The sequence below is a fragment of the Pinus tabuliformis genome, chromosome 4_1 (assembly GCF_031772625.1).
Source record: "Pinus tabuliformis cultivar Carrire ecotype Pingquan chromosome 4_1, CPIR1, whole genome shotgun sequence".
NCBI classification, from domain to species: domain Eukaryota; kingdom Viridiplantae; phylum Streptophyta; class Pinopsida; order Pinales; family Pinaceae; genus Pinus; species Pinus tabuliformis.
In genome coordinates this window covers 541,025,621-541,313,978 of record NC_142303.1, presented here as the reverse complement: position 1 = coordinate 541,313,978, position 288,358 = coordinate 541,025,621, and the positions used below count along the sequence as shown (strand labels likewise).

The window sequence follows — 288,358 nt, the reverse complement described above, 5'->3', positions numbered from 1 at the left end:
TCATTCCTTCCACAAACATGTTGTGGGTGGGTCTCTTTCTAGTCATTATTTCCAATAACAATATTCCATAGCTATAAGCATCTCCTTTTGTTGTGACATGCCCTCCAAGTCCATATTCTGCATTCAAATATCCTTAAAATAAGGTTTTTGCTTCACAATTTTAACAAAAATAAGATATTGTCATAATCATGTTTCTTAGTTAAAATATTTGGTAAAAATAGGAAACCTTGTCTATAATATATCAAATAACAATACCTGGAGGAATGTAGCCTGCAGATCCTTTGAGTGCATTTGTGGAAGTAAAAGTTGGATCCTCAATATTTGTAAAGCATATAGTAGCAATGCCAAAGTCTGCTAAATGTGCTGTCATATCTTCATCAAGAAGCACATTACTGGGTTTCAAATCACAATGAATCACTTGCATAAAACAATGGTGATGAAGATACGCCATGCCCTGCGCAATGTCTATTGCTATATTCACCCTCTGAATCAAACTCAACTCATTTTTTGCATCTGTACTAGGATATAACCACTTTTCTAAACTTCCATTTGACATTAATGGAAATATCAAAGCTTTGAAATGTAGTTGTGAATAAGATGATATTAATTGAATCAAATTCCGGTGTCTCACTTTCCCCAAAACATTGCACTCTCTATCAAAACTATTGTGAGCTCCTTCATTCTCCAAATTGAGAAGCTTGACAGCAATGATTGTGCCATCATTAAGAATTCCTTTGTACACTTTCCCAAAACTACCAACTCCTAACAAGTTGGCATCACTAAATTCATTTGTTGCACCCATGAGCTCTCTATATGAAACTTCTCGATCACCCCCATTGAAATGTCCTGAAGCATCTCTCACAATATTTCTCTTGCTATTTTGTCTCCATAAGATTCCAAAATACAAACACCATACTATAATTGCAATAACCGAAACCAAAGGTATGAAGACTCTTTTGAAATAAAAAAAGCTTTTATGTTTGTTAGTAGAGCATGGCTGCAAATTTACCCAACTTCCACAAAGATCAACATTTCCCATAAATGCAGTGGCACTCAGATTCTTGAAAACACCACCTTGAGGTACTTTCCCCGACAACTTGTTAAAAGAAAAATTCAAATGGTTAAGCATTTTGAGATTTTTCAATGATAAGGGTATTTCACCAGACAAGTTGTTGAAGGATAAATCCATATCTTGAAGATTTTGAAGCTCGCCCAATGAAATTGGTATTGAACCTTCAAATTTGTTGTGAGAAAGATATAGGTATTCTAGTGCTTCACAACTCCCAAGTGCACTTGGAATGCTCCCTGTTAAATGATTTGCAGAAAGGTCTATAGCTTGAACTTTAATCATCTTGCTTAGTTCCAAAGGTAGAAGGCCTTGCAATAAATTATTTGAAAGATTGAAATATAAAGCTATATTTTCAAGACCTGCGACCTCCGGAGGTATAGGCCCGCTGAGCCTATTATATGACAGATCTAGCTGTAATAGCTTCAGACAATTCCCTAGACTTGCGGGGATATTCCCTGATAATTGGTTCTGATTGAGATATAGATATATAAGCTGCTGGAGGTGGGAAAGAGAATCAGGAATTCTTCCAGAGAGATTATTTCCCTGGAGATCTAGGAGCCCTAAACTTTTGATTTGCCCTATCTCAGTTGGGATACTTTGTTGCAACTTGTTGAATCCCAGATATAGTCTCTCCAGCTTTTGAAGCCTATTAAGTGAAGCAGGGATTGCCCCTGTAAAAGTATTCCCGTGTAAATCAAGAAATGTTAAAGCAGTTAGGTTTCCAATCCCTGGAGGTATTTCTCCTGATAATTCATTGCCACCCAAGTACATGACATTCATTTTGGCAGAGAGGTGGCCGATAGAGAAGGGCAAACGTCCCGTGAGACGATTAGAAGATAATACTATTTTCTGCAGGATGGAACAGTTAGTCAGAGTGATAAGAATGGGCAAGTTTGTTGTGCTGCCGCTAATCAATTGATTATCGTTTAAGTAAAGCTGTTGGAGCTGCGTCAACTTACCCAATTCCATGGGCACTATTCCGCTGAGCTGGTTTCTCCCTAATTCAATCACTCGAAGCTTCGTGCAATTGAAGAGGGAAGCAGGAATGCTGCCACTCAACTGATTACCAAACAGATATAGTTCTGTCAACCGACTGTTCTCGAGACAGAAATCAGCTGGAATGTGTCCAGTTAATTGGTTGTCAGCTACAGTCAATTGACGGAGACTTGAACAGTTTGAAAAGGAGGAAGGAATTTGACCCGTCAGATTGTTCTTCCACATATTGATGACGCCGACTCGACTTAGCAGACCTAATTCGGAAGGGATGCGGCCTTGAAGGTGGTTGCTATTCAAATTGATGTAGTCCAAAGAGGATAAGTTTCCCAAGCAGGCGGGAACTGTACCTATCAAATGGTTAGATCCTAAGTGAATGTATTGTAAGTTGGGGAGAAAACACAGTTGGGACGGAATGATTCCTCCCAAATAATTGGAGGACATAGACAAGTTCTTTAAACTTCGGCACCCACCAAGAGTGGGAGGAATAGAACCTTCAAGTTGATTGAAAGACAGGAGAAGCCTCTTTAAGCGAAACAGACTTCCCAATTGGTAGGGAATGTGGCTATGAAAACTGTTATTGCGAAGGTCGAGTATTCTAAGAAACGAGAGATTGGCGAGAAGAGGAGAGATTGTACCTTTCAATCCCATGCTCCGCACGTTGAGGGAAACCACTCGTTGTGCGCGCCGGCTGCATGTGACACCTGTCCAGTGGCAGGAGGAAGCATTTGGTTTCCAGTTAGTCCGTAATGAGTGTGGTGGATCAGAGGCACTGATAGCAGACATGAATCCGAGCAGAGCCTGTTGATCAGACACATTCGTGAGAAAAGGATGGCAATTTGATAATTGAAGCGTGGAAAACCCTAAAGGAATGACGAAGGGAATAAAACAGAAGAGCAGAAAAGGCATTCTCAGACTGCACAATGACAAAGGACTGTAAACCATGTTGGCCTGGGTTTGTTCATCTATCTATAAATAGCAATAGGAAGTGTATCGCGATTCGCGAGTTTAATAAATTCAAAGTTTAGTATGCCGATCGCTAATTTTTTGGGTTCACATACCGCTAACGTCATTGTTATATCATGCAATGACATCAGTGAAACTTATATTCTGGTGGAATTATTTGCAAATCATTTCAAAAGCTAAAATGTTAAAAGTAAAATAAGTTAACAAATATTCAGCGTGCTATTAAATGAAGGGTGATTGTACAGGTTTATTATTAAATTTGGCCAAAATCAAAATAAAACCATAAACCTATACAGCCGGGGCCATTTAATTTCTTATAATGCTATTTATTTTCAGCCCAAAATAAATAGACCTGTCTTAAAGAAATAAAAAATAATGAAATAAAGAAAAAGCATGCTTCCGGTGGACAAGGAAAAGGGAAAGGGAAAAACCAATTTGTTATCCTGTATGATGGGATAAAAAAACTCAATCATTATGACACCAAAGATTTCGGAGATAATCTATTCTCAATAAAATGGTTTTCTCGCCCAAACAATCGTTATCAGTTTGTTGGAGATTTGATGTGGCGAATTTATCGCGTGAATATGGAAGGGATCAATCGCTCGCCTAATTTTTCGAGCAACTACCACCGACTCGATTTTAACCCAGAAAAGAAGAAGTCTTACGTCCAATAGTGGCAAAGAATGAAGTCCCCGCGATACCAACCACCCATGACATTTCTTTTTGTTTCTACCCCCTTGAACTTGGAAATTTATAATTAATTAAAAATAGGATGTAACGTTAAGTCTTTTCAACGAAATACTCTCTGAATTCCCATTGAATAGAAGCCGATTAAAAAATCGAAAAGAAAACGGAGGGATAGATATTTACATGACGAGTCAAAGTTTAGATTCCAAGTTATTAGCTCTATACAACAAAAATAACGGAGGGAAATATATTTACATGAAGAGTCAAAGTTTAGATTCCAACTTATTAGCTCTATACTTTCAAAATAATCCAATTTATTAACTTAAAGAGGAGTTTTAAAAAAATTAAATTTTCATAAGATTAAATTTTCATACCAGTTTCAATTTATTAGTTCTAAATTTCTTCTAACTCAATTTATGGAGAGGAGAGGAGGGAAGTCATAAACTGTCACATGTATATTAGTAATTAGGTTTACTAGGGGAGGTAAGTCATATTATGCTAGATTAGTAATTAGGTTCACTAGGGGAAGTAATTAGTAATTAGGTTCACTAGGGGAGGTAAGTCATACTATGCTAGAGGTATATTAGTAGTAATTAAGTTTACTAGTAATTATCTACTAGGCAGGTTTTGGTTTTCCTAGGATATAAAAATATATATATTTAATTTTGAGTTTAATAAAATTATTATTTTTAAATGTAAAAATAAATTTACATTTAGATTTTTATGCAGAAAAGTTTGAAGATTTTATAATAACTCTATTACAATTTTGGGCATGGAGGATGTCCTAAAACTTCTTATGTGTGGCTAAGAGTTTGCTTTCCTATTACTTAAGGAAATAGTTAACAACTCAAGACACAGTTAACTACCCAAGACCCAAAGGTATCTAGCAGGAGTGAAAGCCTACCCCATTACAGACCACCAGCAGGTTATTCCAAGTGGCATTGTTTTCCTTGAATAAGGATGATGAGTCAACCTACATTAGCAGGGAGTAATGGTTGTCTTCACTGGTGGTTTGACCACTAAGTTATGATAAATTTTCCCACTAATATAGTAAAAATAAAATACTATATTACAATTAAATTATGTAATTTAATTTTAAAATAATATTAATTTAAAAATATTTTTTTATATCGTTTAGCTTTCTTATTATTATAAATAATAATTAAAAACGATAACATAGTTAAGCTCTTTTAAAAAAAATATAGTTCTTCTGGCATCCAAAAGAACTAGCCCGGATCAAAAATGCATTAATAAAAAAATATTTCATTAATGTGTAAGTTTTGGATTTATGGTGCTTATTGCCACATTTTTTTTGAAAAATAATAAATTCACATTTAAAAACTATACGTTTTAAATTAAAATTTATTAAACGTTAAGAAAGATTGTAAAAAATTAATATGAATATTTTATTTTACATGAATTTAAATTAATTTTATTTAATTTATATTTTAATTTTTAATATATATTTATCTATATAGATTGATTTTATTTAATTTATATTTTAATTTTAATTTTATATATAAATTTAAATTAATTTTATTTAATTTATATTTTAATTTTAATTATATATATATGTGTAGGGTAAATGAGTTTTCAAATGTGGTGGCACTTGGATGTATAGGAGGTGGTGGCAACCCGCTTCAGACTTATATTAATGTTGACCTATGTGGTTATTAAGACATTTTTTGTAGAAATTATTGTGTAGATTCAATCGAGAAATCACATAAACATGAGACAAAATTCAATTACATATGCTCAAAGATTTATCTAAGGGGAAAGCTTGCTGCTCAAAACCCCTTCCTATCTCTATTGCATTAGATTAGAAAATAGAGAAGAAATACAATGGTTATTCAAGCCTAAACAATCTTTGCACAAGTATAACCAATTATGTTGCTTACCAAGCTCCTATTTCCTTGTATTGTTTCTAAGGAATTAACCCCTATTAATTAGGGAAATCCTCAACCTTAATTGTGCAATACCTATAAGCCCTTCTCTGACTGCATTCACCACTTGTACAACTCAGAAAATTATACAACCGATAGTACACTACCCTTGAACTCCAATATCAACTGGGTAAATCGAATTTCATGCATGCATGAGTTAATTATCGTTGATTTATCAATTAACTGGTTGAACACATGAAGATGCACCCCACTTATAGACCTCCTACTAGTTCCTCCAACAATTGGAACTAGTTTAACTGACATTAACTCACTTTAACTGAATTAAACTATTACAATTCAAAATAAACTCAACCTAGGCACCTAAAATTTAAGAACCGCTATACATGACTCAAGTTAGGCTCTCAACCTAAACTAATTGAGCCAACTAAGTGAAATTAACTTAGCTAACTCATTCTTATTGTCATGTGATGTGGAATTACAATTTTCTTCTAATTTAATTCAAGGAAAAATTAAATCAGGATTTCCTTGTTGTCATTTTCAACATTCCTCTTTTTGCAAATGATGACAGAGTGTTCAAGACTAGGTAGGCAACACGACAAGGTGAAGCGTCTAACTCCCATGGCGGTTCAGCTCATTTGTTTGAGGCTCGATGGGCGGGGCTACAAATTTAGGCCTCTAAGAAGGACACTACTTGATGAATGATCTCAAGTTAATTGTGTTGAATTACAGAGGTCTTAATAAGAAACTTGGGCTTGGGCGACTGCAATAGTTGTTTCTATTCCAGTCCCAACTCTTGGTGCAACGTTTCTTCCTAATTCTATGGAATTCATGTTGTTACTCATTCTGGGTTCTAAATTCTACCCTTAGAGATGTTGTTTTTGTTTTGATATGGATTCTAGTCATGTACCCTTTCCCCAGTTGGAAAGCATTTGTTGTTTAGATTCTTTGGTGGGTTGTTTTTCATCCTAAGGCAAGGTCTTGGGAAACTCAATGCAAGAGGAAGAATCTGAGCTCCCCCTCATTTTGTGAGAATTGCATCCTCCATGTGTATCTGGACTCTTCTCTGTTCGAGACACCTCTCCTGGTTCTTGGGCATATTCCCTGGTTAGATGGTGGTCTACTGAAGTCTCGATGGTAGGTGGCATTATTGGGTCCTTCTATTAGTGCTAGCATGGAATTTCTAAGCCCTTGGGGAATTCTTCCTTTGTAGGATATATGGGAGTATAAGGCTCAGTGGGTGAGCACGTTTAGCATCGGGTCGATTTTCTCCTTACATTATTAGCCTGCGAAAATAGTTTCATTGTTTCATTATCAAAGTGTCTCTACATTATATGGTCCTTATGTTGGTGCAAGTGTGACTCGACTAAGCCCTTCACATATTCGTCCTTTGTAGGCTACATGGTTGTATCAACTAAATTTATCTGTTTCTCTATTCAAAGTTTTATTTTTTCTTATGGGGTGGCACCTCTTTTGTAAAGCTAATAAATTGTGGCCTCGGTGGTGCAAAGAGGGTTTGTGGGTCACCATGTCTAGCAGTGGCTCAAGTTTCTCTTTTTTATGAGGGGATGGTTTCAATGTCTTTTCATCATAGTGTCGTTATGATTACTTTATTTCGCAAGGAACTTCATGCTATGAAATGATAAGTGGTTTGGAATAATTTGGTGGTTGGCAATGTAATTACAAGAACAATGTAATTGTTCTCCCACACTGGGTTGTATTCTAGCTAACTCCTACATCCTCTACAAGCAATGTGTAACTATATTCTTGCACTAACTTTTATTGTGTTGGTATCATCCATCGTGAGCCCTCTAGTTTTCCTTTAATCCCTATGCAAAAAGGACTACCCCTAATTTCTTGGTTGTTTTCTTCCTCATGCCACGTCAAAGAGCTCGAGTTTGAAGATGGGCTGTGTCTTATCGTGAGTGAATCTACCATGGAAGAACTGACATGCACCATAAGATTCGAGGCTCCACTTGTTAGGTCCCTATAATACTAGTGTATTCCCCTTATTGTTATTGTTAGTGTAACCCCCTAGTGTTATTGATGTGCCCATGTATCCCCCACATTTTTATTGTTGTGCCCCATAGAAGCCCACTATTGTTATTATTGTGCCCTTACATCATTATTGTTATGTAGGCTTTGAATATATTCTGACCCCTTAGACTCCTATATATACCAAGGAGGCGTTATCATTTGTATCATCCAAGATTTGTTCATTTATGTAATGTAAAGGAAGTTTCCCCCTCGAAGAGGACCATTTCTAAGTAATTGATCCATATTTTCTTCTATTCTTTGAGCTGGTTGAATAACATTTGGTATCAGAGCTTTGAATTCTATGGTTTTTCTTCAAACAGGTCATCTTGGAAAATTTGTTATAACATTTTTTCTATGAGGTTTCAGAAGCTGAAATTTCGACTACATGGCGCTAAAATATTGGTGAACTTCGTGTACAAATTTCAGTTTTTTTTTTGTCCGCTATTTTATGAGATATGATCTGGGGAAGTTAGGGTTTTTGCAGGCTCCAAAATTCAGTATCAAATAGGTGACCTAGGTAAAATATTCATAACTTTAATTTTAGACATCAGAATTGAATTCTGTAAAAAGTCTTTAAAATTTCATGGATTGTAGCTTTTTGTGTAGAAATTTTAGGACCGAAGGTTGAAACAGTGACACGTGGCATCCCATACTGTTGGGCATGGAATCCCCCCAAGGCATGTTTTGGGGCTCAAAGCCCAAGTTTTGACCTAATATTGTTGTAAAGCTCCACGAATTGCAGGCGCAGAGCATGAAGGTATGATAGAGTCACAGGGTTATCTGCCCTAGTTTTGTAATGTAATGTCGGCTGGATAGACCTACCCATGATCCTTGGAGCATGGGATTGTATAAATAGAGCGAGGCTCTAAGTAGATGGAAGGAAGAGAAGAGGAAGAGTCTAAGTAACTAAGTGAAGTGTGTCTTTGGGTTGTAGAGTAGGAGAAGGCTCTGCAGCTGAGTGCACAGAGGCCTAGTAGTCTACAGCTGAGTGCGCAGACCCCTGCAGCTAAGTGTGTAGGGCAGAGTCGAGTATGTAACCGAAGAAGGAATTAATAAAGAGAAGTTTTGTCATAATTTTGTGTATCTATATTTGGGTTAATACATGTTTGATATAGTTTGCAATTATACTGTTTATTTACTATGCGTACTTGTATGAACAATTTATATTGTTAAGTATAACTTAAAGCACGCAAGTAGGCTAAGATAATCAACTAACATTGGAATACCAGTAAGATAGTGGGTAATAATGCAAGAGTGTGGAGTTTAGCCCTGGGTAGGGTTGTGTGAAGGCAGTATATCAGGTTGTGAGGTGCCTTCACGCAGGGTCAAGCCGCAAACCACTTGAACTCATCAGACATCTCTAGGGTGCAGAAACCTGGTTCTAACACCCTCCCATACTACTTCGGGTGAGACCTCAATCCGCGCTCCATGGACTATTGCCGAAAGGACCAATAGTACAGGGATTTGTTTGGCTAAATTAACTCTAAACCTGGGTCAGGCCCTAATAAGCCAACAAATGGTTCCATTGTCGGGAATGGGATTTACATAGAGATGTATAATGTTGTGTCACTGGAATCCGACAAAGAAAGGAATTGAAGAGTGGTTGGATAGAAAGATTCACGAGTTCGCGGCACAGGAAAACAGGATTCTGTGACTATCAAAGGAAGAGTGGTTAGATTTCTACTTATATATCAAAATCCATGAAATTTTCTTTGCATCCTTCCCCTTTGAGTTGTACGAGTGGATCACAAAGCTAGCAGACAGTCAAGGAAGGTGTAGGCTCGACAAACTGATTGTGTGGACTCCGAAGTTGGTGCACAGACTGGAAGCATCAGAAGATAAGATTACGCGTACTATGGATCACTGGCTTGATCAAATTATAGGAGGATTTATCACCGAGTTCATGGTAGATACTTCAGTCAGCTATAGCGAGGCAGAATGACGCTTCCTCAAGGGACCGCGAGGTAAGTACGTTAAATCTTTGAACACTTGGATTAAAATTCTACTGTGTGAAAAGTGGGTTATGCGAATAAATTGATGTTTGGGGCTACGCGAAGTGGGAGGATCTATAGAAACGAAGGTAGCACAGAACTAGAAACTAGCCCCTTGATTTCACCTCCGCGAGAAAGCGAGGAAGAGCTCGCAAAGGTTTCACCAAGAAGTGCGATCAGTTTGATAAAGCAGCGAATTCCATGCATACCACCCCCACCTACACCACCACCAGTTTCACCATCTTCACCCCCGTCTTCGCCCACACCAACTCCGCCACCACCACAGTTCAATATGGCAAGTGCGATAAAGTTGCCGGTGTTCAAAGGAGTAGGGAACGAAGACCCGAACCAGTTTTGGTTCATGGTAAAGGCTATATGGGAAGCACAGTGAGTCATAGAAGATAATATAAAGAAAGCAACGTTGGTCAATCTTTGCAGGATCGTGCACTGACTTGGTACATTAAGCACTCCAATGACAACTCGAACACAAGGATCACAGATATCCAAGCTACGCTAAATAAGGAATTTAGCAGACCAAAGTCAGAGACACAGTCAATCATCGGATTTAAGGAAATCACGATGCTTCCAGGTGAGACCCCCTGGGAGCTGGATCAAAGACTGAAGGGTATGATTCGTGAACCCAACATGACCTTGACGGATGGGCAACACTGCACATGGTTTGTAGCATCGCTAATGCCGCATCTAAGGAATGTGCTGTCACAGCAGCAGCTGTCCACTCAAGCCGAGGCCTTGGAGATTGCAATGAGACTACACGAAACCCTGATACAAGATCCTAACCTTGGAGTTCAACAGATCCACGCGCAGTCGAAAAACTTGTGCCTTGAGATGCAGAGTTTAAAACAAGACATGATAGCTTTCCCAGAATCGCTCAAGGAGGTATGGTGCATAAAGTGCAAAGGCCAGGGACACCACAAGAATCATTGTCTAGTCTTCGCAAACTACCTTGCGAGAGGAGGACCAATGCCATTGATACCAAAGGCACAAGCAGGACCAAGAGTGGCACCTGAATTATGGTGCACGATTTGTCAGATAGGAGGGAAGCATGCTCTAAATAACTACCACCTATTACAGAAGTATATGCAGAATTCCCAGCAGTTGTTCTGTAATTTCTGCAGGTCAGTAGGCCAGGATGAGCGAACCTGTAGAAGTTATGAACTGATGATGGATCAAACTCCTACCTACAGAGTTCAGACCGAAACACGGGCTGTAGATCAAAATGCAGGGATGACACGCACTGGATTTCAGGGGCGCAGACGAGGTCATGGTGAAATGGGACCAGGAAGAGGTCGCGAACAACTGATATGTTACAATTGCGAAGGACCAAGGCATTATGCCCACGATTATACAAATCCGATGAGACCATCATGCTTATATTATACCCAGTTTGATCATGAGACGGATGACTGTCCCACGCTGATAGTGAGGTTGCATGATAAAGGAGCACTCCAACCTCCCCCAACTCAGAACCTGCAAATGATGAGGTCTGAGCCACGAGAGGAAGACCCGAATGTAAATATCATGCTTCGAATTGGTATTACAACAGGAGATGACAAAGGCAAGAAACCCGAAGAGAGTGCCTAGATTCGTAAGGCTCCAACAAAGGAACCAAAATTTGATTCGGAGCGCACTAAAGAGACATTCATGGAAGCTAAGAAGAGCTTCGCAAAGGCCTCCACTTGAGGTAGTAAAGACAAAATGGAACCGGAAATGGACCCATCAATGCTCACTACCTTTTTGGAGACATGCATGAAGCTGCTGCACAATAGAAAGGTTGTGAAGGGGCTGCAAGAACTCATAACTAGATGTGTTGGGACTGCACTAGGAGAATCGTGCGTAGTCTGGAAGCTCGAGAAGCACACAACGCGAACATGAAGAGGGATGAGAATGACCACGCATATCGGGGAATATGAAATGGATCAAGTGATTTTGGATCTAGGATGGAATGTGAACAACCTGCCAAAGGAGACATGGGAGTGCATGGGCAAGCCTACACTCCAATGGTCACTGATCTAGCTATGAATGGAAAACCAACGAAAGATCCTACCTATGGGAAGATTGCAGGGAATAATGGTAGATATCAAAGGTGTGAGCGTGCTAGCAAATTTCAAAGTGATAGTGATTGTTGATGACAATAATCCCTATCCTGTGCTACTGGGAATAGATTGGGCTACTGACATGAATGGAGTGATAAATCTAAAGAAGCGCAAGATGATTTTTGAGAAAAATTCACTGCACGTAGTGGTACCTTTAGACCCTGCGAAAGGATCGCGCTACACATAGCCAGTGCATGACTACAATAGCGACGACGATCTAGAATGTATCTACAAGATAACCGTGCGGGAGTAGGACTGGGTAAATCCGACTGCAGATGGCAGGATCTTATGAGAGCACAAAATCTCCTGCACCTCAGATTCGGATGAAGATATAAAACGATGGCAGAACCAGTTACACGAGGTAACCACCCTCAATTTCAACATGATGATAAGGTCACTACACTACGTGGCAACAGAGGTAAGAGATCTTCCTGTGTATGAAAAATTGAGCAAGGTGGATGATTTCCTGAGAAAATTTGAAAGAGAAGTATCGGAACAGCAGTGTTTCGATGCTCTGAAATGGGTACTACGCACTACGCCCGCAAGGTGGTGGGATACGCACCAGCAAAAGTTTGAGGACTTGCATGAATGCAGAAGGATGATGCGCCTACTATTTGGGAAGCCTCAGATGCAGATGAAAGCCAAGTATGATGGGTGAAACAACCCGCACGCCCACCTGCCTAGATGGGTACATGCCTATGGTGTGCAACCTACACAAAGGCACTCCGTCCCTATGGTAGGAAACACAATCGGCAAGTAGGAGTGGGCAAGACAATGGCGCGAACAACCCCTTCGTGTGGGACCAGGAGGTACGATAAGACCAAGCACGTAGAAGATTATCCATGTGGAAGCCTTTGACAAAGTACGCGAAGCACTGAACGCAGTCCACCATGTGAAGAGAACTGATTGGGACCTACGCGTACCAGTGGTTCTATGGGGTTATAGAACTATGTGCAAAACCCTAACTGCATGGGCACTTATGAAGCTGAAGTATGAAGCAGAAGCTGTAATCCCTATGGAGCATGCAAAGCCTAGTCCGTGCATAGTAGTACTCATAGATACGATGGTTCACGAAGCCCAAAAGAAGGGATCACACAGCCGCAAGAAACAAAACACATGGGACTTGAGGAAGAAATCCAACTGCGAAACCTTAGACTCCACAAAATTGAAGAGGAAAGGGTATGGTTAAGGAAGAAAATCCACTACAACAAAACCAGTGATTAGCGTCCCTTTTTACTTCTTTTTTTGCATCTAGAGCCCATTTTGCACCAAGTTTTGCACCAAATCTTACACCAAGTTTAGCACCAGGTATTGCAATAGGTTTTGCACCACGTTTTGCACCAAATTTTATTCCAAGTTTGTGTCATCCTTTACACCAGGTTTTGTTCCAGGTTTTGCATGAAGTTTGGCATCTAATTTTGTTTGACATACTTTTGCATCCTCATTTGCATCCACTTTTTGCACCTACACTTGCATCAACTTTTGCATCGACTTTCGCATCCTTTTTTGCATCCTTTTTTAAATCATTTTTTGCATCCATTTTTTCATCCATTTGTGCATCCCTTTTGCGCCAAGTTTAACATCGTGTTTTGTGTCTAGTTTTGCATAAAATTTTGCATCTACTTTTGTTGCATCCACTTTGCCCTCTTGTTTGGCATCCATATTTGCATCCTCTTTTGCATCTATTATTGTACCCACTATTGCATCTAATATTTTTGTGCCACAATTAGCGCCTAGTTTGGCACCTCCTTTTGCACCCACTTTTGATTATAATTTTGCATCCACATTTGCATCCTCGTTTGCGTCTAGGTTTTCATCAACTACTACATCTATTTTGCATCCCTTTTTGTATCCAATTTTGGATCGGGATTTGCATCGGGTTTTGTGTCTCGTTTCGCATCTACTTTTGCATCGACTTCTATTGCATCCACTTTTGCACACAATTTTGCATCCACTGTTGCACCCATTTTAAATTTCACTTTTTGCATCCCTTTTTACATCTTCATTTGCATCATACTTTGATTCTTTTTTTGCATCTATCATTACATCCACTTTTGTTATGCCACAATTTGCACCATGTTTTGCACTCATTTTTGTATCCACGTTTGCTTCCAATTTTGCATCCATGTTCACATCCTCTTTTGCATCAAATATTGCATCTATTTTTGCATCCACTTTTATGTTAGGTTTATGCATTGGGTTTTGCATCTCGTTTTGTATCTACTTTTGCATCTACTTACATTATATCGATTTTTTGCATCCAATTTTGTTTTGCCTGTTGCATCAATGTTTGCTTCCACTTTTACATCCATTTTTGCATCTTATTTTGCATATTTTTTGTCTATTGTTACATCCACTTCTGTTGCACCATATCTTGCACCTACCATTGCAACCACATTTTCTTTCACGTTTGCATCCCCTATTGCATCCACTTTTGTTTCATCCATTTTTGCATATACTTTTGTTTCCGTTGTTGCATCCACATTTGTTTCACCAAAATTTGTGCCAAGTTTTACACCTACCATTGGACCCATGTTTGCTTCCACTTTTGCCTTCATGTTTGCATCCAAGTTTGCATTGACAACTGCATCTACTTTTGCATCCACTTTTGTGTCAGGTTTTTCATGCTGTTGTGCATCTACTTATGTTGTATCCACTTTTCGTCCAATTTTATTTCTATTGTTGCCCCCATTTCTATGTTCGCTTTTGCATCCCTTTGCCAACACTCATCATATTTTCTACATTGATGATATTCCTTATGGCATTGACAATTATGAACAATTGATGACAATGTCAATAATATTGACAATGATGAAAATGAAGATGATGGCGATGACATGAATTGTGATTATGATGATAAAGACGATAGTGGTTACAATGACAATGATGATGATGGCAATGATTATGATGATGACGATGCTAATGACGTTGGCGAATCTTCCCAATTTTAGATGTTGTCATTGTCATAATCATAAGCATTATCTTTGGTGTCATGATCATCATTTTCATCTAGGTCATCATCAAAAACAATAATGGCATGAATGATGATGATGCATGACTACAACTATGTCGATAGAAATTACATTAATGATGATGATGGGGATGATAAAAATGACAATGACGATGATAATGGTGGTGATGATGATCATCATCGATCATCTGTCAAAAATAGAGTTGTTATTTCTCTTACGTATATCAATGTGTCCTAAACAACCCTTTTCTAGCACTGATCACATTTTTTGGGTTGATGATATTTCTTACAACATCTACAATTATGAACAATTGCAAACAATGTCCATAATGATGATGATGATGGCATGAATGGTGATTATGATGATAATGTAATGATGGCAATAACAATGACAAGGATGATGGTGATGATGATGACAATGATTATGATAATGAGAATGAACTTACAATCTTATGGATTCGTGAACAATTACTAGTTTCAATACCATCTTCTAGATACGTATTACTATCATACTTTTTAAACTTTCTGTCTCTCTTGAGGTATGTTACTATAATGGTGTTGTCAACACTAGAAAGATATCTTGTTGTAATGGTGGTTCTAATGTTAGCACTAGCAAAGTTTAGTAGGGAGGATGCTACTACAAGAGGAATTCCTTTTAAGTGACTATGGCATTCAAAATGAGGCTTTATGGGCTGCTTGTTAACACATGTTCTCATGCTCATATAAAATTAATGTGAAAAGTTGCTTTAATTGGTTCCCATGCATAATTGATATTGATAATGGGGTGGTATAAAATTGTAATGGGAATATTCGTTAGTTAGTTATGATGGGTCAACAACATTGAAACCATCCAAGTGACAATTCACCTTGGAACAATCGTCGCTCGTGTGAAAACACGAAGTTTATGTAAATGAAATTTGTGATTGTAGTGGAATTAAAACCATCAAGAAATATCAAAGAAGACGCTACCTACCAGTTTTGAAAGACAACCAAGGCATTGAACAACTATTTGCGTTAGGATGTAGTGAGGGAATCGAAGGAAATTTGGCAGCCCTAAGTTGCCATTACTATTGCCAATCACACATTCAATAGTAACCATAAAAGGTAGCCACATATAAACAAAACCTCGAGGTGTTGACAGTCAGAATCTATTGTAATAGCTTTGACGTATATATATTTTTGTGTTTAGATGAGAATGAAGTGGGCTTCATCTAGGGTTCGGCTCAATCCTAGTCCATTCCATGCAGTGGTGTTTAATTCGCCAAGCAAGAGAATATTACGTGAGTGTTCAGAGTTAAATCAACAGAAATCAAGGACGTGTGATTGTCAAATTATTGCTCCTCCCTTATGATTGAGCGCTTGATGCGATGGTCATTATCCTTGGGTGATACTTTTATTCCCCATTTTCTATTGAAAAAGTAGCATTTTTCTGTTCGATTATGATAGGATTGGATCATGAATGCCGGTTTGGGTGGATGTAGACCCATGTTTTTTTGTGGTGATCTTCAAATGTCTTGAGGATAAGAAAAAAATCCTTGACCAAGGTCCATGGATTTGGGGATGAGTTGGTCTTCTAGTGAAGCCATGGTTTCCCAGCTTCAATCCTCTCACTATGTTGCCGATGACTACTCTAGTATGGGTAAGATTCCCAGTTTTCCCATTCACTTTACCCATCTAGATCTCTTAGAAAAAGTGGGCAATTTTATTGGAAGATTCGTCAAATTAGACAGGGAAAGACTTTTGAAAGGCATTTTCACCTATGTTTGCATATGTGTTTAGGTAGATCCCAATGAAGTTTTGCGAGATAAAATTGAGCTCAAGTGGATGGGAATTATGTATTCTAGTTCAGTTATTCTGAGCTTTCCATGGAAAATTTTGACTCTATTTTGGCTTATATGCAAGATTTCATAAACTAACGCTCTCTATAAATGGACTAGACAAGGTTGTGCTCAAAATTTTGTTTAAAAAATGGCAAAGTTTGGGAAGAAGTTCTTTAAGTTAATGGATCAGCATTCAGATGCATTTCGAGTGGTTTGATTGAATGATTTCTATCTCAGTTCCGCACATTTAAAAGTTTTGGAGAATGGGAATTGATAATTCTGGTATTTGATGGTGTTCTATTCAAATTACACAGAAGAAGATAGAAAGCTAGGGCTCACAACCCCTACCTAAGAAATTCTGGTATTTGATGGTTTTCCCCCGACCAACCAATTGTTAGGCTCACAACCCGGCTAGGCAAGGTCAAGTTTAGGAACAACCTAGCTAGGCGAAGTGAGAGAGTACCGTAGTTAAGCGCTGCAGGGTCAAAGAGAGAAGGTGAAGGGTTGGATGCCTCACCGATCAATGGGCTAAAGTAGGGGTTGGGTGCTTTGTCAAGCCCCCCCCACTTCTTATTCACCAGTGTCGTGTCGAGAGAAAGGAACATTCTGGAAAATTCAATATTAAGCATCAATTTGCGATGAAACAGGGGATTCCTCTATAATCGGCTATGGGCTTATCTAGAAGGGCACCTCCTGGCCTTATGACTAGCATCTACACCTCCTTCCTTCCATATGCTAAGGTCAATGGTGAAGTGGGTCTAATATCTTGCTATGGAACTTCATGCATGGACAAGGAATCAATATCTACCAACTATGCCAAGGGGACTATTAGAAGGGTACTAAATAGGACCAAAGACTATTGGCTATTGGAATGGCTAAGTTATACTAGATCTAGATCTTTATCTCGGTAGAGAAGAGAGTAAAGAAGTGAAACGTAGAGATGCGAGTATCATATGTCTAGACGAGTATAATATGTATAGAGCTCGAAGAGAATGAAATTCTCTGAGAGCTAGCCATGGCTCAAAGAGCCTCTTTTTAGTTGTTGAATTTAATGTCGACTGCTTTCTCCTTTCCCTTATTTCCTCTCTCTTATTCTTTTTCCTTTTCTCCTTTCTCTTATTCCCCTGTCCTTTCCCCCCTCTCCCTACCCGTACCCCACCCTCGCCTGGACGGCCCTCAAGCGTGCCTTCCGCTATCCTCGCCCTATGATCGCTTACCGCTTATCTTTTTTCTTGAACTCGTACCTTTGATGGCTCCTCCGGAGAGTGTTCCGTTCTCCTGCAGTGCCGCCCCTTACCTCTTTCAGAGTAAGATAGACTTCTTTCTTCAAACAAGTAACAGTTGTTCGAAAAAAAAGAACAACCAACAACACCCAAAGTACTCATACCGACTTTCTCTCCTACCGAACCGAAGCAAAGCATAGGTAACCGACTTTCTTTCTCTCGATACGGCAACCGAAGCGAAGCATAGGTAACCGACTTTCTTTCTCTCCTACCAAAGGTAGGCATTCATCTACCGAAGGGAGGATGACAGGTAACTGACTTTCTTTCTCTCGATACGACAACACAACTACCAAAGGTAGGCATTATTTCCAGCATCTTTCCAACTCTTGCTCTTACCTCTCTTTCCAAAGGAAGGAAGGGGGGTGTGGGGGGAAGGAAGGATCAGCTTCCTTCCCACCGCCAATGAAGGAAGGGGGTTGTAAAGAAAATATTATTAGTGCCAAATGAAAATTTATGTTAGAGATGCTTTCACATAGTTAGTTTTGTAATTATTATAAACATCACATACATAACAACCACAAATAAAAAAAGTATGTAATATATAAGAATAAAACTAATGAAGTTGTTAGTACTAAAATGAGGCATATACCATCACATGTAATCTTAGATATACTTAGTGTGAAACACCATGACATCAATGTCTGAGAAATTTGTAAATGTGCTACAAGGGCTCAATAGGGGGCTAATATTTATTTGATAGTCACGTTCTTGGCTTTGTTGCTTCATTTGAAGGAAGGAGGACACTATTGAATTATTTCGATTACATGGTTCACACCTTCCAAGTATTAGTTAACTTGCCTAAAAAGGTTCCTAACACAAGTGATCAATGCAAATATCACCCATAGGCTACTTTTGTTCACAAAACTTAACTCTCCCACTTTATTTTTGTAAAGACCCACTAATTCAAGTGTAGCCATGGTAGTTGATGCACAACCTCATGTGCACCAAAAAACATCCCATAACCAACCTCCTCGAACCAAGCTTACCCTTCCACTCCTAACACCAAAATGTGCAACACTTATCATAGGGTCTAAGGGGTATTGTCCTTGGTGGCCTCTCATCACTATTGATAACTAGGGTTGAAATGTCACACCCCATGCTTGTGAAACATCTACATCATTTGGCACATTGAGTTCCATCCATGCGCACCAAGTTCTAATATGCATGCATGCTTATCCTATATCTGCTTATATTTAGGAATGCCAACCATGACATAACCATTACAATATCTTTCTTCTTATTCTTCTTCTTCTTATTACTATAGAAAAAAAGGACCCTTTTGTTATTCACGAGGAAGAAAAAAAGCACAAATATTGACAAAAAGATTGTAACTTCTGTCATTACAATGGGTTTCCAGAAGACAAGGCATCACGACCCAGAAGAAGAGAAAAAGAAGTTGTCGTAAAACCAGGGTTTTACAATTTTTTTTCTTCTGCAAATTATAAGACTGACTAGAAATGACAATAGCATGCAACCAAAAATTGTAGAAAGTGTATTATACAACCACGAAGAGGGCCCTACTATGAGAAAAACAAAGACAGTGACTAAAAATGACATTAGCCTGTAACAAAAAATTCCCGAAAGTGTATTATACAACCATGAAGAGGCCCCTGTCAAGATAAAAAGAAAGACATTGTATTTGAGGCTAATTGAAAGCTGAATGTAGACTCACTTGAAATTTATAGTAAGCTAGTTGATAACTAATTGAAAATTTGACTTCAAGCTGATCCATATTAGTATATGGGCATCGAATGAGAACTTTGAACTGGGTTGCCAACTAATTCATCATAATATATGTAACCTGTCTCCAGATAAATAATTCTTTTTTAGAGAGAATCTACAGTTGTATTTAGCTCCCTATGGATGTGATGGAAATTGATTTCCTAGAAGTGGTTCTTTAACTCCACAATTTTGCTTTTCCAGGAGGATAAACTTATAACTTCCTGCTATGCTTTACTGTCATTATTTTTTGGCTCCATTACAATATTTGTATGTCAACAACATGGCACACTACGACCAAGAAGATGAACAATTACATCATTAAGAGTTACAAAACCATCTTGCCATCGAATAACCAACATTAATTAAACAACCATTTAACAACATAATAGCAATTACACTATATATATATATATATATATATATATAGATCACATTACATGTATAAATACCGCATTTCAATAGAAGTTAGATGAATTGCGCTAGTCCCAAAGTTTTACTTTGACTTGAAATTAAACTCTTCTTCACTTTGTGATTTTTGTGTTATCCACTAGCATAGACCCATATTAAATATAGATATAATATGAGCGGAGAGGGATCCAATTTCTTCATTGGCAATTATTTTTTATGAGCAAACATTATTTAAATGTTTTGTATTTTTTTTTTTTTATTATTATTATTATTTTTTTAATTATTTTGGCCGACACTAGCAAAATTTCAACTTTGATGATGGACAAACATCGTTGTAACCATACTAGGCTGTAGAGTGAGCTTGGCATATTAATATTATTTTCATCCTCAACATTGAGGATTGTGTAAAGCTCAGTGGAAGATGCCCCTTGGAATGATGGACAAACATGGTTGTAACCATACTAGGCTGTAGAGTGAGCTTGGCATATTCATATTATTTTCATCCTCAACATCGAGGATTGTGTAAAGCTCAGTGGAAGATGCCCCTTAGAATAGTTTTGATGCCCCCAAAATGACTTCCATTCTCAACCCCTCCCCATGAAATTTGAACTTAAGACCTCGTAACAACTAAACCCCATACAAACCAACTACCCTACAACTTATCATGGATCAACCACAACAATACTTATTATAATAATTTAAAACAAATATTTCTAATTACTTTTCCATATTTATCTCATTTACAAACCCCTCAACCCCATCCCATTATTATTACAATAAACACAATAATATATCACCGAGGAAAAAGTTCAAAATTGCGAAAACAAAAAACGCACAACAACCTCTGGTCCCAACATGACAACATGAATGAAATAGGCCTCTCATGTTGGAGATGATTTAGGGGTTATTCCATGGCCTTCTCTCCCTTTGAAACCCCCCAACCATCCCTGTAATAATTTATTATATTATCTTTAACGATGCTACTTTTACTCTCAATCTTTAACAGCTACCGACCTTCCCTCTTCAAAACCCTTATATAGAGTGTTTTCTCTCCATCGACCTCAAAAACCCTTATATAGAGTGTTTTCTCTCCATCGACCTCAAAAGCCCTTATATAGAGTGTTTTCTCTCCGTCGAACTCTTTGCCCTTTGCCTTCAAAGCATTTTTGCACAGTTAAATCCTTTGTCCAAAATCCTCGGGGTTTCGCATTCGTGTCTGATATTGGGCGAGTTTCTGGCATATTTTGGATCCATTGATTTCATTCGAGCCCTCCCTCTGTGCACTATCTGGTATTGGGATGGCTGGAACTCAGGAGGATCCTGTTCTTACACGGGCAGTAGATGACGATTTGAGAGAGAACGAGGATGATGCCGGAAAGGAAGAGGACACTGGAGCTCAGGTTGCACCCATTGTTAAGCTTGAGGAGGTTACTGTCACCATGGGCGAAGAAGAGGAGGATGTCCTTCTTGACATGTAAATTTCTTAATCCATGGCTATTTCATGATTTTGTTTTCTCAGTTGAAAGTTGTTTTCATGGCCTCTTCCGTGGCCCTTTTCTTGTGCACATAAATGGGACCTTGACTATAAGGAAGATGCATTTGGGCAGTTATTTACTTCTAATTTTTCTCCTTTTTAGTAAAATCTGTTTTTATTGGGTTCTCGATGTTTTGTTCGCCTGTTGATGATGATCAGATTTGTCATTTCAATGGGGTGCTGAAGAAACTCTATGGTAGATGCATTTAGCGGGCTATGGTTTGTTTTATCAATTAATTAGGGTTTTGCTTTTCTGTGTATTTTTGGTGGGATTTGATGCGCTTTGATGGCGAATTCGTTATATTTTGGATTCTTCGCAAGATATTGCATGAAATTCTGAACACCAGAGAAAATTTACCCGAATATTGATAGTACCTTTATGGAACTTCCTGAGATATGAACACATACTGAATCATCAAGTTTGCTTTGTCTTTTCTGCTCTCAATACTGTTGAACTCCTTCGCAATGTTCTATAATCGGAAAAACAGGGAATTCCGGAAACAACAAGTTCTGAATTCAAACCACGGGAGCTTTAGGTTTATCTTAGGGTTTAGAATTGAGGGTTTGTCATTCTTTCAGCGAGCGTTGATCATATACACAAGCAATATAAGCTCCCTTTCTATTTTAAATTAAATACACTTTCCTTCATCCAGTCATGCTTTTTGTCTTTCCATCGGAATAGTGGGGATGAAGCTTGATGAACTGATAAATGGGATTGAATTTCCACTTGCAGGAGTATGTTGCTGTACTTGTCTATCATGGAAAGCAACAGGATCAGGCAAAGAGAGATCTGGATGCATTTCTTGGCAATCACAGTGGTGCATTTGTGGCATGGTATTTCAGTCTTTTCACAAATTTTTGTTTTCTCTGTTCTTTTGAGTCAGGATTATGAGGGCTTATTGCTCTTATATCAGCAAGCATAGAATAGAAATAACATGTTATACTTTTCCAATATAACATTCAAAATGTATAATGTTTCGTATCTAACGGAGATAGGTTCATTTGACCAAATAAAACAATGCACATTATCATATTTGTCTTTACTTCACAAAATTCCAAAGTTTCCTCCAAAGGGCTATAAACAACAACATTGCAATCAAAATATCTATCTTGAGGTGCAGATGAATGGATCGGAGGCAGATATTTCTCTGGTCGACAACAATTAATGGTAATTCTAGACAAGATAATCTATACCCGAAGACACATTTTTCAAGACAAAGTTGCGTTTGATGAATTGCAGTTATGTTTAATTTGTTCTTTAGACACTTCTTCAAAGAGGTAATGCTTTTGTCGTTTGCAAAGGATTTTTTTGATTTTATTTTTAAATTAATGCACATATCCTGAAACTAGGATTGTAAGGTGCTTCTGAGTAGAATATGAGAAACAATGCTGGCTATATTGTGATATCATAAACGCTCACTTACATGTATTTACTTGGTGGAAGCAAAACAAAACAGAGAAAATTAAAATTGCGCAAGAACATCGGGCCGATCAGTTTCCTCAAACAGTTTCCTTTCATGCTTTATCTGATAGTCTCACTTGGTTGAGTTTTCTTATTTTGTAACCTCTTGCTTTGCTATAATATGATTTTGCACCTGAGGGAAACCTTACTTCCAGACTTTTTTCTTTTGAACCAGCTTCCTCTTATCATGATGGAGCAATGTGCCCAGATTTAGCGTTATAGGGAACCATTAGCACCTTTTTGTAGAATTTCTTTGAAAATTCTGCAACTGCTGTAATGAACAATTCTGAAACTAATTTGTGACACCAAGACACAGAGTTTCTCTACTCTTTTGCAGCGGAATAAAAAAGAGTTAAAAACACATTCATACAATACAATAACACAGGATTTTTCTATGGAACCATACATGGAAAACCCTCTGCTAGCTGTAGATTTTTATTGACAAAGTTGAGCAAATAAAATTAATTACAAGGAAAACTGTTTCACTACAGAACAAGGTTGTTCTTTCTGCTGACACTTAGCTGAAAACTGCTTGCAACAACCCTGTCCTTAGCTCCTAAATCCTTGTGCTGGCTTGCCCCTGTTTTCTTGTGTTGGAAGCCTCTATTTTCTAGTGCAATAGTGGCCCTATCTTCTAGGAATTACTCCTGATTTCTAGCGCACACTAGCATGGATTTTCTCTGCCAAAAATCTGTGCAGAGGCCTCTCCTTCACGCTTTTCCTAGCTCTGCCAGCTCACACACAAAACTCTCACTCTATTGTTTGGTATCACAACCTGTAAAAAATTAATGTCTGCTCATGCTGCAGCCCACCTAGTTTCAAATTCTTGCAAGGTTTAATGCCCAAAACCCATCAATAGCATATGACTGATATACACATCATTTTATCATTTTCTGCATTTAACTTGAAACAACATAGAGGTACTCTACATTTCACTTTCAGCTGATAAGAGAAAAAATAAGGCAAGCACACACATGAATTTTACACTATTTTTTATCAACATGATCCTAGAAAAACCCCGCAGCGGGGAAAACCAGTTCTTCTAGGAGGATTTTATTTTGTTTCTTTGACGAAGCATCACTGAAATCCCATTCTCAAATTGAGTTTTGAACTGTCTTCAACAAATGTTCATGTTGAAATTACAGTCCTCTGAAATGCTCCTTCTTCTTAGGAATTCAAGCCACACTGACAGTCACAAGTTCCTTGAAACTCGGGTTCATCACAGCAAATATGCACAGGTTTTTTTATCAGCGTTTAAACTCCCTGGAATTTGAGCAAATACACTCCAAAACAGCTCTCTAAATATCATTGATATACCACTAAAACCAGGCTTGAGATTTTTGCTGGTCTTGGCCCAAGAATCTCACTGTGTCGCACATAAATACGCTGGCAGAGAAATATGCTGCTAAAACACTTGCCTACGGTGAGGAGTAACCAAACTTGACTCCTAATAAGCCTTTGACCTGTGTGCAACCACTGGCTATGACAGTCTTCCAAAATTTCGTGCTCCCTTTTTAGCTTTAACTCAGCCTTCTAGGGATTTGATTAACTGTGGTCTTGTTCCTAGTTCTTGCTGTAGAATTTCTTCACAAAAATTCTCTTCCTCCTATCTCCTTTCCTCTCCTCAATAGTTCTCAAGAGGATTGAATGAAGGAGCTCTTCCTTGTTGCCTCCAAATGCAAGCTCCACAACATGGTTGCGTTCTGCTCTGATTTGAGTTCACCTTGGAACACAGCCTCCTCCTATAGCTGTCTCGATCTCCTCTCAAGCTTCCCTACACCCTCCTCTTTCCTTTGAGAAGAATAATGAAGAATCATTCATTTCCTTTAACTTCTGTTTTTATTTTGAGAGGGAAACCTAACCCTAAAGGCTAAAGATCAAGGGCTGAGATTAAATCCCAGCTAATGAGATCTATAGTTGAGATCAAGCTCCCATTAGACCCCTTTCTCATGATGACCCCTCACTTAACCTTTTAATGTTTTAGTACCATGGTCACTTTGTCGCTCATAAAGTGAGTTTTAAAATATAAATGTTACCTTATTAACATAAAGTGGACTTAGTACTTTACACAAAGTCACTTTAATAACCCATGTGACTTTAATAAATTAGAATTACAAGGTACACAACTCATAAAAGCTTCTTTAGCTCCTTGACATTAATAAACACATAATGTCACTTAGAGAAAAGGATATTAATGTGTATTCCTAGGCCAAAAGGATAAATTCCTAGGAAACACTTCCTTGGTACTATATTCTCAACACAATGTTGTGCTCACAAAATAGTGATCCATTTTTGTGCCTTCGTCCTCCTTATAAGCAATTCACATCAACTAAATTTGGCAAGTTTATTTTTTGAACTCGGTCTTGTGATTGACTAGTTAACTGAGTCTAACTAACTCATGTAATTCGTCTTGCCTCAATTTAGAAACTGAAGCTCACTTGCTTGTCCTTTGCCAAAGATAACTCGCACTAGGAGACAAACAACTGAGCCTCCAACTATACACATGAGTTAAACTGCTTCATGAACTCGACCTAATTTTTAGGAACTCGTCCTAACTTTTAGGAACTCATGCATGCTAAAGACATGAGTGCTTGTGGTCTCTTTGACTAAGGAACAAGTCAAAGAAGACCTTACTCGCTTCTATTTTCAACATTCCCTCTTAGCGAGAAAGGTGCTTTTGGAAGAACCTCGTCCACTTGGATCTATCTCCAATACTACCACGTTCTCTGTTGTTGCAGCTTCTTCCACTGAACTAGAAGACTTTGCCTTCTTTTGCGGAACCTGATAAGACCTTTTCTTTCCCACCATGCTCTCCGAGTCTATCACTTCAGTCATAAGGGCCATGCACCCTGTGTACCTTTGTGGCTGCTTCTTTTGGTTGAAGGTGATATTGGAAGATCCAACTCTCCCTTGATCTCCCTTAAACAAATCCTTTGCCCACTTGGCTCAAACTCTCCCTATGCTGGGAGTCATTGCTTGAGTCGCTGCCTCGACTTGCCTTCGGCTATGCTCCTCATCATCTTGTTGGTTGGCCCAACTGCCAACTAGCTTATACTCAAATTGAGATACTGGCTGAGGCTTAATCTTGAGTAGCTTCTTCTCAGGTACTCTAATCTGCTCTTGCTCTAAGGACTCCTTAGACTTAAACTGAGATATTGGCTGAGGCTCCATCTTGAGTAGCTTCTTCTCAGGTACTCTAATCTGCTCTTGCTCTAAGGACTCCCTTTGGGTTTTGGTCTCCTCAACCATCAATTCTCTACTCTGAGCTCTCCTTGCCTTGCTGCTCAAGGTTGCACTTGTCTCTACCTAGAACTTGTAGTGATTTTTCATCCTCACACCTATCTGCTTCTTACATCCAAAAGCTAAGTGCTGGAGGTAAGCCTTACCTTTGCTGAAAATGACATCATAATCCTTGTCCTCAAGGGTAGTTATCCAAACAAGATTCTGCTTTAATATTGGAACATAAAAAACATCTCTGAGATGGAGGGGATTACTTGACTCCCTCTGAAAACTGAGAGTACCAATTCCTCTCGATTTAAAACTACACGTCCTTCTCCTTCAGGTGTCTAAAATTTTTCTTTTTTTTTGGTCATGTGGAAGGATGTCATGTGGAAGGATGCTATCGAATCAATATACCATACACTGTTGTCTGCTGAGCTTGGCATGCAAGCAATCAATGATAAATATTTCTCGAACTAGGCAAAAAATGCATCTAGCTTTGCTGATGTAGCTACATGATCCTCACTGGACTCGTTCTTTCGCTTAGGACACTTAGTGGCATAGTGTCCAAACTCATGGCAATGGAAGCACTTGACCTTTCTTAGATCCTTTTACTTGCCCTTTTGACTAGACTCGACCACTCCTTGGCCCTCCGTGCCCTTGGTCTTGCTACTCTTGCTTGTTATGGAAAAGTTCTCCTTGTCCTCTGTCTTCATCAATCTACCATTTTTGGTCCTTCTTCGGATATCTTCCTGAACGTAGTCAGTCAATAGCATTTCCCAACTAGGAAAATTATCTCTGTCATTGACAACATCCTGGAACCCATACCAAGACTTGTGAAGTCGTAGAAGAGAAAAACTCACAAGGTCATGCTCTGGTATACTCATGAGTGAATTTTGACAAATACGTGACAATGGACTCATCCTTGTTCACCTAGATACTCCTTAGCTTCTCCTTAAGAGCAAGCTTCTTGGTATCGCTGGTACTCTGATATAGATCTAAAATAGTTTTGAACATCTCATAAGCTGTCTTCTTCTCATGGATATGAGGAAATATATGATCTCTGACCCCTTATAGAATAATCGTCCTTGCCTTGATATCATTCTTAGTATGTCGGGTCAACTGTTGGGGATCTTGTAGTGGTGGTATAGCCTGCTTCACAAATTCTCCCACCCCATTATCCTTCGAAACTATCATGATCCTCCCTTTCCATGAAACGAAGTTTGATGCTCCCTCTAAATAGTTATCTGCTCTCAAACCTTGGTACGTCGTCCTGCTTTCCCAGAGAGCTCTCCAACACCTGCCCACTAATAGCTTAGTAGTCCTTCACAAGAGGCTGTACTTAGGGCACAATAGGGCAACTTCTAACAACCCTCCAACCTCTACACTTAAGCTGCCCACACAATTGTCCAATGGGACCTCATCCACTTAGTAGAACATCAACTTGAGAATAACATTCAACATACCTTAACCAATAGAGACTTCTTCTGCTTCTCTACGTCACACCCCTGTGCAATTACCTGAAGTTTTCGACCCTCTGATTAGGGCATCTTGCACCTACGTCAACCCATAGTTTGTTGCCTCAAAACTTTGCAAACATTTCTCCAGAGGTTCCTCTTCTATGCGTTAGCTCTTGTCCTCTTATATATTTTTGTTCCAGCTCCTTAAGAACATAGACCAGCCCTAAACTAGGGCTTAATCTCTCCTGTAACAACACATAAAAAACTTGGTCTGTTTTGCAAGTTGTTTGCACCACAAATAATGCACAAAAATACTACCCAAAATGCTCCTCTTGCAAGCTACTTGCTCCTTCCTAACTTGGCCTAATTAGTTACAAGAAAAACGAACCAAAACCAATCCTCTTCTCCACTTTGCTAGGCTCCTTTGGGCTATGACTATTTCAGGGAGATTCTCCTTATGATGTTGCACTAGGATGTGCCAATCAACTTGTGTTGGTATTTATTCTGTTCCTTGCTTCGATACCATGTAGAATTTCCTTAAAAATCTTGCAACTGCTGTTGTAAACAATTTTGAAACTAATTTGTAACACCAAGACAGAATTTTTGTAGGGAACCGTACTAGGAAAACCCTCTGCTAGCTATAGAATTTTATTGAGAAAGTTGAGCAAATAGAATTAATACAAGGCAAATTGTTTCCTTAGAGAACAACACTGTTCTTTCTATTGACACTTAACTGAAACCTGCTTGCAAAAACCCTGTCCTTAGCTCCTAAATCTTTGCGCTGGCTTGCCCCTATTTCCTTTCGTTGGAAGCCTCTTATTTCCTAGCACAATAGTGGCCCTATCTTCTAGGAATTACTCCTAATTCCTGCGTACACCAACAAGGATTTTCTGTGCCAAAACTCTGCGTATAGGCCTCTCCTTCACACTCTTCCTAGCTCTGCTAGCTCACACACAAAACTCGTGCTCTCTATTGTCTTGTCTCACAACCTTGTGCTCACAAAACAATGATTCAATTCTGTGCCTTTGTCCTTCTTACAAGCAATTCACATAAGGTATATCTAGCAAGTTTATTTTTGAATCTCGGTCTTGTGATTGACTAGTTAACCGAGTCTAACTGAGTCATGTAACTCATCCTGCCTCAATTTAGATACTGAAGCTCACTTGCTTGTCCTTTTCCAAATATAATTCGCACTAGCAGACAAACAATTGAGCCTCCAACTATACGCATGAGTTAAACTGTTTTATGAACTCATCCTAATTTTTAGGAACTTGACCTAACTTTTAGGAACTCGTGCACATCAAAGATAGGATTGCTTGTGGTCTCTTTGACTAAGTCACAATTCAAAGAAGACCTTACTCACTACTATTTTCCACACTTATATATATATATATATATATATATATATATATATATATATATATATATATATATATATATATATATATATATATATATATTGAAATGTGGAAAGAAATCATTATGAATAAATGAGCAAGAACATTTACATGACAAACATAAATGACAAGCAATATTCCACCATCACTTAACCCCAATGTGGGGAAACTCTTGATCAATTCTTCTTATATTCTTCAATAATTCAGTAGAGAGAGAGAGAGATATTACAATTTACAGATCTGATAATTAATGACAGCGGCAAAAGATACCTAACCAGAAAAGTCATTGCTGGTCAACAGGGCAGATTTGACCCTCATAAATTGGTCAACTTCAGTCAACTTCGGCCTCCAAACAACAAGATGAATCAACCCTCAAAAGAACCCAAAATCAGCGCAGTCAAATTTGGTCAAACAACCAACCTGTGGTTAGCCCTAGCTGCAGTCAACGTTGGTCAAAGTCAATGTTTGGCCTCAATTTCTGTGCCTAGAAATGTGGCTTGCCCAAATAGAGATAGCCCCCACAAAACGTAGTCAAAGGAGGTCAACTCATGTTGGTCAATGCTTGGTCAAACTGTCCAGAAATTCGGTCTCTTGAAATTTCGGCCTCTTGAAATTTTGCTTTCCTGAAATTTCAGACGTGTGGAGAGAGAGATGCCTAGAAATCCGTACCCAATGAACGAGGAGAGAGAGAGAGAGAAGTGTGAAGATGAGTGTATCCAAATGAGGCTAAGGCATCATGTATTTATAGCAAACGTTGAGGATGAATAGACGTGACTGTTGGGCTTCTGAGCCTACATAAGTTTGTTAGCCGACCTTGACAATTTGTCCATAATCAAAGTAAATTCATAACTTGATTTGTACATGTCAGAATCGGATGATCTTTAGATCACTCCTACACCTCTCGGAGAGAGGAATCCAAGAAAAATATCAGTTGTCATAAATAAGATGACCCATGTGGAGTTTGGCCCTAGTTGCCGATTTTAACATGATGAAACTACGTAATCCAAACTTTAAAATATGGTATGAAAAGCTTAGTGTGCCCAATCATTGATTTTTTGTTTGAGGGAAGGGTACAGTTTTGCTAAGGCAATGATAGAGGATTCAAATAAGCAATATCACTAACATTGAGGTACATAAAGCACTTGGTGCTTTTGATTAATTTCCAATCCTGAAATCTCGAAAAATGTTAACTCTGTTGAATTTTGAATGGGATATGAAGTTCTACTTTCTCGATATGAAGTTAGAGGAGATGGGAACCACTTTTAAACATCTCAAGACAATGAATGGTAACGTTAAAAATTTAAGTAAAGGTTTTACTTTAAGACTTTAACATTACCATTAATTGCCATCATTTTAACGCAAATTGAGAGTGAAACCCAGTCTTAAATAAATATTTCTAGTGTATGAAGTTTCTAAAAGTCTCATGAATTCATAATTATCCTCTAATTAGTTATTAAAACAAAAAAATGTTGTTCCCAACATTTAAATCAAGGCAAAATCAAACAAATTTCATTTAGAAACACGTTGTACAGATGTTGAAATGCATTTCCCATGTGAAATATGTTTCATATGAATTGAAATGCGTTTCCCATGTGAAAATACATTTCATATGAATTGAAATGTGTTTCAAGAGCATTTTAGTTGTGTTTCAGTGACTCGATATGAAAACGCAGCTGGTATGCAGGGGCGGGCCATGTTTCCTGCATCATAGATACCTTCTCATATTTGGAAATTTGTTTTTGTGGCTGATCAAATGTGTCGTTGGTTCCTCTTCACTTTGTTGTTCCCTTTGATGGGTTGCCTAGTCTATGATTTGATAGATGAGATGTCTAGTGGTTGTGGTTGCATGGTATAAAGGTTGGACATAAAGAGCTCCTCCACAATCTATGATTTACATGTTTAACAATCCTTTTCTTAAGTCCAATTATATACAAAATTACAAATCCTAGTGCAAGTGAAAATACGTTCTTCTTCAATGTTGCTTTTGTCAAACTAAACAAACAGGAAACAATTTATTTTACAGGTGGAAGAAGTGATAGGCTTAGAGCAATTGAATTGTAGGCCATGCTTCTTGACAAATTGATGAACAGATGTCTCCTTACTTGAGATTTAGGTTGGCACCATGGCACCATCCTGTCCATCGTTATACACTAATCTTGTCATTATCTTCTTCACTGTGAATGATTGGCCTGTTCCCTGCAAATAGATCTGGGCATAGAGGAGCCAATCCAAGAACAGTAATCTCTAGCACAAGACAATATTAATGATCTAAATACCTAATCCTGAAGCTTGAGTTTGATTTTTCTCTACTGGTTCAGAATCTCTGATTGAGAATTTCCCACTCGTCATTATCAAACCTTCTCCTTCATCATTGGCATCAGCTACACTGCTGAGGTACTTTGGTTGGTTTTCATTGGACTTGAGAGCTTGAAGTTTCAAATGATTATAGTAACAGACAGCCAGAAAATCCAGTCCACACCCACTCAAGTTTATGATTGTAACCTTTTCATTTATTACAGACAAAGATTATGTTATGAGCAGCCAGTCCTTGACAAGACCAGCAACATTCATAGTCAAGGCTGAAGTCTTTCCTATCAGAAGAAATACTGCAAGATTAAGAGCCAAGGCACAAGCAGAAATGTCATGTAATCCAAATCAAAGGAAGAGACCCTGATTATCAGAAATGGGTATTCTACTAAGGCCCAGGGGGTGCTGAGAAAAACAAGGCAACAAGGAGCAACAAAGATGTGATGGGATTCAACTTAATCCATTTTGATGTTCGTGGAATTTGTATGAGAACCAATTGGGTAGTCTCACTTGCAACTGCACTTAACTGGAGAATCACCTCCCATGCATTCAGCTTGGCCTCCCCATAAGCTGAAATAGTAACTCCAATGGATATGGCCAACATATTGGCCTCAGGCTCACCTTTATAAGCTTCTTTCTTCAGGGAAACCACAATCAAATACACAGCAATGGGAATTAGAGCTTTCAGCATTTGAAATAATGATACTGAGAGGAAAACATAGGAAGAATTTGAAAACCAGAGACCCAAAGAATACACTTATCAATACTATGGGTTCAACGAGCTTGAAGACTCTTACAATAGCAACAGCCAGTGTTGAGTAGAAGCCCATGTGAATCATGGTGGGACTGATCACACTAAAGTTGTCAAGCAATGGCAACTCCAATGGATATGGCTAACATATTGGCCATGGCCTCACCTTTATAAGATTCTTTCTTCAGGGGAACTGCAATCGAATGCATATCAAATGGGCACAAGAGCTTTCAACATTTGAAATTTCGATACTTTGAGAGACATGCACCAAGGGCTGCATCATTTAGGATTTGTACTCAGTTTAGGTGTCATATTCAAGGGGAAGTTGTTATGCTTTCCACCACTTCATAGATTGTTAGAGTGATGAAACAAAAGAGGCTCCCTCTTGAGGCTAGATTATGTCATTCATATCAGTTGTGTTGTTGATGTCCTAGCTCAGCCAGGTCTTGCCAAAACTCTGTTGAGGTTCAAAATTTATTATAAACTGAAATGTCTTCACGCGAATTGACCTCATAAAATGCCATAATCACAAGATATGCCATACATGGCTATGATTATGGCTCGCAAGACCCTTAGACTTTGAGCAATGAGGCTCGCAACATCACTTATGATTATGCACTCTACAATTCTGTGACCAGCTGAATGTCAAGCAATTGAACCGCGATTTAAATCCTATTTTGTCAGCAATAATTACTATACTTTGTCTTTATTTAGTGTAGAGAACCAAACACTTATTCTGCTCATCTATAGAAGGGACAATGGTTGTTTGCCTATGAGGTATAAGGAAATCCTATCAGATGTTTTGTATTTTCGTATGGAATTGAATCATACTCCTGCACACTGTAACATTCATATATATCAACCTGTAGAGGCTTTAATAACACCTGGTATTCTGGTTAGTGATTTTATTGGACCTCATGTGCATATCCTACATGCACAGGATGGACTATTCATATGTTACAGGGTATTATTCTTATTATTTAGGGTGCACATCTTCAGGTGCTCAAGAACGATTATTAGAATAGTCAGTTAACTTTGCAATTTAAAGGATGAAAAAGGAGGTTATAGGAGTCTAGTTTTGGTTCTCATCCACAATGTCACACTAGTCTGCCTGGGCATGGTTCTCATGGTTCTCGCAATTGACTAAGCGGCGTCCTGCGAGCCAGACTTGAGACGGAAACCCTCGTCAGAAGTATATGCTTGGCTCTTTTCCAAACAAATGAAGAGTCAATGAGGTTTTGTGTAATCACTTCTGGTATCGTATTGGGTTATTGTTAGAAGCGATAATTGGATTCAGATTCTCATCGAGTGAGTTGTTCTGCTTTCTCAATTTGAGAGGGTTTGTTTGGAGGGAAAAATGAAAGAGGACATACGAGAATAGTGAGGGGAAAGATGCAGAGGAAGAGGATTGAGAACATCGCCAGCAGGCAGGCTACATTTTCCAAACGTAGGTGGATTGCTGAAGAAATCTTACGAGCTCTCGGTTCTCTGCACTGCAGAAGTTGAACTTGTGATTTTCTCCCCAGCAGGAAAGCTCTATGAACTATTTTTTAGTGCAAATCCTACTATTTTGATTCTAATAATCATGGCTATGCAAACCTCATGAGATTCTTACTAATAACCCAGGTGGTGCAAGCCCTAGTAAGCTCGATGTTGAAAAACTTAGTGTAAAACCTCCAAATCGCTGGTTTTGTTGTAGTGCTTATTGGAGAGTATATAAAAAATTTCACACCTTTTTATGAGATATGGGAGGAAAACATGTTAAAGATTTTTAATAAATATAAAATTTCCAAAATGATGCTAGTTACGTGTGATTCTTTTTTCATTGTTTGTGATTATGAAAAATGAAACTCGATGTTTTTTCATTAGTGCACACATATTTCATTATATAATTGCATATAGAAAAATCATTCCAGAGCCGATAACAATAAAAGTGAAGAATTTATGGTCCAACGCTATATTTAAGGGAGATGTTTAAGGATGACGTTTGAATTTTGTTTTTCATTTTAAGACATTTGGAGCAAATATTAGGAAGGACTTTGAGAAAGGATTGTCCTTCATTTTCGAAAATGGAGTTGTTCCTTTCCAGCCATATGCCCCAAGTGACCATCAAAGGGAGAGCTCATATGTTTTTTGGATGTTTTCTTTATAGCCATTTTTTTACACATATCCATAGAGTCCCCATGCCATTGATGTGAATTACTTGTTCGGTTTTTTTTAACCAACATTTTTAACCAAACAAGAAAAATAAAAAAAATTCCTCAAGATCAAAGACTGAAACAAAGACCTATTGACATACATTTTAAAGTATGGAAAGAACTTGTAAAATCATATGAGAAGTTGGATGCACAAAGAAAAGCCTGCAATGAGAGCATTCAGGTATTGAATTTTTCATTAAACATTATTTAGAATGTATTAATACTTATAAGTATCTTAGACATGTATTTGTGTGAAAATAAATTGAATTGGTTTATGTTTAAGGACAAGGCATCCAAGGCGAGGTTAACCAAGACAAAAGTCACTTATCGTAGTGGCTAGAAAGGTTTAAAAGCACTGATAACAACCTTTGTAAGTATATTAAACATGTGATATTTTTTTAATAAATTTTGTACTAGAAGAAAGTCATTGTTATCTAATTTCTCCCTATTTACTGATTGATAGGAACTAAAATATGGAAGGCCTCCAAATCATTTGGAAAAGGAGGTGCTGCAGAAAAAGAGATGGGTTGAATTTGTTGTTTGGATGGACTCTATGGTATGTAATCTTAGTGGGATTTCCAATATACTTTTAAACCATATTTTCATTTTATTTTTTAGTACTATTAGATATTATATATTACCTCATTTTATGGTTAACATTGTATAACAAAAACATGTGTTGTGTTATGTAATTAATACTAACATGTAATATTGATTTTTTTTGTCAGAATGCTATAGGTAATGATTGCCAAGACGATGATCCAAATTATGTTCAACATATATCAGGAGATGATGAGGATGAGGATGAGGATGATGGTGGTGAAGGAGGAGATGATGATGATAGTTGCGGTGTCGGTGATGATGTGGATCAGAGTAATGAGGATGGTCAATATGATCATGAGGATGATCTTGGTGGTGGTAGCTATGCATGCACATGCATTGTTTTTTATGAAGAAATTATTGTGTAGAATGACATTGCTATGTTTAGATGGGTGTTGTGAATTTACCCTATATCAATGAGACATTTTGATTTTGTAATCATACGATGAGTTTGATTTATGTATGTTGTTAATTTATCGTAGAATAACGATATTCATGAAATATTTTGATTTGTTAATCATATTTGAATTTTACTTGTTTTGATTAAAAATAATACTGATTTTATTAGTATTATGTTGCTATTTTATACATGTTTTGAAAATTGTTAATGACACATTGTTATTTTTTTGGATGGATGTTGTCAATTTCTCTTAAATTTCTTTACAAATGATTTTGAATTGTGATATCTGCTTTAATGATATTTAGAAACTATCATATATTTCACTATGAATCTATAAAGGGGGTCATATATGTAAAGAAAAATATACTCTATATAATAAGTCAAATGCGGATGTAACCATGGATGCAAAATTGAAAGTAAAATTGGATGTTAAACTAGGAATTAATACAAAAATGCAAACAATTGACATACAAAGTGTTTTAAATTAGAAGTGAAAAATTGTGCAATAGTTGACACAACGAAGGGAACAAAACATGGCATACAAAAGGATATCAAATTGGGCAAAAACAAGGACACATAAATGGGCACCAAATTAGATGCAAAAAAAGACAACAACTAGATGTAAAATAAGATGCAAAGTTGAGCGTTAAAAAGAAGCAAAAAACGTTACAAATTAATATGCCAAATGATGATGCAAATAATGGTGTAAATTTGGGATGCAAACTTGGGTGCAAAAAAGGAAAAAAAAAAGATGTAAGAAAAGACATAAAACAAGATGCAAAATGGGGCTGAAAAAAGGTGAAACCAAGGATGCCATATTGGATGTAAAAAATGATTCCTAATCACATGCAAATTTAGGCTCGAACTCAGACACAAAATTATATGCAAATGTGGACACAAAATGAGGCAAAAAAAGATGCAAATTTGGATGGTGAAAACGATGTAAAACTAGACACCAAAAAAATGAAAAATTGGATGAAAAAGTCGGTGTAAATAATGGTGCAACATTCGACACAAGTAGACACAAAAAAATGGTGCAAAAAGGGGCATAAAATAGCTTAAAATTGGATGCAAAACTTGGTGCAAAAACAAATACAAAAGTAGACGTAAAAAATGGCTCTAAATTGAATGTACCATTAGACACAAAATAAGATGCAAAGGTGGACACAACACATGACTCAACATAAGATGCAAATTTGGATGCTCAAAATGATGTAACATTAGATGCAAGAGATGGTGTTAAAAATGATGCAAAATTGGATGAAACAAATGACGCAAAATATGGTGCAAAATGAGATGGGAAAAATGGAGACAAATCAAACGTAAATGTGGATGTAAAAAATGGTCCAAAAAAAGATGCAAAAATGGGCACAAAAATGGATGCAAAATTTGGTGCTAAATCAAATTCAACACATGGTGCAAAGATAGGCACCAAAGCTGGTGCAAAAATAGAAGCAAAAACTAGTGTAAGACTAGATACAAAACCTGGTGTAAGACTAGATGCAAAAACTGACACAAAATGGATGCATAAAAAGACGTTAAATTGGATTCAAAATACAGTGTAAACTTGATGCAAATGATGGTGCAAAAATGGAAGCAAAGAATGACACAAAATAGGAAGCAAAAGAGAATGAAAAATAGATGCAAAAAATGACACAAAACTAGAAGAAAAACCTGTCATAAAATAAGATATAAATCTTGGTTCAAAATTTGACGCAAAAAATGATGCAGAGTTTGGTGTAAAAAATGATGCAAAATCTAGCGTGAAAAAGGATGCAAAATGAGGTGCAAAAAAGGACGCTTTAAAAATTGTACAATAGATCCAGATTTAGCGCCAGGTTGCTCATCACAATTACAAAAAAAATGCACTAAAATCTGGCGCTAAATCTGGCGCAAATCGCTGGTTTTGTTGTAGTGAGCTCTTTGATGGATGTGGAACTCAAGAAGATGGAGGATTAATCTGATACTGAAGATCTTAGACAATTATTAAGGTATTACAAACTCATGTGCATGGATTTGCCTATATTACTTAGTGCAATGGATCGATAAGATTGTGAATAACATAGATAATGAAGTAGTTAAAGAAACATAATAGAAAACACATATAACACAGAAAGTTTAATCAAGGAGTTCACCCAACACTCCTGGGCTATGTCTCTTGGTCCAGCCTTCAGTGGTGACCTCTCTATTATGTCTTCGAAAATAGAGTTTTACAAAAGTGAGCTCAATTTGAGTCTCACTCAATAAATACAAAATAAGAGGGCTTGACTTGGATCCCCCAAGTCTTTCTGAGTACACAGACTCTCCTCACCAACTCTTTGTCTCTATTTTCTCTCTGTCTCAACACTTCTTGCCTCTGCCTTCTATCTTCTATGGCTTTAAAGCCAATCAACATTGTTTATTTGTTTCCCCTTCTCAGGCTTTCTGGCTCCCAGCCTCTATTCGCTCAAATCCCCTTCTGAGCGTTAGCAATCATTTCTAAATGCCTTTAGGGATGGTGGCCACCTGTTCTATAATGGAATGGACCATCAATGCCTTTGAAATCCCAAAAATGGTCATTCTCTGTTTACACAGAGAAATACATGTAAAACTGTGAAAATCTGCCAATCTGTCGTTTATCGGATTTGAAACACTATAAATTTTTCCTTATAACTCCTATCGGGTCCACCTTTATATCGCTTATCACATCTTCACCATTGATCTGAGAGATCTAGATCCAATGGTTGAGGTTCATTTCGGGTGGCCCATGCGTATGGGGGTTAACCGCCCGAAAAGGGTGCTTTTCTCTCTCCGGCGCCTGGACACGTGGCAGCCAGTGTATGGGCTCGGGTGAAGCCTAGCCAAAACCACTTACCGCCTACGGCCCACCTGAAATCCCGCTGGTTTCGGATCTCAAAACATATACACCTGCATGTATAAACCCTTTCAGGTCCGGTTTCATCACTTTATTTGCATTTCTTTTGTTTTTCATTTATTTAACAAAAATGCGATTTACATTGAAAAAACCCTTTTACTGGACATGAAATATTATCAACTATCATCCATAATCCTGTCGGGTCCATTTTGATCGCATCGACGCTTTGTCCTTTGTATTTCGTTTATTTAACGAAGACGCGAAATACAAAGGAAAACCCTGTTTTCCGAAACTCAAAATATATGTGTTTTCATTTATAATCACATCAGGTCTGGCTATCGCAGTCACATACATCGCCCCCACTCCTTTGTGTTGCTCCAATGTGATATTGCGATATTGCAATCGCATATCGCCGATCCTTCGGGCCATAGTTAAGTCCATATATATGTGTATATATATGTATGTATGTATATATATGTATATATATATATATATATATATATATATATATATATATATATATATATATATATATATATATATATATATATATATATATATATATATATATATATATATATATATATATATATATATATATATATATATATATATATCTATATATAGATATATATATATATATATATATATATATATATATATATATATATATCAGCGATGCAATAGCATAATTGAATCTGAACCATTGATCTGCGTTCATAGATCAATGGCTCTCATTTAATCGCGCTTCCCATATAGCCGCCTCTGATAGACTCTACCTGCCATCACCGATTGCGATATGCCGATCAGATCTAGACTGTTGATCTGCCAGATCCGATGGCTCTCGTGCAAAGTACTTTTAAGTCCTCGATAGCTCTGTTTTTCAATGTTTTTCAGGCCCAATAGTGTTAGCAGCCTTTTTTAAAGGTTTTCCCCTTGCAATAGTTTTTAAATATATGAAGACTTAGAATTTTTTAGGATCCATTTGGATCACGCCTTCCTACTAAAAAAAAAATAAAAAATTGGACCACCAAAAGTTGCTTTTTAAGCATCAATGAAGTGAGGATACAACTTCCTCATTTGTCCAATCTCTATCCATCTTGCACTGCTTGGTTTTGAACCCTTGAGTCCGATTCTTAGGTACTCAATATCCCCTCTCCGCGTAGTTCTCACCTTCCTGTCCAGAACTGTATCTTCCTGCAACTCATTGAGATATTCAAGCAACAAATCATCAATAGAAGGCAACTAACTTTGCTCTTCGGGATCTTCAATCAATGAAGGTTCAAATAGTCTCAAGTTCTCTACATTAACAACTGAATAGATGTGCATGTAAGTTTGAAAATCAAGGTGAAAAGCATTCTCACCAATTTTCTCAAGTATGTTGAAAGGCCAATACCTTATTGGCTTCAGCTTCTTCCCTTCACCTTGCATTCTCTCTTTGCTAATGTACAGCCACGCTTGATCGCCAACTTGGAAGCTATGCTCAATTCGATGCCTATCATGCCTTGCCTTGTACTTGGCTTGGATTCTTTCCAGCTGTTCTTGCATTAAGGGATTTTTAGACTTCTGTGATCCATAACATTGTTCAGAAACTCTTCGGCAAAATTAGTCGTTGGCAATATAGCCGTTGGAGTCTCTGCACGCTCTATTTAATCAAGCTAAGCCAGATCAGTTCTTCATCTTGTCCTGACGATGAACCACACTGGTTGGTTCGAAACGCGTCAACAAAAGACTGTTCTTGCATTGCTTGGTGAATTTCTTGGATCTGTTCAATGAACTTGGTTTCTTTGTCCATGTCACTATGTCCGTCAACTACTATGTCTTTACTAAAAACAAAATTCAAGGGAGACCTTGGTGTTAAACCAAAACAAGTCTCAAAATGAGATATCTATGTAGAAGAGTGTTTAGCACGGTTGTAAGCATGTTGCACATAACATAAATGTTAGCTTGGGATGCTTGCTGCAATAGCCTCTGAGCAACTGGATCACTATCCTGTTGACCACCTCTGTTTGTCCATCTATTTTTGGATGAAAGGTTGCGCTCTTCTTTAGTCTAGTGTCCATTAACTCCCATGGACTTGACCAAAACTTCCCAACAAATCGGGAATCTTGATCAGATACAATAGAAGTGGGTAACCCAAAATGAACCCATACATGCTCAAAGAACAACTTTGTTGTTTGTTCAACTGTAATCTTCTTGTTACAAGGTATTAAAATACACATTTTTTGAACCTGTCCACAATAACATATAAATAATCATGACCTTTTCTAGATTTTGGCAATCCCCCAACAAAGTCCATGGAAACACTTTCCCAAGGATGAGAAGGAATTGGAAGTGGAGTGTACAAGCCTAGTTTTCTATTGCTGGGCTTGCTTTTAGCACACATGGTACACCCTTTAATATATCTAGAAATTGTTTCATGCATTCTTGGCCAATAACAGAACCTTTGCAGCTGTGCAACTGTTTTACTTACACCAAAATGACCTGATATTAGAGAAGTATGTGCTTCTTAGATTATGTTAACTCTTTCAGTTTGAGGAATGCATAACTTTCCCAAATGATATAAGAGTTGGTCCTTAACTTGATAATCCAATTATTCTACTTGTTTTCATGACTTAAAGTTGTATATACATCTTTAAAATCTACATCTTGAGCATATTGTTCAATGTAGCTTTCATGCAATACTGAGTTATGCTTAAGTATAGTAGATTCATTTATGACTGGTCTTGATAACATATCTGTAACCTTATTGTGTATGCATTTCTTATACCTAATGACAAAATGAAACTGCTGTAGAAAACCCATCCACCTATAGTGTCTTGATTGCTGCAATTTAATTTGTGAGTGAAAATATTGAAGTGTTTGATGATCAGTATGTATAACTATTTCTTTGCCCGTTAGGTAATGTTTCCACTTTTTCACACTCTGTAATAATGCATAAAATTCTTTATCATATGTGGGATAATTAACTACTGCATAATTAAATGTCTCAGAATGATAATATATGGGTTTACCATGTTGCATCAACACTGCTCCCATGGCATAGTCACTAGCATCTATTTCAATCTCAAATGGTCTTTGAAGATCTGGCAATGCTAGTACTAGTGTTGTACTAATTTTTTCTTTCAAGGTGTTGAAGGCTTTCTGCTATTTGCCTCCCCACTGTTATCACTCAGGTTTTCCTTAAAGCTCCTTAAAGGATATGGCCGAGGTAACCACAAACCAATCTTTGGACTATAGGTCCTAGCCTACCTGCAATCAGAGAGGGCTCTCTCTTTATAATTTAGCTTTGTTTTGGGTTGATTTTAGGCTAGTTATGATTTTCTTGGGTTTTGTTTTGATTTTGGTGGGATGGAGGATTCTTTCAAACAGAGTTGGGATGCATAGTGTGAGAAATTCAAACCATTGGGCATGGAGTCGTGGATTAGGCTTGTTGTTGCGTTTTCTTGGTCACAAGAGAAATACAGAGCAGGATGGCTACACATAAAACAATATCAAGCTGGAATAAGGATGGAATGAAGGTCAGTGAATGAAAGGTAACTAAGTAGCTCTCATTATGCTAACAGAGGGAAGGTGAATGAACATCGATATAGGAGCAGTCAAGGATTCCTAAACAACATTCATATATGAAGGAACTAGCGTAAATATGAGCAAATCTGTATTCATATTCAGGACTAATTCAGAGGAAAACATAGATAAATCACAGAAATTGAGAACAGAATACAACTAAGTGAGGTCTGAACTATTCCTTCTTTCTGCTATTTAGATAGTGAAACAATGATGGCATAAACACATATAAACTGTAAACAGAGATAAGAAACACTTATTGGGCTATGTAGAAGCGTTAGGATTCCATAGTCACTCTTCAATCATTAAAACACAACAGCCAGTTCATCTCCCAAACATTCCAGCGATCTTTGATTATAGAGACTCTCAGAAAATACAATGCAAGTCTAGAGGAAGTTATCGACCAACCAACCCTTAAAACAGTGCAGAGGGTGGTTTAAATAGAAAATATTTACAAACATCCCTTGAACATGTGTCAAGGGAGAAAATATCTCAAAATATCTATCAAAATAGATTCAAAAGAGATCTGTGCAATAACTACTTCTAATGCTAAGTTGTGCTGGAAATAAATGCAATAAAATATCTAAAACAACTGCACATAAGGCAGCAACCTCATCAAAATGGCTCTTTAGGGCTGCACAGGGTCCTGCAGCTTCAAAAATGGACTGAAAGAGTACCTTGAGCCACGTGCTGTCCTCTCTGTGATAACTATGCATTTAAGGAATCAGCGCTGCTCCAAAAATATGATTGGGAACAATGTCTCTGCAATAACTCTGCCTTGAAAGCCTTCATCTATGCCTTTAGGTGGCTTTAAAGCAACAAAAGAAGTGTTGGTGAGCCTTAATGGCTGAATGATGCTCTGTTGACTTTGTTGGGCTTGCTTTGCTTTCATCTGCTTTGAAAAACTGGACTGATACTCTTTGCCGCATCCTGATACACTTTGGCACTGAATATAGGCCTTTTCTCACCGCTGATACTCTTTAAACTGTCACATCACCCCCTTCTGCCTTTTAATCCAAAGATAACTGCTGCTAAGGTCCTCCGTGGCCTTTGGGTGCAATCGGCGCTTGGCCAATAAAAAATAGCATTAAACTTTAAAAAATGGTGCAAATAGGAGGAAAAAGTGTTGTCGGCTGTGACGAGGCCGAAACTGGCTATCTGAAGCAAAACTGGGCCTTGGAGCGATCTTAGAAAGCTTAGGGATGTATGAATTCCCTTATCGGGAGCTGGGCACGGGCATATATGTGAAAATATGAACAAATGCCGCCTTTTCTTTTACACAGAAAAAGTCCAATTTCTATGTAAAATTCGTGAAAAACATAGGCGGGAGCAGCACTGCAGCGAAGATTAAATCTTGGCCGTTGGATCGCGCGAAGGCAGATCCAACGGCTGGCGCTAACTTGCACCGGGGCGGACCATTGGTCCCAACACATAAAACCTCCGAAATGCCGCGGACCCGAAATGCTTATATGCCCTTCCTTTATGGAGATCGGGTCCGGTCCGTCGACGATTTCATATCGGCGGGTTTTAACAAAATCAATATGTGGACCCAAAATCCTTTAGAACTGCCCTTTAATATTTTCGGCTCCGGGATATAGGAGCACACAGTGCAGACCCTTTTGGACCCGATATGCCTTTATGCCGTGCTTTATTACTTTTCGGCTCCGCTGGTCGGAGCCATATAGGAGTGATGCGATTAAGATGTTTGGACCTTCCTATACTTGAAAACTGATCAAAATGGATTACTCATCAAAACTGGAACACAGCAGTGGCATTTAGACTAGCACACTCTCATGGATACTTCTCTGGCCATATGTAGCAAATATGGAGCATTGCAGCATGCATAGTATGACATATTTGGCATGTAAAAATGTCGATGATGAAAGATGATTAACCTGCTGCAGCAGGAGGCTAACAGTGGCTCCACTTGGGGATGGCTTTTCCTTGTGACAAGCCAAGAATAGCAGGTCAGAATGCCTTGATCCTCTGTAGTTGCTATTAATTGAAAGTTTCTTCTGTCCTAACTGCTGAATGACTAGAACTTTAACTTCTGAATGCATCACTCCTCCTTATCTGAAACACTGAAAAATAAAGCATCGCCTGCTTTCTTCTGCGTGCTTGATATTGCATACACTTTTGCTTGAGCACTGCCTTGTGAAATAAACACAAAAAGGGAATAAAACTGGAGCTCTTCTTTTCTTGTCTTTGAAAGGGTGCTGAAGTAAACTGAAAATCCTCCTTTCTTTTTGATACTGTTGACTTGAAGACTACAAGCTGCAAACAACTTCTCTTTAACATAAATCACTGTGATATGACAATGCTGCTCTTGTTGTTTTGCTGAGATTACTGCAGAGACAGAGCTTAAAAATAGAGGACTTGCATCGGCTGTGTCTTCACAAAATCTGTTGCTGCTCCTCTAACAATCGGACTGTTTATACAAAATAAAAACAAAAGTGCTGATATATACAAATATCAATGTACAAAGAGATATTTACAAAGTTGCGTTATGTTCAACAAAAGGGATCATGATAATGCTTCAGCATAGGGCCATTTACAGGTCCTTCTTCAGTAGTGCTGCTCTCTACAGATTTGAGGAAATATGTGTTATTTCCCTAAACAACAGAAATAACAAATGGCCCTCTCCAAAGGAAATCGAATTTTGCATGTTTTCCCTTGTCTTCTCTTTGTGAGTCCTACCTTAGAACTTTGTTGCCAACACAGAAATTCTCAGCCTTAGTCCTCTTATCAAACATCCTTTTGAGCTTCTCTTGCATAATTTGAGCTTTGTCATAGACTTGCTCTCTTGTCTGTTGCAAATGAATTGTTTGGTTTATCCTCCTTTGTATATCATTTGGCTCAGCTTGAATCTCTTGCAGCAGCTTGATAATAGGAATGCCCAATGATGAAGGAAATCTGGCCTCCATGCCATATACTAGCTCATAAGGGCTCATCCCAATGGATTTCTTGGTTGACAATCTGTCTGCCCATAGGGCATTTGTGAGCTTTCTATGCCAGTTCTTCTTGTTTTCTTCTAAGGTCTTCTTCATAATACTGATCAGGCTCTTGTTAGATGACTCGACTAAGCCATTACCTTGAGGGTAATAGGCTGTGGAATGGCCTAAAGTGATATGGAATTTATGGCAAAAATTGATCATCTTTTTGGATTTGAAAGCAGCGGCATTGTCAGTGATAATCTTCTCAGGGCAGCCAAATCTAGAAAGGATATTGCACTCAAGGAATTGGATAATGGTGGTGTCATTGGCCTGCCTGCATGGAATGGCTTCAATCCACTTGGTGAAATAGTCGGTGGCAATTAGAATCCACTTATGCTGGCCTGATGAAGAGGGATGGATTTCTCCAATGAAGTCAAGACCCCATTGTTGAAAAGGCTTTTCGGTTGAGATGGGCTTAAGAGGCAAGGGCATCAGCTTTCTTTTGCCCTCAAAGATTTGGCATTTGTGACATGAGATAGCAAACTTCTTTACATCTGCAAACAAAGAGGGCCAATAGAAACCAGCCCTTAAAATTTTATCAGCAGTGGACTTCCAATATAGATGTCCTCCACAGTCCCCTGCATGGAATTCTTTCATGACATTATTAGTTTCATTCATGGTCAAACAATTAAGCAATATGCCTTCATGATTCTTCCAAAATAAAGCACCATCTAAGACACAAAATTTCAAAGCCCTCATTCTTAAAAATCTCTTCTTGGTCCTGGACAATCCTGGGGGAGCAAACAGGTTTAACAATACAAAGCATATATCAGCATACCATGGGGATTGCAGAAAGGTGTCACTGATATGTGGAGTTGCTAGCTCCTGTTCATTGTCCAGTTGGTTGATGTCTAAGGCTTGAAAGTTTGTTTCGGACATCCGTTTGGTTAAACCTTGTCCCTTTATTAGCTTGGTTGGCTTTATTTCTATTTCATACTCAAGAATGTTAGCAACCCACTTGCCTCTTTTGCCTTCTAACCCCTCTTGGGTTAATATGTCTTTTACAACATCATTTGGGACATAACCAATCACATGTGAATATAAAATATAAATTCTGAAGTCTTTGATTGCTTTAACAAGGGCATAGGCCTGCTTCTCCATGATTTGGTACTTCAAGGGTGCATCTCTTAAGGCTCGGCTGAAAAAAGTGATTGGCTTTTCATTTCCTTGGTCATCCTTTTGCAATAGGACAACAACTATGGTATTATCAGATGCAAATGAAAATATGATAAAGTCCCTATCAAATTGAGGACTTGTGAGGACTGGGGCTTGAGTTAGGGAAACTTTGATACTTTCAAATGCTTTCTTGGTTTCAAGAGACCATTTTACCTTGGCATCCTTCTTTAACATGTTGCTCAACAGTCTTATCAGCTCGGCTAGGTTTGGGATAAATCTCCTTAGGAAATTGATCTTTCCTAGGAATGCTTGCAGCTCTTTTATGTTTCTGGGATATGGGATTTGGAGAATGGCTTGGATCCTTTCCGGATCAATTTTGATCCCATCTTTTAAAATGATATTTCCAAGTAATTTGCCTTCTTCAAGGCCAAATAAAGACTTCTTGGGGTTCAAGGAAATGCCATATTTCCTACATGTTAGGAACACTTGCCTCAAATGTCTTAGGTGCTCTTGATCAGATTTGGAGAAAGGGGTAAGATCATCAAGATAGACAACCAAGAAATCATGGATTTCCTTAGCAAATTCAATGTCCATGGCCCTTTGAAAGGTGACACTTGCGTTATTTAGGCCGAAAGGCATTTTCACATATTTAAATGTTCCCTAAGGTGTTGTAAAGGCTGTCTTGTCTTGATCATCTGGGTGAACCAGTATTTGATTAAAACCTGAAAAGCCATCTAGCAAAGAGATTCTAGATGACCCCACTACTCTTTGTAAGATGTGGTCCATTTTGGGCAATGGGTAGTGGTCTTTAAGGGAGACTTGGTTTAGGTTTCTCAAATCTACACAAAGCCTAATCTCACCTGTTTTCTTTCTTGTGGGAACAAGATTGGATACCCATTCAGAAAATCTAATGGGTGCTATGATACCTGCTTCAAACATTCTTTTCACTTCTTTCTCAATTAAAGGGAGATGCACATGATTGATTCTCCTCAGTTTCTGTTTGAAGGGCTTTTGATTTGGCTTTAAGGGAATGGTATGTTGAATAATTGAGGTGTCATAGGACTTCAAGTCCTCATAACTCCAAGCAAATACATCTTGGAATTCTTTGAACAAATCCACATACTTTGGTTTTTTATCAGAAGGCAAATATTTAGACAGTTTGATCATTTTGGGCTTCTCTACTGTTCCAATGTTGTATTCTTCTATGGCAGTGTTTATAGGCTGCATTTTTGGCTTTTTGGGCACATCATTTGCATCAAACATGTCTTCTAGTGGAGTGAGGCCAACCGCGAGAAAATTTTCCTTTAGATCAATGATTTCGGCCTCTGTTTTGGCTATTTCCTCCAAATGCATCTGTTTCAGCTCTTCTATGTTTTCTTCATCAAAGATGGTTGGCTGTAGCAATTTTCTAGCTGTTTCAGCTGTTACAGTTTGCTGGATTTGGTTTATTGCTTGCAGGGGATCATCCATGGCATCCATATCAATGTTTAGGCGTGAAAACTCATGCTGTAAGGTAAGAAAATTGTTGATTTGAGCATCATCCTCAAACACTTGCCAATCTTTAATGTTATTTGGGACAGCGAGCCTATGTTTTATTTCAACAGTGAAATGGTGATTTGGCTCAAAGTGAAGCTTACATTTACTAGCGAAAGTGACTAGGTTGTGAGCATGAATGTTATGATTTCTTGAAATCTTGGCAAGCTTGGATTCAATGAATGTATCAAGTATTGCAGTGGCAGCAATCCTATAAGCTCTTAGCCTTCTATGATTGGTAACAAAGTTGCCTTTCATTTGTTGGATTACTAGGTCTAAGTCACCTAGAATGGAAACTTTGGCAGCTCCTAAAGCTTTGAGCAGCTTAAGGCCTAAGAGGAGTGCCTCATACTCAGCCATGTTGTTGGTGCATTTGAAATTCAGTCTATAAGCATGACCCTCTGCATGGTTGTTATGTGTATTGTGAATCCATATTCCTGCCCCTGCTCCTAACTTGTTAACAGAGCCATCAAACTCTAAATACCATGTGATTTCTTGCTTGTGGTTAGTATTAAGAGTTTCAGTCATTTTAGGATTGGGCAGACCCGAGTCTTGTGTTTTGGGAGGTTTTCCTTGTGTGCTGGTTGCATTGGTTGTTGTGACAGTCTCATGGGTATGTGCAACCGATTCTTCATTGATGTGTGCTTGTTGTACTAAAGGCAAAGGCCTCTCATTAGTTGGAGAACTTGTTTCATCATTAAACAAAATAAAAGAGTCCATATCAGAATGGATTGAATAGATAGGGAAATTCTGGGGCTTTTCCTCACTACTTACCACATACTTCATCAGTGTTTCTCTATACAGTCTCTTTGGTTGCCCAAAGACTGAAATAGTGGCATAGGAGAGGTCTAACTAGAGAGATCCTTGGAGTTTTGCCCCCCAAGATCTTGACAATAGCATGCCATACTTTGGTGGAATGTCAGCAACCACCACATCCATGAGGATTGTCTTGTTTGGGTATTGGAGTAAGGAGACACACAAGTCTTTGATGAGGCCTAAACATTTGACTTGACTTGAGTCAAAGGAGAATAGATCTTTATAGGGTCTTTTTACATCAAGGTTTAGCTTCTCCATTACAGCTTTGGGCATAAGGTTGTGTGAGGCACCTGAGTCAAACATTGCATTGTGTAAAACTTTATCATGTATGTGCAGACTGACATAAAAGGGGAGAACAGCTCCATGTGCTGATTTGCCATCAACTTCTGGACCAAAAAGCAATTCAGGTGTATCATCTAAAACATTCACATCATCCCTATTCTCTGGCATTTGCAGTGATCTTTGGATTTGTTGCCTATACACATCATGCTTTGCAAGTTCAGATAAGGGGATAGAAATCTTAAGTTTTCTTATTTCTGCTTCTAAGTTGAATGGTTTCTCCAATGGAGTCTTTGTGTTGGCAATAGCAGATTTCCCCTTTTCAAGTGTATTTTCTGCGTTTTCCTCTTGATTAGCAGTGTTATGGTGAGTGATACCTTGCGGTATTTCTATTTTGGGAAGGCTTTTAGGAGTGCTATTTACATTTTCCTTTGAGGACGAAGGTAGCAGAGGCTGATCATTAGAGGGCTGCATGTCTGGTGTGTCCTCTACAGTCACTTGGTGTGGGTTTGGGACAGTTATATCAGCTGTTTCTATTATAATAGCCTTGCCTCTAATGTGGTTGGGCTATTTGCCCTCCTTTGGTTTAACTTTTTCGGGCACATCTATGGTTCTTGTCCTCAGCTTATATTGTTTGTGGACTTCATAAACAACCGAATCATAACCTTGTTTGAAGTCAAAATACTCACTAGAGTTAGTATGAAATTGATTTGTCTCATGGTCATCTTGGTCTTCTTGGGTTAGGAAAATTTGTTGCTCATCCTTCAAGTCCACCAAGTTCATGTGAGTGTCCTCTATGGCATCACTAGATGTGGATGCTTTTGTATAATTTTCTTGGAAAGGAGGCCTTATATCATGGTCTGGGCTAGACCTACCAGCGTTTGGATTTTGAGTTTTCCTGAAATTTGGGTTCCTTATGGTGTTGGGTTGTTGCCCTTCCCATGATGATTTCCTCTCAACACTCTCTACTTTATCTCCCATCCTGTGCATGCCATTGATAATAACATCTAGCTTTTGATCTAAGGCTGAGGGCTCTTCCTTGAAGGTGGTTCTTCTCTCGGTTCTAGCTCTGTTTCTTTTGGCAATTAAATTTGCCTCCACAGTGACAGCCACGTTTTGCATGTCTGCAAGGCTGTTAGGGGCTCTTTCTTTTAATTGGTAGGCCATATCTGGGTCGAATCCATCAGGGAATTTATATAAGGCAAGGTCAGGTGGGGGCCTTAAGTTTTGTGGGATAGCATTATAAACGCTATTGAATCTTGCACAGTAGTCCAAAACAGTCTCTTGAGGGCCTCTTTTAATTGTATCATATTCAGCTAGTATGTGCAAGGGATCTTTCTTTTTCTCCCATCTGTTGATAAATGACTGGTATAAGGCTTCTGGGTCTGCTATGGAATTGGCTGGGAGTGCTCTAAACCAAGTCCTGACATCACCTGACAAGCTTTGGACAAAAATCTTCATTCTCACACCATCATCGTCAATCTCATAGCTTTCAAAGTAATCCTGCATTTTCTTTGTATGCTGAAGGGCTGTGCAGGCACTTGTGCCATCAAAATATGTGATTTTAGTTTGGTAATCCTGAGGCATAGCTCCAGGATTAGCAGGTAATTGCAAAGGTGCATATCTGTTAGCCATATTCACAGGGATAAGAGGAACAACAGGGATAAACGGAACAGCTAAAACAACTGGGATAATAGGAGTAGTAGTGGTAGTATGTGCAGTGAATGGAGGTGTGGAAGGAGTGCTTTGAGAGGTGGATGAAGAACAAGGGGAACTAGGGGTTGAATGAAATAAAACGTTCACAGGGGTTGGGCCACAGCATGGGTGAACTACTTCAGGACTATTATCAGCAAAATCCTCTCTTCGCTCTAGCTTCCTGAGGTTTCTTTGGATCAAATTCAGATTTTCAAAGGCAGCTGTAGGATTTGGGTCTGGATTTGACCTTGTATAACGTGAATTCTTCCTGGGAGCCAGCTTCTGGCTTGTTTTTTTCGGGGATTTTCTAAGAATATATGGGTTAGAAAGAAACTTTTGAAGGTCTGGTTCTTTCCCAGTGGAGCTTTCCAACTTGATTTGTGAAATTAACTGAGGAAAATCCCCAGTGGAGTCGCCATTATGTTATCACTCAGGTTGTCCTTAAAGCTCCTTAAAGGATACGGCCGAGGTAACCACAAACCAATCTTTGGACTGCAGGTCCTAGCCTACCTGCAATCAGAGAGGGCTCTCTCTTTATAATTTAGCTTTGTTTTGGGTTGATTTTAGGCTAGTTATGATTTTCTTGGGTTTTGTTTTGATTTTGGTGGGATGGAGGATCCTTTCAAACAGAGTTGGGATGCATAGTGTGAGAAATACAAAACATTGGGCATGGAGTCGTGGATTAGGCTTGCTGTTGCGTTTTCTTGGTCACAAGAGAAATACAGAGCAGGATGGCTACACATAAAACAATATCAAGCTGGAATAAAGATGGAATGAAGGTCAGTGAATGAAAGGTAACTAAGTAGCTCTCATTATGCTAACAGAGAGAAGGTGAATCAACATCGATATAGGAGCAGTCAAGGATTCCTAAACAACATTCATATATGAAGGAACTAGCATAAATATGAGCAAATCTGTATTCATATTCAGGACTAATTCAGAGGAAAACATAGATAAATCACAGAAATTGGGAACATAATACAAGTAAGTGAGGTCTGAACTATTCCTTCTTTCTGTTATTTAGATAGTGAAACAATGATGGCATAAACACATATAAACTGTAAACAGAGATAAGAAACACTTATTGGGCTATGTAGAAGTGTTAGGATTCCATAGTCACTCTTCAGTCATTAAAACACAACAGCCAGTTCATCTCCCAAATATTCCAGCGATCTTTGATTATAGAGACTCTCAGAAAATACAATGCAAGTCTAGAGGAAGTTATCAACCAACCAACCCTTAAAACAGCGCAGAGGGTGGTTTAAATAGAAAATATTTACAAACATCCCTTGAACAGGTGTCAAGGGAGAAAATATCTCAAAATATCTATCAAAACATATTCACAAGAGATCTGTGCAATAACTACTTCTAATGCTAACTTGTGTTGGAAGTAAATGCAATAAAATATCTAAAACAGCTGCACATAAGGCAGCAGCCTCATCAAAATGGCTCTTTAGGGCTACACAGGGTCCTGCAACTTCAAAAATGGACTGAAAGAGTTCCTTGAGCCACGCGCTATCCTCTGTGTGATAACTATGCATTTAAGGAAGCAGCGCTGCTACAAAAATATGACTGGGAACAATGTCTCTACAATAACTTTGCCTTGAAAGCCTTCATCTATGCCTTTAGGTGGCTTTAAAGCAACAAAAGAAGTGTTGGTGAGCCTTAATGGCTGAATGATGCTTTGTTGACTTTGCTGGGCTTGCTTTGCTTTCATCTACTTTGAAAAACTGGACTGATACTCTTTGCCGCATCCTGATACACTTTGGCACTGAATCTGGGCCTTTTCTCACCGCTGATACTCTTTAAACTGTCCCATCGCCCCCTTCTGCCTTTTAATGCAAAAATAACTGCTGCTAAGGTCCTCCGTGGCCTTTGGGTGCAATCGGCGCTTGGCCGATCAAAAATAGCATTAAACTTTAAAAAATGGTGCAAACAGGAGGAAAAAGTGTTGCCGACTGTGCCGAGGCCGAAACTGGCTATCTGAAGCAAAACTGGGCCTTGGAGCGATCTCAGAAAGCTTAGGGATGCATGAATTCCCTTATCGGGAGCCGGGCGCGGGCATATATGTGAAAATATGAACAAATGCCACCTTTTCTTTTACTTAGAAAAAGACCAATTTCTATGTAAAATTCGTGAAAAACATAGGCGGGAGCGACACTGTAGCGGAGATTAAATCCTGGCCGTTGGATCGCGCAAAGGCAGATCCAATGGCTGGCGCTAACTTGCATCGGGGCGGACCATTGGTCCCAACACATAAAACCTCTGAAATGCTGCGGACCCGAAATGCTTATATGTCGTTCCTTTATGGAGATCGGGTCCGGTCTGTCGGCGATTTCATATCGGCGGGCTTTAACAAAATCAATATGCGGACCCGAAATCCTTTAAAACTGCCCTTTAATATTTTTCGGCTCCAGGATATAGGAGCACACAGTGCGGACCCTTTCGGACCCAATATGCCTTTATGCCACGCTTTATTACTTTTCGGCTCCACTGGTCGGAGCCATATAGGAGTGATGCGATTAAATATGGGCCATTGATCCCTGGGCCTGAATGGGCGGCTGAGATTAACTCGGAAATTCGCTATCGGCGGGGTCATGGGGTTGCCACATAAAAACGCCGAAACTCATTGGACCCAATAGGTTATACAGGCCCTCTTTATTTTATTTCAGGTCCGACCCATCAGCGGGACAGAGGGTTGACATATATGTGATCGCCGAACTGCGCGGACCCGATATAGTATTACCGGTCCACTTTATATGTTTTCGGGTCCGGCCCATCGGCGCTATGCCCCATGCCTTGAGACTTAGCCATTTTCACTTATATATGCCACTGCCCCCTCCCGATAGCGATATCGCATCGGAGGGAGATCAAACAGATCTTTATTCTCATCGGAGCACATTTTTTTATGAAAAGGCAAGGCAAATGAATTCGGAGGGGTTATATATGATGTTTTAAACATATGATTGCCCCCTCCCGATAGCGATATCGCATCGGAGGGGGTCCAAATGAAATTTTATTATATCGGACCCATGTTTTTGTGAACTGCCAAGCCTTTTTAGAAATCGGAAGGGTTCCTTTATAATTTGGCATGGATTCTATGTTGGCATTATGATGCATGTGTTGTACTTGATGGCAACCCTCTCATAGAAGAACATCTCACTTACATATAACTAGATCAATCTACAGATGTGACTAAATGCATGGGATGAAAGACAACTCAAAGGAACAAGAAGATCAAGTTCTAAGTGTGACAAGTTAGCTTTGCCATCAAGTCCAAAGGGGGAGATTGTTGGCATTATGAGACAAGTGTTGTCCTTGATGGCAAATCACACTAATGACAAATCATAGTGCAGAAGGATAGCAGCAAGGAATTGATGATCAGACTACAAGTATGAAGAGAAAATATATATACGCAGGTTCACTATATACCAAGTAGGGTATACACGCAGGTTCACTATATACCAAGTCGCGTATACGCAGGTTCGCTATATACCAAGTAGGGTATACACGCAGTTTTATGCACAGAAAAGCGCGTACATGTCAGAAATCTTACTTTTGGTCCATGGTAGTTAGTCCTCGGTATTTGAACCTATGGTTTTGGACCATGGTATCCCGACAAGTGTGTTGATCCCAAGTATTGGGCTCTTGGTATTGATTTATTATGGTTTTGGAGCGTGGTATTGAACAAGGACCAAGACTATAAAAGGAGAAGAAGATCATTAGTCAAGTGTATCCGAAAAGTCTTGAATATCTGAGGAAGTATGAGATCCAATATGCAGGTTATGGGTTGATGATACATTGCTTGATCTGAGCTAAGGAGGGATCTCACCAGTGGATGGAGAACAAGATCTAAGGATAGATCGGGATCAAATGGTTTGAAATGAACTATCTTTATGATGCTTATTCTAGATCTACATACTGACGCATGTATTGTTCTATAAGTGTTATGAGTATGACTGATGTCAGGTACAACTACAAGTTATGAGAAATTATTTTTAGATCTGTACGCGGGTTGTCTTTTGCAAAAATGCGTATGTACGTGGGTTTGATTCAGTATAGTGGCGTATACATTATGAAGGATAATATTTGAAGTTACAGATGGATTTGATGGTTATGGCAAAGTTCTGTTATCTGCTCTGTGTTTTGGTGATTGTGTTATTGACAGGGCTTCAGTGTTTCAGTGATTCAGAAATTGATGATGCTAGTATTGACTGTTTTGTGCTTCAGTGATGTTTATGGGTCCAGTATGAAAATTTGATGAAATGTGGCCTTCAGATTATGTGTTGTGCGTCAGAAGTATCCAGTCTGAAAATGTATGAAACATGGTACCTGGAGGAGAGAAGATTGTAGGTCGACACCTACATACTAGTATCTTAGCTAGTACAAGAGAAAAGGGGGTTGGAGCTCCCTTCCAGGAGAGTCTGGAGAATGAGAGAAGGTTTAGCCTTCTGCAGGTTGTAGCCTGCGTGCTGGTAAAGGACTGCACCAGTACATTGTAAAAGAAGTTTCTTAATAAAGGAAGATAGAAACGAATTGCAGCAGGTGGTTTTCACCCACATTGTGTTTCCACCTTATATCATGGTGTTCATGTGTGCTTCTTGTGTGTGATGATCTGTTTTGTTTTTACTGCACCTGCTTACTGTTCACATGGTTTATGAAGTTCTGATGCACTAACTAAAGATCAACATTTAGTGGATTAACTCAATCATAAGTATTTTGTATATACGCTAGTTTCTTTAGACACAGATGCGTATACACGCGGGTTCCCTTGAATGAAGTAGCATATATGTATTTAAGTATAGAAATGAAAAGTTTTATTCATCTGATAATACTGATTCACCCCCCCTCTCAGTATTATTTCCAACAATTGGTATCAGATCAGGTCCTTTGGTAGAAGCTTGATCGCTTGAAGGAGATCCGTGGAACTATGGGAAAGAAGCTTAAGAAAAAAGCACCTAAGAAGAAGAAGACATCTCAGAAGAACTATGATAGTGGGAGAATTGATTGGGGATTAGGTATAAGAAGCTCTTCAGATTCAGAATCAGATTCAGAATCATTTCAGAATGAAGATGATCATTCAGGTATGAATTTTCCATCCTCTGATGTTCCAGCTATCTTTCCTTTTGGAAAAGATGAAAGTGATAGTGAGACTACTGAATTTCCTCTTATGGGTGAGCAAGAAAGATATCAAATAGAGGCAGAATTTAACAAGCTGACAAACAAAATTAGTGAACAAGAAAAACTTCTGTACATAAAGAGTGGTGCCCTCAAAGAAGCTGTTACTAGAAAAAAATCTCATCAAAAGTCATGCAAGGATAAGTATCAAAAGTTGCAGGATGAAGCAACATCTCTAAGAAATGAAGTCATTGAAAAGAACACAACAATCAAGGAGCTCAGAGATTGATCCAGTTATTATGAAAGTCTTGAAGCCATGATCCTCTCACTAAAGGAAGAACTTGAAGAATCAAAGAAGCAGAATGAAGATCTACACCAAGCAATTGGAAAAGAAGACAATGAAGTCATCAGCTTAAAATCCTAGCTAGAAAGTGCCTTCAGAATTCGTCAAATGCAGCATGATCTGAATGAAGAACAAGAAAAGGAGATTCTCAAACTAAGGCATCAGCTGGAAGAAGAAAGGAAAGCTGAAGAAGACATGAAGAATCAATGTCTAGAAAAGGAGGAACAAGTTCAAGTTGAGGTAAATATCTTGAAAGGTAAATTAGAAGAAAAGGATAAACTATTGAGATTTCAAGATAGTACTAAAGCCTTGGATGATATTATTAGTAGTCAAAGGTCTCCTGCTATCAAGACTGGTCTTGGTTTTCATGAATCTATTGAAGGTGAATCTAGTTCACAAGGTGAGGCAAGGAACTGTAAAGAGAAATCCAAAATGATCAACAAGGAGATGAAAGGTCAATCTCATCATCAACCAAGGAAATAAATTCTTCAAAGAAAATCTTTTACTCCTCCTACGAATAATGTTGAATGTTATGTATGTCATAATCTTGGACATGCTACAGCCAGATGTGGAAGAAGAAGAGTTCAAGACCATCATGTAGAAAGATCATCACATTCAAGGTACTTTAATGGATATTGCTTTTCTTGCAATATGTTTGGTCACAAAGCTGCTAATTACTACAGGAGGAATATGAAACATGTAATATGTTATGCATGTAACAAACTTGGACATATAGCAAAGGAATGCAGGAACAAAGGACGGACATCACACCAAAAGGAGAAAACATCATCACACTTGAAGATATGGAAGAAGAAGGAAGTACAGTCAGAAAGATGTGGCACAGCACAATGTACTCAGATACAACACAACATAGACATAATAGATTCAGAGGGAGCTGAAAGTGTAAAACTTCAGTATCCTGAATCTCATATGCATGTTCCATAAAGGGAAGTTGTGTATATATGCGAGTTAGACACTGCAAAGTCGCGTATATGTCAGTCTGAGGAAAAGCAGTGGGGACAGGCTCAGAAAAAGGACCTGATATGATTTAGTCTATTATCTGCTCTATTGATTAATAGTTACAGTCTACTGAGAATGTGTGGAAATGTTTTGATACTTGTAAGATGTCTAGAAGCGTTTTGATCCTGACTTGATGATGTCTTTATGCTTATTGTTGATATATGCATGATCAGATGTAACAGATGGCACAGGTTGAGGGGGAGCATATGCCTTTAATAATTCATTGTTGGCATTATGGTTAATAGTCCTTGGTGATGATGCTTATATGGCTAAATGACATATCTTGCTATGATGTGGTTATGAGTTGTCCATGATAAAATCTCATATGATTCTTGGGGATACATAGTTGATGTTCAAATCAGATTTATGGTTGATTCTTTGATGATGCATATATGGTGCTTACGTGGTGATCTTCATAAGGATAAAGTACAAAGCTTGAATACACATCTTCCTCACTTGATGATGAGTCACTCATATGCTGCTGTCATCATATGCATACAGTTATGATGCAGGCACTCTTGTGGATAAGGATTGTTGCTGTTGATGATATCAAGAAGTTTTGTCAAATGAGCTTGAGGTCAAGATACATAGTGCTGATACATGGATGACTACTCAAAGTTGCTTTGTTGGAGACATGGTGATGAGTTCTTATCTATATGATGATAGGTTGTTACTTACATATGTTGATTGATGCAAATTTTCCAAGTAATGATACTTGGATCATGTAGATCTTGACGTTGATGTAATGGCTATGGTGGTTTCACATATAATGTGAATGATTTCATGATGATGTTTAAAAGGAGGAGTTGACATCTATGTTCAGACATACCTTGTTGCAGGACATTTACAGTTTGCTGATATGGAAATGGTTGTACGCGAGTTTCATAAGACCTACCCGCGTATATACGCATGTTTATGTGGATGCAGACGCGTATATGGAGTTTTGAAGGAAATCAACAGGGACAGATGTTGGTTGCAGAGAGTCTGATATGGGTCTGACAGAGACCATCTGGCACAGGTTCAGGGGGAGCAGATAATCTTCCAATGATGCATTGTTGGCATTATCTTAGAAGCTTTTGGTTCTAGTTCACGGTTGTTGTTGGTTTCAGGTGAAACAAAGGCAGAAGGATCTCTTGGCTGCTGATTTGAATCGACAGATGCTGGCGATATCAATTATTGGTGACTTTCATAAAGTCTTGGTCTAGATATTTCGGTCATATATCTCTTTTGTGATATCTCTTTCATGATGTCAAGGTCATGTAACGGCCTATATTGGTTTCCCCACTATGCCTGGGATGAAAATGTAATGCTCTTGCTTTATCATGTGTAAACTTTTGATGTATCCCCACTTGGTTGGGTGGATGAGTCAATTCTAGTATATCCCCACGTGGTCGGGAAATGGATGTATGTATTGAGTCTTTTGGTGATAGGAAGGTCTCTTATGATGGTTCTTGTTGAAGAACATCTTTTTGCAGATCTTGCCTTCAGTTAGGAAGAGCATGAACAACACACTTCAGCAATACAGAGACTTGGCATGTACAGATTGGTACAGTTTGGCATATATAAAGGGGGAGCACTTTTGGAGATTTTAGCAGGTACTCAGGGGGAGTATGGACAGCAAAATGTTTATCAAGGAAAGAGAATATGTTGGTCCACCCTTTTCCCTTGATGTCAAAGGGGGAGAGTGATTTGGTGTTGTTTCCATCAAGTCCAAAGGGGGAGATTGTTGGCATTATGATGCATGTGTTGTACTTGATGGAAACCCTCTCATAGAAGAACATCTCACTTACATATAACTAGATCAATCTACAGATGTGACTAAATGCATGGGATGAAAGACAGCTCAAAGGAACAAGAAGATCAAGTTCTAAGTGTGACAAGTTAGCTTTGCCATCAAGTCCAAAGGGGGAGATTGTTGGCATTATGAGACAAGTGTTGTCCTTGATGGAAAATCACACTAATGACAAATCATAGTGCAGAAGGATAGCAGCAAGGAATTGATGATCAGACTACAAGTATGAATAGAAAATATATATACGCAGGTTCACTATATACCAAGTAGGGTATACACGCAAGTTCACTATATACCAAGTCGCGTATACGCAGGATCGCTATATACCAAGTAGGGTATACACGCAGTTTTATGCAAAGAAAAGTGCGTACATGTCGGAAAGCTTACTTTTGGTCCATGGAAGTTAGTCCTCAGTATTTGAACCTATGGTTTTGGACCATGGTATCTCGACAAGTGTGTTGATCCCAAGTATTGGGCTCTTGGTATTGATTTATTATGGTTTTGGAGCGTGGTATTGAACAGGGCCCAAGACTATAAAAGGAGAAGAAGATCATTAGGCAAGTGTATCCGAAAAGTCTTGAATATCTGAGGAAGTATGAGATCCAGTATGCAGGTTATGGGTTGATGATACATTGCTTGATCTGAGCTAAGGAGGGATCTCACCAGTGGATGGAGAACAAGATCTAAGGATAGATCGGGATCAAATGGTTTGAAATGAACTATCTTTATGATGCTTATTCTAGATCTACATACTGACGCATGTATTGTTCTATAAGTGTTATGAGTATGACTGATGTCAGGTACAGCTGCAAGTTATGAGAAATTATTTTTAGATCTGTGCGCGGGTTGTCTTTGGCAAAAATGCGTATGTACGCGGGTTTGATTCAGTATAGTGGCGTATACATTAGGAAGGATAATATTTGAAGTTGCAGATGGATTTGATGGTTATGGCAGAGTTCTGTTATCTACTCTGTGTTTTGGTGACTGTGTTATTGACAGGGCTTCAGTGTTTCAGTGATTCAGAAATTGATGATGCTAGTATTGACTGTTTTGTGCTTCAGTGATATTTATGGGTCCAGTATGAAAATTTGATGAAACGTGGCCTTCAGATTATGTGTTGTGCTTCAGAAGTATCCAGTCTGAAAATGTATGAAACATGGTACTTGGAGGAGAGAATATTGTAGGTCGGCACCTACGTACTAGTATCTTAGCTAGTACAAGAGCAAAGGAGGTTGGAGCTCCCTTCTAGGAGAGTCTGGAGAACGAGAGAAGGTTGTAGCCTTCTGCAGGTTGTAGCCTACGTGCTAGTAAAGGACTGCACCAGTACATTGTAAAATAAGTTTCCTAATAAAGGAAGATAGAAATGAATTGCAGCAGGTGGTTTTCACCCACATTGGGTTTCCACCTTATATCATGGTGTTCATGTGTGCTTCTTGTGTGTGATGATCTGTTCTGTTTTTACTGCACCTGCTTACTGTTCACATGGTTTATGAAGTTCTGATGCACTAACTAAAGATCAACATTTAGTGGATTAACTGAATCATAAGTATTTTGGATATACGCTAGTTGCTTTAGACACAGCTGCGTATACACGCGGGTTCCCTTGAATGAAGTAGCGTATATGTATTTAAGTATAGAAATGAAAAGTTTTATTGATCTGATAATACTGATTCACCCCCCCTCTCAGTATTATTTCCAACAATTAGTATCAGAGCAGGTCCTTTGGTAGAAGCTTGATCGCTTGAAGGAGATCCGTGGAACTATGGGAAAGAAGCTTAAGAATAAAGCACCTAAGAAGAAGAAGACATCTCAGAAGAACTATGACAGTGGGAGAATTGATTGGGGATTAGGTATAAGAAGCTCTTCAGATTTAGAATCAGATTCAGAATCATTTCAGAATGAAGATGATCATTCAGGTATGAATTTACCATCCTCTGATGTTCCAGCTATCTTTCCTTTTGGAAAAGATGAAAGTGATAGTGAGACTACTGAATTTTCTCTTATGGGTGAGCAAGAAAGATATCAAATAGAGGCAGAATTTAACAGGCTGACAAAAAAAATTAGTGAACAAGAAAAACTTATGTACATAAATAGTGGTGCCCTCAAAGAAGCTATTACTAGACAAAAAGCTCATCAAAAGTCATGAAAGGATAACTATCAAAAGTTGCAGGATGAAGCAAAATCTCTAAGAAATGAAGTCATTGAAAAGAACACAACAATCAAGGAGCTCAGAGATCGATCCAGTTATTATGAAAGTCTTGAAGCCACAATCCTCTCACTAAAGGAATAACTTGAAGAATCAAAGAAGCAGAATGAATATCTACACCAAGCAATTGAAAAACAAGACAACGAAGTCATCAGCTTAAAATCCTAGATGGAAAGTGCCTTCAAAATTCGTCAAATGCAGCAGGATCTGAATGAAGAACAAGAAAAGGAGATTCTCAAACTAAGGCATCAGCTGGAAGAAGAAAGGAAAGCTGAAGAAGACATGAAGAAGCAATGTCTAGAAAAGGAGGAACAAGTTCAAGTTGAGGTAAATATCTTGAAAGGTAAATTAGAAGAAAAGGATAAACTATTGAGATTTCAAGATAGTACTAAAGCCTTGGATGATATTTTTAGTAGTCAAAGGTCTCCTGCTATCAAGACTGGTCTTGGTTTTCATGAATTTGTTGAAGCTGAATCTAGTTCACAAGGTGAGGCAAGGAACTGTAAAGAGAAATCCAAAATGATCAACAAGGAGATGAAAGGTCAATCTCATCATCAACCAAGGAAAGAAATTCTTCAAAGAAAATCTTTTACTCCTCCTATGAATAATGTTGAATGATATGTATGTCATAATCTTGGACATGTTGCAGCCAGATGTGGAAGAAGAAGAGTTCAAGACCATCATGTAGAAATATCATCACATTCAAGGTACTTTAATGGATATTGCTTTGCTTGCAATATGTTTGGTCACAAAGCTGCTGATTGCTACAGGAGGAATATGAAACATGTAAGATGTTATGCATGTAACAAACTTGGACATATAGCAAAGGAATGCAGGAACAAAGGACGGACATCACACCAAAAGGAGAAAACATCATCACACTTGAAGATATGGAAGAAGAAGGAAGTACAGTCAGAAAGATGTGGCACAACACAATGTACTCAGATACAGCACAGCACAGACATAACAGATTCAGAGGGAGCTGAAAGTGTAAAACTTTGGTATCCTGAATCTCATATGCAAGTTCCATGAAGGGAAGTCGCGTATATATGCGAGTTAGACACTGAAAAGTCACGTATATGTCAGTCTGAGGAAAAGCAGTGGGGACAGGCTCAGAAAAAGGACATGATATGATTCAATCTATTATTTGCTCTATTGATTAATAGTTACAGTTTGCTGAGGATGTGTGGAAATGTTTTGATACTTGTAAGATGTATAGCAGCATTTTGATCCTGACTTGATGATGTCTTGATGCTTATTGTTGATATATGCATGATCAGATCTAACAGATGACACAGGTTGAGGGGGATCATATGCCTTTAATAATTCATTGTTGGCATTATGGTTAATAGTCCTTGGTGATGATGCTTATATGGCTAAATGACATATCTTGCTATGATGTGGTTATGAGTTGTCCATGATAAAATCTCATATGATTCTTGGGGATACATAGTTGATGTTCAAATCAGATTTATGGTTGATTCTTTGATGATGCATATATGGTGCTTATGTGGTGATCTTCATAGGGATAAAGTACAAAGCTTAAATACACATCTTCCTCACTTGATGATGAGTCACTCATATGTTGCTGTCATCATATGCATACAGTTATGATGCAGGCACTCTTGTGGATAAGGATTGTTGCTGTTGATGATATCAAGAAGTTTTTTCAAATTAGCTTGAGCTCAAGATACATAGTGCTGATACATGGATGAATACTCAAAGTTGCTTTGTTGGAGACATGGTGATGAGTTCTTATCTATATGATGATAGGTTGTTACTTACATATGTTGATTGATGCAGATGTTTCCAAGTAATGATACTTGGATCATGTAGATCTTGACGTTGATGTAATGGCTATGGTGGTTTCACATATAATGTGAATGATTTCATGATGATGTTTAAAAGGAGGAGTTGACATCTATGTTCAGACATACCTTGTTGCAGGACATTTACAGGTTGCTGATATGGAAATGGTTGTACGCGAGTTTCATAAGACCTACCCGCGTATATACGCTTGTTTATGTGGATGCAGACGCATATATGGAGTTTTGAAGGAAATCAGCAGGGACAGATGTTGGTTGCAGAGAGTCTGATATGGGTCTGACAGAGACCATCTGGCACAGGTTCAGGGGGAGCAGATAATCTTCCAATGATGCATTGTTGGCATTATCTTAGAAGCTTTTGGTTCTAGTTCACGGTTCTTGTTGGTCTCAGGTGAAACAAAGGCAGAAGGATCTCTTGGTTGTTGATCTGAATTGACAGATGCTGGAGATATCAGTTATTGGTGACTTTCATAAAGTCTTGCTCTAGATATTTCGGTCATATATCTCTTTTGTGATATCTCTTTCATGATGTCAACGCCATGTAACGGCCTATATTGGTTTCCCCACTATGCCTGGGATGAAAATGTAATGCTCTTGCTTTATCATGTGTAAAATTTTGATGTATCCCCACTTGGTTGGGTGGATGAGTCAATTCTAGTATATCCCCACGTGGTTGGGAAATGGATGTATGTATTGAGTCTTTTGGTGATAGGAAGGTCTCTTATGATGGTTCTTCTTGAAGAACATCTTTTTGCAGATCTTGCCTTCAGTCAGGAAGAGCATGAACAACACACTTCAGCAGTACAGAGACTTGGCATGTACAGAGTGGTACAGTTTGGCATATACAAAGGGGGAGCACTTTTGGAGATTTCAGCAGGTACTCAGGGGGAGTATGGACAACAAAATGTTTATCAAGGAAAGAGAATATGTTGGTCCACCCTTTGCCCTTGATGTCAAAGGGGGAGAGTGATTTGGTGTTGTTGCCATCAAGTCCAAAGGGGGAGATTGTTGGCATTATGATGCATGTGTTGTACTTGATGGAAACCCTCTCATAGAAGAACATCTCACTTACATATAACTAGATCAATCTACAGATGTGACTAAATTAATGGGATGCAAGACAGCTCAAAGGAAAAAGAAGATCAAGTTCTAAGTGTGACAAGTTAGCTTTGCCATCAAGTCCAAAGGGGGAGATTGTTGGCATTATGAGACAAGTGTTGTCCTTGATGGCAAATCACACTAATGACAAATCATAGTGCAGAAGGATAGCAGCAAGGAATTGATGATCAGACTACAAGTATGAAGAGAAAATATATATACGCAGGTTCACTATATACCAAGTAGGGTATACATGTAGGTTCACTATATACCAAGTCGCGTATACGCAGGATCGCTATATACCAAGTAGGGTATACACGCAGTTTTATGCACAGAAAAGCGCGTACATGTCGGAAAGCTTACTTTTGGTCCGTGGTAGTTAGTCCTCGGTATTTGAACCTATGGTTTTGGACCATGGTATCTTGACAAGTGTGTTGATCCCAAGTATTGGGCTCTTGGTATTGATTTATTATGGTTTTGGAGTGTGGTATTGAACAAGGCCCAAGACTATAAAAGGAGAAGAAGATCATTAGGCAAGTGTATCCGAAAAGTCTTGAATATCTGAGGAAGTATGAGATCCAGTATGCAGGTTATGGGTTGATGATACATTGCTTGATCTGAGCTAAGGAGGGATCTCACCAGTGGATGGAGAACAAGATCTAAGGATAGATCGGGATCAAATGGTTTGAAATGAACTATCTTTATGATGCTTATTCTAGATCTACATACTGACGCATGTATTGTTCTATAAGTGTTATGAGTATGACTGATGTCAGGTACAACTGCAAGTTATGAGAAATTATTTTTAGATCTGTACGCGGGTTGTCTTTGGCAAAAACGCGTATGTACGCGAGTTTGATTCAGTATAGCGGCGTATACATTATGAAGGATAATATTTGAAGTTGCAGATGGATTTGATGGTTATGGCAGAGTTATGTTATCTTCTCTGTGTTCTGGTGACTGTGTTATTGACAGGGCTTCAGTGTTTCAGTGATTCAGAAATTGATGATGCTAGTATTGACTGTTTTGTGCTTCAGTGATATTTATGGGTCTAGTATGAAAATTTGATGAAACGTGGCCTTCAGATTATGTGTTGTGCTTCAGAAGTATCCAGTCTGAAAATGTATGAAACATGGTACCTGGAGGAGAGAAGATTGTAGGTCGGCACCTGCGTACTAGTATCTTAGCTAGTACAAGAGCAAAGGGGGTTGGAGCTCCCTTCCAGGAGAGTCTGGAGAACGAGAGAAGGTTGTAGCTTTCTGCAGGTTGTAGCCTGCGTGCTGGTAAAGGACTGCACCAGTGCATTGTAAAAGAAGTTTCTTGATAAAGGAAGATAGAAATGAATTGCAGCAGGTGGTTTTCACCCACATTGGGTTTCCACCTTATATCATGGTGTTCATGTGTGCTTCTTGTGTGTGATGATCTGTTCTGTTTTTACTGCACCTGCTTACTGTTCACATGGTTTATGAAGTTCTGATGCACTAACTAAAGATCAACATTTAGTGGATTAACTCAATCATAAGTATTTTGGATATACGCTAGTTGCTTTAGACATAGATGCGTATACACGCAGGTTCCCTTGAATGAAGTAGTGTATATGTATTTAAGTATAGAAATGAAAAGTTTTATTGATCTGATAATACTGATTCACCCCCCCTCTCAGTATTATTTCCAACATTCTAAGGCATCGGAAGGGGTCCGATAGCCAAAAAAGGGAGGATTTTATCCTTTTTTGAAGGTTTTTCATGGTTTTTGCATTCTTATGCCTTGGAAGGAGTCCAAAGGCACTTAGGGGGAAAGTGATGTGGTTTTGAGAGGGGTTTAGTGGCCAAAGAGGGTTTCATGCCTTATAAAGGCAAGCCAAGGCCAAAGGGATGATTTTTATACATATGAAGGTAAACTATGCAAAGGAATGAGTCCTTTTGCATTTGGAAGATGGTTAGAGGGGTCAGTGAGGGTTCTTGCTGAGTTTCAGATAAACTTAGCAATTCCCGAGGATATATATGGTTATTTTTCAACCAAGGGGAAGGGATAAGTATACAGGGGAGTTATATACATAGTTTTAGTAGGGGAAGGGGAAATAGATAGGGAGTTACATAATAAAGTTAGTAGTTAATATGATAATGATGAGAAAAAGCGCTAAGAATGAAGTCTTAGGCTATCAATGGGGGAAAATGACTGATAGAAGAAGTGTGAACATTCCTTTAGTGAAGCAGATCTTCACCAAGGCAGATGATATGGAGAATGATGAATCTAAGAGGTATCAAGCAGATCTTGACCTCTTTAGGGGAAGTTAGTGAGTGACTTGGGGACAGAGGAGGAAGGGGAAAGTTAGACATGCATTTCTTGAAGTCTTCCAACTGAAAAATCACCTTCAACTTGTGATATGATAGATATAACACTTGACAATATGAAATGGATCACAAGCCATGATTCTGCAACCACAAAGCTACTTACCCGGCCTATTCACCTAGCATTTTCTCTTCTTTTTGGTTTGGGTGCACTTGAACTAGCATACCCAGCTTTTCATTCTTTCTTGTTGCTTGTGCTCCTATCTACTTCTACACTTATTTCAGCCAGGGGCTCAGATTAAGCTGTTGAGCACCCTTGTTTCTCTACCTATCTACAAATCTGCCAAGATTAAGCTGTTTGGACAGATGTTCATTCTCTATATTCTACAACAGGAAATTGAAACCTAGGGAGGCCAAGATTAAGCTGTTTGGACCTCCCTATACTTGAAAACTGATCAAAATGGATTACTCATCAAAACTGGAACACAGCAGTGGCATTTAGACTAGCACACTCTCATGGATACTTCTCTGGCCATCTGTAGCAAATATGGAGCATTGCAGCATGCATAGTATGACATATTTGGCATGTAAAAATGTCGATCATGAAAGATGATTAACCTGCTGCAGCAGGAGGCTAACACCCACTGAAACACCTTGTTCAATCCTGTTAAAGCATGTAAGGGAGCTGCAATCAAGGAAAAGTTAGCAATAAATGTTCTCCAATATTGTGTTACTCCTAGGAAGCTCTTAACTTCTATAGTAGATTTGGGTTTAGGCTAGTTCAAAATGACTTCAACCTTAGAGGGATCTATCTTCAATTCACCACCTGCTACAATGACCCAAATAATTCAAAGATGTTTTGCCAAATTCACATTTTGATAATTTAACATAGATATTTTCTCTTTTCAAAACATCTAGAGTCTGCTTTACATGCTTCAAATGTTCTTCCCATGTTTTACTAAAAACAAGAATGTCATCTAAATATACAATTACAAAATTACCAATAAAAGGACGGAGTACATCATTCATAACTCTCGTGAAAGTGGCAAGAGCATTAGTTAAGCCAAAAGGAATAACAAGCCATTTATACAACCCTTGCTTTGTTTTGAAAGCAGTCTTCCATGCATCTTGTTCTGCAAGTCTGACCTAATGGTAGCCACTATGCAAGTCTAACTTGGAAAAGTAAAATGCTTCTTTCGACTGATCTAATAGATCATCTATGCGAGGAAGAGGATAACGATTGTTGATCGTTATTTTATTCAGTGCTCTGTAATCAATGCACATCCTCCATGAACCATCTTTCTTCCTCACCAACACAATTGGAGATCCACATTGTGATGTGCTTGGCCTTATGAACCCTTTATCGAGCAGCTCATGTACCCACTTCTTGATCTCTACACTCTCTCAAGTGGATAACCTTTTATACCTTTGGATGTGACTATTGTTTCATGACCTTAGTTTGACCCCAAGTCTTTCTGAATGGCATCAATAGTCTTCTTCTTCTTACCACCAAACTTCTTGGGTTTCAGCTCCAGATGCAAAGACCAGCAGTGTTCATCATCATGTCCATCCTTTTTGCAATGAGTGCATGAAGGTTTTTGTTTCTGTATAGTGTTTGTCTCCCTCTCCTTCCATTTTTGCTTCTTCTTTTCCTTGTTCTTTCTTGCAGTGGGTTTTGATGATCCCCCAATCTCTGGGTTCACATTCTTGCCTCTAGCCTCTAGATGTGTAGCCTAAACTGATACCTCATCTATGCTAGTAGGGTTTAACATGAGAATGGTGTGCCTCAAATAGCTATGCAGACCACCTATATTCTTCAACAAAGTTTCAAGTGAGCCTATAGAAATTCCTAGAATTGAAGCTATTTTTCTAAATTCCTGGGTATAGCTTTGTACACTTTTCCCTTTTAATTGGCAAAGAGTTTGCCAACTCATCATTGCTTGCTACATATAAGCTAGTGGATAGAATTGTTTTTTAATGACAAAAAAAATTCACTCCAGGTTGAAAGAATTTTACCATGCATCTTCAAATCATCTTGTGTCTTGCCTTCCCACCACACCAGAGCAGTTCCTCCAAGGCAAAGGCTGGCCAGCTGAATCTTTCTCCTTTCTGAATCGATGTTCTGCACCCTGCAATATACATCAATCTATCTAATCCAGTTATCTATCTTTTCTGCATTTAATTCTCCATCATATATTGGCAAATCAAATTTTACATCTAATTTAATCAAAGATATTTTCTTCTTTTTATTTTCAGGTCTAGAAGGAGGTGTTGATGGAGGAGGCTCTTCCCTTTTCCCTTTGCCTTCTAAATGGCCATCTAGAAGAGGTTCCTCTGTTCCTTTGTCTTGGTTGGAGGTTGAAGTACTTTGACCTCGACCTTTCTTAAATTCTCAATACATCTCTTCCACAATGGCTCTCATGGTCATGAAACTATCCATGAACTGAGAGTTTGATTCCGATGAGACTTGTTCTGCCATTTTACTCCTGGGATAGATTCTTCCAATTTCTGGGTTAGCCTCAATCCGTTCTCCTTCTCCTAATTTGAGTTGTGACCTAGTTAGCATTCAACAATCCAGCACAAGCTTGTCTAACCTTAGCAAACCTAAAGCTTTGATACCACTTGATCTGATAATGAAGATCTTAGAGAATTATTAAGGTATTAAAGACTCATGTGCATGGATTTGCCTATATTACTTAGTGCAATGGATCGATAAGATTGTGAATAACATAGACAATGAAGCAGTTAAAGAAACATAATAGACAATACACATAACACAGCAAGTTTAATCAAGGAGTTCACCCAACACTCTTGGGCTACGTCTCCTAGTCTAGCCTTCAGTGGTGACCTCTCTATTATGTCTTCGAAAATCGAGTTTTACAAAAGTGAGCTCAATTTGAGTCTCACTCAACAGATACAAAATAACAAGGCTTGACTCGGATCCCCCAACTCTTTCTGAGTACACAGACTCTCCTCACAGACTCTTTGTCTCTGTTTTCTCTCTATCTCAGCACTGCTTGCCTCTGTCTTCTGTCTTCTGTGGCTTTAAAGCCAATTAGTGTTGTCTGTTTGTTTCCCCTTCTCGGGCTTTTTGGCTACTAGCCTTTGTTCGCTCGAATCCCCTTCTGAGCATTAGCAATCATTGCTAAATGCCTTCAGGGATGGTGGCCACCTGTTCTATAATGGAATGGACCATCAATGCCTTTGAAATCCCAAAAATGGTCATTCTCTATTTACATAGAGAAATACACGTAAAACTATGAAAATCCGCCAATTTGTCGTTTATCGAATTTGAAATACTATAAATTCCGCCTTATAACTCCTATTGGGTCTGCCTTTATATCGCTTATCACATCTCCACCGTTGATCTGAGAGATCTAGATCCAATGACTGAGGTTCATTTCGGGCAGCCCATGCGTACAGGGTTAACCACTCGAAAAGGGTAGTTTTCTCTCTCCGGTGCCTGGACATGTGGCAGCCAATGTATGGGCTCGGGAAAAGCCTGGCCAAAACCACTTACCGCCTATGGCCTGCTCGAAATCCCACTAGTTTCGGATCGCAAAACATATACACCTGCATGTATAAACCCTTCCGGGTCCGATTTCATCACTTTATTCGCATTTCTTTTGTTTTTCATTTATTTAATGAAAATGCGATTTACATTGAAAAGCCCCTTTTACCAGACTTGAAATATTATCAACTATCATCTATAATCCTGTCAGGTCCATTTTCATCGCATCGGCACTTTGTTCTTTGTATTTCATTTATTTAATGACAATGCGAAATACGAAGGAAAACCCTATTTTCCAGAACTCAAAATATATGTGTTTTCATTTATAATCCCGTCGGGTGTGGCTATTGCAGTCGCATGCATCGCCCCCACTCCTTTGTGTTGCTCCGATGCGATATTGCGATATCACAATCGCATATCGCCAATCCTTCGGGCCGCAGTTAAGTCCATATATATATATATATATATATATATATATATATATATAGATAGATATATCAACGATACGATAACACGATTGAATCTGAACCTTTGATCTACGCACATAGATCAATAGCTCTCATTTAATCACGCTTCCCATATAGCCGCCTCTAATAGACTCCGCCTGCCATCGCCGATTGCGATATGCCAATCAGATCTGGCCGATTGATCGGCCAGATCCGACGACTCTCGTGCAAAGTACTTTTAAGCCCCCGATAGCTCTGTTTTTAAATGCTTTTAAGGCCTGATAGTGTTATCCTCCTTTTTTAAAGGTTTTACCCTTGCGATAGCTTTTAACTATATGAAGACTTAGAGGGTTTTAGGATCCATTTGGATCTAGGATGAAATAAAGAAATTTTCTCGGCAAAAAGACCAAAGTGGTAAGGTAGGAGGCATGCGATCACGATGACAAGGTTAAGATCTATTACCATGAATTGATCAGTTTGATGCCTTGGCTTGGACCACATATTTCTAAGCATAGTGACTAGGGTAGCGCGTTGCAAATGGTGAAGTGCACGATGCCGATCGTAACAATAAAATGTGGGGATTCTCCAGGAACCATGACGGAGGATAGGATGGAACTCCACACGGGTGGTGTGACCACCTAACTCGCAAGGGAAGGACAACCTTAGTGCTCCAGGCAGTTGGAAGGGAGTGTGGGACTATAAACTATCATGCCTGGGAGCTGCGCGATGTTGGAGATGCGCAGAGACACAGAGAGTCACAAGGTCTACGACTGCACATGGGGCACAGCACTGCTGCGTGAGTTGGCCAGAAAGTGATCATTGAAGTCACTATTCACGATGGGATGCTCGACTTGAGGCCAAATGGAGTGCGCGGTAGTTAATTAAAACACGATTTATGGGCAAGGTTTGGGAAAATCTGCCACTAAGAAAGCATTAATGAACCAGAATTAGGGGGGACGGTCGAATTCGAATTCAAAAAGCACTATAAAATACAAAGGGCTTCCCAGCAAATAACACTTGGTCATTTGCAAATTAAGAGATTGAGCAGAGCCCTAAGTATTGTGAGCTGAGCATTGATTAAGCCCCTGAATTCGCGAGTGATAGATTGTTGCACAGCTACAATGACAACAACTAAGGATGGTATGGGGATAGAAGAGGTGACCACCGGTGAGGCCGTGCAGGCCCTAACTATGGAGGATGTTCCATAAGGCACCGAGATTGTGGCAGAAATCTCGAAATCACCACACATGCCAAGACCCAAGAAGGATAAACAAGCAATGGCTCCCATATGCGTGTCCCTGCGGAACTCGCTGCACAACAAACTGTTGATGGAGGAGAAAGGGAAAGTTGTCACTATAGAAATAGATGAAGAAGAAGAATATATGCAGGCCCTTATCATCACAGAGGAAGAAGATGAAGGCATGGAGGTGGATACTCAACCTACGCACTCTGTGACAAAACTACCCACCTATGTCCCCCCGCGAAAAGGGAATGCCAAAGTGCCTAAGGACCTGGACGAGACCAAGAGTTCACTCCAAACCCCGCTCCTCCCAAATGGCATTATGTTTGAAGGCACGCACCTGGGCCGCATGCCGACCATGAAATTTGAAGATTGGGACCTTGCTGACTGCAAGAAGTTCCCTCACCTTGAGACCAGAAACCTCATGAAGCAGAACACTGTGGGGGTGGTGACAACATTAGAGCCGTGGAAGTGGTTGCGTGGAGTGGAAAAGGCCAGGCTACTAAACCTATAATGGGTGCCGCATTTCCATCGCACCCCAATAGGCATTTTCATCATCATGTAGCAGCTCTGCCTGGTGCATGATGGGTATTTATGGCTAGAGGATCCCATCCCCATCACGATAGACCTGATTCATCACATTTCCCGACTTCCATACAAAGGAAAGGACCCTGCGACCATATCGGAAGGGAAGGGCAGTGATTTGACCCTCGCGGAAACCATGAAGTACAAGCTGGAAAAGAAGAAGAGGGGCTACACCATCTACAGCATCAAGGACAAAGCAGTATGTGTAGCAACCCAAATGATGGTAGGCAAAGTTATGTGGAAGTGCCACACAAATGAGGTACCTATGCTGGTAATTGCACTAGCTGAGCAGTGTGTGGAGGGGGTCCAGTTTAACTAGTCTGAATTCCTCTGCACATAATTTTTAGAAAATTGTCGCGAAGCCCAAGAACAGGGCAAAACGTTCCACTATGCATGGTTGTTGTTGTCCATAGTTCTTGCAGATGGGGAATTATCGGAGGATAGTCAATCCCCATAATTGACAGAGATTTACCGAAGGCCGTGAAGTATGCTTTGCTCTAGGCCACGAAGGATGTTAAAAGGATACGCAAAAACAAGATCTTCTAGGTGCTCATAGAGATGAACATTAGAATGTGGATCAACTGTCAGCCAAGGTTTACAACAGTTTGCAGAGTTTTTCATAATTTAAGGCAAACATACATAACATATATATGAGGGCGCACAAGGACCTGACAAATAAGTGGACAAAGCTACCCTTTGTAGCAATTGACAATGCCATTTTCAATGTTTTGGAAGCATGGCCACCAAAATGGTACACCCCATACATTGTATAAATTGAGAAGTCAGTAGTGCAAAAGAAGAAAGACGATGCTAAGCTACACATCGCAGAGTTAGCTGAAAAATGAAGGAAGGAAATAGCAACAGCAGAAGTGCGGGCAACGCAGGACGTGGCACAGAAAGCAGCTGAGCAGGAAAAGGTCATAGCAGTAGCAGCACAAGAAACAACCACGAAGACGGGTGAGGGCCAGAAAATGACTTCGCAGGGCCAGGAAGCAGAGGAAGCAGAAATAGAGGAAGGAGGTGTGGACCCATGAACCACGTCCACATAGCTGAAGCACCAACACCCAACGGAGTGGGCAGGACCACGGAAGAAGGTCAAGGTTGTGAAATTGTCCATTAATCCGATCACCCTAACCAAGGGTGGTATGCATGACATTGGCGAGATGGTGCACAATGTCACAAATGAGGCTCTCCAAGATTTCATGCAGGAGAACCATATTGTGTTGGGGGCCCTTAGAGTGTAGTTGTAGGAATTATAGGTGTGCCCCCCTCAGGTTGGTACCCTTTTGACCAACCTCGTAGTCGGATCCATGGCAGTAGAGAAGATGTTGTGCGTGCGGATGACGAACACAATAGTGTTGCCGGAAGGGGCTCTAGTGACATCAAATGAGGCCGATAGGTTTTCACTTAGCATGATGAAAGGTCTCGATGTTAATCTAGCTGCCCTTTCACGTGAGACATTATATCTATTATAGGATGGGATAACGAAAGAGATACGCACTAGGGAGAGTCACATGCTCGAAGTCCTCAGTGAGAAAAAGATAAATATGGAACAACTCAGCTTGCAGTTCGACGACTTGGTGTCGCAAAATCAATAGTTCGTGCAGGTAATAGACGACACTTTCTAAAGCATCTCGGAGCTGGCCATTGTAGCAGATCTACCAATGGTGGTGCGGATCCACGGGTTAGCAGAAGAAGTCTGCGAGGCCAGGGAAGAAATGACCAAGGTTTAGCTGGAGTTGACTCTTTAGATTGCTGAGCTATGATTAAAGGCACAACCATCCACTCCCCCAGAAGTCAAAGAGTGCGCTAGCGCTATCACAGCGGGATTAGAGGAAATCAGAGGTGCAGTGCGAGACTGCACCAACATGTTGGAAGAATCACTTGAGGTCCTCACAACTCTACAGGAGGACCTTAATATCAAGTGCTTAGAGACAGAGGTGCAAGAACTCCAACAACAGTACGACAGTGTTCGAGAATAGTTGGAGGGACTCCAGGAAAAGATTGTCGTGCTGACAGAGTGACTTGAGGGCAAGTCACGATGTTTGTGTTGGGGGCCTGTTGGGCATGGAATCCCCCCAAGACATGCTTTGGGGCTCAAAGCCCAAGCTTTGACCTAATATTATTGTAAAGCACCACAAATTCCAGGCACGAAGCACGAAAGTATGATAGAGTCACAAGGTTGTCTGCCCTAGTTTTGTAATGTAATGTCAGTTCGATAGACCTACCCATGATCCGTGGACCATGGGATTGTATAAATAGAGCGAGGCTCTAACTAGATGGAAGGAAGAGAAGAGGAAGAGTCTAAGTAACTAAGTGAATTTTGCCTTTGGGTCGTAGAGTAGGAGAAGGCTCTGCAGCTGAGTGTGCAGAGGCCTAGTAGTTCACCGCTGAGTACGCAGACCCCTACAGCTAAGCGCATAGGGTGGAGTCAAGTCTGTAACTGAAGATGTAATTAATAAAGGGAAGTTTTTTCATAATTTTGTGTATCTATATTTGGGTTAATACATGTTTGATATACTTTGCAATTATACTATTTATTTATTGCGCGCACTTGTATGAATGATTTATATTGTTAAGTATAACTTAAAGCATGCAAGTAGGCTAAGATAATCAACTAACATTGGAATACCAGTAAGATCGTGGGTAATAGCGCAAGAGCATGGTGTTCAGCCCTGGGTAGGGCTACGCAAAGGCAGTATATTAGGTTGCGAGGTGTGGGAAAGTGCGTGAAGCAACCTGTGCGCAGGGTCAAATTGCAGACCACTTGAACTCATCAGACATCTTTAGGGTGTGGAAACCTGGTTCTAGCACCATCCCATACTACTTCGGGTGAGACCTCAGTCCACGCTCCACAGACTATTGCTGAAAGAGCCAGTAGTACCAGGATTTGTTTGGCTAAATTAACTCTGAACCTGGGTCAAGCCCCAATAAGCCAACACATACAACTTCACTCTATTGAACCAATCCATAATCAAGTCATCGTGGTAGATTTGGAATAACTCTTTCTTGAAGAATCTAATCTCAGTTTGACTTGTGGGGTTGGAAAGAAGACTCAAAGGGATGTTGAAATATGAAAGTTCATATCTTGGAGATATGAAAGTACAAAGATACAATAGTTTCAATATCGAGTTCCTAAAAAGCAAGAAAAATGTGTGTATTTTTTTTAAATTTTACATAACTTTTGTTTGAAAAATCAGTTTGAAGTGATTCAAAGGGCATAGTGAAGCATAGATATCATTGTTTGATTCCAAAATGCCTCAAAACAAACAAATAGAAACAACTAGTAAGAAACCAGAAAGATCTTCATTCAGGCATGAAGAATAGGAAGAAATGCAACATGATATATCAAAATTACAAGACCAAGTGCAGCGAATTTTGTTGTCACAAAATGTAACAAAAAAGGAAATGGAAGCCATGATTCATGTTAAGATAGATGGTATAAAAGTGGACATGGGATTTTTGAATGATGGTTTAAAAGCAAACATGGAAGCAATGATGAATGTCAAGATAGAATGTTTGAAGGAAGGTTTGGCAAAGTTGCTAGAAGAAAGGCTTCCCAGTGGTGACAAGGTAATCCCTGAAAATCATGATGAGGAAAAAATGAATGTGAATTATGATTTCAAAGACTCCAATGTTGGGTTTACAAACCACCACATTCCAAAGATTGATATTGATTTGAATCTCTTCATATATTGGAATTAACCAAGATCTTTTACTTTTGTGATGTTAGCAGAATTACATGTGAAAGAGTATAAAAAAATCACATGTGCATAATCTAAAGAAGATGAAACATAACCACAACCATCAAATCAAAGAACAGACACACATTTATAATGGAGTTCACCCAATGTGGGTTACATCTCTGGGCCCAATGTTAAGAGTGGGGAGGTCACTTCATTAAATCCTACAAATGATGATGATGTGCATGGTATATTCTTCGTCATTATAAGGATAAATACCCTCAAATGCAAGTGTTGTGTTACATTGTTTGCACCACAAGTGTCCTGACATGCCACACTTCCTCCTCCTTCACCATTGTTCTTCAGAGCCACGAGTGATGAGCCAACACCTACATCCTCTACAAACCTCCAGTACATATTTGCAAATGACATGCTCTATTACATGACCAAATCATCCCCATACTTTCCAAGAGTTTAGAAGACAAACTCTCTCATCAAGTTTACATCATAATAGAAACGAGTACCCCAACTATCAATACAAGGCCAAAACATCATCACTTTTACATTTATATTTCAACACATGATTTACAAAATGAGGCCATGACAAGCTACCATATCTAGTAAAACTATCTCTTACTCAACAAAGTGAACCACCATGAATGTGGTAGATTTTCTTGTTGAACACCTTCACCGGCTGGTTTCTGCATGGGTGCTTTGTCCTTGAGACGCTGCTTTGGATGGAGCCTCCAACATGTGGCTCTTTGATTTCCACCTCCATTGCAATGATTGCAACAAGTATTCCTCCTCCAAACCTGCTTAACCTTCTTCCATCCCTATTGTGGAGAAGGCCTTTCACATCTCATCCTCTTTCTTGCCACCATTCTCTTCCAACACTCAACAACCACATGGTTATGTAAACCACAAAAACTGCATGGTTTTCTACACCATGATTTTTGTTCATCATTAACATGCTTCTAATCAATATGAACTTTAGAATATTGAGATTTTTTATACCTCTCTTGGATGTCTCTGGTGTGATCTTGGCGATGAAAGCTTTCCTTAGCTCATCCTCTACAATGTGCACTACCATGGGAGGATTGTGAGGTATTCCAATCGTCCTCTTTCTTCAATGGCTTCAACAATTCCTTGCAAGATTATGATACCTTTGAGCACTCTTCTTCAATTATCCCAAACTTGCAAACCAAGGTCTTTGTACAACCTACAATGGTTGAGTTATTCCTTGGCCATTAACACGAAGTCCTCCTCCTTTATACCCCATCTTGGTAAGGAGTCTCATGCTAGTTCCTAAAATGTGTACCTCCACATTTCCAACAGAAATAGCATCATGTGAAGATGAAACTAAAGAATGATCAACATTGTTTACCTCAATTGTTGATTCTGAAATAGATGATGATGGCTTCGTTAAGACTTCATCGTGCTTCAACTTTTCCAAGGCCTCTTTCATGGCTCGTAACTAAAGCTGCAATCTCTACTTCTCCTTTTTTTTCTTCTCATAGAAGCCTCCACAATTCAGAACTACCTGTTTGAAGGCTCTAATTTATGTCCTCATATGAATGATGAGAGGATGATGAAGAAGATGAATTTTCACTCGAGGGGGTAGATGGAGCATCATCCTCTACTATTTATTTTTCATGTTCCTCTCTTTCCATCTTCTCCTCATAATCTGCATACATATGTCCACCATGTGTGCCATCCTAAGGAGGTCCTCATATAGATATTTGTTGTTCTCCATTTCCCTTCTTGTTTCACATTCAATCATTCACACTTGCAATTCACATCAGCGAGATGACTACTCTGATACCAAACTTGATCTGAATCTCTTTAGCTACTAAAATTAACCAAGATCTTTTACTTTTGTGATGTTAACATAATTTCATGTGAAAGAGTATAAAACAATCACATGTTCATACTATAAAGAAGATGAAACATAATGACAACCATCAAATCAAAGAACACACACACATTGATAATGGAGTTCACCTAGTGTGGGTTACATCGTCGGGCCTGGTGTCAAGAGTGGGGAGTCCGCTTCATTAAATGTTGCAAATGATAATGATGTACATGGTATATTCATTATCATTACAGGGATAAATACCCTCAACCAAAGTGGCATGTCTCTCCATGAGATGTTCTCCCTATTATAACTCTCACTCAATTGAGCCTTCCTTCAGCATGCAAACTAATAAATTATCACATGACGTGGCATACAAGCATCATTAAACATAATAGTATCAATGATCTCAACAATAGAAACATCATTTGAGAAAATTAAAAGAAAGAAATGGCATCACTGCATCATTTACCTCAATTTTGGTGATGGCCTAAAAATGCAAAGCTCAGTTCACGAAATGAATTGCATGGTTAGATTCCTAATGCAAAAACATGCAAAATAAACTATAAACTTATCAAATTCTGACACTGGCACCTCTGTCCCTCTAAGGGAATCCTTTTAGCATCTCAAAAGATCCCATAATCATGGTTCCACCGCCCTTGGGCTACTCAGGGTTCTGCTCCACTCCGCTCTCCATCGATCCCCGTTCAAATGAGCAGTGAAATGTTTAAGTAGTATTTGTTGGTGGAGTCTGGGCTGTTGGCCCATTGGTTGGTAGCTTTGTGTTAAGGTGGCCGGGTTCACGACATCCCAGAGTCCAATCCCCGTGGGACCCGTTATAGCACACGACATGCTAATTTTTAACAACGGTTTGATGGTTAATACAAATTTGGCAGTCAATGTATGTGGTTCCATCAGGTTGGTTATATGTTGTATATTAATGTGATTTGGGGTTGGGCGGGTCCGTCAGGGGTGGCCTGCCCACCCCATTTTAAATACATATTATATCACACTGCTGGGCGGGTGGCAAGGGTGGCAGCCCGCCACCCCAATTTTTTTCTTTTTTTTTTCTTTTATAACCATAATACTTCATTTTGTTTCCACCAAAAAATAAGGGATATTAGACAAATTAAAGAGGTGACAAATTCTCCTATTCTAGAGTCTGGATTCCATGCACCGGGACTCTACCAAATTTTTGCCTCGTTAGTGACTGCCACTTGGCCTAGTTTGACCCGAACTTTGACCAGCTAGACCTTGAGCATACAAACTCAAATTTGAGTGTCGTTCACACCATTGGAATTAGGACAATGAGCACTATGATCTGGTCCTAGTTTGGGTGAAAACTAAGAAATTTTATTCTCGAACCTTTCTATAGCCACTACCGAATTGTGAGCATGTCTGGAGCCACTTGGATCAGATATGAGGAAGTTTGATGGAAAGGATCCGGTAACATGGATATTACAGATGGAGCAATATTTTGATCTCCATGATGTGAAAAACTCACAAAAGGTACACATTGCAACTTTATATTTAGAACCAATAAGTTTGTATGGTATCGATGGCTTTGTTCTTGTAAACCACTTGTCACTTTTTCAATTTTTATGGAGGAAATTGTAGCACATTATGAGGATAAAAAGATAAACACCCTATTTAGCCAATTCATAAATCTCAAACAAAAGGTTTTAATCGCGGAGCACATTGAGGACTTCCAAAAATTGAATATGATGGTAATAGATATTCCATAGGGCATATGATTGATGTCTTCATAGGGACTTTGAAGGATAAAATCCAACATGAGGTTCACCTTTGGGAACCTGATTCATTAGATAAGGCATTCAGGGTGGAAAGAAAAGTTGAAAGAAAAATTATGGCAACAAGGAAGTCTACCACTCACAACTCTAAAGATGGAAGTGTTGTTTCTCCTAACCTTCCACAACCTACAATATTGACACCACAATAATTGGAGGAAAAAAGAGAAAAAGGGCTTTGTTACAATTGTGATGGAAAATAAACTAAAGGTCATAAGTGTGTTGAGAAGAAATTATTCTACATAGATTTTGAAGAGGAATAAGAAAAGGAACAACAAATATCAAAAGAGGAGGATATACACCATGAACCAACCCCTGAGAAAGAAGAAATGAACCCGAACATATCTTGCAATGCATTGGTAGGAATTAACACTCCTCAAATACTCAAGATAGAAAGATATATCAAGAAGAAAAAGGTAATAGTACTGATTGATTTAGGTAGTATTCATAATTTTATTCATTGTAAGATAACCAAGGAATTGAATTGCTTCCCACATCCAGAACCAAAATGTTAAGTGATGGTTGCAAATTGATCCAAGTGGATCCAGAAATAGAAGTGCTCTTGAAATAGCTTAAAACTCAAAGTCATCATATGGAAGTGAAACTATGATCAAATCATAGTGCTCATCATCCTGATTCCAACAGTGTGAACGACACTCAAATCTGAATACGTATGTTCAAGTTATAGCTGGTCAAAGTCCTGGTCAAACTTGGCCAAGTGGCAATCTAACGAGGAATAAATTTGGTAGAATATTGGTGCATGAAATCTGAAATTCGTAACAGGTGAATTTTTCTCTTACTCAGTTTGTCTAATATCCCTTAAAAACTGACAGGAAAATTTGAACTATATAGTTATAAAAAAATAAAATAAGATATTTTTTTGGGGTGGCAAGCCAACAACCCTGCTACCCCCAAACGAAATATACATATATATGTTATGAAATATGGGAGGGCCTCAATAAGCGGACCTGCCACACCACTTGTAAACATTACCAGGGTCGGCAGGGTTTGAACCTGCCTAGCCAGCATGGTCGGCCAACCTCCCGGGCTACCCCAAACTAAAAGTCACCGCATTAAACGTAACCATTAGCCATAATATATGTAACCACATGAACCAAAGTTAACCAACGATGTTAAATATATATAAGTTGTTTTTGTTAAAACAATGCACCATATTTGGGGTGGGTGGGGTTTGAACCATGTCTGCCCCCACCAAATCCGTCGAACCTTACCATTGGGCCAATGACCTATACATTGGCCAATCCACCCCAATTTTTATATATACACTCACTTCTACCATTCGAACTAGACCAGTGGTGGAGGATAGGAGTGGAACCTTGAGCAACCAAGAGGGTCAGAACCCTGAGCAAGGGAATGTCTTGAATGTTGAAAAGATTCTCTTGAGGGCTAGAGGTGCCAGTGTCAAATTTTGACAAGTTTATAGTCAATTTTACATGTTTTCACTCCAAAAATCCACAGGTGTAGTCCGTTTCTCCAACCGAGGTGTCCATTTTCAGGCCCTCATCCAAATTGGAGGTATAAGGGTCATTTTTGTAAAGTTTCTTGTAACTGATTTCATTGATGTCTCTTAATGAAAGAAGGCCTCCCCACTTTTGAGAACGGCCTAGAAACATAGCCCACATTGGGTGAAATCCATAATCAAATAGTTATGTCTTTGATCTCATGGTTTCTTTATGATTTTTTCTTATTTCCCATGTGTTTAAGTTACTTGGTTATGTATGCTCTTTTAGCTGCAATTTTGTATGCATCCTTAAAGTTAAAATATCTTAATCAAGTTTAGTTACATCATAACAGGTCTTCTTGATGCGAGTTGCTTGAGTGAATGCTAACTAGGAACAAAATCCAAAAAGGTGAAGGAAAACTTAAATCCTTTGATCTCGAAGTGGGGTGTTCACCATGAAGACGAAACATTGTAGATGAGGAATCTCAATTGGAGGAAGAGAAAAATTATCGCATGATCTTCTTCACCATGGAAGAGAAAGTTGACAAGTTGTTTGCAGAATATGAGAAGACAATTAAGCATGAGAAGAAGGTACTAGATGATCATGACTCAGTAAATCATGAAGGTGGAGGAGAAGACCCTCCTCCCTCTCCGTCCTCTAGTGAAAGTTTTTCTTCTTCCTCTTCTCATCATTCTAAAAGGAATCAGAGGAATGCATCTAAAAATCCCTTTTTCAAGCTAGATGTCAAATTTGATTTACTTGTATTTAGTGGATAATTTGATGCAAAAAAGCTAGATAACTCGATAAGACAGGTTGAAGTGTATTGCCACATACAACAAATCAAAGACGATGAAGCCAAGATCCATCTAGCATCCCTTCGATTGAGTGGCACCCTCTTGTCTAGTGGGAAGGCAAGCTGCAGCAAGGTGTTAAGAGTAGTTGTAAACTTATTTCTTGGTCTGAGTTCATTTCTTCTTTACGAGGAAAATTTTACTCAATGGGTTACAAACATAAGGCCATGATGGAATGGAAACATTTGAAGCAAAAGAAAGGTCAAATTGTTCATAATTTTACACAGGAGTTTAGAAAATAAGCATTAGCATTGAATGTTCCTCTAGACACTTATGAGACATTGATGAAATATATTGGCTCTTTTCATAGTTATTTGAATCATTCATTATTATTATTTGAACCTAAGTATCTTAATGAAGCTAGTGTGAAGGTTGTACATCTTGAAAGCAGGGAGAAGCATGAGTAAGATGACTACCCGCAGAGGGTAGCAACGACCAAGAGAAGTACTCATTGTGAGAAATAAGGATGATGAGGAGAATCTTGAATGTGTGTTATATTATTTTCACGACTAGCCACTACAAGAAAAAAAGACATTGGTGAGGGGCAAAAAATATCACCATTAGCTCATTAATGACGGTCAAAAGAGCATTCGTCACCAAAAACTGAATGTCACCAAAGGTGGTGTTGCCAAAAGTATAGGTGTTGTAGTGGCATACAAAGTCCATCACCAATAATGATTTATAATGATGGATAATGACCGTCACCATTTCATATGAGAAATGGTGATGGACCATAGCCTCAGTCACCAAAAACTGAACGTCACCAAAGGTGGCGTCGCCAAAAGTATAGGTGTTGTATTGAAATTCAAATTTCGTCATCAATAATGATTTATAATGATGGATAGCAACCATCACCATTACATATGAGCAATGGTGATGGACCATAGCCTCAGTCACCAAAAACAGAACATCACCGAAGGTGGCGTCGCCAAAACTATATGTGTTATGGTTACATTCAAGGTCCATCACGAATATCGATTATAATGATGGATAGTGACCATCACCATTTCATGTGAACAATAATGATTTATTGTGATAGATATTTAATGTCCATCACTATTGGTGCATATATATGGTGACGTTCATTGACCGTCACCAAAAGCTGCATTTCTAGAAGTATAGGTGTTGTGGTGACATTCAATGTCCATCATGAATAATGACTATAATGACGGATAATGACCATCACCATTTCATATCAACAACAACGATTTATGGTTATGGACCTTTGAGGGTCGTCACTATTGATGCGTATATATGGTGGCGTTCGTTGACCGTCACAATTTCATATTTTTGGTGAGGGTCAAAAAATGTCACCAAAGCTCATTGGTGATGGTCAAAAGAGTGGCTCCCATCACCAAAAATTGATTGTCTCCATTCCATATGGATGTTAGGGCACAATGGAATCGAACCACCAACCTCCTGCTCGTAAAGCAGGTGCTCTTCCATTGAGCTAGCACCCTTTAAAGAATTACATTTTTTAAAATTAGACCTTGAAACCTCATAAATTGGAAATTCTACAACTTTCAATAAATTGAAGCCTCAACAATATTTTATTAAACAAGCAAAGAAACATCGAAGATGTAGGTCCCTACCTAATGGTTATTAAAGTTATGAAAATTGGGTGGAGGGAAAAATAGTTATGTATAAGAGAATCAATATGTTTAGTTGAATACTCAATTAGGAGTGAAACTCTGAAGACATTTATAACCGATAAATGACCTATAACTATCAAATGCACCAAATATTTCAAAGGAAATGTCATAAGTGGATATCATATGGAAGAAGAGGAGGCAAGGACTTGGAACCCTTGTACATATTGGAATGCCTTAGCACTTGGCACATCTTAGCTTGTTTGACATGTCTTCGTACTATCTGGCACATCTTAGCATGCCCTAGCATTCCCTAACACACCTTGGCAATCATGACCTCACAACTAGCTTTCCATTTTTCCATGACTTGTGAAACTTACATTCACAAGAACACCTTAGCACTCCCTAGTTGTCATGCCCTTTTTTATCCTCCATAATGTCCCAAGTTGATGAAGAGATTGATGGAGGTAACCACAGACCAGGCTTTTAGTTTGGTAACTAGCCCTACCAAACCAGAGAGGGCTCTCTCTATGAAATCATAGCCAAGAGATGACTGAAATGTAAAGGATTTTAGGCTAGATAGCTAGGGTTACGTGGGTTTTTGGAAAATTTAGAGACTTGGAACTCTATCCACCGGTGTCTTGTCTGGCAGGCACTTTGTCAAGGAGGCAAGGACTTGGAACTTTTTCTAGGACAAAGCACCTAACATGCATGGCAGAAGCTCCCTAGAATAGAGTACCTCTTGCCTAGAAGAGTGTCCCCTCCTCAAAATATAGAACCCTTCTCTATTGTGCACTTTTCTTAAAGATAAATCTGTGCATGAAATAGTACTAAGAAAAACACCTAAATTAAGAAAAGTGAGCATCTAAGTCAAACTATAAAAGTATAATAAATATGGCTCTATATAATTTTGGGAAACACTATACAAGCATGCTTTCATACAACAATAGTAAGATGCCTAAAATCGATGTGATTCTTTCATCGCTTCTATACCCTCACAACAAAACTAGGATCTATAGCAGTACCCTAAGGTTGTATGCATTTGCTGAAGGTGTAGATTGAAAGGATATGCTGAGATGAAGTATTATTGAAGGAGAAACACCTTCAAAACAATAGATAAAGTCTATTATGAATTCAACCCATCTGCATACAGACTAAGGTTGCTACTAGGTACACTTCTCCACTGAATGGAAACTACAATGTATTGTAGTGCTGCTAAAGGAAAAAAACCTTTAGTGCAACACAGATAAGAATCTAACAGATATTGTCACTATGGCCTCGGTTGTCGATGATCTCATCAATATAGGTAACAACTTCGATAATTGAAAAACGAAAAGGTGAGATGCATAGATCATTTGAAATGACAGATTTGGGCATACTTTATTAATGTTTAGGAGTGTCAATATAGAAAATGCAAGGTAAATTGTTGCATCTTTATGTCACAAGCCATGGATGCGAAGAAATACATAAAATATTAAATAGCATGGTATAAGTCGATTGGAGGTTATTTTGAAACGGGAATGGAATTCTCCTTGTGCGGGTTCTAATATAGTGGGTATAATTTTAAATAAGAAACTAATAGTTATGGGGTTGAAATTGTCTCACAATTGATGAAAAGTCCCAAATTTGTTCACTAGAAATAAGTAGAGCGAGTTGTCAGGTTTATGGAAGGGAACACCCTATTTGTAAGAAGATAGCTTGAAATTAGTCAGGCCTATTATTTCTCGTCTTCTTGTACGTGTTTTCTTTGAAAAGATAACCACATCCAAAGACTCAATAACAATTTTGGTAAAGTTTATAGATGTGAATCATTTCCGAGAGAACCCATCGCTTAATTACAATTGAGCGAGGAATATGTCGAAGGATTCAATATTGCTCTCAGTCATAAAAAGGAAGTTGGGGTATCCAGCATCTTGCCAACAAGCTGACTCCAACCATAATGTGAAAGGCAGGTTAACTCCGAAACCTCTTTCCCACTTTTTAGTATTGTTCACTCTTTAATTCATAGGTATCTGGCTGCTTAGATCCACAAAACTCGTGCCAGGTAAACTCTGCATGATACATTGTGACGTGCAAGCTTGACACACACTTTATTTTCCCTCTAAAAGAGGCTAAGTCAAAATATTATGACAATCTTAACTATAATTTGATCATACAATATTGAGGTATTGCATGGAATAAACAATATACTATCAATGCACTAATGAAGAACTCAAAATAAACGAATTTCTTATTGCTACAATAGCGCCTCTTAGGATTCTGGGATAAAGCACCTAACCTGCAAGGCAAAAGCTTCCTAGAATAGAGTACCTCCTACATAGAAGTGTGTCCCCTGCTCAAAATATAGAACCCTTATCTACTGCGCACTTTTCTTAAAGATAAATATGTGCATAAAACAAAACTAAGAAAAAAACCTAAATTAAGAAAAGTGAGCATCTAAGTCAAACTATAAAAGCATACTAAATATGGTTGTATACAATATTGAGGTATTGCATGGAATAAACAATATACTATCAATGCACTAATGAAGAACTCAAAATAAATAAATTTCTTATTACTACAATAGCGTCTCTTAGGATTCTCAGATAAAGCACCTAACCTACATGGCAAAAGCTTCTAAGAATAGAGTACCTCCTACCTAGAAGTGTGTCCCCTACACAAAATATAGAACCCTTCTCTACTGTGCACTTTTCTTAAAGATAAATCTGCGCATAAAACAGAACTAAGAAAAACCCCTAAATTAAGAAAAGTGAGCATCTAATTCAAACTATAAAAGCATACTAAATATGCCTAAAATCGATGCACTTCTTTCATCGTTGCTACAACCTCATAGGAAAACTATAATCTACAACACGTATCCCAAGGCTGTATGCATATACTAAAGGGGCAGACTGAAAGTATCTACTAAGATGAAGTATTATTGAAGGAGAAACACCTTCAAAACAACAGATAGAGTCTAATGTGAATTCATCTGATCTGCACACAGGCCAAGGTTGCTACTGGGTACACTTCTCCCCTAAATGGAAACTATAGTGTATTTTTGCTCTACTGAAGGAGAAACACCTTCAGAGAAACATGGATAAAACTATAACATATATTGTCACTGTGGTATCGGTTATAGAAGTTCTCATCAATATAGGTAACAACTTTGATAATTGAAAAACTGAAAGGTGAGCTACTTAGATCATTTGAAATGATAGATTTGGGCATACTTCATTATTTTTTAGGAGTGTTAGTATAGAAAATGCAAGGTAGCCTGTTGCATCTTTATGTCACAGACCAAGGATGCGAATAAATATAGAAAAGATTAAATAACATGGTACAAGTCAATTGTGGGTTCTTTTTAAACAAGAATGGAGTTCTCCTTGTGTAGATTCTAATCTATTGGGTATATATTTAAATAATAAATTTACAGTTATGGGGTTGGAATTGTCTCACGATTCATAGCAAGTTCCAAAGTTTGTCACTAGAAAGAAGTAGAGCGAGCTGTCAGGTTTATGAATAGGAACACCTTATTCACAGGTAGATAACTTCGAATTAACCAGGCATATTATTTCTCCTCTTCTTGTACGTGTGTGCTTTGAAAATCTAACCACCTCTGAAGACTCAAGAACAACTCTAGTAAAGTTTATAGGTGTGCATCACTTCTGAGAAAACCCATCACTTAAAGACAATTGAGCGAGTAATATGTTGAAGGATTCAATCTTGCACTCATTCATAAAAATTAAGTTGGGGTATCTAGAATCTTTCCAATAAACCGACTCCAACCATAATGTGAAATCCTTGTTAACTGCGAAACCTCTTTCCCACTTTTTAGTATTGTTGCCTCTTGAATTCTAACAGGTATCTTGCTACTTAAATCCACAAAACTTATCCCAGGTAAACTTTGCATGATACAATTGTGATGTGCAAGCTTGACACACACTCTAGTTTCCTTCTAAAAGAGGGTAAGTCAAAATATTATGATAGGGTTAACTGTAATTTGATCATACACTATTGAGGTATTGTATGGAATAAACAATATACTATCAATGCACTAATGAAGAACTCAAAATAAACGAATTTTGTGTTGCTACAATAGCGCCACTCTTGGGATTCTCCAAGGAGCCACTAATTTATACACATTTGGAATCTTTACTTAGTCTGTAGAAAGATTAAGCAATGGTAGTGATCACTCTTTGCCCTCCCATGGAAGGTCTATATAGAGTCAGCAATAAATTGATTTAAAAGTGAGGCATATGCCTAAAAAATAGGATTCCGACTCTTCAAATTTAATTTAGTGGCAAGGTAAATATTCAACTGTAAATGCTTGATCTTCTACAATGTAAATTTCTAGATAAATGGTTGCGTAAATCTTTCCATTGTCCACATATCCCAAAAAACCATGTATGTCTAGACTCTGGTTGTGTGTAAGAGAGGGGAGATCATATAAATAATCCATTATCAAAAGAAAAAGTTAAAGTACAACATTCTATGGAGATTTTTTTTTTAATTTTATAACATACCTTAGAAAGTTTGAAAGGACGTAACTGAAGCTTTCCTCTCCTTTCACATTTCGTTAAATATGCCCCTTTTCCAATGCAGATGTGGCCTAAAGAATCACAATCAACAAATATAATATGAAAAGTAAGTTTAATGAATTAAAGTAGCTTTGTTATACCTCAAGAAAATGGACTATGAGAAATTGGATTCATTCTCTACAAAAGATGATAGAGAAAGATCTAATTACATTTCTAACTGAAACAAAGGCAAATTGGATTCATGCTCTGCAATAGATGATATAATGAGATCTAATGATATTTTCAACTCAAACAAAGGTAGTTTGAGTAAGATCAAGCTCCAAAATGATGGCATCCAACTTCTGAGTGGCGGTTATTGTATATATCTAGCTAGAGGCTATAACATAAAGATATTTGTTATATGTGAAGATAAAAAAATGAAAGGAATGTGAAATTTTGACCATCAACTATAAGTTCCTTTCAAGGACTAGATCAAACCATAACATTGTTATCAAGATAATCAACTCACCCATTCTAGTATGCTTCTAGTAGTTTCATGATAAAACTCAAATCAATAAACTTCAAACAACAATTATTAACCAACAATATGTCTGAGGTTAGTTACCTAAGGATTATATCATACTAAATTACCTTTTACATCTAACATTGAAAATGACTGTGAAAGAAATGAAGACAAATCAGTGATTATGATGGATGCATGTGATGAAATAAAATAAAAAAAGGACCTTTCTTCTTGCTACTAATGAGCCTTCTAGGGGATTCTTGGATGAAGTTAATCCTGATCTGCTTTCTGAAATCAAAGAGACACTTTCTAGCTACTCTGATTTGACGGAAAACAACCCTAATGCTTATGAAAATGAATATGGAAGGAAATAAGCATCGATGAACTTGGTCTTGAAGAAGGTGTCTCAAAATCTAATATGGATAGTATTTTAAATTTCTACAGCTAGCAGAGGGTTTTCCTAGTTGGGTTCCCTAGAAAATTTTGTTTTTTTTGCTATAGTGTGACTATGTTTTATTTTAGTTCTATTCCAATACAAATTGGTAGAGATATTTTTGGTCTTCATGCAACAATTAGTTTCAGATTTATTCATTCAAGAAGTAGCAGAATTTCAAGGAAATTCTACACAAGGGGTAATTAATCTATATTTTCACTTATATCTTTTGCAAGTAAAATTCACAACTAAATTTTTATCCAAAGTGTTTAGGTTACTAGCAAGTGGCATCACAACATATCTCAACATTGCAAGGCATAAATCATACTATTCAATAAGGTTGATACTTGAGATACAAAAATATTCCTAAGTTATGCAAACAAGAAAACTGCTAATTTTTAGTTCTAAATCTATCCAACCAGAACAAAATTATGCCATTTTCAACACCCTCTAGTCAAAGTTATTCCTGGTCTCATTCAAATCAATTAAGAATATGTCAATCTCGTTGAGATTTCTTCTTCATTTCATGCTTCTAAGTTATATATTTATGCAACCTAATATATCATTTATGTTAAGTGATTATTCATTAAAAATTATTTAGTCCGTCCAGCGCATCTACATAATTTTCTGATCAGTTTCTGGGAAGACTCTATTAGACATTTGCAGCAAAAAATAGAAGACTATTTTAGTACCTAGTGTTATAAAAATCTAATCTCAAAAGAGTATTTTGGGCTATTTCCCTAAAAATATTTACAAATTTTTCAATCCCAAAGCCATTTCAGGGATAATTTTAGTCAGGGAGAAATTTAGTATTATTTTTGGAAAATTTGAATGCAAATAAAAGAAATTCTTCCTGGTTGCTCAAAAGATTCCAACACCAAATATGTGTGAATTCACAAAACTTAATATTTGGAAATAATTAAATTTCACTTCTCTTTTCCAGGACCATATATGAGTGAATTCACAAAACCTGAGATTTGGATTCTGGAAACACTTAAATTTCACCTCATTTATTAGGATTGGAAGTTCCCTAAGATAAAAACATGTAGCATTAAGGATATACTTTGCTTGTTTAAGGACAATGTTCAGTTTATAAATAGTGATACAAGAATCCTTGTATAAATGCCTGACATAGTTCTTTGGTCACAATTAGTGAAACTAAACTCCATCAATACATAACAGACAAGGTAGAATGTAAGAGAGCATCTACTTTTCAACATATACTCTGACAAAAATAAACATCTCTATAGTCATATAAAGTTGTCAACACACCAAAGAAAGAATTAAAAACCAAAATAAAAATGGGAACATGCTTGTATTGTTATGGTTACTCTAACAAAATGTTAAATAGGATCAATATGTTAATATGGAAAATAGTGTAGTTGATTATGATTTATTGAGCCCAAGGGGTTAGCCCAACCGAATGTCATTAATGTTAATGGGTATTTGGCTAGTTCTGTGCTGGCAGATGCCCTGTTTGAAATCTCTTGTGTGAGCTGCACTAGTCAATGTCAATGGTTTTACCAGGGATGCCATCCATGAATGTGGGGAAACATCCATTGGGATTCAGAGAGCTTTTCTTGGGAAGAATAAAAATAGGATTTCCTAAAGAGAAATTTTGAGATGCATACAGTGTACACCCAGTAAAATCAACTCTATAGAGACAAACCATAAAAGAAGGAAAAATACATATACTTTTACCTATGTTCCCTCATTTTCCCTCTTGCCCTGTGAAAAGTGAAAATATGCTACTCTTAAACTTAAAAGAAAGGATGAAAAAAATAGTGAATTTTGAACCAATCCTCCTTGTGTGGAAGAAGACTAAAAGTGGGGTGGAAATTCACTTAACTCACAACTCTCTTCAATCTCGTTTTCCCTCCTGCCTTGTGAAAATTGAAAATATTCTACTCGTAAACTTAAAAGAAAGGATGAAAAAAATAGTAAATTTTGAACCAGAGATCTGAGGTGTGTGCACTCCTCCCCGTGTGGAAGAAGACTAAAAGTGGGGTGTAAATGCAGCAAGGTTAGAAATGAAACATACCTAGGTGCCATTAATGGATTGAAGATCCAATGGTGAGAGATCAGAGGTGTGTCTACTCCTCCCTGTGTGGAAGAAGACTAAAAGTGGGGTGGAAATGTAGCGAGGCTAGAAATGAAACATAACTGGGTGCCATTAATGGATTGAAGATCCAATGGTGGGGTTCGATATTAGTCTGCTATTGGTAAAACCTTAATTCAAAACACTCTTCAATCTCATTTTCCCTCCTGCCCTGTGAAAAGTGAAAATATGCTACTCTTAAACCTAAAAGAAAGGATGAAAAAAATAGTGAAGTTTGAACCGGTTCTCCTTCTGTCGAAGAAGACTAAAAGTGGGGTGGAAATGCAGGGAGGTTAGAAATGAAACATACTTGGGTGTGATTAATAGATTGAAGATCCAATGGTGGGGTTCGATATTAATCTGCGGTAAAACCTTAATTCACATATGATACTGGTAAAATTAAAAGCAAGGATGAAAAAAATATTGAATTTTGAACCAGAGATCTGAGATGTGTGTACTCCTCCCTGTGTGAAAGAACCTTAATTCACATATGCTACTGGTAAAATTAAAAGCAAGGATGAAAAAAATATTGAATTTTGAACCAGAGATCTAAGATGTGTGTACTCCTCCCTGTGTGAAATAAGACTAAAAGTGGGGTGTAGATGCAGCGAGGTTAGAAATGAAACATAACTGGGTGCCATTAATGGATTGAAGATCCAATGGTGGGGTTCGATATCAATCTACTACTGGTAAAACCTTAATTCACAACTCTCTTCAATCTCGTTTTCCCTACCGCCCTATGAAAAATGAAAATATGCTAGTAGTTATCCCTCCCTCCACCTTATAAAAGGTGAAAATTTAATTCACAACTCTCTTCAATCTCGTTTTCCCTCCTGCCATGTGAAAAAATGAAAATATCTACTAGTTTCCCCTCCACCCTATGAAAAGTGAAAATATACTACTTGTTTTAGAAAGTAAATGAAGATTGGAATTAAATTTTTTCAAAAATGTTAAAATTTCCCTCCCTAAAAAAAAAAAAATATTTATAGAGTATAGAGTAGATGTGTAGGTGTAATGTAAGTATGTAAACAATTCGAAATATGGGCTTAGTTAAAGAATAATAGTAATAATAATAATAAAAGTCAAAAGTATGAGGATGAGTGCAAAAATATAAATGTTGGCTCAATTAATAATAAAAATAATAAAATTCAATTTGTTATATTTTTATTTTGTTATTAACTTGTGAATAGGTTTTGTTACAATACCATGAGCCAATACCATGGCTTATCAATACCTCAAGCCCAAAAACCATAACTTATTTCACAACCAAAATATTTTATAACAATATGAAAATATTCTTTACCATGGATATTCACCCCCCACTTTACAGTGGATATTATTAACTTGTAAAAAGTTGGTTTTGTTATAATACCATGGGCCAATACTATGGCTTATCAATACCACATGCTCTAAAAACATAACTTATTTCACAATCAAAATATTTTATAACAATATGAAAATATTCTTAACCATGGATATTCATTCTCACTTTACCATGGATGTTATTAACTTGGAAATAGACTTTGTTACAATACCATGAGCCAATACCATGGCTTATCAATATCACATGGCCAAAAAAAATGACTTATTTCAAAATAAAAATATTTTATAAGAATATGACAGGATTCTTAATCATCGATATTCACCCCCGCTTTGTCATTGATATTATGAATCTGTGAATAGGCTTTGTTACAATAACATGGGCTAATACCATGGCTTATCAATACCACATGCCAAAAAATCATATCTTATTTCACAATCTAAATATTTTATAACAACATGACAAGATTCTTAACCATTGATATTCACCCTCACTTTACCATGGATATTATTAACTTGTAAATAAGCTTTGTTACAATACCATGGGCCAATATCATGCCTTATCAATACCACATGCCCAAAAACCATAACTTATTTTACAATAAAAATATTTTAATTTAATTTAATTTTATAACATTTTTTATCTGAAGCTAATAGGAAAAGGGTCGTAATTAGTTTTGAGATATATATAAACCCTCTATCATCACGACTACTAAAATTATCCCCATATAAATTAAATTAAGGTTTTAATAAAATTAAAAATGAGAATACTTTGTATTCAAAGATGTGAACTGTATATAATACAAATATTAGTAAGAACCAACATAGATCTATCTTAACTAAGGATCCAAGTGATGATAGCTAGCAAAGTGAAGGGAAGAGAGGGGAAGGGAGATAGTGACAAAGATGGAGAGAGAGAGAGAGAGAGAGAGAGAGAGAGAGAGAGAGAGTGAGAGAGTGAGAGTGAGAGTGATGGGGGAAGACAGAGAGAAGGTGGTAGGAAGAGAGAGAGGGGAGAGAGAGAAGAAGAGAGTGGGGGAGAGAGATATGGATTTGGAAGGGGAGGGAGAGGGAGGAAAGAACTAAGGCATAGGGAGATAGAGGTGGAGAGAGAGGGGGGAAAGAACTAAGGCATAGGGAGATAGAGGTGGAGAGAGAGAGAGGGAGTGACAAGGGATAGATGGATAGAGAGAGGGAGAGAAGAGAGGAGGGGAGAGAGAGAATAGGTGGGGATAAAGATAGGGAAAGAAGAGAAAGAGAGAGAGAGGGAGGCACGAAGATGGAGGAGGGGAGAGAGAGAGTGATGGGGGGGACAGTGGGAGGTGAGAGAGAAAGGGAGAGAGAGGACTAAGAGAGAGGAGAGAGAGATGAAGTTAGAGGGAGAGATAGGGAAGGAAGAAGAAATACATAGAGGGAGAAAGGTAGAGAGAGAGAGGGAGTGACAAGGGAGCGATGGAGAGAGGAGAGATAGAGGGAAGAGAGAGAGGTGGAGAGGAAGAGGGAGGGAGAGAGAGATGGATATGGAGAGAGAGCATGTATGTTTGGGGGGTGAGATAGAGAGAGGGAATAAGAAAGAGACACATAGATACAAATATAGATATTATATATTATTCTATAGCCAGCCTAGATCCATCCTAACCTGGATCTATCAAGCACCAAAAAAGAGGTTTGCACATCGAGAGATTGGATCCCTCTCGGCACTTGATAGATCCGAGTTAAGATGGATCTAGGCCGGCTTAATAAGTTTGCAGTTGTATTTGATAAACTAACACTTTTTTTATGGTTGTGTTTGAAAACAATTTTTCCATATTTGGTGTATTTATCATAATAATAATAATTTAATTTTAATTTAGTTTTAAGATTACCTTTTTTATGCAATGATTTTGTTGTTAGTTTATAGAGATAGACATGTTATACTTTTGGAATTTGAAAAGGAAACATGTGCTCTTAACTTGGTTGTATTGAAAACATTTAAGTGTAAGAAAGAAACATGCCCTCTTAACTTGGTTGTATTAAAAACATAAGTGTTCTTTTATACTAGGTGGGTGCAAACAAGAGAGAGTATATGGTAAGTGGATTAAATAGTTAAAAACAAATGTTAGTTAAGGAGAAAGTTACAAAAATCTAATAAATAGGCTAGGGTTAGGATATTACTGTTTTGCGACATCTAAAGTTGAAGGTACATTTTATGGAGGTGTAGTCTAAGCCATTGGGTGTAGGGCACATATTATGGGTATCTTGAACTTTTGGTATGTGTTAGTGGTGTCAAATAGTGGTGGAGTGTCCAACCAATGAGTAGGCAAAGTTTTTCATTTACAAGGTTGGCATTAATCAAGTATTCTCCCTTACTACCCAACTCTAAGATGAGGAGTGTGCATAATGGACTTATTATTGTAACAAATTGCAAATATTTGATTATCTTTAAGTTCAAGGGCTTGAAGTGGCTGCCTCAACCTATAAATCTTTAAAGAAACTGTGTGTTTTTCAATTAAACCCTTGTGGTAAAGGAGCTGCAAAAGAGGAAGGCCTTATGGTTATTTTTAAGGGGTTGTAATGACCCTTGTCTTGTGGTAAATATGTAGATATGATGCTAATGGGCCCGCTCTTAGTACATTCACGTATATAATGTAAATATTTTCCTATCACTTTGCATTGTGTAAATATGATAAATATTTTATGGTTACCTTGATGTACATGTTGAAGTTCCACTTGCATGATTATGGGAAACACTTCTCAGTTACCCTTGTGTACATGGGGAAGATAATAATTAATCTATGCTATAAAAAAACTTAGTAATATTTTCACACTGAACACTATACAATAAAATTAACCCTAATATCTTAGTGAAGAACAAGTAACTAGCTAGACTCTTGAAAGGTTTTTGGATTGACTATTAGTAAAACTAATTGCAGTTAGGTGTGCCAATGTGTGGTGAGTGTTAGTGAGTGTTAGTGAGTGTTAGGGAAACACAAGGGAGCACTAAGTCAAAATGCATGGAAATGAATGAATAAGAGTGTGTGACAGGGAGTGTCAATGAGTTCCAGGTGTGGTAAGAGGGGAGTGACATGGTATGCTAGGCAGCGCTAAGCCATTCTAGCATGCTAGAGCGACATGCAACCAATATGTGCTAGGTGCCAAGGTGTGCCAAATAGTGCTAGGAAGTGTTAGGGACTGTTAGGGAAACACAAGGGAGCACTAGGTGAAAATAGTGCATGCAAATGAATGATTAAGAGTTTGTGACAGGAAGTGTCAGTGATTTCAGGGTCTGCTAAGGAGAGGGTGACAAGGTATGCTAGGCAGTGCTAAGGCATTCTAGAGGCCAGGCAAACATGACAAGATGTGCTAGGTGCTAAGGTATTCCAATGCATGCCAAGGAGAGTTATGGAGTGTCAGGAAAAACAAGGGAGCACTAGTTTCAAATGCATGGAAATGAATGGATAAGATTGCGTGACAGGGATTGTCAGCGAATTCTAGGTGTGCTAAGGAGGGAGTGACAAGGTATGCTAGGTAGTTCCAAGGAATGCTAGAGTGCCAGGGCAACATGCCAAGATGTGCCAAATCCTAGGGTGTGCTAATGTGTGTCAGGGAGTGCCATGAGAACACAAAGGAGAACTAGTTCAAATTGCATGGAAATGAATAGATAAGAGTGTGTGATAGGGAGTGTTAGCAAGTTCCAATTGTGTTAAGGAGGGAGTGACAAGGGTATATGCTAGGTAGTGCCAAGGCATGCTAGAGTGTCAGGGCATGTTAGGGAGTGGTAGGGTCTGTTAGGGAGTGGAAAATCATGCCAAGGAATGTAGGGGATGATAATGTGTGCCATGTAGTGCCAATGGATTGTTATACATGCCAGATGTTATGGCATGTGAAGATGTAAACTATGTTGCTTAGTTGTTTTATGGGCACTGTTGGATGTGAGCCTTGACTTGGTAACTTGTTAAGTGGGATGAGTTAATATTGGACATGAGAAGCCTAAGATGATTTATAGTCCATTAGGGGAACAAGGCATAGTCTAGTTGTAGTAAATGTAACTTGGTAAAGTTGTTGTAGTCGAGGTAGGACTTGGTTGGGTTCTTAAGTCTAAAAGAAAATAAGGGTAATTATGAGGGAATGATAATTAAGGAGTGCCATGACATGCCAAGGAATGAAAAGGCGTGCTAAAATATGCCAGATAGTGTCAATACATTTCAAGGAGTGTTTGGGAGTGTTAGGGAATCATAAGGGAGAACTAGGTCAAAGTGCATGGAAATGAATGAACAAGAGATTATGCCAGGGAGTGTCAGTGAATTCTAGGTGTCCCATGGATGAAGAGTTTTTGGAGAATCTCATATTAGGACTTGTAGGAGGAAAGCCTACAATTGTGATAATAGGATGGAAAAAGCAGTTTGAGACAAAGGGAGACTTTGGTCTAGGCACAACACTATTTTTTCAATGACCTGGTTGGGTTCCCAAGTCACAAAAAAAGTAAGATTATCTATGACGGCATGAAAACTAGGGAGTGCCAAGGTGTGCAAGGAATTTCAGGAGGTTCTAACACATGTTATAAAGTTCCAAGGAATATTAGGCATGTCAAGACATGCCAACTGCTAAGGCATGCCAATGTGTGCTAGGTTTTAGGATGTGGCACCAACACATGCTAGGGATTGCCAAGGAAACACAAGGGAGGAATCGTTTCAATTACATGTAAATGAATGAATGTGCACATGTGATAGGGAGTGTTAACAAGTTATAGGTGTGATAAGGAGGGAGTGAAAACGTACGATAAGTAGTGCCAATAGATGATAGAGTGCTATGAAATCCTACTAAGATGTGACAAGTGCCATGGTGTGCCAATATGTTCCAAGGAGTGTTAGGGAGTGTTATGGAAAAACAAGGGAGCACTAGGTCATAATGCATGGAAATGAAGGAATAGGAGTGTGTGGCATGGAGTGTTAGTGAGTTCTAGGTGTGTTAAGGAGGAGTTACAAGGCATGCTTGGCCATGCTAAGGAATTATAGAGTTTTAGGGTGACATGCGGTCAACATGTGCCAACGCGTGTAAGGAAGTGTTAGCTGGGAGTGCCAGGGAAACACAAGGGAGAACTATGTCAAAATGAATGGAAATGAACAAATAAAATTTTGTGATTAGAAGTTTCAGTGAGTTCTAGGTGTGCTAAGGATAAATTAACAAGGTATGCTAGGCAATGTTAAGGCATGCTAGAGGCTAGGGTGACATGCCAAGATGTCATAGGTGCTAGGGTGTAACACCACATGTGAAGGAGTGATAAGGAGTGCTAGGGAAAAACAAGGGAGAACTAGGCTAGGTAAAAATGCATGGAAATGAATGAATAAGAGTTTGTGACCAAGAGTGTCAGTGATGTCTAGGTGTGCTAAGGAGAGAGTGACAAGGTATACTATGTAGTGCCAAGGAATTCTAGAGTGTTAAGGTAGCAGGCCAAGATGTGTTAGGTGCTAGGGTGAGCTAGGGAGTGTTAAGGTGTGTCAAGGAAACATAAGGAAGCACTAGTTCAAAATGCATGGAAATTAACGAATAAGAGTGTGTCAGAGAGAGTTTCAATGAGTTCTAGGTGTGTTAAGGAGGGATTGACAAGGTTATATGTTAGGCTATGCCAAGGTATGCTAAACTACCAAGGCATGTCAGGAAGTGCCATGGTGTGCTAGGGAGTGTCAAAGCATATCAAGGAATGTAGGGGATGTTAACGCATGCCACATAGTGCCAAGGCATTCTAAGATATGTCAGGTATTATGGCATATCAAGATGTAAATTGTGTTGCTTAATTGTTTTAGACCAAGGTTGGATGTGATAAGCCTTGTCTTGGTAACTTGTTAAGTGGGATGAGTGAGATTGTACATGAGTACCCTAAGGTGAGTTACAAGTAGTTCTTAGGTGAACAAGGTATATGTTGAATTTCCATGACATATGAGAATCCGGGTTTGGCCTTAGAATTTTTTATGCGAACACACTCAATTGCCACAACACATCTACTATGCGGAACAAAATCTGCCATGAAAGAAAAAGTAATGGATTGAATGCACATATCTTAGGGTCTGCACATCTTCATATGTTAATGCTTATTATTTTGATATACAATAGCCATTTATATGTCTGGTGTAAGACTCCTCTGGAGTACTGTGGTAAAAGGTGTACTGTCAGAGGTTGCTCCATCAAAAATAACAACCAAAAGGGACCTTACTGTGCACACAGATGAATAATTAAGAATATTGTTATCTATGAGTGCTAATGTGGAGGTATGGGAGAAAATTACACAGGCAACGAACCTTTTTGTTCAACCAATCAAGATCTAAAAAGGAAAATGTGTGATTACATATACATGTGTGATAGTATTTGGAGAAATGGCAACCTAACCCACAAATGTGTTGAAATTTTGTTAGAGCTAACCTATAATTATTCCTAAATTTAATAAACATGTAAAATAGGACTGACTTTTCAATACAAAATATAAATTGATAGGAACATGGCCAAATTGTGAAAGTGTAAAAATTGGTATGGTTTAAAGGGCCCGATCCCTTTCAAAAGTCTTAAATGTGGTAATGAAGGTTGAGCCTCATTTTAGAACCCTTTGGGCATCCATCTTAGGAATTGGTGTAGGATGTAACACTTCAGAATAATTTTTGTAGCAGTGATTTCAACACTTGTATAGTGACACGGGGTTGGAGTTGGTCTGTCAAAGCTCATTGGTCTACTTTGAAACTTCTCTAGGGTGATGCCTTAGATGATTTGGAGTACGAGGGCATGATTTGATATTTAGTTTGCATTGAAGAAGCTTTGGAGGCTAGATACTGCAAAAAAACCCCTTGTTCTAAACATGGAAGCACATGCCACTGAAGAAAGTAACAACAAGTACACAGATTTGAAACTCAAATCACATCACTATTTATTACTCTTTGAAACAAGAAATAACTAAAAAATTCAAACACTACTATTCACTTTTCCTTTAGTTTGGAAGGTACAATGAATCTGGAAACATGTACAACAATGTCTTAACTTTATTAACTCCTAATCCTAATGCACCTTCCTTGCATGGAGAGACAAGATAATTAAAGTTTGCTGCTAGTGAATATGACATCAGATATGCAAACATCCTTCCTTAGATAACGTTGAGAACTAATAACTAGGGAAGTGCTCCTTTTAACTGTGCATGCAAAAACTAAATAAAGCAAAGAGTTTCGCTACTCCATTTTCCATAAACGAATCCACTGCCTAAGGTAAGTGCTTTGCCCAGAACAAGATATTAAGTACTCAGAAACTATGTTGCTTCCTTCAAGAGAGGTGTATGCCAAACAGAACTAAGCTATCATTCACTATCCTCCAAATTCATTCACCTTTAACTGAAATCTTATGCCCATAAAAAGACAAGAGACCAATATCCAACAAAAATCGCTGACGAGCCAGAGACCCTTGTGCTCAGACAACGAGATAATAAGGGAATGTCAACTAGGGTGGAATATTTCACCATCAAAATTGACAAGAGATAGAAGGGGTTGAAAAATATCAGACCTAATTCTCAAGAACAAATGAATTAATCCACACTTGGTGATCCAAATTGAATTCAATCCTTCATTATTTATAGATTTTTCAGAGGGGTTTCATATTCTTAAGTGATTAAGTAAACCTTACTCCAAACCCCAAATTTTGGCTTTTTAAGCCCAGTTTCCCCAAAAATTGCCCAACAATGGGTATTTTGTGTATTTTCCCTTTATGGAGGACTATAGTCTATAGGTATGGATAGGATATTACGTCCCATTCATCCTCAATTTGTAGAGGACATTACATGGCACCTAATAAAAGAAACAGTGCTTTAATTTAGGAGGTAATAACTAAATGCTTATTTCTTTCCACATATGACATACATCTTGAAAAAATTATCATGGGGTACAAATACTACAAAATACCTAAATCTTACTAGTATTGTCATAGTCCAAGGATAAAAACCCTTTTAGGTGAAACAAGGTCAGTACCACATACTACAAGCACAAATGACAAATTCAAAAAAAATATACTTATTCAATGAAAGAATGATGAATCATATTAGCGCACTTTCAATTTAATAGCTCTTGAGTTGTAGTGTCAATCAAAATTTCTCAGGTTGGATCATAATTAAGTACTCAATGTTGTTTTGGGTCCAATTTGGGGAAAAGGAGGAGCTCTTGGTGACAATGGGATGATCAAGCTTTTCAGAAGGGAGCTCTTCTATACTTTTCAACATACAAGCCATTCATTCTAGTGGAGGAGATATAGAGGAGCCTTTAATAAGGACCTTCCCAAGATCAATTTGGAGGAAAATCCATTTTCAAAGCTTAAACATAGTTCTAGATTCAAACAAGAGTAGTCATTTTTCAAAACAATTATTAATTCCCAAGAAATTGGAGCCAAGATGACGTGTTAACCATTTATTCTTCTACTAGACAAGGAAGCATTTATGAAAATCCCTTGGCTCTTTGATCCAGTATTTTATGTAAGTCTCTTGATTAGAAATGTAATAAGAGATGCAGTTTATATTAAGGAAAAGGGAAAAGTAGAGGGCCAGTTAATAATTATCTCTAAAAAACTCTCAATAGAATCCTAACATATTTTAAATGGAAAAGGATAACTCCATGGTTATTTTTTTCTTTAGAAACTTTGCTAATTTCCATGATTGAAGCATGTGTTCATGCCTTGAAAGAAGCTCACAAATGATTTTGATATTGGTTGAAGCAAAGAAAATGTGCAAAGTTAAATTCACATAGAGGTATGGAAAAAAAGTATATGGAGCTTGTTATCCTAGACTCCAAACAAAGAATGGACAAAAGGTGAAAAGACCATGTCAAAAGGTATGTGTATATTTTGTCATGTAGAGGTAGGTGTTAACTCCACACTCTACAGCGAAGGCTTTGCGGCGCAAGTGACACAAAGGTTTGCATGTAGAAGTTTGGATTAAAAGGAGTTGAGCTTGATGCTACATGTCCACTATTACCCCACTTTTGTATGAGTTACAAGGCATAAAAATAATGAGATACAGGAGATATAGAGTAGATACTATTGTTATTCAAATTTAATAAAAAATATTACCGTGTCTTCCTCGACATAAAAGAAACATCTTCCATAAAATATTTTCTCCATGAACCTAATTTAAAATGAATCACTTCCGTTGACGTGCCCAGCCACAAATAGAAACAATGCCGATGGGCTAATTTTAGTTTAGAAAATTCACAATTAGTTTCAATTGTAAGATATCCTATTTTCAGCTCAGATTTCAATTACAGGCAGTGAAACAGGACTCGCCGACCAATTGCGATTAATAACGAGTCAGAATCTGCTTGCTCTCCAAATGATCCGATCTAAATATTTACAATTCAAACTCACGTTGACCAAGTTTAACTCATGGTTAATTCAAGTTTGACTTGAGACTTGCTGATTAAAGCAGATTCCTGCGATTGATTCCAATTTATTTGATTTTTAGCCTTGACTCGACGAGCACGAGTTTTTCAAGTTTAGGTATGCCGCATTGATAAAAACTAAACGTCAATCATTCCAAAATTTATTTCTCATTTCTCAAGCCCAAAACTCATACATCGAGACCTTCAGTAATCAATCACTACTCACTATTACACAATCCAGACTGAATATCAAGGAACAACCAAGGTGAGCCTAAATCCAAACTCCATATCTGGCAGTCGCCAATGTGTGCTCTATCCATACTCCATATTGACCCTTGGGCAGTCGTGCATCACCTTCAGCCTGTGTTACCTTTAGACATAGCCACTTCACTATTCAACAATCGAGGTACATTAGAACATGGCTTAAATAATAGGTGTATTACTATATTGAAGTTTCATTGTCGTTTTCAATGGCAAGTTTCAAGTTTCACTGTTTAGCAATCAAATGTTCGGCATATTCCTTTTGTTATGACTTTTCAACCCTATAAATGGGGCTTAAATAGATTTTTAAAATGCACTAAGAAATGGTTTCATACCAACCATCGAACAAGTCATTAAGCATTCCTTCCTTGGACGATGTCTTGCTGACTTCAAAGGATTTAACCATGCATTCACAACTTTGGGTATTTTTGTTCTTCTAAAATTCGTTATTGATGTATTAGTTCAGTTGTCTTATGCTAAACGAACTTGAAAATTCAAGATTACAATGCAATATATGTTAATAATGTTTCCTTTAGGTAGGATTTCCTCATATATACCTAATTGTGTTTCAAGGTCATAATAATATATTAAGTCGAAATGTGCCTCTGTTGCTAGAAAACCTCCTCTTTGATCCTTAACAAAACCTCATATCCTTTAAAACCGACCCTCTTTTTTGCGAAGTTATATATAGAATTTTTAATTTTAATTTTTTATTGTATTTTACAGGAGCCAAATGAAATAGAATGCACAACTCCAAATCTAAACAGAAGCTGCAATTTAACTACAAGTCCAAAACAACAACAATGTCAAGGGAGAATTACTTTGCTTGGGCTTATCATGGCAAGATTCTTGGAGATCCTAAGTTCCTTCGTAAATTTTTTAAAGCGAAATGTAGTGGAGGCATTTATAGATTCAAGTACCACCTTGCACAAATACCTGACCATGATATAGGTCTCTACAAAAAAATTGATGAAAATGTCAAACACCAAGCAACCTTGGTCATTGATATCTTGAGTCAACATAATGCAAAGAAAGAAAAGAAAAGAAAGAAATAGGAACTCCTAGAGTTGACAATTTTTCTTCCACTACCCCATTTTCATATCCCTCTGTTGAATCCTCAATGCAGTTCCCAAGTTTCCCACACATGCCTCCAAGTCCAAGTCAAACTCAAGGCTGAATGAATCCTCCTACATGCAACATTGGAGGTGGAAACATAAACACCTTTTTTTCTCCCCGCACAAAACCTGGTTCCCAACCTACCTTGGATACCACTGGTTGGAAAAAAATATCCATATTCAAGCAACAAAGGCCATTGCTAACTTTTGGTTTTATTCTGACATACCTTTCCACTGTGCCATAAGTCCTTATTGGCAAGCTATGATTGATGTAGTTTCTGTAGTAGGTCCAAGGTTCAAAGCTCCTTCATTAGAGAGAATTAGGACAAATTTGCTATAAGAAAGTGTTGAAGATGCCATTCTTGTGCTATATGAGTTTTTTTCATCATGGGTAGAAATAGGGTGTGTGATCATGAGTGATGGATGGACAGATCAGAGGAATAGAACTTTAATAAATCTCCTTATATCTTATCCAGTAGGTACAATGTTTCTCAAATTAGTGGATGCCTCACACAAGGTTAAGACTCCACAACTTATTTGTGAAATGATGGAGGAAGTCATTCAAGAAGTGGGAGAAGAACATGTTGTACAAATTGTCACCGAAAAGCAGCTAATTATATGGCTACTAGTAGACTTTTTGACATTAGGCACCCCACTATTTTTTGGACCTATTATGTTCCTCATTGTATAGATTTAATGCTTGAGGAAATTGGTAAGCTTCATTGGATACATGATGTTGTGGAGAAGGAAATTAGATAACTAAATACCTATACAACCACATTATTGTCCTAAACACCATGAGAAAATACAATGAAGGTAAAGAAATTGTTCGACCTGCAGTGACTAGATTTGCAACAAATTTCATATCTTTGCAATTTTTGGTTGAGAAAAAGATAAATCTAAAGAGCATGTCCTTGGGACCTAAGTGGATGGCATCTAAACATTCCAAGACCCCTGAAGGAATTGAAGTTGTTGCATTTGTGTTTAATGATGGTTTCTACAAAGATGTCAAAGAGATTATTGTTGTGATGGAGTCCCTTGTTAGAGTTCTCAGGTACTTCAAGTCTTTTAACTTTTTCATGTTTTAAATTTCAATTCAAGCTTCTTTTTATTTTCAATGTTTCATATTAATTTAAATTTGAAATCTTGAACTTTCAGGATGGTTGATGGTGACAAACTCGCTATGGGTTACATTTATGAGGCGATGTATCTCGCAAAGGAGGCCATCAAAGGAAGATATGAGGATGAGAAGGCAAAGTATATGCCTCTTTGGGACATTATTGATGCACATTGGGATAGGAAATTGCAATCCCCCTTACATGCTGCTAGGTACTTCTTAAACTCATATTATTTTTATGATAAGAGTAAATTTAATGAGGATCGAGAGGTTCACAGAGGACTTATGACATGCATGGAATGGTGCTTCCCTGCACCAAAATTTCAAAGTCGTGTCTTTTCCCAACTATAGGATTATGGAGCACCACCTAAATTATTTTCCTATACCAGCGTTATACGAGAAAGGTCTAAGGTGTTTCCAGGAACCCTTTGAGGCTTGAAGGCTTTATTAGTTCATTAAATTTGTTTAACTTTTACTTTGTATGTTAAATGTTTTATTAAATTTTGTTGCCTTTTTAAGTTTTTACTAATTAGTATTTAGTACGTCTACTCATGAACCCTTGCCACTTGCTAGGTCTTTGGTGGCAAAACTTGTGTAGTGATATGCCAGATTTGAAGAGATTTGCCATTTTAATCTTAAACCAAACATGCAGTGCTTCAAGTTGTGAGTGCAACTAGAGCATGTTTGAGAAAATACATTCTAAGAAGCACAACCAATTGAAACAAAAGTGCTTAAATGACCTTGTATTTTTCCATTACAATCTACAACTTCGCAACAAGAAAATATTGGGTGAGAGCTCGAATTTGAAGGTTTCATAATCTGATTTGGAATTTAAACTTTAAAATTTAAAGTTCAAAGTCAAACTTAAATTCACATTTCAATGTCTCACTATAATGATAGGTTTGGATCATTCACCAATAGACCTTAAAGAGATAGATTTGCAAAGTACAAATGTAGTAGATTGGGTCCAATTAGAGGAGGCTCCTCTTTTAAGCCTACATGACTTGAAAAACTTTGAGAGTCAAGCAAGCAGAGGAGTGGGAGGAATCTCTTCTAGTTCTCACTCTTAAGAGTCTTAGACTCTTAGTTACTGATTTTTTCTAATTACTATGAAGTTGTTTGTAAACTTTTAGAAGAAGTTGCTTCTAGTTCTATGTAGTCACCAGTTAGGAGTCATGACTCAGTACTTTGGATCATGTTTGGACTCATAACATATATGAGATGCTTATTCATTCATGATATTTTGGAAGTCTATTTATATTATGAATTGTTTGTACATGGTTTTACTGAATATCAATGAAAACTGTTTTTTTAATTCAATATATGTGTATATTTTTATTTATTGAATTCACTGATTTTTTCCTGATCTTTTTTCAATTTTTCCCTAATCTGATTAAAACTCTTAGTTGTTTTTCCTCATCGATTTATTGTCTATTCTGAGTTTGGTAACATTGGTTACAAGTTTCATTCTTCACTTATGAGTGTAAAGGTGTATTGGTGACGGTCAATAAAATATCGTCACTGGAAGTGTCACCAAAGAGATAATTAGTGATGGAACTTTAACAACCCTCACCAAAAGTGTCACCAAAGAGAGAATTAGTGACGGACCTTTAAAGACTGTCACAATTTTTTTTATTGAAAATGGCTTTGGTGACAAATTTTAAAGGACCATCACTATATACACTTACAACAACGCCTTTTGAAAGACCGTCACCATATGTGACATTGGTGACAGACCTTAAAGGTCTGTCACAAGCATGACCCTCACCAATGACCTTTTTTCTTGTAGTGAGCCCTAAGGGGAGGGGGGGCTCACACGAGGGGCGATAATGCCCCCTATTTGTTGCGTCATGTGTAGTAGCTGGGTCATAGGGTGGAGGCAGTGCCCCGGGAATATTTTTTTGGACCCTATATTAGGTGGGTGGACCTACCTATGATTTTTTGCATGGTTTTCGCACATGGTATTTTGTAGATTTGGTCAAGGGAACTATGGTTATGTTCTAATGCAGGGTTAATGGATTGGGGTTTATGGATGCTTCGGCATGTATATATATGTATTGTAACATTGAAAGGAAAATAATGAAAAATCAATCTGGTAGCCCCGGTTTTTGGATCCCGGGGAAAATATATGGGTATATTTGTTTTATGTTCTATGCTCTCGCCATTATTTATTTTTTGTTTTTAGAATTTGTGTGCAGGTGATTTCTGTACGGGTTTAAAACCTACATATGGTATCAAAGTTGTTTCCGCTTCAAGGGGATGCCTTTGCTACTAAGGGGTTTTGATCGGCCCTTTGGTAGACCCTATTCAGTGGGAGACCTGTGGGATCGATTCTTGTGGTGAAAGAATATGGTGAGAAGTGGAAAGATAAAGATCGAGAAATTTAATGGTCAGAGTTTTAAGTTGTGGAAACTCAAGATGGAGGATCTACTAGTGGATAAAGATCAATTGATCGTAGTAGATATGGATACTAAACCAATAGCAATGTCAACTGAAGACTGGGAAAAGTTGGATCAAAAAGAAAAGATCACAATACAATTGTGTATCTCATATTCAGTATTGTTGAATGTATCAGGGGAAGCTTCGACGAAGGGTTTGTGGGACAATTTAGGGACTTTGTACCAATCTAAGTCTCTGGTGAATAAATTGTTCCTATGGAAAAAGTTGTGTAACCTGAGGATGAATGATGGAGTCTCGGTGACAGAGCATCTGAATGCCTTTAATACACTGGTAAGCCAGTTGTTATCTATTGATATAAAAATTTCAGATGAAGAGTAGTGCATCATTTTGTTGTGTTCTCTACCAAATTCATGGGATAGTCTGGTTGTTGCAATAGGTAGCAATGTGACCACCTTGCAGTTTGATGAAATAGTCTCATCCTTAGATATCATTTTTTGGGATCCAGCTGTGTTAAGTAGGTCATTCACGTATGACCATTTCCATGAGAGGTAGTCGTAATTGACTAATTTCTCATGAATGTTGAATATTCCACTTAGCACTCATGAAATAGTCTCATCCTTGCGGTTGGAGGAGATGAGATAGAAAAATACGGAGGGCTAGAATGGTGATGCCTTGTTTGTATGAGTATGGTCCTAAAACAGAAACAAAAATAAATCCTTGAGTGGGAGATCTAAATCTCTAGGAAAACTTGTAAAGGTGTGCTAGAAATGTGGAAAGGAAGGGCACTTCAAAAAGGACTTTATATCTAAAGCTCCTAAGAAAGGAAAGGGATTTGATGATGCTCCTTCTGCAGAAGCAAAAACCACCTCAAATGAAGGTGGGGATGTGTACTTGGCTTCTTCTTCAATTACACATGTAGATCATGAGGCATGGTTGATTGACTTAGGTGCATCCTTTCACTTCACTCATCAGAGGGAGTTGTTCTATGAGTATGATAAATATGATGGTGGTGATGTGTTCTTAGGGGATGAGAGGAAGGCCAGAATCATCGGTCGCAGAAAATTCAAGTTGAAGTTGCAAGGTGGAAGGATTAGAACACTTCTGGGTGTTCTGCATATTCCTACATTGGCAAAAAATCTGATTGTTGTAAGCAAGTTGGATGATTCTAATCCGAACATAAACAAGAATGCAACAACTTATAAATATAATCATAAACACAGAGATGTAGTAGAAGAACACTTCATTTCATTAATAGAAAAATACTGAACTATGCTTACAAATAGAATGGAAATAAGATAGCTCGGGCGATGGTAGCTTATCTCGGAGGAGAAATGTGGCAACTAAAAGCCTCTGAATTGTATTACAATGAGGCTCAAGGGCCTATTTATTATTGGAAAACATGAGAAAACTCTAAAGAACCAAAACCCTAACCCCAGGAGATGTAACACCAAAGGTTTGTGGGCCCTGTTAGGGTTAGTTGGGTAGCCAACATCCCAGGGTCATAACTTGGTCACATTATCTATGTTTGGCACGTATGATACCTTGTTGGAAAGGTCTATCTGAGTACTACAAGTTTTGTTGCAAGACCCTACTTTTGGCTATGGTCATGTTGCAGACCCCAAAAAACTACGTTTAGGGGGTCAAAACTACTCCGGAAGTTCAGGACTCAAAAAATGCTAAAAATAGTAAATGATGAAATGAACATGGAAACAGATGAAACTAATTGGGGATCTAGGTGGAATAGGGCAGGTGACACCAATATCCACCTGGATCATTCCTCCCCCCTTAGGAAGAAATGGTCCCCATTGCATGTAGAGCCTCCATGAGGTGAGGAAATTTTTGTTGAACCTAGTCCCTCGTGAACCACTTGCCCTGGTGAAGGAGTTGGTCTGCTTTGACAACTCGATATAGATTTATCCTCTATTGATGAATGTTATTGATCTGTGTGTCCATGATCTGATCAGTTGTGGCCTGTTCCATGCATCTGGGTTGAGCTCTACTAGTGTGAGTTGTTCTGCAATGTTAGATGTGTCCAACAATGGTGGAAAGTTTGACTGAAGGCGATCTACATTGAACACTAGGTGCAGACCAAGGAATGGTGGGATGCTGAGCTCGAAGGCATTGTTACCGATGGCCTTGGTGATGGTGTATGGCCCATATCAGAGTGGGTGAATCTTGTGGTGGGATCCAGCAAGGCGCTACTTCCGTAAATGTAGTCAAACTTTGTCGCCCACCTAGAACTTGTGTGACACTCGATGTTGGCTCTATCCAATATATCATGGACCTACTGGAGGATGTGTTGGATGCACTCAATGAAGCTATTAGCCTTTTCATCTTCGGACTAAACATCAGCTGAATCTACTTGAGTGGCTACAAATGGTATGGCCACACCAATGAGGCATAATGGATGAAATCCCAGCCCCACCTGAAAGGAGTTGTGGCCTATTGAGCTGTGGAGAGCTAAGTTGTAGCTTTTTTGGACATATGGGATACTTTCATCGCACATGCGTGGATGCTTTGAGTTTTACATGTGAAAAATGTGTATGATCATCCTGTTGACAACCTCTATTTCACCATCATTTTGAGGATGGAAATTTGTGGAGGTTGTAAGTTTTGTATCCATCATTGACTAGATACTTGACCAAAATGCACTCAAGAATCTGCTATCCTGATATGATACAATGGACTATGGGATCCCAAAGTGTACCCATACTCGCTCAAAGAAGAGCTTAGTAGTGGCGTCTACTGTGATACTCTTCTTGCAGGCCACCATGAAGGCCATTTTAGAGAATCTGTCGATGACCACGAAATTGCAATTGTTGTCATGCTTAGTAGAAGGAAGGCTTGACATGTAATCCATGGAGACATATTCCCAAGGCCATCTAGGAATAGGTAGAGGAGTATACATGTCTTGCTTCTCGATGTTTCGTTGGAAATGACACAAGCGATGGAGGATCTAATGTACTTCCCAATATCCTAACGAAGTTTCGTCTAGTAAAAATACTTTTGCAATACCACCATTGTTTTCTCTACTCTGAAATGTCTAATGACCCGACTATAGTGCACCTTCAAAATCATCTTTTCATGCTCACTTGAAGGAACACAGATGTGTCCTAAGTGGCATAATAGTGCATCCTGAAGGTGAAAATTTGGAACTTGCTTCCCTTCCAGGAGTGTCTAGTATATGCTATTGAATTCTGGATCGCTCTTGAAAAGTTGCGGCCACCCCGATGTCTCGTGCCCACAAGAGTCGAGCACAGTGATCAACGCCATTACTGGTGGTCGCCTGAGGTAATCAACAACATTATTGGTGTTTCCCTTCTTATACTTAATTTTCAAATGCAACTGTTGCAAATAGGTAGACCATTTTTTATGGTGATCGTTCTACAACTTCCCTTATGTTTGTATGAAATGCATAGGTCATCGGTCTGTGTGGATGACGGTTTCCTTCCCCATAATGTAATGCTTCCATTGACAACAGTCTTGCACAATGGAATACATTTCTTTGTCATAAGTGGGGTACTTTCGGACTGTGTCTGAAAGTGTCTCACTCTAGTCAGCCACTATATGCCCACGTTGAGTAAGAACCACACCAATTGCATAGTCAGACGCATCTGTCTCATTCTCAAATGGTTGTTGCAGGTCTCGTAATGTGAGCACTGATGGAGAACAGATGCGATTCTTCAACTCGGAGAACACTTGTTGTTGGGTTTCCAACCAAGCAAACTTTTCTTTTGCTCCACCCTTGGTGACTTGACTTAAAGGTGAAGTGATATGAGAGAACCCCAACACAAGACTATGGTAGAAATTAGCAAGACCCAAAAAGTTGTGAAGCTCTGTTAGAGTTTTTGGGTTGCCAAATCCTGAATGACTTGTATCTTGGATGGGTCCACATGTACACCTTTCTCATCAATGATGTACCTAAGATATTGAACCTCGCTCAGGCCAAAGGTGCATTTCTCCAAGTTAGCACACAACTTGTATTGGCGGAGGGTTTGAAGGACCTATCGAATATGGTGGAGGTGCTCTTCCCAATTCTAGCTAAATATCAAGATGTCCTCTAAATATACCACCACGAATAAATTGGTGAAGGGTCTCAATATATTGTCCATCAGTCTCATGAAGGTTGCAAGGGCATTCGTGAATCCAGATGACATGGTCAACCATTCAAAAAGGCCCTCCTTGGATTTGAAGGCAATCTTTCAAACATTAGAGGGTTCGATAGGAACCTGGTGATAGCTTGACTTCAAGTCAATCTTTCTGAAATATTTGGCCCCCTTGAGCTGGTACAAAAGGTCATCAATCCATGAGATTGAGTACCTATTCCGAACAGTGATCTTGTTCAACACCTGATAGTTAATACAAAGCCTCTAGGTCCCATCCTTCTTCTATACCAATACAATCAGGCTCCCATAAGGTGATGAACTTGGCTTGATGTGCCTTTTCTACAATAGTTCCTAAATCTGCCTCTTGATCTCATCGTTCTCCATAACAGAGTGTCAATAGATTGGTCCACTGGGGAGCGACGCCCCTCGGGTTAGATCAATGGAGTGCTTGATCTGAGAGTGTAGAGTTACCCCTGTGGGTGAGGCGAAAATATCCCTGTACTCCTCCATGACCTTGTCCATCTACTATTGTTGTGTAGAGGAGCCCTGCCTAGAAGTTGTGGCCACAACCTTCTTCTTTCCCTAGGGGTTAATCATAATGAAAACAAATTTCCTAGTCTAGGAAATCATCTTACTACATTTCTTTGTATTGATCAAAGAGATGGCGGTAGGCAGGCCTACCTCTGGTATCTTGTACAACTTATTAGACAAAGTAATAATCATAGAGTGAGGTCTAGACTCATATACATCATGTCGCTTCCACAAGTATGCTTGTCCTAACAATACATGACAAACTTCAAGAGGTCCAACATCACACAATAACTCATCTGTGAAGGGCTTGATGATGTAGGGAAGGTGACACTACTAGTTGACATGAAGATCTTGTCCTTGGTGAAGCCACTCGATGGTGTATGACTATGGATGTGATATAGTCTTTAGGCCAAACTGCTTCACAACCTCTACTGAAATGAGGTTATTTTTGCTCCCACTGTCTATAATGAATTGTAGTGGAGAACCCTTCACCCACATATTTGAGTGGAAGAGGCGTTCCTCCTCCTCTAGATCTTCAAGCTCAATATAATGGATCTTAGTGGTGGCTATGGTAGCACTGGGCTCTGCATCAATGATCTGATTTCCTTTGTTAGTTCCCTTATAGGGTTCTAATTTAGAGTCGGAACCTGTGTTTGATTCGAGAGCCTTCAACTCGGCCACCAATGACTGCTTGGCCCAACACTAACTTTTATTGTGAGTGGATCTCTTATGGAACTCACACCATTTTCCCATGTCCTTCTTCATCTTTGGGGAGTTGTTCTTTACTTGCTGCTTTGGTGGGCTATCCTGGGTAGCACCGCCTTGGCTTGGTCCTTTGTTCTGTGGTTTGGGGGTTCCTTTTCCCTGATTTGGATTCGTAAATCCAAAGTCCCACTTATAGATACACCATGCCAAGTGAGGAAATGTCCAGGAACTCCATCTCATCCTAGATGTACTTGTGTAGACAGTCACGGTACTTGTGCACCAAATGGCGCTCATTATCCTTGATACCCAGCTTCATGCGAAAGGTATGGAAAGTATTTGTGAACTCTGGCACATCTTGGTCCCTTGCCTACCATAGCATGGTCCACTTTATGTATTCTTCTTCATATCTCCCAATAGGGTAATATTGTTCCTTGATGGCATCTCGGAAATAATTCCAAGTGAGTATGGATGAAAACAAAAAGGCGTCACTCTTGTCCTTTTGTTCACAGTAGGTTTCCCACCAATCCTTTACGTGTGGTGCAGCATTAAGAACTACATATCCTTCCAATAGATTTAACCATTTATCTATGGCATCTGCATCTATCAAGCCTTCGAATATGGGAATATCAAAGTTATCTTATAACTTAAAAGAAGTGGCACCTCCAGAGTGATTGCTAGATGAAGATGCATCGCCTATGGGTAGTTGTCAAAGGATCTACGAAAAGTTATCCATCATCGCATCCCTCTGTCGCTCAAGTGCTTCCTCGAGAAACATTTTGAAAGGATCTCCAGACCCTTCATCTTTCTTTAATTCGTCCATGGGCGGTCGTCAGGTTTTGCAAGGCTGATCTTGCAATGGTTCAACCAGATCAAGCCCTAACTCCTTATACCCTGACCTCATTGGGGACATGCAAAGAAAAATAGAGAAAGAGCAGACCGATCTGATACCACTGATCTGAACTTAAACTAAACACAACAAATTATACATATAATCATAAGCATAGAGATGTAGCAGAAAAACACTTCATTTCATTAATAGAAAAATATTGAACTATGCTTACAAACATAATGGAAATAAGATAGCTTGGGCGATGGTAGCTTATCTCTGAGAAGAGATGTGGTAGCTACATGCATCTGAACTATGTTACAATGAGGCTCAAGGGCCTATTTATTATTGGAAAACATGATAAAACCATAAACAACCAAAACCCTAACCCCAGGAGATGTAACACCAAGAGTTTGTGGGCCCCGTTGGGGTTAGTTGGGCAACCAACTTCCTAGGATCATAACTTGGTCATATTATCTCTGTTGGCACTTATGATACCTTGTTGGAAAGCCTCTCTGAGTACTACAAGTTTCACCGCAAGCCCTTGCCTATGGCTACGGGTCTACTACGAACCCAAAAAAAAACGCCATTTAGGGGGTCAAAACTGCTTCATAAGTTCAAGACCTGAAAAAACTACTAAAAATAGTAAATGTTGAAATGTACAGGGAAATAGATGAAATTGACTGGGGGGTCTAGGTGAAATAGGCAGGTGGCCACCAATATAAAACTGGATCAGATGCAGGCGTAAAAATAAAGTTAGAGAAAGATACCTACAAGATGGTTCACAGAGCACTGGTATTGATGTGGGGAGTTCAGATTGGAACTCTGTACAAGTTTCAGGGTAACATTGTTATTGATCGGTGCAATAGTTCTATGGTTCCTGAAAGTGGAGCAGAAAATCTAGTCGTCTCTGGAGAAAAGACCATGCTATGGCATCAAAGGTTTGGACATATTAGAGAGAAGGGCCTTCGAATACTTCAACGTAATGGTATGGTAGAAGGTATGTCTAATTTCTCTCTGGATTTTGATTTCTGTGAAAGTTGTGTATATGGGAAGCAAAATCGGGTGAGTTTCCCCTCTGGTGCCAAGAGGGCGAAACATATATTAGAGATTATTCAAAGTGTTGTGTTTGGACCTGTGTCGATTCCATCACTAGGTAAGTCTATGTACTATGTATCATTTATAGATAACTTCTCAAGGAATACATGGATATATTTCCTTAGGAATAAATCTGAAGTCTTTGACAGGTTTAAAGAATTTAAGGCTTTGGTGGAAAACTAGACAGAAAAGAAGATACAGGTGTTGAGGGCAGATAACGATGGAGAGTTTTGCAAGAAGGAATTTGAAGAGTTCTATAAGAAGTGTGGTATAGCACAACAAAAGACTACTCCATACACACCTCATTAAAATGGAGTTGCAGAAAGAATGAACAAGACATTGGTGGAAAAGGCAAGAAGCATGCTTATTGGTGATGGGTTAGGACAAGAATTATGGGCAGAGGCAGTGGAGATTGCATGTTACCTGGTCAACAAATCACCTTCATCAGCATTGAAGGATAAGATTCCACAAGAGGTATGGATGGGTAAGAAACTCTCTCTTTCACATATGACGATATCTGGATATGATGCATATGTACATGTACCAAAGGAGAAAAGAACCAGGTTGGCTAGTAAATCTGAAAGGTGCATCTTTATTGGGTATAAGGATGGTTTAAAAGGTTATAAGCTTTGGAACCTAGAAATAAGGAAGGTTGTGTACAGTCGCAATGTGGTGTTTAGAAAGGTGAAATATGTTATTAAACATGAAGTCCTACCAAAGGAACCTGATAAGATAAAGTTTGAGCTAAAGGAGGAGGAATCAAAATCTACCGCAGAAGAGGAATAAGAAGATGAAGAGCCAAAAAATCTAGTTGTACGAAGATCAGTATGAGAAAGAAGGCAACCAAAAAGGTATAGTCCAACTTCTTTCTATTCAATTTTTTATTTATATATTACTAATGATGATCCCAAAGATGTCAGGGAAGCAGTAGATTCAGAGGATGGAAATTTCTGGAAAGAAGCCATGGTTGATGAAATGACATATTTACACAAAAATGAGGTGTGGGATCTAGTGGATTTGTCAGCTGGAAGGAAACCCATTGGAATCAAATGGGTGTTTAAGAAGAAGATGAATGCAGAAGGCAAGGTGGAGAAATACAAAGCTTGGTTGGTAAAAAAAGGTAATTCCCAGGTGTTGGGAATTGATTTTGGTGATATTTTTTCTCCTATTGCCAAGGTAGCTTTTATTAGATTACTTTTATCTATTTCTGCTACTTTTTATTTTGGGGTAGAATAGATGGATGTGAAGACAACATTTCCTCATGGGGATCTGGAAGAAGATATCTACATGAAGCAACCTGAAGGCTTTGTGGTGAAGGGTAAGAAAGAACTGGTATGCAGGTTAAAAAAGTCTCTGTATGGCATTAAAACAGTCACCAAGGATGCGGTATCAGAAATTTGATACATATATACGAGGACTTGGGTTCACCAAAAACAAATTAGATCACTTTGTATATTTTAAATTAATCGATGACTGTGTTATTATTTGGTCTTGTATGTGTATGATATGTTGTTGATTGGAAATAACAAAGCAATTATCCAGGAATTGAAGAGCAAATTGTCCTCCAAATTTGACATGAAAGATATTGGTGCTGGAAACTATATTTTTGGCATGGAAATTAAATAAGATCGAAAAAAAGGAAGCTCTGGTTAAACCATAGGAAGTATGTCGAGACAATATTGTAGACCTTTAATATGTAGGATAGTAAACTCGTGAAGGTTCCTAATCCTGTTGGTGTAAAGTTATCTGCTAAAGAGTGTCCCAAGACACAATAAGAGGAAGAGGACATGTCCCGTGTTCCATACGCAAGTGTAGTCAGTAGCCTGATGCATGTAATGGTATGTACTAGACCAGACATTACACATGCAGTGGGAGTATTGAGCAGGTTTATGTCAAAACCAGGGAAGGAGAATTGGACAACATTGAAGAAGATTTTTAGGTATTTGTGTGGCACTAGTGATTATGGTTTGTTCTACCAAGGAAGACCAGGAATAGATAGAGTTTTGGACATATGTGGATTTTTTGATGCAGTCTGGGCTGGAGATTTGGATCATAGAATATCTAAAAGTGGGTATGTATTTAACCTGTTTGGAGGTGCAGTCAATTGGATGAGAAAGAGACAGTCTGTAGTGGAAATTTCAACTATAGAGGAAGAATACATGGTAGCCACTCATGCAAGAAAGGAAGCAGTTTATGATGCCAGGGTTACCCCTGCTAACACCCACAGTATGCATGTAAAATGCATACACACATTTGTCCCAGGCATTTAACTCTTAAAGGAGTCAAATTTTCAACCATAAATGGTTAAGGCCCTCTTTTAGTCTTATGTGGAATGATTCATAGACTTAACAAAGTCTAAACATTAACCCACCCTTTCGTTTCTATCGGAAATTAATCACCCCTCTTAAACCCTCATTAACCTTTATTTTTGACCTTTCATTCAAATCCTTCTTATCGAGACTTTAAAACCCCTTCCTAACCTTCGTTATCCCTTTAACCGCATATATATAACCTTTCCCTTCTTTATGCTTGGTTAATATATATTTATCGCATAAAACCTTCTGTCAGCTCTATTTTCCTTATAAAAACTTTTACAAAGGAAACCCATTTACAAAGGAAAAACCTTGCAAACATACCTTTTGCCTTTGTACGGCCTCTGTACACTTTTTGAGATTAACTTTATCAAAATCGGGGTATCGCTTCTCCGTGACACACAACATACTCCTTCTGCTTCCCTGATATGCGACTATATCATTTTCCGGAATACACCAGAAAACAAAGGAAAACCCACTTCGAACCCTTGAGCCGGACTTCAAAAGTTATAAGCCCATGTTCAAAAATATCGTTGGGTACACTCCTTCCAAGCCTTATGTTGTGCTACTCTGATCTCTGCCTTCTCCGATTGTTGATCTCCACTTATCTCCACTTATCGGCTATTGTCACATCTCTTCATCATAATATCGCAAGTCGAAGGTTTTCAAGGCCCGATGCTAAAACACTTAAAAGCTCCAATGCGATTAGGCTCTCAGACCCGATAGGATTATAAATCCACCTTTATAGAATTTCAAATCTGGTTATTTTGCAATATCAGAGTTTGGCAGTTCAATAGGCCAGTTCCTCTCCATTGAAAAGATGTGATGTGATAGTGTTTCGCCGATGTGACTTAATCCTAACCGTTCATCTTAAAGATTCAACAGCTGTTGTGCAACCATACTTTACTTCTCTGTTCGACTTGTTTACTTATATTTTACACTGTTTTCAGTGATTGTGATGGTTCCCGAGTTTCTTCAAAAGGTTCTAGACCTTTGCTATTCCACTGTGCACTATCTCTTCTAATCTTAAACTCTGCGCTCTTCTTTGATCTCTATTTTTGCAGAGCTCTACCTTGGATTCTAATGGATTCAATGATCCATCGTGATCCTCTGTATCATTTTCTCCCTCTACGTGTTCTGTAGAAATCTGCCTACCACCCCTTTTTACAGAACTGACAAATTCACATATAAATCAACACTCGAAACATGCATTCCAACTCAGAATTGAGTTGATTCTATTAATAAATATAAACAATGATTACAGAATGAGATATCCGTGTCTTGCACAATCCTAATCTTCAACTATCAGTGGCCTCTCCTTCTACTCTGCCCATAGGCTTACATTTATACCAAAAAGCTATGTTTAACTAATTCTGGTTCCATTCCTAAATCTATTGAACTGACTCCTAAATCCTCTTTGTCCTCTATGTCCACTTCTAATCTCCATTTAATTCCTAAGATCTCTCCTTAGTTCCTTGAATCATGGAACTGTTTTAAGAGTCCTAATTGACTTTTAACTCTTTTTTCATTAATAGCCACTCATGTTCTCATTTATTCGACGGCATTTACAAAAATCTCACATTATCTAATTAAATCACTTAAAAGCCTAAATATTACATTAACTTGAGACTTAGGAAACTAACTTCCTAAAAATACATGACCCCCTATGTCTACTTAATTACAATGATTTTATCTTGGGTTGAATGCTCCTGCATCAGGCTCCCAAAGTAGAAATTATTCATGATCTCCTGATCATGTGTCTCCTGATCTTTGTCTTCCTGGATCCCATACTTTGTTTTGTAATTGCCCAAATGTCTTGTTCCTTTGCTACTGCTATACTTCTGCTATCTTTTGCTCCATCTTCTTCTCCTTGTCAATCAGGTTCATGCTCTGATTGATCATTCTTCCTGTTGCTATCATTTTCCTCCATTTGGACTGCTTCATCATCAAATGCCACATTTCTTCAATCTCTGTCTCTAGTACATCCTTGTATTGGTCCATACTTTGTCACTTACTTCTGCCTTTTTCTCTTTGGTTCAAGTTGTTGCCGCTGTCCACTAACTCTTCAAACTGCCATTGGTTATTTTCACTTTGTAGTTGCTAGTTGACTTTTTCTTCCACTTTTCCTCTTGATCCAACTTTTGCTATGCTTACTATGCTTACTGCCTCCTTTTCATCCTTACCCTCTTTCATGATTATTTCTGTCTGTACTAAATCATGAGTTTCTAGCATTCTCTCCAGCGATTGAGCATCTCTGTTCCATGGATTGAATTCTTCCACATAATTTTCTTATTTCATCTTTATTTGGTTTTTCATCTCTGCCAAATTTTCTTCAGCATCTGCAACTAAACCTGCATTCACAACACATTTGTTAAAATAAAAAACATAAGGCTTCTATGCCTTATCTTCCTTTGGCAACAATTCAGTTTACTGCTTTGTTTCTTTCTCCTTTGTCAGCACATCAGTATTCTGTTTTGAATTCTCAAAAGAACTCATGAGAATGTCAACTAGTCTCTCCTCCACATCATCTGCTCTAATGATGTCTTCCTGCTCTTGTCCACCGTAGTGAACTCCTTCTGCAATCACACTGTCATACTCTGAATTTTCCAGCAAATATTCCAGCAATGCAATTTCTCTGTGACACTTCACAAGTATTTCATCATCACTTATCATCTTAAGTTCTTTCTGTTACAATAAGTCATTGCTTCTCTCATTTAATATACATTCTCCATCCTCCTTTACTTAAGAGTTTTTATCTTCTGAAAGATACTTCTCCATACTTCTAACAGCTTCAAAAGATTGCTCATTCTCTACAAAAATCTCCTTTGTTAGTGTTCTTTCTCCCAATTTTAAATCCTTTGCATAGGTTTCTTCCTTCTTAACATCCTTCAGTAGATGCCCTTGTTTCTTACTGACTTTCGCAATAGTTTCCATGGCTATTTCCATTGTGCCTATCATCATAGTGAACTGATGATCCTTTACTATGTTTTTAGCTAACATAGTCTCTTCTTCTCTTCTTTTCTTTTAATCTCTTGTTTTTAACCTTCTCCAAGAGCTATCCTTGTCTCACAATCTTCATTAATATTCTCCTTCATTTGTTCTACATCCACAAACAAACTATCAATCTTAAAAATATAAGACGTTGTGGTCCCACTTGATGTTTCAGCCATCATATCTCCTTGATGTTCTAAATCCTTCATATGATTCAGAAATTCTTCGATGGTCTCCTCTTCAATTTCCTCAAGCCCTTCACTTGGTTGCTTAATAACTTCCCCCAATTGTATATGAGATCTATCTATCTCATCTTCTTCCAGAACATAATTTAGATTCTTCTTGTCTTCTTCCTCCTTTATGACAATATCAGCAAATTGTCCTTCACATGTTTCACCTGCAAACATACAAAAATTGTTAGATTTAAAATCATCATACCTTTTGGTACCACTTGAAGTTTCAGCCTTCAAGTCTTCATCTTCAGTAAGCATCTCCTCATGCGGTTTTGAACTATCCCAATAGTCCATGAGACATTCACTTGATCTCCATTCTTTATCTTCAGTGTAGTCTTCACTTTCTCCCAGAATTTCTCCCTGTTCTGGTTCACAAATGGATTTTTCCATTTCCGGATCAAATTCCTTGAGTTTTTCCCTTAGCCACTTTACTTTCTTTTGTTGTAGCCTTCTCTGCATCTCATGCCACTCCACTGGCTTCTTCCTCAAGACCCAACCTAGTATCTGGATTTCCTCAAGTATCCTCCTTAATGCATCAAGTTGTTCTTTTAACTCTGCAATATCGTTGTCAATTTCCTCTTGACTCATCCTCTTTCCATTTGCCTTTGCATCCGCTTTCTTTATCTTTCTTATGTTGTGGCTTCTCTCTGAACCTCTACTATGAACATCAACAGTCATCTTCTTCTCCTCTTTCCTGATGAGCTCCTCACTCATCTGCAATAAGCCTCTACAATAGCTACTCCTCCTCACTACAATCTTACCTCACTAAGCTCTCCTCACTCAATCTTTTGGTAAGCACGGGTCCTCTGTCTGGAACCTCATCTTGAGCAACACCTTTGCTCCTTCTAGGCTTCTACAATATCTCACTCTCTCTTGACAACACTTCAGCTGTCCTCTCTGTCCAATCTCTTGTTGGATTTTTTTGTTTCAGGTTCACTGCCACTTCTTCTTTAGAATGTTTTCCTTACTCTACCTTCAAGAACACATTTGGTTCTCCTCATACAACTTCTCTTGCTGTCCTTTGCTGAGATGTTTCATCTGCAACCACAGTCTTCAATTTCATTTTGAAACAAACACGCTATCTTACCTCCAAGATCTATGTATGATCTTGTTCTCCCATTCTTCTATACTTTGAATGGATTGTCCTCTGTTTGGTCTCCAAGTCCTATTTCCTTTAGAACTTGTACTAAGCAATCTTGCTCTCACTTTTCTTTAAGGAATCCACTGTTCTTGTCTACTCCAAGCCTCTGCTGGAACTGCTACAAACTCCAAAAGTTCCCCTACAATCTTCTGTTGTAGCCTTTATCATTTATCAATTAACTTATGCACATTACCTTCTTTTGTGTGCACACTCCTTTTCATAGGAAATCTTTCCCTGCTCTGATTACAATTCTACTCTGATACCAAATGATGCCAGGGTTACCCCTGCTAACACTCACAATATGCATGTAAAATGCATACATACATTTGTCCCAAGTATTTAACACTTAAAGGAGTCAAATTTTCAACCATAAATGGTTAAGGCCCTCTTTTAGTCTTATGCGGAATTATTCATAGACTTAACGAAGTCTAAACATTAACCCACCTTTTCCTTTCTATTGGAAATTAATCACCCTTCTTAAACCCTCATTAACCTTTATTTTTGACCTTTCATTCAAATCTTTATTATCGGGACTTTAAAACCCCTTCCTAACTTTCGTTATCCCTTTAAATTCATATATATAACCTTTCCCTTCTTTATTCTTGATTAATATATATTTATCACATAAAACCTTTTACAAAGGAAAAACCCATTTACAAAGGAAAAACGCCGCAAACATACTTTTTTCCTTTCTATGGCCTCTGCACACTTTCCGAGATTAACATTATCACAATTGGGGTATTGCTTCTCCGTGGCACACATCATACTCCTTCTGCTTCCCCGATATGCAACTATATCATTTTCCAGAATACACCAGAAAACAAAGGAAAACCCACTTCAAACCCTTGAGCTGAACATCAAAAGTTATAAGCCTGCGTTCACAAATATTGTCGAGTCCGCTATTTCCAAGCCTTATGTTGTGCTACTCCGATCTCCACCTTCTCTGATTGCCGATACCTTTTACCTCTGATCGCTGACACCTCTGATCTCCGCTTATCGGCTATGGGCACATCTCTTCATCACAATATCGCAAGTCGAAGGTTTTCAAGGCCTGATGCTAAAACACTTAAAAGCTCAAATGCGATTAGGCTCTCGGACCCAATAGGATTATAAATCTACCTTTATAGAATTTCAAATCTAGTTATGTCGCAATATCAAAGTTCGAAAATTCAATAGACTGGTTCCTTTCCACTGAAACGATGTGATGCGATAGTCTTTCGCCGATGCGACTTAATCCTGGCAGTTGATCTTAAAGATTCAACGGCTGTTGTGCAACCATACTTCACTTCTCTATTCGACTTGTTTACTTAGATTTTACGTTGTTTTCAGTGATTGCGATGGTTCCCGGGTTTCTTCAAAAGGTTCTAGACCTTCGCTATTCTGCTGCACACTATCTCTTCTGAGCTTAAACTCTGCACTCTCCTTTGATCTCTATTTTTTCAGAGCTCTACCTTGGCTTCTAATGGATACAATGATCCATCGTGATCCTCTGTATCATTTTCTCCCTCTGCGTGTTCTACAGAACTCTTCCTGCAACCCCCTGTTACAGAACCTACGAATTCACATATAAATCAACACTCAAAACATGCATTCCAACTCAGAATTGATTTGATTCTATTAATAAATATAAACAATGATTACAAAATGAGATATCTATGTCTCGCACAGGCTTGATCTTCAACTATCAATGGCCTCTCTTTCTACTCTGCCTGTAGGCTTACATTTATACCAGAAAGCTTTGTTTAACTAATTCTGGTTACATTCCTAAATCTATTGAACTGACTCCTAAATCCTCTCTGTTCTATATATCCACTTCTAATCTCCATTTAATTCCTAAGGGCTCTCCTTATTTCCTCGAATCATGGAATTGTTTTAAGAGTCCTAATTGAATTTTAAATCTTTTGTCATTAATAACCATTCATGTTCTCATTTATTCAAGAGCATTTACAAACATCTCACATTATCTAATAAAATCACTTAAAAGCCTAAATATTACATTAACTTGAGACTTAGGAAACTAACTTCCTAAAAATACATGACCCCCTATGTCTACTTAATTACAATGATTTTCTCTTAGGTTGAATGATCCTGCATCAATTTAGTTGTAGAGATTGCGTTCAAATATGGGGTTGTTACAACAAGCTATAAGGATAGACTATGACAAGCAAAGTGCAGTTTTCTTGGAAAAGGACCCTTCTTATCATTCAAACACAAAGCACATTAATGTTCAGTATCACTTTGTGATGGATATGGTTGAGGAAAAAAAGGTGCTGATAAAGGTGGACACTTTGAAGAATGTTGCAAATGCATTGACAAAGTCTGTGAGCACTGAGAAGCTTTCTTTGTGTAGAGAAATAGTGGGAATTATAAGGATGGACCAATGACTAAGCTCTCCTGTGTCCCCCCATGGAAAGAAATAACATGTGGGAGAATGTTGGGTGTGTGTGATATTCTTTCCATGATTAGCACCATGTGCGGGGGGGCGATAACCTCCCTGTTCATTGAGCCGGGTGCAACAGGGGGGTCATAATGGGTTTCGAGTTGTAGGAATTTACAGGGTAAGTTCCTCAGAAAGAACACCAAAAGGACACCGCTCACAACCAGATCACAGATCAATACACCAGTATTTTTGACGTGGTTAAAACCCTCAAAGAGGGAAATAGTCCACGACCTGTCCCAACGTGGGTACTACAGGCAATTTATTAATCAAAGAATGAAAATTTACATAATCTTCTCTCATGCATGGATTACCCGAACAATGACCCTCCATGCGCTTTAAATAGAACTCATGGACCAATCGGGTGTCAAGCCACGGATCAAGTGTCGGTAATACCGAGGAGAGAATGAACCGTCGAATCACTACATATCGTGACTGTCGGATTGTAAGTTACAAAATGTACAACGGTAAAGAAACACACTTTACCTAACTCTATACCTAACTCTACACTAGACCAAGTTGAACTTAACTATATCCTATGTGTTGGAATATCCTAACATCCCCCCTTAAGAGCAACTTGGGATAGGATTGAAGGATTTACAAATATGACACAATAGGAGAAGGAAGGAGGCACTAGAGCCTATCCCCCCTTAGTGACAACTTCCTGAACTCCAAGCATATATCGAAGTTTAGTGAACTTCGCCTCTGTGAGATCCTTTGTGAAGATGTCTGCAACCTGATCATCTGTTGGACAATATTGCACTTCAAGAACATGGTCATGAATGAGCTTTCTGATGAAGTGCATGTGTAGTTCAATGTGTTTGCTGCAGTGATGCTGGACTGGATCTTTGCATAGCTGAATGACACTTTGATTATCACACCAAAGTGTGGTTGGATGCTGCTGCTCAAAGCCAAACTCTGATAGGATCTGACGAAGCCACAAGGCTTCCTTACTAGCTTCCACGGCACCACGATACTCTGCTTCTGCTGACGAAAGAGAAATGGCAGCCTGTTTCTTACAAGCCCATGTAATAGGTCCTGAACCAAGAGTGAAGACATAACCAGCAGTAGACTTCTGATCATCAGGGTCACCAGCCCAATCAGAATCAGTGAAACCAACTAATAGAGGAGCTGCTTTGGCACTGTAATGAATCCCAAACTGTACTGTACCTCGAACATAACGAAGTATTCTTTTGGCTGCTTTCTAATGACTTTCACGGGGGTTTTTCATAAAACGAGCAACAAGGCCAACAACAAAGGAAAGATCAGGACGAGTATGGGTTAAATACAAGAGTTTTCCTACAAGTTGACGGTATAAGGTAGCATCAACTTCAGGAGAAGTACAAGAGACTGAAAGTTTGACTCCAGACTGAAAGGGAGAAGGGGCTGGCTTACAGTCTTCCATGTGAAAATGACGAAGAATATCACAAGCATACTTGGACTGGGAAAGGAAAATACCCTCCTTGGATTGCAAGACTTGAAGACCGAGAAAATAGTGTAAGTGTCCTAAGTCTGTCATTTCAAATTTCTTTTTAAGGCTGGACTTCACATGGTTTATAAGGTTGGGATCACTGCCAGTAAGAATAAGATCATCAACATAAAGAACAAGGATGATAAGAGAGTTGCCCACTTTCTTGGTGTAGACAGTATTGTCAGAATGACACCTAGAAAAGCCAGATTCTAAAAGAAAGCTATCCATTTTGGCATACCAAGCCCGAGGAGCCTGCTTGAGACCATAAAGGGATTTCTTAAGTCGACAAACAAGGCTGGAGTCTGTTTGTATGAAGCCAATGGGTTGTTCCATATAGATTTCTTCATGCAAGTCCCCATGCAAGAAGGCAGATTTAACATCCATCTGATGGACTTCCCATTTTAAAGAGGCAGCAAGGGAAAGAACAAGGTGGATAGAGTTCATTTTGGCAACAGGGGAGAAGGTTTCAGTGTAGTCAATGCCTTCAACCTGTGAAAAGCCCTTAGCAACAAGACGAGCTTTATGTTTATCAACTTTCCCATCTGGTCCATACTTGGTTCTGTAAACCCATTTACATCTAACAAGTTTGCGTCCCTTTGGTAGAGGAACAAGATCCCATGTATCATTTGTCAACAATGAATGATATTCTTCATTCATAGCTGCTTCCCAATGTGGATGGCTTGAAGCTTCTGCAAAAGTGTCAGGATCACGATTTACTGGAGCTTGAGCCAGTAAAGAAGAGGCTCTTTCAAACTGAGAACGTGTACGTCGTTGATCTGTAGGATCACCGGCAAGATCACCTGCTGCATCTCGAGTAGCACGGACCCATCTTGGAAGTTGAGGATCCTGAGAAGGTGGGGGAGGATTGTCATCCTCACTTTCATCATCTGAAGAAGAAATGTTTTCAAAAGTAGAAGAGATAGGAAGAGGTGGCACATCCGCCGGACTAGGCTCGCAGGCCGATTTATTTTCATCAAATTTTACATCTCTTATAATGATAACATTTTTTGACTTAAATGGAATAAATCGATAACCTTTTACATCTTCAGAGTATCGAACAAAAGTACATTTCTCACTCTTAGGTTCTAAAGCTTTATGCTTTTCATCTGGAATATGGGCCCATGCTTCACTTCCAAAAACACGAAAGTGACTTACATCTGGTTTAATGGAACTCCAAGCTTCTTCTGGAGTGATATTCTCTAGAACCTTAGTAGGAGTGCGATTGATTATATAATTTTCACAATTAATTGCTTCAGCCCAAAAACTAAGACTGAGTCCTTTAGATTGCAGCATACAATTAGCCATTTCCTTTAAGGTGCGATTTTTCCTTTCAGCTACACCATTTTGTTGTGGAGTGTATGGAACAGTATGTTGCATTTGAATTCCATTTTCAGTGCAAAAGTTGATGAATGTGTTTTTAACATATTCTCCACCATTATCAGTTCTTAGCTTAAGAATTTGATGTCCAGATTGTTTTTCAACAAAGGCTTTGAAGGCCAAAAATGTGTTAAATACTTCGCTCTTGAGTTTTAAGAAGTATACCCAAGTGCGTCTAGAGAAATCATCAATGAAAGTTAAGAAATACTTGCAGCCAGAGAATGAAGCAATAGGAAGTGGACCACATAAATCACTGTGCACAAGCTGTAAAGGGGCTGAGGCGTGCCAAGAGGCACGTTTGTCAAAACTGTCCCGATGATGTTTTCCGAGTACACATCCGGAACAAACACCATCTCTGCAAGATACCATAGGAAGACCTGTCACCATATTTTCTTTACATAGATGCTGAAGGGAGCGATAGTTTAAGTGACCAAATCGCTCATGCCAAAGTTTGCTCACTTCATCATTATGAGCAACAAATACTGAGGGAAGATTGGATGACCCAAAGTTGTGAAACTTATACAACCTTGTGGAATCATCAGCAATACCAGTAGCTAGAATCTGTTTAGGATCTCTTAGATCCTTGATTACAACATCATGAGGTGAAAATTCAACAATTTTACCTTCACCTGAATGAGTTATCTGATATACAGATAGAAGGTTGCAGGATAAGGTTGGAACACATAATACATCATTAAACTGACCATTGTCTAGATGAACAATTCCAGTCCCTACAACATTAAGAGATCTATCATCACCAACATATATATTTTTGGTGTTACAATCATTTAAAGAAGAAAACATGGCTTGGTTTTTGGCCATGTGATAAGAGGCTCCAGAATCAATGAGCCACTCATGAGAAGGAGAAGAAGAAGATACATTTAATGCATAACCAGACTGAGATGATTGACAACGACATGCAGAAAGTGTCATTCCGGAAGTTGAAGTTGAAGTAGGCTCCACATGGATGTTATGTTTCTTCATTGCGGCTTCCAAGGCTTCCATCTTCTTAAAGCATTTAGATTCTAAGTGGCCATCTCGATTACAAAAGTTACAATGTCTATCAGTCTTCTTCCATTTGTTTTTATTGGTCTTATCATTTTGCTGAAATGATCTTTCATTTTGAGGCTGAGTTGGTTTAAGACCATTCTTTTGAGGATATGACTTCTTAGGATTCTTTGAATTTGGTTGCTGCTGGGCGGCTAACGCTTTCGTGGAAGAGTTTCCAAGATTAAGGAGACCAGGGTGTAAGAGTTTTTCTTGTTCTCTTATTAAGGAATCACAAAGGGAGTCAAAGGAAGGGGCCTTGTAGTCTTTTCCTTGACAAATGAAAGCTTCCCTTGTAGAATGGAAAGTGGAAACAAATACAGAGTAGGTTGGTCCCAACTTAGTAAGGATGGAATAAATAAGGTTACCATCTTCTTTCTTAACTTTAACACCTTCCAAGAGATATCTAAGGGTCTTGAATTTGGACAAGAAATCTTCAATGCAAGAAAAATTATTAGGATCCAAAGTAAGCAACTCATTTTCAAGTTGATGGGCTCTAATTTCATTTTTAATCCCAAAAACTTTAGCGAGTTTTTCTAATGCTTCATGAGGAGTCTCAAGTTCTGCAATGTGGAATCTAAGATCAGGAGAAATAGACATCCCTATCAAACCACGTGCTTGATCTTGTCTATTTTCCCATTTTGCAGCCTTGTCTTCATCTTTTGGTTTCTTCTCTTGGTCTGTGGCTATTCTGAAGAGACCTTTACTTCTAAGTAAATCTTCCATGTAGGCTACCCATTGGAAGTAGTTAGTGCTGTCAAGAATGACTTGGCATGGACTTTCCATTTTTTTTTTTTTAAAGCTGAAGCTGAAGATGCTGAAAGTAAGTGTTCCAATGGATAGATCTCGAAAAAATAGGCGATTTAAAAAAAAACAGCTCTGAAAAAGGCTTCCGGATGAAGAAGTTATGGCTTTTTGAAAAAAAAATGTTGACGTTGCCGGCAAAGTGCGCGAATGTGCGGGAATGAAAAAATCCACCCCCACAAAATGGAGACTTGAACCCAAGACCTCTACTCTCTTAAAATAGCTTTGAACCAATTGATCTATATAAAAAATTTGAGAGAGAGAGAGAGAGAGGGGGGGGGGGGGGCTTAGTTTGCGTGCTTGCCTTGAGAAAGCTCTTTTTCCCTACAAAACACAAAACACAAAACCCAACACGAATATGCAAAGAAAAACGAACCTTGCGGCTCGAAGTTAGCTTTAGCCAAAAAACTAGAAATTTAAAAAAAAAAACTCAAAGTTAGCTTTAGCCGAAAAACTAAATATTTTTCTCAATGTTTCTGATTTTCCGAGATCACACTAAGGTGTAGGGAAAAGAGCATACGCTTGAGAAAAATCCTTCCTTTCTGTTTCTGATTTGCCCAGATCGCACAGAGTCGCAGGGCAAAGAGCATATGCAGAAATGAAAGGTATAGATCCGGTTAAAAAAAGGGCTAAATAAACCGAAACCGAAATAAGCAGAGAGAAAATAACAGTAAACTGCAAAAAACACTGTATACCTCCCGATCTGAAAAATGACGCAGCTGGGGCTACCGGAAACATTTTCGCGTGAAATGAAAGGGGTTCCTCACTAGAATAGATGCTCCGAATGCAACAGAGAAGTCCTCTCGGCCCGAAAGCAGTCAGAAATAGTAGATCTAGGAAACGACAGCCGCATGCAGTTCTACCGGCTTCAGATTTGGATCACCAATGGACGCGGCCCTCAAATAGCTCTGATTCCATGTAGGAATTTACAGGGTAAGTTCCTCAGAAAGAACACCAAAAGGACACCGCTCACAACCAGATCATAGATCAATACACCAGTATTTTTGACGTGCTTAAAACCCTCAAAGAGGAAAACAGTCCACGACCTGTCCCAATGTGGGTACTACAGGCAATTTATTAATCAAAGAATGAAAATTTACATAAGCTTCTCTCATGCACGGATTACCCGAAAAATGACCCTCCATGCGCTTTAAATAGAACTCATGGACCAATCGGGTGTCAAGCCACGGATCAAGTGTCGGTAATACCGAGGAGAGAATGAACCGTCGGATCACTACATATCGTGACCATCGGATTGTAAGTTACAAAATGTACAACGGTAAAGAAACACACTTTACCTAACTCTATACCTAACTCTACACTAGACCAAATTGAACTTAACTATATCCTATGTATCGGAATATCCTAACACGAGTGGGGCAGTAGCCCTCCTCTATAAGGTCTGGGAAGACACCCTAGGGAAATGGTTTTTTTCCCTATATTATGTGTGAGGACCTACCTAAGGTTTTGTGCGTGGTTTTCGCACATGGTTTTGGGCATGATGGTCTTCTTCCCATGTTATTTTGTAGATCTGGTCAAGGGAACTACAATTATGTTCTAATCCAAGGTTAATGGATTGGGGTTTATGGATGCTTCAGCATGTATATATATGTATTGTAACATTGAAAGGAAAATAATGAAAAATCAATGTAGTAGTCCCGGTATTGGGGTCCAGGGGAAAATATCTATGTATATCTATTTTATGTTTTATGCTCTCACCATTGTTAATTTTCTGTCTTTACAATTTGTATGCAGGTAATTTTTGTATGGGTTTAAAACCTACAGAGAATTGCTAGAAACTACATCTAGATTTGAGACCTAAGAAGAACGACAGAAAAGAGAAGAAAAAGACAATTGCAACTATGCAACAAGACCAAGAATTTGAATCAGAAGATGATGAGAAGACCACAACTACGAGATTTGTAGGTAGTGGACCAATTGACCTGGGATCAAACTCAGGTGATGAAATGAAGATTGTAGCTCTTGGGATTTCAGTGGCTAGACCCATCGACTTGGATTCTAATTTGAGCGATGAGGCAAAGATTTCAGCAGATGTTGTGCCAAAAATGAGAAGGGCACCAAATGCGGCATGGCTCCAAGAGCTCAATGAAATCAACCAAAGAATTCAGGTGGAAAATTCTGAACTAAGGAAACTCCTACAAGAAGCAGAGAAGGAGAAACAAAGGTTACAACATCATTTACAAGCTAGGGAGGAGGCCTTGGAAAAGTTGTAGAATAACAATTCTAAGGTAAAAAGTGATTCTTCAATTTCATGTACTTCTTATGATAATGATTTAGTTGCTTTTGAGAAACATACTATAGGAATTGGATCAAAACTTTTGAAGAAAATTGGGTATCAAGGAAAGGGCCTCGATATTAATGGCCAAGGCATTGTGAATCCCATCAAAGTGGAGGAATTTCCTCATTATGCAGGACTTGGATATGTCAGAAATGAATTTAGGGAATGCTCCAAGATAGCGAGTGACCAACCAATGACAAAAGATGAGAGCACTTCATCAAATTCTAGTGATAGTGAGGGTTCCACAAGAACTTATCATAGGCGCACCAGGAGAAAGTGTTCCAAGACGATCCGGAAAGTTTGGAGGAGAAAGAATCATTGTAGTTACTACAATGAGGATGGACACCTGAAAGCCACGTGTAAAACACTCCAAGCCCCAAAAGCACCTATGAAGAAACCAATTGGTGAAGATGTTCAACAAGAAAATCCACCACAAGGAGATGACCCATTAACTTTGTTGAGTAAGAGATGGTTTTACTAGGTATAGTCGCTTGTCATGGACACAATTTGTAAATCATGCGTTGCAAATAATTGTAAAAGTGATGATGTGTTTTCCATCACTTATTAAAGCAACAGTGATGTATCTAGCCTTTTTTTGATAGCTATGGTATTGGTTTCTATTATGTAAAACTTGACCAAAGAGTGTGCATTAAACTCTTGGCAAATATGGGGTTGTTTGAGTCATGTGTGGTTTTATGTTAACTCCCTATACTACTAGTGTAACCCCTTATTGTTATTAGTACAACCCCCTTATTATATTTTTGTGCCCATGTAGTCCCCATATTGTTATTGTTGTGCCCCATACAAGCCCACTATTGTTATTATTGTGCCCTTACATTATTATTGTTATGTTGACTCTGATTATATTATGACCCCTTAGACTCTATATATAAAGGAGGTCTTGTCATTTGTATCATCCAAGAATTGTTCATTTGTGTAATGGAAAGGAGGTTTCCCCATCGAACAGGCTGATTTCTAAGGCGTTGATCCATCTTTTCTATCTTTTTGTGAGCTGGTTTCATAACGTTTGGTATTAGAGCTTTGGATTCTAGGGTTTCGTTGCTCCAAACAGGTCATCGTGGAATTTTCGCTATAACATTTTTTCTGTGACGTTTTAGAAGATTAAAAAAACCCCATTTGACACATCTTGTTGAACCTCTCGTCCAAATTTCAGATCTTGTCTTGCTATATTTTCAGAGATATTATCTAAGGGCGTTAGGGTTTTTTCAAACTCCAAAATTCCATCTCAAACAGGTCATCGTGGAATTTTTGCTATAATTGTTTTTGTACAAAGTTTCAAACTCTGAAATTAAAACCTATTTGAGCTAAAAACATGGTGAAGCTCAACCATGAATTTCAAATCTTGTTTTGTTATATGTTTGGAGATACAGTCCAAGACATTTAGGGTTTCTGCAGGCTCTTGAATTACATCCCAAATAGGTGACCTTGGGAAAATCGTCATAACTTTCTCTTTGAGTATTAGATTGAAATTTCGTCAGAAGTTACAAAAAGAGGACGGAATTTGGTTTTTTGTGTATCTGTTTCAAGTCCTAAGGTTCAAATAGTGACACACGTCACTTCGTACAAGTTCTCTCTATAGAACCAGTCTATAATCAGGTCATCGTGGGAGATTTTAATTAATGCTTCTTTGCAAAATCCAATCTTGATCAGACTTGCAGTGTTAGAAAGAGGACCTAAAGGGCTACTGTAGGAAGCAATCACAATCATTTCAATATCGAGCTCCTTAAATCAAGAAAAGGAGATATGAGGAAGTTTGATGGCAAGGATCCGTTAAATTGGATACTGCAGATGGAGAAATATTTTGATCTACATGAGGTGAAAGTGTTACAAAAGGTAAGTATTGCATATTTATATTTAGAGCTGAATCAATTTTATGGTATGAAGGGTTTTTTTCTCGTAAACCACTTGTCACGTGGTCAATTTTCACGGAGGAAATGATAGCACATTATGAGAATACAAAGAGAAACACCTTCTTTAGCCAATTGATAAATCTCAAACAAAAGGGTTCAATGGCAGAGCAGATTGAGAACTTTCAAAAATTGAATATAAGGGTAAATGATATTCCAGAGAAGAAAAGGGTTGATGTCTTCATATGGACTTTAAAGGATAACATTCAACATGAGGTTCGTCTTTAGGAACCTGATTCATTGGAGAAGGCATTCAAGTTGGCAAGAAAAATTGAAAGTGATATTATGAAAACAAGGAATCCCACCACTCATGACTATAATGATGGAAGTGTTTTTTCTCCTATCCTTCCACAACCTACAAGGTTTACACCACAACAATTGGAAGAGAAAATATAAAAAGGGCTTTGTTACAATTGTGATAGAAAATACACTAAAGGTCATAAGTGTGCTGAGAAGAACTTATTTTACATAGATTATGAAGAGGAGGAGAAAATGATCAAGAACCATCAAAAGAAGAGGATATACACCAGGCACCAACCCCAAAAAAAGAAGAAATGAATCTGACCATATCTTGTAAAGCATTAGAAAGAAATACCACTCCTCAAACTCTCAAGATAGAAGGACATATCAAGAAGAGAAAGGTTCAAGAAGTGAAAGATCACATTGGGAGAGAAGAAATGAGTCTGACCATATCTTGTAATGCATTGACCGGAATTACCACTCATAAAACTATCAAGATAGGAGGATATATCAAGAAGAAAAATGTTCAAGAAGTGAAAGATCACATTGAGCATCAAGAAATGAATCCGACCATATCTTGTAATGCATTGGAAGAAATTACCACTCCTAAAACTCTCAAGATAGAAGGACATATCAAAAAGAAAAAGATTCAAGTAGTGAAAGATCACATTGAGCATCAACAACAAGTTCTCCAACATTTAAAGGATAACGCCACTTTGGTGGAGAATCGAATGAAACAACAGACAAATCAACATCGCAATGAAAGAAGTTTTTATGTAGGCGATTGGGTATTTTTATAGCTACATCTCAAGCAAGGTATTTATGAGAAGGAAATGTTTGCAATACTACATGCACCTAAGAAATGGAAAACTTACCTAATGGGAAGACACTGCAAGGTAAAAATGGATCATGATAGTCTTAAATAATTTTTAGAACAAAGATTATCTTTAGAAGAACAAAAAAAATGGGTCACAAATATGTTGGGTTATGACTTTGAAATCATCTACTAAAAAGGGAAGCACAATGTTGTTGCAAATGCACTCTCAAGAAAGGATGAGGATGTGGAAGCATTGTTTTGTGCTATTTCTATTATCCAACCAGATTGGATAAACGAAGCAAGGGATGAATGGAAGAAGGATGAAGAAGTGTGGCCACTCTTTCAAAAGTTGCAGAAGATCCCAGTCCAAACAATATTGCCAGAACTTGACGAGGAAGGAAAAATCATATTGGAACCTAGAGCGGTCATAGAAACAAGAACCCAACTGATGAGCCCCAATTTTTGGTACAATTTGGGCTCATATTGGCCTACTTACCTTGTTTAACCATTCATCTTTTACCACTTATGCATTCATTTCTTAGTATATTCGTGTTGTTTGTAGGAAGAAGGGCAGGCATTATATCTATGTGACTAATACATGATGATTTCAGGTTTTTGGCATTAAAGAGAGCAAAAGACCACGTAAATGGAGACAAGGAGACAACAAAGGTGACATTGCGGATTCATAGAGAGGTTTTCCACGGTCTTGGTGACCTTCCTCGTAATTTTCACCTGAACTCCGAGCTCCAACAGCTCTCCCCACCGAGCTTAAAGGAAACCAACACGTTCTACAGGATCAGCAGTTTTACAGCAGTTTGAATTTCAGTTGGACAACCAAGCTCCACGAATGGAGGAAGCCAGCTTGATCTTCATTTTGTATAAGTATGAAGGTTGTAGCCTTTGTTAGGAGCTTTTTGAACTTTTGGACTGATATTGTAATTTTTGAGCATAGCTTGGTGTTTGTTTTTGTAAGCCAGTTTTGGCATGACATTAGACTTTTGATTATGAATAAAGGCAAGAAGATTTGGATCTACTTCTAAGCTTTTAAGGGAGCTATAGCTCTCAGGTTAGGGCCCAACCTGAGAGCAATAGATCTCCTCTTCTTGTAGTGTTATTTACCTTTCTTTCTAGCATTTTGTTTCCTTGTTTTGATATGCATTTCAAAGAACACAGGTTGCTGATTTGATTTCTTTAATAAGATTGAGTAGGATTAGCTTATGGTTAAATTACTTTCAGCTGCTTAGATTAGGATAGGAGGTTTGTAATCCACTGGAGCTCCAAGAAAAGGTTGTTAGTGCCTCCACTGCCATCTCTGTTTACGGATTGGGGTGCAGTCTATACCAACAGTCTATACCAACCACCAAAAAACGCAGTCTTTTCTACTTTTATGCAACAACACAGTCGGTTTAATCGTGGATCCTTCCATGCATTTTGCTCTTGAGCCATACTTCGTCATTACAATTCCATGCACGACTTTTCTTCATGATTTACATCGTTGTTCATTGGTTTAATAGCACAGGTAACACTGGTTAATGAATTCTCGTTTTTGGTGCAAGACATAAGTAATTTGTTTTATTTACACTGCTCCATATCATTCTACTTCCTTCTTCTTCTTCTTAACCTCTCCTCAAGCCACCTACTCGACCTCTGTTCAGCTCGTTTACCTTCCAACTCATCCATTGCCACGTAGCTTCATTTTTTTTTGCCCTTTCGTTGCTGCCATCCTTCTATCCACCAACCAACTCCGTGCACTCTCTCTCCATATTATTTCTCTGCCCCTGAGCCATCACAAGTTCCATCTCCACCGTACCTATCCACCCATACCGCTCCATCACTTCACCATCACCCAAAACTTCCACTTACAGCACATCCTGTAGAAGGTAGCAGACTTCCTGTATAATTCCTTAGTTTCCTGTAGGATCCCCTGCAGACATCCTGTAGAAGCCTGCAAACTTGGTTGCCGAGCATCTAAACGTTGTAGACTTCTGTGGACTGATGCTAGGGACCCTTTGGAACCTCTCCTAGCCCTCCTGACCTTTCCCAAGCTTTCTCTCCCTTCGCACCACCTCTACACAACCAAACCCTAATAAGAAACAAATTCATAATCACTCCATCCACTTAAGCAAAAATACAAAAACAATGTTCTTTTTCATATAAGTAGTTTTAGTTCATGCATTTCACATCATTAGAGGTAATGGCATCCTTTTTAGACATTTGCACTTTCACTATTGCATCATAGAGGTCAAACTAGTCAAATTAGGGTTTACTAGGGTTTCATGTTTTGGTTGGCTTTCAGTTCATTTTTGCAAAGTAGATTGATTTCCTCTGAGATAGCCTTCGTCCATCATTTAGAAAGCTTCTTCTGAGAGCATATAGAAGTTGGCTTGAGCCCTAGCGGACTTGTGCCAGCTGACCAAGTGACAGCTGCGACACAAGCTAGTACTTGTGCATACAGCACTGTCGCTTCCAAGTTTGTACGAACTACCGGGTTGATAAAATTAGAGATAGGAAGCCCCAGGAGTTGTAGCATTATTTCTACAATACTGGAGCCCACCATCTTTTTGGCGCCGTTGCCGGGGAAGCGTCAGAGTATTAGTAATTGTTTCTTTTCTTCTATTTTCCACTACAATCTTCTGCTAAGTAGCTTATTTCATTTCCATTTTGCAAAAGTAGCATAGACATTTCCTGCTTTCATAGATTAGCATTTCCTGCTTTCATAGATTAGTATTTCCTGCTTTCGTAGATTAGCCTTTCATTTCTGCAAGCGTAGACTAGTGTTTCAATTCTGCAAGCGTAGACTAGTGTTTCAATTCTGCAAGCGTAGACTAGCATTTCCATTCCTGCAATTTCATTTGAGCAAAGTAGATTAGTTCTTTCTTGCTTTCAGTTTAATTCTGCATATTTATAGTTAGTTGTAGATCAATCTGTTTCAGTTTTGCAGGTACCAAAGGGAAAAAAGCAAAAACAATAAAAAAATAAAGTCTTTTCCATTTCATGCCTCGTAGGAACCGAGATAAATCAGGCAAATTCCTACCCAACACCCCCACCACATCACTGAGTCACCCTTCTCTCTTCTTTGGTGACAGTGACCCAGAAGAACCTATAGGTGAACATCCCGAGATATACAAAGATCCTATAGTAGAAGAAGAGTTAGAGACCACTCCATCTAGAGCTATGGCTGACAATAAAAGAGAAGATGAGAGAATAGAAGGTGCCTTCCCCATCTGAGAGACCAATGGAGAGATGAAAATGAAGAACATTAGCCCCTCCACCTTACCTCACTTCCATGGACTGACTATTGAAGATCCTGATACCTTCCTGTTTGAGTTTGCTGTCCTTTTTAGAACCTATGACTATACTGAAGATGAGCAAAAGCTGAAACTCTTCCCTTCAACTCTTAAGGATGCAGCATTACGCTGGTTCATGGGCTTACCTGGGAATAGTATCACCACTTGGGCTCAGATGCAGCAAGCTTTCAATACCAAGTACAGGGATTATTGTAGGTCTAAGGAAACCAAGGGAGAAATATTTCGGATGACCATGGGAAATGATGAGTCCTTAGAGGATTATGAGGAGAGGTTCCAACTTAGCTATAAGCGGGCCAGGTGCACACTTGACCCTGAATCCCTCAAGTTGGTCCTGCTCCGAGGAGTCCCTGAAGACCTCTTAGATACCCTTCACATGTTAGCTGGGGGGGACATTTACCAACTGCCTTATGAGGACATCAAGACTGTGTTTCGAAACCACTCCAGGGCAGCTCGGAAACGAGGTAGGGGAAACCCCCTCTCAACTAGTGTCCCTTTCTCCAAACATGAGCTTGCAAATCAATTAGAAGATCTCAAGAGTGAGGTGAGACAGACCATTGCCATGCAGCTGGACACATTCAGAATCCAGCAAAAGAAAGAAGAAGCTGAGAGAGCCTTGGCTGTCTTCTGCCCTAGGTGCACAAGGAGACACCCTAAGAACGAATTCCCATTGCATTCAGTTGAAGTATGTTTCGTTTGTGAGGAGGACCATCCCACAAATCAGTGTCCAACCTTACCTGGGTTTAAAGCCATGTACCAAGGGACAGAAGCTCCCACTGAACCTCTCTATTACCTCAACCAAAGGAGGCCACAAGGATCTAGACCTTATCAGCAGGGAATGCAAGGGGCACCTCAAGCTTATTACAGCCCCAACCAATCGACTCCTATGCCTTCCTGGGGTCCCCCTGCTCATCCTTCCTGGTCCATGCCTCCTCCATGGTCTTATCCACCTCAGTACCCTACTCAACCTACTTCTCATTCATATCATTCACATGCCCAGCCACAGCCTCAGTGGAATGCACCTCAGTCGGGGTGGAGACCCCAGTACAATACTCCTCCCGCCATTTTGCCTCCACCACCAGTTCAACCTCAGCCATTACCTCCTGCTCCTCCAAGGCAACCTCAAATGCCTGCTCAACCGAACCCCAACCCCAACAATAGACAGGCCCAGCAGGTATACACTGGGAAACCTCATGCCCTACCTATGCTGTGGAGATTCAGGAGATCAATCTTCGATCTGGAATGACTCTACCAGATCGCCAACCTCCTCCCCCAGAGGATGAGGAAGATAAACAGGAAAGTGAACCGAAGGCTATTCCACCCTTTCCTGAGAGACTAACAGCCACCACACAACCCAACCCAGAAGAGGATGAGCTTCTGGGTGAGCTCAAGCAGTTGTGTGTAAAAATACCACTTCTCCAAGCCATCAAGGATGTGCCAATATACAACAAACTAGTTAAGGAAAAGTGTTTCAAACACCCAGGCAGACGGAAGAAAGATGCTTCAACCATCAATGTCATAGGACAACTATCTGACCTTATGTTAGGACAAGTCATCTGCCCAAAGTACCTAGATCCTGGAAGTCCTGTAGTAGATGTCCACATCAATGGCACCATCATACCTCACACCTTGATCGATCTGGGGGCTACCATTAATGTGATGGCCAGCGATACCATGCTCAAACTCAATCTTCAGGGTTCCTTGAGGAAGACCTCGACAGTACTGCAATTAGCAGATCGCTCCACTGTGACTCCCGAAGGGATTGTGGAGGATGTCTTGGTCTCTATCGACTCTTGGGAATACCCTGCAGATTTCTTGGTTCTGCAACCCAAGGCAAAGCTTACTGGATATCCTCTCATTTTGGGAAGGCCTTGGTTAGCCACTGCAGATGCTTACATAAGTTGCCGTGCAAGAAATATGACCATCAAAAATGGTCCTATGTCCAAACAGCTAGTCCTATACGCTCCTGCCCAACCCTCCTTAGAGCATGACTTACCACTCTGGTTAGAGGAAGGAGAGGAAGACGAGGTGTACTCAGCACCTCTGTGCACCTTAGAGACCACTAGAAGAGACCCCCCAACCGAGGATCACTTGATTGAGACCTTGATCCAGAATCCACCTTCCAGTGCACTATCCTTAGAGAAATTGGTGGAGGATGCCCAAGCTAGAACCTTAGTGGATCTTTGTACAACCAACCCTGTCATTCCCAAAGTCAAGAATGTGGAGTTCGGCCCTGAGAGAACGCTGAAGATCAACTCCTCCCTATCTCCTTCCCAGGAAAAGGAGCTGTGTAGCCTGTTGGCCAGTCACCTAGATGCTTTTTCTTGGAGCTATAAGGAGATGAAAGGAGTCCATCCTTCGGTTTGTACCCATCACATATACATCAAAGAGGATTGTAAGCCGATTAGGCAACCCCAGAGGAGAATGAATCCAACTCTTAAGGACATTGTCAAGGAAGAATTGCAAAAACTGTTGGACGCCGGATTCATCTACCCCATCTCAGATAGTGAATGGGTGTCCCCTCTGGTGTTGGTTCCCAAGAAAAATGGGAAATGGAGAATCTGTGTGGACTACCGAGAACTGAACAAAGCTACCAAGAAAGACCATTTCCCTCTACCTTTCATAGATCAAGTGTTGGATCGACTGGTAGGAAAGAAGTTCTTCTCTTTCCTGGATGGGTTTAGCGGGTACAACCAAATCCAAATCAGCCCGGAAGACCAAGGTAAGACCACCTTCACTTGTCCTTGGGGCACCTTTGCCTACCGAGTCCTTCCCTTTGGGCTATGCAACGCTCCTACTACTTTCCAGAGAGCTGTCTTAAGCATCTTCTCGGAGCTGGTCCATGATGCAGTGGAACTCTATATGGATGACTTTACTCCTTATGGGGCCAACTTCTAGGAAGCATTGTCCAATCTGGGAAAAGTCCTAACCAATTGCATTGAGATGAACTTGTCCCTTAGCCCTAAAAAATGTGAATTCCTAATGACTGAAGGGACCGTGCTAGGCCATACCATTTCTTGCCAAGGGTTGCAGGTGGATCCTAACAAAATTGCTCTCATCAAGAAGGTTCCACCTCCTCAAAAGGTAAGGGATGTTCAGAGTTTCTTGGGATTAGCAGGATACTACCGGAGATTCATTAAAGATTTCAGCAAGCTAGCCTCGCCATTGTTTGGCCTGTTGGCAAAAGATGTGGAGTTTAAATGGACTGACGATTGTCAGAGGGCTTTAAATGAATTGAAGGACAAGTTGGTGTCAGCCCCAATCCTGAGAGGTCCAAACTGGGCCCTACCTTTCCACATCCACACTGATGCCTCGAACAAAGCCATAGGTGCAGCTTTAGGACAAGTTGAGAAAAAACTTCCATATGGCATTTACTTTGTTAGCAAAAACTTGTCCAAAGCTGAGCTAAATTACACTGTAACCGAGAAAGAATTCTTGGCTGTGGTCCATGCACTGAACAAGTTCCGACATTATATTACTGGCTATCAAACCTTTGTACATACAGACCATGCTGCAATTAGATATTTAATGAATAAACCAGATGTGAATGCTCGTATTATTATATGGTTACTTTTATTGCAGGAGTTTGATTTGACCATTGTTGACAAACCAGGTAGAGAAAATGTTGTTGCTGACTTTTTATCTAGATTGGATTTGTCTGCAGATGAGGATGGAACGGTGGATGACCAGATGCCCGATGAACATCTTTTTGCTATTTCAGTACTCTCTCCATGGTTTGCTGATATAGCAAACTACCTTGTTTCAGCACAGTTCCCTCCGCACCTATCTTCTAGAGAGAAGAGCAGAATCATCAGAAAAAGTGCCTCATTTACTTGGATCAGGGGCAATCTGTTCAAGCTTGGCCCCAATCAGATCTTAAGGCGTTGTGTAAGGGAGGAGGAAGTCTTTGATATCCTCCTCACTTGTCATGATGGGCCTTGTGGAGGACATTTTGCAGCAAAGAGAACTGCCTTCAAAATCCTGCAGGCAGGCTACTATTGGCCCACACTTCATCAAGATGTCAGAAGATATGTCAGCCAGTGTGACCAATGCCAAAGAATGGGGAAAGCGACCCAAAGGGATGAGATGCCTCTCCAACCTCGGGTGACTCTTGAGCCATTTGAGAAGTGGGGTATGGACTTTGTGGGCCCAATCAACCCTCCTTCGAGGCAAAGGTCTTACATCATTGTGTGCACTGACTACCTGACAAAGTGGGTAGAGACCAAAGCAATCAAAGCAGCAACAAAAGAAAAGGTGGCCGAGTTCCTAAGAGAAAACATCTTCTATAAGTTTGGCTATCCAAGAGAGCTGGTCACCGATCAAGGGAGCCAGTTCACCTCCAACCTGGTTTAAGATCTACTAGCTCATCACAAGATCAAGCATAGGACTTCCACCCCCTATCACCCTCAAGCAAATGGGCAGGTGGAAGTCACCAATAGAGCATTAGAAGGGATCTTGACTAAGGTGGTGAGCAGCAGCAGAAAGGACTGGGCAGATCGCCTGGTTGAAGCTACATGGGCCTACAACACCACTTGGAAGACCACCACCGGCTTCACACCTTATGAGCTGGTCTATGGGAAGAAAGCTTTGCTGTCCATTGAGTTTGAATACAACACTTTGAGGATGGCAGCTCAGCTGGACCTAGATCTCAGCCATGCACAACAAGAAAGGCTATTGCAGCTGAATGGCCTGGATGAGCACCGAACGCAGGCCCTCCTTCACTCAGAAGTGGTTCAACTTCAGAGAAAGGTGTGGCATGACCAACATCTCCATGACAAGCAATTTCAGCCGGGAGATTGGGCTTTGTTGTATGACTCCAGATACAAAGATTTCAAGGGAAGCTGAGAACCAGATGGCTAGGGCCATATTCAGTGGAAAAATGTCATGACAATGGATCTGTTCTTATTCGGACCATTGATGAGGAAGCCATCCCCATGCTTGTCAATGGGCATCGATTGAAGATCTACAGGAAGCCTCCCTCAAGACAAGAGTTCATCAAAACTATGGAGAAGGCAGTGTTGGTCATAGAGAAGGGTTCTGCCTCTGCTTTGGGCATACCCTGAAGAATCTAAAAAAATAAAAATAAAAAATAAAAAAAAAATAATAAAGATCCTTGGGTGAAAACCTTTCTGAGGTGCCCAAGGCAGGTGGTAGGGGTGAAAACCTCATGGAGGTGCCCCTATTGTCTTTTCAAAAAAAAAAAGAGATTGGAAAAAGATCCTTGAGTGAAAACCTCTTTGAGGCGCTTAAGGCAGATGGCAAGGGTGAAAACCTCAATGAGGCGCCCCTGTTATCTTTCAAAAAAAAAAAAGAAAAAAAAAGAAAATAACACAAGAAAAACAAGGTCAACAAATGCATTATGTAAAATTGCATGCAGGTGTTCTATGGAGGAGAGGAAGCCTCTCAACTCAAAGCCAAGGGTCCTCATCATGCAGTCAGGACACCTCACCATCACCTCCTCCAAGAATACTCATTTTCTCCAAGGTACGTGCAATTTTATTACAGCTTGAGTCTTCTACAGGAAGACGCAGATTTTCTACAGGAAAATGCAGAGTTTCTACAGGAAGATGCAGATCTTCTACAGGAAGGTGCAGACTCTCTACAGGAACACATCCTTTCTACAGGAAGCGTTGTATTTCTACAGGAAGCTTCCTGTAGAAGCTCAGAATGGGCCAGAATTCATTTCATGAGGAGATATAACGGCTAAGTATCAGTTTGGACGCATGAAAACCACTGTTGTCACCCTTGCACATTGCTGATTATCTTGTTCCACCATCCTTGTCGACATGCAACAAAGTTACCTGCACCAACAAAGCAGATCGATGAGTTTCGAGAAAAAGCAAATTGAAAATGGAAAAAACGCTAGAGATCTCCCACCATGTGCATCCCAGACATCCAGAAGCTCCGAGAGCATGATCGTGAGGCCATCCATCGTCGTGCAGCATGCACCCAAGGAGGAAGAACTATTCCAAGACATCCCGCGGGAGTCCTGTAACACTTAAGCCTGCTAGAGTGGATACCATTCACCGTGCAGGCCATATGAAGTGAAACATGGGCGCATGCAACCAAAGCATTCCATCCATCGTTGACAGCTCGTGAACATGGACCTTCGGGCCTGTGTAAGTTCGCCAGCAGCAAGTAAATCGACTCATCAGCGTCCAAAGAGCTGAAGCATCGTGTGCAGCCACGCAGGTAAGTGTCTCGACCCTTCTTTCCATCAGATTGCATGATGTTACTTTGATTGATTGCTTAAGTGTAAAGGTGAATGGGTTGAGCGGCCGTATGGCCATTTGGCTGGCCACGTCGGCCAGCTAATGGTCTAGTTGGATGAGAGGGTGGCCGCCATGACAAAAAGAATAGCAGCATGCACGTGAGAGCAATCCCGTCGAAAAAAACCGAGTTTAACCGAAGAGGCGGCGGTAGATCTGCGGGAATTGATGCGGCAGCAGGTGAACGCGCAGTTGAATGATGGGATGACGTCACCCAACGGTCCGGCGGGGACAGCTCACCCCCGCGCCACGGATTCCACCGAATTCAAAATCTAATCGGCTAGATTGCATTGATGCATTTATCAACCACCGGATTGAACTCGAGCGGCTATCCTGATCCTTCTGCAGTGTGATACGCCGAGCCTTTGTCTATCAGAACGATTGAGAAGCACACCCAAGGCGCAGACCGACTGCAGTCTCTCCCAAAAATCGCGCGCTGCATTCTACAGGAACGTTGTCATTCTACAAGAACGCTGCATTCTATAGGAACGCTGTCATCCTACAGGAACACAGTTTTCTACAAGAAAGTGGGTGCCTCACGTAAAAAGGTGGCCAATTAAAGAGGTAACCATGAACTCTTCATGCAACTGGTTATTAAAGGTGGCAGAATTGTCATCCACAGTCTGGTCATAGAAAAACGGTGAAATTGTTGTCTGCTGTGCTTATACTGTCATTCTACAGGATGTCGAGTAAGTAAAGTGTGTTAAGTTCCTCAGGGATAAGTTTTGTGGGTTATGTGTATGACATTCTACGCTCTGTCTCAGTAAACCAAAATTTCTTCCACAATCACCACCTCTGGTTAAGAAAACTGTTTTATCATGCCGGGTGGGTTTATAAGACGAGAACCCACTGATTCAACCAAGTTAAGGGAAAACCAGGAAGTGGTAGAGCTCTTCACACAGGTTCAATGGATATCTTTTTGTGACAAGTTGCAGGGTTACGATGATGAAGTGGCAGAAGAATTTTTGCAGGCTCTGAAGCCGAAATCCAAGACGCTGGCCACAGTGAACTTCAGAGGTCTAAGCCTCAAGCTAACCCCGCAATATATCAGTCGAATTACTGAACTTCCGATGGGTTTGCCATGGGATAAGGAGGAAAGGAAGTTGAGCCAGCAGGCCAAGAAAGAATTCTTTCCACATGAGGAGGAATTCTCGGAGGACAAAAATGGGGTGCGAAGAACCAGCTTGCTGCCACCATGGAATGAAGTCAGCCTGCAAATCATGAAGTATATAACCTGTGAAGGCCGTTTTAGCATCGTGTACGCATATCACTTTCGGTTGCTCACTGAATTGAGGCACCGGATTGATCTTCCTGTAGAACAAAAACTGAGCATTCCTTATTTCCTGCTACAGTCCCTAATTGAGTGTGCCACAAAGTTAAAAGAAGGCATACCAGATCAGGTAGCCCACCATGGGTTGATCAAACTTCTTGTGGAGGATGCGCTTAATTCATATAAGGTTCCCCTCTCATGGGAATCATTCCGGAATTTGACAAGAGATGGAGACATAAAAATGTTGATTGAAGAAACGGGTTCCTCCAGTAGTGAGAAAAAAGAAGCAGTGGCCGAGGGAAAGGAAGAGAAAGGCCAGAAGACCCCGACCATAGTGCAGAAGAAAGAACAAAAGAAGAAGCATGAGGAAAAGGATGACAAAGAAAAAGGTGGCACACCCATCTTGTCAGCGAGAGAAAAGAGGTTGAAGAGCAGAACGGAAAAAGCTGAGGTGGTCCACATCAGCCCAAGTACCTCATCAGCACCTACAACCAAACCAAAAAGCAAAACCCATGCAGCTAAGCAAGCAAAGGTGGTGACACCCGTGTCTACAGGAAAGCAGAAACAGGCTTCTACAGGAAGCCCGAAAACAGAGAAAGGGTCTTGTAAAGGAAGCCCGAAATTGGCAAAAGGGTCTTCTACAGCAAGCCCGAAAATTACCAAAACAGGGGCTTCTACAGGAAGCCCCGAAAAGGTGAAACCCAAAGAGAAGAAGGTGGATATTCTGGCACAGGAGGCAACAGCTGTATTAGCTGGCCTCAGCATGCCAACTAAGCCAAAAGAAAAGAGGAAGAGGGAGACCCCTCTATACTTTAAAGCTCGAAGAAGTGTTAGGATAAAGATGGGCAAGCCACAGCCTCCGTCCAGCAGCCCGATTGTCATCGAAGATACCCCTTCTTCTCCCAAGGAAAATTCACCCTCCAGGATCACAGTCACCTACGAGAAGGGGAGTCCAAAGAAAAATACGTGGCAAGAAAGGTTAGACCTGTTGACTGAAAAAACTCGGCTACAGGAAGCTGAAAATGTTCTACAGGACACCCTGGCCTGGCTACAGGAAACAGAGAAGAGGGAAGGAGAAGGACCCTCATCACCACCAAGGGAGGGTGAGGTAGAGCCACCTAAAGAGGTGGAAGAAGTACATATACCAGAGCCCAGCCCTCAGCCTAGTCTGAGTTCCTACTACACCTTTTTAGAGGCGGGCAAAATCATACCGCAGAAATTTACTGTACCCTTATTTTTTGCATTAGAGGAAGAAAGAGTTCGTTCCCACACATGGATGCAGATCGCCAAGTCAAAGGGTGTGGCGGACATAGGCCCTTTACAAGAGCAACTCAAGGAGGTCAGGAGCAAATTCACCATGGCTAAACATGTGGCTAATTGCCAATGTGTGCTTCTACAGGAAGAAAATCAGAAGCTGAGATTGCACCTACAGGAACTAAGGGCAGGGGCAGGAACATCCTCCAAAGACATCACAAAAGAACAACAAGGCAAAAAGGAGCTGACCACTGGTCTTGAAGAGCCAATGACACTTCTACAGGAAGCAGAACAACAAACAAAAATTGAAGTGCAAGCTCTAAAAGAACAGCTGCAGCAAAAGGAAGCACAATTGGCCTGCATGGCCAGTTGGGCCATGGAGGCAATACAGTGCAGACAACCTGCAAAATCCTATGGATTGTACTTAAAGGATCAATGGTTGCAGTTCCAAATAAATACCTTGGCACAAAGAGGTATTTCACATATCCAAAACCCACAACAATTTTCTGAATTATGCAGTACTAGTTCGTCAGAAGACAAAGCCAAATTAGCAAAGTTCTACCTCCACAATTTGTCTTTTCCTAATGAAGTATCCTGGGATCCCAATACTGCCTTGGGTGATATGCAATTGATGGCGTTCACTTCATGGTTAAACCATGAGGATCAAAGAGCAGCTGAAGCAAAATCGGTCATGAACCGAGAAGTGAGCGAGCCACTGTTCATTCGAGAAGAACCAGAGGATCCGGTTGCACTCATCTCAGCCCACCAACAGTTGGCTACTGATCCCACAGCTTCCTTGAGATTTATGGACCAACAGGCCCAAGCCATAGCTCATTTCGAAGACATGGAAAGATTGTTAGGAGAAAGTGCTGCCCAAGCATGTACACGCAGATGGAATACCTTGGCTCACAGCTTGAAAATCTGAGAGTACCATACCCCAATTCAGATGAGGGAAGCTTTGGCAAGGGTAGACCTTTACAAGAAATCCATGCAAAGCCTCCAGGCCAGCTGGATTGGCCTTAAACTCAGCCCACCACTACTGCTAGGGTTGACTGAAGGAAATACAGAGGAGGATGACAGTAAACAATGGGAAGAGGTGAACAGGAAAGCAGGGTTTCATATCAGCAAAGAGGACACTACCACATAGCCTTGGGATGCAAGGGAAGCAGTAAAAGCAATGAAGGATGAAGATTTGGACTAAGTTGCTCAAGGATGAGCAAATAGTTTAGCTGGGGGGTGATGATGAGCCCCAATTTTTGGTACAATTTGGGCTCATATTGGCCTACTTACCTTGTTCAACCATTCATCTTTTACCACTTATGCATTCATTTCTTAGTATATTCGTGTTGTTTGTAGGAAGAAGGGCAGACATTATATCTATGTGACTAATACATGATGATTTCAGGTTTTTGGCATTAAAGAGAGCAAAAGACCACGTAAATGGAGACAAGGAGACAAAAAAGGTGACATTGCGGATTCATAGGGAGGTTGTCCACGGTCTTGGTGACCTTCCTCGTAGTTTTCACCTTAACTCCGAGCTCCAACAGCTCTCCCCACCGAGCTTAAAGGCAACCAACACGTTCTACAAGATCAGCAGTTTTACAGCAGTTTGACTTTCAGTTGGACAGCCAAGCTCCACGAATGGAGGAAGCCAGCTTGATCGTCATTTTGTATAAATATGAAGGTCGTAGCCTTTGTTAGGAGCTTTTTGAACTTTTGGACTGATATTGTAATTTTTTAGCATAGCTCGGTGTTTGTTTTTGTAAGCCAGTTTTGGCATGACATTAGACTTTTGATTATGAATAAAGGCAAGCATATTTGGATCTACTTCTGAGCTTTTAAGGGAGCTATAGCTCTCAGGTTAGGGCCCAACCTGAGAGCAATAGATCTCCTCTTCTTGTAGTGTTATTTACTTTTCTTTCCAGCATTTTGTTTCCTTGTTTTGATATGCATTTCAAAGAACACAGGTTGCTGATTTGATTTCTTTAATAAGATTGAGTAGGATTAGCTTATGGTTAAATTACTTTCAACTGCTTAGATTAGGATAGGAGGTTTGTAATCCACTGGAGCTCCAAGAAAAGGTTGTTAGTGCCTCCACTGCCGTCTCTATTTAGGGATTGGGGTGCAGTCTATACCAACCACCAAAAAAAACACAGTCTTTTCTACTTTTATGCAAGCTGTAACACAGTCGGTTTAATCGTGGATCCTTCCATGCATTTTGCTCTTGAGCCATACTTTGTCATTACAATTCCATGCATGACTTTTCTTCATGATTTACATCATTGTTCATTGGTTTAATAGCACAGGTAACACTGGTTAATGAATTCTCATTTTTGGTGCAAGACATAAGTAATTTGTTTTATTTACACTACTCCATATCATTCTACTTCCTTCTTCTTCTTCTTAACCTCTCCTCAAGCCACCTACTCGACCTCTGTTCAGCTCGTTTACCTTCCAACTCATCCATTGCCACGTAGCTTCATTTTTTTTTGCCCTTTCGTTGATGCCATCCTTCTATCCACCAACCAACTCCATGCACTCTCTCTCCATCTTATTTCTCTGCCCCTGAGCCATCACAAGTTCCATCTCCACCGTACCTATCCACCCATACCGCTCCATCACTTCACCATCACGCAAAACTTCCACTTACAGCACATCCTGTAGAAGGTAGCAGACTTCCTGTAGAATTCCTTAGTTTCCTGTAGGATCCCCTGCAGACATCCTGTAGAAGCCTGTAAACTTGGTTGCCGAGCATCTAAACATTGTAGACTTCTATGGACTGATGCTAGGGACCCTCTGGAACCTCTCCTAGCCCTCCTGACCTTTCCCAAGCTTTCTCTCCCTTCGCACCACGTCTGCACAGCCAAACCCTAATAAGAAACAAATTCATAATCACTCCATCCACTTAAGCAAAAATACAAAAACAATGTTCTTTTTCATAGAAGTAGTTTGAGTTCATGCATTTCACATCATTAGAGGTAATGTCATCCTTTTTAGACATTTGCGCTTTCACTATTGCATCATAGAGGTCAAACTAGTCAAATTAGGGTTTACTAGGGTTTCATGTTTTGGTTGGCTTTCAGTTCATTTTTGCAAAGTAGATTGATTTCCTCTGAGATAGCCTTCGTCCATCATTTAGAAAGCTTCTTCTGAGAGCATATAAAAGTTGGCTTGAGCCCTAGCGGACTTGTGCCAGCTAACCAAGTGACAATTGCGACAAGAGCTAGTACTTGTGCATACAACACCGTCGCTTCCAAGTTTGTACGAACTATCGGGTTAATAAAATTAGAGATAGGAATCCCCAGGAGTTGTAGCATTATTGCTACAATACTGGAGCCCACCACCAACAACTACAGAATCGATTAATTTTAGAGTATCTCATCAAGTGGAAGAACTTACCCACTGAAGATTCCACATGGGAGGACAAGAATTCTATATAGAAGCATCAAGAACTACTCAAGCATTGAGGACAACAGTTTTTGAAGGAGAGGGGCATGTTAGGTCCCTATGCTACTAGTGTAACCCCTTATTGTTATTAGTAAAACATCATTATTATATTGTGGTGCCCATGTAGTACCCATATTGTTATTATTGTGCCCCATAGAAGTCTGTTATTTTTATTATTGTGCCCATACATTGTTATTGTTATGGCGGCTCTGATTATATTATGATCCCTTAGACTCCTATATATATAAAGGAGGTCTTATCATTTCTATCATCTAAGAATTGTTCATTTGTGTAAAGTAAAGTAGGTTTCCCCCTTGAAGAGGCCAATTTCTAAGGCATTGATCTATCTTTTCTATCTTTTTGTGAGCTGGTTTCATAACATTTTATATGTGATTACAAAGGATGCACCAAATTTGCATGCAATGTAGATGTTGAAAGTGTGGCTTGACGAGGACATACGAAGTGTGCTGGATGTGACCATGCTTTTCGAGGACCAAAATCTCCTGAGTGGGGAGGAATGATTGAGGTGCATCCATAAATAGAAGTGGCCTTGAAATAGCCCAAAACTCAAAGTAATCATATGGAAGTGAAACTAGGAATAGATCGTAGTGTTCGTTGTCCTGATTCCAACAGTGTAAATAACACTAAAATCCAAGTTCGTATGGTCAAGTTATAGCTAGTCAAAGTTCCGCTCAAACTTTTCCAAGTGGTAGTCTAACGAGGCAATAATTTGGCATAATATTAGCGCACAAAATCCACTGGTCGGAACAGGCGAATTTTTCACCTACTTAGTTTCTCTAATATCCCTTAAAAAACCAGAGGGAAATTATAACTACATACTTATAAAAAAAATAAAAAATTTTGGGGTGGCGGGCCACCAACCCCACCACCCCGCAATGGAATATACATATATATGTTATGAAATAAGGGTGGGCCACCATATGCGGACCTACCACCCCACTTTTAAACATTTCTCGGGTCGGCAGGGTTTGAACCCACCCGATTAGCATGATTGGCCCGTTGTTGCGATGGGGACCCCCAGGTATAATTTAGTCTAAGTTATGAGTCAATTTTGATGTAAGATTGTAAAGTCTCCACATTTTGAGGAGCGAAGTGTGTATAATGTTAAGAGTCAAAGGGGATTTTAGGAAGGTCAAAGCCCCTTATTTTGTAAAAGAGATGGGTTGTTTTGAGTAAACAATGAACTCTACCCATGGTTCACAGACCATGGTAATGTAATGTAAAAGATATAATAGGGAGTCATCTAGGAGTCATTAGGAAATGAAGTTCTATGCTTATGGATAGTTAATGAGTAAGATTTTGAGTCTTTAATTATGTATTCTAGTGAAGGGGAAGGATCATGTAGCTGAGTGAGCGGAGACCTTAGTAACTTCACAGGTGAGTGCGCGGGCCCCTGCAACTATGTGTGCAGGGTTAGAAGAAGTGTATGTATTGAAGATCTAAAATAATAAAGAATATTTGAAGAAAATTTGTGCATTTTGTATATATTTATATGTTTATGTGTTTTATTCTCAGTTATAATATTACTCTCGGCTATATTATCTTAAGTGCATCATGAAGGTTCAGATCTACTTTTGTATGTTAACTTATGCATGTTAGAATACTTAGGCCAAGCTCATAGATCGAGTTCAAGTAGAAATAATTTTAAGTCTATGATTCTGAAGATAAGGGTTTGTGAAGGTTGGATCAGGCCTTAGATTAAGGAAAGCCTCGTTGCTACATCACATAGCCTTTTGGATGCAGAAACCTAGTTCTAGGATTCCCCAATACTGCCGCAGGTGAGACTGCAATCTGCGCTAAGCGGATTGTTTCCGAAAGGGTCAGCAATGTAGGGTTTTGTTGGTTAGCATAGCTAACTTTAAACCTGGGTCCAAGACCCCTCAAACTAACAAATGGTTCTGTTGACGGGATCGAGATCTATCTGAAGGATGTGTGATGTGGCGTCCATGGATACCAACTAAGAAAGAAATCGAGAAGTGGATAGATCAGAAGTTGCACGAGTTTGCAGCTTAGGAAAATCACAATTTGTGTTGGTCAAAAGAGAGGTGGTTATAGAGATATCTCTATAGAAAAGAACATGAGATATTTTTCACATCATTCCATAATGAACTGCATGAGTGGCTTTCAAAGTTAGCAGAAAATGAACCTACTTGGAAACCCGACGATCCTATTGTGTCGACTCTTGAACTGATCAAGCATCTTAAGGAGTCTAATTATAAGGTTGCAAGAGTTTTCGACTATTGGATCGATAATATTTTGGGTGGTTTCATCACTGAAATTGCAATTGAGACATTTGTATCTTATAGCAAAGCTGAACACTGATTCTTTAAGGGTCCGAGAGGTAAATACCTAAGATCACTAAAAACTTGGATTAAAATGTTGTTGTGAAAAAAGGGTGTTATGCCTTTGAATTGATGTTTAAAAGAGGTCAGACCGGATCTACATGAAGCGGAAAAATATTCATATCCGATTGGGAAAAAATATATTAAGGGTGCATAAATTCCATTATTGGGAGAATCAAACAATGAAGGAGAAAGGACCAGCCCTAACACACCTGGAGGTGCACTGCAGATAGAAGGTTAGGGCACTTCTAGGATTTCACATCCATCCACACCATCTCCACCTTCATCACCACCTCATACACCTATGCCTCCACATCCTTCTTAGTAGGCATAGAAAGCTAGGGAAAATATGTGGCATGATCGCCACATTGAGCAATGCACTTTTAAGAATGGAGATTTGGTCCTGATGTATGACAACAAGTTCACAAAATTTCCTGGGAAGTTTCATATGCATTGGCTGGGACCCTATGTGATCCAGGATATTTCAGATGGTGGCATAGTTAAACTTGCAAAGCTGAATGTGGAGTTGCTTCCTGGAAGGATTAATGGAAGCAGATTGAAAGTCTACAGGGACGATCCTACCTCTGTAGGGCAGCGATGACTATATGACAACAAGAAATTCTTAGTGCTTCAGGAAGCTGAAAGGAAGCGTAGGACTATAAACTAATATGTTGAGAAATGGTTTTGTCAAAGAAGGAGGGCTATGCGTTGGCACAGGTGGAGGAAGATGCAACATTGTAGATGTGCCATAAGGGAGGGTCCAGTGTAGCCTACCCAGAATGTGACCGTTGAAAAAGCTACAGTTGATTTGATCACGATTTTTCCATTAAAGTGAGTAGGGAAAGTGCATTTACAGAACATATCTACGAAAATCACGCCAAATTCCGATTTATGAGGAGGATCTGAAGGCATTCAAGGTATTTGAATTTGAATTTGGCTATAAAAATGGCATCCCGCTCTACATTTGGACACTTTGCCTCTTAAAGAAATCTTGTGAGATTTTGTGCCTAAGTTTGAGCCAAGAGAATTGTTGCATGTCTGGTGAGGATTGGTAGGATGTCTACTAGGAATTTCTGAAACATGGTTCAACGAACATCATTACTACTACCCTTCCTACACACACCGCAACTCATAGATCACCAAGGCTGAATCCCACAGCTGCAAGAGCGACAACAACATTCGTAGAGCCTACAAAAGAAATAACAGTGAAGAAGCAGAAGAAACCATAGAAGAAAATGGTAACATAGTCACTTAGGAAGGTGTCAGTTGAGCCGTAGAGCAAGGAAAATATGGATAAAGAGAAAAAGAAGCAACCAATGGAACTAGTTGACTTAGAGGAGCAAGAACTTGGGACAAGAGTTGAGGATGTAAATGTTCACAAGGCTGAGCCAATTTTGTAGTTACTTCCATATATGCCGCCGAGAAAGCCAACTGCTAAGGTGACCAAGGACCCTGATGCAGTGAAATTTTCCATTTTCACACCTTTACAGCCCGAAGATGTGCCCTTTGAAGGAGTGTTGTTGGCACAGGTCTTGCAACTACGCATGGAGGACTAGGATTTTGCAAACAGGGCTAAATTCCCTCATTTTGATCCAAGAAAATACCTGAAGATGGTATACTATGAGGAGGATAATGTAACATGAGTAGAACCAATGGATTGGGTGGCTGGGATCCAACGCGCCGGTTTGCTGAATATGTTGATTATGCCTCATTTTGGGCGTAGAAACATTAATACAATGTGTGCGCCAGTTGCTAAGTTTGGTGCATGATGGAGCCTTATGGCTGAGGGAGAGGATCACAATTGGCACTATGTTGATTAGGAGGATCACTACGCTACCATGTCCAAGGCCAGACCCTACCAGAACATTTGTTCGCAAGTCCCAAGAAAAGAAGCTCGCAGACTAGGTGAAGAAATATTACAATGTCATCAAGAATTCGTGAGGCTACTTCTGATAAGGTTGTCACCTTTTCCACGTCCATTATAGCTGGTAAAATTATGAGGAAGTGTAGGGAAGATGAGGTGTTGTCCCTAGTAATTCAATTGATTGCATAGTGCAGCCAAGGGGTTGTTGGAAATAATACTGAGAGGGGGGGTGAATCAATATTATCTAATTCTTTTAATAAATCATCTTTATTTGTTCTTTGAATTATTTTTGCATGTCAGTACCATAAAATAATGAGCATGAACAAAAGAAAACAGATAGTCACACCAAAGAACACAAGATGTAAGGTGGAAACCCAATGTGGGTGAAAACCACCTGCTGCAATATGTCTCTATCTTCTTTCAAATTAGAAACTCCTTTTTACAATGGTTTTGTACTGGTGCAGTCCTTTACCAGTACGCAGGCTGCAACCTGCAGAGAGCTACAACTCTCTCTCTCGTTTTCCAGTCTCTCCTAGAAGGGAGCTAGAACCCCCTACTTCTTTTCTTACAAGGACCACTTTTCATAAATTTTCAAACTGGATCCATAAGCATCAAATGATCATCAAGTATAAGAGAATCACCCAATCAACTGTAGTAACCAGATCAACAATAATAGGACCAAACCCAGAACACAACAATGATAAACAAAGATCTTAAGAGAAGTAAGAACCCTGCTCAACTGCTCACCTGCTTACGTAAGCACCCTGCTCAACTGCTGGCCTGCTTACTGTATTCACCCTGCTCAACTGCTTGCCTGCTTACAGTACGCACCCTGCTCAACTGCTAGCCTGCTTATGTATGCACCCTGCTCAACTGCTAGCCTGCGTACCTCGCTCTCAGTCCATTAAACTGCCTGCGGACCTCCGCACCTGCAACCCTTTTGTGCCTGCGTATGTATGCACCTGCAACCCTTCTATGCCTGCGTATGTACGCACCTGCAGCCCTTCTGTGCCTGCGTACCTCCGCACCTTCGAACCTTTTGTGCCTGCGTACCTCCGCACCTGCAACCCTTCTGTGCCTGCGTACCTCCGCACCTGCAACCCTTCTATGCCTGCGTACCGGCGCACCTGAAACGCTTCGTTCCTGCGTACGTATGCACTTTTCTTTCACTGTAGCTGCGTACCTTCGGGCATAGATGATTTCAAGACTTTAGAAATAACCCAGGCAGTCAGATCTACAGATCTGAATATGCGCCGAAGAGATCTCAGTCCATTAATAGATTCGCCTTATTTAGATCTAGACCAGATCTAGCCCTCATAAGATATTCAACCCAAACATGCTCAAGCCAAATGATCTCCTTTGCTTTATATAGGAAAGCTCTTCCTTAAAACATGGATCAATACCACGAGCCGACACCATAATAACCTAATACCGTCGGCTAAATACCAAGAGTAAAACATAAGAAAACCCCACATGTGAATTTCTTTGCCTTGAAATGTGTGCACTGGGGGTACGCACCTCCTGAACGGGATAACTGCGGGTATGTACGCACTTTATGTAACACTGACCTGCGTGTACGCACCTTATGTAAGGTGTACCTGCGTACCCCTTATTTTCTTCAATATTTGATAGCTGATCATCAATCTCTGCTGCTGACTTGAAGTACTGTGATCTATCACCTGAATGGGTTGCCATCAAGGACAACACTTTAGCCATAATGCCAACAATCTCCCCCTTTGGACTTGATGGCAACCTCAAGACTTCAGCCTCATTCTCCCCCTTTGACATCAAGGGCAAAGGGTTATGCTCCCCCTAAGAACATGCTCCCCCTGAATATGAACCAGATCTGCAACGAAGAACCATAATCCACCAAGAAAGAGATAGAGACATATTGCAGCTACTTCCAAGATCTCCTTTTTCACATCCTCCATAATGCCAACAATGCATTAGATGCTCCCCCTGAACCTGTACCATCAATCAGAAGAGGTTCAGCAACAAGATGATGCATCAACAACCCCCAGCTTTTGCTTGAGGTATTCAAAAGTGTCCCTAGGCAATGGTTCGGTGAGAATATCAGCAACTTGTTCCTTAGAAGGAACATACTCCAACTTGACCTTCTGTTCAAGCACTTGTTCCCGGAGAAAATGGTACTTGATTGGTATGTGCTTGGTTTTTGAATGCATAACAGGATTCTTTGAGATGCTGATTGCACTTGTGTTATCACATAAGATGGGGATTGGTGGTGTACAAGTGATTTGAAAATCCTGCAAAGTCTGCATCATCCAAAGGAGTTGGGTGCAACAAGATGCAGCAGCAACATATTCCGCTTCAGCTGTAGACAAGGCAATTGAACTCTGTTTCTTGCTGAACCAAGATACTAGTCTGGAACCCATAAAGAACGCACCACCACTTGTGCTTTTCCTGTCATCCACGCTTCCGGCCCAATTTGCATCTGTATAAGCATGAAGTGTAAGATCTGTATCTCTAGGATACCATAAGCCATAATTTTGAGTCCCTTGAAGATATTTGAAAATTCTCTTCACTGCCTGAAGATGAGTCTCCTTCGAATTTTCCTGAAATCTTCCAACTATTCCAACTGCATGCATGATGTCCGGTCGGGTACCTGTCAAATAAAGTAAACTTCCAATCATAGATCTGTAGGTTGGTTGATGTACTGCTGCAGATTCATCATTTGCACTGAGGCTACATCCTGTGACCATGGGTGTACATACTGGTTTTGCATCTTCCATACCATATTTCTTCAAAATCTGTTTGAGATACTTGGTTTGAGATAAAAAGATTCCTCCTTCTTTTTGTTGGATTTGCAAACCAAGGAAATATGTCAGTTCTCCTAGCAAGGACATTTCAAATTCTTTCTGCATGACCAAGGCAAAACTTTGACTCATAGCTTCTTCATTGCTCCCAAAAATAATGTCATCTACATACACAACAAGTATTAGCAATTTGTCATTTTCAACTTTTATATAAAGATTGCTATCTGCTGATCCTTTTGAAAAGCCTTGTTGATGAAGATATTTGTCCAAACGGTAGTACCAAGCCCTTGGAGCTTGTTTGAGACCATAGAGAGCCTTCTTCAATCTGCATACAAGATTTGGATCATTTCCAAGAATGAACCCATCTGGCTGTTCAATGTACACTTCTTCTTCCAAGTCTCCATTCAGAAAGGCTGATTTCACGTCCATTTGAAATACTTTGAAGTTTTGAAAACTTGAGAGAGCAAGGAACATTCGGATGGCCTCAAGTCTTGCAACAGGAGCAAAGGTTTCTTCAAAGTCTATTCCTTCTTGCTGCGCATACCCTTTACAAACAAGTCTGGCTTTGTTTCTAATTACTTCTCCATTTTCATTCAATTTATTTTTGAAGACCCATTTTGTTCCGATAACATTCTTATCTTTTGGTCTAGGAACCAGCTCCCAAGTGTTGTTCTTTTCGATCTGCTCAAGTTCTTCATCCATTGCTTTCACCCAACATTCATCTTTGCATGCCTCTTTCACATTTTGTGGTTCAGTAGAGGAGAGTAATGCCAAATAGCTTGAAGCTTCTGCAACTGTTCTTCTTGTTTGTACACCTGCTTCTTTCTGCCCCATAATCTGAGATTCTGGATGATTCTTCTGAACATATCTGGATGGAGTCTTTTCTTCTATTCTTGTTTGCTACTCTAGTTCTTCTTGAGGTTCTTCTTGAGGTTCTTCTTCTTCATCATTCTGTCGTTGGGGGTAGCCTTCATCTTCTTCGATGTCTTCATGATGTACTTGCCTAGGAATGTATCCCTTCTCATCAACCACTACATCAATGCTGTCAACAATTCTGCCAAGTCTTTTATTGTAGCATTTGTATGCTTTGCTATGTGGAGAGTAACCAAGAAGAATGCCTTCATCTGCTCTAGGTTCAAGTTTGCCAAGCTGCTCATCAGTATTCTTGATATAGCATTTGCTCCCAAAGATTTTGAAGTGCTTTACTGAAGGAGTCCTACCACTCCAGAGCTCATGAGGAGTTTGAGTGCTGTTCACCCGGACATTTGTTTTGTTGAGAATAACAACTGCAGCATGTGCAGCTTCACCCCAGAAAGTTGCGGGAGTTCCTGACTCATCAAGCATAGCACGAGCCATTTGTTGGACTGTTCTGTTCATTCTTTCCACAACTCCATTTTGCTGAGGAGTTCTTGCTGTAGAGAATTCTCTTCTTATCCCATGTTCTTCACAGAAATCGAAAAATTCATTTGAAGTAAATTCCCCACCTCTGTCGGATCTGAGGCACTTAATTTTGTGACCTGATTCATTTTCAACCAAGGCTTTGAAGGATTTGAATTTTTCGAATGCTTCATCTTTGTGCTTCATAAGTCCTAACCAGACAAACCTGGAGAAATCGTCAATGAATAATATCAAGTATTCTTCTCCTCGAGGTGTTCTTTTCCTGAAAGGACCGCATGTATCTGTATGTACTAGCTCAAGAGGCATGCTAGCTGATCCTTCTTTCTCTGGAAAGTTAGTTCTGGTTTGTTTTCCAAACTGACATGATTTGCATATGGTGTTGTCAGGAATTTTGATATCTGGAAGATCGCGAACTGCCTGATATTTGCATGCTTTCCTTATTTGTGAAAAGCTTAGATGTCCCAACCTCCGATGCCATAACCAGTGCTCATCATCCTTGCTCAGATAGCATTGTTGTTGTCCTTCTTCAAATATGTACAGATTATTTGGAGTTCTTTTGCCTTTGATCACTGTTTTACCTGTATCAAGATCACGAACAAGACATCCATTTGATCTGAATATAACCTCGGTTCTTTGATCACACATCTGGCTGACACTTAGAAGATTATGCTTCAATCCATCAACATACAAAACATTTCCAGCCTTGACCTTTTCTTTTAACTGAGCAATGCCTTTTCCTTTTATAGTTGCAGGAGTATCATTTCCAAAAGAGACTTTCTTTCCCTTTTCTAGAGTAGAATAAGACTCAAGTTTTTCTTTATCACCTGTCATATGCTTCGAACATCCACTGTCAATGTACCATAGATTTTCCTGTCCTTCTGCATAAAATGCTATCCCACATCTTTCTGTTTGAGGTTCCTTTATTCTCCATGTTTTGGTGCTTGAGGCTTGTTCCTTTTTCTGCTGAAACCTGCTCCTGCATTCAGAGTCTTCATGACCAAAGTTATTGCAAATAGAACATTCAACTTCATTTTCAAGAACCGAAAAGTTGTTATAGGTCCTTTTTGTAATCCCCGTCATACTTCTTTGTTTTTGAGCTTCCCTAGTCATGATCGTTTTATATGCAACACATTGAGCTGCTTTGTGACCAAAGTTATGGCAAGAAAAGCATTGTCCATTGAAGAAACTTCTGCGGTTATCGAATCTACCAGCCAATTGATTGTAATTTCTATTGTCATCTATTCTTGAACCAAATTGAGAAGATTTTACCTGTGGCTGGTTGTAGCTTTTGTTCACCCTTAAGATGGATTGCCACTGATAGTTTCTGTTTGTAATTCGTCCCTGCTTTACCTGATGATCTTCATTGTGCTTTTGCTCATTTCTTCTTGCTGCATCAAGATAACTTTTTGAGGTGGATGCTTGAGAAGTTTCTCCATTATAGCCCAGACCTGTCTTGTTTAGTGGAGACCGCTGCACATTGATAATCTCATCCAAAGTTTCAGATCCTTTGACAAACTTGAGATTAATAGCTTTTGTTTTCTCAATCTCTTTTCTAAGACCAACAATTTCACCTTCTAATTTTTCAAGATGTTTTTCCTTTTCATCAATTTGAAATTGTAGAGTATCAATGATCATGTTCTTTTCTTCTATACATCTCTTGAGTCTAGTAATTTCATCATAAAGGTTATCCACATCTATAGCATCCATATAATCATCATCTTCAAATGCCATTAACAACTTATATTCATTACCTTGTTCATCTTCATCACTGTTTGATAGACCATCACTATCTTCATGAGTGTAGTAGCTTTTCTTATTTGCATTCTGTTTCTTGTTCCATCTAGCAGGTTCCTTTCCTTTATCCTTATAAGGACATTTTGCAGCATAATGACCTACTCTTCCACAAGAAAAGCATTTAAAAGGTAACTTACCTCTGAACCTTCCAGAACCCCTTTGAAGATTTCTGACAAAATTTGATTCTTCTTCCTCTTCTTCTGGGACGTGGCTCGCTTCATAATAATCTCCTTTGCCTGATGCCTTGAAAGCAGCTTCTCTTCTGTCTGATGGACCTCCCTTTCTCATTTCATAAGCAGTTAGAATTCCATGTAGCTGAGACATAGTAAGAATTCGTAGATTTTCCTTTTCTTCTATTGCAGATACTTTAGATTCAAACTTGGGGGACAATGATCTTAGAACCTTTTCAACTACAATAGCCTCTTTTATTTCTTCACCCAAATTTTTCATACAGTTAACAACCTCATCTACTCGAAGAAAATAGTTAGCCACACTTTCATCATTATACATTTTGAGAGTCTCATACTGAATTCTGAGAGTTTGAAGTTTAGCATGCTTTACCTGTTCATCTCCTTCATAGCTCGTGACAATTTTGTCCCATATCTCTTTTGCGGATTTATAGTGCATTACCTTCATGAATTCTGATTGAGATATACATCCTAATAGAGTACTGACTGCTTTCGCATTTGTTTCATACTTCTTTTTCTCAGCTGCATCTGTAGGAGTAGCTGAAGGAAAAGCGTAGCCTGTCTCTACAATGTCCCAAACTTCTGTACCAAGAGATTGAAGATAGGCAGTAACTCTTACCTTCCAATAATTGAAGTTTGTCCCATCAAAAACCGGTGGCCTGATTGATGCTTCTCTCTCGTAGTTGCTCATGATGAACGATCTACCTTCAAGCGATCAAGCTTCTCTGAAGGACCTGCTCTGATACCAATTGTTGGAAATAATACTGAGAGGGGGGGTGAATCAGTATTATCTAATTCTTTTAATAAATCTTCTTTATTTGTTCTTTGAATTATTTTTGCATGTCAGTACCATAAAATAATGAGCATGAACAAAAGAAAACAGATAGTCACACCAAAGAACACAAGATGTAAGGTGGAAACCCAATGTGGGTGAAAACCACCTGCTGCAATATGTCTCTATCTTCTTTCAAATTAGAAACTCCTTTTTACAATGGTTTTGTATTGGTGCAGTCCTTTACCAGTACGCAGGCTGCAACCTGCAGAGAGCTACAACTCTCTCTCTCATTTTCCAGTCTCTCCTGGAAGGGAGCTACAACCCCCTACTTCTTTTCTTACAAGGACCACTTTTCATAAATTTTCAAACTGGATCCATAAGCATCAAATGATCATCAAGTATAAGAGAATCACCCAATCAACTGTAGTAACCAGATCAACAATAATAGGACCAAACCCAGAACACAACAATGATAAACAAAGATCTTAAGAGAAGTAAGCACCCTGCTCAACTGCTCGCCTGCTTACGTAAGCACCCTGCTCAACTGCTGGCCTGCTTACTGTACTCACCCTGCTCAACTGCTTGCCTGCTTACAGTACGCACCCTGCTCAACTGCTAGCCTGCTTATGTACGCACCCTGCTCAACTGCTAGCCTGCGTACCTCGCTCTGAGTCCATTGAACTGCCTGCGGACCTACACACCTGCAACCCTTCTGTGCCTGCATATGTACGCACCTGCAACCCTTCTGTGCCTGCGTATGTACGCACCTGCAGCCCTTCTATGCCTGCGTACCTCCGCACCTTCGACCCTTCTGTGTCTGCGTACCTCCGCACCTGCAACCCTTCTGTGCCTGCGTACCTCCGCACCTGCAACCCTTCTATGCCTGCGTACCGGCGCACCTGAAACGCTTCATTCCTGCGTACGTATGCACTTTTCTTTCACTGTACCTGCGTACCTTCGGGCATAGATGATTTCAAGACTTTAGAAATAACCCAGACAGTCAGATCTACAGATATGAATATGCGCCGAAGAGATCTCAGTCCATCAATAGATTCGCCTTAATTAGATCTAGACCAGATCTAGCCCTCATTAGATATTCAACCCAAACATGCTCAAGCCAAATGATCTCCTTTGCTTTATATAGGAAAGCTCTTCCTTAAAACATGGATCAATACCACGAGCCGACACCATAATAACCCAATATCGTCGCTTAAATACCAAGAGTAAAACATAATAAAACCCCACATGTGAATTTCTTTGCCTTGAAATGTGTGCACTGGGGGTACGCACCTCCTGAACGGGATAACTGCGGGTATGTACGCACTTTATGTAACACTGACCTGCGTGTACGCACCTTATGTAAGGTGTACCTATGTACCCCTTATTTTCTTCAATATTTGATAGCTGATCATCAATCTCTGCTGCTGACTTGAAGTACTGTGATCTATCACCTGAATGGGTTGCCATCAAGGACAACACTTTAGCCATAATGCCAACAGGGGTGTAGTTATTTGGGCAGGATACCTCTACCAAGAGTTTCTGGATGATTGTCTTGAGGCCCAGGAAGATGTGAAACAATTCCACTATGCATGTTTGTTGTTGTTGATTGTGTTGACAACCTGGAGAATCCCTTATGAGTTGAATTTCCCTAATGTTGACCTAGATTTGTGCGAAGCTGTGAGGTACTCTTCGCTGTGGGAGTTGAAGGATCCGAGTTGGGTGGTAGAGGATAAACAATTTTGGGTGTTGTTTGAGGTGGATCTGCACACTATGGATCTATCACTGGTGTTATTTACCCAATATCATAGAGTTGCGAACTTCAAAGAAGATTTCCACAATGTACACTTAGAGGTAACGAAAGATGCAGCGGGCATATCACATGAGTTGCCCTATTTGGTCACAGAGCAAGATATTTTTTTGTAATTTCTAACTGGTCAAGCATGTGGCTAAACCCCAACAAGGAAGTCAAAGGAGACCAAGCATGTACCAGCAAAATAAAATATACGCCAATGGAAGACCCCAAGGAGGTGCCTGAAAAGGTCACTGTAGACCTTGAGAACAATACCACAAAGGAGCAAGAGCACGTAGATGAAGAGGAGCCGGACACAGAGGAACTAGAGCAGGGTGGAGGAGACCCTTTGAAGGAGATAGAAGATATTGAGTTTCCTTTCATACTAAAGAAGATGAATAAATTCACCACCAGAGGTGCGCGAAAGAAGCAGAAATTTGACAAGACTTCTAGCATTGAACTGATGGTCCTCACTGAGGGGGACATCGATGAGATTGGTGATAATATTCTCTCTATCACTAAGGATATGTGGGGACGCATCGAGGATCAGTACAAGTCCGTACTGACGCATGTCCAACAGGGCCTTAAAGAGCTACAAGTGAAAGAGAGTGCAATTCAAGTGAGCATGGTTCAGGCAAGCGAGAATCAAGCAAGCGTGGCAATGACAAGTGGAACACTAGCATTACCTTCAACGTTGGTGGTAACCACAAAGGTCTACATAATGCCATTCCAGGAGGGTCATTGTGCTTTCCTACCGCAGTGGATCAAGTAACAATGCCATATGGGAGGAACTCAGAGCTGAACTTAGTGGTGTTTCCCATTCAAGCATTACATGAACTCCACTAGGGAGTATCTGCCGAATTGAAAATTATAGAAGAGTGGGTGCTCTTCATGATCAAGGAAATCAAGAGACACAATGAGAAGTTAGCTGAGGAAGCTTCCAGAGTGATGCAGGATAGGGACGTAGCCGCTGCGTGTAGGTAGGAGCTGGAGGACGCCATCACTCAAACTTGCATTGAGCTGCCAGAGCTCCTCATACAAACTGAAGCAGCTTCCGAAGAGAAGCTCCACAAGCGGGCAACCTTGGGAAGGAGTCCAAAGCGGAGGTTGAACGAGTCAAATTTGAAATGCAGATGCAGGTTGTAGAGCTACAGATGAAGCTACAACCAAAAGCACCTCCAAAAGTTTGAGAGTAGTGTGAGGCTGCTATTCAGGCTGACATGGATGTACTAGAAGTTGCAATTAAGGACTACAGCCAAATTTTTGAGGACACCATAGAGATGTGGGCCTCGCTATAGGATGACCCACATGTGCAGAAGATTGAGGCAGACATACGAGATAAAAAACTACAGTTTGATGAAATCAGGACAAAAACATGAACCTTAGCACCTATGCAATGGTTTTCTAGACTCCGGGAAGGGAAGGCTATTCAGAATCAGATAGACGAGTCATGACAGAATGTATCAATCATTTTGGAAAGAACATAGTCATGGGATGATGAGCTAGTCAACTCTCTCAGTCTATTGAAAGTAAACTAAAAGGAATGAGATAGACGCAAAGGACCATTGGCTTAGCAGTAAAAGGGCCAACCATTGAGAAGTTGGTCAAGGAGGTTTGGCAGGCCGCTTCACAGTGCACATCATAGTTTTAAGCATTGAAGGCAGATTTCAACGGCCTTAAAGCACGTGTCAAGGATGTAAGAACAGAGTGACTCGGGACGAGTCACATCTTTGTGTTGGGGGCTTGTTGGGATGGGGACCCCCAGGTATAATTTTGTCTAATTTTTGAGTCAATTTTGATGTAATATTGTAATGTCTCCACATTTTGAGGAGCGGAGCGCACAAAACGTTAAGAGTCGAAGGGGGTTTTAGGAACGTCAAAGCCCCTTATTTTGTAAAAGGATTGGCTGTTTTGAGTAAACAATGAACTTTTCCCATGGTTTGCGGACCATGATAATGTAATGTAAAATATATAAAAGGGAGTCATCTAGAAGTCATTAGGCAATGAATCTCTATGCTTATGGACAGTTGATGAGTAAGATTTCGAGTCTGTAATTTGGTATTCTCACGAAGGGGAAGGCTCCTGCAGCTGAGTGCGTAGAAGCCTTGGTATGTCTACAACTGAGTGCGCGGGACCCTGTAGTTGTGTGCGTAGGATCAGAAGAAGTGTATGTATTGAAGATTTGAAGTAATAAAGCATATTTGAAGTAAATCAATGTGTTCTGTGTATATTTATATGTTTATGTGTTTTATGCTTAGTTATAATTTGACTCTCTATTATATTATTTTAAGTGTGTCATGAAGGTTCAGATCTACTTTTGTATGTTAACTTATGCATGTTAGAATACTTAGGCGAAGCTCATAGATCTAGTTCAAGTAGAAATCGTTTTAAGTATGTGATTATAAAGATAAGGGTTTGCAAAGGTCAGATTGAGCCTTAGATTAAGGAACGCCTCGCTGCTACATCACATAGCCTTCCGAATACAGAAACCTGGTTCTAGCATACCCCAATACTGCCTCTGGTGAGACTGCAGTCTGTGCTAAGCGGATTGTTGCTAAAAGAGCTGGTAGTGTAGGTTTTGTTGGTTCATGCACCTAACTCTAAACCTGGGTCTAAGCCCCCTCAAGCCAACACTCACCTCCCGGGCAACCCCAAACCAAAAGCTACCGCATTAAACGTAATCGTTGGCCATAATAATGTAACCTCCTGAACCAAAGTTAATCACTTATGTTTATATATATATATATATATATATATATATATATATATATATATATATATATATATATATATATATATATATATATATATATATATATATAGATATATATATATATATATATATATATATATATAAGTCTCGTTTGTTGAAACAATGCACCATATTTGGGGTGGGAGGGGTTTGAACCCTATCCACCCCTACCAAATCTACCAAAATTTACCATTGGGCCAATGATCCATACCTTGGCCAATCTGCCCCAATTTATATATATACAATCACTTCCTCCATTCGAACCAAACAGACAATGGAGGAGCAGAGCGAAACCTTGAGTAGCCAAGAAGGCCAGAACCATGAGTTAGGGAATCTCTTGGATGCTGAAAATATTCTCTTGAGGGCCAAAGGTGCCAGTGTCATATTTTGACAAGTTTATAGTCGATTTTTCATGTTTTCATGCCATGAATCCAAACATGTAGTTCGTTTCTCCAACCGAGGTCTCCATTTTTTGGCCCTCATCCGAATTGGAGGTATAAGGGTCATTTTATTAAAGTTGCTTGTAACTGATTTCTTTGATGCCACTTAATCAAAGAAGGCCTCCCCACTTTTGACTAGGGCTTGGAGACATAGCCCACATTGGGTGATCTCCATAGTAAAATCTGCGTGTCTTTGATCTAATGGTTGCTATATGATTTTCACTTCTTTCCCATGTGTTTAAGTTACTTAGTTATGTATGCTCTTCTATATGCAATTATGCATGCATCCTTGAAGTTAAAATATTTGGATCACAAATGGAGGATTATAAATTTCTATAGAAAGTGACATAATATCAATCTAAATATGGGGGAATATGTATTAAATAGTTCAACATCTTCCATTCCAATGGGTGGTGATGATGTTGTACTAGGATTCCAATGGTTACAATCTTTGGGGATGGTAGCTTTTAATTTTCAAGAACTTTTCTTGAAATTTTTTTGGGAAGGAAAGGAAGTTGAATTGAGGGGTATTGTAGGCAAGCCGGGAAAAATAATCAACTCTAATGGCATGAAAAAACTTCTGGAGAAAGAATAACAAGGTGTAATTACACAATTATGCTCATTAGAGTTTCAAACATCAAAATAATCTATTTCTCTAGATCTCCAAAATGTCTTAGACATTCATTTTAAGGTATTTGAGACTCCCAAAGGCCTACCATCTATTCGTGATCATGATCATGCTATTCATTTGATTCCAGGAATTGTTCCTCCAAACATCAAACCTTACAGACATCCCCCAAAATACGAATCAACTTGACCCTTCCAAACGGAGGTTGCCACATTACTAGAAAACAGGAAGAATGTAATGTGGTCCCGAGGGGGCTGATATGACACCCAACCACACGACTGTCCAAATGAGTTAAACTGTACAGGAGGATATGGAGGCTTATGCCCAAAAGAGTGAAATTTAACATATGGTTGTAGAAATGCTAGAGGTTGGTATAATTCAACCTTTTCGAAGTTCTTTCTCTTCTCCAATAGTATTGGTGCACAAGAAGGATGGATCATGGTGTATGTGTCTAGATTATAGGGAGCTCAAAAGGATCACTATTAAAGATAAATTTCCCATTCTTATTATTGATGAATTGTTGGATGAATTACATGGAGCAATTTACTTCACCAAGCTAGATCATTGTTTAGGATATCATCAAATTAGAATGAAGACTAAAGACATTATGAAAACAAAATTTTGAACTCATTAGGATCATTATAAATTTTTGGTCACGCCTTTCGGCCTTACCAATGCACCTTCGACATTTCAAGGTTTGATGAATTCCATATTCAAACCCTTAGAAAATTTTTGTTAGTATTTTTTGATGATATACTAATCTACAACAAGTCTTGGAAGGATCATGTTCAACATGTTGACAAAGTGCTCAAACTATTAGAGGAGAAACAATTATATCCAAAAACCTCCAAATGTTTCTTTGGAGTACATGAGGTGCAATATTTGGGTCATATTGTATCTCATGAGGGTGTTAATGTAAACACTAACAAAATTAAATCCATTAAGGAATGGAGAATCCCCACAACCATAAAGCATCTTTGAGGATTTCTTAGGTTGATGGGGTACTATCGCAATTTTGTTAAGAATCATGCGAGAATAATAGTACCTCTAACATCATTACTGAAGAAAGATGCATTTTCTTGGACTCCAAAAGAAACTTAGGCCTTTGAACATCTTAAAGAGGAAATGTGCAAAGCACCAGTCTTAGCTACGGTTGACTTCACAAAAACCTTTGTTTCCGAATCTGATGCCTTGAGAAATGGAATTGGCGTTGTTTTAATGCAATAAGGATGACCCATTTCTTTTGAAAGTCATCCAATCAAAGGAAAGTATTTATACAAACTTATTTATGAGAAGGAAATGTTAGAAATACTACATGCACTAAAGAAATGGAGACCTTACCTAATGGTAATACACTTCAATGTAAAAACAAATCATGAGAGCCTTAAATACTTTTTCAAAAAAAGATTATCTTCGGAAGAGAAAAAAAAAAGGGCCACAAAGATGTTGGGTTATCACTTTGAAATCATCTACAAAAAAAGGAAGAAAAATGTCGTTGCAAATGTATTGTAAAGAAAGGATGAGGATGTGGAACCATTGGGTTGTGCCATTTATATTATCCAACCTAATTGGATAACCGAAGCAAGGGATGAATGGAAGAATTATGAAGAGGTGTGGACACTCATTCAAAATTTGTAGTAAGATCCCAGTACATCTGATACATTTAGCTAGAAAAATGACTCATTATGGTATAAGGATCATTAATATCTTTGTAATAATTCCCAACTCAAACAAAATATCCTTTTGGAATTTCACACCTCCCCCTTGGGAGGGCACTCAGGATTTTTAAAAAATTACCACAGGGTCAAGAAGGAATTTTTTGGGATGATCTTAAACATGATATTCAAAAGTTTGTGGCATAACGTTTAGTCTGCCAACAAAATAAAGTTGAGACAATTAAGACCCTGGGTATGTTACAAACTTTACCCATTCCAAATCAACATTGGGAGGAGATCTCAATGGATTTTATCATAGGTTTACCCAACTCTGAAGGAAACAGTTCCATCATGGTGGTAGTTTATAGACTTACCAAGTATGCACACTTTTGTGCATTATCTCATCCTTTTAAAGCCAATAGAGTTGCCATTGCAATTATGGAAAAAATTCAAAAGCTACATGGAAATACAAACACTATTGTAAGTGACAAATATCCCATTTTCACTGGAAATTTTTTGATGGAATTATTTTCTTTTCTTGGTACTCAATTAACTCATAGTTCATCTTATCATCCTCAATCTGACAGGAAAACTAAAATAGTGAACAAATGTTTGGAAGGATATCTTCGTTGCTTTGTATCTGATAAACAAACACAATGGGTCAAGTGGTTACCTCAAGCTTAATGGTGGTATAACACTTCCTTCCACACTGCAACAAAAATGACCCCATTTATGGAACTTTATGGATATCATCCACCATACATCACATCATATTTAAGAGAAAATTCTAAGGTCCAAGTTGTGGAAAATCACATTAAGAATCAATAGAAAGTTCTCCAACTCTTAATAGAAAACCTCACTCTGGTGCAAAATTGAATGAAAAAACAGGCATAAAAAAATCACAGTGAAAGAAGTTTTGATGTAGGAAACTGGGTATTTTTAAGGATACAACCATTCAAACAAATGTCCCTAAAGCAAGATAAGAAGGATAATAAATTATCACCCAATTACTATGGTCCTTACAAGGTGTTACAAAGGATTGGTACTATGGAATACAAATTGGAATTCCCTGCATATTCCCGAGTACACATAGTTTTCCATGTTTCATGCTTAAAGAAGGTTATTGGTGACAAGATCCCAGTTTAAACAATGTTGCCAAAACTTGACGAAGAAGGAAAAATCATATTTGAGCGTGAAACAGTTACCGAAACAAGAACCCGATAGCTATGGAATCGATTAATTTCAGAGTATCTCATTAAGTGGAAAAACTTGCCCACTGAAGACTCCACATGGGAGGATGAGAATGTTATACAGAAGCATCCAGAACTATTCAAGCATTTAGGACAACACTTTTTTGAAGGAGAGGGGCATGGTAGGTCCCTATAATACTAGTGTATTACCCTTATTGTTATTTTTAGTGTAACCCCCTATTGTTATTGTTGTGCCCATGTATCCACCATGTTGTTATAAATGTGCCCCATAAAATCCCACTATTGTTATTTTTGTTCCCTTACATATTATTGTTATGTAGGATTTTATTATATTATGACCCCTTAGACTCCTAAATAAACCAGGGAGGTCTTATCATTTGTATCATTCAAGAATTGTTCATTTATGTAGTGTAAAGTAGGTTTCCCCCTCGAAGAGGACGATTTCTAAGTTGTTGATCTATCTTTTCTTTTTTTCTTTGAGTTCGTTTCATAACACAACTTCTCTTTTTTTAGAACTCTCCCTTGCCCATGTTCATGATGAACTTGCCAATATGGAGGAGGAAACCTCTTCTCATCATTCCACCCTGTTAGACATATAAGTCCTAGCTGAATGAGCTGACTAGGTTATGGACACAAGCCACATGACAGGGAGGTACAATTAGATATATGCACAAAATTGATCTATATTGGAAAATGCAATTTCTAATGGGTCAGATTATCCTAGATAACCATGAATCTTGTTTGGATATCATCCATTCTCTTGAGAGCATGCACACACATCCAAATACACTCGACTGAAGTATTGAGTGGATTGAGCATCATCTTGGCATTCCCCACCAAAAGGGAAAACTTCAGCAAACCTGATAGCTCTCATTCGGTAATAGGATTTGATTTAGACCCCTAAGCATGAGGCTTTATGGTTTTGATGTATGATCAAATTTTTGTTGTTTCTTTTGTAGCTAGATAATCATGCCCAAATATTAGATATAGCTTGGTTATTTTTATAACATGTGAGTTTCATCTAGCTCTCACTTCCTTATGAAGAGTCTATTTTTGGCTTTGGTCCGGTCTCCTTTGTGATACATTAGCATAAATTTTGAAAACTAATATATAATTCTCCCCATAAAAAGAAATAATAAATTGGTAAATGAGACTCCTTTGTTTATGAGACAATGGATCCACTTCCAGTTTTGAATTTTATGAATGTGTATAAATGCTCTACCCCACCTTTAGATTTAAATTTGTAATCTCTTATGAAAAATAACATAGTCTTAACTATTAAACTCTCTCTTTCTCTCTCTCTACACACACAAACACACAATGATAAAATTAACTTAAACAAAGCTTTTTTTTCTTAAATAAAAAATTTCTATTAATTTAGATCATTGATAGTGAGGGGCTACATATCAAAATATTTTGGTCTCATTCGTACTATACTTTTTAGCCAATAGATAATATAAAAACCAAAAATAAACAAACAAAGGGAACAAGAGAACCACACATAGATATGCCAAAAATACCAAAATATAGCAAGAACTTGGAAGAAATAAACTTTCTGTTGATTTGTGTAGCTTGGGAGGTCCTCCCATAACCCATGGGGTACTGGATTTCTGAGGAGTTGACCCAAAAATGTGGTTTGTGGGTAGTGTACCCAAACAATGGGTTTGTACCCAAAGTTGTGGGGATAAGACCAAGAGGATAAAATGATTTTTTATTCATAGATGCATGAAGGGTGCCCTTGATGGGCTAAGGGAAACCTAGGGAATCATGATTTGGTGAAACAACATGTGAAATAATTTTATTTCCTATGATTGGTGGGGTTTGTATGTGTAGGCTTAAGTTAGTTTGGCATGCAAGACACAACCCTTGGTGAGAAAGGACACCACCATAAAAACCTATAATAAGGAGTAAGATGAGTTCATTGGAGATCATTCCAAGAATATATTCTCATGTGATCTACTCAAGAAACAAGTGTGAATAGCCTCAAGGAGTCACAAGACTTAGGATGACGAAGATTGGAGCATGTGAGGTCTTCCATAAGTCTATTGGGAGGACATGTTTTCTCAGGTTAGAGGAGAAGCATCTCTATGATTTTCCACCCTTAAGTATGATTTTGCTTTAGTTTGGAGGAATATTACTATAATTTTTTCTGCCCTTGTTATGGTTTTTTCTATGCATACACAACCATGTTGAATTCTGCTCAAGAAGTCTAGTTAATCTACTCTATTATGTGCATGGAGAAAGGGATTCTGAGTCATCCAAAGGGGGCCTAACAACCACATTTTTTTGACTATGTAAGGGGCCATAGTACCTTAGGAAATGTGGTTGGTATTTTTGGGTTATTAGGCCAAGTATAACCTCAAGGAGTTGAACAAGGGTGTGAGTTGAAAGGACTAAAGTGAGGGATGGTATGGTGGGTAGGGTAAAGGACTGATCATTGGAGGAGAATGCTAGAAATGGAGGTTTATCTACAGTGGTTTTTGAAAAGATGTTTGGTTTCCGAAGTATAGTTATGGTTTGGGTTAAACATCACTATTAGGAGGATATTGTTTATATTCCTTATTGACTATGTTTGGTGTGATAAAATCATTGTTTTATGAGCTAGTAAGTGAGCCCTAGTTTTTGTGACATTATGTGATAAGTAATTGTTGTATGGGATAATTATAGAAGCCCCATTACAATGAATAACAAGGAGACTTGTCATTGTTAAGAGGGTAGTCTTTGAATCTCTAAGACTTATCATCTTTGGAGCAACAAAGAGGTAGCATGATGGCAGATTGAAGATCCTATGTACAATCATCTTTGAGGAAACAATGTGACTATGTGAAGGTAGGAGAAGAAGACCCTAAGAGTAGTGATATTGGAGTTGCCTTGTCAGTGCTAGAGGGTAGTTTGGGTGATGCCTTAGTTCAATTATTTGAGTTTGTAAACCAATGATAAGAGGTTTTTGATTGAATACCCTAAGAGTAGACTTCTTGAAGGAGAAATAAGGTTCCTAGAGGGAAGTTTGAAGACCTAAATCAATCATCCTTGGAGAAATAGGAGTGATTGATAGAGGTATATTTATGGTTGAACATACAAGAAATTCTAGAGAAATAGAACTACTTGTGAGCAACTAAAAATGTGGAAAAGGACCTACCAAATGTGTTCAAGGTACGTGGATTAGAAGGACTGAGTCAAGATCTCCTTAAACAAGTAAGTCAAGTGTACTTTATTCAAGGGTATTGTGATAGTTATAAGTTGTTGACATCAAGCCCTAGTTTGTTCTTGTATCAAGGATAATTGTAAGGGCCATGATCCCTAGTACGAGAGCCATATTTTTGTTGCATTAACGATTGTAAAATAACAAAATTTGGCTTGCATAATTATCTTGCGCTGCATTGATTCACGGTTGGATGTTTTCCACTATGGAAAGTGATAATGTTGTGATATTTCATTGTGTTTATGATTTTGTTCCTATACATAGATCTAATTCTCAAGTGCCAAAGAAAAATCAACACAGTATCAGAGCTACTTTGAAGGGACAGATGAAGCAAAGTGTGCACAATGAAGCAACTTAAGAGGAAGCCATGAAATTTCCTAGAACATAGATTAGAAGGTTCATAGGAGAACATAGAAATGTGGTCTTGACTAGCTAGGTGACGAGACAGGTTGGGAGTTCTGGTGGATTGGTGGAGAACCTAGTGAACGATAGTTTTTTGTATGGCAAGTTGCAAATCATAGACTTTCGATGACTTATCAAATTTTATTTGGACTACTCAAGGGGGGCTTTGGCATGAGATAGTTAGCTTCATGTGAAGGATGAGATGATGAAAAGCTAGTATATTCATTGGGTTATGATGTTGCACATATGAGATTGGAGCCATGTTCATGTGAGGTATTTGACCTAGGAGGATGAGATCGCTTGCTGAGTTGAGTTGCAGTGGTCTAGGTGAGGCTCAGTTTTCAACCACAAATCAGAATAACCTTGGAAGGAAAAAAGTTCAATTGTAGCATATGCGAGTGGAAGTTGTGTAGACTCAGAGGGAGTCTAGCTTCATAGTGAGTATGCCCTATGGAATTTTTATTCAAGTTTTGATGAGATGAAGGTAGACACACTCTTGAGAATAGTGTGGTTCATTCTACAATGTATGCTCCAGTGGTGAACACTAGAGATTAGGCTAGTGTCATTGATGACGACAAGATACTTCCGAGTGGTGGAAATATCTCCCTTGATAAAAGGGAGGGTTTATTTTTGTAGCTTGGGAGGTAACTCCCAAAACCCCTAGGGTACTGGGTTTAGGAGGAGTTGAACCATAAATGTGGTTTGTGGGAAGTGTACCGAAGTAGTGAGTTTTGTACCCAAAGTTGTGGGAACAAGACCAAGAGGAGAAAATGATATTTTAATCATGGATGCATGAGGAGCACCCTTGATGGGTTAAGGGGGACCTAGCGCATCATGATGTGGTGAAAGAACCAATGAAATAATTTTATTTCTTATGATTGGTGGGGTTTGTATGCATAGGATCAAGTCAACTTGGATTGTAAAAAGACACAACCCTTGGTGAGAAAGGACACCACTATAGAAACCTATAAGAAGGTGTAAGGTGATTTCGTTGGAGATCATTCCATACATATACTCTTATGTGATCTTCTCAAGCAACAAGTTTGAATAGCCTCAGAGAGCCGCACGACATAAGAGGATAAGGATTGGAGTATCAGAGGTCTGTCATAAGTCTGTTGGGAGGTTGTGTTCTCTTAGGTTAGAGGAGAAGAATATTTGTGTTCTTCCACCCTCAAGAAAATATGATTCTTCCCTAGTTTGGAGCACTATTCCTTTATTTTTTCATTCCCCAGTTAGGGATGTTACTATGCATAATCAACCACATTGAAGTAAGATCAAGAAGTCTAGTTAATATTCTTTATTTTGTGCATGGAGGAAGGGATGTCAAGCCATAGAAAGGAGGCCTAATTGCCACAATTTTTTTACTGTGTAAGGGGCCTCAATACCTTACAAACTGCGGCTGGTATCTATGGGTTATTAGGCCAAGTATAACCTCAAGGAGTTGAACAAAGGTGTGAGATGAAAGGACATAAGTGAGGGTTGGTATGGTGTGCAGGGTTAAGGGATGATCCTTGGAGGAGAGTGCTAGAAATGGAGGTCTATTCATAGGGTTTTGGGTAGCATGTTTGGTTGCACAATTACAGTGATGGTTGAGGGTCAACATCATTGCGATGAGGCCACTGTTTATATTCCCTAGTGATTGTGATTTGCTGTGATAAAGTCACTATTGTATGGGTTGGTAAGTGAGCCCTAGTTGTTGTGAATTTATGTGACAAGGAACTATTGAGTGGACTGATTATAGAAGCCCCAATATAGCAAATAAGGAGGATACTTTTCACTATCAAGAGGGAAGTCTTTGAAGCCCTAAATCTTATCATCTTTGGAGCAACAAAGAGGTAGTATGAGGGCAGATTGAAGATCCTGTATATAGTCATCTTTGAGGAAGAAAAGAGACTATGTGAAGGTATCAGAAGAAGACCCTAAGAGTAATGATATTGGAGCATCCTTGTCAGTGCTAGAAGGAAATTTGGGTGATGCCCTAGTTCAATGAATTGATTTGGTAAACCAGTGATAATAGGGTTGTGAGTTAACACCCCAAGAGAAGACTTCTTGGAGAAGAAATAAGGTTTCTAGGGGGTAGTTTGAAGACCTAAGATCAATCATCATTGGAGTAGCATGAGTGATTAATAGAGGCAGATTGTTAGCTGAAGATGAAAGCAATTATGGAGCAACAAAACTACTTGTGAGCAAACGAAAAGGTGGAAAAATACTTACCAAATGTGTTCAAGGTGAGTGGATTGAAAGGGTCAAGTCGATATTTCCTTCACAAAGTAAGTCAAGTGTAATTTGTTCAAGGGTAATTTGATAGTCATAAGTCGATGAATTCAAGCCCTAGTTTGTTCTTGTATCAAGGCTAATTGTAAGGGCCATGGTCCCTATTATGGGAGCGTGATGTTTTTTGTATTAAATATTGTAATATAACAAGTTTTGGGTTGAAAATTTTTCTTGTGCAGTACATTGATTCACACTTTCATCCTTGATCTAGAAGGTGATTTGGAGCTGGGTTTCCATTTTCATTGCTTAGAGATGTAGGTGCATTGAAAGAACAATGTACATGACCTTCCATGTGCTCTAATCTTCCTTCCAGTCGCTCCAATCTCTCATAAATCTTTTTTTTCTTTAACAAAAGAGGCCAGTTTGTCCATCATACACCATAATTTGATCATTAGAGAAATTATGAGGTCTAAAATGGCCCTTTTAAGCAATATTATAAAATAATAATGGAAATAATAAAATAATATTAGATTACCTCATCAAGTTTTGGAGGGAAAAAATAAAAAAAACAGTTGTTCAAATTGTATTTTCAACTTAACTCCTGACGATTTTACTCAAATTTCATGCAAGAGCACTCATTGGATGTGAAATTTAATGTTGCATATGATGAGTTCCCATGTTCCATACTTTCAATGGACCCTAGTAAATGAAAAAATGTGAAATACAAGAAAAAACATGATTGCAATCGCGTTTTTCATGTATTTCACATTTTTTGTGTAGCAAGGTCCATCCAAAGTATGCAACATGGGTAATCCTTGGATGAAAGAAAAAACATTTTTCACCCTATGAGTGCCCTCGCTCAAAATTTGAGTAAAATCGTAGGGAAAGAAGAGGTGGAAAAAGACTTACCAAATGTGTTCAAGGTGAGTGGATTGAAAGGGTCAAGTCGAGATTTCCTTCACAAAGTAAGTCAAGTGTAATTTGTTCAAGGGTAGTTTGATAGTCATAAGTTGATGAATTCAAGCCCTAGTTTGTTCTTGTATCAAGGCTAATTGTAAGGGCCATGGTCCCTATTATGGGAGCACTATGTTTTTTGTATTAAATATTGTAATATAACAAGTTTTGGGTTGAAAATTTGTCTTGTGCAGTACATTGATTCACACTTTCATCCTTGATCTAGAAGGTGATTTGGAGCCAGGTTTCCATTTTCATTGCTTAGAGATGTAGGTGCATTGAAAGAACAATGTACATGACCTTCCATGTGCTATAATCTTCCTTCCAGTCGCTCCAATCTCTCATGAATCTTTTTTTTTCTTTAACAAAAGAGGCCAGTTTGTCCATCATACACCATAATTTGATCATTAGAGAAATTATGAGGTCTAAAATTGCCCTTTTAAGCAATATCATAAATTAATAATGGAAATAATAAAATAATATTAGATTACCTCATCAAGTTTTGGAGGGGAAAAAACAGTTGTTCAAATCGTATTTTCAACTTAACTCACGATGATTTTACTCAAATTTCATGCAATAGCACTCATTGGATGTGAAATTTAATGTTGCATATGATGAGTTCCCATGTTCCATACTTTCAATGGACCCTAGTAAACGAAAAAATGTGAAATACAAGAAAAAACATGATTGCAATTGCGTTTTTCATGTATTTCACATTTTTTGTGTAGCAAGGTCCATCCAAAGTATGCAACATGGGTACTCCTTGGATGAAAAAAAAACATTTTTCACCCTATGAGTTCCCTCGCTCAAAATTTGAGTAAAATCGTAGGGAAATAAGCTGAAAATATGACTTGTTTTTTTTTTTTTAATCTTTTTAACTTTTAATTCTAGAAATAATGAATCATCCCCCATGGTTGACATCATTGTATTGAATCCTATTGGTTTTTATAAAGTTTATTTTTGTTGTACATTTTTATTTTGAGTCCCATTTTTACCTCAAAATTTCTCTAATGTTTTCTGAAGGTCATTCAAAAATCCAAGGACCTTGTTCCTGTCCCCATGCCTATTCCTAGAAAGTTGTTCCAAGAGCAATGTAATTTGTTGAAGGCGTTCATCCATAGAATTGAAGGGGGGATGCAGTTCAATTCTACCAGGAGAATGCATAGGTTGCAGATCTACCCCTTCCCCCAGATCATGATTATCCCCAAGGTGAACTGTCACACAACCTCTTGGTCCTAAACCCCGATGGAATTGTCCACATTACTACAACATGGGACCAAAATAGGCGAGATTACACCAACTATAAAAAGAATACCACCCCCACTATTACCCATCAGTTACCGCAACATCCATGTCCCCAACACACCCAGGATCATGCTTACAGAAATAATGTCCAATGACATGAAAGTTGATATGAATGACCAAAGACCAAGTGCCTTCCTCAAACTAGCCCACACATTCCTAGCACATTGGCTGCCCTGTATGGACAACCAGCCTCCACAACTACATCACTCCACAGAGCACATCCTTGACCACAGAGTCTCTGCCCAGAAACTAAAAGCCCGGAAAATAGAGGGGTTTTTTCCTTCTAGACACCCACACTCTTAGCTCCTTATCACTAGGTTCAACCATAGATACCTAGAGATATTCAACAGACCAGACAAAATATTCTGCACACCTACAAAAAAATTATAGAAGAATTGACCTTAACTCGGGGTATATAAAGCTTACTAGAAGACAGTATCTCAAAGCGTACCCTAGTTTATCCACCCTCCCTTCTATTCCTTACCACTATCAAACCAACTAGGCCACAGAAACACCACAAATAGACTGAGGAGTCCACCTCAGTGAGTTACCTTGCCAATAAAGTTTGTATTACCTAAAGCATCATAGTTATGGGACACCTGTAGCATTATAGGTTCAACACTTTCTTTATACTATAACTTAGTACATTGCATTTTATTCACATTTTATCATTGTTCAATATAAGAATTACTCACATACCGTGACATATACATATACACTTGGACAATTACTTAAATACCCTCAGTCTAGATGTAGTGTCATTGTAACCAATATATAGATCTAGAATATTGCAACTGTGGAATATTCCATCTATCTTCGATTTATCCAAGACATGATCCATTGTGCTTTAGATTATATATAACAAAGATATGTCACTTCAATGATGGCACAAGCTACTGTAATAACACACTAGCTATGTAGTCCTCAGACTATTTAATCCTAGAAGTAGTCCTAGGACTACTTAGCAACTTGAAATAAAACTATCATTCAAGAAATGGTGTAACATACCTTAGGACTGATGTTAGATATCTGAACTATGCTTATATGAACTCCAACAAAGGACTGAACTAATTCCACTGAGTTCCGAACTTGTATCCCATAGATTTGCATTAGTACCATAGAAATCCGTACTTTATCACATAGATCAATCCAAACTATCCTCAAGAGATTTGAGCTAGTAGTCACTATAATAAATAGAGATCGTTATATTCTCTATCCAAGACCATGGTAGAAACCTTCAAACTGTGCCTTCATAAGCCTTCCACAAACCCTAAAAACATTAAAGAAGACCTAGCTAGTTATTATGTGATGAGAGAATGACAATGCTAATATTATATATATATATATATATATATATATATATATATATATATATATATATATATATATATATATGACTTCTCCATGGGACATGATTGTTGAGGAGGGTAGCTGACATAAGGTCGACCTACGTTAATTCAAATTTCAATTATTTCCTTTTTTCCTCCAATATAGATCAAGCTGACTTAGTGAATGTATATACGATTTCTTGATCGAATGAGCTAGGGGATTCTTCCCTAGCTGCCCAATTTCAACAACTAAACTATTACATATAATATAAAACTATTACATATTATGCATATAAACAAATCCAAAAAAAAATGTTGACTTAGAAAGAATGTTCACAAAAACTATTTCTAAACAAGTAGAATAGTATAGCCCAAAGTCCTAAACTTTGGAGTCATTTTTTTGATAATTTATCCACCAAAGTATTCAGTTCCATATAAAAAAAATCGAAAGAAGTGATCAAATCTACCTTCACACTTTTTCCCATTTCTAAATAATGCATTTTATTCCTAGGGTGTAAATATGTAAATATCTATGTAAAAAATTGAAATAAACCTATTTTTAAAACAAATAAAATTTCATGTGAGCCAAATATTCCAACAGAATTTAAGTTCTTATAATGTTTGACTTTGATGCATGACATGTACTAGGTGCAAGCACGTGAAGACAATGTTTATGGTACAACACACTACATAATGAAACAATATGGTACAAATTAGAAACGAATCAAAATACTTTTATTCACTTTAAATGCACTTTTCATGATGGATTTAATGTATCTATTAATGATGCATTGTTGAAACTTGAACTTTTATATATATATATATATATATATATATAATGATATTTTAAATAGTTATCCTATGTTAAATGTTATATTATGTTATAGCTATGTTGTACATGTTCCACTATGTTATGTTATAGTTATAATAATTAAATATATAGTTATACAATTGTATAGTTGTGTTATGAATTATATATATAGTTAAATGTTATATATATATATATATATATATATATATATATATATATATATATATATATATAACTTTAAAAATAATATTTTATTTAAGTAATTAATTTTTTAAAACTAATTTTACTAAAAAAAATATTTAAAATATAAATTAATTTAAATTTAAAATAAGAAAAAAGAAAAAGAAAAAAAATAAAAAAATAAAAAATCTTATTTCATAAATAAATGTTCACCATGAACAACCATATTCATCATTTCTATCTCAGTTTCTAATTTATTTATTTATTAGTTTTAGTTTGGTTGTTTTTGGTTTTGGAGTTTTTTAGGTATATTTTCAATGAAATTTATTGGAAATTTAAAATGCATTTTAAATAACAAAAAATAAAAATTGATTTATTTTCACTAAATTCCTAACGAAAAACTTTAAAGCCTAAAATAATTAGAAAATAAAGTTTTTACCATTCAAAATTAGAAAAAAATCATAATAAACGTGTTACCATTGCAAGTAAGAAAAAAATTTAAAACCTAAATTATAGTTCTTTTGGGGGTTTTGAAGTGTTTTCTTGGTGGTTTTTTGTGGTTTTTTAAGTTGTTTTTTGTGGTTTTCGTGGTTTTCTAAGTTGTTTTTTTTTTTTGAAGGGGTTTTTGGTGGTCTTCATCATTTTTGTATGGTTAGTTTTTTTTCAAATTAAATTTTTTAATTTTGCAAGAAAAATTTAAATAAAAAAGATAGGAAATTGACCTTGGCATGTGGCTCTATGATGTTGGCAGGGTTGTTGGGAAGGTTGGTTGGGTTGCTCCTTGGCTAAATACCTCGATCGAGTTTTAAGATCCTTAGGAACATTAAAGTATCATTCGAGCTCGCGATCTGCGCAAAAATTACTTGCATAGACCACAAGCTCGACTTTTAATACAACATAGGGGATCAATCAAGCTTTTATGCTTGATCGAGCCGTAATGTCAGGTTAAACAATTGCTTGATCAAGGGTTTTTTTAATCCTCGATCGAGTTATGTTTTAGTGCTCAAGGAGCTCGATTGAGTGCTTAAAAATATCTCGATTGAGCCACTTTAAGTGCTTGATCGAGCTATCTTTTTTCACCTAAATGTGCCCTCCCTTGCCAAAAAATGTAACCCATCTCTATGCTTTTAAAAAAATTTCAAATACCTAGTTGAAAACGACATCGATTTAAAAATCAAGTTCTTAAGATTAGACAGAGGAAGTTAGTTTACCTCTAATGAATTTAATGAATTTTGTGAGATTTGTGAAATCAAGAGATATTTTTCAGTAGCAAGGACTCAAAGTAAAAGTGGGTTTGTAGAATGGAAAAACAAAGCTGTATAGGAAATGGATAGAAAAATGTTGAATGAAGCAAAACTACCAAATACATTTTTGGGAGAAGAAGTCAGGATTATAGTCTACATTTGAATGCAAATTAGAGTGAACAGTAACAAGACACCTTATGAATTATGGAAAGGTAGACCAACTACAGTGAAATACTTCAAAGTATTTTGGAGCAAGTGCAATATAAAGATAATTTAAGATAATATAAGAATACTTTACTCTAGAACAAATGAAGTTATCTTTCTTAAATATGCATCTAGAAGCAAGGCCTGCAAATGTTACAGCAAAGGATTGCACAAGGTGGTAGAGATTATTGATGTAAGAGGGATGAAGCAACACATCAAAAAACAAAGTCACAAACAAATGGAAATCCATAGGAGAAAATCTATAAAGAATGAGAAAATAAAGAAAAAGAGAGAACAGGAAACATTCAACGCCAATATCCAAAGACACCATCTAGAATTGTCCAACCAAATTATATTTTTGGTGATATAGATATAGGAGTTCAAACTAGAAGAGGTTTGGTAAGTACACCATAAAAAGAAAAAATTTCTTTGTTATCCAAAATAGAGCCCAAGAACTTTACAAAATATAGTGAATATAAGAATTAGGTTAATGCTATGGAAGAAGAAATGAATCAAATTAAGAATAATGAAGCATGTGAACTTGTGCCTAGACCAAAATATAAGAATCTGATTAGCACAAAATGGGTCTTTAGGAACAAGTTTAATTAATTTTTACAAGTAGTAATAAATAACACAAGATTGGTCTATAAAGTTTGTGCTCAACTTGATGGTATTGACTTTCAAGAAACTATTGATCTAATTGCAAGATTAAAATAAATTATAATGTTTTTGGAATTTGGGTATTTCAAGTACTTCAAAGTCTATGAAATGGATGTCAAGTCAACCTTTCTAAATGGGAATCTAGAATTAGAAGTATATATTGAACATCCATAATGACTTCAATTGTCAAAAAATGAAGATAATGTCTGCAGACTGAAGAAAAAAAATCTATAGACTAAAGTAAGCTTCCAAAGCTTAATATTCAAGACTGAACAAATACCTACAACAACAAGGTTTGAAAATATGAGTTGTGAACAAAAATATTTACATCAAAACAAACAAACAAAAAAATGTTAATCATTGTGGTTTATATGGATGATACCATTTTTGGAAGTAATGTTGATATAATGAGCCAAAATTTTGTAGAAGAAATGAAAAAAGCATTTGAGAATTCCATAATTGTCATTCCACATAGGTTTGCATATTTCTGAATCTATTAAAGGAATATTCATTTCATATACCAAATATATCAAGGAGATGTTGAAGAAATTTGGAATGGAAGATTGTGCACCTATTAGCACACCCATGACCATAGGATGTAAATTGAGCAAAGAAGATGAATCCCTATAATCAAGTCAAATATTTAATAGGCAAATTATTGGAAACCTACTATATGTGACAACATAAAGGATGGACATCATGCATGTATTAGGATTGGTTGGAATATTTCAATATACACCAAAGGAGACATGTGCAAGTAGCACAAAGAATATTCAGATATCTAAACAACATATTGGACTTTTCCTTGTGGTATTCAGGAAGTAAGGCCTTCATTCTAATAGAATATACATATGCATATTGGTCTGGAAGTATTGATAGCAAGAAATGTACAATTGAAGGAAATTTCTTTCTAGGAATCTATCTAGTAGCATGATTGAGCAGAAGCAAGCTTCAATCTCTCTATCCACAACATAATCCAAATTTATTGCAGGAACAACATGTTGCAAAAAATATCTCTAAAAGAAGTTGACACTAAAGGATATCAAGGTAGAAAATTATCATCCAATCTCAATTATTTGTGACAACACAAGTGTAATAAACATTTCAAATAATCCTATCATGAACTCAAATGCAAAGCATATTCCCATCATGTACCACTTCCTAAGAGAATAAGTATCCAAACAATGTTAAGCTAGAATACATTTTCTCCAAGGAAAATGTTGCAGATATTTTTACCAAACCCCTTCTTAGAGAAACATTTGAATATCTCAGACAAAATATGGGAGTGATATCCTTCTCATCTCTCTAGTAAAGGGAATCACAATATTAGGGGGAGCAACCCTTCAAAATTGATGTCAAAGATGAAGAATTTGAGGACAAAGGAACAATTAAAAACACAAGCAAAGTTGCAGATAGAGGGTGTACTACAATATCATTGCAAAATTTACTAAGGGTTTCCATTAATGATGAATGATTAGAAATATTTTTGTCATTGATGTTAAATAAAGTGGGAGATTACAGATGTCCAAGACAAAGGTTATAAGATGAATATTATTGGAAATTTTGTTGTCATTTATTTAAAAGATAGGGTGAGACTACAAATGTCCAAGATAGTGATTGCAATATGAATAATGTTGGAAATATCGTTTGGATACCTAGTTTTTTTTCCTTGTTTGGACACCCTCTCTTTGAAGGAATTTTCACTCTTAATAACTAACTCAAATGGGTGCATAGATATATGGTTGAAAATATTATTCTAGTACCTTTCCAATGGTATATAACACTCGATCTACCTCCATATTAATGAGGGGGTATGAAATATTATGTAAAGTCAACCGAGCCAAAGAGTAGAGGTTGCCTAGCCAGTTTTACAAGTTGGTCATAAAAGTGAATGAAAAATAAAATATTAATAAATGATATTTTTCTTCATTTGAAGATCATGCAAAAAAGAACATATCTGAGTTATGTAATACAAGTTGGGGGATACCCTTAGGCTTTTAATGGAGGAGTAAAAATGTGATTTATGTAGTGAACAAGTCATCTTGGTGTTTTCACTATAAACTTTCCTCTGGGACGTTTCAAACCGTGATTTTTTTAAGAGATAGAGTGAGTTCTTATGTACATGTGGTAAAATTTGCAAAACTTGGTTCTCTATAATTTTTGAGATATGCCCTATGGAAGTTATAGTTTCAAAATTCTCTAGAAATCTACTTCAAAGATGTCATTTTGGAAATTTCATTACAAGTTATTTTATGATATGCTTTAGAATATGAAACATTTAGGACATAATAGTAAGATATCTAGGCATCTATTGGCAAAATTTCAGATCTTGTTTTTGTATATTTTTGGAGGTATGCACTGTGGAAATTAAGGTTTCTGAAATAGCCCTAAATTCATTTTGAAACAAGTGAGTTTGGAATTTTTTCTATATCTTATTTCTTGGGATGTTTTAGACCATGAAATTTTTAGAGATCTTTAGATATATATAACAGTACCTTCGGTAAAAATTTCCAACATTGGTTCACTATATTTTTTAATATATGCCTTGTGTAAATTAGAGTTATTCTATGATCTTGAAATTAGTTTTGAACATGTAAGCTTGGAATTTTTGTTGTAACTTATTTTCTATGACTTTTCATACTATGAAATTTTAATAGATCCAAGGAGACATAAAATAATTCCTAATGTAAAAATTTCATAATAATATTTGCAAAAGTGGATACATGGTATTATTTGCAAGTTCATTATTGGGAAGAGTCCAAAAATAACAAGTTTTTGGAGAAGCAGACCTGGGGACAAAATTAGCAGCATGTAAACCTAGTAAAGGCAGAAACAACTAGGAGACTTAATGAAGGAATAAGTAGCAAGAAGAGTTAGTGAAGTAGGTTGGTCCCTACATATATTTTAGCAGTAGGGATTGATCTCTCCACTAAGTTGGTTCATAAGAGTATTTGCAACAATAGGGTTTGTTGTCTACAAATATTTGTAGTAGTGGGGACTTGTGCCTCCCATAGGTCAGTGCCTACAAATAATTCTGGAATAATTTTTTCGGTTTTACCCTAAAAGGTTTTCCACATAAATATTGAGTTTCATTTTTTGCAATGGATAGATTTGATATGTGATTGTTTTCTTATGGTTCATGAAGGTTTGATTAAGTCAAGATTGTCTTATACTAGTTCACCCTATAATGACCCATCCACAAACACACACAAACACATACATATTCTTCATACCCAACAATGACCACGACTCAAAACATAAGGAATGCAAGAATAAAAGAAAATCAAGGATCATAACAACTCCTAATAACATTAGAAAACCAAAAACAAAGTAGCATGCCCATGCACTTCAATAGTCAAAACAACAATCAAGGATAAAGCCAATAGTAAAATAAAAAATACATGAGACAGTCAAGAAACCACAACTCAATCCCCACAAGTTCCGGTATTCCATTTCTCTTTCACCCATATATAAATGGAGATATATAAAATCATACAGAGTCTTTTTCAAAGGTTTATGGCAGTGTTAAAATTTCAAAACCCCCAGGAATATTATTATGGAGGGACCTTCCAATGTGTTTATATATATATATATATATATATATATATATATATATATATATATATATATATATATATATATATATATATATATATATATATATATATATATATATATATATATATATATATATATTAGAGAGCTTGAGAGGATTCTCCCTCCTCTCCTCCAATATTACGTGTTGTTAATTCATGCGCCTGAGGCTCACATGAACTTGTCTCCTTCTTTTTCTGTAAGTTAGGACAATCTCTTCTCAAGTGATCTCCTCTACAATGCCAAAGGGAAATTAGATTCTTTTCTTTTTCAAAGTTAGAACAAAGGTAGGATAAAGGATAGACTCCAAAGATAGGTTTTAAAATATATTAATTAGGCATCAAGGGAAATACCTAAATTCAATGGAGATGAATATAAAGATGAAAAAAATTGATACATACTAGATCACTATTTATTTTTTCATACATCTTGATGCTTTTAGTGTTGAAAAATTGGAGGAATTAGCCTAAAGGGTTAGTTTTATTGGCAACACCTATTTGGGAGAATTTGTATCTAAAATACTAGAGTCATTTTGAGTCCTTAAATTAAGTTTTCTAAGAGTAAATTTTTTTTCTCAAGCTCCAGATCTTATGATGCCATTTTGTACTCATATATCTTTCCAAAAATACAAGAAAGACATAAATTAGGTTTATTGTGAAAAAGTTATGCCTCTTGGAAGCTGGCCTATTGTGCTTAACCATGATAATTCAAGAAGATGTCACATCATCCCCCATTCCTCATGGAAAAGGGGATATCCAGATGAAGAATATAAAAAGAATTTAGAAGGGTTAAATTTGTAACACTAGTCGAGAGTTGTAGGAGTCACACTCAACCCCTATTTGGCTATTAGGCTATGTTATAATTGAGCCACTAGGAGGAAAAGGATTTTCATTCATTTTTAATTTTATTCCAAAATAGAGTAGAGAAACAAATAGTGGGAGTGAGAAATAATAATACAGAGGTTTTAATGTCTGTAATGGCCTATCATGCCATAGATATCAAGTAACTCCACAAAGAATGTCTTCTCCTTTTTACTTGCATTGTTTCTATTCCATAGAAAGGGAGAGTAGACAAGGCTCACCATCTAACTACGTGTTCTCTTGTAAGGGTTTCTTAGAGCATATCTTGTGTTAAATGTGGTTGGTGTGTGATTGGTTTCATTGTTATCAATTTTCCATATTTTATATATTAAATGCATAAGTAAAAAAAAGTAGCAATTAAAAAATGTGGAAGCAATGGAAATTAACCATCATAGTCTAGATTCTAGTCTATTATCATTATATTTGTTGAGATGAACTATCTTATGGAATATCCATGGTAGTTTACAAATTATCATTCTTGTGTAATGGTTGATTGTGGTAAAGGAACATGGCATTAAAAACTCAATGAAAAAATCTTATTTCATGGTGAACCTTGAAAATAGTGAATACATATTGATTTTGTTATTAGATGAGACATCATGTGGAAAGCATTTGAAAAACATTTACAAAATAAATGGATCAAGGATGAAAAAATGGAAGATCGTATAAAATTTGAGATGAATTAAAACAAGATAAATAGGTTATCAAGAGAATGGTGATGAGCTATCTAAGACAAAAAAACCATAATGAAGAACTCATTAAGGACATTGAACAATTAAAACATGGAAAGAGTAGCAAGAGGAATTCGAAAAAATATGGCTCAAGGAAATAATAGGTGCATTATGAAACCATAATAAAAGCCTATTAGATGATGTCAAAAGATTGAAATAAGAAAAGAAACATTATTAAATTCAAGAAGAAACAATGATCTTAGATGAAGAGACTAACAAAAGACTCGACGATGAAATTTGGAAAAAGACTAAATAAGTCTTAGATACAGATGAGGTAACATTAGAAATGTATTCTATAATTAATGAAGGACATTAGAATTTGAAGATGGCATCACACTACAACTTCGAAAAGAGAAAGGATACAATATTCAAGAAGTTCATAAGAAGATTCCTAAAGAAATTAAGCTCCACCTAAATGATGAAAATGTTAAATATAATAGTATTATCTCCAACACAAGTAATTAAAGACTTGTAAAAGAGGATAGAAGAGGCAATTTTCTGTAAAAATAAGATAGATGAAATGGGTATGCATAAGAAGTTGAAATAAGTCTTCAAAAAGGAAAATTTCGATAGGATGTTATCAACGACAAACAACTACTGCAAGTTGTAGAAGTCACAAACAAAATACTATGGAAAAAAATTATTTCACAACCGACCATCAATGGTTAAGACCAAAAAAATTGAATTTGGATCGATGAATCATCCTCAATGGAAATAACAATGTAGGAACATAAATAAATCCCATTATTTGGCTTCATTACATGTAACACACTTAATTGTAAAGCTTTGAGGACAAATCTTTTTGAAGGAGGTACTATGATATGAGCCAAAAGGGGGCATACATTAGGTTCAATGCATATGATATGACCATATAGCGGGAATATTTTGGTTAAATGCACATTTATTATGTAAATATATATGTAATATAGTTGGTCTAATAAGTAAGGGAACATATGTGAAATATGTGAATATGAAAATATGGAAATAATATAATCATTACCAAGGACATGATTTCTATATATACCTATTTGTCCCTTACTTATTAGTTTTGCAATATTACATATATAGTTAGAAATGACATGTGTATCTAACCCCATATATGCCCTCCACCTTGGGATTATATATCATAAACATTTAACCCCATATATCCCCCTCCTAGAGGTCATATCATATACATTTATCACCATATATGCCCCCATTGGGGTCATATCAATATCAACCCATTTTATATCAAATTTAATGGCCTTTTATCCTCACTTTCTCAATCTCTTTGATTGTTAGTGTTACAAATCATGACTACCTTGCTCACTCATACCCTTATGCAATGCTTCATTGTGTTCATAGATTGTTGTCATTAGTTTTAAAAATTATTAGTTAGTTATTAATATAGTATTTAAGGTTTTATCCACTTAGTCTTCATCTTAGATGTCTTCCACAAGACTTTCTTCCCTCAATATTTCATCTTTAGCAATGCCATTCATGACCAACCCTCAGTGCATGGTTTTACAATGTAATTTGTCATAGTAAGGCTAACATCTTCGCTTGCACTACAATATATTTGACCTAGGTAGGGAATTCCTTCATTGACTTCCCTTGTACTCACTTCATGAATTGTTCGACATCTAAGTAGTATGATAAATTTTATTTAATTTCAAATTATATAATATACCCCTCCAAAGTTTTCATAACCCCTAAATATTTTTTTTTTTCTATTTAATTATTGCTACATTAATTGTACCAATATTTATACCACTTCTACCTCTCGGTAGAAATATTGGTTCCAATTTTATTTCTAGATTTAGGATGTGTTAAAACATCTCAAAGACTTTCCCAATGGTAAGAAAGTTGGAGAGACTAGGTGGATCATAAGAAGATAAGTGGTCTAGGTATGAGGAGCCTAGACATGTGACAAAGATGCTAGAAAAAACTATTAAGTATTGTATGTATCTATTATCCACAATCAATTATTTTTGTGAAGGTCTCTCCTCTTTCCATCCCCATATCACAAATGTATTTAATAATGTTTGTTTAAATTTTGGGTTAATGTTGACTTAGTTTTTTTAATAATTACCTAAAATAAGTTTATTTTATATTCATATTCTCATTTAACATATTTATCATTATTCACACTTATATGCCTATATGGATTTGAAAAAAAATTATTGCTTTTGAAAATATAGAAGATGTTGTAATGTCATATTATGTTAAACATTTTGACTTGGTAGAATTGCAATAAAATAAAATAACCAATCCATCTTAACTCTTTTGGGGGGAGAAAATCTCTCCTCTAAACCTCTTTTAGAGTGAAAAAGGTTTGAGCCTAATAGACATTTGGTAGAACTGGACTTAAGAAAGCAAATGGTAAATTGACTAATTTAGCTCAATTTTATTTTAACTATGAATCTAATTGCGCCTGAGCTCTCAGTATGGAAGATATGTTTTAATTTCTTGTGTTGTAAACATTTTGACTAGGTCAAATTATTTATAATAATAACATTAATAATAATTAATAACGTGAAAACATTTCTTCTCAGTTAAAAAAAATGTTAAAATATAAATAACTTCATGGTATTCACCATGAGTATTGACCCATGGTATTCATGTGGAATATAGCCTATTTAAAGGGGGAAATTAAAGCAATCTAGATCCAACGTAAGAGATCCATTTAAATTAAACCAACCTATATCCAGCGTAAGGGATCCCTTTAAATTAAACCAACCTAGATCCATATTCGCAAGTGGGCTAACTTTCCATGATTTTTTCAAAAATAAGATTCGCCCAATTTTCATTTTTTCTAAAAATGATTCACCCAAATTTTACAATATAAAATTATTTTTCCTAAAACATTGCCAACATTATATAGATAATATATACAAAAACATTATGAATTTAAATAATTTTACAAATATATCAATAAACATTTTATAATTTGCATATTAGGGACTAGTGAGATTCGCCAATGTTTTTAAATTTCAAGATAATTTTCTATCCTTAAAATTTCCCCTGAGATTCTTAAGGGATCAAATATCCTCAGATTCAAACCTCCTTTACGGTGAAAAGAGATTTGATCCCTTTGGGATCTTGGTAGAAAATGTCTAAAGTGAAAAGAGATTTGATCCCTTTGGGAGGTTGGTAGAAAACGCCTATATGTGATTGTATTGATCTAAAACTAGGATATGCACATTAACTCTGGATCTACCAAGGTGGAGAGGGATCGGAGTGAAAAAAATTTGATTCCTCTAGACCCTTAGCAAGATTTGGAGTTAAGACCCTAGTTTTATATCAATAAAATCACATATATTATATGTTAAAATTAGGTTTTTTCTAAATATGCTAAGTTTTTGAGTTCTTGGCTGGAATTCGATGATTTTTCTTGTCAGCTCTTTATTTTTGCTGTTTAAAATGGGCTTTCAATTGCATATATAGATTCAACACCCTAAAAATTCTCTATGATACTAAGATTATGAAGAGTTTACAACTCAAACTTGTGACTACATGAAATCCCAACCAACAAAAGAATATGTTGGAAAACTGACAAAACATCAAACAAATAGACTTAAAATTATTATATTTTACATTAAAAGTATTAATTTATTAAAATCCAAATTATAATTTTTTTTATATATAAAAAAAATTTCATAATAATATTTTTTTTTAATATACTGTTTTCTTATAAACTTTTTTCAATCTTCCTAATAAAAATATATTTATATTTAAATAATAAAAATTAATAAAAACAAAATATCAACCTGAAATTTTTAAAATGACCAAAAGAAACTAAAATATTTTTTATGTAAATAATATAAATTAATAAAAACAAAATATCAACCTGAAATTTTTAAAAGGACCAAAAGAAACTATTCTTAATTCTTTGAACACGTTTGTACTCTTAAGTTAGTTGAGTGAAAACTTATTTTTTTTAAATTCTCTTTAACGTTAATAAATTGGATTTAACTCTTTCACAGCTACTTTGATTCTTCATGTAAATATCTTTACCTCCGTTTTCTTTTTGAATTTTAAACGGAGAGAGTATTTGATTGAAAAGACTTAAATCTTTTTCAATTAAGAGCATTGATGGCTTTCTATTTATACAAATAATTTTTCAAGTCACATGAAACAAGATTCAATTTCTCTTTAATTTGTTACTTCCCTTTATTCAATTCAAAGTCATAAAGTATTTGATTGAAAAGGAAAGAGAAATCTTATTTTAAATAATCATACTTTTCCAAGTTGACGGGGGCAGAAACAAAAAATCATACTTTTTCAATAATCATACTTTTCAATAATCATACTTTTCCAAGTTGGATGGTTGGTTTCGTGAGGACTTCATTCTTGGCTGGCTTTTATTGGAGTTACACTTTGATTTTCTTAAAGGCGTATCAGTGGTAAGCGTGCTATCGTTGCTCGAAAAATTAGGCGAGAGGCTGAGCCCTTCCATGTTCATGCGATGAATTCGCCACCATCATCTAGATGAAGAATCCCCAACTAACCGATAACGATTTGTTGGGCGAGAAAACCATTTTATTGAGAATATATTAATGCCATAGTGTTCCCGAATTCTGTGGTCTCATAATGATTGAGTTTTTATCCATACAGGGAACAAATTATTACCATACGGTTTCTCTTTCCGTCCCAACTATGTTTTCTCCCTAGCTTACAATACATTCACTTAGGATCTAACCATTCGATAGGTACAATGCCCTCTCGCTTGCCAAACATATCCTCTTTTGTAACGTCCTACCTATGTATAAAAAAAAATTATTTCTTTTATCTATTATGCATTAATCATTATAATAATAATAATATCTTGTTTTTTCCTTTGGTTCGTCACATCATGGACTCATATGATGGTTGCGTTAATAAATTTTGATTGCGTTTATGATTTGGGGTTAGAATTTGAGCTGCGGGCTTGGTATGAGATCACCACGTTGGTAGCCTACATGGTACATTCCACAGCTTCCTGTATCGTTTTCGCGCGCCTTCATCGATCTCGGGTAGGCTATCCTCCATTAATATTGAAGAGTCCTGGGGTGTCCTCCTGTCTGGTTCATGCATGCTTGTCCTCGCCACCTGTGATGGTGTTAATGACCCTATCTACCTTACCTTGGAGGAGTCTTGATATTGCGCTTGTTGCCTGTCTGTCATTCGATCGACGACGATTAACGGTCTTGATTGCTCGAGCTTGGCTTGAGGGTTTATTGATTGTTTTGGCGAAAGGAATAGTTCATTTGGTTATTCTCTATCTCGGCGCTCTACTCTGTTATGGAGACCCTGTGAAAATCTTCTACCATTTCGCCTTTGAGGCTCCAGGTGCCATCTTCATCCCACTTCCGCTCACATTATATTGTTAGGTCTTTTCTTCCGTTGATGGTAGGTTGTGACAGTTCTAGAGTTTATTTGACGGGTTATTGGCATTTTGGAACAACAATGGAGAGTCCAACCTGGTCCATAGCGGTCTTGAAGAAAGGAATAGTGCCCCGACATTCCGAGGTAACCACTATTCAACTGATGATAATGTCTTTTCAGTCTCTTTTTGTGTTTATTTTCCATTCCTTCCTTGGCTGAGGCAGTTCAGTTCTGTACAAGTCTAGTCGCGACTTCAATGGTTACCCAACGCATGCACAGGTAAGTCATACTTATATTTCACGGTTTGTCGTTGTTGTTGAGTTATTGTAGAGGTGGCCTCTCTCATAGTTCTTGCTGTGCGGGTAATGTCTCTAGATCTAGTTCAAAACCCTCGTTTGATTTGTGCATTGTCGAGGGTGACTTCCTTGCTAATCTTCGCTCCTTTCTACGCTTTCCAAGTGTATTGGAAACCTTGTTTATGAGCTTTGGTTCAGTGAACCACTTTCTGTGACAGAGGGTTTCATGAGTTGTAATAGTTGATATTGCAGCTACAACTAGGATGTGCTATTCATTATGAGTTGTGGTAATATTTGAGGTTTTGGTTTATTTCTGCTTATATGAGCCACCCTAAGGTTGATATAGCTGAGGTCTTTTCCTGCATGTTCTCATCGAACACATGACAAAACCTTTTTAAAAAATTTGTATAATGTTTTTCGAACTAAACTGATTCTGACGAAATACAGTTATAACAGACCTGCTAATAAATTTTGGGTTTTTATTTATGTAAATTCCAGTTGTTGTATAATCAGTTGTTGAGCTTTGAAATTTGGATGATTACTGAAGGTTATTTGTTTTGTATGATTTTCTCAGCCTCTTTGCAGATTATGTCATTTGTTTTAGCAGATAATTTATATATATTCGTGATAAGTATGATTAGAAATCATGGGTTTCGGTTTAAGGAACTGGGGTACATGGCTCTGGATGGGTTCTTTCCAAACTCGTCTGAGGCTACAAACCCTAGGTGTATAATGAAATGTGATGCAATCATAGAATTAACCGAAAGCATAGAGAAGGGTTCACCGTGTTGACTTCTCTCTACAGTTTGAGGGAAGATTTCCTGTGTATGATGGAGGTCTGATATTTAGACATATATTGCTATATGAATATGTTTACAGTTTCGTATAAGTTGTTTACAGAAAATTGATAAGCATTTTCTTTACTGTTTGTACACTTGTATGTTACTCAGCGTTTATTGTTAATTGACAGTGTATATATATATATATATATATATATCGATTAGGAAAGCATACATCATCTATTTGTTTTACTATTCTACTCAGAAATTAATGGATGACTGTTACCAATTCTAAATCATTTCCATACTTTCTGCTTACAGTATATAAGTCATTCACTATTTCTATTTTATTTCTATTTATAGTAAACATTTGAACTACTCTACTAATAATGATTACCATGTCAGTATCACTTATCTATCTTTTGTTATGCATACATTAATTAATTGGAAGATCTCTCCACCCAGTGTCGAAACTGGAAATTACGTCCAGATTCCCCCTCCGAGCCCTTCCACTTTTGCAAATCAGGAACAACTGGGTACCTTGGGCATCAGGACTCTGTCCAGCCTCAAGTCCCGTACCTCACAACTTCTTACTTTAACTTTCTTTCCCACTGGTTAAGTTTTCCAGCTCAAGGAAGAATGCAACACAATCCTCATTCCTTGCACCCCCTTGAGGGTTCTGCACTCTTTTCCTCTTAAGGAAAAAGGGTGAAGGAACAGTTGTAACTGTTCTCAGAAGTTTGTTCAACTATTTCTTTGCTTCTTTTAACAATCTGGTCCAAAGTCTTCTAATTAATAATTAAGAGTATTTGTTATGGCTATTTAAGCCCAATTGTTTTAATAGTTAAATAACATAAATGAAATTGAACTTGGTAAAAACAATTCATGATGTCTCGTTGTATGTTACAACTCCCTCCTCTTGAGAGGAACACCGTCCCTGGTGTTCGTCCTCTACGTAAACAGTGTAGGATAAGATTTTCGCATGGCCTCCTCTTCTTCCCAAGTAGCCTCATCCGGGCCAAAGTTCTTCCACTGGACTTTAACTTGGATGATGGCTCACCTCCGCAAGGTGGTTTCTCTCTGATCGAGGATACGAAGAGGTTCTGCCAGAAATTCTCCCTCGGATTCTGCCTGCACATTCATAGTATTTTGTCAAAACATTCCAAAACAAGAATTATTTAATCATATTACTTTCTATTTATCATTACCTAAATACTTTCCGAATTAATAATATGTTGTAACAACCCAAAATAAATATCTAATTAACATTAAATTTAAATCAAAGTGGCAGTTACCTAGCCAAATAAACATGTTATTAATAAACTAAATTCAAAATATGAATAGTGCTTACCTATGGTAGAAGTAGGCTTACAGCAACAAGGTTTTGGGGACGACTCTCCACCCAACCGTAGGCTCAATTGCGGAAGGATTTACTACAACTGGCCACCCCCGAGCCCTCAATCAACGTACTACTGCCAGTGACTCCTATGACTTAGAACACCATTCTCCCAAGAGAATGAAAGATAGAATCTTGGAATGATGGAATACCTCCCATCCTCCTCACCATCTAATAAATAGAACAACATTGGATGGGAAATCACATGTACACACTCCATGTGTCTACATGCGACTTTCATTTTTGATTTTTAGTTTTCTTGTTTTATTTCTTTACGTTTCTTTTGATTTTTGACTTTCTTGTTTTATTTTATTCTTTTTGATAGTTTTCTTGTTTTATTCCTATTTATTCTTATTTAGAGTTTTAGTATGGTTATTACTATTTTTATTTATTTTCTTGTATATATATTTTAATATCATTTATTATTTAACATTTATGATTTATTATTTTTATCATTTATTATTAAGTGATTTATTTATTATTATTTGTTATTAATATTATTATTTATTACTTTGTATTATTTACTATTTATTATTAAGGGGAGGGATATTACATACTCTCCCACTTTAAGGAACTTCGTCCCGAAGTTAAGTTGAATTATTGTATTATTTTTATTATTTATTATTTTGTTTACTTCATGTTGCCAACACCCTCTGCTGAACTAGTATAACTAGCAGGCATCGAAAGTTCCACAACACCCGAGAAATCTCAAGGAATCTCTTTCCTTTTTCCCACTTTCGTCACCAAGCATAAGCCTGACCCGATCAGTATCCTAGTCCAAGGCTGGCCCCAAGGCTCGCGCTTGATTCAGATCGCATCTGCCCCAAGGCAGGCATCCGATACGATACTCAATGATTCCGGGCATCTCGCAAGGCTGGCCCACTCCCTCCACAACTACTAAGGTGCACAGCCCTAGGCATCGAAGTCCTTACACCCCCACCAGACTTCGGCATCCCAATCCAATAACAGGCACCTGGCCTAGAACATTAGGAACTTAGCCTCCTCAAGATGGTCCCATAGCCCTTCAAGAGCTATCCATCAAGAGCTAAACAAGACAAAGGAATAACTGGCATATGTAGTTGCATTTTGTCCCCATCCCATATGGTGTTACTTACTCTCCCTCGTGCGTATGGGTCTGCATGAGATCATCAAAGAAACCGGCCCTCTCGGCCCATTTGTGGAGTCCTATGAATCATCACACCCCAACATTCAACCAATGCATTAACCATACCATCATAGTATCATAGGAAATAATCCACATGCTAAGTCTTGCATGTCATCATGAGAACATTTATCAATGTTAATGGCAACCTTATGACCAATAACGAACTGCATGCTTATGCATATCATAAATTTGTATGCAACTATAGCATGCTTCACCTCATGAAATACCATCGTAAGTTAGATCATCAATGTATTTGCGTCAAAGACATATCATAACTTCACATAAATGAATCACATGTCAATAAACCTCATGTTACAACATCATAACTCTTATGCCACATTATGCATGAGTATTCAACATTAAATACTTATCATCATGTAGTAAATGAATATGTCAATATACCTTGACTTATGCATATCGCTATCATCATATGGATACATTAACACTATAAGAACCATATGTGCATCATTATCCTCCCACCATGATATCATGAAACATCGTCAATATGTTTTCATCAAGTTGTCAATTACTTTTCAATAATCATTTCCACTTCTTTCTACTAGGTAGTTGATCATTTACACCAACGGTATAATCATCTAAGTACATCGTTAAATTTCACATGAGCCTCATCATTTGGGGTCTTAATCTCTCATTATATATTCTTCCTTCCCTAAGGAAATTCTGGTGAAATTCATTGTTAAGCTATTTACTAGTTATTCCATCATCATCTATTTCAAAATTAAAATTCCTTGATTTGCATCCATTTACCCTTTGGCTTACTGATTTCAATACCGCTATATGCAATTGCATATAAACATTATTTCATCATGATTTAATTTTATATCATGCTTAATTTACTTGCACAAGGATTTGTTGATCCATGTTAACTTATTTAACAATTAGCACTTCATACACAAAAATATTTTCTTATCTCGTTGAGTTTGTCAAGTTCGTATCTCAATACCATTTGATTGCTTTATCATAAAAAACTCTTTCTTATTAAATAGTATCATTATTTTAGATATTGAAACAGTTGGAAACACTACTACTATCATTGTCCATGAACCCTCGGGGTTCATGGACAATGAACCCCGAGGGATAATTGATGTTGAAATTATCAATTATCCAAATACTTCAAGTTCTATGTAAACTGTGTTGTAAAATGAACCGATGGTGAGTAGTTACACCAGCATTAAAGATTTGTTCCTCCACAAAAGAATTCCAGTATCACTATAATTAAACCATAAATTATCAACAATCACAAATTTTGTAGTATAAAACCATTGAAAACATGAGTTATAAGGTAATAATGATGTCAGAATAAAACTTAGTGAATTGTCTCAATGTAAAATCGAAATTTGAATGACTAAAGCTTAAGAATAGTGGTGGCATTATTGTGTTAAAAAGGTACTTGAATTTCGAAAGACAATTTATTCATCATCATATGTCACACCAATACAGATTCATGATTTTTAAGGATAAAGATAAATTGAAATTTTGTGCTGTAGAGTGAAATATTTAAGTATCGGTTTAAGCAATCATAACTTATGTTAGAAGAATTAAATGAACTACTTTTAACAAAATAAATCGTTAAACAAATTTATTGAATGTATCTTGAGATTCTTATGGCTATTAAATGATTACTCTGGAAATTTAAGAAATCAAACAACCAACAAAATATTTCACACCAAAAACAAGAGACACTGCCACCCAATCCAAAACATGATCGGATGTTTGGAAAGGTTATTCTTCCCCAAAACACAAAATAAAATCATTTTATTAATAAGATGGCCCACCTGCAAGCGCACCCACAAAGGCAACACCATGTCAAGGCCCCTGAATTACAATACATTTTATCCATAATGATTTCCTAGATAAGACATAAAATTGTAGTTCTACATGGCTGAGCATTAAACTGTACCCAGTGCCATGATGATATGCCTATAGATTTCCAAAAATCTTTGCTTCCGGTTTTTTTTTTCACAATTTACAAAAATTCCAAATTGGACTATGTCTATGATCCAATTCCTATATTGAAACAAGAACCCATGTTTCTTTGAGAAACATGCCCTAGCTGCACCACAAAGAACGGATTTCCTTAGGAGCGAAATCATACCATGGGAAATGACAGATAAATTAGTATATATATGAAATAAATGCACTCGTTATAAAATATATGATATGATCAGCTGAGATTGAAGATATTATCTTGTTTCTTGGGCATTTTATGTGCAATTCATCATCATCATTATGTCCTCTGTCAATTTGAGCCAAGGACTTTACCAATTTCTACCCATAGATTCTTCTTGATAGTCAAACACGTTGAACCTTTGAGATCGAATGGAGCTTGGTTTAGAATCATCAACCCACAAATCAGTCATATTATAGTAAAATTCAGCCTTCACAATTTGAATCTCCAACCTTCGACATTAAAGTCGATGTATGGTGTCAATCTATTCGTCTAAATGTTTGCCAGGAAAAAAAACAAAATAATTGCTAGAAAAATGACATGTATAGAACTGTAAGTACATGGATCAATGATAAAAATCTAGAGCAGATCTCAATTCTAGGACAGAATGCTCGACACGGTTAACTAATTTTGATATCCATCATATTTGACAAGGTACGAGACTTCCACAAAATTTGATCAAGGAAATCATTCATTTCGAACAACTGGTTGTCACTTTTCAATATGATCATATAACCACTGTGTTATCAAGCACTCAAATTGCTCAGAAATTTGGCATAGTCGGGGGTTGGGTTTAACTAAACCTTGGTTCAGATTGAGCCTTTGTGAAGGAGCATTTCCTTAGTGACCAGATATGTACTTCCAACGTGTTGCTTCCAAATAATATAGATAACATTCAAAATGTTTTTGCAAAAAGACAGTCTCGGCCAACATATGGAGCCACTGAAAAACTCGGCCTGTACTTGATGCCAAAACAATACAAAAACTAGTAATCAAAAGATAAAAATTAACCCCATGACCAAGTAAATATGTCCATCAATTGTTGTGGGACAAGTCTTCCTGTCAATCGTCGATTTTGTGGGTCTCTCTCCAGACTTACTGGGAAAATGCTCTCAGAATACTTCTGAGTTTGTTTCTACCCCGAACTTTTGTGTAGGCATACAAACCAAGTAGGAAAAGATTTGGGACTCGCATTGTTACAAAAAAAAAATATTAGATAAAACAAAAAGAAAACTCAGAGAGAGTACGTGTATGGTTACTCTACAATAGGAACCGAAAATTACAATAATCCCTGTCCAAAAGGACACGGAGATTGCCGTTACCTGGTTTAAACCCCATTGATTTTCCTGCAACCAAATCATAAGGGAAAAATCGAAAATAAAATAGGTCATCAATGAAATGCATATAATAAGAAGGCGAAAAGGGAAATGTGTCCATATTCTTTGTTAGCTACAAGGAAAAGCAGTAGCTAGTGAGAGTAGAAAATTATAGTAGACCCAATATACAAAGAAACCCAGTCAGTTTGGAAACCCTCTTCAATAGACCAGAATCAAAAAGAAAAGGAAATAACATGCAGGTTAATATATGGCTAGATTGTTACCTCTGAGAAGAATCGGACCCTAAATAACTTGGCTGGAAACCATTAAAATTCTGAAGTCACTCATGATTTTTTTTGTCTTAGAGAACTATAATTATTCAAGAAAACAGAAAAGGGATGAATACAATGCAAAATATGAATTATAAAATATCTGCACAATCAGTAAAGGTCCTACGGGATTCCTGAGGATTTCATGCCTCCCTGGTAAATTAAAAAAATATGACAGAGAAAATTCTTTACCAGAGAATCTGCCGAAGGCCTTGTATAGCAGGAACCTAGCTTCGCAAAGTGAAGAATACTCCCCTAGATTCGGCCTGCAAAGGCGACCTCTCAGATGTAGGCGCATGTCTGCAGTGCACGCAAAGTGGAGGTCTCATGCATGGCCTTTTGTGCTATCATTGTGAGCTTGAAATTGATCCTCGGAACATGGCCAGAGAAGTTATATGGCCATGGCATTCGGTGGACTCCTCATCCATTTTCGCAAGAATATTACTCACAATCTTCTTATTGTAATCCTCGGCCACATAAATAAGTGAAAGAAATTAATAGAAAACGAATGGTTAAACACACACCACTCAGTTTATGTTGTGGTAGAGCCTGCAACCAATTGTTAAAAATTGCTAACGAATTAATGAAAACAAATCTGCATTCAAAATTGTGGAAATCTAGAAACCCCAATCCCAAAGTTCAGTTGCGGTGGTTAAAGGACTTCATGGAAATACTGAAAAAATAATTATGCGGTCTCCCGGAAGTAAGCATCCTATAACTTTCAAAACAAGTCAAGTAAAAATCCCAACAATTTTTTTTATTTTTACTTTTTAAGATGCCCATAGGCTTTAAGGGTTGAACTTTGCCTCTGATAACATATGTAATAGCCCAAAATAAATATCTAATTAACTTTCTAATTATCATTAAATTTAAATCAAAGTGGCACTTACCTAGCGAAATAAACATGTGATTAGTAAACTAAATTCAAACTATGAATAATGCTTACCTATGGTAGAAGTAGGCTTTACACAACAAGGTTTTGGGGACGACTCTCCACCCAACCGTAGGTTCAATTGCACAAGAATTTGCTACAACTGGCCACCCCCAAGCCCTCAATCAATGTACTACTGCCAGTGACTCCTATGTCTTAGAACACCATTCTCCCAAGAGAATGAAAGATAGAATCTTGGAATGATGGAATACCTCCCATCCTCCTCACCATCTAATAAATAGAACAACATTGGATGGGAAACCATACGTACACACTCCATGTGTCTACATATGACTTTTGTTGTTTATTTTTAGCTTTCTTGTTTTATTTCTTTACTTTTCTTTCGATTTTTGGCTTTCTTGTTTTATTTTCTTCTTTTTGATAGTTTTCTTGTTTTATTTCTATTTATTCTTATTTAGAGTTTTAGTATGGTTATTACCATTTTTATTTATCTTCTTATATATATTTCTAATATCATTTATTATTTAACATTTATGATTCATTACTTTTATTATTTATTATTAAGTGATTTATTTATTATTAATATTATTATTTATTATTTTGTATTATTTATTATTTATTATTAAGGGGAGGGATGTTACATATGTTGAGGGTTGTAAATATATTTTTTTAACAAGGACACATGAAAGACATTGTGTACTCAGATGTAGCCTCATAGTGCTAGTTTATATGCCACGAGCCCAATTCGTTCCAAAATTTGGAAAGGCCCAAAGTATCATGGTGCCAATTTTTCACAACCTTTCCATTGCAACGTGATCTTTCGAGGTTTCTCCTTTAGATACACGTGATCACTCAGCTGGAATTCTTTATGAGTTCTATTCTTGTTTGCATAAACTTTTTGCCTACCCTGTGCCTCCTTTAAGTTCTAGAGAACCTTCTTAACGATAGCCTCTATTTCCACTAGCATGTCCAGACCCAATGCTAATTTATTATCTGGACTATTCCTGTCTGTGGGTACCCGACACTTTCTTCTGTAAAGTACTTTGAAAGGACTCATACCCAAAGATTCGTGATACCCATTATTGTAAGAGAATTCTACCAAGTGGAGGTAATCTTCCCACTTTTGTGGTTGTTGCATTACAAAACATTCACAACATATCCTCCAAAACTTGATTTACTCGCTCTGTCTGACCATCTGTCTGCGGATGATAATTAGTATTGAAATGTATTTGGGTACCCAGTCCTGTAAAGAGAGTTTTCCAAAAGGTGGATGTAAATTTTACATCACTATCAGAGATCACTACTCGGGGTATCCCGTGTAGGTGGAAGATTTTTCTCATAAATATGTCTGTAATCTCTATCGTTTTATAGGTGGATTTTACAGGAATGAAATGAGCAATCTTGTTCAACCTGTCTATGACCATGATTAATGAGTCGTGTTGCTTTCTGGTACGAGGTAATCCCATAATAAAATCTAGAGTGATGGTCTCCCATTTCCATTCTAGAATGGGTAGCGGTTGCAACAGACCCGGAGGATGTTGATGTTTTGCTTTCACTAGTTGGCACTCTAAGCACTTGGATAAATATTCAGCCACGTCTTTTCGTAAGCCGGGCCAGAATAACTTTTCTTAATGGAAGAATACAATTTTTGGTATCCTGGGTGGGCAGCATAAGGTTTCCTATGAAACTCATCTAATAACATCTGCTTCACGAAAATCTAGTTAGGAATGTAAATTCGATTTCTGAATGCTAAAAATTTATCAGAATCGATTGCATACTCACATTGCTTCCCTCTTTCTTGATCTTTTGAAGCTTGTTGCCATATGAATGCATATTCTGGATCCCTGAGGGAGACTTCACAAATAACCCCTGGTAGGTTAGATTGTGCTTGACTGAAATGTACTTCATAGATGCAATGTAATTTTTTGCTTAAAGCATCAACTACTTGGTTTTCTTTTCCTTTGATGTGTTTCAAGTCAAAATCAAATTCACTCAGGAACGCGATCCATCTGGCCTGGCCTGCATTTAAATTAGATTGATTAAAGAAATTTGTCAAATTTCTGTGGTCAGTTAACAACAAAAATTTCTTCCCAAGAAGGTAGTGCCGCCACATATTTAGTGCATGCACTACCGTGGTCAACTCTAGATCATAGGCAGAGTAGTGCTGCTCATAATCCTTCAGTTTTCATGACTCATAAGCAATGACCTTTCCCTCCTGAGTTAGTACTCCACTGACGCCTTCTTTTCTTGCATTTGTACATACTACAAAGGATTTTTCTAGATCTGCTACCTTTAGCACCGAAGCGGTTGTAAGCAGTTGTTTTAGCTGCTCAAAACTTTGTTGGCATTCTGTTGTCCAATGGAAATCTCGTCCCTTTTTCTGAAGCGAAGTCATTGGGAAGGCTATTTTTGAAAAGTCCTTAATAAATCAGCGGTAATACCCTGCCAAGCCTAAGAAGGATCTTATGTCGGCCACGTTTTTCAGTGTGGTCAATTCCATAATAGTTTTGATTTTCTATGGATCCACTGCTATCCATTCTGCTGATATAACATGGCATAGGTATTGGGTTTGATCTTTGTAAAAATCACACTTGCTAAACTTCGCGTATAGCTAGTTTTCTCGCAAAATCTGCAGTACCATTCTCAAGCGTTGCTCATGTTCCTCTTGGTTTTTAAAGTATATTAGTATATCGTCGATAAAAATCAATAAAAATTTATCTAGAAATGGTTGGAAAATATTGTGCGTTAGACTCATGAATGTCGCTCGTGCATTGGTAAGGCCAAAAGGCACCACGAACTCATAGTGTCCATAACGAGTTTGGAATGCGGTTTTACAGATGTCTTCATCCTTTATTCTTATTTGGTGGTATCCGGACCTTAAATTGATTTTCGAGAACACACTAGCTCCTTGCACTTGGTCAAATAAGTCATCGATGCGAGGTAGCAGGTATTTGTTCTTGATGGCAAGCTTATTCAGCTGACGATAGTTAATGCATAATCGTAAGGTTCCGTCCCTTTTGCGTAGAAATAGCACTAGGGCTCCCCAAGGAGACACACTTGGGCATATGTACCCTTTATCTAACAACTCTTGTAGCTTCATTTTAAGTTCAGTAAACTCTGGAATGCTCATACGATAAGGGGATTTCAAAACAGGGGCTACTCTGGGCACTAGTTCAATAGTAAAATCGATGTCTCGCCTTCACTGTAATCCTGGAATAGATTAAGGGAATACGTATAATAAATCCTAGATTACAGGGATATTCTCCAAACAAGTCATTTTAGTTTTATCATCGTTGTACCCTACCTGGAAAGCATAAATCTGACACCCTTTTCTTATACATTTTCCGAGTTGATTGGCTATAATAGGGCGCAACTTGATATTTTTCTTAATTCCCTGAATTTCCTTTAGCTGTCCTAACTCGGTAAGATAAATTATCGACTTTTCTTTTCAATATACTAGGGACTAGAGACCTTCTAACCAGTCCATCCCTATTAATACATCATATGAGTCTAGAGGAAGAATATTAAGATTGACCCGGAAAGGCTGTCCTAAAACTATTATAGGGAATTTTTCCATTTTAGTTGACACCTTTCTTTTGGTTCCAGTAGCTAGTTGAACTAGCCACAACTATTTATATTTACTGCTTTACAGTTGACATCTTTCTACCACTTTAGGACTCATATAACTTAGGCTAGTGCGTGGATCAAATAAAACAGAAATAGATTGATTAACTGTCATACCTTCGCATTCGATCATGGCGGGATGACATTCCACCAGATGATCGTCAAAGGCAACATTAATCTTGGGCATGCTCCTTGCGATATCCCCTACCATAGAGGCTTCTTGCATGTTAGAAAGTTGCTCAGTCCGAGCTTTGTGCAGGCAGTTTTTGTAATAATGCACTTCTCCACATCCCCAAAATTGTAGTGGCGGTTTTGATGGTTGTTCAGTAATAGTTTTGCTAATTCCTTTAGGTTGTCTATTCTCAGTGAATGTCTTAGTTCTCGGTGGGTTTCTTGCAAACTTTCCGAAAGTCCTTTGCTGATTTTTTCTGCCATGTATGGTTTTCCGATGTCTATTTGGTGGAAAATTCCTCATTTTCTTGGCAACAACTCCTTTAGATCCCTCATTTCTTTGCTTCATCTACTGATAACAGATGCGAGCCTTCCATACTGCATCGTCCATGGTTCTGGGATAGTCGAATTCTAGTTTTTCTTTCATGAAGTTGGGAAAACTGCGAATAAACCGTTGGATCTTAGCTTTTTCTTCTGGCATATATGGGACGTATTGCAACAGGGAAGTAAAGAATGCTACATATTCATCCATGGTCAGGGTTCCCGGTCTTAACTCATGGAACTCATTTGCATTTTCATTATAATAACGTTTTGTTAGATATTTATCTTTAAAGTGTTTCTGGAATTCCTTCCATGTTACTTGTTCTTCATCAATCTTTCCTACGATTTTAATTTCTTCCCATCAGAGGGTGGCTTTTCCTCGTAATTGGTAAACTACCAACCTTAATTTAATTTTTTCAGTATATTCATAAATCTAGAAGTATTTACCCATGTCTATTATCCAAGCTTCTGCTGCTTCTTCTGACTCTCCTTCGAACAGTGAGGGTCTGATTTTTTTGAGCTCACCTTGTAATTATATCTTTGGCCTTTTTGGCTTTCCTTGGTCAAAAACATTATCTGAACACCCTTCATATTCTTCTTTGTGACCTTCTACGGATTCTGCATGATCCTCCTCATAATGAGCAGTGGGGGTCTTTTCTCTATTTTCTGTATTGGGGTCTAGTCCTCTCTGATTTTTCCGATCTGACAAACTTTTAAGAATCTTATCCTACTCATGTCTTAATCATTTTTTGTTCGTTCTAAGGTTCATCATCTCTACTTGAAGTTGTTGTATTGTCTCAAGTAAGGTAGCGTCAGCCTGTCTCAATTCTTCTCCCAATTACACCCATAGTTCTAGGTTGGCCTTTACATAATGCACCTCCGGCTAGCTCGACGATCTAGGGCTCCTATGCATTTTATCCTTGATGCTAACTCACCTTCTATGTTCATAATCAACCAAAACTCAATTTATTTTATTTCATATATATATAGAAATATCAAAACTTAATTGACTGTTAGAATAACCCAGAGGTCTCAATATGCGAGCCTGGGTTTTGATACCATTTGTAACATCCTACTTATGTATAAAAAAAATATTTCTTTTATCTATTATGCATTAGTCATTATAATAATAATATCTTGTCTTTTCCCTTTGTCCGTCACATCGTGGACTCATATGATTGTTGCGTTAATAAATTTTGATTGTGTTTATGATTTGGGGTTAGAATTTGAGCTACAAGTTTGGTATAAGATCACCATGTTGGCAGCCTACGTGGCACATTCCATAGCTTTCGGTATCGTTTTCGCACACCTTCATCGATCTAGGGTAGGATGCCCCCTATTAATGTTGAAGAGTCCCGAGGTGTCCTCCTGTCTGGTTCATGTGTGCTTGTCCTCGCCACCTGTGATGGTGTTAATGACCCTATCTACCTTACCTTGGAGGAGTCCTGATACTACATTGGCTACCTATCTGCCGTTCAATCGGCGATGATTAACGGTCTTGATTGCCCGAGCTTGGCTGGAGGGTTTATTGATTGTTTTGGCGAAAGGAATAGTTCATTTGGTTATTCTCTGTCTCAGCGCTCTACTCTTTTATGGCGACCTTGTGAAAATCTTCGGCCATTTCACCTCTGAGGCTCCAGGTGCCATCTTTGTCCCACTTTCACTCACATTATGTTGTTAGGTCTTTTCTTCCACCAATGGTAGGTTGTGACAATTATGGAGTTTATTTGACGGGTTATAGGCATTTTGGAACAACAATGGAGAGTCCAGCTTGGTCCTTAGCGGTTTTGAAGAAAGGAATACTGCCTCGACATTCTGAGGTAACCACTATTCAACTGATGATAATTTCTTTTGAGTCTTTTTTTGTGTTTATTTTCCATTCCTTCCTCGGCTCAGGCAGTCCGATTCTATACAGGTCTGGTCGTAGCTTCAATGGTTACCTAGCTCACGCACAAGTAATCCATACTTACATTTCATGGTTTGTCGTTGCTCTCAAGTTATTACAGAGGTGGCCTCTATCATAGTTCTTGTTGTGCAGGTAATGTCTCTGGATCTGGTTCAAAACCCTCATTTGATTTGTACATTATCGAGGGCGACTCCCTTGTTAATCTCCGCTCCTTCCTATGCTTTCTAGGTGTGTTGGAAACCTCATTTATGTGCCTTGGTTCAGTGAACCACTTTCTGTGACAGAGGGTTTCATGATTTGTAATAATTGATATTGCGGCTACGGCCAGGATGTGCTGTTAATTACGAATTGTGGTAATATTTGAAGTTTTGGTTTATTTCTGATTATATGAGCCACCCCAGGCTTGATATAGCTAAGGTCTTTTCCTGCATGTTCTCATCGAACACATGACAAAACTTTTTTATAAATTTTGTATAATGTTTTTCGAACTGGACTGATTTTGATGAAATATAGTTATAACAGACTTGTTAATAAATTTTGGGTTTTCATTTATGTAAATTCCAGTTGTTGTATAATCAGTGGTTGAGATTTGAAATCTGGTTGATTACCGAAGGTTATTTGTTTTGTATGATTTTCTCAGCCACTTTGCAGATTATATCATTCGTTTTAGTAGATAATTTATATATATTCATGATAAGTATGATTAGATGTCATGGGTTTTGGTTTAAGGAACCAGGGTACACGGCTCTGGATGGGTTCTTTCAGAACTTATCTGAGGCTACAAAGCCTAGGTGTATAACGAAATTTGATGCAATCATAGAATTAACCGAAAGCATAGAGAAGGGTTCACCGTGTTGACTTCTCTCTCCAGTTTGAGGGAAGATTCCCTACGTATGATGGAGGTCTGACATTTAGAAATATATTGCTATATGAATATGTTTACAGTTTCGTATAATTTGTCTATTTATACTCTTGCATAAAACTGATAGGCATTTGCTTTACTGTTTGTACACTTATATGTTTTCAGGTTAAATCGACAATTGGCTGTAACGTTATTTTGCTTATTAACTCAACGTTTATTGCTAATTGACAGTGTACAGTTATATATATATATATATATCCATTAAGAAAGCATACATCATCTATTTGTTTTACTATTCTGCTCAGAAATTAATGGATGACTGTTACCAATGCTAAATCATTTCCATACTTTCTCCTTACAGTAGATAGGTCATTCACTACTGCTATTTTATTTCTATTTACAGTAAACATTCGAGCTACCCTACTGATAATGATTACCATGTTAGTGTCACTTATCTGTCTTTCGTTATGCATACATTAATTAATTGGAAGATCTCTCCACCCAGTGTCAGAACTGGAAATTACATCGAGATTCCCCCTTTGAGCCCTTCCACTTTTGCCAATCAGGAACAGTTGGGTACCTTGGGCGTCAGGACTCTGTCCAGTGTCAAGTCCTGTACCTCACAGCTTGTTACCTTAACTTTCTTTCCCACTGTTTAAGTTGACAGCTCAAGGAAGAATGCAACATAGTTCTCATTCCTTCCACCCCGAGGGTTCTGTCCTATTTTCCTCTTAAGGAAAAAGGGTGAAGGAATGGTTGTAACTGTTCTCAGAAGTTTGTTCAACTGTTTCTTTGATTCTTTTAACAATCTGGTCCAAAGTCTTTTAATTAAAATTAAAATTGGTAAAAACAATTCATGATGTCTCATTGTATGTTACATCTTTGGACTACATCAATTTGAATCATAGTTACCAAATATGAATTCGGAAAAAAAATTGACTACCTAAAATTCAATATCGGAAAAATTTGGAAATATACATCTTACCAAATATTTTTGTTTTTTAATTTAATTTAATTTTCTATATTTTTACTTTCTATTTTTATAAATTAATTATTTATAAATTAAAACAATTAAAAATATTATAGATATATCTAATATTATATAATTCTATTAAAAAAACTATAAAACAATATATTTTTAGAAAAGAGTAACAACCTCAAATTACAAATTTTAATTTAACTTTTAAAAATGAAAAATAACAATATTATTATAATAACTAAAACAAACTAAATCTCTTTGGATAGATTTAAGGATTCTCTTGAGAGCACACTATCATAGAGTTGTTTGAGAGTTGTTTACCCAGTTGAAGGTTGCACATTCTACTCAATCCAAAATAGCTAGCAAGAGAGAAGCACACCCAAACCTTAATTCATGGTTTTATATTTCATTAAGGATAGCTAGCAAGAGAGAAGCACACCCAAACCTTAATTCATGGTTTTATATTTCATTAAGGGTGGGGAAGAGCGTTGAAGTGTATGAACCAAATTTGAAAAGGAATATCATTATATCAAATTCAATATGGCAAAAAGTGTATTAAAGTTAATATGGAAAAAAGGGATATTATAAAACACATTTGAGAATTTTGAAAAATAATACTACTACATAAAATTCAATATGAAAAATGTTGGAGATTATATATTTTACAAATATTTATAAATATGAATTTATTATTTTCTAGTATAATTTAATATGAAATTTACTATTTTTAATAACTGTAATTTTTTTAATATACAATTTACTTTACTACATTTTTTAATATAGAAATTTCTATTTTTTAACTTTTTAAATATTGTATTTTTTATCAACAAAAATTCTTACCAAATTAGAGCAAATTGTAATTTTTAAATATAAAAATTTCTATTTTAAATTTTTTAAATAGTAAATTTTATATTAACTAAACACTTTATCAAATTATCCCAATGGCTTTTAATAGGATTAATCTACCTAGGTGGAGGAATTGCCCGGATGACCAAAAATGGTCGGAATTCGGTAAAAAAATTTCAAAAAATCTTGTATAGGCACTGTTTGAATCATGTTTTTGATGGTGTAAATAGATTCAACACCATCAAAAATGTTTAAAACACTTAAAATTTTGAAGTTTAATAATTATAACTTGGATTTACAAAATCGTTACCAGATTTTCTCAAAATATTACTAGAATTTCCATAACTTTCATAGTCTCGTTAGACTAAAAACTTTAGATATACCATTTAAAATTTATTATAATATTTTTTTAATATAATTTTTTTTTTTTTTTTTTTTTATATTAAATTGTATATACACGAACCCCATACTGAATTCGAAATACCGATTTTTCTGTGGAACCGAATAGAACGGGCATATTTTCGAATTTTTATGGCCAATATAGTCTAACTTGGTAACTAAGATTTGAATAACAACCACCTTCACGGACGCATTCCTTCAGAATTAGGTTTGTAAAGTCTATGCGGCGGACTCTCAGCATCCACATAAACAAAGCGGTCTCGGAAAATAGATGCAGGCATGTCAAGATATGCAGAAATAACTTCATATCGCACAACCTCTTTGTTGATGATGTGCTCATATTTGCAATGCTTTGCAGGGTTTCGTGGATATGTTTAAATGACATTCTTGATAGATTCCAAAGAGCCACTGGACTTCTAATTAACAAGGCGAAATCCACCCTCTTTCACAATGATATCAACATGGAATTGGTGAAATGGATCTCTGAGTTGTTTGGCATAGAGACAAGATCGCTCAAGGATGGCCTTAAATATCTAGGTTTTCAGCTCAAAGCTAAGGGATACTCCAAGACTGATTGGCAATGGTTAATAGAGAGATATTATAAAAATATTTCGGCATGGGAATATAGGAGTCTTTCTTTGGCAGGCAGAATTATATTATCTCAAGCAGTATTATCGCAGTTGGCTGTTTATTGGGCTCATTTATTCTACCTTCCTGCAAGCATCATTCACAAGATGAACAAGGTTTTGGCTAATTTTATCTGGGGCGGTAAGTCAGAACAACGGAAATTCCATCTCGCCAAAATGGAAAGAATCTCTTTACCCAAGTGCCTTGGTGGCTGGCGATTAATGGACTTAAGGGCTTTCGGCAAAGCACTCCTATGTAAATCGCTGTGGAGAGGTATCTTCGGGGAAGGGCCATGGAGTATCACTGTTAAATTGAAATACATGAAAGGTAAAAATCTGGAATACTAGTTCAGAACAGGATCGATTGGAACCAAGCATGGATCTTCTATTTGGCTTAGTCTTCGGAAGATTGAGCAATAATTTTTAAAGAATCTGAAGTGGACGATCCATTCTGGGAGCAGAATAATAATTGGTATCGATCCCATTTTGTGTGGTCACGAAGACATATCCATTCCCGAGAGTCTTTTATCCTTCTTTCACAGGAATGGTATCTTTACATGGGACAAGCTCATATCCTCCTGGCATGGCCCTGCCCCTTTATGGAAGGATGCAAACAATCTTTGTTTGCTAAAGAGTCTAGTTTTGTCATGGAATTCTGTCAAAGATGCCCTCGTTGGTGGTGGGTTTCAACGTTTTGGGTCGGCTGATCACTTAATCTGGACTGTGCCAAATGCTCAACTGCCGGTCTGGGTAAAAGATATTTACTCTAATATGATCAATTCAAAGGTCTCTCACTCAAGCTCAAAATTTCCAGTGGCCCTCTGGAAGTCGGGATGCCCCCTCAAAATAATTTGCTTCGCATGGTTGGTGTTCAACAACACGAATTTGACGTGGGATAATTTAAGAAAATAAGCTGGCATGGTCCAAGCAGGTATTCGATGTGTGAATCAGCTGATGAGTCCAATTACCACATGTTCTTCCAGTGCAAATCCTCTCTGCAAATCTGGTATGATCTAGCTATCCTTTATGGTTTTCCTCACGTTGCTTTTGTTTCGACCCATGCAGCTTTCGAATGGTGGAGCGGGAAAAGAGAGCCATGGCGATTTCTCATTATTATTGTGCTATGGTGTGCATGGAAGTGGAGGAATTGTAAAATCTTCAAAGACTCAAAGGAACCCCTTAATTCTATTCTGCAACACATCATTGCCATCTATGATTCAGTTCCAAAAAGGCAGCCCAAAATGAAGAATTCAATCACGAAAGAAAAAGAATGTCTCCTCAACAGGTTCCCTTGTGCATTCTTTGCCGGAGCTGAACATCAAAATATATGCGGCTGCGGAGTTCTCATTTGCATGGACGAGAAGCTTCAATTTCTTATTTCTTGGAACAGAGGAACAGGCTCTAATAGGATGGCTGAGGCTAGAGCTCTAGCGGGCTTTCTTGCCTTCTGTGTTTTCTTTGATGTTCAGGCTATTTCAATCTATGGTGATTCCAGGCCGGTGATCGATCATGTAAATGGTGTTTGCCACATAAGGAGCCCTCACATGGCAGGCTGGATGGACAAGATAATGTTCTTATGGGGACTCACGAGAGATTGCTCCATTCAACTCATTGGTCATGAACAGAATCTCCAAGCTGATTGCCTATCCAAGGAAGGTCTGCTCTTAGACTCTGGGTCATGGTCTATGGAAGTAAAAGAGGAAGAGAATTCCTGTTTTGTCCAGGATTTCTTTGTCCCTGGTTATTAAATTTTGATGCTTCTTTGTTTTTCTTCTGAAATGGTTTTTGGTTTAAACCTTTGCTGATGCATTTGACATGCCTTTTGGCTGACCTGTAAAGTTTCTCAGTTCAATATGTCATGATCTGGCTTGTGATGTTCAGAGGTCTGTCTCTTTATGGACCTATGATGCTGTATCTGTCCTCGATGCTTTTATCGTGGCTGCTCCATGAGCCACCCTTTTGTATCTTCTGAAGTTTTTATACTGTCTCAATATAATACAATGATGCTTTTTCTCTTTGAAAAAAAAAAAAAAAAAGTTTATGCAGTGTCATTAATATGTGGAACAATGCTGTGAGGAGTCAAATTCCTTCTTCCTTTTCAAAATGTTCAAGTCTCCGTCAATTCTCTAGCAGACAACCAATTAACTGTAGACATTCTAGCTGATTTCTATATCGAGAACACTTGGTTACATTGCGATATCTGTTTGGTACTCAGTCGAGTGGCAACATTCCGACTTCCCTCTTCAATTGCACGAAGCTTCAAGTGATCGAATTTGTGAGTAACCATTTTAGAGGAGGGGTGTTCATCAAATTTGTAAGTAATCATTTCAGATGAGTGGTGTCACCCGCGTTGGATTTTGGATTTTTTTTACTTATTATATCATTATTTTTATTTTTATATTTCTTTTCAAAAATGATGTTTTTATAATAAATTAACTTTCCAATTAAAAAATTATTTTTTAATAACATAATTATATTAAAAAATGTTATTTTTATTATAAATAAAAAACAAATAACCATAACACACAAATAGCTAGATTTTTGAAAAAAAACTTCTTACACTCTTGCGATTTCGTTGTTGCAGAGAACGACCGCCCGGGCCAGCATCTACACCAATTTTGGCGACAAATTTGATGTTTTCTTACATAGCTTACAATAAGCTATGGTAGTTGGCTAATTCGGAGCACCAATTTCTTTTCTTCTAGGTTTAGTGCAACTTGAATTTTTATGTTACTATTGCAGTTTTCTTATTAAAAATTAGCCTATATGAGATTCTGATTGAAAGTACTAAAGGGATGAACCTCATTTCTGTATGCCGCACTATCATAGTAACTTAATTTAAATTGAGAAAAATTAACCACTGACGTGAACCTTGCCCAAAAATGTTTTGTCCTTACTATTTTATATTAGTAAAGACTACGATTGTTTATATAATAAATCATCATAGATTAAAAGATACATTTTCCTCCTCCAAAAAAGCTCATAATATATTATGCAAATAATGAGTTTCAGAGGTTGAAGGGGAAAGCTAACACGGGTGCTCGTAAGTTGTATTTGAGGATGAGTACTTATAGATTTCTAAGGTGTTGTGGACGCAGATTATCATACAATTCTTATTGTTATTCTCTCCATGGTCCAAAGCGAGAGCTTCTTTTACATTCATTGTTGGGGAATTAGCTTGATCCAGGGCTGGACAAACAAGTTGTTTTCAAGCGATAAATTGATGCCCAGAGGAAAGCGAATCCTTGTCCACTCTCAACTCTCTACCATCCAGAGGACCCTAAACTACATTATCCATATTCCTTCGGAAAATAATGTACCGAAATGCTTATCAGAATAACTATGAATATTATCCTAGTTCTATGAGATCTTCTATCGAGATTTCCTCTAGTGGTTGAAATTTATTGCGTTAATTAGAGATCATACTGCGAGGTGTGAGATCTTCCATCAATATTTTCATTTAGTTATTTTGTTTTATAGACCACGTAATCAGATTAGAGAGTTGATCAAATTTTAGGATTTTGAATGGTTAGAAAAAGTTTACGGGGCATAGAAGAGTATGGGTTAGAAATCCGTTGTGGCAAAGTCAATTTCAAAGTCTTACTATGCCTCTACATAAATCATGTTTATTTCGTGGTAGAATCTTAGTGAGCATATCAGTAAGGTTCTTATCTATATGGATCTTTTCCAAGGATAACTATTCTTCCTCCAACACATGCCGAATCCAATGGTACCTTAATTCAATGTGCTTGGTTTTTGAATGAAATGTTGGGTTTTTCGCCAAGTGAATGGCAACCTGACTATCACAATATAACACATACTTGTCCTACTTTAATACTATCTCTCCTAGGAATCGCTGCATCCACAACATCTCTTTACAAGCTTTTGTTGCAGCTATGTACTCTGCTTCTGTTGTAGAGAGAGCTACTATTCTTTGTAGCCTTGACACCCAAGATACTGCTACACCTGCAAATGTATACAAATAACCTGTTGTGGACTTTCTAGTATCCATATCTCTAGCCATATCCACATCTGTAAATCCTTCAAGCACAGTCTCATCATGACCAAAACATAAACAATAATGACTAGTACCCTTGAGATACCTCAAAATCCATTTCACTGTTTGCCAATGTTGTTTGCCTGGATTGGCAAGGAACCTACTCACTACTCCTACTAAATATGCAATGTCTAGTCGTGTGCATACCATGGCATACATCAAACTGCCAGCTGCTGAAGCATAAGGAATCTTGCTCATCTCTTCTTTCTCCTTGTCATTACTAGGACATAATTCAGTACTCATCTTAAAGTGGGATACAAGGGGTGTACCAACTGGCTTGGCATCCTTCATATTAAACCTATCGAGCACCTTCTTGATATCTTTTTCTTATGACAGCCATAACCTTTTGTTTTTCCTATCACGCATAATCCACATGCCCAATATCTGTTGTGCTAGTCCCAAATCCTTCATTGCAAATTTGCTACCCAAATCTTTCTTCAACCTATTGATCTTATTCTTAGCATGCCCAACAATCAACATGTCATTCACATATAACAATAATATGATATATTTTCCTTGATCATACCTCTTGATATAGACACAATGATCAGCTTCCAACCTCTGAAAACCATGTTCCAACATGAATGAATCAAATTTCTTGTACCATTGTTGAGGCGTCTATTTCAACCCGTAGAGACTCTTCTTCAACCTACAAACAAGGCTTTCTTTGCCTTTTTCTATGAAGCATTCTGGCTGCTCCATATAAATTTCTTCCTCCAATTCACCATGAAGGAATGCAATTTTTACATTTAACTGTCCACATTCTAAGTCTAAAGTAGCAACTAGACCAAGAATGACTCTAATGGATGACATTTTAACAACAGTTGAGAAAATTTCAATGAAGTCAATACCTTCTTTTTGGGAAAAACCTTTCACCACCAGCCTTGCTTTATACCTCTCCTTCTTTTCGTCACCTTCATGCTTAATCTTGTAAACCCATTTGTTTTGTAAAGTCTTTCTACCTTTTGGGAGGTTTACCAACTCCCAAGTTTTATTTTCCAGCAAAGAGTTCATTTCTTCTTCCATTCTTTACTATGCTCGACTTTACAAGCTTCTTGAAAACAATTAGGTTCACCTTCATTAGTCAACAAAATATAGTTTGAAGGAGGATACCTTTGTGAAGGCTTATGAAGCCTAGAAGATCTGCGAACCAACTGTGGTGGTGCATTATCAGGTTGAATCTCCTGTAAAGCTTCCTGCAAGATTCTTTCTTCTTGTTGTTCATCATTTTCCACTTGTTGTTCTTCATGCTCCTGAATTTGTTGTTCATTTTCTTGTATTGGTGGTATGTTTTCCTGCTACTCTTCAAACCTGTCAATAACCTTCTTGACCTCCAACTCACCTACAGTCCTCTTGAACATTTTTGACTCATTAAATATAACATCCATGCTTCTAATAATTTTATGTTTGACTGGATCTCATAGACGATAACCAAAATCTTCATCCGCATATCCCAAAAAATGCATTTCATAGATTTATCATCTACCTTAGTTCTATTTTCTTTGGGAATATATACAAATGCTTCACATCCAAAGATTTTCAAGTGAGAATAATTCAAATTCTTACCAGTCCAAACTTCTTCATGGATACCGCCATCCAAGGTTGTATTTGGAGATCTATTTATGAGATAGCAATCGGTCTTGACTGCTTCAGCCCAAAAATTCTTCTCCAAACCGGAATTGGAAAACATAGTTCGCACATTTTCCATAATGGTGCAATTCGTCCTTTCTACGACACCATTCTATTGAGGAGCACCAGGCACAATCTTCTCATGCTTTATGCCAAACTTGTTACAATATTCCTTAAATGCATTTGGGCAATATTCTCCACCATTATCTATTCTTAAACACTTCAACAATTTGTTAACCTCTCTTTCAACAGCAACATGGAATTTTTGAAATATTCCAAACACTTCACTTTTATTTTTCATAGGATATTCCCAAACCTTCCTGGATGCATCATCTATAAATGTTACAAAATATGATGTTCCTCCTAATGATTTGATGTTAACAGGCCCAAACACATATGAGTGTACCAATTCTAACAGATTTTTCCTTCTATCATGGCCACCTCTAAGGAATGAAACCCTTATTTTTCTACCATATATACAATTCTCACAAAGATCAAGATTATAGGATTTCAAACCTGGCAATAAATTTTTACCAACAAGAAATTTTAAGCCCTTCTCGCTCATGTGACCCAAACGCTTATGCCACAGATTTGCTGAATTTCCTTCTTTTGTGACAGCAGCCAAATCTGATTTTCCTATCAGTGTCTTCAATGTGTATAATGTTCCTGTCTTGGGTCCTTTGGCCATGACCAATGCACCTTTGCTAATTTTCCAGCCTCCTTTTGCAAAGCTTGTCGAATAGCTTTCATTATCCAATCATCCCATAGAGATTAAACTCATGCGCATTTCTAGTACATGCGTGACCTGTTTCAATAATATATCTTGTCCATCTTTCATCTTAATCTGGACATCTCCCACTCCAACAATACTGCAAAAATGATTATTCCCCAAATGCAATCTACCATAATCACCAGTATTATATGAAACAAAATTATCTTTGCATGGGGTTACATGGTGAGATGCCCCAGAGTCAAGGATCCAATCAAAGGTACTACTAGATGTATATACACATGCATCCTCTACTGAAACAATAAACAACACATCACCATCTATGGCTACAGCAGTAGCCTCACCTTCATTTGTGCTGGATGACTTGTGATTTGTACTAGACGGTCTCTAATCCTTTTGTCCTTTCTTCCAGAATCAACATTCTTTCTTCATGTTCCTAGGTTTTCCACAATGAAAGGAGATGATCCTTCCTCTCGTTGATTTTGATCAGCCTCTTGATCTTGATCTCCCTTGCTAGCCTTGATCCATTCTCCTACCACGATCAACTAGAGCTATAGCCTCTCCTCCCTGGTTTTCTACAAGTGACTTGCGTCGCAGCTCCTCATTCATTAAACTGCTACTGACATCATCAAACTTTAGGGTCCCTGTAGTTGTTGAAGTGATCATAGCTACAATTAAATTTTCTCAACTGTCTGGCATAGAACACATCAACAATATGGCTCTAATTTCATCATCTAAAATGATTTTAATAGAGGCAAGTTGATTAGTAATAATATTAAATGCATTCAAGTGCTCAGCAACTGAAGCGCCCTTCTTCATTTTGAAATTATAAAGCTTCTTCATCAAGAACACTTTGTTTGATGCCGTGTTCTTCTCATATAGATCATGGAGCTTCTTCCATAATCCTTCAGCCGTCTTTTCTCCAGAGACATTGAAATAAAAATTCTTTGCTAAATATTGGAGAATTGTTGTAATCGCCTTTCTATCTAGCTTATTCCACTCTTCATTTGTCATCGATGAGGGCTTCTTTGTTGTGCCCTCAATTGGCAAATACTAATCCTTTAAAATCAGTATATTCTCCATCTGTGATTTCCATAGGGCAAAATTAACGCTGCTCAACTTATCCATATCTGTAACTATTGTCTCCATTTTCAATCAAATTCACACCCCAAAACACAAAAACTCCACTTAAAAATAAAACTTTAATTATTTCTCTTTAAAATTTAGTAATAATGACCTTACTCCTCTTAAAATACCCTTTTCAAAATTCCTGCTTCTTTTAAAAATATACTTTTCAAAATTCCAACATATAATTATATATTTTCATAATAAATATAAAAACATATATAATGTTTTAACCTTTTCACATTTCACACATACATATGTTGGTTTGAGAAAAACTTGATGTATACGTGTAAGCTTTATGTAAAAAAAATTACGAACACCACATTTCAACTCCAATCTCCATGGATCTCCACTTTTCAAACTCTAGCAACACCTACAGATCTCTACGTTTCAAACTCCAGCAACACGTTTCAACATAGGTCCATGACCTTGTTTTTCTTGCAGCAACTATCTTTTAGTTCCAGCGCCCCTCAACTATTTCCTGGACAGATCCCTTTCCTAGACTCTCTTCTTTGCAGGGATTTCTAATTCTCTAGACAGATCCTTCAACAACTCTAGAGATAATAGCCAACGTTTTAATGAACGCTACCAGAGCAAGGCAATGGCACTAAGCGGCTTGCACAGTGGATATTCAACCCTAGCTCTGATACCAGTTGTTAGACCAGAGCATACATAACACAGAGAATATTTATACTCAGAGGCTTAGATGAGAATAGCAAACAATAATTTTAGAGACAGATAAATGGAGAAACAACAAGATTACTCAATCAAAAACAACGAAATAGATAAAACAATCATTGGAGAACAGAAATCACTTTGCATTACATAACAGGCTTGGGCCTTGGCTTGCTTTCCTTGGCCAGAGAAATTACAAATTTATAGAGGCTGAAGAAGGATCTAGAACCCTGTATGTGATTCAGATGAAGATCTGGAAAGATCTAGAAACTAATGGAGGTGTAGAAAGATCTAGAATCCTGGAGATCTAGAAACTAATTGCGATGTGCAGATCTAGAAAGATCTAGAAACTAATGGCCGTGTAGAAGGATCTAGAATCCTGCATGAATTTTGCTTCACACTTAATAGAGATTTCCTCTAATGGTTGAAATTTATTGCGTTAATTAGAGATTGCAAGGTGTGAGATCTTCCATCAATATTTTCATTTAGTTATTTTGTTTTATAGAAAACGTACTAATGATTAGAGAGTTGATCTGTCATAGAATAGGCTCTGTGGGCCTATGCCTCAAGAAATTGCAGGTCTTGCAAATTTAGCTCTATAATTCAATTTTTTAAACAATTTATTGCAAGGCCCTCTACCTTTAGTCCTCTACCTTTAGAACTAAACAGGATGTTTAAGGTTCAAGCTATAGACATTTTATCAAATAATTTAACGGGGAGCATTCCAAGTGCACTTGGGAATTGTGAAGCACTAGAATACTTAAGTCTTTCTCACAACACAGGATAGCTTCAAAATCTTGAAGACATGGTTCTATCCTTCAATGACTTGTCTGGTATGGTAGAATACCTTTAGCATTGAAAAATCTCAAAATGGTTAACCATTTGATGGATGCTTGAAGCCCTATTCCTTGCTTCTATGCTTGAAAGCACATATTTTTAGGGCTCCTGGATCTCAAGGGAAATAATCACTCTCGAGAAATCCCTTCCCATATCCAACAACTAATATATTTGTATCTCAATCTTAACTAGTTATCAGGAAATATTCTTGAAATTCTAGGGAAATGTCTTAAGTTACTACAGCTATATGTGTCATAAAACAAGCTTAGTGGGCATATACCTCCACATGTTGTAGGTCCTGCAAATTTATCTTTGCATTTCAATCTTTCAAACAACTTATTGTAAGGCCCTCTCGCTTTGGAACTAAAAAAATTATTAAATTTCAAGCTATAGACATTTCAACAAATAATTTAATAGGGAGCATTTGAAGTGCATTTGGGAGTTGTGAAGCACTAGTATACTTATATCTTTCTCACAAAAAACTCGAAGGTTCAATGCCAATTTCATTGGGAGAGCTTCAAAATCTCCAGGACATGGATGTATCCTTCAATAACTTGTCTAGTGGAATACCCTTATCATTGAAAAATCTCAAAATGCTTGAACATTTAGATTTTTCTTTTAACAAGTTATTAGGTAAAGTATCTCAAGAAGGTGTTTTAAAAAACTCCAATGCCATTGTATTTATGGGAAATATTCATATTTATGGAAGCTAGGTAAGTTTGTCACCATGCTCTACTTGCAACCATAATCGACTTTTTCATTTCAAAAGAGCTTTCATACATCTTGTTGTAGTCATTGCAATTATAGTATGGTATTTGTATTTTGGAATCTTATGGAGACAAAATGGAAAGATAAATATTGTGAGAGATGCTTCAGGATATTTCAGTGGCGGTGATCGAGAAATTGCATAGAGATCTCATGGCTGCAACAAATGAATTTACTGATGCCAACTTGTTAGGAGTTGGCAATTTTGGGAAAGTGTACAAAGGAATTCTTAATAATGACACAATCATTGTTTTCAAGCTTCTCAATTTGGAGAATGAAGGATCTCACCATAGTTTTGATAGAGAGTTCATTGTTTTGGGAAAAGTGAGGCACTGAAATCTTATTATATTAATATCAGCTTATTCAAAACTCCATTTCATTGCTTTGATATTTCCATTAATGTCAAATGGAAGTTTAGAAAAGTGGTTATATCCTAGTGGAGATGCAAAAATGTGTGGGTTTTGATCGAGTGGGTGAATATAGAAATAGACATTGTCCAGGGCATGGCATATCTTCATCACCATTGTGTTATTTAAGTGATTCATTATCATATGTAACCCAGTAATGTGCTTCTTGATTAAGATATGGAAATACATTTAGTAGAATTTGGCATTGCTACTATATGTTTTACAAAAATTGAGGATCCAACTTTTACTTCCACCTAAGTTGCACGAAGCGTCGAAAAGTTTCAGAGTTTCCAAAATGGATATATTTAGAAATGTCACCTCCCAAAAATGGAAACATTGGTCGAAACATCAGTCACAATGTCTCACACACACTCACACACACACATCTAAGTGAATAACACATTATCTTGCAAAAGAAAGGGAATAAGACCCATATATGGTAATTGAGAAGGAAAACCAAGTCTATATTAACTCTCATATATGATTACACGATGGTTGAGTTTTGGTCGAGTTTTGACCTAGTTCCAGAGTTTCAGGTATAGGTACAACCTGGAATGTCTAGTTCATTGAAGTTTCGTGCAAGATAGACTTCCAAAAATGCACTCAAAGGGTCCTCAGGCTACATTTTTCCAGGTATTGTTATTTGATATATTACAGACAAGATTTCCTATTTTTACCCAAAATATAAATTAGAAACATGATTATGAGGATTTCTTATTTTTATTAAAAATTGTGAATAAAAAATATTATTTTGAGGAGATTTGAATGCATAATATGGGCTTATAGGGCATCTCACAATGAAAGGACATGTTTATAGCTATAGAATATTGTTATTGGAAATATTGACATTTAGTGAGTATTGTTGATCCAAATGAAGTTGGAGAAGTAGTGGATAAGATTCTATTAAGGAGCAATAATAATAAGACAATCAGTGAAGAAAAGAAAGAGATATATTGTGTTAATTAGTTGCTAAGTTTGGGTTTGTCTTTCACAAGAGAATCTCATCAAAAAAAACCTAATATGATAGACATTGTGAACACACTACAAAGAAGTAAAGGTGTTTTTCTGAACATTATTGACAATACATACATCCAAACAAATGCATCAAGCCAATGGAAACAATATTGACAACAATATTATTCAACAATCTATAAGAAATAAATACTTCAAAATAAAGATATTTAACTTCATTGCCATTAAATGTATCTAAACTCTATCTCTTAAGAATTTTATTTTTATCAATTGCAATGTTCATTACCAATATATAATTACCTGAAATGCATTAATTGATTTGTATTTTAAACAAAATTATATATATATATATATATATATATATATATAACTTTTAATTTTTGCAACTATTCAAAAAAATCATTTGAAATCATATATATATATATATGAGTTAATTAATGCATCTAACATATTTTAAAATATATATAAACAAAAGTAAGTATCTTCCGAATGGTATTTTTTCTTAATGAGAAACTAAATTGTCTTTCTTTACGATAAAGATAATTCTCCAAGGTTGATTATATATGTAGTTAAAATTAAATAGAATATTGAATCACTCATATGGCCAGCATCTAGAGAGATAGTTATTCAATTTCACACATAAAAAGAAAGAGATACTCTCCATAATCATTTTTTCATAAGCCATGATCTTTGTACTAGATTTTGGTTGGGATGCATGTTAGAAATTGTAATTATTTCCCTATAAGGAGTTGGCTAAACATAGAGAGTAAGTTCACTAAGTGATTGAGTGTTAGCGTTGAGTTGAGTCAAGTCGAGTCATGGATAAAGACTTAAGTGCAGTCCATACTTAGAGTGTGAGTTCACTGAGTTAAGTTGTGTGGTTGGATGTCAAGATATTTTAGGTGAGTCACTAGTCGAAAATGTTTAAATACCCTTCATTAGGTTCATTGTATGCATCATATTTTGCGTAATCAATAGAAAAGCAGCAGCTCATGTTTTATGTGTGAATTCATGCTTTGTCTCCTCCACTTTTCCAACAAATTGATATCAGAGCAAAATTTGAGACAGAAAGAATCTGCAGCTGCAACTTTCACAGTCGTATTGTGTGAGTTATAAGAGAATCGAAAGTTTCTCAGTGGCGGAGCTCGTTTGGTCTGCAGACAACGTGGAAAACTTGTGTTTTGAAAAAGTAGCCGCAGCTGCCATAAACACTGATCGCCCGGTGCTCTTAAATAAGTGAACGTCAGCTTGCAGAGACGCCACTATATTTAAAAGCTACAGTAGCCACGGATTTCCTGCGATATTGAGGTGTCGTAGCCTTGATCCAGCGGCCTCCTGTGCATGCAGGTTTTTGGCTCCGCCAAGAGCGTTGGAACACTAATGCGTGAGTTAGTCATCGTGAACAGCGTTTGCACCCAGCCCTCTCATCACAAGACGCGCGTTAATAGAGCGAAGAGGATTTTTCGAAGTCAAGTTGTCTGACGGTCAAGCGACAGTCATAACTAACGGAACAAACCGACAGCCTCATTTATAAATTGGTCACTCAACGGCAGCAGCGCGTCGTAAAAACCATTCTGTGGCCAATGTTTTAAAGTGCTTGGGAAAATATTCACCGAAACTTGTATTGAAAGTCAAGTGGGGGAGTTAACAGGTTTGAAAAACAACCATTATTATAAAAGGGTGTTTTAAAGTACTTTTTAAAAAGGGCCACCGAAAGTTATTCAAAGGGTATTTTAAAAGGGTTTTTATATTAAAAAGTGCATGGTAGGAAAGGAATTAAAAAGGAAAGGTTTATAAAAGATTTTTAAAGTGGAATTTTTTTGTGGAAGATATTTGAAGTAATTTTTATTAAAAAAAAAACAAATAAATAAAAATATTTTATTGGGGAAAAAGTTTAGGGCTTTGCAAAGTCTATTTGTCTATAAAATATTTGGTTTGTTTTATCAAGTATCAGAGTTTTTGGGTGAAGATTCCCCTTATGGGAATGGGGTGTATATTGAAAATTATATTTTTTTGGGCGTTGATATGGATGACAATCTCATGCAATCAACAAAAAAATTATAAGAAAATGAATGACAATTGTCATGGGTCGCAAAGCACGACTGAAGAATACTAAGAAAATGAATAAAAAAGAAGAGGCAAAGATCATTGCCATGGTTAGAGAGGTTTAGGTTGTAACCAATGAACTGAGAATTCTAACATAAAACAAAGAAGAAATCAAGGGTGATTGGTATAGCTTTGATCTGCTACCACTTTCTATGTTTATAGGTAAATATTTTGATCATTGGGTTATCAAAATGCTGACTTTTCTTAGAGCTAAAGAGTTAATTGAGTACGGGTCTAATAACCCATATGATGAAATATGTGATGCTTTAGCATTGAATTTTATAAAACAGGCATTGGATGAGAAGTGTTTGTGCAAGGTAGCAAAAGCTACAACTTTCAAGGAAGCATGGAAGTTCCTGGAAGTAGAGTTTGGTGCAAGGGGGAGTGACATGCAACAATAGGTTATGTCACAAGCAAAGAAGTCAGCCACATATCTGAGCGTAGATGAGCAAGACTCTGAGAGGAAAACAGAACTTGGAGAATCCCACTCAAAAGTGGATGATGGTTGTCAAAACCATAAAATTGAAACCCATTATGCAAGCATGCATATGGATGAAGAAGATGCAACAAAGATTACAAAGAGATAAGCAGGAGTCTCTATGTGTGAAACAGAGCAAGAGCAAATAAATGCTCAAGGACTCCACTGTAACGTGGATGATGCAGATGATTGTGAATCCCACTATGATGAGACACATGTGGATTATGACTACAAAGTTATATGTGAATTGGTGAGTCCAGACGCAATTATTGGATTTGGTGAATTTGAAATTGTCAATGAAATTGACAATGAGCAAATGTATGTGCGGATATCTCACCATAGTGTGGATGAACATTATATTGATGATATGTGTGGTTTATTATTTGAAACAGAGATTGATTGTGACAATATGGTAAACACAATGTTTGATGAGACATTGAAGGTTGAAGCTGCCACTGTAGTAGCAAGATATGAAGTAGTTGGAACTGCTCATGAAGCAGTTTGTCATCTAGAAGCAGTTGATGATCAAGACAAGATAAAGTGATTGAAGTGTTTTTGATGAGAATATCCACTAACATCATAACAATGGAAAACAACCTCCATGCAGTTGAAAAGAAGGCAGATGTAGAGCAAGAAGCTCTCACTGAAGAGAGTCATATTAAAGATGTTTTTAACATTATTTTTTAATATGCAGGTGTTCAAAATAGAACAAGAGCAGAAGTTGAAAACAAAGTTGTTATTATGTTTGATGCAGATTTGAATCTCATTGAAGAATGGATTCAAAAACAAATAGAACAAATTGAAACGAGTCTTAAAGCAGCAGCTGGAATAACAGAATTTAATGAAATGGTGAATGATGATCTTGAGTGTGCAGATTACAAGAAAAAAACAACAGTACATGATGACGAAAGTGAAAAGAATGATATGGAGCTTTCTGAACACAAAGATGAATGCATTGAAATACTTTTTCAGTAATGGAGTCAAGAAGATATAAGATTCTGCTATGAAGAAATATGGCAAAAAGAAATTCAGGGATATGAAAAACAAGAAGAAAAACAAAGAAGAAAGTTTGAAGATGGAATGTTTTGGCAGCAGTCCATGGTTGGACGAATATTTGAAGAGGAATATGTAGTAGGCAAGATCAAACTGTGTTTCAACACAAATTCAATAAAAGTCAAAGAAAAAATACAGCAACAACAAGTAAATAAAGGCTACAGCAAGAAATTTCAACAGAGAATGAAGCGATTTCGAGGATATAAAATTTGGAAGAAGAGAAAAATAAAATGCAAAATTGTGAAAGTCTTGAGTCATTGTAAGCCTAGCTGAGACATAGACCAGTAGACATGTTTGAGTGATAATCAAGTCAAGTTAAGTTATGTTGACTCATACCGTCGTAATTAAGGGGGAGTGTTAGAAATTGCAATTACTTCCGCATGAAGAGTTGGATAAACATAGAGAGTCAGTTAACTTAGTGATTGAGCGGTTGAGTGTTGAACATTGAGTCAAGTCGAGTCATAGATAAAGAGTTAAGTGCAGTCCATATTTAGAGTGTGAGTTAACTGAGTTAAGTTGTGTGGTTGCATGTCAAGATATTTTAGGCGAATCACTAGTCAAAAAGGTTTAAATACCCTTCATCAGGTTCATTGTAAGTATCATGTTTTGTGTGATCAATAGAAAAGCAGTAACTCGTGTTTTATGTGTAAATTCATGCTTTGTCTCCTCTGCCTTTCCAACAATGCACCATACAAACTCTATACTATATTCTTGTTGGGGATGCATCATACAATCTCTATACTATATTCTCATTAGAATGCACCTTATAATACTATATTCTAATGAAAAGAGTGTGAGTGTAAAAGCACTCATATGTTCAAAGAATTTGTGAATTGATACAATGCATTTTAATGAATGTAGTGCATAATGAATGCCATATTCAATGTATTTGGGTATGACTAATAACATAAGAGTACAAAAAATAATATAATTATTTATATAATTAAATTGAAATGTTTTTGTTGTTTAAAATGTATTTTTAATTATATATAAATTTAAAATCTTAAACATTTATAAATTTATGATTCAAATTTGTAATTTCAACGAATCAAATATCAATAAAATTTTGAATAAATCCAACTAAATAATATGCCAAAAAATATTCCAAAACTTATAACTTATAATGTAAATGTAAATGTAAATATAAATATAGTATACACCATTCGAGTTCTTCAATGCATTAGGGAATGACTATATAGCATGAAAGACCAAGAACTGCAATAACCAGTGTATGTTAGGACTTTGAAATGATTTTATGCAATAACGGGATTTTCGTTATTGAACCTTGTGTTTCTACCAGGACAAGGAAAATTCCATGTATTACGGACTAGTTTGATTCATATGGCTTACTGAATTGAAATTAAGGTTAGCACAACGTTCAATAGATTGGAGAGATTTTAAAGGTTTGATTAGACTGTATCGAGCACTATATCTATAAGTTACGTAGATGGAGAATATATCTTGATGTTCAAATAATGGTAAATAGATTTTGATTGGAAGTTTGAGAGCTAGATTGACTTTTTTGCAACTTGGCCAAGGAACTTGGTGATTGGATTCCTTTTTAGTATATGTAGATTTGGGATTATTGAAGAATTTTCACATAACCTGTCAGAGATAATAGGAAAATTGATTGTACAATGTAACAGAATGAGATACAAATTAACGTAATTGCGGCTGCTGGTTAGAACCAAATATTTGGACGTGGTATCCTGGTCACGTTGTAATGGGGCAGAGCCAGAGAGAATGAGATCTGCATCTAGCAGAATGAGTGTCAGGAAAGATTGAGAACATTGAGGCAAAATATGTATATTTTGAATGCAAATATGTTCGTAGATGAAGAGTTTTGTTAATCAAATGTGGTTTAATAAGGTAAATAATAATTTTTCTATAAGTGGAAACTAGTGGTGAGAATATTCATATCTAGTTGTTAACTGTTAAGGTAGTTTGTCTCATTAACTGTTATCTAAGGAAAATCATGTCATTTGAATAATTTGCTGGTGATCTGTAAGGGAGTAAGCTTTCACTCATCTTAATTTTGGGTAGTTAACTTGTTTCCTTACTTCAAAAAAAATGAGCTCGTAACCAAACAAAAGCAATTTTAGAACATACTCCAGACTTTAGATAAATAAGAAATTATTTAAAAAATAAAATAATAAAATAATAAATTATTAATTTAATATTTTTCTAAATTGATATAGTTTGTTGATTAAAAATATGTGTTTTCTCTTAAAACTTCGTAAATTAAAATTCAAAGGGGAATACAATTTGTTATACATTATACATAAAAGAAAACTAACCTAAACTATTTGAATATCAAAAAATTATAATATTTAATTGGTAGTAAAAGTTTATAAACATTATTAATTTTCCTTTTCAAAAATTGCAAGTAGAAAATGTAAATGATAAAAATGTCACTGAGCGTTGAATTTGCATTATTTATATGACCATATTTTAATATATTGATTATTGTGAATTTAATAATTAAATAAAACTTAGTTCATGTTATACAAATTTGCAAAAGATATTAATGTGTAAAAAAATATTTCTTAGCTATTACCCTAATTCAAATGATTACAAAAGCATTTAATTCAATTTATATATGAAGTTACATAAATTGAATATTTTTGACTCTATTGTAATGAATTTGTGTAATTGATTTACACACAAGGAAAAATATATTAATTATTATCCTAAGCCAGGTGATTGCAAAAAAATTAATTCAATTTATGTATGAAGTAACATGAATTGAATTTTTATGACCTTATTTTAAACTTTTTTTTAGTTGATTTAAATGAAACTAAATGAACTTGAACCATGAGTAATATGCTCATAAAATTTGTAGCATCTCAAATCATATTTACGCATTGTGGTAAGATTACTGATAAATACGCACTCCCAATCAAAATAAAGGAGTCATATTTTTATACGAAAATCGAAATATTATTTGTTTATAAGTATTGCATAATTAGTTAGGTTACAAAACTATTGAGTAACGGTATTGTTCATGGAAACAAGTTCTTTAGTATGGGAGGAGTATGGTTACTAGGACCGCATACAAAATATTTTCATATATTTTTCTATTGAAAGGAATGCTGGAAAAAACGACAGATTGCAAAAGACGTTTAGGGAATACACTGTATATGGCAATTGGTTGTTAAACAAAATATATATAGCTAGAAAGCAGGGTGTATTGAATGTATTGAAAAATGATACTCCGATAAATGTGATGTTGTTCACGACCCCTTCACCTTTTGAATGTCACTGAATGGAGATATGTCATAGAGCGAAAGACTGTGACACAATACATAATGGTGGTAGATGACAAGAAGAGAAATGGTGGCGATCGCGAGGAGGGACACGTAGCTATGACGTTTAATTCTTTCACTTTCAAATTAAAGTTAGTGGCAAGGTTTTGGTATATGGCTTTAACATGGTTTATTGTATACTGCTCGCCCTTTGTACTGGCCTCGAGCTTGCAACCATGGGTTATTACTCTCACCAAGGGTATTTGGAATTCATTTCTTCTTTGCTATGGTTTGGCTCTGTGGGTGCTCGGTGCTTTCGCCTGGTTCTTACGATGGTTGGTAAGTATTGTGCCTTGCTTGTCCCGTATGGTGGTTTATTGTGTTTCGGTGGTTCTATGTGGTTTGTTGGTGTTGTGCCTCTGCTCACTCTCTGTGGTGATTCTCTCCTCTAGTTTTTGGAGGGTTTCAGGTCTTTTTCCACCGGCAATTCTATTTGTCTCTGTCATTTGGTTCAAGGTTCATTTCTGCTTTGTTTGTGGTGATTTGTATGTTTGATGTTGGCTCTAGTGATGGTTCGTCTCTGCAAACACAGGTTCTTGCCTGGCTGTTGCACGGGACGGCTCGGCGAACTTGCTCTCAGGTCATGTTCTCATTCCAATTGCAATTCCACCCTTCGTTTTTGAGGTTCTAACACTCTGGCTCCTTGGTGAGCAAGAAAAACGTGTTCATGGCACTTTTGTTGGTAGAAACCCTCTATTGCGGGTCTTGACTCTTGTCCCTATTGTGAAATCAATCCTCCTCTAGGTAACACCCTCGCTCCTCTTTCGGTTTTTTGTTCACTGTTGTTTTGGTATCATGGCCCTAACTAATCGTTTCCTTGTTCTGTGGTGGTGTGCAGGCCCTTCCAGCGGGACGCTGCTCCACGGCTTCGTCCTTGGGACTATTCATGGGCTTAGGGAAAACCCGGATAGGGTGTTTCCGTGGCTGTAGTGGTTTCTTGCTTGCTTTGTTGCTCGTTTTGTCTGTAATTGCTCTATCTATAATCGGTTATACTCTTGTGGTTTTGATTCCTTCGTGTATGTATGTGGTTTCCGAGGTGTTCATGCCCTCACTGTTTGATTAGGGTCTAGCCTATGGACTGTAATGTTTTTGGTTTGCATGGCTTTGGAACCCTCCATAATTTCCAGGTTATATATTTTGTACAATGAACTTTGTTGAATGGAAAACGAAAATGAAATGTACAGGAAATACTTAAAGTGCTGAATATAATAGTGCCTAGTATTTTTGTTGAGGAAAAAAGAAAAATATATGCCGCTGTACCTCTGTTTGGTCCTCAGATTTGAAATGCTTCCTGTTACAAAATTCTTGTCGATGCTTATTCGGATCTTTTGATAAATTGTTTCACTTTCTTGCTTTCATTTTGATGCCTGAAACATATATGCATAGGGAATATAATAAAAACTACTCTACTTCCTTTATGATAGATATTTTGAATTGTTTGCCTATATAGGGATTCAATATAATTGTAAATTACAACTTCTGGGCTCTCTCTCCTCTCTAGATGGTAGCCCCTCCATCCTCTCTGGTTTTTCCTTTTTAATGCATTATTAGCAGTTTATTTACATTTGAGGAATTGTTACTCAATTAATTTTTAATTGTTTAGCAGTTTCTTCAAACAAGTCCCTAACTAATCCTATCTTGATCTGCTTGCCTAATTTTAAAAACTAATAATGGATGAGTCAGCCTTAATTTTAAATGAAACTAAATGAAATAGAAACTCAAAGTGTTTTCTTCTCTGTCCAGCAAAATAAAATAAAATAAAAACATTTCCCAGTTGTCGCCTTTTCACTCGGATGCTCCTGCATCAGGCTCCCAGGGTAAATTAAACTCATGGCTCCTGTCCATGAGCTCTTCAATAGAGTACCTGATGCTTTGAATCTAGCCAGCATCTAACCAAGAACTATCTTCAATAGGATGACCCTTCCACTTGACTAGGTACTGCAAATATTCTTTCCTTCGAGTCCGTCTGGCCACCTGGGTGTCTAGGATCTGTTCGATCTCTAGAGGTTTTACTAGGGGTGTTTATTTAATCCACGAATCATTCTCATTCTGGGTGTCCATGTTTGTCTTTCTGAACTGTCTACCTCATCTGCCGCAATGTAGGGGTACATATCTGCCACATTGAAAATGGGTTAAATTCCAATACCTAGGTGTAACTACAATTCATAAGCATTCGCAGAAAATGTTTGAAGAATCCTGCAAGGCCCAATTTTTCTCCCATTTCAGCTTGTTGTATTCGCCTTTAGGAAACCTCTCCTTGCGTAGGTGTGCTAATACCAGGTCTCCTACGTTGAATTGTACCTCTTGCCTTTTCAAATCTACTTTCTTCTTGTATCTTTGGCTGCTGTCTTGTAATTTTAATTTCACCTATTCATGAAGGTCGATGATTGGCTTTGCAAAATCTTCACCATTAGCACTCCTGCACTCCAACTGACCCAAATCCCGTAAATCATGGACTCCACAGGGGTGCATTCTGTATAGGATCTAGAAAGGACTACTGCCTGTGCTTTGGTTCGGAAAATCGTTATAAGCGAATTCCACTTGTGCAAGCACATGATCCCACTGTCGACAATTTTCTCCAACCAAACTCCTCAATAAATTTCCCAGCCTTCGGTTCACCACTTTAGTTTGACCATCAGTCTGCGGATGATAAGCTGAGCTGAAGTTTAGTTTGGTGCCTAATTTTTTCCATAACGTTCACCAAAAATGTCCTGTAAACTTAACGTCTCGGTCCAAAACAATAGACTTCGGCAAGACATGTAATCTAACTGTCTCTGTGAATAACAAATGTGCTACATGTGTGGCATCACTAGTTTTCCTGCATGGAATGAAATGTGCCATTTCGATGAAACGATCCACCACCACCATGATGGAATCAAATCCCCATTGTGTCTTCGGCAGACCTAAGACAAAGTCTAAACTGACTGAGTCCCATGGTCTATTTGGAATAGGTAAGGGTGTATACAACCCTGTGTTCTGGTTGTGTCCCTTTGCAAGCTGACACAGGTTTCATCTAGTCACAAACCTCTATACATCTATGTGCATCTTCGACCAATAATAAAAGTGGCTCAACTAATCCAAGGCATTAAGTTGAGCCATAAATCCCACTGAAATTTTTAATAAATTTCTGATAAAAACTCCTCAATCCATGTAAACTCCGTACCTCAAACAAACTTTTGGGAGATGGATAGCTAACTATGGCTGCAACCTTTTCTGGATCCATTTTTAGTTCATTCTTGGAAATCACAAATCCCAAATAAATTATCTCTTTCTTGAAAAAATAACATTTCTTCAAATTTATCAGTAATTTATTTTGCTGCAATTTTTCCAATACATACCTCGCGTGTCGAAAATTCTCTTCCTCTTTCTTGTTGAATATAAGTATATCATCTAGATATACAATCACAAATTTACCAATGAATTCCTTCAGCATCTCATTCATCAACTGCATGAACGTGTTGGGGGCATTTCTCAATCTAAATGGCATAACCAGCCATTTGTACAAGCCTTTATTAGTCTTGAAAGTTGTCTTCCACTCGTCACCTTCCCGAATTCTGATTTGGTGGTAGCAACTTTTCAAGTCTATCTTTGAAAAGTGTGCTACTCCACTCAAAAAATCCATCATATCATCCATCCGAGGTAAAGGGAACCTGTACCTAATAGTGATCTTGTTAATAACCTGGGAATCCATGTACATTTGCCACTCACCTCCTTTCTTGGGAGCTAAAATAGTTGGAACTACACAAGGGCTTAAACTCTCCCAAATCAGACCTTTATCCAACAACTCTTGCACCTGCTTCCGTATTTCTTCATTATCCTTCGAACTCATCCGGTAGGCAGCCTTGTTTGGTAAACTGGATCCTGGAATAAAATCAATATGGTGACTAATGCTCTGCTTTGGTGGTAATTTGTCCGGTAGATCATCTACCACAATATCACTAAACTCCTGCAGCATGTCCTATATCTCCTTAGGTAAGTCAGTGACTTCAATATTAATCAATACTGGTTTTGGCCTTTGCACAGCTACATACTTCACCTCATCATCCTCCATGTGTCGCATAAACTCTTTTCCGTGTAACAGTAATGCTTTTGTCCCACTGGTTTCTGCAGTATCCTCTTCCTTCATGGGAACTAGCATATGCTTTATCCCATCTTTAACAAAATTGTAACAATTTGTTGCCCCGTCATGGATGACCTTCCTGTCATATTGCCATGGTTTTCCGAACAAAATATGGCACACGTCCATAGGCATGATATCGCAAGTCACCTTGTCCTTGTACTTTCCAATATGAAACTCTACTTCACACTGCGCATCGAGCAACAATTGGTGAGCTTTCTGCAACCAAGACACCCTATATGGAGTTGGGTGCTTCAACTTCTTCAAACCCAATTTCCCCACCATTTCAGTGGCTACCAGATTATCAATACTTCCACTGTATGTGATTAATTTGTAGCATTTCCCATGTGACTTGCACACAATCCGAAACAATGCTTTCCTCTGTGTTTGATCAGCTACTTCCTTAGATGGTTTTAATAATACCTTGTTCAACACTAAAGCTTCCCTTGTTTCTGGAATATTTCCACCTCCTATGGTGGTGCCTTCACTTTGTCAGGGTGAGTGACATATGCTCTCCTCTGCCCAATTTGTTCATTTTCGGGACATTCAACGGATCTGTGTCCTCACTTGTGACACTTGTAACACTGATAGGCATTTCCTCTGCCTCTACCATTACCTCTTCCTCACTGGTATGACCTTCCTCCTCTTGTGTTACCTTCCCTTTCACTCTATCCCAAAGTCTTCGAACTACTGCCCTCTTCATTGTTGTTGGCAGTCCTACCTCTGCCAAAGGTTTGTCCCTGACCTCTACCAGAACCACGTCCTCTTCTGGCATTTTGTTTCCTAGCAATCTTTTCCTCCACCTTCAAAGCACTCTGATAGGATTCCTCTATGGTATTAGGGGAAAGAATACTAATTTCGTCTAGGATCTCCATCCGTAGACCATTTACAAACCTTGATATTTTCTCAGGGGTATCTTCAACATAACTAGCTCTCAATTTAACTTTATAAAATTCTTCAATATATTCCTTTACGATCATCATTCTCTGCCTTAGGTTCTATACTTGTCTATAAAGGGAAATTTGATAATCTTTAGGCAGAAACTTGCTCTTCATTCTAGCAATCATCCTGTCCCATTTTTTAATCAATGGTTTGTTCAATCTCCTCCTTTCTACCTGTACACTATCCCACCATAGTGCTGCATGTCCCTTCAACTTGGTGACAACAAACCTAATCCTCTTGTCTTCGTTGATTTCTTCATACTCAAAATATTTATCTAGTTCACTTATCCAGTCTAACAATGCCTCTATGGACAAACTGTCATCATAATTAGAGAGCTCCGGTCTTGGCTTGCTGCTAGCCAACAAAACTGACCTCAATAGTTTAATTTATGGTCCTTCGTCATATGACCCATCCATCATGGCTATGTTTTCCTCCTCAATATCATCCCCACCTTTCGGATCTCTACACATTCCTGCTTCCACTACTGCCAAAAGTGCGGTTAAATTCCTAATTTCTTCTCGTAACCCTTCATCTACTACTCTTCTGATGGCTCTTCCTTGACCCTTCTTCCTACCTCCATCTTTGTTGAGAGAAAGGAACAACCTTCTCTGATACCAAAAATTGGTGGCAATCCCAAGGAGGGACATGTAGCTATGACTATTTAATTCTTTCGCTTTCGAATTAAAGTTAGTGGCATGGTTTTGCTATATGTCTTTAATGTGGTTTATTGTATATTGTCCGCCCTCTGTACTGGCCTTGGGCTTGCAACCGTGGGTTATCACTTTTACTGAGGGTATTTGGAATTCATTTCTTCTTTTGTGTGGTTTGGCTCTATGGGTGCTCAGTGGTTTTCCCTAGTTCTTGCAATGGTTGGTAAGTATCATGCCTTGCTTGTCCTGTATGGTGGTTTGTTGTGCTTCGCTGGTTCTCTATGGTTTGTTGGTGCTGTGCCTCTGCTCGCTCTCTGTGGTGATTCTTTGCTCTAGTTTTTGGAGGGTTTTAGGTCATTTTCCACCCGTAAGTCTATTTGTCTTTTTCATTTGGCCCAAGCTTCATTTATGCTCTGTTTGTGGTGATTTGTATGTTTGATGTTGGGTCTAGTGATGGTTCGACTCTGCAAGCACAGGTTCCTGCCTAGCTATTGCATGGGACAGCTCGACGAACTCGCTCTTAGGTAGTCTTCTCGTTCCAATTGCAATTTCCCCCTTTGTTTTTGAAATTCTAATTCTCTGGCTCCTTGGTGAGTAGGTAGAACATGTTAATGGAATTTCTATTGGTAGAAACCCTCTATTGCAGGTCTCAGCTCTTGTCCTTTGTTGCAGAATCGATCCTCCTCCAGGTAAAACCCTCGCTCCTCTTTCGGTTTGTTGTTCACTGTTATTTCGGTATCATGGCCCTAACTAACCACTTCCCTGTTCTGTGGTGGTGTTCAGGCCCTTCCAGGGGGACGCTGCTCCACGGCTTCATCCTTGGGACTATTCGCGGGCTTAGGGAAAACTCAGGTAGGGTCTTTCCGTGGCTGTAGCGGTTTCTTGCTTGCTTTGTTGCTTGTTCTGTCTGTAATTGCTCTGTTGCTTGCTCTGTCTATAATCGGTTATACCCTTGGGGTTTTGATTCCTTCGTGTATGTATGTGGTCTCCGAGGTGTTCATGCCCTCACTGTTTGATTAGGGTCGAGCCTTTGGACTGTAATGTTTTTGGTTTGCATGGGTTTGGAACCCTCCATGATTTCCAGGTTATAGATTTTGTACAGTGAAGTTTGTTGAATGGAAAACGAAAATGAAATGTACAGGAAATGCTTAAAGTGCTAAATATAATAGTACTTGGTTTTTTTGTTGAGGAAAAAGGAAAAATATATGCTGGTGTACCTCTGTTTGGTTCTCAGTCTTGAAATGCTTCCTGTTACAAAATTCTTGTCGATGCTTATTTAGATCTTTTGATAAATTGTTTCACTGTCTTGCTTTCATTTTGATGCCTGAAACATCTATGCATAGGGAATATAATAAAAACTACTCTACTTCCTTAATGACAGATTTTTTGAATTGTTTGCTTCTATAGAGATTTAAAATAATTGTAAATTACAACTTCTGGGCTTTCTCTCCTCTCTGGATGGTAGCCCCTTCATCCTCTCTAGTTTTTCCCTTTCAATTCATTATTAGTAGTTTCTTCAAACAAGTCCCTAACTAATCCTATCTTGATTTGCTTGCCTAATTTTAAAAGCTAACAATGGCTGAGTCAACCTTAATTTTAAATGAAACAAAATGAAATAGAAACTCAAAGTGTTTTGAACCTCTCTGTCCAACAAAATAAAATAAAATAGAAACATTTCCCAACTATCACCTTTTCACTCAGATGCTCCTGCATCAAGAAAGTGAAAATAAAAGGAAGAAGGGGTAGATAGGATGCATGCTCATCTTAAAAAAACCCTGCTCATCTTAAAAAAAAAAATATTGCATGTGCATTTTATATAAGAAAAGATAGGATGCATGCTATTTTTTAAAAATATTTCATATAGATTTTGTGTGTGAAATGATAAGATATTCAAGTTATTTTTTTGAAAATGAAAATAGGTTAAAGAGGATAATTCTTTAAAGTAAGTAAAGGGATATGCATTGTTGCATAAAAGATTTTCCACGCTTATTCTTAGAAAAATATCATGGTAAAAGTCAAATTCACTGTGCTAATCTATCGAAAAAGAAATCATGTCATTTCTTAAAAGGAATGGATAATAATACCATGGTAAAATACAAATTCACTGTGCTAATCTATCAAAAGAAAATCATGTCATTTCTTAAAAGGAATGGATGGATTATCATGTAAATAATAATAATAATAAATTATATTTCCTTAATAATATTTGCATGAATTCCTATTGGATTGAATTTTTGAAAATAAACATATAATTGCATGCAAAGAAATAGTTGCTCTGCTTTTAATTTCTTGAAAGAGAAAAAAATTATAAGTTTACATGGAAGAAAAATAGCTACCATATATTTGATTTCTAGAACAAATACATGATACCTTGCATACAAAAAAAAAAATGTAAGCTTTGTTTATGAAATGGCAAAGAAACTAAGTTATTTCATTTAAAATATTAAAGGGGATATTCTCATGATGCCTATGAGCTAGATTTCTAAAAAGAAACATTGGTCTTAAATAAAATATGTGCTTATGTGCATATGAATAATATCTATTATATAAGATCTACTAGAAAAGAATATGTGAATCTACATGCATGGGAAGCTTGAGTTGTGCGGAAGAGATAAGTAACTTTCTTGAGAAATATTTTACATAAAACCTTTTTATAATTTACATGCATGGGAAGATTGAGTTGTGCAGAGGAGATAAGTAACTTTCTTGAAAAATATTTTACATAAAACATTTTTATAAAAAATGATTGTTTGTGTTATTCGAGAATAATTTTTTATTTATGTTATTTCTTGATAAATATTGCATATTTATCTGATCTACGAAATGATATAAAATATTTTGTAATGCATGCATAATAGCAGGCGAGTTATCTATCTCTTGGAGAAAAAATACCTAGTGTGTTAGATTACTTGGAATATATATATATATATATACATGAAAATATGTTTTATGTTAGAAATCTTAAAAAAAAGGAGAAGGGAAAACATTTCCTTACATGCATTATTGTTTTAGATTATTGGAGAGAAGAATGAGTGATCACATGGTTTATTGTGTTAAGATTTTTTTTGAAAGATTTTTTAGAGAAAGATATGCCTTGCATGGATGGAAAATAATAGTTTTGGTATTAGATTTCTAGAGGAAATAAATGTGTAATTGCATAATATTAATGGTGTTAGTCTTCTTTTGGGAAAAATAATATGCATTTGCACACATAACGGGATTAGCTATGGTATTAGCTTTATTTTGGGAGAATATTATGTATAGTGATTGGGTTAAATCATTTGGTAAGAGAAAATAAGTTCATTACATCCACAAAAATAGAATTGTTATGCTTATATTTCTTGAGAGGAAATAAGTTATTTGTGTGCAAAAAAATAAAACTACTATGGTTGATATTTCTTGAGAGGAAATAAGTTATCTGCATGCACAAAACAAAAATACTATGCTTGATATTTCTTGAAAAGAAATGTGTTATTTTCTTGCATGAAAAATAGAAATATTGTGTTTGATCTTTAAAAGAAAATATGAACTTTACATCCACGAAAAATACAATTATGATGATGGATTCTTTGAAAAGTAATATGAATGGAAAGAATAATTATTATGAATTATTTTGGTCGTTTGGAAAAGAATATTTGTAGAGGTGCACAAAATAATAGCCACGATGTAAGTCCCCTTAAAAAGAATAGGTATTTGTACACATAGAATATTGTCAATGTGTTAATGTTCTTGGAAAATAACATGTTATTTTGTGCCCAATCATTTATGTTGTTCTTACATGAAAAAAATAAGATTTTATGTTAACCTTCTTTTAGAAAGAGACATGAATTTTCATGGATAATAATAATACATATTGTGCCAGAAATATTACATAGATGCATGCACAAGAAAATAGTTGATAGGATCGTTTCCTTGAATCAAGTTTATTCAATTACATGCACAAAGATCAGGGACAATTGTAGTGGTTGTTCTCTTGGAAAGGAATGTGTTCTTGTGTGGGGGAGTATTAGTTAATCTGCTATATATTTTATAGGCGAGTTTTGATATTTATATACTTACTATTAAAGCATGTACAATGTTATTAAAGGAAGCATGTCATGATATTATATTTACATTTCATATATGCACATGGATAAATGTTGAAAAATCACTATTAAAGATTGATTATTGGTTGATTAATACTTTATAATCATGATACCAGAGTTTGTTGACGACTATTATACCCCTTTGTTTCTATGTAAATATCTTTCTATTTTTAGACTGGACTATTTTTAGATATGAGGGCTAGAAAGCCATGATGTTTTAAATTAAGATGAACAATAAAGTATGATGATATAATAAATGGATTTTATTAATGAAAAGGAAATATGGGAATTACTTGGAAAAGAAACACTTGAGTTAAGAGATTCTTTCCAATATCTCGAAATCAATGTTGGTTGATAAATTCAAGACAAGATTCCCTTAAATAAATCCTAAGAATATCTAGGGGTTGATTAATAAGATTTAATATGATAGGAGAGAAAATCTATTAAATCACTCAATTGTATAAAAATACCAAGTAAGGGAGAATAAAGCATCACGAGAGAGAAAGGTGGGATTTAAATATAAAGGACGAAATGTCTTTTTTGATAAAAAAAACAAAAGAATGAAATCCTAGGCCAGTGGGTTGGTAGACACTGAAAAGCGGTACACCACTAAGGAAAAATATACTAGGGAAGTAATATATAAAATATATTATCTGGAATCACGAGAGGTTGTTGATTCTCTGGCAAGCACATATCAACTCAACGGGAACTAGAGGACGATTCATGGTTGGGTGGAAGGTGGTTCTCCCAAGTGGTTTCTAGTTGGTATACGGTTAGAAACTCTAATTTATTTTATTAATTGCATATTCTATGCATGGATAGCCTGAGAAAATAATTAGATGTGTGAAATATTAGTTGCAAAATAGTTAAGTAACGAGTGGCAGTGTTTTTTGGTTTTGACTGTTGATATTTACAGATTATGTACATGTATATTGGATGAAATCAATTATGTCCATGTATATTGGATTAAATTGATTTTGTGCATGTATATTGGGTGGAATTGATTTTATGCATGCGTATCGGGTAAATTAATTGTATATGTGAATTAGTGGTTGCAAAAAGGGAAAACATTATGTGTTAAATCTCATTGACGTTAATGTTAAGGCATATGCATTGTTGATGTTAGCATTTACATGTAAGTGCAATAGATAGTATTGTCATGACACAACTATTCTAGTTAAAAGATATTTCTATCCACAACCATTTAGAATTTTGATGACGAATCTAAGTCAATATGTACCACATTTAGAATTCTCAGTCAACAAATTTCTTTGAGTAAGATAGTGATGTTGAGAAATGGCAACAAGAAATTCCAGTTTAATTTGTCCTTGAATTAAACTGTGAATTAAATTCAAATTATATTCTCATAGAAACTTAAAATAGTTAAATTAAGTTTATTAAACTTACTTAACTTAGGGAATTCGAGTTGGAAGTATTTTGTAAGTCATGTATATGTTCTCCCTACTTTGTAGGAGTCCAGTGTGAGTTAATTGTGAGTTGTAAAATAGAAGACTAAGTTTCATGAGTCGGTTCAGTTAAATTAGTTCTCAAACTGATTGAGAGAACTAATAGTGAGTTAATAGTGAGTGGTAACACTAATGAACTCCACCAATGCTACTCTAGTTAACTAAATATTTGCTCATAAAAAACTCATGCATGTCGATTCTGGAAAAGACCGAGTTGAGACTCGGGTGAAGGGATAATGTACTATTTGTTTTAGATTTTTCTAAGTTGCACTAATAGTGCATGCATTCAAAAACTAATCCTTGGGGGATTGTGTTATTTTTAGAGGCTTTATTTCCCTTTAAATACAATCTATTCTCCATTGGAATTACACATTGGAATAGATACTTGGAGAGATTGTGAAGAGGCTTATCGGTGGCCTTGAGATTTCTTATGAGTTGGAGAATGAATGTGCTAAGCATTGGATTGTTATTGAGAGAACAAGCATTGTAGTTTCATCATAATTTTACGGATTAATACAAAACAAATAGTGGGGTTTTGAGCTGTGGCTTTCCCTAAATATTTATTGTGTTATGTGCCTTCGATTATCCTCCTCTAATGATTATTATTTTCTCGATGTTTATGGGATTTCGTTGTAAAGAGTAGAAGTAGATTCTTGTCTCTTTCTTTAGAAAATTTTATTAGCTTGTGAATCTACAGGATTTTCTACAAGTGATTAGTAGAAACTTGGGGCATGTAGCTCTTGGGTGAGACTAGATTAGTATACCTCTATTAAAATTTCTAGAACCTTTTCTATTTTTTAGATGGGGTCACTTGGAACAAATTCACTTCCTAAGAAGAGCGCTAGGAGCTTAGTGCAAGGATGTTCAAGTTGACTTATCTCGTTGAGAGGAACCTCCATGCATCATCTAAACATGCACATCGGAGAATTTTGTATAAGTATAAACCAGTTCATCGCCTCATATGGCGAGACTGCTTTTACAAGTTATATACTACTAGACTCAGTTAGTTTTAACTGTGCATGGATTCATCACCAAAAAGCATAGTAGAAACCTTGACCATAGGATTGGAGGTGAGTGAAGGTTGGAACCAGGAACCCATTAAATAAATGAATTAGACTAAAATATGACCCTGTTTTCACTGTATGGTTACTCCGTGGGAAATAAAAAAGAATCAATAACATAGTCCTTTTATAGAATAACTAGAATCATGTATTGTTACCGAGTTGAAACATATTTTCCTGAAAGGAAAAAATGGGTTTAGACTATTGAAAATAGCAATAAGAAATGTTAAAAATAGCATCAAGAAATTCTAATTTAATTTGTCCCTGAATTAAATTGGGAATTAAATTGTAATTCTATTCTCATAGTACCTTGTATCAGTTAACTAAGTTAAGTTGACATAATTGGCTCAAAAAATTTGAGTTGGAATTCCATCTAGAGTCATGTAGAGTGATCCCTAAATTTTAGGGGCTCATGTTGAGTTCTTTTGAGTTGTAGTTAGATAACTCAGTCTAACTAAGTTATAGTCACTTAAATTAGTTCTAACTGTTGGAGGAACTAGTATAGGTCTATTAGTGGAGTCCTGCACCAGTGCATCACCAGTGCCACACCAATTAAGTGAATATCCACTCATACATAACTCATGCATGTTAGTTCATAGGAAGACCCAGTTGAGATTAGAGTTCAGGCACAGTGTACTATCAGTTGTATAATTTTCCGATTTGTATAGATGGTGCATGCAATCACTTAGGGGCCTATGGATGGATTGCATAGTCATGGGTGGATAATTTCCCAATTAAATATGGGCTAATTCTCTGAAGAATTGTGCAAGGAAGTAGGGGCTTGGAATGAAACAAATTTCGCTAAGTGTTGGCTTGAGCTGGTTTGTGAAGTAGAGAGTTAGATTGTACTAGTGCAGGAATTGTTTAGGAGAGACAAGAATTGTATTTGCTTCTCAGATCTTTTGGTTAATGTAATATAGATAGTCAACGTTTTCAAAATTTTCTTTCCCTAGAGAAATATTGTGTTATGTGCGATTAATATTCTTCCTTTTTTGCTTATTGTTTTCATCAATCAATTATTGGTTTTCATTGAAGAGTAGAGTAGATTCTTGTCTTTTGTTTTAGAAGATCACATAAACTGTTTAATCTAAATTAAAAATCTAAATGGTATCAGATCTAAAGACAGTATAGAAGAGGATAATTTGAGTTTGTTGTGTAGGTGAAAATCAAATTTGCAAGTTCATACTTTAGAGAAGCAATATGTCATTCTACAGTTTGCGACTTGAGTATGCGTTGTAGGGAAGCTCAAATTACATAGCCTAGAAGGACAAGATGCAGGTAGTGGTGTAAGACAATGACCTCAAGGAATTCATAGATCATGATATTCCTAAGCCTCCAACATTGAATGCTAAAGATCTGGCCGAATGGAGAAAGTGTGTGGTAAAAGTGAGAAGGATTATCCTGGAAGGAGTTCGAGACCACATTGTCTCGAGTCTCCACAATAAGGATACTCCATACTCAATTTGGAAGACATTCATGAACCTGTTTCAAAATAGCAGTGACCATAGGAAGTTGGCACTAAAGGAAAAACTCAGAAATATCAAGATGGAGAAATGCGACTCAATTCTGAATTACTTGACCAAGTTCACCCATTGTCGGGATGAGTTTGGAAGTGTCAGTATTATTGTTTCCAAAGATGATATGGTGAGCCTAGATATTTTATTACTTCCCAAGAGCTGGCATAGTTACGAGGACTCTGTTAATAGGATGGAGAAGCTACCAGATAGGGAGCGGCTGTGGTCAGATTTGGTACAAGAAAAGATTCTGTAGAACACCAAAGATGGGACCTCTTCCAAAGAATGGAAGAGGACTTTTCTTTAGTGAGAAAAGAAAATAAATCAAAGGGAAAGAAGTCCCAAGGTGAGGTGGGTGGCAATAATAACGACTTGTCGAAATTCAAGTGTTTTCACTGTCACGAGTATGGGCACTTTGCCACGAATTTCCCATAGAAGAAAGCAATCAAGAAGGAGTCTGCAGTAGCAGTAGCAGGTAAATCTCTAGCTTCACAAGTTGAACTTGATTTCACTATCATTGCATGCATGACGAACACTGTTGTTATGCTCTTAACCCGCGAAAAGATACCCAAATACAAAATATGCGAAGGAAGGTACCCAGAACATAGAATAGTGAGAGACAACAGCAAATATTTTATTATTCAGAAAGCAATGTTCACTGGCCTCTTCGAGGGGGCAACCTCCAATAGAGCAGAGCTCGATTCAAAAATAAGACACGATGCTCCTCGTAGGGAGTCTCTATCCTTTATATATGACTCATACATGCAATACCATGGATCAATACCATGGGTTTTATTAATACCATCTATCTAATACCATGGCCTATTTACAACTAACTGTGGTCCCGTCATTAATTGCGGGTTAACCACTTACAATTATTAATATGGGCTTTATTGACTCTTTACTATGACTCGATCCCACTACATAAATAAGGGGGTTAGGGTGGGACCCTAACATGCCCTCCCCCTTAAGAATAGCCTTGTCCTCAAGGCTGAAGTTGTGGAAACTGCTGAAGAATATTGGCTGGTTCCCAAGTTGCATCTTCTAGAGAGGTGTCTTTCCACTTGACGAGAACTTCCCTAATCATGCGGCCACGCAGGTGCCTTTCTCGTGTGTCTAGGACCTGTTCAGGTTGGAGCCAGATTGACCCTTCCTCGTCCAATTCAGGTAGACTGGTTTGAATTCTGCAATTGTTCCCAATCACTTTCTTGAGGCATGAGACATGGAAAAATGGATGGATTTTTGCAGTAGGTGGCAAAGCCAGCTTGTAGGCTACTTCTCCAATGCGCTGAAGTACTTGATATGGTCCGTAGAATTTTGGAGATAGTTTCTGACAACCCTTGTCTTTGAGTGAGTTTTGCTTATATGGTTGCAGCCTCAAAAAGACCTGATCCCCTTCTTGAAATTGGCGCTCTGAGAGATGCTGGTCTACCTGTTGCTTCATGTGGTTTTGAGCTTGATGAAGATTCTCTCTAAGATGGGTGAGCATGGTTGCGCGGTTTTGTAGGAGTTGATCCACTGTTTATACCTTTGAGAACCCCTTGATATAAGAAGTAGGGGAAGGAGGGAGTTGACCATATACTGCTTCATAGGGAGTCATTTTGGTGGTGGCATGATAGTTGGTGTTATACCACCATTCAACTAGAGGTAACCATTGTACCCAACGATGTTGCTTTTTTGAAGTGAAACACCTAAGGTAGGTTTCCAGACATTTGTTGACGGCTTCAGTTTGACCATCCGTTTGTGGATGATAAGAAGTACTGAGTTTTAGTTGGGTGCCTTGTAGCCTGAAGAGTTCCTGCCAAAAATTATTGGTGAATATCGGGTCGCGATCGGACACAATATAAGTGGGTATGCCATGCAATTTGAAGATCTGATCCATGAAAGATTGAGCGACCAAAGTCGGTGTAAATGGGTGGGGTAGGGCGCAGAAATGATCATACTTCGAAAGTCTGTCCACAGCCACCATGATGACTGACTTGTTTCCTGACTTTGGAAGACCTGTAATGAAATCCATAGAAACGTCCGTTCATATTGTTGCTGGGATGGGCAACTGTTGTAATGTGCCTGGTGCTTTGATGGTCTCCCCTTTGTGGCATTGACAAACATCCCATTTTGCTACAAAAGTAAGGATGTCCTTTTTCATGCCTATCCAAAAAAATGATCTTCTCGTGCGAGCATACGTCTTCTGAAAGCCTGAATGTCCTGCAATGGGGGATGAGTGCAATTATGCCAAAATGCGACTTTTGAGGGTGGATGTTGGTGATATTACGCCTCTGTCCCTGTAGCGAAGAATCTCATCCTACCACGAGTAGCCTTTGGTGGAATTTGGATCCGCCTGCAATTGAGAAATGAGTTGGGAGAGCCCGGGATGTGAAAACCATTCCCTGCGAGCCTCTTCAATCCATTCTAGAATGGGAAGGGAAATTGCTAGCAGGGTACTTCCCTCCTCAAATTGGCGAGATAATGCATCTGCTACACTATTTTCTTGCCCTTTCTTATAAATGATCTCATAATCATATCCCAGCATTTTGGCAAGCCATTTATTTTGTTATGGGGAGGATAGGCGTTGCTCCAAAAAATATTTAAGATTGTGATGGTCTGTGCGGATTTGGAAACATCGCCCCAATAAGTAAGGTCGCAAGGTCTCTACTGCATGTAAAATGGCCATCATTTCCTTCTCATAGGTAGATTGGCCCAGATTCTTCCCACTTAGTTGTTGGCTTGTGAAGGCCAAAGGTCGCCCTTCCTACATTAAGACCGCCCGAATACCCGTACCCGAAGCATCACATTCAATGACAAAAGATTTGGTGAAGTTAGGGAATGCTAAGACTGGAGTGGAACACATGGCATTTTTGAGAGTTGTAAATGCCTGTTGTGCATCCTCATTCTAGAAGAATGAATTTTTCTTCAGAAGTTGAGTGAGGGGCTTCACTATGCGACCATAATTGTGGACAAATTTACGATAGTAACCTGTGAGACCCAAAAATCCTCTCAGGCTCTTCAAGGTCTTAGGTTGGGGCCAATCCTGCATTGCCTGGATCTTTTTGGGATCCACCTTGACACCTTCACGCCCCACAATGTGGCCCAAATACTCAACTTATTCCATGCCAAATGAACACTTGGACATCTTAACAAATAATTTATGCTTGTGGAGCAGTTGCAAGAGTAGATCTACATGCTAAAGATGTGCGACCTAAGTGCAACTATAGATGAGGATGTCATCGAAGAAGAAAAGGACAAATTTCTTGAGATATGGTTTGAGAAGGTGGTTCATAAGGCTCTTAAAAGTAGATGGGGAATTACAAAGACCGAATGGCATGACGAGGAACTCATAATGGCCTTCATGAGTTCGGAAAGCAGTCTTTGGAATGTCGATTTCCTTCATGCGAATTTGGTGGTAGGCTGAGCGAAGATCCAGCTTAGTGAATAATTGAGCCCCATTGAGTTCATCCAGCAAATCATCAACCATTGGGATGGGAAATTTATATTTGACTATCAACTTATTAAGGGCCCTAAAGTCTGGACACATCCGCCACTCTCCATCTTTCTTGAGCACCATGACCACCGGTGATGAATAAGGACTAACGCTGGGATGAATGACACCTGCTTCCAAAAGTTCCTTGATTATTTTTTCTATTTCATTCTTTTGGGTGAACGTATATCTGTATGGGCGCACATTTGGGGGTTGGGCCCCTGGAACCAAGGTGATGCTATGATCATGTTCCCCTCTCGAGGGTGGAAACTCATGAGGCTTGTCAAAGACCAGCAGATGGTTATTTAAAATCTATTGCATCTCAGGATGAATCGACAGAGACTTGGTTTTGACTGCCTAGATGGCCTTAAATTGAGCTATAACTCCATGATGGCCCTTTTTTAGCAATTTTTCCATCCTATGTGAGCTGATGACAGAGGGAGCTCCCGCCTGGAGTCCACGAAGGGTATGTGTGGAGTTGTTCTACTTAAAACTCATATATAATTCCTAGAAATCCATTATGATTGGCCCAAGAGTGCGAAGCCATTCAGCACTGAGGACAGTGTCGCACCCTCCCATGTGTATGGAAAACATGTGGGTCTTCAACTGATAATCCCCCATTTGAAGTTTGAAATTTTCACAGCGGCCTTCACATTTCATTGTGCCCCCATCTGCAATTTGGACTTGGAAGTTAGAAACTGCTCGTACAAAACAATGCACTGCTTCCGCGACTTTTTGATGGATGAAATTATGTGTACTTCCACTATCAATCAAGACTGCTACTGGGCGATGTTTAATAAAACCTCTGATTTTGAGAGTTTGAGGTGAAGAAATCCTTGCCAAAGCATGCAGCGAAATAACTAGTTCGTCAGGGACATTGTCCTTTTGGTTGTCCTCTTCTATCACCTCATGTTCCTCCAGTGGTGGATCTTCCTCCGATGAACTGTAATCAGTGGAATCAATTTGAAAAAATTTGGGCTCCTTGCATTTATGACCTGGGGAGTATTTTTCATCGCAGTAGTAACATAATCCTTGCTTTCTTCTTTCAACCATTTCTGCAGGTGACACCTTTTGAACCTTAAGTGTTTGAGTCGTGCTATGAGCCTGTGGGGGGTGACCCTTAGCGGTGAAATTTGGGTGACTGTACTGGGCTGCTAATGCACATTCCACATTACGAGCTACCTTGCAAGCCTCCGTCCATGTGGGAGGGTGGTGCAGTAGGACGTGGCCTTTTATGGCTTCTTTAAGACCGCTGATAAAACATTCCATGTAGAACACATCTGTGACCCCTAGTGCGGAAGGCTAAGGCTTCAAAGGCTATAACATATTCAACCACTGTGCCAGCCTATCGGAGCTTAGTAAGACGACCCAAAAAACAAGATTCTTGGTTAAAGCGTTCTGTAAGAGCTTTTTTGAAGGTGGTCCAAGTCACAAAAGTTCCATTGCAATGTTGATGCCATTCTGACCATTGCCATCTTTCATTGTCCAGGTACATGCTCCCCACCATAAGTTGAGTCTCATTATCTAAGATGTTATTCAGATTGAAATACTGCTCCATTTGTGCTATCCATGCTGCCGGGTGAGAACCATCAAATTTATGCATATCCAACTTGGGAGGTCTCAGACAAGATTGCTGGTGGGGACCCCAGAGGTGAAGAGAGTGGCTAGAATCACCCTCACTGTGTCCATTGCCAATATACGCCTCCTCATGGGCTTCCTCCTTTCCCTTCGGGATTATGCTAGTTAGTCTGTCAAGCTGAATTTGGAGGGATTGCAAGGATTGTTCAAGTTTGTCCATGCTCTCGTTGGTCATATCTTGAGCTCTAGTTTATACCATGCACTGACCTGATGTTCTTGAAATTTGGGACCGCCCAAAAAAATTTTCACTAAGAATTTGTACCACCATGCTCAGCTCGTCGCCCTGATTCTGATGGGCTAGGTCACAAATAAGCGCCCCGGGAGAGTTTTAATCCTTTAGGAATACTGCAGTAACCGAATCCTCAAAATGTCAATGCTGCCAAAAGTCCTGCGAAATCATGCCCCGGTATAGGAACCCCACACAACTACTCAGATCTGGTGGATCTGAGAGATCTAAATGGCGGATCAGATAGCTCTGAGCGACGGAACCGATTGCTGTTGCGGATCTGATGAATCTAATAGATCGGAATGGCTGTTCTGCTAACTCGGAACTGCGGGACTGATGTCTGCTGCTGCTGCACCCCTTTGCACGAGTGGATCTGGCAGAGATGATGTGTGATCCCAAGATAGAGAAGGGAACTATGGTCTCGAGGAGTGTTAGGTGCTACAGATCGCAATATACATAAGGGTCTGACAGTAGTATTCGGTCCAATGTTTTAGGGCTCTAACTAAGGAGGATCAACTGTACCCTTAGCCGTACAACCCGACTACCCTATCGTACGGGCGAGTAATCTCCCCGAGTGCTATTCTCGGTGTACTATAGCAGCAAGACAGCCGACAGTTTATCTATGGCGAGGTTGCAGAGGAGCTAAGGGGCTTCCGATATACCCAGAAGGTACTTCGAAGACAGTCCGTACGCAGTTCTGTTAATGCGCTACTACTCGAAGGGGTACCCACAGGGGTTACAAGGGAGTCCAACAAGCGTGACCACCTCTTGAGTTTCCTGCGTGCATGCCTCCTCAAATCCGCAGGTTTATGCGCTCAACGACAGATCCCGTGGTTTAAAGACGCCGGAACACGTCTCTAGCCAAAAAGAAATTTGCTAAGAAATGGAGATCCCACCGGCCCTGGAAAGTGCTCTAATACCACTCCTTGTGCTCTTAACCTGCAAAAAGATACCCAAATATAGAATATACGAAGGAAGATACCCAGAACATAGAATAGTGAGAGACAACATCAAATATTTTATTATTCAGAAAGTAATGTTCACTGGCCTCTTCCAGGGGGCAACCTCCAATAGAGCAGAGCTCGATTCAAAAATAAGACATGATGCTCCTTGCAGGGAGTCTCTATCCTTTATATATGACTCATACATGCAATACCATGGGTTTTATTAATACCATCTATCTAATACCATGGCCCATTTGCAACTAACTGTGGTCTCGTCATTAATTGCAGGTTAACCACTTACAATTATTAATATGGGATTTATTGACTCTTTACTATGACTCGATCCCACTACATAAATAAGGGGGTTAGGGTGGGACCCTAACAATTGTAATGGGAATCATGTGATATCTCGACAGCGGTGCCTCGTTCCATATGATGGGGAATAGAGATTCATTTAGTGACATTGAGGAGAAAGACCTCAAGCAGAACATAGGGTTTGGAGATGACGAGAGGTATAATGCTATTGGGATTGATAGAGTTAGCTTTCAGAGGGATTCTAGCTCCCCTCTCAGAATCACACATGTGATGTATGTTCCTGGACTAAAAAAGAATCTTGTTTCTCTCACGGTATTGGAATATCGTGGCTATGATGTGATTTGTACTAAGGGAAATGTTATCCTTAGACACATCGCCATGGGATAGGTGAAATAGATCAGTGTGTGAGTCAAGAACCTGTATGCACTTGAGGTAAAAGATGCATACAAAGCCTTGAGGAGAAATGCAAAGGTTAGAGACTTGGTGGTTGAGAGGGAGCATGAATTACCTCTCAAAATGCATCGTCAGAAAGTTGTGGAGCAACCACAATTAGATAAGGAGAGAAGATATCGAGTGGAGGCATCCACTCATGAAGAGACTTCCAATAGGGGGGAATTTCAAGTCAAGTGGGAAGAGGGAGCACAAAAAGCCATATCTCTAGGTGATAGGTGGGGTGATGTGAAGTAATAGTCCCAAGAGTGAAGAAATTTGGGCAAGGACCATTGAGATGTTCTATCTCACAGATCATTACCTTTCAATGGAGCGCATAGTACACAGTAACAGGATGGATAAGTGGCATTTGATGCAGTCATATATCATAGTGACATAGGCAGAGGCTAGCAGTGGTCAGATACTGGGGAGCACAGAGTAGAGTTGAAAGTAGTGCATATGGCACAAGGTAGAGTTAGCAGAAGCATAGAGTTTTCAATTGATAGAGGCAGAGCTAGTAGTATTCATAGGCTCTAGTGACAGATGCATCATATTGATTCAGTTTGAATTCTTTTTTGTTATAGATGTTGCAACAGCAACAAAAAAATTGACAAGAGTTGCATGAAAAACATTGCGAAGGTACCAAATCAGGATAGAGTTGAATTCCTTTATTGTTGAGAGGGAGTGTTGAAAATAGCAAAAAGAAATGTTAAAAATAGAATCAAGAAATTATAATTTAATTTGTCCTTAAATTAAATTCCAAATTAAATTGTAATTCTATTCTCATAGTAGCTTGTAGCAGTTAACTAAGTTAGGTTGACATAGCTGGCTCAGGAAATTTGAATTGGAAGTCTATCTAGATTCATGTAGAGTGATCCCTATATTTTTGGGGCCCAGGTTTAGTTCTTCTGAGTTGTAATTAGATAACTCATTTTAACTGAGTTATAGTTAGTTAAACTAGTTCTAACTGTTGGAGGAACTAGTAGAGGTCTAGTAGTGGAGTAGTGCACCACTACATCACCAGTACCACACTAATTAACTGAATATTCACTCATAAATAACTCATGCATGTCAGTTCAGAGGAAGACCAAGTTGATATTAGAGTTTATGAATAGTGTACTGTTAGTTGTATAATTTTTCGAGTTGTACAAATGGTGCATGCAGTCATTTGAGGGCCTATGGATGGAATGATCAATCATGGATGGATAATTCCCCAATTAAATATGAGCTAATTCTCTCAAGAATTTCACAAGGAAGTAGGGGCTTGGCAGGCAAAAAATTAAGCTAAGTGTTGGCTTAAGATGGTTTGTGAAGCCGAGAGTTATATTGTACTAGTGTAGGAATTGTTTAGGACAAACAAGCAATATATTTTATTCTCACATCTTCTGGTTAATACAATATAGATAATTGGGGTTCTTAGCAATTTCTTTCCCAAGAGAAATATTTTGTTATGTGCGATTGATATTCTTCCTTTTATTCTGATTTTTTCATCGATCCATTATTGGTTTCTGCTGAAGAGTAGAGTATATTCTTGTCTTCTTTTTTGAATCTACAATAAAAATTTACATAGATAGGCATGAGATCTAGAAATTGCTCATACTTTAGTTCATAGACTTTTCCAGAATTTGGATGTCCACGTAAATGGTGCCATATATTCTCTAATGTATAGTGAAATCCCAATGACAGGGGATGTTATGCAACTATCTCATAAAATAGAAGAAAAGATAGATCAACGACTTCAAAATCAACCTCTTCGAGGGGGAAACCTCCTTTACATTACACAAATGAACAATTCTTCGATGATACGAATGAAAAAACCTCATTTCTATATATAGGAGTCTAAGGGGTAACAATATAATCAAAGCTGATATAACAATAATAATATAAGGGCACAATAATAACAATAGTGGGTTTCTATGGGGCAAACTAATAACAATATGGGGACAATAAGGGCACAACAATAATAGCAAGGGATATAATGAAAATATTAATGGAGGAATCACTAGTATTTTAGGGACCTAACATGCCACTCTCCTTCAAAAAAGTGTTGTCCTCAATGCTTGAGTAGTTATGGATGCTTCTATATAAAATTCTCACCCTCCCATGTGGAATCTTCAGTGAGTAAGTTCTTTCACTTGATGAGATACTCTGAAATTTATCAATTTCGTAGCTGTTGAGTTCTTACTTCTGTGACTGCTTCAGGTTCCAATATGATTTTTCCTTCCTCGTCAAGTTCTGGGAATATTGTTTGAATTGGGAGCTTTTCACCTATAACCTTCTTTAAGCATGAAACATGGAAAACTAGGTGCACTCAGGAAGCTGGAGGAAGCTCCAATTTGTATTCCATGGTACCAATCTTTTGCAACACGTTGTACGGATCATAATACTTTGGTGATAATTTATTATCCTTCTTAGCTTTCTTGAGGGACATTTTTTTATATGGTTGTAGTCGTAGAAATACCCAGTCACCTATATTAAAACTTCTTTCACTGTGATGTTGGTTTGTCTGTTGTTTTATTCTATTCTACGCCAAAGTGAGGTTATCCTTTAAGATTTGGAGCACTTGTTGTTGATACTCGATGTGATCTTCCACTGCTTGAATGTTAGAATTTCCTCTTAAATATGATGTGATGAATGGTGGATGATATCCATAAAGTACCATAAATGGGGTCATTTTTGTTCTAGTATCAAAGGAAGTGTTATACCACCATTCATCCAGAGCCAACCATTTGACCCATTGTGTTTGTTTATGAGATACAATGTAACGAAGATATCCTTCCAAACATTTGTTTACTATCTCAGTTTTTCCATCAAATTGAGGATGATAAGATGAGCTATGAGCTAACCGAGTACCCAGACAAGAAAATAATTTTGTCCAAAAATTTCCAGTGAAAATGGGATCTCTATCGCTTATAATAATCTTTAGGTTTCCATGTAGCATTTTAATTGTTTCCATAATTGTAGTAGCAATTGTATTGGCTTTAAATGGATGAGATAATGCACAAAAGTGTGCATACTTGGTAAGTCTGTCAACTACCACCATGATGACACTCTTTCCTTCATACTTTGGTAAACCTGTGATAAAATCCATTGAAACCTCCTCCCAAGGTTGACTTGGAGTGGATAAAGGTTGTAATAGACGTGGGTCTTAATTGTTTCAACTTTATTTTGTTGGAAAACCAAACATTCCACCACAAACTTTTGAACATTAGATTTAAGGCCATCCCCAAAAAAATCCTTCTTAACCCTGTGGTAAGTTTTTAAAAATCCTAAGTGCCATCTTAAGGGAGAGGTGTGCAATTCCACAAGAATATTTTGTTTGAGTTTGGAATTCTTACATAGGTATAAGCGATCTTTGTACCATAACAAATCATTTTTCCAGCTAAATGTATTAGATGTACTGGGATCTTGTTGTAGCTTTTGAATGAGTTCCCACACTTCTTCATCATTCTTCCATTCATCCCTTGCTTCATTTATCAAATCTGGTTGGATAATAGAAATGGTGCAAATAAATTCTTCCACATCCTCATCCTTTCTTGAGACTGCATCTGCAACAACATTTTTCTTCCCTTTTCTATAGATAATTTCAAAGTCATAACTCAACATCTTTGTGACCCATTTTTGTTTCTCTTCTAAAGATAATCTTTGTTCTAAAAAGTATTTAAGACTATCATGATCCGTGTTTACCTTGAAGTGTCTTCCCATTAGGTAGGGTCGCCATCTCTTAAGTGCATGTAGTATTGCTAACATTTCCTTCTCATAAATAGCTTTGTGTAAATACTTTCCTTTGATTGGATGACTTTCAAAAGCAATGGGTCGTTCTTCTTGCATTAAAACAACACCAATTCCATTTCCTGACACATCACATTCCACAATAAAGGTTTTTGTGAAGTTTAGCGTAGCTAAGACCGGTGCTTGGCACATTGCCTCTTTAAGATGTTCAAAGGCCTTCGTTGCTTTTGGAGTCCATGAAAATGCATCTTTCTTCAATAATGTTGTTAGAGGTGTTGCTATTCTCCCATAATTCTTAACAAACTTGTGATAATACCCTGTCAACCCAAGAAATCCTCGCAAATGCTTTATGGATGTGGGGATTTTACATTCCTTAATGGCTTTAATTTTTCGAGGGTCTACCTTAACACCTTCATGAGATATAATATGACCAAGGATAATTTTAGGGGCGAATGTTCGCCCTTTGGCGAAATTAAGGGGTTTTAAATTTTTAGTGGGCGAATATTTGTATCATATTACATTTTTACAAATCACCTCAAATAGCCCACCTTATTTTAAGGGAGAGGGTAAAAAAGGTAAATTTAGCCCTTGAAATTACGACTTACAACCTTCCATTCGCCCATTTTCAAGAATAGGTTTTATTTAAGTGAATCCTATGGGCCAAATACCATATTTATAAAAGAGGTATGGTAAATTAATAAAAATATAAACAAATGAGAGGTATGGTAAATAAATAAAACATTTTTTATATTTACTCCATAAGTCACCTTATATACATGTAAGGGTGTAAACAAATAAAAATATAAGCAAAATGGAGGTATGGTAAATAAATAAAAAGTCTTTTTATACTTACTCAAAAGGTATGGTAAATAAATAAAAATATAAATAAACTAGACGTATCGTAAATAATAAAACCTCTTTTTATATTTAGTCCATAACCCTTGTTCTATTTATGAAGGCTCAAGAAAGAGGTTTTATTTAAGTGAATCCTATGGGCCAAATACCATATTTGTAAAAGAGGTATGGTAAATTAATAAAAATATAAATAAACGAGAGGTATGGTAAACAAATAAAACATTTTTTTATATTTACTCCATAAGTCACCTTATATTTACGAACACTCAAAAAATGGGTTATATTTAGGTGAAACCTATGGCCAAAATACTATGGGACAAATACCATGGACTAGATTGTTATTAATACCATGCAAAAAACCATTATTAACCCTAATATTAGAATTAATAAAAATAAAAATGGTAGATGGTATTGACCCATGGTATTCACCAAAATGGCACATGGTATTAACCCATGGTATTCACCTGGAATGTAGCCTATTTAAATGGGGGAATTAAACCAGCATGTAGCCTATGCTAAGATTCACTAGGACTTTACAAAGTTTGATTATTTAGTGAAAGGCTCGCCAAGATCTTACAAGATTTTATAATTGAGTAAAATATTCGCCATGCCTGGTGAGATATTCGCCAAAAAATTATATATGCATATTATATTATTGATAAAATCGCCTTCCATTTTTCCTATATACCATGTAGATTCGCCCATTTATTATATTTATAAATTTAGGGGGGGTTCTTAAAATTTTCCCTGAATATGACCCATATATTCCACCTCTTGTACTCCAGAGAAACATTAGGAGTTTTTAATATAATCATTTCTCCTCCAATATTTTGAGCACCCTCTCAACATGTTGAACATGATCCTTCCAAGCCTTGTTGTAGATTAGTATATCATCCAAAAATACTGACACAAATTTTCTAAGGAGGGGTTTGAAAATCGAATTCATCAAACCTTGAAATGTAGAAGGTGCATTGGTAAGGCCAAAAGGCATGACCAAAAATTCATAATCACCCTCATGAGTTCTAAATGTTGTTTTCAGAATGTCTTCAATCTTCATTCTGATTTGATGATATCTTGAATGAAGATCCAACTTGGTGAAGTAAATTGATCCATGCAATTCATCCAATAATTCATCAATCACAGGAATGGGAAATTTATCTTTAATAGTGAGCTTGTTGATCTCCCCATAATCCGGACACATGCGCAATGATCCATCCTTCTTGTGCACCAATACTAATGGAGTAGAGAAAGAAATTTGATTAGGTTGAATTATAACAGCCTCTAGCATTTCTGCAACCATATGTTCAATTTCACTCTTTTGGGAATAAGGATATTTGTAACTCGTGATGTTTTGAGGAACACTTCTTGGAATCAAATGAATATCATGATCATGATCATGAATAGGTGGGAGGCCTTTGGGAGTCTCAAATACCTTGGAGTGATTGTCCAAGACTTTTTGGAGATCTGGAGAAATAGATGATTTCAATGTGGGAACCTCTAGTGAACATAATTGTGCAATTACGCCTCGTTGTTCTTTCTTTAGAATATTTTTCATGCCATTAGAGCTTATTATCTTTCCCAGTTTCCCTGTGACACCCCTTAATTCAACTTCCTATACTTCCGAAAAAAATTCAAGAAAAGTTCTTGAAAATTAAAATTTATGGTACCCAGAGATTATAGCCATTGGACTCCTAGTACAACATCAGCACCACCCATTGGAATGGAAAACATTGGGCTATGAAATACATATTCGCCCATGGATAACTTGATATTATGGCACTTTCTAGAGAAATTTGTGGTTCCTCCATTTGCAACCATCACTTGACACTCTGGTGCTAGATATAGGAAGAAATTCAATTGCTTGGCTATCTTACAATGAATAAAATTATGGGTACTACTCACATCAATCAACAATATTACCTTCTTCTTCTTGATATGTCCTTCTATCTTGAGAGTTTGAGGAGTGGTAATTCCCGCCAATGCATTACAAGATATGGCTGGATTAATTTCTTCTTTCTCTTGGGTTTGTTCCTAGTGTATATCCTCTTCTTTTGATGTTTCTTGTTCCTTTTCTTCCTCCTCTTCACAATCTATGTAAAATAATTTCTTCTCAACACACTTATTACCTTTAGTGTATTTTCTATCACAACTGTAACAAAGCCCCTTTGGTCTTTTTTCTTCCAATTGTTGTGGTGTCAACCTTGTAGGTTGTGGAAGGCTAGGGGCAACAACACTTCCATCTTTATAGTTGTGAGTGGTAGGCTTCCTTGTTGCGATAATTTTGCTTTCAATTTTTATTTCCAACTTAAATGCCTTCTCCAATGAATCAGTTTCCCAAAGGTGAACCTCATGTTGGATGTTATACTTTAAAGTCCCTATGAACACATCAATCCTATGGTCCTCTGGAATATCTTTTACCCTTATATTCAATTTTTGGAAGTCCTCAATGTGCTCCATCATTGAACCCTTTTTTTGAGATTTATCAATTGGCTAAAAAAGGTGTTTCTTTTTACATCCTCATAATGTGCTATCATTTCTTCCTTAAAAATTTCCCAAGTGACAATTTTTCTATGAGGGCAAAGCCATTGATACCATACAAACTGATTTGGTTGCAAATATAAAGTTGCAATGCATACTTTTTGTTTGTTTTTCACATTATGGAGATCAAAATATTGCTACATATGTAGTATCCATGTTACGGGATCCTTTTCATCAAACTTCCTCATATCGATATTTGGAACATCGTGGGTCTTCAATCCAATGTTAGAGTCTATGAAATCATGATTAACATTTCTTTTGTTCTCATCATGACTTTCCTTTACTACCCTTTCGCCATTAGTAAGCATTTCTTGTAGCAACTTTGTCAACTTTATCTTCAAATCTTACACATTTCCTTTAAGATTTGCTTCTATACCATCCATCTTAGCTTTCATGCCATCCATTTTAGATTCTGTTACTATTTGTGAGAGTGAAAATTTTTGCACTTGGTCTCGTAATTTTGATATATCATGTTGCATTTCTCCCTCTTCTTCATGAGTCATGGTAGAGATTTCAGGTTTCTTACTAGGTGTTTCCATTTTATTTCTCTGAGGCAGCAATTAATTATAATTATGCCTCACTATTCCCTTTGAATCAGTTCAAACTATTTTTTCAAACCAAACTTATGCAATTAAAAAAACAAAAGAACTACACACCTTTTTTTCTTTGTAGGAGAATCATATTGAATATATTGTATCTCTAAAATTTCTGAACTCCAAGGTCTGAAATTGTGAACTATGGTAGCCCTCTCCATCCTCTTTCCAATGCCACTAGTTTGATCGAAATTAGATTCTCCAAGAAAGAGTTATGCCCACTCTCCCAAGATGACCTGATTATATACCTTTTTAGTAGAGTGAACTTGTACGAAGTTCCACATGTCAGTTTTTTGACCTTCGAACCTACAAAATCTACAAAAAAAAGCTACATTTTGTCATCTTTTTGTAACTTCTTACGAAATTTCAATCTGAAGCCAAGAGAGAAAGTTATGACGATTTTCCCATGGTCACCTATTTTGGATGTCAATCAGGATCCTACCAAAACCCTAACTTCATTGGATCATATCTCCAAAGCTATCATGAGAAAAGATCTAAAATCAGGAGCTGAGGTTCATCAAAATTTCATCTCAAACGGGTTTTGATTTTAGCTTCTGAAACATTGTAGAAAAATAGTTATAGCGAAAATTCCACGATGGCTTGTTTGGAGTAGTGAAACCGTAGAATCCAAAGCTCTCATACCAAATGTTATGCAACCAACTCATAAAATAGAAGAAAAGATAGATCAATGACTTCAAAATCAGCCTCTTAGAGGGGGAAACCTCCTTTACATTACACAAATGAACAATTCTTTGATGATATAAATGACAAAACCTCATTTCTATATATAGGAGTCTAAGGGGTAACAATATAATCAAAGTCGACATAACAATAATAACATAAGGGCACAACAATAATGACAGTGGGCTTCTATGGGGCACACTAATAACAATATGGGGATGATAGGGGCACAACAAGAATAGTAAGGGATACAATGACAATAGTAATAGGGAATCACTAGTAGTATAGGTACCTAACAAGGGATGTCTATCCTAGAGGAGGGAAAAAAATATAACATAGTTAAATCGAGGAAACTAGGAAGCCTATATTTAATGTTGAAACTCAATCACAAATAGAAAAAAAAATAAAAATAAAAATTGTTGTACTTAATGAGATTTAATAACAGAGATAATTCCTAAAAACCCAGTATGAAATAGAAATACATTAATTCATTAGAGAATTTCACGATGCGATCATATTTCTTGATAAAACTAATCTTTTTCCATGCACATAACTATAAACTGAAATCCTATATAGAATTCATCTCATAGAGAACCCATCAGGCAGATTTAGTATATTGGCATTTCTTTAAGAGAATTCAATCATATAAAACAAAAGACAAGATGTATTATAAAAACAAAGAGTTCTGCCCCCTTCAGGAGATTACATTAGTACACAAGAAATTTAATTACAAATAACAATTTGGAGTTAGGCATGGACTTGTCTTTCATAAAAAAAAGAGAAACCAATATACAGTTGCATCTGAAATTTCAATTCCCTGTTGCGAGGAGGTAGGGGCAAAATACTCTAGCTCGTGAGTCAGTACAAAGAGTAAAACAAAATATAAAAGTGAAACTCATGATTCATATGTGCTCGAGGTAACAACCATCATAGAAAGAATGCCACAAAGACCAACCTGTCGAGTCCAATGATTGAGTTAGAAAGTGAAGAAGTTTGTACGAGGAAGGAACAAAAAACAAATGAGCTCCCACTTATTTGCAACCAAATCATGGGAGAAGACGAGTAAGCTGAAAAATGAAAAGGGAAATAGGTATAAATCATAATTAAATAGAGGATATGGAAGAGTGTATGCCTGATAAAATATTTCACTATTACTCCTCCTGTACCAAAATAATCAAATACTTGGTATGAGATGTTACAGGGGATTGTTTCCCTAAAGAAAAGAGAATTAGAGAACAGTGGTGTGAGGGCAAGTAAAATGAACTATGAGAACCATAAATTGTGCATCTGTGGAATTTCCAAGTTCCTATTCAATTATGTTGTGCGAACACCAAGTTGAGGCGCAACCCTGTGATAAATTTAGTGCAGAAATAATATACCAATATGAAATAATGCATATAAGGAGAAATGTTGAGCTATATTTCTAGTACAATAATTTATATTTGAGAAAAAAAATAAATGGGTGAGGGTTTGGACTAGGAGCTAGAAATGAGCCTGGTGGAAAGTGAACTCTATAGACCCGAGACGTATCAAGTTAGGATACCAGAGTATAGGAAAAGGGAACGTGGCCACCAACTATATATATATATATATATATATATATATATATATATATATATATATATATATATATATATATATATATATATATATATAGAGAGAGAGAGAGAGAGAGAGAGAGAGAGAGAGAGAGAGAGAGAGACCAAAACAATAAAAAAAAATCATTAGAATTACCATGTAATACCTAAATTTAAAAGAAGCTTGACAAAACAAAATAAATGTGGAAAAAACAGAGTGAAGGGATAACTAGTTAAATAATAACCCTCACCATTGCTTTGGAGGAAGTAAAATGATGACAGTAGTGCCACCAATCTAAGAAAGGAAAAAGAAATAAGTCTAGTTTCCAACATCTTGGGTTGCCAGTGTGGTAAATGGTAGATAAGGAACATATACACATACCCTGGAAAAATATTATAGATGCCATATCTTGCAGAATCCTCCTAGTAGTGTTTAACAAAGAACCGACATTCCTCCAACAGAATGAAGAGAAAGTAAACCGTAGAATAGAAAATGAACAAAACTTGAGGAGGAATACCAAAAAAATATGGTTAGCGATTTGATAAAGCGTTTCTACCCTTCAATCGTCACAATGAATCCCCACCATCCACGAAATCTCAAGTACATGTTGCCATGTGACCACCACGTGATGACCATGGGGAGAGAGATACGTGGGGAATGTAGAGCCTTATGGTTAGGTGATGATTTCCAAATGAAAACTTATCATGAAATTTTTAAGGGTACCCTCCATTAATTGAACTGGGCAGAGTTATATTCCCCATGGTATGACAACATAGGTGTAATAGCTAGATATAAACGCGAAAATTTTGTATATGCTATGACTTGGCGGTTAGGGGTAGCATGTGGTTATAATGTTTACCAAGTATGAACCAATGCGTTATAGAGATATGGGTAAACCAACCTCAAGTAGGAGTTATAGTTGCACACAAACCTCTTAAACATAATTTGTATAGCACAGTCTTAAGGTTAAAGGGGAAATACTAAACTAAATATTAGAGAACTGGGTTTTCATATAGGAAGAAAAAGAAAAACATGTATTCCTAAAAGTCTTAGCAATTTCTTGAGGTTCATAAACATAATGTACAAAATTAGTTGATATGCAATGATATGTATAACCCAATATGAATCACTGGTATAAAAAAATAAAATAAATTTGTGTAATAGGAATATGACAACGACAATAATGGCTAGAAATGATGGTGACTTGTGAAAATGATAGATTATGTTTAACATTGTGGAAAGTAAAGAACTATTGGTTCATGTAGATTGGGAAGTGCGAAGTATGGGAGGGTCCACTGATGGAACAACCAGGCCATAAAGATATAAATATTGAATATTTGTAGGTAAATGATATCATGATGATTGTAATAGCTTTTAGCTAAATATGTTGTATTTAAATGATATTTATTTGTAATATTTTATGATAATGGTTAAGGGATTGACTCCCTTATAAGCCATTGAGGGGGGGGGTGAACACCCCATGAGCATTTAATAATAAAAATAAACATTTACTAGTTTTCACCCTACATGGTTTCCAGGGTATATCCGTGTTCAATGATGTTATTTCTTATTGTGGTAGTTTGATAATGTTGATTCATTGCATGACATGTCGATTACATCATGAAGTATGTGATTAATTAACCGTGGTAAAAGAATCATGAAAATAATGCAAGTTACATCAACAATTGTTATATTATGTGATTTACTATTCCATTCTTAAATTTTAGTGCATGTGATGATGATGATGTCATTCAATGGTCACTTAAAAAATATGGAATAGTGATTTTGGATTATTACATGTTGGTAATTCCGTAAAAAAATTCTAACTTTATGTACTTTTCCACGAGGTTTACAGGGAGATGTTACAAAATTAGTATGATAACCTAATGAAGCATCAATCCAAATCTTTGCACCCATATCCATGGAAGATGGGTATTATGCGAAAATGATTACTTTGTGTGATTCAAATGTTTAGTTGTTACATATTTGTTTCTTACATTATTTCTTGCAAATTCAAAACTAAAAAATCAATTATGTTTCTTGTGGATAAAAAAGTACATTATCAACTATGCTACTATGTTGCCTATGCTTCTATGATATGTAGTTTCCATTGCATTTCATATAGAGAATTTTGAATTAATTCTATCAAATGATAAACTAGTTTGTATTTGTTTTATTAATTAAACAAAATATTCATTAAAAATAAAAACATATTTTATAAATAATTATTTTCCTTGTTTATAAATTATCACCTACAATTTGTAGATTCTTGAAAGGATATGGCATCAATAAAATCAAGATGATGGTGAAAGTGGGTGATTTTAGATCATAGTTACACATTTGGAGACCGCTAAACTTAGCCAAACACTGTTGGAGACCACTAAACTTAACCAAGCATCTGGAAAATTGTTCAACAATATAAAGCCATTGTAGAGTCTATATGTTTGCAATAAGAAATCAAAAATTCATTTTATAGATCAATCATATTTTTAAAAAACCAGGTTGAAAAATAAACATATCTCACGGATCTAGTAAAGGGTTAAATATTTTGATTGACTCAACATCAATACCACGTATCCAATAACCATAGCTTAATTCATATAACCATAATTCATATGACTTTTTATTTATTGATAAAATTAATTTAAAAATAAAAATATATATAATATTTTAAAAATAAATTTCAAATAAAATAATTGAAAATATTGTAAAACACTCCGCAAAACATTATTAATAAATAAATTAAAATTATAAAAACACTATTCCAAAATACACAGGTTTCTCTCCATAAATATAGCATTTGTAAATAAATATTGCAATGATCTGTACACAATTCTTTGATTTTTTATTAAATGGAGTAATGCGGAAAAACATTTTCAATAAATCTATGTTTGTTCAGCCATTTTATAGGTATCCGATTGGTCTCGCTTTCTGCTCTACTAGTGGGAAACCACTATTTCATTTAACCATTGTGTTTTGTTAAAGTGCAATCTGGCTCGCTTTCTGCTCTACTAGTGGGAAACCACTATTTCATTTAACCATTGTGTTTTGTTAAAGTGCAATCTGCAGTCAAACGATTACGTTGTAATAAACTAAGTTGAAATCCACAGACGTACGGAATAAGGCAACTCCAAGGAAATTCGTTACACATAATGGGGCAAAACTCACGAAGAAGCCAATGGGACCAAACTGAAATTTTAACAATTCACATGGTCACAGGTTCCAATGCCCAATGCTATGAAAACTAGTCACACATAGTTTTGATTTTTATGTGCTTAAATTAGTAGAAAAACCATTACATAAGATCGAGCAAGAACAATAAGGTATTGGGATTACATGGATTACAAAATATAGTTTTTTCACTTTTTACTTCTGTTTTTTTATATATAATTTTTTCATGAGTTTTACTTTAAATCCTTATATTGGAACGACAGATTTCAGTTCACTGAAACTAAATACGAAAGTATATTATATGTTTGGATAACCATGACTATTTTAAAATATATTATCTATCGATGGTCTTGGAACAAATTTTATTGGAGTTTTAAAATTATTTTAAAATTTATTTACAGGCATAGGTGTTAAGAATGTAGAGATAAAAAATATTATTAAGTTTAGAGGCTCATTTTACAAACCAATATGATGTGTGGTCCATTATCAAAGTTGAAATTTTATTTATGTGAGCCAAAATAAAAATTAAAAAAAAAAACTAAAACTAAAAAATTGAATAACTATACAAAACATTTAAATAATGTCTCTCATAAAAAATTTACACTTGGAGAAATTATATCCCTCTCGGCTCATATTAGATCCATATTTAAAATGAATCTATACTGGTTTGTAATATTTTCATTTTAGATTTAAAATAAAAATTTTAAGATGTAATTCATTCTTTCAAAATTCACTTTAGAATAATAGATATGGGTGATAAAAGTATATCAATTCTAATGTATAAAAAAAAGCAAAAATTATTTATGTTTTGGAAACATCTCGTAAAATGTATAGCACATTGAACCTTGCCTTTGTGGGAGAGAACCCTTAGAACAATTCATATTAAAAATTGCATTGCAATGCCATATAGGAAAAACATGTATTCCTATAATTTTTTCATTAAGGGTCCTCAAGATCCATAATCAATAGCAATTAGGATGTCATGAGAGCTTCAAATTGAGTTTCATATTTGAAACCATTATTAATCTTCGACTGGTCTACACACCATAGCAAGATACCTTTTAGTTTCTCACTTTGACCACCTCAAAGAAGGCATTCTCACGCGAGAGAACCTCCACAGCCGCTCGCTAAAGTGAAACTAAGTAATAATTTTCATCCACTATATAGAGCTGCCTATGTATTATAGTGTTTGATGAACTGTAAAATCATCATGTTAGCAAAGTAGGCATAGAATTAGAAGTTAACGTAGTCTATCGCATGACCATATCTTTCCACAATACAAGGTAATGCAACTGAACATCCTGGTTTTCGTAGGGGTGATGGGCGTGACTAGGATGACTTTTCTCTTCTGGTAAATACTCATGATGTGCATTTCACATTCTTCGCTTCTTTCATGTTTTAAATATTTTAATCTAAGCCCTAAACTATAGGCTCTAGTATTGTTTTAAATAATTATTTAGTTTTCCATAAAGAACTAAAAAACAGTAATCTTAACAAAAGAGAAAATGCAGTTGCAAAAAATTCAAAGTAACATAAAATTTGGGTAAAAGAACAATTATTTCATTATGCTCTATTGCACATGTCTTGAAGGTGGAAAGAACTAATAAGACAATTACAAACTGGTTTTTTTAATATATATATATAAACAATAAAGAATATATTGGTTAAAGCTCATCTAATTGGTAGCCAAAATAAAATTGATTGGGCAAGGACTAATAAGGCATAAAAAAATTATCTTTAAAACTCACACCTTTTATTAGTAGCTTCTTCTACTTGATGAGAAGCCTAGTAATTGCATGGGGTGCTTAATTGCTTGATCTATGTTTCAATGACTTTTTCAAGATCTAATATGGTTTTCCTTTTTCTTTTCTTTTTTCGTTTTTTTCTTTAACTAGAATTAGGAATATTTATATTATAATAAATCCATATTTGGAGACATGGCCTTACATCAAAATTACAAAATTAGAGTTTTTTTTTTCTTGAGCCTGTTATTAGATACAAAATTTTCTAGAATTGATAACCAAATTTCTCTATTTGTATCTAGTCCAAAACTAACTAACTTAGAAACATAGACTCTCCAAAACACCCGTAATATATTAATACATTTAAATTGCATACAAAGTAAACATGACAAGGGGGAAAGCATTAGTGCCCTAGCCAAACTCATTGGTAGGAGAAGCACTCAAATTTAGGAGACATTCCATGGCTGAAGAAGAGGAATGAACCTCCAGTTCACAATATTTTCTTATTGTCTATCATATTTTCTACTATGACTTGAAGAATGTAGCCTTTAGGAATTATTATACAAGTTAAGCAAGTACAAAAAAGGGGGGAATTTGCTTATTTCAGGAAGTCGTGACTTTTTTCTTAGAAATCAAAATAAGGCATGAGTATAGTCATTGGAAAGATAATTTGGAGTATATTAAATTTTAAGGATCACAATTTAGGTTATTACATAGATTCTCTTCATGAATTAGGATGAAGAATGACCTATAACCTAACTAATGAATTTTTTTTCCAAATTCAAAATTTCTAACAATTGATTGTTGCACATATATTGTTGCATAGTTAGAGGTAGAGGTATAACTAATATACTTCAAAAGTGATGACTTGAGATATAGAGGATGCACAAGATTCTTATAGCAATGGAGATGAACTTAGAGGTCTAGATATCATCCTAATAAATGAAAACATATAGTCTAGTCATAACAACAAGGTGGAGCTTGTATAATTTTGGGAGACAATAAGGAGGTTATATAAGTAGGTGCATAGCCATAAAGAAAATACCAAAAAGATAATAACAGCTCAAGCATCATAGAAGAAAATTAATACCTAGTTGGAACAAAATCTATACTATTTACACATGATTGTAAAGCATGACTCCACATACATCAAGTAGTACTATGTTTAATTCCAGTTCAACAATATAAACAACAATTACAACAAATTTAATATTGAAATATTTTGTTACATTGATTTATGCATCCTTATTTACCCATCCCAGTGGATATGGGTTAGGATGATTGTGAACCTCCAATCCAAGATTGGCATATCAATATAAGCTAAATAACACATTTATATTGGTCTTCATTACTTGGACCCTAATTTGCAAGAGTTTAGAAATCTCCTTCTCTTCCTGATGATGAAGGCTACTTCAATTCACCTCCTTTTGTAGTGATGTTCCCACAATATTTTCATCCACATTAAATTTGTTTTCAATGTGATTGCTTATATCTTATTGACGTTTTTGGGTGCCGCCAACATTGTAAGGGGATCTCCCCGAAGTGAAGTCCCAATTAGACCTCACATCATTTGGTGTAGGAGTCTCATTTGGTCATAGGGTCTAGCCACCATTGGAAAGGTTTCAAATATATTCCATGGTTACGATTACATACAAGAGAATGCAAAAACGTTTTGGGGCAGCAAGAATGTGAGCTTTGTGAGACACCCAATGTAAGATGTACGAGGGAGAGTTCCACGAATGGAAAGGAAAACGAGCCACTAGTTAGAAGAGTAATATTACTATCCAAAAGAGGGGCTGGGAAGGAAGAGAAAGCCTTGTTGATTATCTGTTGATTAGTCCACATAATAAACAACAATCATTAAATCCTAACAACACTCATTCAATAATAACCATAGCTAAGAAACGAAATAGTTTATTAACTTAGTATGTGATTAAAGAAATATATACCATAAACATAACAAGAATACTCCTACTATATCTACAATGCATGTGTGGAGAAGTGACGACTCATAGAGATTTTGATTAAAAATGAAATATTCCAAGTAAATTGTTACATAAATGAAACATTATGTCTAGTAGTGGAACATGAAGCCACAACTTGCTTCTCCATAGAATGATATATCTCCTATGTACTACAAGAGAAGAAAAGGCAAGGCATCTAGAATCCAAGCCCTTAGCTTGAGTTATGAGGAGTTATTTATAACAAATAATAATGACCTTTGATCTTGCTCGTGACTTTTCAACTCCTATGAATATTCATATTCTATTCATGACTTATTAGATTCCATATGTGGTTATTCACATTCCATATGTGTCCCTTAGACTTCATCGCATACCGTTTATTACATAAGACAAATTACATATGAGACAGTGGCTATATAAGACAAAATTGATAATGGGACAAAGGTTCATCAAATTGAGAAGTCATTGGCTTCCTCATGGAGATCATTCCATAATGTAAATGTTCCATGCCCTAAACTCTGCTGAGATGGATATGACACAAACTGGTAAGTCCCTTATGTAGCTCATCTTCACCTCCAGTGCCTTCGTTAATATGTTCTTCGATTTTGGTTGTACATTATTCCATAACCATGAAAGTTTCATATGAGCTTTAACTGGTGCAATGGCATATTGTAGAATAATGTCTTTGGAAACCTCCAAGCCTTCCTGTTCTGTCACTCTTACTTGATTTGCTCAATGTATTTCCTGATCTCTTGGAATATTATTTCTCTACCTTTGATTGCTTCAAGTGTTCCTATTGAAGGCATCCCATGCTTTTGTGTTAGAGACTCAAAAGCATTGTGCAATCGATTATACAAAGAAATACTACTAATAAAATGTTCTCCAAGACACATGAAGTTCTGATGGTGGAGTCTCAGCTGAACTCTATCTATCTCGAAGGAAATCTTGTCCTTCTTTTCCAAATGTTGTGGAGCATCTAGATACTTTTCAGTCCACTCCTAAAGATAGTCAACTTCTTTGTTTGTTGTTCTCAGGAGTTTTACCACTTCTTGTGATTTCTTTTGAATGCGAACAAGATGCACCACCACTTTTTGTAAAAGTATAATCTCATCATATAACCATGCCATAGTGTCATCCATTGGTCCCAGTTCCATTAGCATGGATAAGTTCCATTTTGCGGTGTTGAAGCTCTGTGATGATAACCGTTGATTCTCTGCCAAAATATGATCTTCTCGTTGCTTCGCTACAAAAAGTTCTCTCTTCAATCTAACATTATCATTTAGAAAGTATTTAGATTTGTCATGTGCCATTGTAGAAAAATAAACATTTTCCACTATAATTGCTTTGGGATTCCTTCTACTGTTAACAATAATCACCTTTTCTGTAGAAACTGAAACTGGATTATGAGGATCATTTAGGAAGTATGTATTCCTTTGCTACATAATCCTCTTCTTAAGCTAACCAAATGTTGCACTGCACACATCCATGACTCTGTCTGTGGGTGGAGGTGTGATTCTCATTTCTCCAAATGGAATATGACCACTTGTGAGGGGAGGTTCCTCTGGAGAACCTGGTTCATTATCCTTGGGTTGGATGGTATCCTCTTCTTCCAACTCTTCCTATTCAATATCCTAAGTCAATTGTTCCTCTTCTAATCTCTATGCTGCTTCTTCCTCCTAGGACTACCTCTATTGTTCTTCTTCTATTCTTATCCTCTGCTCTTCTTATTCTTCCTCCTGAGACTACCTCTATTGTTCTTCTTCTATTCTTATCCTCTCCTCCTCTTCTTCTCCTTCTCTCTTCTCTTCTTCTGCTTGAATAACTCCTATATTCAAAGGATCAGGTTTCCATTTCATGTTTCTCTTGCCTATTGAATCATGCCTGATACTCTTCTTATGAGCTATTTTCCTTGCTTGAGGGGTTGTTTGTTCACCCTCCTGCACCTGCAAGTATTGAGCTGGTGGATCTTGTGGTGAAATAGTATCCATCCCTAGGTGCGCCTTCATGTTTTCATTGTACCAGTTATTTACTTCTCATCTTATTCTCTAGATCTCAATGAATAACCCTAATTAAAACCGATCTCTTCACAATGTTGTCTACACACTCTCTTGGGATGATGTCCACGAAAGTCTTAGTTGCAAAGTGCAGGTGATCCATCTCTTGTATCTATGTTGCTATCACCCTGTGGATATTTAATTCATATAATATAATCCTCAAAGGGAAGGTGGTCCAAGGGGCTTTCTTCCTCCTGTGAAGAACTCTTGACATTCCCTTGTCCAATTGATTTTATACTTCCTGCATGACCACATTATTGGTCACATATCACGACATGAGATGATGGGACATATGGAGACTAAAACATCTTATGTATGTACCCTCGGGATCTGCAAACCAATATGTGATATCTCGGAGTGACCCCTTTACCTGATCAGTCATGCAAGGAGGATCAATCTCAAATATCATATGAGAAATAACTGCAAAGAATTTCTCAACCAATTTTTCATATGTGCCTCTACAGCTTGATTTTGATAACACTCTATAGTGAAAGTAAACCGAGAACTTGTCCTCATGGGTCCAGTTCCAATATAATTTTATGAAAGCACATTCGGTGCAAATTCCATCCAAAAGGAATGTAGACATATAGAACTATGGTGCCTGGATTTCCCTCAAAGATGCTTTTTCCTTCCCCACAGGATGCTGCAACTCGAATGACAATATATCTTCCCAATTGAAATATTTATCATGGGTTACCAAAATATGGAGCATATATATCCAATTTTCCTCAAATGCCTCAGTGTTTTTGTTCCCATGAAACCGATAACACATGGCTACCAGATATTGATACACATCTCTGAGAATCTTAGTCACATAGACTGTAGATGGGCAATGTCGAAACTTAGCAAGCTCTCAAATCCATCATTTTATGATGTCACTTATGTCGAGGTCAGCCCATCTGGTATAAAAGTTGGTGCTTTCATATTCTATGGGCCTGATAATTTTGTAGTATGTTTGAATATATTCTCCACAATATGTGGTGAGATGACCACCACTCTCACTAGGAAGCACCAAATGAGAGTCATCCATTTGGGTGATAATCCACTCAATCACCTCTGCACATGTGATGACTAGGAATCTGCTTATGCTCCTATGTATGTTGGACCTCTTGATGTTGATATATGCTTGCACCTATTCCATGTTGTGAGCAAATCTCTTCTGCATGAGTGTGTATTTTATACTACCCCATGTGACCTTTGTAGACTTATTAATGAAGAACTATGTATATGCATATATTGGAATGATAAACATTGTTACTTCAACAACTTCCATAATGCTTTCCTTTGAAGTTTCCTTGGAGGCCTGTTGGTGAGGTAAATCCCCTCTGCGGACAGAGGCGATCCCACTAGCCTATAACAGAACTAGCCACAATCAAACCACGCTGCTACGCAAGTTCCTAGTTATGAATCAAAGGTGAATCAAGAAGACCAACCTGGAGTCCAACGCTATGCTTGAAGCAGAGTTGATATCCCCACTCCCTCGCTCCAACAGATCACAAATGAACACCTACACATGCAAAGGAAGAGACAGATACCAACATAAAAACTACCAAGGCACAACTATATTTCAGTCAGAAAGGAAATAAATCAACACATCACCATAATAGACAATGAGATTGGAACTATAATAGCAGTCGCTCATCAATTAATAAACAGGAAAAGTTACAACCATTGTTCTGACGTTGACCCTTCTCCTGGCTGGGCGAGTAACTATATGTGTCTTGCAATGCATCTCCTCTCCGGTAGCATAACCTCTCTAGCACTCACTAGCATTCCTCCAAGAACTCAAGAACTCAACATCTAACACTCCATGACCAATGATTATCACTACTATCACTCAATCACTAAATCACTAGTACTTAGCTTGTCCAATGCATAATGACAAGCTTATATAGATGAAGAAGGGAGGAGGATACGATGAACCGGGACACCTTTTGTGGATTAGCATTATCCTCGAAAGCCATTAAAGATGGATATAGGATAAAGCTCGACAAAAGACTGATTTTTTATCTTCAGAAAATCTCCATTAATGAAGGAAACAACAGTCGGACGTGCGTTAAGGCAAAAAGCACGACTAAATTTGGTTGGCGTGACTGTTGCTCTAAGACAGAGCGCCCATGGTCGCGCCCTCTTTTGAGGATCTCCATCATTGGCGCGGGTAGGATACTGTGGACTTGCGCCAATGGAAAAAGAGCACTTTTCAGGGATAATCTGCAGAAGGTGTCTTTAGGGAACATGGAGTACATACTCAGGGGAACATAATGCAAGTGTTTTTAGACTTTGTCACTTCCTATAACTCCCGGGATGGGTCCTCCAAGGTACGACAAGAGGAGTAACAGGGATGGTGACAAATTACTGTGTAACAGATGCCCCCTAAAGCATGAAGTCCGAGAGGAGGAGAGGGGTGAAATGCTTTACACATAAGAATACGCAAGAGAACATATAGTTACTGTCGCCGAGGATCTGTATTAAGAGCCATGACTGATAGTTCAATTACATGATGTACATGGTATGGTCGCAGCCATCCATAAGAGAGTGCATAAATAATCTGGATCCATAGTATGGACGCAGCCATCTGGTTAGGATCGATGAATTGACTCAGGTATGGTCGCAGCCATCCAGTGAATGAGTCAAGTATCAAGAATCACGCCTGGATTACAACAGACACAATCCAGGGTCTTGCGCTCCATCTCGACCCGAACAAGAGTACAAGTTCAAGCATGTGAATATATGAGCTGAAGTCCAACATGCATGAACATCGTCTGATTACCAGTCAATAGTGGAAACTGTTAACAGACGCGAGAGGTACCACCAATAATGACAATGGCCCTCAAGGTACTATAGGTACAATCTACGGTGTGTGAATCAATGATCTGAAGTCGAACACCCGCAGAATCATTCGATCGGAGGCCAATGATGAAAACCTCACGTCGAACACGAAGAACCTGCCATTGAGGCGTGCAGGCCCCAAGGCACCGGAAAGGAGTCTCTAGATCAACTCCCTGGATAATGAGTTGATGTCGACAGGGAGTGACCTTGATCGAAGGTGGGCCATAATGTTTCCAACATCATCGACACGAGACAGAGAGATGATGTTGTGAATCAAGATTGTGCGAACTATCAGAGGGAGGTTGCTTTGCAGAGGTCAACTTCTCTTGAACATATCGGCGGCACATTAACGGAATTGGCAATATTTGACATCAATGTATCAAAGGTCATGATGACGAAGCAATGAGTGGATGAAAGGTCAAATAGGGTACCCAAGCCCATGGAAGCAAGTGAAAGATATGAGATGAAATATCCCCACCCCGGACACGAAAGCAAAAAGTGCCATGTTCAAGAGCGACATACTGCCATTACGGTAATAATTATGGTTCAAAAATTTTCTTTTCCTCCCCCCCGCCATTTCTGGCGAGTACCCCAGTTATTTTTAACAAGCTTGATGGGGATAGCATATGCTTGTGTTGTGACAAAATCCGATGTCATTAAGTTTTAACGAGTCTGACAAAGGAAGAACTCGGCGCCTTTTCATGTTTAGAGAGTTTGAAAAGACAGCATAAAAGGAAACTCCAGGGATGTCCTTTTTCGTAAAGTTGTGTCTCTCGGGCCCGAAAAAGTATAAAATAATACCCGGGAGAACCGCCCGATCATTACGATCGAGGAGTACTTTTCATGATTAGTGACTTCGACCTGAAAAAGTAAAAAAGCGGTCAAAACCACGTCGTTTCGTAACCACTAACGAGTTTGAAACGACAAAAACCCGGTAATCTTTTTATGTTTTAACGGTCGACAAAAAGAACTTAAAACGACCGCCCCTTATTACCATTTAACGAGTCAAGAGGAGCGACTCAGCAATCTTTTCCTCTTTAAATGGTCAGAAAAGAGCTGAAAGCGGACCTTCATTTTTATTTTCTTTAACGAGTCAAAAAGGGAAAAATACTCGGCAATCTTTTCATATTTTACGAGTCAGAACAGAGCGTAAAGGCGACTCGTCCTGAAGGAACGAGTGGTATAAAGGATAGCAACTGGTTCCGGTAATGGTGGAACTCACTCGAAACATGTAAAGGTTAAGAGGCTGGCTAATAAAACCACTCATCGCTGCGGTTCCTCAGGAAAGGAGAAACAACCAAGTGAAAGCATATGATCGGCCAAAAAGATGGTGGCGATGGAATGAAACAACCAAGGCTCATCTAGCAGGATTTAGCGGATAAAAGGCAATCACGGGATGTAAATGGGTTCATTTTTACACAAGCTTGAACCATGGAGAACTTTGCTTGTAAAAAAAAAATTTTGTTGCATGCCCCCAGCATGATCATACAAATCGAGGTACATGCCCCCCAAGCTTCATGGCATTCACGGAGTGGATGGAATGAAGGTTTACTTGGAAAGACTCGATTTTGAAGGAGGATGCATGCCCCCCGGGCTTCAGTCATGCGCCCGGGTGAGCTGCCGTCATCAGAATGACGGGGTGGGTGCTGGGGCATTTCCTGTGGAAATAAGACCATTTAGGAATGGCAGATGACTATATGTGAAGTGTGAACCGGGGAATGAAAGTTGGTCTACGACTTTGATCGTTCTTCCTTCATGCGGAAAACACATCACTCTGAAGAGTGAGGACACAATAGCACATATGCGATAAATATAGTCTCGTCCAAGGAGTAAATTGTAATCTAACGGACCCTGGACTACCATGAGACCCATTTGGATAGTCTTCCCTTCTAACGTGATAGGTACATTGGGAAGAATTCCTAAAGGTCGAGTGATTTCTCGATGGAAACTTATAAGGTTTCTCATCTCAGGCAGAAGCAGTGGGGAACCAAGTGCTTCCCAAGCTGTTGAAGAAAGGATACTCACGGGAGATCCCTCATCAATAATTGTACCAGCCATAACCATGCAATAGACTTGGACTATAATTCGAAATGGTATAGAGGCTGGTAACCGAGGATTGACTAGTTGATCCCAATTAAAGGAAACAACTAGGTTGCTTGGAGGTGGGACTGGATAGACAGCCGGATATGATTCTAATGGACTTTCTTCCTAGTGTGAAGGAATGAGAGGGACGCTCACTTGATCATTAACGTCTACGTCAATTAATAGAATTTGGACGGTGGGTTCTTCATTCTTGGCAGTGATAACATCATCTGAGGAGGTAAATTCTGAAGGCGAAACCGGGTCACTTGTAATCCGGACCGTTTGACTCTTGTCTAGTTTGGATTCAGATGTAGGATCATCTAGGGGTGGAAGTTCTGAAAGCAAAACCGGGTCACTTGTAAGCCGGACCTTTTGACTTTTGTCTAGTTTTGATTCAGGTGTAAGAGCAGCTAAGGATGGAACTTCTGTAGGCAAAACCGGGTCACTTGTAAGCTGGACCTTTTGAAAGACCGGGTCACTTGTAAGCTGGAACTGTGGACTTTCGTTTGGTTTGGACTCAGGTGGTTCATCTTTGATGATCGAGTGGTGCGTAGATGATGAATAGAAATCGACACTCGTTCCGACCAGGGACTGGTCTGGAGCAGGCGGAGCACAGGTAGGTTCAGGAAGAGAAAGCTGGACCAAAGAGGAACCATGTTTGATCACTTGGTTAGTGGAGAGATGCTCTGCAGTTGTAGAAAGACGCTGATATCCAGCGGGTAGTTGAGGTAAGGGATCCGACAGACTTGCCAAAAGATGGGAAGCGTCATCCATAAGTGGACAAAGGCGAAGGAGATGATTACCTTCACAAAGTCGACAAGGGAAACAAACCTTCCCTTTTCTGTTACCACTGCGACAGCAAGGGGCGAGTCGGGTCACGGGACCATATATCTAGGATCCTGGGAATGCCAGGGAAATCAGAAAGAAAATGGTCCCCTTTGCATAATCGACAAGGAGACCGAAGCTTCCGCGGAGGAGCAGAAGGTGGTTCCACTTTTGATAGCTTCGTGGTAGATATGACCTTTCCCTTAAGAGACTTCTTCTTTTTGGTCTTCTTCTTCTTCTTCTTAGCCACCTGGTTAGTGAAATCCAAGGTTTCACCAGGCGAAGTAGAAGATGAGGACGCAGCAATAGGCGAAGAAGGGAAGGGGTCCACCTTAGAATCAACATGGTGTTGTTCGGGTGGAGGAGGTGGTGGCGGGACAGGAGTCATCACACTTGAGACCACCGAGTTTGAAAACAACCATACGGGTAAACCAATGGTCAACCCAGGAAAAGACAATGTTGCGATATACTAAACACCGACATTTCCAACAGAAGGAAATGGGTGAGGGTTCCCATCAGGAGGAACACCTTGGCCGGTGGGCGCCGGAAAGGCTGCCATTGAACGAGAAATAACCCTACTCAAGCTAACGCAAACAAAATCTAATTGGGTAATGTTATCGTGGCCAATAAATTTTAAGACACTGAACTTAACCTTTTCATTTTTTAAGAGTCGAGAAAAGGATAAAAGATGACTCTAGTCTCCTTCGAATATTTAATGAGCCCGAAGTGACAAGATGCTCATAGGCACCTTTTCGTTTAGGGAGTCCGAAAAGGATCAAAAGTGACTGCTCTGGAATTCTAGGTAGAAGGTGTGCCAAACTTTTCGCAAAACCACAGAATACTTTTTAGGGTACGGGTGGTCAATCTTCGTGAATGCTGTGTTCACTGCATTGCGAATCGTAGGGCGGCTGACACGGCTTCCTATGGATAAAGGATTTATTCCTATAGGGGTCTCCCAATATATACTCGACGGTACGTGGGAGCACAGTCCGTATTGGCACCTATCGTTTCACCGTGGAGGAATCACCCAACCACTCGACGATAAACTACCAGGTTTAAAGACGCCGGAACACGTCTCTAACCTAGACCTCTAGAGTATTTGCGTTATGTTCCAATGCGTTGTTATGTTCATTGAGTTCATTTTAAAGTTTATCTTCGATTATGTTTCAGTTTTTGGTCCTACTGTATGTGATATCTCAAAAACTTCTTACATGCAAACTATATGCCAAAATTAAATCATTTGATTCGATGAATTCTATCTACATGAGGGTTGAGATCTTTTTCACAAACGAAACGATCACTTCAACAAACAAGAAAGATCCTAATGCAACTAATAACAAGAAACGAAATCTTGTCTTTTTCTTTTTAATAGCAACAAAGAACAATAAATGCTAACTACTATGATGCAAGAGATTTTTTGTTTTTCTTTCCTTTAAGATGGCATGATGCATGTAAACAAATTCTAAGAGATATGCACAATCCAAGTTAAGTCAATGAAATAGAACCAATTCTGAAACACCAAAATGAACCATGCAAGCAAGGAAAAACACAAAGACTAGTGAAATCCAAAGAAGCTAGAAGTGAAGTATTCAGAGTATAGAAGATCAAGCTTTAACAAAGCACTGGATAGGTGCAGAACACAACCAACAAGCTGACTGGATAATCAAGAGATCGAAACTTCCCACAAAAGGCTAGACATGCAAATTCACTAGATATCCTAGGGCTGAGACGAAAATCAATAGAAATGAGCAAACCACTGAGGGATACAGGCTAAGACCAGTCAAGTAGAGGTTCAACACAGTTCCAGAGGCTGAAAGAGGCATAAAAAGAGACTGAAAGAGCTTTCCACACACACACAGGAAAAATTTATAGAGCTGGCGCGACTGTCAGCCTGCAACTTGCGCTACCACAGGATTGGCGCGAGTTGCCTTTGAGCAACATGCGCCAACTGGCGCGACTATCAGGGAAATAACCGCGCCAATTAATCTTGCCAACTAGAAAAATAAATGATACGACCTCAGGTCGGGTTGACAGTGCTCAGATGAGTCAAACAGTAAATAATAAACTCAAAACTGACTTAGGAAGCTCATTCACTCAAGCAAGCAGAAGAAAATTAACATGCAAGACAAAAATCAAATAGCTCCTCCCCAGTGGAGTCGCCAATTTGTTGGTGAGGTAAATCCCCTCTGCGGACAGAGGCGATCCCACTAGCCTATAACAGAACTAGCCACAATCAAACCACGCTGCTACGCAAGTTCCTAGTTATGCATCAAAGGTGAATCAAGAAGACAAACCTGGAGTCCAACGCTATGCTTGAAGCAGAGTTGATATCCCCGCTCCCTCGCTCCAACAGATCACAAATGAACACCTGCACATGCAAAGGAAGAGACAGATACCAACATAAAAACTACCAAGGCACAACTATATTTCAGTCAGAAAGGAAATAAATCAACACATCACCATAATAGACAATGAGATTGGAACTATAATAGCAGTCGCTCATCAATTAATAAACAGGAAAAGTTACAACCATTGTTCTGACGTTGACCCTTCTCCTGGCTGGGCGAGTAACTATATGTGTCTTGCAATGCATCTCCTCTCCGGCAGCATAACCTCTCTAGCACTCACTAGCATTCCTCCGAGAACTCAAGAACTCAACATCTAACACTCCATGACCAATGATTATCACTACTATCACTCAATCACTAAATCACTAGTACTTAGCTTGTCCAATGCATAATGACAAGCTTATATAGATGAAGAAGGGAGGAGGATACGATGAACCGGGACACCTTTTGTGGATTAGCATTATCCTCGAAAGCCATTAAAGATGGATATAGGATAAAGCTCGACAAAAGATTGATTTTTTATCTTCAGAAAAGCTCCATGTAATGAAGGAAACAACAGTCGGACGTGCGTTAAGGCAAAAAGCACGACTAAATTTGGTTGGCGCAACTGTTGCTCTAAGACAGAGCGCCAATGGTCGTGCCCTCTTTTTAGGATCTCCATCATTGGCGCGGGTAGGATACTGTGGACTTGCGCCAATGGAAAAAGAGCACTTTTCAGGGATAATCTGCAGAAGGTGTCTTCAGGGAACATGGAGTACATACTCAGGGGAACATAATGCAAGTGTTTTTAGACTTTGTCACTTCTTATAACTCCCGGGATGGGTCCTCCAAGGTACGACAAGAGGAGTAACAGGGATGGTGACAAATTACTGTGTAACAAGGCCACTTTGCGTGTAGAGGGAAGCATGGCTCCAACAAATGATGAAAGGGTAAGAATACTTGTAGCATGAACACATGTTTGTGGTAGCACAATCATAATGACAAGATTAGCTTAATGTAATCTACCTATGCATAAATATCTCATAAATCATGTACAAAGAGCCATCACATGTATCTGGACATGAAAATTTATCAATGAAAATACAAAATCATTTATGTGTGCGAGAAATAAGCATGCAATAAGGAGGGCTCACTTTCAAAGAACAAACGAGAATCAAGGATTACTCAACACTTTACAGCGCGCTCATGCACTAAAGCAAGAGAAAAAATCCATCAAAAGTGAACTAGTGCACTCTGAAGGGATGAAGGAGTGGGTTATCAGGCCTTTAGCCCTGCAGAGTGCACTCATATGCTCAAGGAGACAGATAGGGCGCACTGACGCACTCCAAAGGGACGAAGTAACATGTTTTCAGGCCTTCAAGGTGTGCTCATGTGTTGAAGGGAAAGGAGGGCACACTAGCGCATGCTAAAGTGACAAAGGAACATCATTCGAGTCTTCAAGTTGCTCTCATGAACTCAAGGGAGGGAACAATTCTTCGTGATAAAGGAGTGCACTCGAAAGGGAAATTTGGCCATTCTAGGTACAATTTTCAAGGTTGATTGGGCTTTGATTTCTAGAAGTACGCTCTTCCTAAGGAAAGCTCAAGAAGAAGTCTGACAACAATATTTCATGATAGGAATGAGAAGAAGAAGGATATGCAAGCTTGTATGGACCCTATCGCAATCATGGCAGAATGTGAAAGGTTGAGGAATGTGAAGAGTTTCAGAATGTGATAGGAAATTAACACTTGCAGAATGAAGATTGAACAGAAATTCCAGTAAATAAATTAAAAAAAAAAAAAGAAATGCCATCAAGAAAAGCAAGATCGATAGTGAAATCATGAAAGGAAATTAATAGATTTTACATGCAAAACTTACTCCTAATGTAGGTTAATGAATAGTTTCTTGTTCCACAATAATGCACCAAACCTAGATGAGAATGATTATGCAAATGGATGATTAAAATCGGTTTATTTAAAAGAGTTCACATGAAAAATTGTTTCATGCATGATCGCCACTTGTTGGAAAGTGAAATAATTAGTTAAGGGAAGTTAAGTGGGCTCCTATTTTCTAGGAATTCTCTCACATGCAACCAAGCAGCTCATGCATGCACCCAGGAAGAGTGCATGTCTTCAGCACAAAGGAGTGTGCTCAAGGAGGGCACACTTGCTCAGAATGAAGGAGAGTGCTCAAGGAGGGCACACGTGCTTAGCATGAAGGAGTGTGCTCAAGGAGGTCACACTTCTTTAGTGTGAAGGAGTGTTCTCATCCAAATCGCATGTCTCCATAAACTTGGAGTCTGGTTTTGCCTTGAAGGGTGATTTTCTTGCTATTCTTTGTTTTTCTTGTTCTTTTGAGTGTTTTTCGAGTGTGTGCATGGTGAAAAGGCTAGAGTCTAATTCAAGATAAGTCATGAGTTCACCTAACCATGGTCTAGATAACTCATGTGCTTCTAATGGTTAAGAAAAAACACTTGGGAAACATTGACTTAGGAGGATGCGACACTAGGATAAAACACACAAATAACAAATCAAACAACATGAAGACACTAAGGGGCTTGAAACGACAGTTGATGTAAGCTCCAAAACTTACCTAGGAAAAAAAATTGGACGGTCATTGCCCCATCAACAACATATATGTTTCTAGAAGATTATTTTTCTTTACATATTTCATGCAATTCTTCAGGTTCATCTCTAAATGTAGTTTCCAACATTTTTCCTCAATGTGACCATTAATGGTGCAATGCATACAATGGTTTTTAGGATCCTTGAATTGATGTGTATTGGCTATTGTCTTCTTATCTTTTCCCACTTTTCACTTGTTCTTCCTATCCTCGGAAGATTCCAGTGCTTCTTCAACATTGAACTGCTTTACTTGCCTTTGTTTTGGACTATAGTTTCTAAATATTAATCATACACACACCTTGTCCATTATTTTTAATTTGAAAAGTCTCACTTATTTTCATGGATGGAAATGTAAACCAAGTAAACACTTAAGGATAATATCTAGTTTCGTAGGAGATATTCCTAGCATCATGGCCATATTTATGAACTTAATGATATACTCCTATGCATTATGCCCCTAGATTTCCGTGAAGTAGTTCTGTTAGATACATTAGTCCTCTCCATACCTAATATGGTAAAATTCAAACTTAATGAGGCTTTTGAAGTCCTCCCACCTAGTTACTAGAAGATCACCCATCTAGTCTAAGTTTTTCCATATGGATTTCCCACTAGTACAAAGCATGGTCCTCTAACGATAGTTTATCAAATGAAATATTTTGTTCTTTATCTATATGTTGAACATTGAAATAAACCTCTAATTTTTACAATCAATGATTCATTTTTAATGCATTTATCTCACTTTAATATGACTTTATGTTCACTATTTATTCCATCTTGATTAAGGAATACAAATGTGTAATAGAACTCAAACTTGACTACTCTTTTTTGGGATTTTTCCTTGACTCCTTTTTTGGGTCTTTATAATCTCCTAATTTCTCTCCAATCTAGTTTTTGAATTAGAGTCTCCATCTTCTTTGAATGGTATGAACTCTCTTAGTAGATCCACCATAAGGAGGTGCATACTGTGATTGATGTCTATGACTCACACTTCCAACCTCATGAATTTCTCCTTTTCTATATCATGAGGGTTATTGTGTATAGGCTCATATGTTGTAGCTAGGGTTCTACAACCTTCATTTTAAGATGATTCCTAAATCCCATACAACTTCCCAAAAATACCCCTAACAAACTTTCTTTAGTACCAATATGATCTGTAACTTGTAGTGGGAATTTAGTTGGAACAATTCATCACAAAAGATCTAATAAAATACTAAAATTTTTGCTATGAACCTTAATTCATTTTATATCTCAAATTTTTTGTTTCATGTTTTTATTCTTAAATGGATAAATTAATTTAAATTCAATAAATATAGAACACAAATAAATAAACACATCATTGATAATAGACATAATTTTCCCTATTATTTAACCCTTACGACAAAAAGCATAGCTAGATGGTGAAAGTACTTCACTTTATTTTCTCTAGTATGGAAATATGTAAGTACAAAGGAAGAGGTACTCTCTACCAAGTAACTTGTGGCCTGTAAAATTGTTACAAAACATTAACCCCTTTGTTATGCTCTCTAGCTTTCCATTCCCTATTGTTCTACTTAATTATGGAACAAAATACAATAGCATAGAATGGAACCTCTACTCCTGCTAGCATCCTAATATTTAATGTAATGCCCCACCACAAAATTTACTCACTTTAAAAGGCTCCCAGGGAAAATGTGAGGCTAATCACTACTATAACATGACCCAATCTCCAAGTTCTAGTTATGGAACTAGGACCTACAATCTGAGCATAAACTGACATCCCTCAAAGACCACATACCACTCAGGAGGTTGCAAACGAACCCATGTGGTAAATCCCTAAGATGGAACCCTTTTTATTGACCTAACACCCCAACCACACCCACAACACAACATGCATGTGTTTATTAGGCTATAACCAAACTCATAAGCCTTCTTCCATAGGGTTATGACCTAAATTCCCTAGTTCAGTTCCAGTGGTTTCACGATCTAAGCCACTTTTCTAGGCTAGCCTCCAAACCACTACTCATAACTGCATGTAACTTTCTAGAAACATAATTAACATGACAACAATGAAAAAACCAATAAATTGACCTAAACATCCTAATACACGTTAGACATTTGATCAAACATAAGGTAAACATGTATGCTACAGGTCATGAATGCATCTCTGATCATAAATCTTCAAACTTCATCTGAGAATAAGTAAGAAGGTCTAATGCCCTCTCAAGTAGCTACAAGAACACTTGTTAGCCCATGCATTTGTCAACAATTCAAATACTTATCAAATCATGAACAAGGCACATAACTAGAGCACATCATATAACCATTCTCATAACCAACATATAACCATAATATTAACCATGAAAAATGAACCATCACATCAACATAATAACAAGTACAAGTGCACATAGACCACAATAGGAAAATAACTATTATTAGCATATGCAAAATCCAACCAAGTTAGTGACTTCCACATACCACCCAACTATAGATTGGGATGAACCAAATCTTTCATTCAACCAATCACCCCATGATATATTCCAAACATGAATGTGGGATCTCATGGGATAACCAAGGCATAATCAACTAGGGACTCCATAGGACAAACCAACTCCACCCTCAAGTTATCATGATCCCACCTAAGCCTGTACTGAGATCATAAATCCAAACTGAGATTGGATGCCTCAGAATTTCTTCACCATACCTTAAGGAATTTTCATGTCTCCACCCACCTTTCAATGGATTCCTAGAGAGATTCATCTCCACCCCCAACCCTTGGGGATTTTCCTAAGACCACATCACCTAGTTCCAAAACCTTCTAGCAATCCAAAGCTCACTACAACAAAACCAGCGATTAGCGTCCCTTTTTACTTCTTTTTTTGCATCTAAAGCCCATTTTTGGTGCTATTTGCATCCATTTATCAAATATGGTGCAAAACTTGACACAAAATTTGCATCAAGTTTTGCACCAAATCTTACACCAAGTTTAGCACCAGGTATTGCAATAGGTTTTGCACCACGTTTTGCACCAAATTTTATGCCAAGTTTTGTGTCATCCTTTGCACCAGGTTTTGTTCCAGGTTTTGCATCTATTTTTGTTTGACATACTTTTGCATCCTCATTTGCATCCACTTTTTGCACCTACACTTGCATAAAATTTTGCGTCGACTTTTGCATCCTTTTTTAAATCATTTTTTGCATCCATTTTTTCATCCATTTGTGCATCACTTTTGCGCCACGTTTTACATCGAGTTTTGTGTCTAGTTTTGCATATAATTTTGCATCTACTTTTGTTGCATCCACTTTTCCATCTTGTTTGGCATCTATATTTACATCCTCTTTTGCATCTATTATTGTACCCACTATTGCATCTAATATTTTTGTGCCACAATTGGCGCCTAGTTTGGCACCTCCTTTTGCACCCACTTTTAATTATAATTTTGCATCCACATTTGCATCCTCATTTGCATCTAGGTTTTCATCAACTACTACATCTATTTTTGCATCCCTTTTTGTATCCAATTTTGGACCAGGATTTGCATCGGGTTTTGTGTCTCGTTTTGCATCTACTTTTGCATCGACTTCTATTGCATCCACTTTTGCATCGACTTCTATTGCATCCACTGTTACACCCATTTTAAATTTCACTTTTTGCATCCCTTTTTACATCTTCATTTGCATCATACTTTGATTCTTTTTTTTCATCTATCATTACATCCACTTTTGTTATGCCATAACTTGCACCATGTCTTGCACTCACTATTGTATCCACGTTTGCTTCCAATTTTGCATCCATGTTCACATCCTCTTTTGCATCAAATATTGCATCTATTTTTGCATCCACTTTTGTGTCAGGTTTATGCATTGGGTTTTGCATCTCGTTTTGTATCTACTTTTGCATCTGCTTTCATTGTATCCATTTTTTTCATCCAATTTTGTTTTGCTTGTTGCATCAATGTTTGCTTCCACTTTTACATCCATTTTTTGCATCTTATTTTGCATATTTTTTGTCTATTGTTACATCCACTTTTGTTGCACCATATCTTGCGCCTACCATTGCAACCACATTTGCTTCCATGTTTGCATCCACATTTGCATCCTCTTTTGTGTTCAAGTTTGCATCAGATATTGTGTATGTTTTTGCATTCCCTATTGTATCCACTTTTGTTTCATCCATTTTTGCATCTACTTTTGTGTCCGTTGTTGCATCCACATTTGTTTCACCACAGTTTGTGCCAAGTTTTACACCTACCATTGGACCCATGTTTGCTTCCACTTTTTCCTTCATGTTTGCATCCAAGTTTGCATTGACAACTGCATCTACTTTTGCATCCACTTTTGTGTTAGGTTTTTCATGTTGTTGTGCATCTACTTATGTTGTATCCACTTTTCATCCAATTTTACTTCTATTGTTGCCCCCATTTCTATGTTCGCTTTTGCCTCCATTTTCCAACACTCATCATATTTTCTGCATTGATGATATTCCTTATGGCATTGACAATTATGAACAATTGATGACAATGTCAATAATATTGACAATGATGAAAATGAAGATGATGGCGATGACATGAATTGTGATTATGATGATAAAGATGATAGTGGTTACAATGACATTAATGATGATGATGGCAATGATTATGATGATGACGACGCTAATGACCTTGGTGAATCTTCCCAATTTTAGATGTTGTCATTGTCATAATCATAAGCATTATCTTTGGTGTCATCATCATCATTTTCATCTAGGTCATCATCAAAAACAATAATGGAATGAATGATGATGATGATTACAACAATGTTGATAGAAATTACATTAATGATGATGATGGGGATGATAAAAATGACAATGACGATGATAATGGCGGTGATGATGATGATCATCGATCATCTCTCAAAAATAGAGTTGTTATTTCTCTTACGTATATCAATGTGTCCTAAACAACCCTTTTCTAGCACTGATCACATTTTTTGGGTTGATGATATTTCTTACAACGTCTATAATTATAAACAATTGCAAACAATGTCCATAATGATGATGATGATGGAGCTGATGATGATGGCATGAATGGTGATTATGATGATAATGTAATGATGGCAATAACGATGACAAGGATGATGGTGATGATGATGACAATGATTATGATAATGAGAATGAACAATTACTAGTTTCACTACCATCTTCTGGATACATATTACTATCATACTTTTTAAATTTTTTGTCTCTCTTGAGGTATCTTACTATAATGGTGTTGTCAACACTAGAAAGATATCTTGTTGTAATGGTGGTTCTAATGTTAGCACTAGCAAAGTTTTTGTTAAATTTTGGTTAAAAAAAATCGATTTATGCAATTATTTTGACAATCTATGTAAAAAAGTAAATAACATCCAATTATTTTGACTGTAGTCCCATTGATTATCATGAATTCACCAGTCTGAAGACCATCTTCTACATACATATTATTATTAAACTTTTTGCATTATATCCCTCTTATATCTTGTTGTAATGGCAGTATTAGCACTAAAAAAATATCTTGTTGTAATGGTGATGTTAGTATTAGCACTAAAAAAATCACTAAATTTTGTTAAAAAAAAGTTTATCATTTATTTATTTTTAATTTGGGAAATTTTTGTTTTTATTTTTTTTGTTTTTAATTCTATTTTTATGCAGTAATATTTTTTTTGGTTGAATTTTGGTAGTAACTAGTTTTTGGTCGAATCATATGTATTAACCATGTTCTTTATGCTACAAGTCTAATTTTTGGGACAAAATTTCTCTTTCAAATAAGTTGCAAAAGCTATTTTACATCCATTGTTGCACCCATGTTTACACCCACTTTTACATCCCTTTTTGCATCCTATTTTTCATCTTCATTTGCTTCTTTTTTTGCATCTATCATTACATCTACTTTTGTTGTGACAAAATTTGTTCCATGTTTTGCACATACTGTTGTACCCACGTTTGCTTCCAATTTTGCATCCATCTTCACATCCTCTTTTGCATAAAATATTTCATCTATTTTTGCATCCACTTTTGTGTTGGGTTTTGCATCTCATTTTGTATCTTCTTTTGCATGTACTTCCATTTCATCCATATTTTGCATCCAATTTTGTTTCTCATGTTGCACCCGTGTTTGCATCCACTTTCACATCCCTTATAGCATCTTGTCTTGCATCTAAGTTTGCATATTTTTTTGTGTCTATTATTACATCCACCTTTTTTGTGCTATTATTTGTGCCATATCTTATGCCTATCATTTCAACCCACATTTTCTTCCACTATTGCATCCATATTTGCATCCTATTTTGTGTCCAAGTTTGCATCAAATATTGTTTATGTTTTTTGCATCCCATTTCGAGTTTACTTTTACATCCACTTTTGATTTGTCTAGTTTTGCAACTAATTTTATGTTCACTATTGCACCCATGTTTGGCCCATGTTTAAAACCCTTTTTTCATCCAAGTTTTCCTCCTTTTTGCATTCAAGTTTGTGTCCCTTTTTTTTTTACATTCATTGGAGTATCCACATTTGTTTCACCACAATTCACGCTAAGTTTTATGCCTACTATTGTGCCCATGTTTTCTTCCACTTTTTCATCCATGTTTGAGTCCTATTTTGTGTTCAAGTTTGTATAAACTATTGCATCTACTTTTTCATCCACTTTTGTTCAATTTTTCTGTCTTGTTCTGCATTTACTTATGTTGTGTCCACTCTTCATCCAAATTTAAGTCTATTTTTACCCCCATTTTTTTGTTTACTTTTGCATCCATTTTCCAACACACATCATATCTTTTGCATTGATTATATTTCTTATGACATTGAAAATTATGAACAACTGATGACAATGTCAATAATTATAACGATGATGATAATGAAGATGATGACGATGACATGAATTGCAATTGTTATGATAATGACAATGATGATAAAGACGATGGGAGTTACAATGACAATGATGATGATGCTAATGACCTTGGCCATTCCTCCCAATTTTTAAATGTTATCATGGTAAAAATCATAATAATTATATTTGGCGTCATCTTCCAAGTCATCATCATCTGATCATCATTATCATTATTTTCATCTTGGTCATAATCAAGAACAATAATGGCATGAATGATGATTATGATGTTCATGATGAAGATGACAAAAATTATGATAAAACTTATATTAGTTATGATGATGGGGATGATGACAATTATAATGACGATGATAATGGTAGTGATGTTGATGATCATCAATCATTTCTAAAAAATAAAGTGGTTATTTTTCTTTCATATATCATGTGTCCTAAGGTTGGTGATATTTCTTATGATACCTATAATTATGAACAATTGACGACAATATACAAAATGATGATCATGATCATGATCATGAAGAAGACATGAATGGTGATTATGATGATAATGAAATGATGACAATAATGATCACATTGATGGTGGTGATGATGGCAATAATGAATATGATGACCCTCCCTCTAAACTAGCAAGGTACTCATAATGAGACAAAAAAGTACTCTCAAGTTGAAATATTCATATAAGAAGGGATCTAGATTGATAAGCATCAATGATGATTTACATCATCATAGCCAAAATTTTCAAAATAGTAAGGCCTTGACTAACAAGTTTATCTCTCCATTAGATCAGAGCACAATGTTGGGAGGCATAAATTTGGACACCACTGCCTTTCAAGGCACTTACCCCACCAAGATGTTTACCAGGTATGTCCTCACATGATCATTTCCTAATCCACTATCTTAATATTTGACACCAGAAAATGTCAATCCTCATGACTATTCTTATCTTGGATTAATGTACTTGACTTATGGCGATTAGTCCTAGTCAATGTCCAAATTCTCAAAGAATATTGGTCCCAGATGTTTATCCAATCCACCATTATCCCTACTAGTGCCTTTACTAGGCTTACGATTGTTAATCCTAGCCATAGGACATGACACATGGATAACATGGTGTCTATCCTCACTCCCTCTCAACCAGGGAGGAAACATCCACAAGCATAAGATTTTCTCAAGAATACCCATCATTTTCGTAGAGAATAGCATCATTAATTTGTTTTCATCACATGACGACTTTATGATTAAGCATTCATAGATTTGTGGCAAAATATTTCTCCTTTTGTATTTGTGATGAAATACAATAAAAAAGTGAAAGCCAAAATCATTAAACATACACTATATTGATTTATCTAAGTCTAAACTCTAAGGTTGAAGTGAAAATTCATGTAAATCTTATATCTATGAGTTGTGCCAAACTTATGAAAACCTTATTCCCTAAGTCCTATATATAAGAAAATGAAAAAGAAAGAAAAATAAGGGCCAATAAATGGTAACTCATGTATTCACTCCCTCTTTGGAAAATATATGAATATATACACTCCTAGTCACACTTGATCACATGTATGTGATGGTTAAATCATGAATTCTTCTTTTCTCCTTGCATTTTCACTTCATCATTTAAGCACCTAATTGAGGATCTAAGGAATGTTTGTTTCCTAAGGTTTTCATGTCTACTCTTGGTTTACTTATGTCACACTACTGTCAATTTATGTGATAGAGTGAAATACATAAGTTTGTGGAGTTATTATAGAGGTGTATTGAGTTCGTAACCACACACACATGTATTACATCTCATTGATCCACATGTGTGGGTTGGAGACTCATTTCTTGACAACTTTAATGGAGACTACTTTGTGGCTTTAATGGTATAGCTTACAAAATATCTTGTTAAACATTTCGATTCATTCTTTCTTTTCCTCGAGACACTTATAATATTGAAGTCACTCCCAACAATCCATGGAGATGGGGAGTATAAATTACTTGTGCTCGAAATAGAATTGAGAAATAGAGGTTTTCCATTTGCGATATTGGAGTCATAGACATTGGATACATGGTAGTAGTCCTCAATGTCAATTAACTAAAATTGTATTGTCATAATGTGAAAAGAGGTAAACATATTGGTAACCTTGATGTCTTAATCATTTCAAATAATAACCATTCCACCCAAGTATCTCTAAGCATCAATCACTACTACTTGGAAATTCCTCCCCCATTTTCTAATTATATGAGGTTGAACCTCACTTAATATTTTTGCTTCTTATATCAACATTATTTATGGGTGCTTTGCATACCATTTTTCTTTTAGGAGTTTGTTTTCGCTTACTATTGACGCCCCTCATGTTCCAAGACTATTTTCATCAAAAATTTACATAGAAAGAAAGTATAAAGTGACTAAAAAGAAACATGTCTCAAGATTTAAGTGCTTGGACAATTCCACTTCATGACTCCTATATTTCCTTAACCTGGGACCAAATGGTGAACTTGATGGCCTTAGGGGAAATTGATCAATGAAAATCTAAAAAAGAGGTGATTTTTGACTTTATCACATACAATTTAATATACTAAAAAAAATATCCATAACAATTTCATCAATCAATGAATCATTAAAAAAAATATCCAAAACAATTTCATCAAGCAAAGAATCATTGCATTATAAAATACAATTTATAAACATTTTGGGAAAGTTTTGCTAAAACATGCTTAAAAATCAGCATATTTAATATTAATATTTAACAATAATATGGACAATAACACATTTTGATAAATTAAATAACATATTATCAAGCCTAAAAAATGTCACTAACTGAAAACTACAAAGCATGCAACTAATGGAAGTGACCACTCAAGGCCACCACAAGACAATTAATCTATTAAGACCAAGATTAATGGGGACAAAGATCTATAAAGGACAAAGGAAAACCTATTTTAACTTTATTGTTTTATTATCCTAGTTCAAGATGAACATTTCAAGATATAATGAAGAACATAATTAGTTTTATTGCATTAAGAAAACCCAAGCACATTCTATAACTTAGCAAGAAAGAGATGTATAACACCCATCTCAGCAACACGACACATGACATTAAGTTACTTTACTATATATAATTTAAACTCCTATCATAAAATCACAAATTTAGCATGAATGGAATGTTTAAAATCCATTTTTATAAAAACAAAATATAATTTTTCTTATAGAAAAATATACCAAAAACTAAATATATTTTTCTAGAAAAAAAATACTAAAACTAAATATATATTTAAAAAAAAAACTAAAACATAAGCAAACTAGAATTTGAATTTGACATTCTTGGTCACTTTCGGAAACATATGGTGGAATGTAATCTCTTTATCCTCATCTTTAGCTTTTTCCCAAAAAATAAAAGCATACAAAAGTGGGAAAGAGCCATGAAGCATGGGGAAGCTTTTTCCTAAGCACAAAAGTATCTAAAAAGTGGAAAATTCCTTTTTTATATGAGGAAACATTATTCACCCAAAAGATTTTTCCCAAATTGAACTAACGAGGAATTTTGGAAATCTTCATAGCCTCCACTTTCCTATATATTAGAGGCTTGGCCATTGAAAAAATGATGGGAATTTTGTATTGTCATGCTCTTGAGATCTGTCTTGAGAGGGAGAGTTTTGGAGCTATGAGTTGGGGGAGGTGATGTTGCAACTATATCTGATTGTTGTAACTTTCCTCCAACTCCTTTATTCATATAGATCAGTTGTTCTTCCTTCCATATGTTTCTATTCATTCTTTACTTCTTCTATTTAACTAATGTATGCATGGGTTTTTGGTTTATATTTATTTATTCAATAATATTTATATGTTTTTTATAGTTTTGATTATTAAGATATTATGTTGTGAAGGTTTCTTTATTCTCTCTCTTATGTGTAGGACCAAGCATTGGAGCTAGCTAGGAGCGCTTCTTGACTATACGAAAAACTCCAAGAAGACCTGCATGCGAGGACTCACAAGAATTCATTCTCTTTTTCTTAATCTATACTCTACATCTTGATCTACTAAGAATCCTAAGCCTTAGAACAACCTTTCTCTTAATTGGTTTGTCCTAGGTTTCTGAGATAAACTGAGAGGGTTTTGTTTTCATCTGACCATGCATTAAATCCTACAACAAAATGATATTTAGAAAATTTAATATATTTCACTATGTAAATGAACTTAGTAAAATGAACCCATAGAGGTGGTCATAAATGGAAATAAAAGTAAAACTCTAAACAAGAAGCCAAAAGTGGATTTAACGATGGATGAAAAATTGGGAGTGGAATTGGATGTTAAACTAGCCATCAAAACGATATGCAAACAATGACACAAAAAGGTTTTTAAAGTAAAATTAAAAAAGGGTGCAACACTAGACACAAAGAAGGGAACAAAATAGGGCATATGAAAGGATACCGAATTGGGTGCAAACAAGGATGCAAAAATGGACACCAAAATGAGGATGCAAAGAATGGTGTA

General features: G+C 37.5%; 1 protein-coding gene across 1 annotated transcript; it reads left to right on the top strand.

The window, feature by feature from the left end:
* The first annotated feature begins 21,108 nt into the window (after nt 1-21,108).
* LOC149176976 (ran-binding protein 1 homolog c-like) lies at nt 21,109-35,260 on the top strand. Its single transcript, XM_089423249.1, has 5 exons — nt 21,109-21,436; nt 22,230-22,330; nt 34,574-34,660; nt 34,754-34,846; nt 35,019-35,260. Exons 1-3 carry the CDS (start codon nt 21,261-21,263, stop codon nt 34,621-34,623), a joined length of 327 nt encoding a protein of 108 aa, XP_089279375.1. The 5' UTR covers nt 21,109-21,260; the 3' UTR covers nt 34,624-34,660; nt 34,754-34,846; nt 35,019-35,260.
* The last annotated feature ends 253,098 nt before the right edge of the window (nt 35,261-288,358 follow it).

What these genes read in the sequence shown, in the direction of transcription:
- LOC149176976 (XM_089423249.1), top strand. Translation starts at nt 21,261, where the DNA reads ATGGCTGGAACTCAGGAGGATCCTGTTCTTACACGGGCAGTAGATGAC. An exon ending in GAGGATGTCCTTCTTGACAT is followed by an intron (nt 21,437 to 22,229) that starts GTAAATTTCTTA and finishes TTCCACTTGCAG; the next exon opens with GAGTATGTTGCTGTACTTGT. An exon ending in AGTGGTGCATTTGTGGCATG is followed by an intron (nt 22,331 to 34,573) that starts GTATTTCAGTCT and finishes TTTATGTTTAAG; the next exon opens with GACAAGGCATCCAAGGCGAG.